This window comes from Spermophilus citellus, assembly GCF_964194105.1.
Source record: "Spermophilus citellus genome assembly, chromosome: 17".
NCBI classification, from domain to species: domain Eukaryota; kingdom Metazoa; phylum Chordata; class Mammalia; order Rodentia; family Sciuridae; genus Spermophilus; species Spermophilus citellus.
The window spans coordinates 31,737,933-32,002,270 of record NC_138199.1 but is presented as its reverse complement, the minus strand read 5'-3'; the positions used below and the strand labels follow the sequence as shown (position 1 = coordinate 32,002,270).

At 39.9% G+C, this 264,338-nt stretch overlaps 10 protein-coding genes and 1 pseudogene across 15 annotated transcripts; 5 read left to right on the top strand and 6 right to left on the bottom strand.

The window, feature by feature from the left end:
* Positions 1-20,968: 20,968 nt before the first annotated feature.
* On the top strand, positions 20,969-165,421 carry NLK (nemo like kinase). The gene is made up of 11 exons (XM_081269993.1): positions 20,969-22,695; positions 102,504-102,633; positions 112,629-112,684; positions 136,803-136,909; positions 138,561-138,646; positions 141,934-142,143; positions 145,611-145,712; positions 155,209-155,295; positions 160,221-160,419; positions 161,390-161,483; positions 163,617-165,421. Exons 1-11 carry the CDS (start codon positions 22,238-22,240, stop codon positions 163,669-163,671), a joined length of 1,584 nt encoding a protein of 527 aa, XP_081126119.1. The 5' UTR covers positions 20,969-22,237; the 3' UTR covers positions 163,672-165,421.
* LOC308635476 (prothymosin alpha-like) lies at positions 46,531-76,881 on the bottom strand (annotated as a pseudogene). Its single transcript has 2 exons — positions 76,869-76,881; positions 46,531-47,010 (listed from the first exon to the last, which is right to left on the bottom strand). The product of its transcript is annotated as a prothymosin alpha-like (transcript).
* Positions 165,422-174,652: 9,231 nt separating the features above from the next.
* On the top strand, positions 174,653-183,263 carry TMEM97 (transmembrane protein 97). The gene is made up of 3 exons (XM_081271226.1): positions 174,653-174,906; positions 180,519-180,663; positions 181,524-183,263. The coding sequence occupies exons 1-3, from the start codon at positions 174,655-174,657 to the stop codon at positions 181,775-181,777; spliced, it is 651 nt and encodes a 216-aa protein (XP_081127352.1). The 5' UTR covers positions 174,653-174,654; the 3' UTR covers positions 181,778-183,263.
* IFT20 (intraflagellar transport 20) lies at positions 182,918-190,225 on the bottom strand. Its single transcript, XM_081271227.1, is given in 9 exon segments — positions 182,918-183,314; positions 184,267-184,370; positions 185,615-185,700; positions 186,967-187,095; positions 187,252-187,294; positions 187,296-187,311; positions 187,313-187,484; positions 187,873-187,981; positions 190,074-190,225. Coding segments are annotated over 7 exon segments (519 nt in total). The 5' UTR covers positions 187,372-187,484; positions 187,873-187,981; positions 190,074-190,225; the 3' UTR covers positions 182,918-183,232.
* A 195-nt stretch (positions 190,226-190,420) lies between these two features.
* Positions 190,421-203,278, top strand: TNFAIP1 (TNF alpha induced protein 1). 2 transcript variants are annotated; one of them, XM_081271087.1, is made up of 7 exons: positions 190,421-190,607; positions 194,851-195,169; positions 195,793-195,962; positions 196,592-196,681; positions 196,758-196,810; positions 197,684-197,879; positions 199,629-203,278. In XM_081271087.1, the coding sequence occupies exons 2-7, from the start codon at positions 194,965-194,967 to the stop codon at positions 199,863-199,865; spliced, it is 951 nt and encodes a 316-aa protein (XP_081127213.1). In that variant the 5' UTR covers positions 190,421-190,607; positions 194,851-194,964; the 3' UTR covers positions 199,866-203,278. The 2 variants fall into 2 exon arrangements, with proteins under 2 accessions (XP_081127213.1, XP_081127212.1); XM_081271086.1 differs by having other exon boundaries at positions 190,422-190,583.
* POLDIP2 (DNA polymerase delta interacting protein 2) lies at positions 202,472-211,274 on the bottom strand. 2 transcript variants are annotated; one of them, XM_081271085.1, is made up of 12 exons: positions 211,032-211,274; positions 209,562-209,643; positions 208,425-208,522; positions 207,714-207,810; positions 207,468-207,543; positions 207,143-207,250; positions 206,586-206,722; positions 205,748-205,774; positions 205,421-205,546; positions 204,335-204,414; positions 203,378-203,536; positions 202,472-202,772 (listed from the first exon to the last, which is right to left on the bottom strand). In XM_081271085.1, the coding sequence occupies exons 1-11, from the start codon at positions 211,190-211,192 to the stop codon at positions 203,422-203,424; spliced, it is 1,107 nt and encodes a 368-aa protein (XP_081127211.1). In that variant the 5' UTR covers positions 211,193-211,274; the 3' UTR covers positions 202,472-202,772; positions 203,378-203,421. The 2 variants fall into 2 exon arrangements, with proteins under 2 accessions (XP_081127211.1, XP_081127210.1); XM_081271084.1 differs by lacking the exon at positions 202,472-202,772 and having other exon boundaries at positions 203,069-203,536; positions 211,032-211,273.
* A 97-nt stretch (positions 211,275-211,371) lies between these two features.
* VMA12 (vacuolar ATPase assembly factor VMA12) lies at positions 211,372-215,889 on the top strand. The gene is made up of 6 exons (XM_081272293.1): positions 211,372-211,613; positions 212,647-212,720; positions 213,750-213,839; positions 214,338-214,380; positions 214,581-214,693; positions 214,980-215,889. Exons 1-6 carry the CDS (start codon positions 211,403-211,405, stop codon positions 215,073-215,075), a joined length of 627 nt encoding a protein of 208 aa, XP_081128419.1. The 5' UTR covers positions 211,372-211,402; the 3' UTR covers positions 215,076-215,889.
* A 2,565-nt stretch (positions 215,890-218,454) lies between these two features.
* Positions 218,455-219,325, bottom strand: SEBOX (SEBOX homeobox; the record flags this gene model as incomplete). Its single annotated transcript, XM_081272199.1, has 3 exons — positions 218,455-218,835; positions 218,992-219,152; positions 219,295-219,325. 3 exons carry the CDS (start codon positions 219,323-219,325, stop codon positions 218,455-218,457), a joined length of 573 nt encoding a protein of 190 aa, XP_081128325.1.
* A 1,894-nt stretch (positions 219,326-221,219) lies between these two features.
* VTN (vitronectin) lies at positions 221,220-224,175 on the bottom strand. Of its 2 annotated transcripts, none has more exons than XM_081271958.1 (8): positions 224,022-224,175; positions 223,807-223,926; positions 223,417-223,728; positions 223,198-223,337; positions 222,773-222,929; positions 222,433-222,585; positions 221,624-221,971; positions 221,220-221,412 (listed from the first exon to the last, which is right to left on the bottom strand). In XM_081271958.1, the coding sequence occupies exons 1-8, from the start codon at positions 224,083-224,085 to the stop codon at positions 221,306-221,308; spliced, it is 1,401 nt and encodes a 466-aa protein (XP_081128084.1). In that variant the 5' UTR covers positions 224,086-224,175; the 3' UTR covers positions 221,220-221,305. The 2 variants fall into 2 exon arrangements, with proteins under 2 accessions (XP_081128084.1, XP_081128083.1); XM_081271957.1 differs by having other exon boundaries at positions 224,010-224,165.
* A 1,445-nt stretch (positions 224,176-225,620) lies between these two features.
* SARM1 (sterile alpha and TIR motif containing 1) lies at positions 225,621-247,420 on the top strand. 2 transcript variants are annotated; one of them, XM_081272616.1, is made up of 9 exons: positions 225,621-226,450; positions 230,506-231,124; positions 233,398-233,610; positions 233,907-233,998; positions 234,109-234,344; positions 237,198-237,300; positions 237,375-237,564; positions 243,893-244,014; positions 244,160-247,420. In XM_081272616.1, the coding sequence occupies exons 1-9, from the start codon at positions 225,981-225,983 to the stop codon at positions 244,287-244,289; spliced, it is 2,175 nt and encodes a 724-aa protein (XP_081128742.1). In that variant the 5' UTR covers positions 225,621-225,980; the 3' UTR covers positions 244,290-247,420. The 2 variants fall into 2 exon arrangements, with proteins under 2 accessions (XP_081128742.1, XP_081128743.1); XM_081272617.1 differs by lacking the exon at positions 243,893-244,014.
* A 207-nt stretch (positions 247,421-247,627) lies between these two features.
* Positions 247,628-254,886, bottom strand: SLC46A1 (solute carrier family 46 member 1). Its single transcript, XM_081272618.1, has 5 exons — positions 254,435-254,886; positions 253,179-254,031; positions 250,710-250,793; positions 249,108-249,264; positions 247,628-248,206 (listed from the first exon to the last, which is right to left on the bottom strand). The coding sequence occupies exons 1-5, from the start codon at positions 254,660-254,662 to the stop codon at positions 248,158-248,160; spliced, it is 1,371 nt and encodes a 456-aa protein (XP_081128744.1). The 5' UTR covers positions 254,663-254,886; the 3' UTR covers positions 247,628-248,157.
* Positions 254,887-264,338: the final 9,452 nt, after the last annotated feature.

Sequence of the window (264,338 nt, the reverse complement as noted above, 5' to 3'; positions counted from 1 at the left end):
GGAATGGTAGCTATTATGCATACAAACAACAATAAGTGTTGGCCAGAATGTGGAGAAAAAGGTACACTTATACACTGCTGGTGGGACTGCAAATTGGTGCAGCCGATATGGAAAGCAGTATGGAGATTTCTTAGAAAATTGGGAATGGAACCACCATTTGACCCAGCAATCCCTCTCCTCGGTCTATACCCAAAGGACTTAAAAACAGCCTACTATAGGGACACAGCCACATCAATGTTTATAGCAGTACAATTCAAATAGCTAAATTGTGGAACCAACCTAGATGCCCTTCAATAGATGAATGGATAAAAAAAAATGTGGCATATATACCCAATGAAATATTACTCAGTATTAAAAGAGAATAAAATCATGGCATTTGCAGGTAAATGGATGGAGTTAGAGAAGATAATGTTAAGTGAAGTTAGCCAATCCCCAAAAAACAAATACCGAGTGTTTTCTTTGATATAAGGAAGCTGATTCATAGTGGGATAGGGAAGGGGAGCATGGGAAAAATAGACGAACTCTAGATAGGGCCGAGGGGTAGAAGGGGAAGGGAGAGGGCATGGGGTAATTAATGATGGTTGAATGTGATGATCATTATTATCCCAAGTACATGTATGAGGACATGAATTGGTGTGAGTATACTATGTATACAACCAGAGATATGAAAAATTGAACTCTCTCTATATAATAAGAGTTGTAATACATTCCGCTGTTTATATATATATATATATATATATATATATATATATATATATATATTTATATATATATTTATATATATATACATATGAAGTTATGCTTCATGTATGTATGATATGTCAAAATACATTCTACTGTCATGTGTAACTAACAAGAACAAATAAAAAAATTAAAAAGAAAAAAAAAGATATTAACAACAGGGGAAACGAGTGAACTCTGTACTATATTTGAAACTTTTTGGAGGGGCGGGTACTGGGGATTCAATTCAGGGGCACTCTACCATTGAGCCTCAGCCCCAGCCCTATTTTGTATTTTATTTAGAGACAGGGTCTCACTGAGTTGCTTAATGCCTCGCTTTTTCTGAGACTGGCTTTAAACTTGTGATACTCTTGCCTCAACCTCCCGAGCCACTGGGATTATAGGCATGTGTCACTGTATCTGGCTCTTTGAAACTTTTTTGTATTCTAAAATTATTCTAAAGTAAAAAGGAGGCAGAAAATAGGGCCGTGCAGTGATGAAACATTTCAACACCGTCACCCCACACAACCCTTGGCTGAATTTGTCTGTGTGTCTTTCCTATCTATCCACTTCTTCAAAGGCATATCCAAGGTGTTGCTTGCTGCCTTCTGCAAGGCACTGGGTCACCAGATCTCCATAGGTCTGAAGGAAACAGGTTCAGTGTTGTCCAAGAAGAAACCTTTGGGAGGGAAGAAGATGGTGTGAACCAAGCTCAGTCACTCGATACCCAGAGTAGAAGTCTAGGCTCCTGGAATTCTCATTTGCCAAAGACCTTAGCTGTTTTCTTCACTTTTTGTAGATCAGGAAGCTGGGACCAATGAAATTGAACAATTTATAGTTAGTGGCTTCAAACATATTTCTGTTTTTGCATTATGTTTAGAAATACTTTATTTTGCCAGGTACAGTGGCTCATGCCTGTAATCCCAGGGGCTTGGGAGGCAGAGGCAGAAGGATTGCAAGTTCAAAGGCAGCCTCAGCAACTTAGCAAGGCCCTAAGCAATTTAGAGAGATCCTGTCTCAAAATAAAAAATAAAAAGGGTTGAGGATGTGGCTCAGTGGTAAAGCACCTCTGGGTTCTGGGTTCAAATTCCCAGTACCCCCTCTCCCCCCACACACACACCCCAAAAAAAGAGAAAAAGGAAGAAAGGAAGGAAGAGAGGGAAAAGAAAAAAAGATTTTTATTTTAGGAGTAACTCTTCAGTAGTTTGAATGCTAGCACTTTAGTGAGAGAGATTATAGTACAGCAGTGAAGAGTAAAAGCTTCAGGGTACAAAGTTTCAGTTAAATGGAAGGAATAAGTTTTTGACATGTATTGCACAGTATGGCAACCACAGTTAATTATAATGCATTGTATATCTCAAAATTGCTAAGAGAGTAAGTTTCAAATGTTCTTACCACAAAAAATAAGTATGTGAGGTGATGAATATGTTAATTAGCTTGATTTAATCATTCCACATTAATACATTTATCAAAATATCACATCATACCCCATAAATATATTCAATTATGGGTCAATAAAAATGAGTTAAAAAAGAATAACCTTCATCACACAAAGATGAAAAGCTGCAGGATTAGTTACCCCCAGGGTTGAGTACCAGCTTCCCTGACTTATTAATTGTGAGACCTTGATCCACTTAAATTCTTGGAGCCTCAGTTTGCTCATCTGAAAACTAGAAATAAAATCAATAGCACCAACCTCAGAGAATAGTCATGATGCTCAGTTTAGGAATACTTATGACATGCTTAGCAGCAGGTCTGGTACATGGTAAACAATAATAAGAGTTATTATTAAATTCATCATTATTTATCTTGGCATATAGTGTGGCAAAGGGATTTAAATTATCTTCTCACCCCAGATCTTTCAATAATTTGTCCCAGCGTTTTCTAGATCATCCATCACTTCCTCATTGATTGGAAAATGTCACCTTTGTGGAATAATACTTACACATGCTTTTATTTGTTATGGACTTTCTATTCTCTTTCATTGATTTGCTCCTTTATTCTTGCACAGTTGGGACACTATTTTACTTTGCAGCTTCGTATAGCTTTGTAACATGTTTTTCTATTTGGAAGTACAAGTACTCCCATGTTATTATTCTTTATATTTTTACGGTTGTACTTACACAAAATTGACTGCACGACTTCCGTATGGAGAACTTTCATCAGCTTAGGGAAAGGAGTACTGGAATCAGAGGTCACGGTCACTGCCATGAGAGTGTGTGGAGAGAGAGTCTGCCATTTGGCCATTCAGAAACATTGACCCCAGGCCTCGCACTTGTTAGGCAGGCACTCTACCACTGAGCTACATCCCCAGCCCATAAATGTCATTCTTATGCCAGGAACAGTGCTTGGCTCTAGAAAAACAAGCTAAATAAGACATGAACTCTATTCTCAGGAGCCTACAGTGTAGGGCCCAAACAACTAAATCTGCTTTTAGCACTTGGAGAGCACTATTGGAGCACAGAGGTAGGGCATCTCAATGAAGAAGTGACAGCTGATCTTAATTTTGAAGGGCAAAACTGAGATGGTAAAACAGAAGAAGAAGAGGGTAGGAGAGGCGCAGGGGAAGGCCCTCTAGGAAGGAGAACAGAATGTGTGAAGAAATGTCAATTTGTGGAAGATAGCAGCCCACACCAATCTGCCGGAGGGACTGAGGTGGAGGATGGACGGGGACACCTGAGCACATACATCTAATGGAACTCCAGTCACTTAAAGGACAACTTCACTGCCTAAGTTCTCTAGCTAGTGTTCTTTCTTCTCCCTGGAGTTTCCCAGCATGCTCCATTCTGTGAAGATTCTGTCAGTCCAGATTACCAAGGAAGAATTCTGTGATATTTAGTGACATTTTGCCTTCAGTTTAATTTAATTTCTACTCCTTGTCTTTGAAGGTGGCTTTTAAATATATTCACTTGCCAGGTAACCCTCTAGATACTGGGATAGAGAGTTAACACAAAAATTACTGCCATCAGGGAGGTTATAGTTTTAGCAGAAGAAGACAGATTTTAAAATAAACAAATAAACATGCAGTTTGCTAGATGGCAATAAAGAATGCTTTGGAGAAAAATATATCTGAGCAGAGGGGTAAGCATCCCTTTTAGTGCTTAGTACATTGGGTTAAAATTATCTGTGGCTCCCTCTTCCCCACTAGACTGGGTGGTTCTGAGGGCACAGATCTATCTGATTTTATTAATCCCTATAGTTTACTGGTCCAGGGCTTGGAATAGAATATGTGTTTAATAAAAATAGAAGAGTAGTATAGGTTTCACTTGGGGTACAGTTGCCTTGCCAAATCCAATCTCTAATTCAAAGGATGACCTTGGGTAATGCGCTGAGTTCTTTCCTTTGATTTTCTCATCTGAAAAATGAAGACCGTGAGGATAGGAATAGAGCTGAATGGCTAGAATGTGCAAAGCCTTTGGGTTGGTCCCTAGCACTGCAAAACAAACCAAAATGAAAACAAAGATAGTATCTTCCTCATAAGGCTGCTGTGAGGTTTCAACAAGATAATCTATTAAAGCAGTTAAAAAACAGTCCCCCTGTGTGGGTAGCACTCAGTACACTGTAACTACTATAATTAAATAATGGACCATGATCTGAATGCATTCTAGCAAGATGAATCTTCAGGCAATGAAAATCATTTATTGTTGGATGAAAATTTTAGTAGTGGTAGGACAGATCTTCAGATGAACTATTTTTTTTTTTTAAATTTCCACCAGCACACCATGAAGCCCAAATATAGTCTGAGATATTAACTCAGAATTTAGAGGGATGAACAGCTTGACATAACCCCCGGCTGTCCTTTTGTGAACCTCTGACCCCACTTTGCATCCAGCTTCTCACCAGCACTGAGCCTCTCTGCCTAGTTACTAGGTTTGGGAACATGACGTTAAAAATAGGGTTGTCCAGATTTATTTAGTGATAACACGTTCTGACAGTATTTGGCCTACAGGCCATGTACATTTCCATCATCGCTTCTCAGTGCAGGGGTTGCCTGGAGCGATGTCATGTGTCTAGAAATATTATTGCCTTCGCGATCCTCAGTACAGTAAAAGAGTCTTTTCTGAAAGCTATCTGTGATGACACGGTTTGCAAAGCACTTTCCTATTATCCATTTTTGTTCTAACTGCAAGGAGGCACTCCAGAGAAGCAAAACAGGGTGATCCTTTCTCCTTAGCAGCTATGAAAATGAAGACTTAAAAGAGTAAGCATCAGCTGAGGTGGCTAAGCTTCCTCTCACTGATGACTCCATCTCTATGCCCTACACCAAGCTTTCCACAAATCCCAGGTTCTTCCTAAACAGTTAACATGTTGGTGCGGGTTCTCTATCTTGTTATTTGTCCATCTCTGTCTGTTTTATTTCTTTATTTTTTTAACTTGTCCAACATGTTCTCATGTTTAGAATTGGTTCTTATACTTTTTTTTTTTTTCCAGAGCAGGTGAAGTTTATCTCAGTCCATTAGGAGCATCACAGGCCCTGTGTACCCAGTCCCTTGTTGATGTTCTCTGTCATGGGAGTCAAGTTCCCCTGGTTGTAGAAGCTTGAAATCTGAAGTGACACTATACAGGTCCCTAATTACCCTAAATAATAACTTTCATAGTGGCATTGTGGTCTCCTGGCTAGTTCTCAGGCTGGTAACTTTCTAAAAATTGGTGGCATTTGCTAACTTGTATTACCAAGTAAAAAGAGTAAATAATGGTCATCAGAAAACAAAACATAGGGACATTTTGCATTCAAAAAAGTAGGAGAGATACAATGTCAGAGTGAGGAACAGTACATTTAGCTTTATGAAGAACACACAAATCATGCTTATATTTCTTGCTCTATAGAGATCCATGGGAAACACTTCATCAGGCACTCGCTCTGGGGCTGGCATTTGGAATCACTGCTCTGGGAGTAATAACATCATTTTTAACGTTTTGGCCTGGTATCATTGACTTCTGCTGTGTTCAGAGCTGGAGAATTCAGGCCTAAGAAGACACATTCATGGACAAACAATAAAGGTTCTTTGCACGTATGAGTGGGAGCCAAGAATTGTGCATCATTCTTTCTGGATATACTATTAAAAGCAGTGAACGTGATATAATTAGGTATTGTTTGGAACAGTACATTTGTTGTTGTAGTGATGGGGACAACACATTAATCCCTGGAAGTCCTAGCCTGGGAATAATTATGGGATCTGCAGTCAGCAGAGGTAAATACTTAATTGGATGTCATGTTATTGCAGTCCACAGAGAAGATGTCATCGAATCATCTACAGATGAGATTCTGACCTTAATATGTGACCAACACCCATTAAAAAAAGAAACCCTGGGTGGGGCTGTAGCTCATTGGTAGAATGCCTATCTCGCACATGTGAGGCACTGGATTCTGTCCTGAGCACCACATAAAAATAAATAAAGATATTGTGTCCAACTACAACTAAAAAAATTAAATTAAATTAAAAAAGAAACCCTGTTGTGAATGTTTCGGTAGACATCATAAATTTTATAAAAAAGTCAAAAGTATATTATTAAAAGAAGACAAGAGATGGAGAGAGGTAATTATATTTTTGAGTGTCTACCATGTATCAGACACATGCAAGCAAACCCAATATCATTCACAATAACCTTAAAAATCAAGTGGTGAGGGGCTGGGGTTGTGGCTCAGCTGCGGAGTGCTCGCCTAGCACGAGAGACCCTGAGTTTGATTCAGCACCACATAAAAAATAAATAAATAAAGATATCGTGTCCAACTAAAAAATACATTTAAAAAAATTAAGTAGTGATTCTTATTTTAAAAGTGAGGAAATTGAGATGGAAGATAGAGAACTTGAACAAGGTTATATAACTGTAAATTGACAAAGTTCAAGACTATTTGATTCTGAAATCTTGCTCTCATTAGAGAAAAAAAAAAAAAAAAAAACAACCAAGACCTACTATACCAGTATCTTTTAGCATGGTGAAATATAAATAATTAAAACTAAAAATATTTACAGGTTGAATCTAGAGAGGGAACTTTTGAACTTGATAAAAATTGTCTATGAAAATCCCACCAAAAACATTTGATGATGAAAGACTGAACATTAGAAGACTGTTTCCTAAGACTAGGAGAAAGGTAAAGAAGCTATGCTCATCACTTCTATTCAACAGTCCACTGGTGGTCCTAGCCTGTGTAATAAGTCAAGAAAAATAAATAAACTGGTCATAGTGGCATTGCTTGTAATCTCAGCAATTCAGGAGGTTGAGACCGGGGGATCACGAATTTGAGGCCAGCCTCAGCAACTTTGCAAGGCTCTAAGAAACTTAGTGAGACCCTGTCTCAAAAAAATAAAAAGATCTGGGGATGTCATTCAGTGATAAAGTGCCCTTGAGTCCAATCTCCAGTACCAGTCAATCAAAAGATGAAAGAAAGAAATAAAACTCTTTGTATTTACAGATTAATAAGACTAGAAAATCCTCAATAACCTATAAAAAGAATTATTGGAATTAGTGAATGAATTCAGCAAGGCTACAAAATACAAAGTCAGTATTTTAAAAATCAAGTGTATTTCTATATACAGTAATGAACATTGAAAAAAAAAGAAGCTTAAAAATCAATACCATTGGGACCAACATACCTTATATACAAACAGAGATATGAAAAATTGTGGTATAGGGGCTGGGGATGTGGCTCAAGCAGTAGCGCGCTCACCTGGCATGTGCGCTGCCTGGGTCGGGTCCTCAGCACCACGTACAAACAAAGATGTTGTGTCTGCCGAAAACTAAAAAATAAATATTAAAAAAAGAAAAATTGTGGTATTTATGTGTATTAAGAAGTGTAATTTTAAAAAAAAGAGTACATGTATAATGGCATAAGTTGGCGTGAACATACTGAATATACAGAGATACGAAAAATAATGCTTTATATGTGTAATAAGGATTGCATTGAAAAATAAATAAATTTAGATAAATAAATATGCAAAAAATCAATACCATTTATAATAACTTTTAAATTTTATTTTTTTTTGTATTGAAGATTGAACTCCAGTGTGTTATACCATTGAGCTACATCCCCAGCCCTTTTTATTTGAGACAGAGCCTCGCTAAGTTGCTGAGACTGGCCTTGAACCTATTTCTCTTGCCTCAGCCTCCTGGGTTGCAGGATTATAGGCCGGTGCTACCACACCGAGCTACAATAAAATTTAAAATCTGAGCTAATTTCTAAAAATATAAAATAATATGTTCAAGACCTGTCCACTGAAAAGTACAAGACATTGTTTAAAAGCCCAAGAAAGGGGTTGGAAATGTAGCTCAATGGTAGAGCACTTGACAAATGTGTGCAAGGCTGTGGATTCTATTTTTTTAAAAATGGAAAAATAAAGTGTGCTCATGAGCTGGAAGGCTCAATGTTGTTAAGATATCAGTTATCCTCAAACTGACCTATAAACTTAATGAAATACAAATCAAAATTCCAGAAGGTTTTTCTGAGGGGTTAAAAATTGACAAACTGATTCTAAAATCTATGTGGGATTACAAATGACCTAGAATAACCAAAATTATTTTGAATTAAAAAAATTGGAAGATTTAAATTATTTGATTTAAAAATGTACTACATTAATCAAGATGATGTGGTATTGTATTGGCATAAGGACAGATATATAGTTCAGTGGAATAGAATAAGGTGCCCAGAAATTGATCTACACATATTTAATCAAATGATTTTTCAACAACATTGCTAAGGCAATCCAATGGAGACAATATAAGCTTTTCAACAAATGATGCTGGAACAACTGGATATTCAAATGGGGAAGTAAAAAACCTTTCCCTTTCACCCTTACTTCACATCATACATGAAAATAAATTCCAAGTGAACTTAAATGTAAAAGCTAAAAATATAAGAAAAACATCCTCATACCCTCAGGACAGTCAAAGATTTCTGAGAACACAAAAGCACTAGTCATAAAAAATTGTTAAGTTATATTTTATCATAATTTGAAACTACTTCTCTTGGAAGCACATAATTAAGCAAATGAAAACATAATCTGGGAGAAAATATACACATACATACACATATACATATACACACATATATGTAAGAAAGGACTTCTATATAAACAATATAAAGAACACCTGCATTCAAGTTTAAAAATGAACAAAGTATTTGAATTGAAACTCCACAAAAAGAAGATATGCAAATGACCAAAGAGAAAGTGAAAATATTTTTACTATCATTAGCAACAAGGGAAATACAAATTAAAACTATGAAGTGATACCAATACATATCCACAAGAAAGGCTAAAATTAAAAAGACTACAGTCTCAAGTGTTGCTGCAGATAAGAACTAGAACTCCCAAACATTGCTGGTGGGAATGTAAAATGGTATAATCACTTTGGAAAATAGTTCGGTTGTGTCTTATAAAGTTAAATATGCACTTACAGTAGGAAGTCTTATTTCTAGTTTTTTTTTTTTCTTTTCTTTTTTTTCTTTGTTTTTTTCCTGTGTCTTACTGAGAATTGAATCCCGGGGCTTGCACATGCTAGTCAAGTGCTCTGCCACTGAGCTATCCCAGCCCTTTTTACTTTGAGACAGGGCCTCACTCAATTGCCCAGGTTGGCCTTGAACTTGCAATCCTCCTGCCTCAGTTTCCCAATGGCTGGGATAAAAAGGTATATGCCACATATTTCTAGTTCTTTATTCAAGAAAAATGGAAAAATATATCAATATAAAAGCCTGGACATGTTTATAGCAATTTTTAAAATAATTGTCAAAACTGGAAATAACCCTAATGTCTATTAACGGGTAGATGAAAAAAACAAATTAACATCTACAATGGAATGTGATTCAGCAATAAAAAGAAAAGATTTACCTATACAAGCAACAACATGGGTGAATCTCAAAAACATCTTTTGTGAAAGAAACTGCTAGAATAGGCAGAAGTCATCTAAACTTGAAGGAAGAAAATAAATGGTTTCCTGGGGTTCAGGGTGGAAGGGATTGATTGTAAGGGATAAGGATAGAAATATACTCTATCTTGATTTGGGTAGTAGTCACATGGCTATGTAGGTTTATCAAAACTCGTTGAACTTCAGGCATTTATTAGATATAAAGTCAGTAGAGTTGACTTAAAATTAAAAATAAAATTTTGAATTGAAAATTTGAATAAATTCCTAGCTGAGTACTTATACTAACAGCTGTATGTAAAGGATTTCATAGATTCAGTCTCAGGTTGTGTTGCTCTTTGGAAATGATAGCCCAGGAAGATTAAATAAAGGTGAAGTATATGATCAAGCAAAAGAAACTCACTGGTTCAAAGTTTCATTTTTATTTCCTGAACACGGTACTATTTGCAATCTGAATGTACCAGGGTCAACAGTTTTTGAAGGCATCCATCCTCAAGAACTATCTGCCTGTGCCCATGAAGAAGGTGTGGGTAGAAACACTTGTTGAAGCCTTGTTTGTAAAGGTTAAAAAATAGCAGTCAGCAAGTTAGATGAGAAATGACTTCATGGAATAAGGCACCTGTGTCTATAGCAGACCCTGTCAGTGTCCCACCCATGTTGGGTTTTTCCCTGGATATGTATGCTGATAGACTTCCAACTCTTTGCATTTGTCTTTACTTGACTAATGGCTTTTTAAAAATAATTTTATTTTATTTATTTATTTTGTGGTGCTGAGTGTCAAACCCAGTGCCTCACACATGCTAGGAAAGTGCTCTACCACTGAGCCACAACCCCAGCTCCCTGACTAATGGCTTTCTTCTGGCCACTGATGCCCTCTTTGCTCAGGTGCATGGCAGGCCAAAAGTACTGGGGAGTTAATTGCCGCAGTCTGGCTGGGCACAAAATAACTGAGCCAGCACACAGCCTTGTAGGTTCAAAACAGGAACTCCTTTATTCTCGGAACTCCTTTATTCTCCGCACTCCTGGAATGCCCCGCACTCGGCCTTCTCCAGGGACACACCACACACCAACAGGAAATCCCTCCTCTGGAAATCCCTCCTCCAGCACTTCCCCAACCAACGAGAACTCCCCAGGAATCCACTCCAAAGTAGCACCAAGGCAGACGGCGGGGGGGGGGGGGGGGGGGGGGGGGGGGGGGGTCTAATATACAATTGAATACACAGCTTAACATAACCATCATCATCTCAATGGCTTGCTGGTGTCACCTCTCAACCACTCCATTCTGGCAAAAATGCCATGCGTTATCCCAACTCGGCTGTGGTCCTCAACAGTTAATGGCCTTCTGAAGTTTCTCTTAATCAATGGTGGATAGGAGTTGACAGGTGAATACTCCAGCTCTCTTTAGTAGAAGGGTTCTATAATTGTGTAGTACAGTGGCTTCCAGAGTTCCCCTGTAGAATACCTACAGTGGTGACTTGCTTTATAAAAGCACCCTTTGTGGGCTTCCTTGTGTCACTTTCCCATTCCCCTTCCAGTATTTTCTGGGATCACCTCCTATATAAAGTAATTGTACTTGCATTCTTAAATCCTTGTGACTTTAGCATTTTAAAACAGCAGATCAATACAGAGATTATATTGTTAAGCATGCTGTTAAGTGAAAATGTATTTTATAGAACTATATGTATAGTATGATAGTATGCATTTTAATAACACAAAAAATAAAACTATACATTTCTAACTGTGTGCACATTGTGTGTATACGTGTGCATAAATGCACACAAAATCATTGGGAGGTACACTTACCTGATGATAGTGATTATCTCTGAGTAGAACAGAACAAGTTAAGAGAGTCAAGGGAAAGATTTGCTTAAATAGTACAATCTGAACTTTAAAAAACAAGAATCTCTTCATGAATTCCTTGTGTTTTAAGAAGTTTAAAATATTCAGTAACATGGTGGGAGAGATTGGTTTACTTCATTGTAACAAACACACTGGGCCCTGGGGCCAAGAACATTTAAAGTAGGGGCCCAGTCCCCACCACTGGTGAGCACCCAGAACATTAAAAACAGCAGATGAACAATCATCTGCCTGGCCACGTGACAAGTAAGCAGACGGGCTGTGGAGACCAGAGGTGGGGTCCAGCAGTCATCTGTAGAAGAAAGTGTCATTCCTTTGCCACTTCCCCATGGAGGCTTAGGTACACTTCCACTAAAATGACTAAGAAGGAATCCATAGGGCTAAAGGTGTAAGGATTAAGTATTAAGCAAAAGGAAGGACTGGGGTTGTGGCTCAGTGCCTCGCATGTGTGAGGCACTAGGTTTGATTCTCAGTGCCACATACAAATAAATAAAAGTCCAAAAACAACTAATAACTTTTTCTTTTAAAAAAAGAAGTAAGCAAAAGGAGCACTTGCCAATTGGTCGGAATAAAAACAGTTTTAATAGAAGGATAATGATATCCCTGGAGGAGTGTCCTGGGGCAGGAATTCAGTGTTTCCAGCACTCCCAGGAATTTCTGGTCAGACAAGGACATTGACACAAAGACCCTGGCTCCTAGATCTCCCACCAGCCTCCCCTCCACACCTGCACCTCCACCCCTACTGCTGTGCACTGAGATTGTGCCCACCAAGTAAGCCTCTGCTTAGTTTCCCATGGAGGCTTGCTCAGGGGAGAAAATGTACCAAATGGTGGAGGCTAGGATTACAACCCAGCTGTCCCTGGAAGGCAATCATGTGGCCTGTTTTTTGCTTCTGGGACCTTATTATGAGGCCTCTTAACCCAGTGATTCCCAACTTTGCTGCACATTAGAATCTAGTGGGAAGCCTTAAAAAATCCGGATATCTAGATTACACCCATACCTATTAAGTGGAGGGAGAAGGGTAATACAGACATTGTATGTTGAAGGAACCCTAGCCTATTGTGTGCACCTTTTTCAAATTCTGCCATCAGTGATGTTCCACTGGTTGCTTGAAACTATGGTGGAAGGTTTTATGCCACAGATATCAGCTTCAATCAGTGTTGTTGTTCTTGTTTTCCACCTATCTTGATTGCAAACCTTTACCAGCATATCACTGAAACCAGAAGACTGTTTTCTGTTTTGTTTTGTTTGCAGTATTCGAACCCAGGGGCTCTCTGCCACTAAGCTACATCCCCAGTTCTTTTCATTTTTATTTTGAAACAGGATCTCCCTAAGTTGCCCATGCTGGCTTTGAACTTGTGATCCTCCTGCCTCTGCTGCCTGAGTATCTAGGATTACAGGCATGTGTCACTGTGCCCAGCTCATTATGAAAAATGGCTTCTATTTGGTGTCCAAGCTGGAAATTGATCCACAGGACTCATTCTGAAACATCATTATGAAACATCTCTCATTTGATTGCTATGTCCAATGCATGGGAGTTGCATTGGACTTTCATTTATTAAGATTTAATAAGTCAAAGTAAAAAAAAAATACCTAAAACTTTAAGCATGATGATTTTATGATATATTTTAAACTCTTTAACAACTAACTTTAAGTTAAAATGCTAATCACTGATTGGGGAAAGTTTGGAGCATTGCCTAATTCACATGGCCAAGGATGTGGGTCATGGTTAAGATTTGGTCCTAAGGTTTGGAGCTGGGATAATAAATATTCCTTCTATGCAGGGACTGAAAGATAGAGGGGGCGGGGAAATATGGCCAAAGTTCTCAGATATTTGCAAACGGAACTCTCTTGACACTCAGAGACTGTTTTGTTGAGTTGGGTGGAGGCCCAACAGTGAGAGAGAGGCCCAGCCAGCATGTGAACTTAGACTTGTCTATCTTCTCCTAGACATTGGCAGGTTGCCACATCCAAATCTCTATCTCATTTGCATTGACTCCTGACTCCTTCCCCTTCCCTTCCCCTACACCAGCTCTTCCCCTGACCTCTCTGGCTTCCCCTACTGATCCTTCCTTTAGCTGATCCTAGACATGCCCTCTGTCCTACAGCACTACAAAATTCCTCAAAGGTTTTCAGCCTTGCTCACACTTCTGTTTATCAAGCCTCTAGCTTTATTTTGGCACTGACAGCTTTATGCTGTCACAAGGCTGATAGAGAGCCCGAAGGACTCAGAAAAATGGATGAGGTGAAATGAGAGAGACATTTTACAATTTACTAAGATTTAAGTATCACCTCTCATCCCCAAGAACCAACTTCCCAAGAGGAAGAGCACTGCAAGTAGAGCCAACAGGAAAAAAAAAAAGGCAAGTAAATAATACAGAGAAGTAAGGAGGAAAACCACTATACAGAGTGGTCACTCTGGTTCTGGGATTGCTCTAGATGTTTCCTATAGTAGCCACATAACCTTATTTAATTTTCTCAATATTATGCTCTCCTTTAAAATAGGTATTACTACTCCCATTACACAGATAAGAAAACTGAAAAGCATAAGGTGCCCAAGGTCACATGCTTAGAAAGTTTTTTGTAGTATTGTATGCTTTCAATAAATGTGGCAGACAATGAATGTCTAAGTTCTTCAGGGGAGGGAGAGATCTAGAAGGCCTAGTATCAGAGAAAATCTTCATGGAAGATCTGAGGTTCCAACAGCAATACCTTGAATAGTGAGTAGAACTTGAGTAGAAGAGGAAGTGGAAGAATAAGCCAGGCCTGCAGGCAGTAGCCAGGGCTTAGAGGAAGTGTGATCCAGAAGGGGTATCTATTGAAGGTCAAAGGTGATTCTACCCGCTTTTTCTACTGAGGGTTTTAGGTAAAAAGCATTAAAAAGGTTTCATTTACCCAGGGAAGAAGGCCCTTGACTGCCCGACTTGAAAGTGGAAGATTTTTCTGCCTATTCTCCTCTGTACCCCATTACTCCAAAGTATCACTTCTTGGTCACTCTCTCCAGCTGTGGGGTGCCATGGGAGGGACAGATGGGTACGGTGGAGCTGCCCAGTCCCAGCATTGTGTGTGAGTTTCCATAAGTTAGCTTGGCTTCCCAAGTCTATTTCTTCATTTGCAGAATGATGTTTTGGGGATCTAGCACATGCTCAACTCGGGTTGAACACCCAGCACTGTCAAATGTGAGGTGCACCCTAGGTTGTCCTTTAATCACCTTGGGCCTGACCCAAGTTCTACAAAGACTCTGCAGACAACTCATGGGGCGAGCCAGTTCTTGGAAGAAAGGGAAGATCACCTCCCACTTCCTGCACATTATATTCCTGCTTATGCATTCTGATGTCCTGCTTGCTTTTTTAGGCTCTAAGTGCTATCCTGCTGACTCACTTCCGACTTCTCGTTCATCATGCTCAGCTCCTGAAAATGGAACAGAATGGGAAGGGCTGGAAATTGTACTGTCTGGTGAAGTATTTAACGGAGCAGGCATCCACGTGGATTGAAATACTGGGGATATGAGGTGAGCCGTGCCCAAAGTATATTTCTCATCTGACACTTAGGGCACTTGGCCTTGGGTTGTAATACTAATAATAACCACCCCGATTACTGCCACTGATGAGAAGCCAGCAGGCCGTGGGCTATGTGCTCTCCACTGTCTCTTTGAATCATCACAGCTGAAGAAGTCAGGGATCCTCTTTATTTCACAGATAAGGATGTTCACACTAAGATAGGTTAAGGAATGTGCCCAAGGTCACATAACTCAGTAAGGGATAGAGCAAGAATTCAAACCCATGATCTAGATCTGTGCTAGTACGGTTGCTGTGAGTTGCATGTGGCTAATGAGCACTTGAAATGTGACAGAGAAAACTGAACTTTCAATTCAGTTGAGTGGTGCTGTATGTAAATGCAAAATACACACCAGATTTCAAAGACTTGGTATATTTACATATATTACAGGTTAAAATGACAATCTTTAGAGTATATTGGGTTAAATAAAAAATATATAAAATAATTCTACCTGTTTGTTTTAGCTTTTTAATGTAATTACAGGAAAATTTAAAATCTAACATATGGTTTTTCTATTTCTATAGGGCAGCACTGATCTATATCATGAACATTAAGTGGTCACACGACTAATGATTTCCCAATATTTTTTATAACTGGGGTGGGGCACAGATCCTCTACTTGTATATTTTGTGTATAAATTATAAACATGCACACCACTCTTTAGTATTATGTACATTATCAAACACTAACAAAATGAACATTGAAAAAAATGAAATAAAATGGAAATAGAAGTAGTACTAATTTCTTCCAGGAGCCTAATAGGTCACTTTGTGTACCCCTTGGAGTGTGCACTCCCTAATATGGAAATTCTTGCTTCAAAAAATGTAGAGCTTCTGTAAGGCAGAGACTAATACAAGTATCTCCCTGTCTTCCACACTGAAGCTTACACCACTACTAGACATAATTGGAGCTCAGTGTATGTTTGGGGAAGGAATAAGTAACTTGTAATGTACCATCAGTTTCTGGTAGATTAGATTAATTAGTTTATTTCACATGTATGGAGCACTTCCTATGTGTTAGGCACTATAATAGGTTAAGCTGTAAGAAGACTAAGCTTCTTTCCTGTAGGTCAGTGCTTCTTTATGTAAGAATCATATGAAGGGCTGCTAAACAGATTCCTTACTTCTTTTTCTCATCCCTGATTCTGGTTCAGTAGGTCTGGGGTAGAACTAGAGGATTTGCATGGTTAAGAAATTCCTAGGGTGTACAGAGGAATATGTGAACAACAAATCCCACCACTATGTATAACAATAATGCATCATTTGAAAGAATGGGGGGGTGGGGAGAAGCTTCTGGAAACACACTTTAAAGGAGACTGATGTACAATGGAAAATGGGAAAGGCATCCCAAATATAAAGTGTCAGTGAGGGTAGAAGAGAATTAATGTATATTGATTGAACTTTTTACTCTTTGACAAGCAGTTTTAAATATATCACCTCATTCAATTCTCACATCAAATTGATAAAGCACATATTATTTTAGTTGGGGCAACTGAGGCTGAGAAAGGCTAATCAAATCATCAAAGTCATAGAGCTAGTAAATGACAGACTTGGATTTATACCTGGTCTCTGATATTCAGTAACTCATGTAAATCTTTAGTGTCTTCACTTTCTTCAGGCAATGTCCTAGGAATTAGGCATATGACACTGAGTAAGGCAGACAAACTCTCTGTCCGAGTCAAACTCAATAAAGCAACTAAAATATAGAGTTCTCAGTGCTATGAGGGAGGCAGTGCCATGAAGATATATAACACAGACACATAATCTAGAATAGGGGTAGTGAAAGCTTTGCAGGAAAATTTTACATGAACACTAGAAGGAGGAATTAGAGGAATGGAGCATGGGTACAGATTGTTTTGAACTGAAGATATGCAGTGAAGGTTGGGAGGCAACAAAGCATTTGAAGAACTGAAAGAAGTTCAGAATGTCTGAAGTATAGAGTGTGGAGATGAGAGATAAGGTCCTTGAAGTAGGTAGAAACCATGTCAGGCCAGGCTACTTAGTGTTATTGACTTTATTCAAGGGTAGAGGCACGGTCAGATGTGTACACTATTTTCCCCTATTTGCAGAGGAAACATTACAAGACCCTCAGCAGATGCCTGAAATTGTGGATAATAACTAAGCAATTCCTAAACAATACATATATATATATTTTTTTTTTTCATATACATTTATGGACTTAAATAAATTAATAATTAAAATATAAAAAATCATGTAATCTTAAAAGTTTAATTTAAAAACTAGACACAGTAAGAGATTAAAAACAATAACTAGTTATGAGTAGTTATTAAATAGGACAAATACAGGTTGAATATCCCTTATCCAAAATGTTGGGACCAGAAGCATTTTGTCCAAAACAAAGGACCATTTTTTGGTTGATTTTGGAACAGTATATAGTATAGATTTTTTGGAACTCGTGATCCTCCTGCCTCAACCTCTCAAGCCTCTGGGATTACAGGTGTGGGGCACCACACCAGCTGTGTCTGTGTTTTGACTATGATCTGTTATAGTTGGAGTGGAAATTTTCACTTGTGGCATCATACTGGCCCTCAAAAAGTTTCAGATTTTGGAGGCTTTCCAATTTTGGATTTTCAAATTAGGGATGTTCAACTGCATGTATATACTGTAATAAAAGCTATGCGAACATGGTCTTTTTCCCTCAAAATATATCATTGTACTATACTCACCCTTTTTCTTCTGATGATTTGTGATGAAATGATGCCAAGGTGATGAGATGATGTGAGGAGAATGACTTAAGCATGGTGACCACTGGTCTAATAGTTAAGAGGGCTACTAAGTAAACAGAGAGCAAGTATACAGTGTGGGATGGCTTAAGATTTCATCCCACCACTCAGACTGGTGTGCCATTTGTAATTTACAAATTGTTTATTTCTGAATTTTCCATTTAATATTTTTGGTCTGAAGTGGATCATGGATAACTGAAATTGATGGAAAGTGAAAACTCAGATAAGAGAGTACTACTATATTTTTACTTCTTATTTATTTATTTGATAATTGGTTATCAAGAAAACTGTTCTTTCACTTCTCAGAGGAGGACATACAATCAATCAACAAGTACATGAAAAAATGCTCACCATCTCTAGCAGTCAGAGAAATGCAAATCAAAACCACCCTAATATACCATCTCACTCCAGTAAGATTGGCAGCCATTCTGAAGTCAAACAACAACAAGTGCTGGCAAGGATGTGGGGAAAAGGGTACACTTGTACATTGCTGGTGGGACTGCAATTTGGTGCAGCCAATTTGGAAAGCAGTATGGAGATTTCTTGGAAAGCTGGGAATGGAACCACCATTTGACCCAGCTATTCCCTTCTCGGTCTATTCCCTAAAGACCTAAAAAGAGCATGCTACAGGGACACTGCTACATCGATGTTCATAGCAGCACAATTCACAATAGCAAGACTGTGGAATCCACCTAGATGCCCTTCAATAGACGAATGGATAAAAAAATGTGGCATTTATACACAATGGAGTATTACTCTGCATTAAAAAATGACAAAATCATAGAATTTGCAGGGAAATGGATGGCATTAGAGCAGATTATGCTAAGTGAAGCTAGCCAATCCCTAAAAAACAAATGCCAAATGTCCTCTTTGATATAAGGAGAGTAACTAAGAACAGAGTTGGGAGGAAGAGCATGAGAAGAAGATTAACATTAAACAGGGGTGAGAGGTGGGAGGGAAAAGGAGAGAGAAGGGAAATTGCATGGAAATGGAAGGAGACCCTCATGGTTATACAAAATTACATACAAGGGGAAGTGAGGGGAAAGGGAAAAAAAAACAAGGGGGAGAAATGAATTACAGTAGATGGGGTAGAGAGAGAAGATGGGAGGGGAGGGGAGGGGATGGGAGATAGTAGAGGATAGGAAGGGCAGCAGAATACAACTGACACTAGTATAGCAATATGTAAAACAGTGGATGTGTAACCAATGTGATGCTGCAATTTGTATACGGGGTGAAAATGGGAGTTCATAACCCACTTGAATCAAAGTGTGAAATATGATATGTCAAGAACTATGTAATGTTTTGAACAACCAACAATAAAAATTTTAAAAAATGCAAAAAAAAAAAAAAGAAAACTGTTCTTTACCTCATATGTTTCATAGATCAAGAACACAGGTCAGTGACAAACATCTACAAAATGCAATAGAAAAAAATTCTTTACATTCTAAAATCACTTTTTACTTTGAAAGATACCAACCTTCTTCATCTCCTCTTTGATGGAATCATAATTTCTGTAGAGATCTGCACATCCCTTCTTTTTTGGTTCAAACTTAGAGCTGAAACCCCCAGGGGGCAACGAATGCTCCAATAACATGAAATTGTGGCATCTTGGCTGGAAGGCCATACATTTGAAATGTGGTCAAAGCAGTGGAAGTTCTGGTAGTAGCATCCTCAACATTAGCCTCCTTTCTGGACAATGAGAGTTCAAAATGTTACTTTCCCCTCAGCAAAGGATGGTTTAAAGGAGGGTAGCCAAGATGTATTAAAGATGTTAATGGTGTCAATTTGGGTAACGCTGTGGTGATGAGAGAGGAAGGAGGAGGGATATTTAGAAGTATTTAAGATTTGATGATTGAGTGGAAGAATAGTGAATAGGCAGGGAGGACTCAAAGATGATTTCCAGGTTTCTTATTACAGTTTTAGTAAAAAAAAAAAAAAGGTTTTGGCTGGGGTGCAGCTCAGTGGTAGAGCATATTCTTAGCATGACAGGCCCTGGGTTTGATCTCTAGGACCAAAACCCCAAAACAACAAGTTTTCTTAAGTCTATTATTTCAAATTTTAAAAGAAGAGTTAATTCAGATAAGTGAAATAATGTAAAAGGATGATTTATTTTAGAAAGATTTCAATGACTAGAACTTACTTGAGGGCTGGGGATGTGGCTCAAGCGGTAGCGAGCTCGCCTGGCATGCGTGCGGCCCGGGTTCGATCCTCAGCACCACATACAAACAAAGATGTTGTGTCCGCCGAGAACTAAAAAATAAATATTAAAAATTCTCTCTCTCTCTCTCTCCTCTCTCACTCTCTCTTAAAAAAAAAAGAAAAAAAAAAGAACTTACTTGATCAGAAAATTTGGGAGACAATTACTATTTTTGTGGTTAAGTTTATTTTTATTTTTTGGTTTTAATTCGTACCAACAGCTTTACCATCTGTTGAGAGGAAGTTCTGAATGCTGGAGATAACGCCTCTTTATGGTGAAGATCAAATTAACCATGTTGGACCAGTCACAGGCTATGAACTGTCAGTCTACTGAGCTTCTTCTATGCCTGTCTTGTTGGGTAACCTTGAACATTTAGTTTCTGAGGCTCAACGTTCCTTTTTTTTTTTTTTCCAAACCTCTTCTCATCTTTCCACACCTTACGTCTTACAATGGATAGTAACTAGATAGCTCTTATCAATGGACCAGTGATGATTTGGATTACGCCCTCTAGGCTCGGTCCCGCCCCCTGATAGGCCACACCCCTTTTATTTGGCCACGCCCCTTGAGGAGTTCGTCTCCGATATGACAGCAAATTCCCCACAATCCTGCCCTATAGCAGATCTCAAAGGCGGGACTTAAGCCAATCTTTTTTTCCATTTGTCAAATCATATGTCTATCTGGCCCCAGTTCCAGCCTACTTTATCTTCAACCCAAGGATTGGTTGCTCAGTTCTTTGTTCCTGGCTCATGATTGGCTCTTTCATTCCTCCCCTCTCTTCCAGCTTTTGCAGGCGGGATTAGCACGCAGCTTCCTGCTCCTGCCAAAAAAATAAAAGAAGAAAAAGAAAAGAGGAGAGAGGCGAAAGAAAATGTCACGGAGATCTTTGATTTTTAATTGGTTTTCAGCTTTGTCGATCAGACCAAACTCTGCCTTCTGATTGGTCTTTCTGTCTGCCCATCCCGGATCGGGGGCGGGATTTCCCCAGGAGACCCACACCTTGTTGCCACTGGTCGAACAGTGCGCCTGTCTGAAGCTCCCGGCCCAGGATTGGAGGCGGACGCGGACAGGTGGGCGTGGATTGGCCAGGGCAACCGGTCAGTGTGAGGCGGGGGCGGGGCCTCGGCGGCTGGTTGCGCGTGTCCGCCGCTGGCTCCGCTCTATCCGGCTTTGCTAGGGGAGGTGAGTCCGGCCGCGCCGGCACCGGCGGCTGAGGAGGCGGCGGCTGAGGAGAAAGCGGCCGCAGCGGCTGAGGAGAAAGCAGCCGCGGGGACGGAAGCCGGGAGGGGGGGAGGGGGGGAGACGGAGCAGCCTTAAGCCCTGCAGGGGCCGTCGCGCGGGGGGACCCACCCGCTCTCCCCCCCAACCCTCCTCAGCAGAAGCAGCCGGCGGCGGGGGCAGGAGTCAGCCCGCTTCCGATCGTACCCCGCCCGCCTCCCGGGGCTCCTATTCTTTGGCCCCGGGACCCTAACCTCCTACCGGGGCGGTTCCCTCTGTCTGGGCGTCCGAGTGCTGTCCATCTCTCTTTCATTCCTCCTTGCACCTCCTTACCTTTACTTTTGCCCCGGTTCTCTTTTCTCCTCTCTGCCCTGCCTGTCGCCTCTTTTCCTCACTTATTCCTCCAACCTTCTTCCCTGGCTCATTCTGCCCAGGAAAGTTTGGCACACCCCCCCCCCCCCCCATATCAGGTCAACCAGACTAAGAATAGGGGGAGATGTAGGAAGGCCTGAGAGTTCGAGGGGGGGGGAAGCTGGAAGCCTGTTTCCCTGAAAATTTCCCCGTCTTTTTTTATTTAGGGTGGTTGGAATTTTTAAAAATTGTGTTTTTGAGGAGGTGGTAGGTGTTTAGAAAAGGATGTGGGAATGGAAGGGGTAGATGAGTCAACCCTCTTACAAGATTCCAAGGGTGGTGTATTACCTGATCCTTTTCGTGTGTGGAGTTCAGGGGGTCGGGAGGTTTGGCCTTTATTCCCATATTCAAAGTTGGAACCTCCCCCAAAGTAAGAATGGAGTTTTAGTACCACTTGTGGCAGGAATCCTGGGGGGAAGGGGTCCTTTTTTCCTTTTTTCTTTTCTTTTTCTCCTTTCCCCCCTCCCCCCTTTTTTTGGCAACCTACACCTTTCCACATAGGCTCACCCAAAAATCAAACACCAAGATCCTCTAACTTGTTTGGATTGACTGATGAAGACATAAAGCCAGTTATACTCTATGATTTTTGAGGTGGAGTGAGTGGTTTTTCTTCATTTTTAAATGGCCAAATGACAGCTTGACCCAGTTTGCTTTCCAATCAAAGGGCATTTTTTTGAATGTCTCTTTGTGGCGCAAGAGCCAACGCAAAAATGATGGCGGCTTACAATGGCGGTACATCTGCAGCAGCAGCAGGTCACCACCACCACCATCACCACCACCTTCCACACCTTCCTCCTCCTCACCTTCACCACCACCATCACCCTCAACACCATCTTCATCCGGGGTCGGCTGCTGCTGTACACCCTGTACAGCAGCATACCTCTTCGGCTGCTGCGGCAGCCGCAGCAGCGGCTGCAGCTGCAGCCATGTTAAACCCTGGGCAGCAACAGCCATATTTTCCATCACCGGCACCGGGTCAGGCTCCTGGACCAGCTGCAGCAGCCCCAGCTCAGGTACAGGCTGCCGCAGCTGCTACAGTTAAGGCGCACCATCATCAGCACTCGCATCATCCACAACAGCAGCTGGATATTGAGCCGGATAGACCTATTGGATATGGAGCCTTTGGTGTTGTCTGGTGAGTATCAAAAGAGAAGCACAACTTCTTGTGGTGTCTCCTCATGGTTCTGATTGGGAGAGACATTCCTCATGGTTTTCTCCACATGACCAAAGTGAAGCAAGCTACTCAACTGTAGGAAGCCACCCTCACTTACATAGGCCTATTACATTGGCTGTCTTAGGCCTATGTTTTTGAGTCATGGCAGATTTTGGTGGAGCTTCTTCTCATGAGTGACATACATAAGTTTGTTGACAACCAAACTTTCCTATTCAGAAAGTCAGCAAGTCACTGACAAGTCAAGATCAGTAGATCAAGGTATGAAATACTTATTCCTACAAAGACCTTGGTCATCTCTCATGGTTTTGATTGAGTTTACATAGTTGCCCAGTTGCAGCCAATGCCAAAATGACTGAACCAACTTGATTCCTTTGGAATAGTCTTCTCATCACTACTTTCTCATCCTTTACATCTTTTTGTGCCTTATTTTGTGATCTTGATCCCCACAAGGAAGGTAGATTTCATAGTTGAACCAGTTAAAATCACTTCTTGAGTGATTTATTTTAAACATAAAGCTACAGTTGGGAAGTATGTAGCTTTAGCCTTCTGATAAGAATGCATTAAATATAGCATCACACATGAGTACCACAAATGAGGTTAGTAGACTGTAGCTATGCAGTGGCCCACATTTGGTGTAATGTTTTAGTGTCACTTAGTGCCTCTTAAGTTGCTTTTAATCCCTTGGTCAGTTGCTATTGTAAGAAGTATACTTTTCAAACAAGTAAAACTGCTTTACTTTTGCTAGTGCTAGGAAATTTTTTGAAAGTCTATGGGTTTTTGAAATGCAACATTTTGTTCTATTTGCCCTTCTTAAAGAGTATAGTTTATAATAAAATTTATGCCTATCAAAAATAGAGTGAACTAGGTTTTATTTTTTAAGGATTAAGGATTCCAGTGTGGATAGGTGAATTGGTATTTTCGGTGCTTTCAAAAATAGATTCTTGTTAATGTCTGGAAAAAAACCCCGTCACAACAGGAAAGTGAACTCTGGAACTACCTTGGTAAATATCTCCTTTTGTCCTTGTTTTGAGGCTAAAATTGATGAGTACCATTTGCATTATAACTTGCTATTTTTATAGTTCAGATTTTATAACCTAGACAGCTAAATGATCTGATTCTTCATCTTCTTCCTCTTCTTTTTTTAAAAACTAGTAGAGTCCAGTTTTTCTCAGCTGCTCTTCATGGAGATTGTTGCTGCTGCATTCTCCTTTCTCCAAGGTGTGTGGGTTTCCTAATGGGAAAGAATATAGCTGATAATGGTACCTCTTCAGTCACTTTGCCTAGAGACCTGCCTGTTCCTGTCTTCCTCTTTTCCCTTCCATAGCCTATTCTCAGGGATTTCACTATGAACTTCCATTCCTTGCTTAACTCTTGAGGATTTCTAAGCTTTGGGGGCTGAGAGGAGATACAGGAAAACAGTTGTTCCTTTCTTTAAATTTTGTCATTGATTTACTTATTTATGAGAATTTGGATTTTTTTCTTTCTTAAACTCTGAATGCTCTCATTTTAATGTTTTGCATTTAATGCTAAGAACTAGTGATACTGAAAGGGAAACAGGTTGCAGCTTTCTTGAGTATATTCTAAAGGCATTTTTCACTTACATTTATACCAAAAGGTAGTGTGAAGTAGAAGCTTAAGTTTTAGAAGTTTTAACTTCAAGTTTGTAGTACAGGAGAAAAAAAATTTTTTTTTAAAGGGTCAAGGTGGTGAAGAACTTTTCATATAGCAAACATTCTGATAGTGTGTAATACAAATCACCCATATCTGAAAATCTAAGTGTGTTTGATTTGAATCATTCTAGAGTTTCCTTGATTGACCTGTGGAACATACCATGGACTTGACATTTGCCTCTGTGCACCACATCTTCTTTTGAATACAGTTGTTTCATGTTTGCCTTGTCTCACTGACTGCATTTGTAAGCACTTTGAGGGTAGGGTTGTATCTACAAAAGTACTTCTTTTTCTCCCTAGCACCTAGCACACTGCTAAATTATCTTTAATGCTTGGTTATTTGGTGTCCTAGGCAGATTCTTCTTTGTTTTAACTTAAACAACAGAAATTTATTTCTCACAGTTCTGAAGGTTAGAAGTCCAAGATGTGGGTGTTAGCAGGTTTGGTTCCTTCTGAGGCTTGGCTTCTCAGTTTGTAGGTGGCCGCTAGTTCATTGTGTCCTTACATGGCTGTATCCTCTGATGATCTGGTCTTTTTTTGTTTTTTTTTTTAACCAAGTTTTTCCTTGTTTCCTCATTGAGTATTTTTATCAACTATTTCTGGTAAAATACAATTTAACATGAAGAAAGGAAAGAGTTCCCAAGTGTGTGTTTTTAGTATGCAAATACTTTTCTATTTTTATATTTACATATTGATGATTTTGTTGTCTGAATTGCTTAATGTATTTGGAATTAAGTGCTGAGTAAGATTGTTAAAACTAGAGATTGAAAACCAAACCAGTGTGAATTTGCACTAGTATTCTGAAACTCAAGACATTAATTAGTTTTTTTTCCACTTCGTACTGAAATAGGATTTTTTTAATTTGAGAGGTATCTTATGAGTCTGAAATAACTATTTTCTAAAATGATTAAAATGGAACATAAAAATGTTCTTCCAATGGTATATCACTTGATTCAATGTACCATATAACTACCTGGGTATCATGAAATCCACTTAGATTCAAACATACATTCATTAGTACATTTTGCAGGTATTCTTCTGGCATAGCATATGACAAGGAGCCATATCTGCTCTCAATTTATTTTTCTGGACATGCACTCAGGGATACTATCTGATGGTTAAAAAAGTGACTTGTAATTTTGAGGAATTTTGTTTTTACTTGTAGAAAAGAGATATTTATAGAAGTAATATAGCATTTTATTTTATATTTATTTTTCCGTGATGCAGCATTTTACCATTCAGATTTATTATGGAACACTTTAGTTTACTTGATTATCTTTCTGCTGAATTTAACTGGTGGGATAACTTATCAATATTGGACAGTTGTATAAAAGAAGTGAATTACCCATTAGGTTGCTGGTAAAGATGGTGCTTTGACAGTTCAATTAAGGTTTCATTAACAACTGTCTGCTATGTTTTATCTCTAGTTTACCTGGTAATGTGATCATGGGTTAGCTTCAGATATATTCATTGCCAGTGATAGAGTTGCTTATGGGTTATCAAAACATATTTGATTCTACCTTTGTTATCAGATGTCAATGTTTCCAGATGCCCATATGGACATTTTAAAAATGCAAATACATAACAGCCTACAAACAGTAATCTCACTCATTTGGTGAATAGAATATAAAATGTACCTTTTTGTACAGTGTAGTGCACATTTGCCAGAGAAAAATACTGTGCTTTAAAAGTATGACAACTTTGGGACAAAGAGCTTCAGGGGGGTTATGAAGTATATACTTTTATTTAAGAATTGCAATAAGTTGACCACATGAGAGCATTTTGAGGACTGCTCAGACAGTTTTTGACATTGGCAATGTAAAATACAGATTGGATTAATGGCACATGCTGCCTTGACAAAAGTGAGTCTGGGAAAAGCCTCTATTTGATAAAATTAGTGTTTTGGTTTTTGACTTGTCTGATTAATTAAAAGATCAAAGATTTTGGGATTCATTAGGTCTGTTGTCTTTGTACTTCAAGTAAAGTTGGAGAGCTTTGAATCTTATTATTCTAATACCTTCAGCAGGTTACTTTTATCTTTCAAAACTTAAGCTTCACTGTAGTGATATTTAGTTACTAACTCTGTGATCTTGATAAATTATTTACCCATTCTGTTCCTCATTTATAAAATGGGGATAATGATAGTGCTTATCTCAGGATTGGTATGAGGATTAAATGAAGTAATCCTTATAAACCAGTGAGTACACTATCAAGCACACAGTAAGCCCTCAATAAATGTTCTTATTGTAGTTATTGTTGGTAGAAAAATCAAACTATTTTGTTAATGTGCATGGACAGTCCTCATGGATTTGTCCGATTTACCAGGTGAAATCAACATGCAGACTCTTGGAGGCATGACTTAGTTGTACTATATGCCAGGGAAAGAAAAGAAGATCAGATTCAATGCCAAGGGGCAAATATTCTGTCCTGTTTTCTCAGTTAATTAAAAACTAACAAAAAATTCATGTTACTGTGCATTCGGTAGGTGTTCTAGTCAGATCATCTGCACTGTTTTAGAAAGTATTGTAGATTTATATACTGGGAAGTTTTATATACTGGGAAGGGAACTATTTTTTTCTTTTCAGAACGTAGAAAGTAAAGGACAGGCTTTTTGGTAAAGTTCAGCTTTAGTGGAAATTCATTTTATTTGTGTTTGGATGAGAAAGTGTGAATTGCTAAAGAAGATCGCAGTGAGGTGGGGGAAATGTGTTTGATTCAATGAAAAATTATTCAGTGTAAACGCTTATACATGGCAGAGATTGTCTAGCTTGTTCCTCTTTCTTGTGAAAATTAGAGCTCCCCTCCCCACCATTGATGATTTCTCTAGTCTTCTTACTCTGTAAATACCTAACTATGATTTTAAAATATGGGGGTGCTTTTGGGATATATGTTAGGGAAAATCCCGGAGTTAGCTGCATCAGGAAGAGTAGTATATGCAAATGTATTTTGATATTAACTATGTTTTACAGGTTAAGAATCTGTAGTGTTGAGAAGTTTCTCTACTACCAGCCAAGATTAACAGCCACAGCTGGATTCTTTGAGGGGTCTGCTTTGTGAAAAGAGCTTTGAAGAAGCAGAGCCTACACCATAAAAAGGGAACAGTTGCTCTTCTAGACATAACAAAGCAGCCTAGTGAAGCTAGAAATGTGGAGATGTATGTTGTTAATTTCTACTACAAATGAACTTACTTTTAGAAACTGCAGGTTCATGGTCACAAATAGAGAAAGACAAGAAAGGAAAGAATAAAAGTAGCACAATCTAATGATATGCACCAGTTTCTTGGTGATTGAAACCCCATATCCTGTAACACTGAAAATCATTTTGAATTTAAACTCCTGACAAGATTATCCAGATTATGTTTACAAAACACAAATAAAACTATAGTGCGCGCACACACACACACACAAAAGAAACTTATTTTATGCTTGGGGAGAAATTTCATGTTATACTGTTGAATATCAGCCTAGAAAAGGAAGACAATTTTTTTTAAAAAGACATTTCAGAAACAATGTCTTTAAAAGGTTTCTCTAAATATTTTAACCATCAGTACCACTGGTGTTAAGTCCAGAAAGAGAAATGGGAGCAAATAGAGTTAGTTCCCTTTCATCTGCTATGCTAGAGGAGAATATTTGTAAAATGCATTACCTGGATAAATGCTTATAGAATTCTGGGGTTTTACCTTCAAAGCATGGGCAGCTATAGAAATGTTCCTTGATATTAAAAGTTCTTTCCTGGAGTTCTGGAACGAACAGCTTGGTGTGGCAGAGTTATCACTGATTTCTATAGTATAATTGAGCGGCTATCCTTGGTTATTAGACTTGTTGATATCCTAGCAATTCAAGAATCAGCTGTTCATATACTGTGTTTTCCTTAATATTGATAGAAATTGTTATGACCAAAGAAAAATTTCCATTTGTCATCTAACCAGTAAATGGGATGAAGCTGGTGGGCAAAAACTGTTTTATTATAAGATTTTAGTTATCATTCTCTATGCATCCATAATACCACAATGAATTATTTGTTTATTGGGTCAACAATGATTTCCTAACTAAAATAGCTGTCAGTTTGATCCTGTTGTTGCTTAGGAGTAACAGAGTGCCTGAGGCAACAGTTATAACTGTCAATGAGCATGTGATGAGTCATGATAGATTTCATTGGTAGTTCTGACATACTTAGCCAAGAAACATTAACAAGAATTCTGGCACTCTGACATTATGGAAAGATGACTTCAAAAGAAATTATGGTGAGATTGAACTTTAATATTTAGTTGCAGTGGTATGAGTATAGGTAGTATTACAAGAATGTCGGCCATGGTGATCTTTACCTAAACCCAGTTTTACTTCTGTGTTTTAAGTTAGTTGGGCTAATTGAATAATATCTACAATAAGACAGTGAAAGCTTTTGACACTTTTGGAACACACTAGTCCATGTATTTTTATTGTCAACCTGCTGTGGACCAGCATTTTTGTAGGTAGTAAATGAGGATATTTAGTTCTATGAATAACTTTGTAAACCTCCATCAAGCTTCTTTTGTTATCTCTGTTGTGCTTGATACTGAGATTTGGGGATATTTACGTCATGATGTTTCCTTGAAGGAGTTTATAGGTAAGTATATAGTATGAAAAAATAATACACCTCTACTTTCAGGGAATCCATATCCTTAGTGAAGAGTTGAATCTAAATTTGAAACATTAAATAAGGATATATTATTTTCACATTTTCTTATAAAACTCATTTATTATATGTGGACTATTTATGAGACACTCTTCTGGATGATAGAGATTAAAGATTAATCTCCCTAGTCTGGGAGATAGATTTGTACATGGATAATTATAGTTCAGTGCCATAAATACAGCAGTAGAGATAGTTTCTGGACATTAGAGGAGCATAAAGAAGGGATTTCTATGGAGAGCATAGACACTTCCTAGAATAGGTAATACTTAAATTGTGGAGGAAAGCCTTCCTATTTTACAAATAAATGGGCAGTCACTTTCTTCCTACGTGTAAGTTTGGTACTACCATTCTCCTGATACTATTTTACCTTTTTTAAAGGTTTTAGAATGGGAGTCAACCAATGGGAAAGGGCATTCTGGGTGAATGCAGGATATCACCAGGCTGGAGTTAATGTCATGCTGAAGAGTTGAGGATTTTGTGGCAGGGATGGGAGGGCAAGAATCTTATTCTTTTCGTAAATAAAGCACATATCTACATACACCACATAAAGAGATATACAGCACACTGGACTGATGGCTGGGGAGTGCAGGGGAAGGGAGAGAGGGTGGAATGGGAAAGACAGTAGAATGAATCGGACATAACTTTCCTGTATTCATATATGAATACACACCAGTTTAACTCCACATCATCTACAACCACAAGAATGTGAAGTTATACTCTATATATGGATGTCAAAATACATTCTACTGTCATGTATAACTAAAAAGAAGAAATAAAAATTATCAAACAATTAGAAAAAAAAAGAAAAAAGAGATATACAGCATACCTAAAGAATTACAATTTCACAAGGGGAATGATTGAGAACAATGTCTTAAAAACCATAAGAGGGGCTGGGTTGTAGCTCAGTGGTAGAGCGCTTGCCTAACATGCGTGAGACACTGGGTTTGATTCTCAGCAACGCATATAAATAAAAACAAATAAAATAAAGGTCCATCGACAACTAAAAAATATTAAAAAAAAAAAACCCTAATTGGTGGAGAATGAAAAGAGATTGAAACCCTCCCTGCAAATGTCAACTATTGAGACTTTAATGTCAACTATCTTACTTTAAGTAAGATAGTGACTTGGTCAGATTTAATTCTGCTTTATAAATAGAAGGGTAGAGATAACTGAGGCCCTCTGAGCCTTAGGGAATGTTTTGTTGTAAGTGAAGTTACTGGAGGCCCAAGTACAGCACAATCAGGTAATAAACGTATTCACAGTGAATGACAACCCAGTATGGTGGAAAATTGTTAGGAGGATGGGAGTGATCTTTGCTACATATAAAAAGTCAAAGAAAATGAGGGGGAGAAAAGACCATTGCATATATCAAATAGATTATTGATGGCTTTTGAGAGAGAGATTTTGTTTGATTTCCACTCCCCCTTTGTATGTGTATTAAAGTGGGGAAATCATAACATACATTCATATATATACATACTATATATACGTGTACACATATAACATATAAACACATATATAGCATGTTTGATTATAATGTTTTAAGTATAGCAGCATTTTGTTTTTATTAATAAAATTCTTTCAAATCTTGAATTTTTGTTCCTAGCTTAGTAAACCAGGTGACTTGATGTTTATCAAGTTCAAGGTGTCATTTCCTTGGGAAGAATTTATTTATATGTATTAATGGTAGAATAATAGAACATTAAACTAGTTAGTAGATAAGTATTCTAGTTCCAGCCTTGCTGCCAACAATCCTAAGACCTTGGTAAAGTTATTTAAGCTTTCTGAGCATTGGTTTGCTCATTTTTTCAGTTCTATGTTTTCTAAGATTCTACTATAAAATGGCATTAATATTTGTAAGGCATAGTGCACTTATTTGAGGGCAAGTATATTCTGTGAGTGACCACAACTAGCAAACAACTTTCTCTTTTCAGGACTATAGAATAGCTTGTTGAGTAGCTTCTAAAATTGTTTAAAGGAAAAATGAGACTTCTATATAAGAGTTTTGAAATTTGAGATCAGATTTGAAATGTTCAGTTGTTCTAAAGACTTGTATTTCTGATTGACGAGGAATATATATGTTGTGGTTCAATCGTAGAGGACAGCCTGCTTATTTGTAAATGGGCATTCAGTTCTTCCCTACGTGTAAATGTGAGAATGCTGCTTTCCTTTTAGTATTGTACCTTTTTAGTGTTTTAGACTTATCTTTTTTTCCTTTCTTCATCCCTTCCTGTCAGGGATTGAATCCATTTACTACTGAGCCACATCCCCCAGCCCTTTAATTGCTTGTTTTCTTAAATATTTAGAGTGATTTAAAAATTTTTTATTTTTATTTTTGCAGTGCTGGGGATCGATCTCAGGGCCTCGTGCATGCTAGCCAAGTGTTCTACTACTGATCTACATCCCTATCCCTGATTTTTAAATTTCAAATAAAATCTAATACTAAGTGGTTTTTTTTTGTTGTTGTTGTTTGTTTGTTTTGTGTGTGTGTGTGTGTGTGTGTGTGTGTGTGAGAGAGAGAGAGAGAGAGAGAGAGAGAGAGAGACAGACAGAGAGAGATAGAGAGAGGGAGGAAGACAGAGAGAGAGGGGTAGGGGAAGAAGAGAGAAATCAGGCAAATTGATTTATTTTTCTGGAGTCTTTTTTAAATTCTGAAATTGGGCAAGGGACTCAACTAGTTTACAGATGGACCCCTTGGAAAATGACCCTTGACACAGCTTTAAGGCTGTAGCAGTTCAGGGCATACAATGCCCAGAGAAGGAGTGTGTTACCTACAGCTCTTATGTATGAGGAAAGGAACTCTTTTATGGAAGCCTCTAGCAAATCAGCAGATAAATCTGTTATTTATCCAATAGGTAAATAATTAAAGCTGTTATGTGATTTTTACATTTCTAGCATCCACAGTAAAAAGAAGTGAAATTAATTTTTCTGTTTTTATTTATTATATCCAACCTATTGTCATTTAAACCTATAATTACTGTAAGAATGACTAATGATATATTTTACATTTTTTCATACTAAGCCTACAAAAATCCAGGGTACATCATTTTCCTTTGGGGGTGCTAAGAATTGAACCCAGAGTCTTGTGCATGCTAGGCAAGTGCTCTACTGCCGAGCTATATCTTCAGCCCTTTTTAAAATTTGAGATAGGATCTTGCTAAGTTTCCCAGGCTGGCCTTATATTTGTGATTCTCCTGCCTCAGCTTCCCAAGTAGCTAGGATTACAAATGTGTACTTAATGCAAACAACATATCTCAATTTGAATTTTGCTACATTTTAGGTGTTCAGTAGCCCTATGTACTGCCTTTCTTATTGGCCAGCACAGTTCTAGTGGCCTTTATTGGATTCTATGATGACTTTTGAACCAATCACTATTAATGGAGATAAGATTACTTTTAGAGCAATCAGGCCCACCCTGGATTTGCCAATGAAGTTAGTTGTTCATGGCAGGGATGAGTAAGTATTACCAGTGCATGCTGGGAAGGCAGTCATTAATGATCAAGATAAACGTTCATCTAATTTATGGCAAACTTAGGAGAACTTGACCAGGTATACTTATAAAGGAAACAGGATTGATGTTCTCTGCAGTTGTCTTGTTAGCCCTGAGTTACTTGAGCTATTTTCTTTTTTGAAGCCTTGCTTTCCTAAAGTAACAGGGAAGGTAAAATTCATACCTGATCCTTGCCTTGTTTGCTTTCCTTCCCAATTAGAGCAGCTAACTCACATTGATTTCTTTTCTTTCCTGTCTTCCTATTGTGGCTTTATTATCCAAATAAGATTCTCAGTCTTGTTTTCAGTTTAAGTAATATAGAGCTCAGTGGTATCAGGCAGCCAAATCCTTATAGAGGAATAAACAAGCCAGAAACTTTTTGTTTATTCATTCCTTGACCTAAAATTCTTGCTTTGAGCTACAGAGAAAAGGTGAAGAGAGATATTTGAACAAATAGATAAAATTAGTCATTTGACCCAGATTGGAGCTTTTTTTTTTTTTTTTTTGGTGTGTGTGTGTGTGTGTGTGTGTGTGTGTGTGTGTGTGCTTGGATAAAAATCATCCACCAATTTACATAAGCAGGTGATTTTTCTTACATGCTAATTTTCTTAATGTACCATGGCAGAGAGCTACAGATTTGCAAATTGTTTAAGTAAATTGAAATAAAACCAGGTGACTGTATTTCACTATATCATCTTACTAGCACAGAAGTACCCAAAGGGTGCAATTATCTGGTGATTGTCTCATTACACATCTAAGTTAACAGGAGCCTGGTGCAGAGTTTTTCCCCTACTCTTCTTCTTTACCTCCATCTCTTTTCTAATTTTTTTAAATAAGAAACTATTGATTTAATATAGTTAGTTCAACAGGACTGGAAATTTAGTAAACCTGATTACCAAGATGTGGGGGAAATTTGAACCATACAAACTGGCAAATAATGTGGGTACTGTGCAGAAAAAGGGGCACACATATACTTGGTTTGGACTTGAATTGTCTCGGAGAATTATGTGAGAACCTTTCACCAGCCTTTAGTTGATTGTTTTCCCAGGTTCTGAATGTTATAGTAGTTAGGATTGTTGTGGAGTTAACTGGGTATGTACTGTAGCCACAGTTCAAAGTATACATGTATTCTTTTAAAACCTCAAACTAATTAGTTACAACATAATTGAAACATTTTGGTAAAAATTTTAGAAAGGTATAGCGGTTGGTTTTAGTGACTTTCTGTAGAGTCATGATTGATAAATAATGTCAATCAATAAAGCACTTTTCTTTATTAAAACATTCAATATTAAACAGTAATTAATGCTACTTAATTCCTCAGATGTTATGGTATTCACTTACTGATATGTATGGAGATTAAATTCTACCCCTGCCCCCATCTAAGCATTTGAAATAATAATGACTTGGAATTGTATTATAATTTTAAGCAAGTAAAAGAAATTTGGCCAGTCTTTTTTTTTTTTTTTTTTTAAGTACTGTGGATTCAACCCAGTGAAGCTTTACCACTGAGCTATACCCCTGGTCCTTTTTATCATTCATTCATTCATTCATTTATACATACTTACCAGGGATTGAACTCAGGGGCACTCGACCACTGAGCCACACATCCCTAGTCCTATTTTGTATTTTATTTAGAGACAGGGTCTCACTCAGCTACTTAGTGTCTTGCCGTTGCTGAGGCATGCGCAACTGCACCCGGTTTCTATTTTTTTTTATTTTGAAACAGGGTCTCTCTAAATTGCTGAGACTGGCTTCAAACTTGCAATCCTTTTGCCTCAGCTGGTGGAGTTGCTGGGAGTACAGGTATGTGCCACCTTGCCAGACTGACCAGTCTTTTTAATCCCAGTACTTAACGTATTATTTCTCTCAAGTTTAAGAAAAGTAGAAGAACTTTCAGAACAAAACCAATAAAGAGTAACCTGAGGAGGATAGCATTTAAGTACAAAGGGACAGTTTGGTTTAAAAGTTGAGTCTATATTCTGATGACATACTGTCTTTATTTAATCTGGTTCTGCCCCTCATTAGCTGCAGGCAAGTTACTTCATGGTCTTCAGTATATCTAGTAATAGTAGAGTTATTGTGAGGATTAAATGAATTAATATATGTAAAGTCTTAGAATTATAATTGCTATCAGTTTTAGTATAAGTGAAAAAACCCCTAAAAACTTGTTAATTCAAAGATAATAATCAGCAGCTTTTATATGACTATTGATAGATAGGTATCAGGTATGTGACTCTAGAAAATTTTGTTTATCTCTGTTTTTGAGAATCTCATTCCAATTCTAGAATGATTTCCAAATGTAAATTTATGTGCTAATTTCCTTTAGCACATAAAAGGAGGGTTTTGCCTGTCTAAGTCCCTCTCACTTTTATCAAGCAATACATTTATTGTGGGACACTTGAAAAATACAGAAAAGCCAAAAGGAAAAAAAAGTTGTTTGTAATCTACAACTCAGGGATTGTCCCTGGTGGCATTTTGGTATACTAAAGTCTTTTTTTTTTTTTATGTGAGTTTGGTCTATTTGTAATATTATTAGAATTAGGATCATGGTCACACTGTATTTACAATTTTGTATCCTGTTTGTTTTACTAACATTGTAAAGGTAGATTTTGACCATTTGTTTTGAGGGCTTTTTCATTCTCACAAGCCTGGAGTTCTACCTGAAAGGAATTACTGAGTTGGAAGATACTTGAGACTGTATCTAGTCTAATTCCCTCATTTTATAAATAGGAGAATTGAGACTCAGAGAAGCTAAGAGATTTGTTCAAGGTCACACAACTGGTTGAGGGCTGAGCCAAAACTTGCTCTTTTACTGCTTTACCAGTAATATACTAATAGTTTTCAAAGGACAACTAACTGTCCTTTGAAAATGGAGAAAGTGTTCTTGTAAAAGCATAAGAAAATGACTAAAGATACTTTATAAATTAAGCCAAAAACAATGCACCTGAAAAAAGTCATAAATATTTAAAGTACTCTGTTGGTTGTTCTGTGTGTGCCAGTGACTCTCAAGTTTTCTGGTTTAATGTCATGAGCTGTGTGCCTGTAGTCTTTCATATTAAATGTGACTGTGTTGAATATCTATTTTGAGTATATATGGTCTCCTACTTTATATTTTGAGAAAATGTGTGCCTTAGAAAACTTAAAAGAATTATTCATTGATATCAATAAACTATTTTTGTAGATTAGCTTTAGACTTGCTGTATTTACTTTGAGGCTATTTCTACAGAAGTTGGTGAGACTGAATTTCAATTAAATTTAGACTTACAATGTTAAGAATTTTCTGGTCACTGTATCAACTCATATTCCATGTAAAAAGTTCTGTTAGCTCTCCAACTAGAGGAGGAACATAAGTTTTAAAGCTTGTGACTATTTTGGAGTGCTGTTTATTCTTTTAATACTTAAAAGAAAATTCAGTGTGAATCAAATGTGTAACTGAAACATGTACCAGTCAAAACTAAGCTTCAGGCAGAATAGAAATATTCCGTTCCGGAAAGTTTTTCTTTTTTGTGGTATTTATTTCAGGTTGAGAATTAAAGAAACATTTTTAAAATAAGAATCTTAAGATCTAGTTTCACTATTCTATGACAGAGGATATGATGTGACATGATTCAGGCTATTACATTGTTGAAGCTAAATTTTAAGTTGCTGTAGTTTTTTTTTTTTTAAGTAAATTACCCTAATATAGTCACATGAACTGACGATGCTTTGATTTGTGTCACCCAATTCACTGCTCTGTATTTTTTCAGTACCAAATAATTCCTTTGTTAAACTCATTTTCAGTAAATGAGCCATTGTTTCCCAAAGGATAATGATTATTTCTATATATAGTACAAAGCCCTAAGAAATAGATTTTAAAGTCTGAAATATTAGTTAATGATTGGAAATAGTTGAAATTGTCTTTCTGTGTCTAATAAGCCACAGCTTTATGTATGGAAAGAGCAGTTGCTATGCTTGTTCCTTAGGCTACCATATGAGATATTAGGCTTAACACATATATATTGACAACAAGCTCTTGAAAGTGAGATCCTTGGTTTTGGTTGCAAAACAGGGTGGTTCTATGGTCAACTCAACTATTATATTACATATGTGGTTTTGTAATATAAATGCCATAGAATTAGATAGTTGAAGCTCAAGTCTAAATTACTATAATAGGTAAGGAAATATATAGGCCACAGTTAACTGGTTTTCCTTGATGCAGTTGATGTCAGTATCTGTAAATAAATTACTTAAATTATCTCAGCAGGAAAGATATTAAAATATGGCACTATAATGTTTAACTGGAAAGGTGCTGAAGATCTGGTTACCAACATACATTAGCTTGACTCTTTAGGTGTGCGAACTTTAAATGATTAGTTTTTATACTTATGAATCCCTCTTCAAGTAGGTGCTTATTCTTAGAAGATGCATCAAAGTCAATCTCTGGTTTTGCTTCTTTCTCTCTCCCGGGCTCATGAAACAAACTCTGTGGCACATTCTCTACTGGCATTCACTAAAAAGATTAGTGTTAAAGACTGGGATCTTGTCTTACTTGCTTGTTTGGAGCCTAACACAGTCCCAGGCTGGGTGCTTATTAAGTGTTTGTTGTTGAGTTGAAAGTTTCTAATGTTGTCTGTGTGTGATAGTGACTCTCAAAGAAGAGTACTGTCACTTACATACCTTATTTCCTGGGCAGTGGAAGAATTTGTATGAGGGAACACTCAGAGTGGTGTTTTCAAAGCCTTATGGTAGTGGTTTTGTTTGGATTTTTTTTTTTTTTTAAGAATAAGGACCTTAATCTAAGTGCATGGTAATCAACTATATTTCTAACTATTGCCCTTTATTTTCAAAAGAAATAATCCCTTACTTATAAAAGACTGCTTTTAAAAGTCTATGTAAAGAATGTTATTAAATTGTTGGAAAACAGTATGTAGTAATGCACTATTATACAGGATTTTTGCCATTGTTTAGGAAAAATACCCTTTTCTTTGCAGCACTGTGATGTTAGAAAAACAAAGATTCAGTTAATAGATACTATAATGTCTCATCTAATATATCAGAACATAGCAAAGCAAGCTAGGTGTGGTGGTGTATGCCTGAAATCTCAGCTGCTTAGGAAGCTAAGACCAGAGGATCTCAAGTTTGAAGTCAGCCTGGGCAGTAACTTAATTAGACCATGCCTCAACATAAAATTTAAAAAGGGTGGGCTGGGGATGTGGCTCAAGTGGTAGCGCGCTGGCCTGGCATGCGTGCGGCCCGCGTTTAATCCTCAGCACCACATACAAAGATGTTGTGTCCACCGAAAACTAAAAAATAAATAAATAAATAAATATTGAAAAATTCTCTCTCTCTTAAAAAAATAAAATTTAAAAAGGGTTGGGGATGTAGCTGAGTTGTATAGGTCTGACCTAGCATTCTTGAGGCCAGTATCTTTTTCTTTCTTTCTTTCTTTTTTTTTTTTTTTTTTAACATTTTTTAGCTACACATGGACACAATATCTTTATTTTGTTTTTTCATTTTTATGTGGTGCTGAGGATTGAACCCAGTGCCTCACATGTGCAAGGCAAGCGCTCTGCCACTGAGCCACAACCCCAGCCCCAATAACCAGTATCTTAAAAACAAGACAAGACAAAACAAAACAAACAAACAAAAAAAACCTCAGCAGTTTTATAAACTTATGAATAGATGGCAGTTTGCTATGTGATAGAGTCCTCTTTAAAATTAGGAAAGAAAAAAATGACTTAGTTCAGTGGTATGCTGGTATATGTTTAGCAACAGGGCCTCTGAAAAATAAAAAGGCCTAGTTTGTAGGGTTTGTTGATTTTAATTTTCACTGTTTAGTGTAAATACTATAATAACCAATTTCAAGCTACCAGTGTGAAATCACTAAATATTGAATTGGAAAACAGTATTATACAGTACTATTATACAGTATTTTTGCCATTCAGGTGAAACAGATGTTAAATAACTGTAAAAGCATAAATCATAATAAAATAATTAGGGAGAGATGATTTCTGAGTATTTAATACCTTTGTTTAAATATGAGTTACTTCATTATAACTTTATGTAATATAGTTTTTATGGCTATAATTCACAATCAGCTTGCAAAATTTCAGAAAATGTAGTAATCTTCGTGAGCAGTAGTGAACTAGTTCTAACATACCACTGGTTTATCTTGTACCTTTTGGGGGATATTTAGGTAGCATTGAAGTGGGGGTGAAGTTAGATCTGTATCATGTACAAAAATTTAAGTCCAGGGGCTGGGGTTGTGGCTCAGCAGAAGAGCGCTCCCCTAGCACGTGCAAGGCGCTAGGTTCGATCCTGAGCACCACATATAAATAAGGTAAAGGCATGTGTTCAACTACAACACACACACACACACACACACACATATATATATATATAAATTAAGTCCAAGTGAATTGAGGACTTTAATGTAAAAATAAAAGTTTCTCCCCTCCAAAGAAGGAAGAGAAAAAGAAAGAATGAATGAAGAGGGAGGAAAAATAATATTGGAAACTTTTGTTATAATCTTGGAGAAATAAAGCTTGTTACTTTAAAGAAAATATCAAATTTGTCTGTGAAGAAATTTATACCATATAGAGTGTAATCATCAAAATTTGGTGAAAATATGGCAACACATACAAAAAATAGGAAAAATAAAAGTTAATATCTTTAATATTTAAAGAGCTCTTAAAATGAACAAGAACAGGTGAACAGAACATGGGCAAAACCCAGAGAATGGACAGTTCATTGAAGAAATAATGTTCAAAAACATTAAGGATTCTTACTTTCATTAATAAAGAAATGCAGAAATGAAGTAATACTTTTAACCTGCTAGATTGACATTTTATTTTATTTTATTATTTTTTTCCCAGATGCTTTGCCATTGGAAGGTAGATTGACATTTTAAAATAAGTGATAACTCCCTTCATTGTTGCAGATATAGCAAAATCTCAAATTGTTGATGATAGTGTAGATGTATGGAGCCTTGATGGAGAACATGTTCTTTATGTTCACACCTTTTGACTAAAGAAATAATTGAATTTAGATAAAAGATATATTTATAAAAATGTCCATTTAATGTTATTATAATCCTCCTAGATTGAAAGCAGCCTAAATATCTATAAATAATGGAGTATCTTTGAAAGATGTCCACAATAAAAGTGAAAGTATCAGAGATTGTCCCCTCAAGATATTAAACAAATAACAAAAGATATAAACAAGTATTACTCATATGTTTCAGAAGTCTAGAAGGATATCTATCATTAGTAGTTATTTAGTGAGATGACATTACAGATTCTCACTTTGAATTTTAAAATAATAACTTGTGCTCTAAAGAAACCTGTCAGGACAGGCTGGGAATGTGGTTCAGTGGTAGAATTCTTTCCTAGCACACTGGAGGCCCTGGGTTTGATCCCCGCGCCACAAAATTTAAATAAAGAAATAAATAAATAATAAGAAGAAAGAAAACAAAAACCCTAAGAAGTACATGATGGTGGCCTGATTTTTAGAGGAGGAGAAACTATGTTATAGTATGTATCAGTGCTTCTTCCCTTTTTATGGCTGATATTCCATTGTTTGGGTGTTTGATTTTGTTTACCCATCGGTTACTGAACATTTGGATTGTTTGTACGTTTTGGCTATTATGAATAGTACTCCTTAATGAACGTTGTTGTGCATGTTTTGTGTGGACGTTTGTTTTCATTTCTCAGAGGTATAAGTAACTTGCTCAAGGCTGCACAGCTAATAAGTGGCAGAATAGGACTTCATCCTAAGTCTAAAAAATGTAATATTGGTATGTGTAAAACTATTTGATGGAGTAAAGGCTTCAACCTAGTTCTAAACAAATGTAATATTGGTATGTATAAAAATATTTGATGGAGTTTATGAAGAATAATAAAAATGCCATGAACATAGTACCCAGCCTAAGAAATAGAGCATAACCAAGACTATTGAAGCCTCTCTTAAGAACCTCCCTATCCCATTTCTGCCTGTTCTATTTCTTGCCAAGAAGAAACCACTTAAGATTTTTTTAAAAATGGAATTTTAAATATATAATTCACCTATCAATAATGTGATTATTTAGAGTGTACAATTTAATGCTTTTTTCATACTCATGAGTAAATTACCTCCCCATTCACTGTAATTCCTCAGTCTGAGGCCACCACTAATTGAACATATGTTTTCATTTCTCAGGTACTTGTACCTAGAAGTAGATTCACTGGTTCGTTAGATGACCTTATGTTTAACTTTGAGGGACTGGCAGGATGTTTTCCAAAGCACTAGCACCATTTTACATTCCTACAGCAATGTATGAGGTGTTCTAATTTCCCCACATTCGTACCACACTTCTTATCTTTTTTTTTTTTTTTTTTTTTTAACTGGGAATTGAACCCAGGGGCACTTAACCTCTGAGCCACATCCCTAGCCCCTCTCATTATTGTTATTTTTTAAATTTTATTTATTTATTGGTATGTGGTGCTGAGAATTGAACCTAGTGCCTTGCACATGCTAGGCAAACGCTCTACCACTGAGCCACAATTCCAGCCCTAGCCCCTCTTATTTTTTGAGACAGTGTTTCACTAAGTTGTTTCGGTCTTCGATAAGTTGCTGAGACTGGCTTGGAACTTGTGTTCCTCTGCCTCAGCCTCCTAAGTCACTGGGATTATAGGTATATATTGCTGCGCCCAGCTATCTTTTTTATTATAACTTGACAAATGTGTGTGTGAAGTGGTACTTCATTATGATTTTAATGTATTTCCCTGATACACAGTGATGTTGAACATATTTTCATGTGCTTATTGGCCTTTTGTGTATCATCTTTGGACACATGTCTATTCAGAGCCTTTGCCCATTTAAAAATGTCATTTATTTTTATTTTTGTTATTTAGTTGGAAGAGTTCTTTATGTATTCTAGAGACCAGTTGCTTTCAGATACACGACTTACAATGTATTCTTCTAATCTATGACTTGTCTTCTCACTCTTTTCATGCTTCATTTTAAAAACAATTTTATTGAAGTATAATTTATGCAGTACAAAATTCTCCCATTTAAAATACACGTGAACAGTAGAATGAATCAGATATAACTTTACTATGCTCACGTATGAATACATGACCAATGTAACTTCACACCATGTTCGACCACAAGAATGGGATCAGAATTGTAATGGTTGCACTCCATGTATGTATAAATATCAAAATACACTCTATTGTCATGTATATCTAAAAACAACAAATAAAAAAAATACTCAGGTGAATTTTTATAGAGTTTTACAACCATCACCATCATTCAGTTTTAGAAGGAGTTCCACCATCTCCCCAAATTCCCTTAACTATATTGTTTAATTTTATTTATTTTGAGACTTTATACAAATTTTGATTATTAAATGGATTTTAAAGTACTTTGAGTGCTTTTGAGAAAGGTTTAAATGGAGAATACAGAACTAATTAACAACTAATTGACAAATAATTGAAATGAGTTTATTTTAGTCTTTGCCAACCTTTTAATGAATCTTTGAGGAAACAGATGAATACAGGTTTATACAGAATCTATATTCATACAGGAGCATCATTGCCCCATTTATTTAAGCTCCTCAGGCTTGAGGAAAGGTTGAACTAGGTTAAATTTTAAATTCATTCTTTGAGGCATACCTCTTAAATTTCTCTGTAGCAAACTTTTTATGCTATCCTTAATAGCATCAAAGATATTCTTAGCAAGTTTCACTGCTTAGTTTATCATATCAAATAAAACTATTTTTGTATTAAAATAAACAAATCTGAATTTGAGGGAATTCCATTTTAGGGAAATTGGGGTTGAATACCTTTGAATTTTAATACAGAGCCCTAGTTATTACACAAAAGCTGTACCCTCATATAAATAATTCTTAATAAAATGCTGTGGGAACATGTATATGAGAGATGTTGGTAGGACCAATTAGTTATAAGTAGATTTCATGAGTCAATTGTTAAGAGTTGGAAGTTGAAGTACTAGTTTTTCCAGTTTCAGTTTTTACCATTTTGTAATTCTATGAAATATTTTTAATAGGAATCTATAATCTTAGAAGCAAATTTTTTTTTAATGGCCTTGAATGGTCCCAGAGGCCATCTTTCTGTTGCTTTAGTTATGATCCAGCAGTGCTACTGGCAGAAGTAGTATGCAGTATCATTTAAGTTTGTAACTTGATTTGAGTTATCACATAGTTTAATGGGGGATCTTAGCTGCAAGACTTGCTTCATGGTATCTGCACATATCCTAAAACTAAAAATACAATTTTATTTCCTTACAAACTTTATTTTGTGCTTGTAAAGTAGAAGATACACAAAGAGATCATTTCTTCTAGGACACTAGAAAAAAGAGTAATGGCTTACAAAATGATTCTTACTTAGTTTTGATAATAGCATGAGATATATTAAACTTCAAATTATCATAAATTAATTTTTTGGAAAATAATGCTATTTAATTTAGTGGGAAAGATTTGGGAGGTTATGCCTGTTAAAAACTACAAAAATAAGAATAAGAAAGTATTAAAACTTCAGAAAAGAGGGTGCTGAAGGAGGGAATAAAGCAATTATAGATAGCATGGGTTGTTGGCACTTGCTCTAGAATTCTTCTTAGGTAAATCTATAGTCTTTAGTTAGTGACTTAATTCTGAGTTTTTATTGCCCCCATCGTCAGAGTTCTGCATGTAATACTTTTCACCCATTTTCTTTTGTTTAGTTCTCTTTCACTAAATATAAATACTATTATTGAGCTTGTATAGCAATTAGAACATCCAAGGATGACTGAAGACTCTTAAAGTGAAATTATAGATTTTTTAAAAAATCCTCATTTTAAGAAATTAATTTTTGTATGTTTTAAGTAAATATTCTTAAGTTAATAAAATGCACTATGGTTGTCTTTGGATAATGAGGAAAAGTTTAATATTAAAGCCATGTGTGTTATAGTATAATTCGAACAAACTGTGGGATAAATAACTTTTAAAAACTATTAAATGAAGGTAGATTGACAACTGTTTTGTATCTTTTAAGAAGTCATCCCTTAATGGCGAGGAAGATAGTTGCTGAAATGTTCACAGATCCTGGGAGGAAAGAGGGGCTGTTTATGAAACTCCATGACCATCTTCAGGGTTAAGGAAGAGTATGAGGAGGACTTACAGAGTTGTGCCTTGTCTTTAGATGGGAATCAGCTAAGAGGTATCTTCTTCATTTCACAAAAAAAGGAGAAGACGCTAATAGAGTGAGTGGCTGATATGTCATTACAATATACTTTGATGATGGTAGATTATTATGTGTTTTTTGTGTTTCACCAAGAAAAGGTTCAAAAACTTGAATATTACTGCTATTAAAAAAACATCCTTCCATTCCCATATATTAACTTTAGTGAGTAATTTAAAAAGTCAAAATAGAATTGATGTCAAATTTGGTCTTATTCTAGCAATAAATTATATTCATCCATGGAAATGTGGACTGATCAGGAAAAATACTCTAACTTTCATCTCATTGAGATGCTTCTGCTAGGCAAGTGCTCTCCCACAGAGGTACATCCCCAACCATAAAATTTTATTTTTACAGTTGTTTAGCACAATATATAAGTATGTTATTTCAATTAAATATTTACTAATAAACAATTGTAATCATAGTCCATTAGAGTTTTATGGCTGTAGGAAATTTTTAAAATATACTACAAATAAACATACAATTTGCTTAAAAAAAAGGAAAAGAAGTCATCCCTTATTTTTTTGTTATGATTTATATTTTTTGTTATAATTTGTACCCACATAAACATGTGAATATCAGTGTCTTATGGTAAAATACTAACAAGTATTAAATTTTATGACAATAAAATTTAATGTGTCATCCAAGAGGAAAAGTAATTACAAATTGAGGATGATTTTTATTTTATTTATTGATTGGTTGATTGAAGTACTAGGGATTGAATCCAGGGACACTCTACCGCTGAGCTACATTCCGCAGCCTTTAAAAAATGTTTTATTTTGAGATAGGGCTCCCTAAATTGCCAAAGCTGTCCTGTAATTGTGATCTTCCTACTAAGAGTCATTCCTCCTGAGTTGTTATGATTTTTATACATAGTCTTTTCTATAATCCACTCACTTATTTAGGTTTGGGTTTTAAAAACAATACATTTCATTGAACTTTTGTTTTCCTAAAAAGTTTTCCCTGAAATGCCCTGACGGGGAAGTAATTTTACAGATGAAAGTTCTTTTTTTTTTTTAAATATTTATTTTTTTAGGTATAGATGGACACAACCCAATGCCTTTATTTTTATGTGGTGCTGAGGATCGAACCCGGGTCCTGTCCGTGCTAGGTGAGCGCTCTACCGCTGAGCCACAATCCCAGCCCCATGAAAGTTCTTTTATGTTGTTTGCATTTGTCTATATTGTATAAAGTCCTTAATTCCTGTTGCCAAAGATGTTGTTTGTAGAATCACACTTGTGGAAGTTTTTTGCTCATCTTCATAAAAGTTCAAATAGTAATATGGAACATTTTATTCCTCAATTCTATCTTCTTGGGAGCTTTATGACAAATGGAAGGGCTAGCACAAGATGAGAAATTATTCTTCTTCTTCTTTTTTTTTTTTTTTTGGTACTGAGGATTGAATTTAGAGGTATTTAATCTCTGAGCTACATCCCTAGCCTTTTTTTATATTTTATTTAGAGACAGGGTCTTACTCTGTTGCTTAGGGCCTCACTGAGTTGCTGAGGATGGCTTTGAACTCACGATCCTCCTGCCTCAGCCTCCCAAGCTGCTGGGGATTACAGGGGAGTGCCACCTGCCCAGCCAAGATGAGAAGTGCTTTTGGAAGATAAGAAATAATTAAACTGAATGAAATGTTGTGAGTGTTGACTTACCTACCCATTGAAAGACTGCAAGCCTTGACAAAAGTTTAGGTAAAATCATATGTTATGAAAAACCCTACCAAAGTAATGGGTTTATTCTTTAGCCATTTAAAGCATTTATATAGCTATGATTTCAGTTAAGTTGTTGGATGAATGTCCAGATTTAAGATGTCAAAAACAATTTTCTGAACCTTAGTGTAGGAGTTTGTATCATTTTATTGATAATTTGAAAAGTAACATGGAAGGCTTACCAAATTTACAGATCAGAGGGAGCCAGGAAAGATGGGTAACATAACAGATGACAGGTATTTAGATAGAGTACTATAAGAACGATAGGCAGAAATTGACAAGCAGAAATTTAGTAGGGATAAATCTAAAAGGTCTGAATTTACTATCATCTTTTTAGCAAACATTTGATGAAGACCTGTGTACTAGACTGTGAGCGCTGAGGGTATACTGGGGACAAAATTAATATAGTGTTAAGCAGAAAAGGCAGATATGAAGTAAATTATTTTAAGTACAGTCTTTTTTTTTTTTTTTTTTTTTTGCTAGAACAACTCAGCAAAATAAAATTCTGGTTTATTGTTGGACAACATTGTTTCACAAATACGTCAAACAGGCCAAAAAAATAAACATCAACTTCATAGACAAAAAAAAGAAACCTTTTTATCTTTGGCCTTTTTAACCATCTCATACAAACCAACTACTTATAGTACAGCTAAAGTACATATACAAAAAAAGTTACTGGAATGCTCGGAATAAGATTGTTTTGTTGTTGTTTTTGCCTTTTTTTTACAAGGTTTTTTTTCTCCTTTGAGATTATAATGAACATGGTCACACCACAAGTAAAGTCAGAAGTAGGATTGAGAACACTTCAAAGGCTGCTTTGGTCATTAAAAGTAGGTGACCCTTAACAATATGTACAAAAATATAAAATGTAAATAAAAATACAAACAAATTTTCCTTTTTTAAAGTACTTTTAAGAAAAAAAAGCAGGGCTTTGGAAGTTTTGGTTCTTTTTTCCTCACCATTGCAAATTCACGTTGTGATTTTGGTTGGGTGGTGAAGAGCACGTGTCATCTGCAGGTGGCACTGCCTGCGGTGGGCGGGTGGGCAAGCAGGCCTCTCTACTCGAAGGTGACCACGTTTAGATTCTGAGATGGGAAGTGGAGGGTGAATAGGTCACGGAGGCCTTTTATTTTTAGTTTAACTTTTCCTTTTTTGCTGTCTAGTCATCCTCATTGGTCTTCTGCTTCTTGGTATCAACATCATCATCCTCGTCATCTTCAGCTGCCCGTTTGCCCGTAGCTGCCTCAGCCTCCTCATCCTCTCCATCCTCTTCCTCACCATCACCTTCCTCCTCCTCCTCTTCCTCACCACCCTCTTCCTCTTTTTCATCTATCTACCTCATTGTCAGCCTCCTGCTCCCCATTTTCCTCATTAGCATTCCCATTAGCAGGGGCGTCTCTTCCATTCTCTGCCTCCTCCACAACTTCCTTCTCCTTTAAGTCGTTGGTGGTGATTTCAGAGCTAGTGTCCATGGCTGGCTGTGTCTGACATGGTGGGGCACGCCGGTGATCCGATGCAGTGTGTTAAAAAGGAAACTAGAGTTCAGGGACTCTGGCAATAAAGCTGCTGGAGTCGGCGGCAGCCGGCGAGTGGGGAGCTGGACCCAGGAACAATACAGAGATGGCTTTTCAGAGCAGCCAGTCTAAGTACACAGTCTTAGAGTTAGTCTACCTAGACTGCCATTTATTCACATTCTGCTATTTATTATTGGCAGTGTGGTTTCAGGCAGGTTGCTTTGGGCCTCAGTTTCTTCTTCTATAAAATAGAGATTATAATGGTACCTATCTCAGGTTCTTATGAAAATGAAATGTGGCCATGCATATAAAATGCTACAATGTTTCATCCATAGTAAATCTTTACTAAATATTACTGTTTTTTATTATTACCAATTAGCATTTACCACTTTTGTTTTATGGAGAAAAACAGTGGTTATGGTGCCATATCTAACGTGAGAGGCCAAGGAAGCTTCCCTAATGCAGTTCTACCTGGAAGAAACTTGTACTTGAATATTTGTTTTAAAAAAAATTCAATTAAGATATACATATAGGGGCTGGGGTTGTGGTTCATTGGCAAAACACTTGCTTCTCACACATGAGGCACTGGGTTTGATCCTCTGCACCACATAAAAATAAAATAAAGATATTAAAAAAAAACATGTACATACAGATATGCATAGGATGCTTACTGTGGGAAAACAGATGGGATACCCAGGACCTCAGTTTGGCAATTCTGAGGAGATACTTTTCACAGTATTATGTTGTGCACAGAACCCTGTGCTTATGCAGTGAATTTTTTTTTTTGTATTTGACTAATTATGGGAATGACATCTGAGTTAAATTTTGATATGAGGGGGAAGGACACCTCAAACAAAGGGAATTTCAAGTACAGTCATGAGTGCATGGGAATTTGGAATTAGTTCAATATGGCTGAACTGTAGGATGAGGGAGTGACTGCTAAGAAATAAGAATAAGAAGTTCAATTGTGAAGGACCTTGTTTGCTATATAAATACCTTTAGATTTTATTTAAGTCTAGAAAGCTATTGAATGCATTCAAACAAATGATTAAGGGCCAGGCATGGTGTTGTATGCCTGTAATCCCAGCGACTGAGGAGCTGAGGCAGAAGGATCCAAGTTCAAAGCCAGCCTCAACAACTTGGTGAGACCCTGTCTCAAAATTTTAAAAAAGGTTAGGAAGACTGGGAACATGGTTCAGTGGTTAAGTGCCCCTGGGTTCAGTCCCTAGCACCAAAACAAAACAGATGATTAAAATGATCAGATTTCTCTTTAACTGCTCAGGGAGTTGTAAGGATGATAGTTTGAAGTTGAACAGATTTGAAAGCTGAGAGAAGATAGCTGTAGCTGTCTAGGTCAATGCTACTCCTTTTGTGAACCCAGACTTTATTATAGATTCACAGTGATGAATAAATATATATCTTCAGTTTATCCCATAATTTATACAAGGCTCATCTCTAGACATTTATGAACTTTTATGGTAATTTGACATGGTTCACGGTTTATAACCTTTGCTGGGTCTTCATTGTTCTCTTGCAAGTATTAAACTTGTCTTAAGTCATGTCTCTCTATTGCTCACTTGGCTATTTCAAACCTCCACCACTCTTGTCAAGTTCCTACTCCACCTCTTCCTCACTGTCTATGGATGACTTCATCTGCTATTTTATAGAGAAAGCCAAAGGATGCAGGAAATGGATAACTTCCTGTTCCACCCACAGACAGACTTATATTAACATACTTAGCTTTCTTCTACTTTTCTGACCCTGAATCCTGTTCTCTTCCAGCTTTTCCAAGGGCTTTGGTCCATTTATTACCTTTTTCTCCTTAATTTTCAAACTTTGTCTCTCTCAGGACTTTCCTGTTAGCCTAAATTCATCCCTAAATTCAACTGTCATCATCTTCTAGAGTACCAAACTAAACTTTTTTCTTTCCCTTCAAAGCCAGGTTTCTGAAAAAAGTAGTCTTCAATCACTATCACTACTCCTTTTTTTTTTTTTTTTAAGAGAGAATGAGAGAGGGGGGAGGGAGAGACAGAGAGAGAGAGAGAGAATTTTTAATATTTATTTTTTAGTTCTCGGCGGACACAACATCTTTGTTGGTATGTGGTGCTAAGGATCGAACCCGGGCCGCACGCATGCCAGGCGAGCGCGCTACCACTTGAGCCACATCCCCAGCCCCACTATCACTACTCCTTCACCTTTCATTTATTGTCAGTCCACTGTACAATCATTTCCACATATACCATATAGCTCAAACTGCTCTGACAAATAAATGACCAGTGTTCTTTTAATTAGCAGTTATGTACCAGATCCAAAGGGCACATTTCAGTTCTTATGACCTGTGTTGCATATATCAATAGTTCATTCATTTCCAATTGTATTCATATATTGTAACTTAAAAATCTCTTCACGTCTTGATGGACATTTGAGTTATTTCTAGTTTTTAACAAAATTGGAATGAACATTTATTACAGATCTTTGTATAGAGATAAACTTTCATTTCTTTTGGATAAATATCTAGGAGTGTAATGGCTGGGTCAAACTATTTGAAGTTCATTAGAAACTGCCAAATTGTTTTCCAAAGTTATGAGGTTCCCATTAGCAAAGTATGAGAGTTCTAGTTGCTCTGCATCTTTGTCAACATTTGGTAATGTCTTGTTTTTCTCTCCAATTTTAGCCTTTTTTAGAAGATATATAGTGCTGTTTCATTGTGGTTTTACATTTCCCTAATGACTGAAGATGTTTAGCATCTTTCAAGTGATTAGCCATATGTATATCTTTTTGGTAAAGCATCTGTTCAAGCCATTGCTCAATTTTTATTTGAATTCTTTATTTCCTTAATTTTAGTTTTTTTTTTGTTGTTGTTATTTTTAGTACTAGAGATTGAATCTAGGTGCCTACACATGCTAGACAAGCAAACTAATACTAGCTTTTGAACAATTTTTTTTTGTTTTTTTAATTGTACATGGACACAATATCTTTATTTATTTCTATGTGGTGTTGAGGATCGAACCCAGTGCCTCACACATGCTAGGCAGGCACTTTACCACTGAGCTACAACCATAGCCCTTGAGCAATCTTTCTAATAGTATGCGCGCAAGTCGTCTTTCAGATGTGTGATGTGAAGATATTTTCTCCTACTTTGTAGTTTGTTTATTTATATATTTATTGGTACTAGGGATTGAACCCAGGAGTACTTTACCACTGCGCTACATCCCCAGCCATTTTTCTTTTCTTTTCTTTTTTTAAATATAGTTTTTGAGACAAGATCTCACTTAGGACCTTGCTAAATTGCTGAGGCTGGCTTTGAACTTGGGATCCTCCTGCCTCAGCTTCCAGAGTTGCTGGGATAACAGGCATGTGCCACCACTCCCATTTTACTTTGTAGTTTTTTTTTGTTGTTGTTGTTTATTTGTTTCAATAATTTAAATAGTGTCTTTTGCAATACAGACATTTTAATTTTGGTGAAGTACAGTTGATAGGTTTTTCTTTTAACAAATCATGTTTTTGATGTTACATTTAAAAACTCTTTGCCTGGCTTAGATGAAGATTTTTCCTGTTTTCTTCTGAGTGTTGTATAGTTTAATGCTTTGTGCTGTAGTCTCTGTGTTTCAGGTTTTGAGTTAATTTTTTTTTTTGGTACCAGGGATTGAACCCAGGACCCTTTTTTATATACATATATATTTTAGAGACAGGGTCTCTCTGAGTTGCTTAGGGCCTTGCTAAGTTACTGAGGCTGGCTTTGAATTTGGATCTTCCTGCCTACTGCCTTGGATCCTCCCAAGCCACTGGGATTACAGGTGTGCGCTACTATACCTTGCATTGAGTTTATTTTTGTATTAGGTGTGATATTTAGGTAGAGCTTCTAATTTTTTTAAAACATATGATTATCCAATTATTCCAATCCCATTGTTGAAATCTTGGCCTTTTTCCATTGGTTTTTTGCCTTTGTAGTTTTCTGAAAAAAATCAGTTGGCATATTTACATTTATTGTATTTCTTCTTTAACCTATAAATTATATCAAAGTACATTTTAAATTTTCTAAAGTGATATTTTCAAGTTACTACCTTGTGATATAATTTTGTTGTGATTAGAATACATGATCTGTATGATTGATATCATTTTCTTGGGAATTTGTTGAGATTTACCTTGTGGATTTACAAGTGATCAATTTTTATAAATATTCTGTTGTGTTTAAAATGTATCTTTATCCTGAAATTATTTAGTGTAGTGTTTATTATATGTCCACTAGATATTTATTAATTGTATTATTTAAATATTATAAGCCTTATAAAATAAGCACATCTTATATGCATAATTTTATATGCACAATTGATAAACATATTGTTAAAATCTATTACTCCAGTGCCTTCTGTCAGTTTTTTTAAAAAATATTTTTTTAGTTGTAGATGGACACAATACCTTTACTTTATTTATTTTTATGTGGCACTGAGGATCGAACCCAGTGCCTCACATGTACTTGGCAAACACTCCACCACTGAGCTACAACCCAAATCCCTCTTCTGTCAATTTTTGCTGTATGTATTTTGAAGCTCTTGTTAGGTTCATGTAAATGTTGAAGTTATATCTTTCTATTTTATTGAGCCTTCAAACTATGTACTTGTCTTATCTTAAACTCTTTTCCACAAGTTTGTTTGATCTCTTATAATGCAGTACTAATGCAGCTTCCACTGTTACTTTTTTGAAATTAATTTAAAAATTTCAACTGTAATTTACATGCAGCAGACCTAAGTATTCATTTTAATGAGTTTTGGCATAGCACCATTCCAATAAAGATACTGAACATTTCATCAGATTTCAGCCAGACTTCAACCAATATTTCAAAACCCTTGGGAAGTTCACTTCCACCATGTATCCCTTTCCCAAGTGCTAGACAACCACTATTTTGGTTTCTGTTATCTCTGATTAGTTCCCCTTGTTAGATTTTATATAGACAAAATCATACAATATGAATGTACATACTCTTATGTGCTTCTTTCATTCTCCATGTCTTTGCAGTTCATCCATGCTGCTTGCATTTATCAGTGTTTGGGATTTTTTTAAATTACAGAATCATATTCCATTGTATGAATATAGCATGATTTATCCATCCTGCTGTTTCAAGTTTAGGATATTCTTATCTCAGTCTCTTGGAATATATATTTTCTCTGAGGATAAAAATCTAGGTGTGAAACTACTGGGTTGTAGAGTAGATGTATATTTAACTTTATTAAAACCACTGAACTGTTTTCTAAAGTGGTTTTACCAGTGTGCGTCACTGCCAAAAAAGATGAAAGTTCCAATTCATGGCATTTTCTTGGAACATTTGATAGTCTTTGAATGTATTCATTTTAGTGTGTGTGAAGTGGTATCTCATTTTGGATTTAATTTGCATTTCCTTGATGACTAATGGTGTTTGGTTCATTTTCATATGTTTATTGACTCTTTGTATCTTTCTTTGAAATGTTTGTTCCAGTTTCCTGCCCAAGTCAAAAAATTGAGTTATTATTATTATTACTATACTGTCTGATGTTATTTTTCTGAGCACTAGTCTTTTTTTTTTTTTTTTTGATACCAAGAATTGAACCCAGGGGAACTTAACCACTGAGCCACATCCCCAGCCCTTTTTATATTTTATTTAGAGACAGGGTCTTGCTGAGTTGCTTAGGGCTTTGCCTGGCTGAGTACTAGTCTTTTGACAGACAAATATATTCTGAATATTTTTTTCCTTGTCTATAACTTACCTTTTGTTTTTGTTAACAGTATCTTTTGATGCAGAAATGCTTATTTTGGAGAAGTTAGATGTATCAATTTTTCCCTCTTATTTTTAGTGCTTTTTGGTCTTTAAATCTTTACCTAGTTCAGAGTCATGAAAGTGTTCTCCTTTGTTTTTTTCCATAGGTTTCATAGTTTTTATGTTCAGATCACTTTCCATTTCATATTAATTTTGTATGTGGAGAAAGAGTTTGAGGAGTTTTTATTGTTGATGTTGATGTTGAGGTTGCCTCCCCCCTTTAAATACTGATAACTTATTCTCACAAAAACTTTTGTTAAATGACTTTCTTATTGAAACCTTTAATTTGTTGTGGACATTCAGTTGACTGTGTTAATAGAATAATAGAATGTAGTTCTGGACTTTTATTCTGTTTCATTGGTCTTTTGTCTATTGTAAATATTACAATATTATATTATATTATATTACAATATTATATTATATTATATTATAGCTTTATAATAATCAATACAATAATATATTATTGTATATTAATATATAATCAATATAATAATCAATTGTATTGATTATTATAGCTTTAGAGCAGGGTTTCTCAATCTTAGCACTATTGCCATTTTGGACTGATAATTCTTTGTTCTGGGAGGCTTTAGGGTATGCAGCATCCTTGGCCTCTACCCACTAGAAGTGCTAGTAGCATCTCTCTGATTGTAACAACCAGCAAATGTCTCCAGACAATGCCACATACCCTCTAGGGAACAAAAATCACCCTTGGTAGAGAACTGCTGAAATTAAAGTGACTGTTTTAGTCAGTTTTTTCGCTGTTGTGACTAAAGGATCTGACCAGAACAATTTTAAAGGAGGAAAAGTTTATTTCAGGGCTCAGGTTTCAGAGATCTTAGTCCATAGAAGGCCGCCTCCATTCCCTGGGGTGTGAGGTGAAGCATGTGTGAATTCATGGCAGAATGTGTGGCAGAGGGAAGCAGCTTAAGTGAGATCAGGAAGCAGAAAGATGTCTCCACTCTGTAGATACAAACTATATACCCAATTCGACCCTCCTCCAGCCACATCCTACTACTTTATTTATCACTGTTAATTCCTATCAGGCTGATTGGGTTAAGACTCTGACAACGAAATCATTTCTCCTCTGAACCTTCTTGCATTGTGTCACATGTGAGCTTTTGGAGGACACTTCACATCCAAACCATAACAGTGACTCTTGAAATCAGACAGTGCAATTCCTCCAAGAGTGTTTATTATTATAGAAACTTTTAATTTCCATATCATTATAGAATTGTCAATTTCTGTGAAAAAAATTCTGTTGGTGACCAGTAAGACCCTCCTGAACTGTCTTCAACCTTACACTCAATTAAGGTACCTTGTTACTTGAGGTGGATCTTTGTCATGCTGTATCTTACATGAAGCCCCTTTGAGAAAGACTCAGCAGACTGGGTATAAACTCTGGAGCTACAAATTCTCAGATTTGTAATTAATCAAACTATTTTTAACCAGTGAAAATTTGGTAAAAGATTTTGTTTTTTTCTTCTTACCCCTTTCAGATGCCACTTTGTTCCTCACTGATTATTCCTCAGGGATGAAGAGGAGTTGAAGTATTTTCTCTTTTAGCAAGGGATTGTCTTTCTTTCTTTCTTTTAGTTTATTTACATTCTTTGAGTCCTCAACTTTTCATATACAGCCACCTAACTAACCAACCAACCAACCAACAAAAATTATTTTTTATTTGGTAAGGAAAAAACATTGTTTCTTACTTCATCCTAACTGGAAATGGTTAACCAGTTTCCTTTGTTTAGTGTTTTTAAACTTCTCTTTTTGCTATCCTTTTACTTTCAACACTTCCATGTGCTTATATTTTATGTGTCTCAGGTAAACATTGTATACTTGATTTTAAAAATCTTGTTTGACAGTCTTTTAAGTGAAGTACTTATCTGTAAATGTTATTCATGAATACTGTCATCCTACTATATCTGATGGATTACTTTCAGGACCAATTCACAGATATTCAAGTCCCTTATATAAAAATGGCATGGGGGTTGGGGATGTGGCTCAAGCAATAGCACGCTCGCCTGGCATGCGTGCGGCCTGGGTTCGATCCTCAGCACCACATACAAACAAAGATGTTGTGTCCGCCAAAAAACTAAAAAAATAAATATTAAAAAATTAAAAAAACAAATAAAAATGGCATAGTATTTTGCTTATAACTTAAGTACAGCCTTCTGTATGCTTTAGATCACCTTTAGAGTACTAAAGGACCTATAAAAGTAAATTCTATGTAAATAGTTGTTTGGGAATAATGACAAGAACAAAAAATGTCTGTTATCTGTACATGATTAGTAGATGCAGTTTTATTTTTCCTGAATATTTTTGATTCATGGGTCATTGAATCCCTGCATACAGAGTCCATGAATACTCAGGGCTGATTGTATTAATCCTTTAAGTTTTTTTCCCTACAATCTTATTCATATATTCCATATGTCCTGCCTTTCATATTTTTCTCTTTATTTACCTTCTTATGAACTGCTTGAAATTTCCACTTCTATGTATTTGAAAGTTTCACACCTTATTTTGTTCTTTCAATTGCCCTAGAAATTTTAACATGCATATTTAAAGTCTATAGGTAAAAAATATTGTCTGTTTTCAAATCTACTAATAGCTTCCTCTCCTCTTCTTCATCTATTTTTCTCCCCTATTATATTTCTTAAAGTATATTGTAAGTACTTCATATTCCCTTTTTACATTGGAAAAATTCTGTCTTTGCTGATCCATTTCTGTTGTTTGTTGTTGTTCATTGTCTTTTTGTTCCCCCATGGGACTTTTACCATGGACCCTTTTTTATTTTTTATTTTGAGACAGGATCTTGCTCAGTTGCTGATACTGGCCTCTAACTTGTGATCCTGCTATCTCAACCTTCTGAATAGCTGGGATTATAGGTTTGTGCACCTACTTGTTCAGTGTCTCTTACTTAAAGGAGTTTGTTTCTCTGGAGATTTTTAAAAATTTTGTACTCATGGTTGCTGGTACTTTGTTAGAATTTTTTTGAGGCTAGAAATTAGATTTTCTTTTTTTTTTTCCTTTTTTTTTTTTTTTTTTTTTTCAGAAGTGATTTGAGTGAGTAAATATTTGATTTGAGGTTTTCCAGGCCAAACACTAGGTTGAATTTTAGCCCCACAGGGATGCAAATTTATGTTTAAGAATTCAGTAGAGACTGTTTTTGTTTTACTGTTCTACCAAAATGCTTATTCCTGTTATCTCTGGAGAATTATTATTATTTTTTCCTTCCAATCTCAACCACTAAAGATGCAGCCTTGCTGGGTGGGGGTGGGAGTCTTGGCATATTTATAAAGGTGTTGGTAATCCAATCTGTCTCCCTGCTAGGGGCTCCAGGTGGTTTCCTGACATCTCGGCAAGTAACCCATTAAAATCTAGACTTTTGTCTACCAAAGATTGGCCAGTAACTCTAGGGAAAACTCTGGCTATAGTGTTACTCTGGTGAATTTATATTTTCTTCTTATTTCTGCCCTCCAGGAATTCCTTTGCCTTCCCCCTGGGTTTACCATATATTTTAAAAGATCCAGCATCTTAGATACATTTTTCAAACTAATTTACTTGTATTTGTTGTATCTTTGGGGAGTTACCTCTATAAGCTATTTTTGAAATGTTACAAGGTATGTTTTAAAGGGAAAAGTAAAGTCTATATTTAGCCCTGTCTCCAAGCTTAGAATGTTCTTCCCTGGTTTCAACTGAGGTAAGCGCATCCTCCTCTTTCACTTTCCACGTGCTGCTTTTGTAGGTATTCTTTTTTGGTTCAATTCCCATCCCTATCTGTAGCTCAGACAGAATGAATTGCTTATTTTTGTTTCTATACTCTGTAATGTATATTTTTCTTAAAGGACAAGCATCTCTATAGACATAAAATAGAGAACAGGATTTTATTTATTTCTAGCCTTAGAACATAACAGTCATTCTCTTAAATTTGTTGAATCAAGTTCTCCAAGTTCTTATAACTAACTCTTAAAATTTTAAGCTCCTAGCTAGAAATTAATTTGCAGTTAGTTTTCAGAAAGTAACTTTGAAAGCAGTTAAAGCTTATTCAGCATGTTGAAGTTAATTTATTTTGGTATTTGGTAAATTGCTTGGATTGGTCACATTTAAGGAGGGATTAATGTATGATTAAAGTGTTATCTGTCTTACAATCTCCAGAGGGCCTAGGATGGAATAATGTTTGGAACTGGTACATCCCAATTCTGAATCTTAACTCACTTTAAAATTGCATACTTTGTGCCTGGAACACCAAGGGGAATTTTTGCCTTTGGGGTTTTTTTTTTTTAAATATTTATTTTTAAGTTGTAGTTGGACACAATGCCTTTATTTTATTTATTTTTATGAAGTGCTGAGGATCGAACCCAGGGCCTCGCACGTTAGGCGAGGGCTCTACTGCTGAGCCACAACCTCAGCCCCTGGTTGTTATTTAAAAAAAAAAGAAGAAGAAGAAGACCCCAGTGACCTTGATTACTGTGTGTGTGTGTGTGTGTGTGTTTTGGCAGGGGACTGGGGGGTTGTTGTTTAATGTTGCCTGAATTTAAATTCTTTCTATGGTCAATTATACAATCATTTTGTGGCTATAATATTCTTAAAATAAATGTGATCTACAGGGCTTTGGTGTCTCTTGAAGAAGCTGATTTATAAACACATTTTTTTTTCTGCCCAGCTCCCCGCAACCATCACATATTTGGGCATATATAGATGGGGAAAAGAGTTAAGCAATAGTGCAAAAAGAGAGATGAGAGTATTTCCTGATAGAGAGCCAAAAGAGGTCGGTGAGAAACCAACTAGCATAGTGGTTGGGATAAAGTAGAGAAAGCACAGGTCGGAGAAGAAGGTAAGAGCAAAAACCAACACCAGAGGATGTGAGGTGTACCGACACCTAGCTAGCTAGTTCATGATGCTCAGGGGAGTATATGTCATTAGGATGTTTCTTGCAATCATTCACATTCCATAGTTTAATAAACAGTGTTTTTCCTCTTTGGTGGTACATAAAATAATAGCATGTTTACCATTGGTGACATGTTAACAGTTAATGAAATGTGATATAATTTTATGTTGCTTATAAGGAATATTGGCTGTATTAGCCTGTTGATACTATTTGATTTGGCAGATAAATCAATTTTTTAAAACATCCTGAAACAGACTGTCAGCATTAAATTGATCCAGACAACTGACTCTCATATTCATCCAGGAGAAAGCTCCTTTCTCTAAGGTGATTTGTGTGAAACTAGCAACTTTTTGTTAAAGGTACACTGCTGAACAGATTGCCTTTGCAGTGTCAGAGTCCAAATCAAATGCAAGTAATCTCTAGGCAGAAATGAAAGTAACATTTCACTGCCCCTTTTCTTTGTGGGGCTATGCTATGTCTTTGAAGCCTGTGTGAATTATTAGGCAAGAACAACTTGTATAGCAACTTCTTAGCATTGTTTAGACAACATCTCTGTACAATTTGTGCCTCAGGATCATCTGCTTTATTTTCTTGAATCTCTTTGGAATTTTGACATAACTATTGAGCCTTCTGACTTTCAAAACTGGATGTTGGAATGAAAAATGCTTCAACCTGAAAACAGTTAAATTTTCCTCTTGCTTTGGATGCTGTAAAGTCTGGAGCCAAATGTGTACCTTCCTCTGTTAAGGACTTTCTTAGCTTATATTTGGGGTACAGACCACCTTGTAGGGTCCCCATGCACACTTCATAAGTTTTCTACCCTGATTTCCTTCTTCCTTCTCTCCCCCTCTTCTTTCTTGAAATCTTATGTTGCATGCTTTCCTCTTAGCTACCTCCCATCTGTTTTGGAATAGGGTTGTATATAAATAAAAGCTAAAAACATCAACAGACAAAATCTATGTTTTAACATTTCCCATATAGTGAAAACAGCAATTTGAAACTGGTAAAGTAAAAAGTCAATTTTTTTTTCTTTTTTCATATGTGTATTAAATGAGGTGATATTTTGAGGAAAGGAGAAATTTGTTTTGCTAACAGTTGTGATGGTTCTGTATGTGGGTCTAAAAAGAATTGTGACCTTTTTAAAGTTATTTCTCATTTATTTAGAGATATTGGATTTTTATTTTTTAAAAAGTGATAATTAAAAATTTGGGTGGTTTTTAAAAATATTTATTTTTCAATTGTAGTTGGATACAATACCTTTATTTCATTTATCTATCTCTACGTGGTGCGGAAGATCGAACCCAGGGCCTCGCATGTGCTAGGCAAGTGCTGTACCACTGAACCAAAACCCCAGCCCTTGGATGGTTTTTAAAGTTATTGTCTTAGTCCATTTGCACTATAAGAGAAATACATACTATAAACTGGGTAGCTTATAAATAATGGAGATTTCTTTCTCACAGTTTTGGAGCCTACATGAAGTCTAAAATCAAGGCACCAGCAGATTTGTTGCCTGGTGACAGCCTGTTTCCTAGTTCATAGATGGTACCTTTTCACTGTATACTCACATGGTATAAGAAGGAAGATAACTCTAGGGGCCCTTTTCGTTTGTTTGGTGGTGCTAAGTATCTAACCCAGGGCCTCATGCGGGCCAGGCAAATGCTCTACTACTGAGCCACATACATCCCCGACCCTTTTATAGGGTCATTAATCCCATTTATGAGAGCTTTACCTCATGACCTAATCATCTTCCCAAGGCCACATTTCTTATCATTGGTGATTAGGAATTCAGCATAAGATTTTGGGGTTTATGCAAGCATGTAAATCTCTGTAGTGGTTAGTGTTAGATTATTTTACTTTATCTTTTCTTTTTTTGTATTCTGTGTTCTTTTCTTTCTTTCTTTTCTTCTTCTTCCTTCTTCCTCTTGGTAGCAAAATTCACCCTGGTCCAGGAAATGGTTGAAGAACCTTTGGAGGTCATCCCACCTGTGGTACTAGTAACTTTTATCACTATTGTTATCTCTTTATTCCAGGATTACTTTAGTATTTCTATAGTTGATCTCCTTATTAGCAGTTTCACCCACTTTCCATTTTATTTTTGTACTTATTTGGATGCTTATTGGAAGATTAAATGAGATGATACAAGTAAGGTACCTTACATGGTACCAGACTCAGGGTAGTCATTAAATATGTGATTTGTAACACCCTCTCTGCCTTATTCCTTGAATTGTTTGTTAACAAAGTTCATCTGTAGCCCTAGCAAGGCATCAAAGGAATCCTGATAATAGACATCAGCCTTCCTTCCCAAATTTTTGATACACTTTAGGGTTCTGTATTCAAGTTGAACATCACTAATCTGAAAATCTGAAATCCAAATGCTCTTGAAATCTGAAACTTTTTCAAATGCTGACATGATGTTTGAAAAGTTTCAGGTTTTTAGATTAAAGATGTTTGACTCAAATATTCCAAAATCTGAAAAACTTTGAAATCTTAAATACTTCTGGTTCTAAGCATTTTGGATAAGGGATAGTCAACCTGTATAAATTCTTTTTATTGTAAATACCATGACATAAAATTTATTACCATAACTATTTTTTAAGTATAGTACAGTAATCGTTAGCTTTAGGCACATTATTGCATAACAGATCTCTGGAACTTTTTCATCTTGGAAAACTGAAACTCTACCCATTGAACAATAACTCCCCATTTTCCCCCTCCCCTCAGCCCTGGTAATATTCTACCTTCTGTTTCTAGGAGTTTGACTACTTTAGATGCTTCATATGAGTAGAATCATGCAGTATTTGTCTTTTTTGACAGGAATATTCCACTTAACATGATCATCTTAAGGTTCATCCATATTGTACCTTATGATAGGATTTCCTTCTTTTTAAAGGCTGAAAATTATTCTTTGTGTGTGTGTGTGTGTGTGTTACATTTTCTTTATTTCATTTATTTATATGTGGTGCTGAGAATCAAACCCAGTGCATCACACATGCTAGGCAAGCACTCTACCACTGAGCCAAACCCCAGCCCTTGTTACCTTTTCTTTATCTATTCATCTGTTGATGACAGATGCTTCCAGCTGTTGGCCATTATATTTTCCATGATGACTGGAAAATTTTAACCAGAATTGCACAGGCATTCCAGTTTCTCCATATTCTTTCTAGTGCTTGATACTTAGTTCTTTGATAGTGGTTATTCTAATGAGTGAGAAGTGTTATCTCATTGTGGTTTTGATTTACATTTCCCTAATAATTTATAATGTTGAACATCTTTTCAAGTGCTTGTTGATTTTTGCATATCTCTTTTGGAAAAATGTCTAATGCTTTCGTCTAAGAGTTTTATTGTTTCAGGACTTACATTTAGGTCTTTAATCTGTTTTGAGTTGATTTTTGTATGTGGTATAGGTAGGTAACCAACTTCATCCTTTTGTGTGTAGATATCCAGTTTTCCTGTATTATTGATTTTTAACCAGCAAAACATGTCAAGTCCTTTGTCCATTTTTTTTTTTAAATTATTTTTTTTAGGTGTAGATGGACACACAACACAATGCCTTTATTTTTATGTGGTGCTGAGGATCGAACCCAGATCCTGCCCGTGCTAGTCGAGTGCTCTACCACTGAGCCACAATCCCAGCCCCTCCTTTGTCCATTTTTAATTGGATTATTTTGTTGTTGAGATATATGAGTTCCTTGTGAATATTCTAGAATTTAGCCCCTATTTCTTACATATTCTAGAGTAAGCCCCTCGTAGTTTGCAAATATTTTTTCCCATTCCATAGATTGCCTTTTCATTTTGTTGTTTCCTTCACTGAGCAGAAATTTTGAAGTTTGATGTAGTCCTACTTGTCTATTTTTTTTTTTTTTTGCTCTTGTTGCCTGTACTTTTGGTTTCATATCCAAGAAATCACTGCCACCAAGTCCCATGTTGTAAAGCTTTTCCTCATGCTTTTGTCTAAGAGTTTTATTGTTTCAGGACTTACATTTAGGTCTTTAATCCATTTTGAGTTGATTTTTTTTGTATGTGATATAGAAAGGTAACCAACTTCATCCTTTTGTGTGTAGATATCAGTTTTCCTGTATTATTGATTTTTAACCTGCAAGTCAGCCTCTTCAGCAGAAGATCTATAAATTGCAGAAATTGTGTGTAGTATTTTGGGGCATGTTGTGTACATAAGTCACTTTTTAAGAAGGAGGTCCATTAATTTTCTTCAGATTGTGGAAATGATTCCTAACCATCACACCTCTGGCCAAAGGCTAGAACTGTGACAATCTTAAGAGGTAATTATTTAAATTTAGAGTTACCATTATGCCTGATTAGGGAAAATTGTGGTTATTTTTGGAACATAGCACAGGGTAAATTCATGCTGCTAATGAAGTGGAGAAGTAGGATGCGACCAATATCAAGTGTAGTATTTGCAAAGCCACTTTAGTTTTTTATTTGTTTGCAGTTTCTTGGAGACAAGGTTGGCAGATCAGTATAGTGCACAAGATTATTGTCAAATATTTTGAAAGTTTGTTGAAAACAAGACCAGATACCCAAAATGTTAGCATTAGTTGCTTCTAAAAGATTTCTCTGGTGTTTTTTGTTTTTAATTGTGTGCCTTTTATTCAAGGAGTTTGGTACCTTCAGGTAATCTGTTTCAATTTTAGACTTGGATTTTTTTTATTTTTATTTTTTGTTTGGTACTGGGAACTGAACCCAGGAGCGCTTAGCCACTGAGCCACATCCCTAGCCCTTTTTAAGACAGGGTCTTGCTGAGTTGCTTTGGGCCTTGTTAAGTTGCTGAGGCTGGCTTTGAACTCGCGATCCTCCTGCCTCAGTCTCCCGAGCTGCCAAGATTATAGACGTACGCCACTGCACCTGGCACTAGACTTGGATTTTTAACAAGTAAGTGATTACATTCTTAGAGGTAGTAATTATAAGGCAACATTAAATGACTTTTAGAAATTAAAATGCCTACCTCCCCCCCTCCACAATATAATCACAAATATAAATAAATAAAAGAACTGGAAAAAAGTTCCACTGAGGGGTAACAGTATGAAAATGTATCTTTAGGTTTTATCCTGAAGCCTCTGTTGTTAATCCTTAACTTGGGTGGATGATGGATATACTGGGGTAGCAAAGATAATTAGGTTTTATATTACCCATTATCAAGTTTGCAATCAATATTGACATCTCCAAACAAATTCTATGTCTCTAAGCAAATCAGCCTGAAAGAACATGTGTTAGGATTTTTCTTTTTTTTTTTTTTTTTTTAATGTGTTAGGAATTCTTTACCCCTCATCATTGAAAGCTTGTCAGTTGCACACAGGGAAGCTTCCCCACATCCCAAAATTCATCCTGCATTTTTTTAAAGCATTCCTGCCCCCCTTTTTAAATTTTTTTTTTAGTTGTAGTTGGACACAATACCTTTATTTTATTTATTTTTATGTGGTGCTGAGGATCGAACCCAGTGCCTTGCACATGCTAGACGAGCCCTCTACCGTGAGCCTCAGCCCCAGCCCCTCATCCCGCTTTTAAAATAACTCCTTAAATAGAAATGTTGCATCTGCAACATATTAATTCTGACTTCTGACAAGTTTGGCCAAAGAAAATATTTTTTTACATAACCTTGTGTTTTTAAAAATTATTACCTACTAATAATACTAAGTATGTGTTTATGTGTATGTTTAGCATTATATATAAAATTCATTTGAGTTATCTGAATTCTAAGAAAATCTTTTGGCAAAATGCATCTTTACATGTCCCAGATGCCTAAGTATGAGTTTTCTGATAATATGTAAGTCCCACTTTTATGAGTTCCTTTTGTCTGAAATCAGGATGTCTCTCTGCCTTTGTGAATAGGAAGCTGGGAAAAGGGTAGGGTGGGGTTAAAAGGGAAGCACAATCCCCTGTGTTTCCTGCTGCTCTTCTTATTGCAGGATCAGTTTGGATGTGAGCTGAAATTGAAGAGCAGAATTTAATGTTGACCTCTAAAGTTGATGATCCAAAGAGGTTTATTTGTCTTCACTAAAGCCTGTCAGTTTTTGAATTGAGTAGAGTGCTCTTGGCTGTAAAAGCTTTGAAATGTAAACATTGAGGAAATAACATATTTGTAATGACTAAGTAATATAAGATATGCAGGTGCACATCTTAGAATTTTCTCATTTATCCTAAAAGTTATATCTAAATAGTCACTTATGAGGGAATTTTTAACCATTACAATTGGTTTTACTGTGTAGTTTAAGGCCAAGGTTTCTGTTGTGGCCCTTGTTAAAAGTGGATTAGTCGATCATAAAAACTGTGTATGCAAAGTCTGTTTACTTGGAATAATAGTCACATGGTATAGAAATAAGCAGCGGAAATGCTTATTTGTTTTATCATCTGCCTTTTCTCACACTTACATTGTTATGCCATCAATTTTGCTGCTCAACATGTAAAAACTAGCTGTGTTAATAAATCTTCTATTTTCTGAATTATATATGCCAATGAAATGACTTGATCTCTATAATCTAATTTTTTAAAATTATTGGATTGAAAATTTTGTGATAACAGGATGGGTGGCTTACCCTTTGTTTATGTGATAGTGCATAACACAGCACTTTGTTTATATACAAATGTCTTTGTATGTAAATATCATCTTTCTTAGTGTAATACATGAATTACTTTATGGAGATTTTGGTTACTTTTTAATCAGATATATTTTTGGAATAGAGAAGAGTATTATTTTGGGGGATGCTGACAGGAAGTCATCTTTTTATCACATTCAAAAAGGAGATGCTTTCTAAACTTGGTTACTATATAATTTTTAAATAGAGTCTAATCATTTATAGCAAATGCTTAACCAGACGTGTGCATCAGATGTTTAGTTCCCACCCCAGATCTGCCAAATCTAAACTATCGGGAAGTAAAGAGACATCCATTTTTTAAAAGCTCTATCAGTAACTCTAATGTATTTTATTTTTCAAGAGTATATCTTGTGATATATTTTGTGGCATTTAGTCATTCTTTGTACAATATGGATTTTAAAGTGTTTTGTGTTTTGAACACAGGTCTTAGGTACATTAATTATTTTAAATCTTACATCTGTCATATTATCAAATAAGCATTAAATTTTTTGTGTGACCAGAAAGTAATATACAGCTATGAAGAAAATATACAGAAGTAGCCACAGAGGGGAGATTTAAGAGTTGTCTAGTGGTCTCCAGATTTTTCCCTACAAGATAGCAGGCATCCTTTTCTGCCTAGCACAAAACAGATGTGAAGAAATGAGCCATATCGCTGTACAGCTACTTAGGATTGTGAAGAACATCCATTAGCTCAGGATTTGAGGAAACTCGGGACTGTTAAGTTAAGCATACTGGGTTTATGTTAGATTCAGAGGCAGCAACTTGGCCTGTCACCGTTTGGTAGTTGTATGATTATAAGTACCTTCCTCAACCCCTCTGAGTATTGTTTTCTCATCTGTAAAATGAAAATAAAATAATTGACCCTACCATTTTCATAAAGGATTAAATGAAATACTTTATGAAAAAAGTACATAAAGGTAGGTCATCAGTAAATGCTAGCCATCACTGACCAAAAGGATGAAATAGGTTTCTTGAGTTAGAAGATAACTGTTTTATTGTGTCTAACCAACCCCTTCTCTGAAAGCTTTTGAATGATTGAAACAGGAAATAGAAAAGAAAAAAAAAAAATAGAGCCCCCTTAGTACCAGTCCAGAGAACAGCAGTAACAGGGGTAAGTTCTTCCAGGCTTCTGTATTGCCTGGACTGTGCCTTGTCAGTAGGCTATAAGTTCTACACCATTGCCTTTTGTATTTTTTTGCACTGTTGTTCCATGCTGTGTAGATCCATTTCAGTGCACTAAAGTTTAGTATTTGACTCATCAGAAGAGGTGATGTTGGGAAAACTGCTTTATTCTTTATTTCAAGTGCTTAACGTTTTTAAATTTATAGATATATCATATGTTTTATGCCTTCCATACCCCTACCCTCTTGATACAATTCCGTTAGCAACTTTTTCTGACTCATATCCATGAAGTAGTTTACTACAACTGGCAAAGAAAGTTACTATTATTCTGTCCTCACCAAGGGCATTTTTCAAAGCATCACCCAAATAAATAAATCTAAACCCAAGCAAGAGAGGAAAGTATATATAAGTATATATATCTGTTTGTTAGGTTTACTCTGGAAAAATAGCTAGTGTTTGTTTTGTTATCACATTCTGAACTCAAATTTACTTATTTGGGATTTTTTTTTTAATAACTTATGATGCAGAATAGGGGGAATGTTTACCTGGGCACTCTGTTACCTTTTGTGTTGTGGGGTAGGTATATTGGTTGGTTTGTTAAGATAATTTACTTAACATCTACAGCAAATTTCTCTTGTAATGGTCTCTGAATACTAAAATTGCCATTTTTCTTCATTAAACCATAATGATTTTATCTATCTATCTTGTAGCGCTGGGGATGGAGCCCAGGACCTCACCTGTACAAGGCAACTGCTCTTACTGCTGAGCTATATCCTCAGCTAAATTACTGTAGTTTTGTGTTTTTTTTTTTTAATGCGTGAGCATATATGTGTACATGTGTATGATAAGACATTTGAATGGTTCAAAATTCAAAAGACATAGAAGGTTTATAAAATTTTCTTTTTCTTTTGTCTCCCCCAGTCACTGTTATCCTTTTTAGAGGCAATGAAAAACATGTTATTAGTTTCCTTTAAAGGAGTCTTCCTAGGAATCACACATAATTTCTTTTATACTTTATTGGCCCAAACTGAATCATACATCAGTAATAACTGAGAAGAAAAGGAAAATAAAGTTTTTTTTTTTTTTTATTTGAATGCATTTCTGTCTAGAAAAGAGTTGCAGTTCTCTTTCAGAGGAAGGGGGAAGAATATGTTATTAGATGGCAATTAGAAGTCTTTGCCTAATTTTTTTGGGGGGGAGGGGTGGGTATCAGGGATTGAACTCAGAGGCACCTGACCATCAAGTCACATCCCTAGCCTTATTTTGTATTTTATTTAGAAACAGGGTCTCAGTGATTTGCTTAGCCAGTGAGACCCTGTCTCTAAATAAAATGTTAAAAAGGCTGGGGATTTGACTCAGTGGTTAAGCGCCCCTGGATTCAGTCCCTGCTACAAAATAATAATAATAATAATAATAATAATAATAATAATAATAATAATAATAATAAATGCTGGTGAGGCAAGGATGTAAGGAGAAAAGTACTCTCATACATTGTCTACAAATGAATATAACCACTTTGGGAAATAGTATGGAGATTTCTCAAAAAAACTAGGAATAAAACTACCATATGACTCAGCTATCCCACTCCTTGATATTTATTCCAAAGAAATAAAGTCAGCATAGTATAGTGATATAGTTATGTTAATGTTTATAGCAGCACAACTCACAATAGCCAAGATATGGGACCAATTCAGGTGCCTGTCAATAGGTGAATTAAGAAAATGTAGTATATATACAAAATGGAGTTTTATTCAGCCATAAAAAAAAGAATGAAATTATGGCTTTTGCTAGTAGATGGATGGAACCTGAGAACATCATGCTAAGAGAAATAAGCCAAATTCAGAAAATTAAGAGTCAAAAGTTTTTTCTCATATGCAAAAACTAGAGAAAAAAATGGGTCTGGGAAAACAGGGTCTGATATCCTAAAGATAAAGGGAAGGTCAGTGGAGAAGAAAGAGATTGAGTGGGGAAAGAAGAGGTATAGAAAAGGTGAGAAAATTTGAAATGAATTTGACAAAATTACACTATGTGCAGGTATAAATATACCTCTGAGCTACAATCCCAGATCCTCTTCAGTGTTTTTTAACATGAATGGGTGCTGGATTTTATGAGAGGCCTGTTCTGCATCTATTGAGAATGATTCTTGTCTTTGATTCTATTTATGTGATGAATTACACTTACTGATTTGTGTATGTTGAATCAGCCTTGCATTCCTGGGATGAAACCTACTTGATCTTGATGTACTATCTTCTTGGTGTGATTTTTGAATGCATTTTGTTAATATTTTATTCAGGATTTTTGCATCTGTGTTCATTAGGGATATTGGTCTGTAGTTTTCTTTCCTTGATGTGCCTATATCTGGTTTTTGTATCAGGGTTATACTGGCTTCATAGAATGTATTTGGGAGTGTTTCCTCCCTTTCAGTTTTATGGAATAATTTGAGGAAAACTGGTACTAGTTCTTTGAAGGTCTTATCTAAAGAACTCAGCTGAGAATCCATCCAGTCCTGGGACTTTCTTTGTTAGAAGACTTAATTGCTGCTTCAGTTTCATTGCCTGATATTGGTCTGTTTAGGTTTTTGTATCTTTCTGGTTTAATTTGGGCAGGTCATATGTGTCTAGAAATTTATTAGTGTCTTCTAGATTTTGTAGCTTATTGGGAGTATAAATTCTCAAAATATTTCTAATGATCCTCTGGATTTCAGAAGTATCTGTGGTGTTACTTTTTTTTTTTTTTAAGGTGGACACAATATCTTCATTTTATTTTTATGTGGTGCTGAGGATCGAACTCAGTGCCTCACACATGCCAGGCGAGCATGCTACCACTCGAGCCACATTCCCAGCCCCTATGGTGTTACTTTTTCATCTCAAATTTTGTTAATTTAGGTCTTCTCTTTCTTTTGGCTAAGGGTTTATTGATCTTGTTTATCTTTTCAAAGAACCAACTCTTTGTTTTATTGATCCTGTATATATATTTTTTTTAATTCTCAATTTCATTAATTTTGACTCTGATCTTAATTATTTCCTGTCTTTTACTGATTTTGGCATTAGTTTGATCTTCCTTTTCTAAAGGCTTGTGGTGCAGAATTAGATTGTTTGGGATCTATTTTTTTTTTTTTAAATGTAGGTACTCAAGCTGTAAACTTTACTCTTAGAACTGCCTTCATACTGTCTCAGAGATTTTAATATGTTCTCATTTGTTTCTAAGAATTTATTGACTACTTCTTTCATTTTTCTATGATCTGTTCCTCATTTTAAAAAGAATTGTTCAATCTCCATATGTATATGTGGTTTCTATAATTTTTCTTGTTATTGATTTCTAGTTTCATTACATTATGATCTGATAGGAGATTATATCTATTTTGGAGTATTTGCTAAGACATTGTGACCTAGAATATGGTCTAATTTAGAAGAGGTTCTATGAGCTGCTGAGAAGAAAATAAATTCAGCTATTCTGGAGTGAAATATTCTGTAGATATCTGTTAGGTCCATTTGATTATTATTTATATTGGAAATATCTATTGATTTTTATGTTTGAATCATTTGTCTATTGGCGATAGAGGTGTGTTGAAATCCCCCAGTATTATTGTACTGTGGTCTTTCTGGGATTTAATGTCAAGAAAATTTTTTCATTTTCTTTTTTTATGTAATTAGGTGTAATGACACTTGAGGCATGAATATTTACTATTGTTATATCTTTATTGGGTTGTTTCCTTTACCAGTATATAATTGTTTTCTTTTTTCCTCTGCTGATTAATTTTGCTTAAAATCTACTTTGTCAGATATGAGAGTAGCTGCTCCTGCTTGTTTTCAGACTCCATTTGCATGGAATATTTTTTTCCATCCCTTTACTTTCAGCCTATGAGTGTCTTTTGCCTGTGAGTCTCTTTCAAACAGCATATAGTTGGATCTTGTTTCTTAATCCATTCTGCCAATCTTTTAATTGGGGAAATGAGACCATTTATACTTGGTGTTATTATGGATAGGTGTTTGTTACTTTCTGCCATTTTGGTTTGTTTACCATATTTAATTTGGTCTTGATTTTCATTTAGGTCATTGCTGTTTTAGTCAGCTTTATCTGTTTGGGACTTTGGGATTTGTTTCTGAGTTCTTCTGTGTGCTTTATCTGTTTGGGACTTTGGGATTTGTTTCTGAGTTCTTCTGTGTGCAGTATATCTTTAATTATTTTTTTGTAGAGGTGGTTTAGTGAATTCTTTTAGTTTATTCTTATCATGGAAAGTTTTTTCTTAATCAATTCTGAAAGTTTTGCTGGATATAGCAATCTTGGCTGAAAATTGCCTTTTTTTTTTTTAAGCTTGGAATATCTCATTCCAGGCTCTCCTTGATTTTAGGGTCTGAGTTAGGAAGTCAGAAGTGAACCTTATTGGTTTGCCTCTAAATGTGACCTGCTGTTTTTCTCTTGGAGACTTTAATATTCTTTCCTTATTTTCTATTTTAGGTATTTTGATTACGATATATCTTGAAGAGGTTCCTTTTTGATCTTATCTGTTTGGGGTTCTATATGCATCCTATATGTGGATGTAATTTCTAAGATGAGGAAAGTTTTTTACTGTTTTCTCACTGAAGAGGTTCTTAATGCCTTTAGCCTGTATCTCCATGTTCTGACTTGGGTTTGATCTCTTATTATCCTCTCTTCTTGTTGTTTCCTGATCACGGTCTTTCATTTTTTACCCCTTTATGGCATACAGAGTATTCAAGTTCATGAAACCTGTTTTTGAGGACAGAAGTTCTATTTTCTACATAATCTATTCTAATGGTGATACTTTCAAGTGAATTTTTTTTATAACTTCATTTCATTTATTTTTTATGTGGTTCTGAGAATCCAACCCAGTGCCTCACACATGCTAGCTAAGCAAGCACTCTACCACTGAGCCACAACCCCAGCCCTCAAGTGAATTTTTATTTTAGAATTTTTATTTGTTTTACTAACTGCTATTTGCTGAGTGTGTATACAGTGGATGATACATAGTATTGATCATAGTATCTAATTTTCTTTTCTTAATTCATATATTTTCTAGTTATAGATGGACACAATACCTTTTTTTAATATTTATTTTTTAGTTACGGTAGACACGACGTCTTTATTTTACTTTATGTGGTGCTAAGGATCGAACCCAGTGCCTCACATGTGCTGGGCGAGCACTCTACCACTGAGCCACTGCCCCTGCCCCTCAAGTGAATTTTTAATTTGATTCAGTGTGTCCTTCATTTCCAGGAGTTCTGATTGATTTCTTTTCAATATCCCTGTGTATTTTGAAATGGTGTTTTACCTCCTGTATTTGCTCTTTTAATTTGTTCCTTAGATCTTCTTTCAGTTCACTGAACATCTTTGTTGTTTTAGGTGGAATACAATATCTTTATATTATTTATTTATTTTTATGTGGTTCTGAGAATCGAACCCACTGCCTCACATATGCCAGGCGAACACTCTACCACTGAGCCACAACCCCAGTTCATTGAACATCTTAATAATCAGTTTTTTATAGTGTTTCTCTTGAATTTCATTCACTTCCACATATGTGGGTTCCTTTGTTGGGGCATTCTGAATTTGGGGGAGAGATTTGTTTGCCTCTTTCCTCATGTTTTCCAAGGTCTCAGACTTGTACATCATTCGAGATGGATTCCCCATCCTCTTTTATACATGTGAACTTTGGTATGAATAGATATTTTTAAAGATATATTTATGGTAGGAGTATTTTAAATTCAAGTTAATTATTAAAATTCTGATCTTATACATGTGTATCTCCTTTCTCACATATTGGGAATCCTAATTTTCAACGGCTCTAGAAATAATAGAACTTCACACAAGTACTCATTTGTTTCTTCCCACAGTGCTTATACAACATTCAGAATACCAACACCATCAAGGTAATTAAGAAAACAGGTGAAGATTATTTAGATAAGCCAGGTACACTGGCTCATGCCTATAATCCCAGCAGCTTGGGAGGCTGAAGCAAGGGGATCTCGAGTTCAAAGAAGGCTTCAGCAACTTAGTGTGAGGCACTGAGCAACCCAGTGAGACCCTGTCTCTAGATAAAATATGTTAAAATGGCTAAGATGTGGCTCAGTTAAGTGCACCTGGGTTCAATCCCTGGTTCAGGGGGAAAATTTATTAATAGGTTTATTGAAGTATACTTAATAATAAACTGTATATATTAAAATTGTACAATTTGATAAGTTTGATATATATGTATATACACATGAACCCTTTAGCAAAATGCCTAACATATTCATTACCACAAAAATTCTCCTATCTGGGCTATGACTGTGGCTCAGCGGTAGCGCACTTGCCTGGCATGTGTGAGGCACTGGGTTTGATTCTCAGCACCACATATAAATAAATAAAATAATTATCTATCAACAACTAAGAAAAAAATAAAAAATTCTGCTGTTCTTTAAAAAAATTAATTTATTTGTTCTAATCAGTTATACACGACAGCAGAATGCTCTTCGATTCATTGTACACATATATAGAGCACAATTTTTCACCTCTCTGGTTGTACATAAAGTGGGGTCACACCATTCGTGTAACTAGGGTAATGATGTCCATCTCATGGGGAGTACCAAGGATACACACCAGAGCCAGGATAATGGTTAATTCTGGGAAGGGAGAGATTCAGAGAAATCAATCTTTAGATAATACTTGTAGAATTAATGTCTTATGAAATTATATGTAACAGATGCGGCAAGCATTTTATCTGGGAAATGTCTATGCTTACAGTGTCTAAAATATATTTTATATAGAGATATGTATATGTTTCATTGATTTATAAAAAGATTAGTATAATTCTTATAATTTTAATTACTTCCTTTTATTAGCTATAAAATAATCTCTCCCACATAAATCTTATCCACATAGTTAGTTACATTTTGATAATCTACTAAGTAAAATTATTCCCATACTTGTAAGACCTATTTCCTTAAAAAAGTAGTGACATAATTTTTATCATACAGTAGTTCCCCCTCCCATCCTTGGGGGATATGTGTCCAAGACCCTCAGTGGATGCTTGAAACTATGGATAATACTAAACGCTATACATATTATATTTTTTTCCCTGTATGCCTTTTGGTATTGCCATGTTATACAAGAAGTGGTCTATTTGATACTTTTTATACCTGGTGTTGCCTTTGCATCACTACTTTTGTGCTTTGGAGACCTTTATTAAGTAAAATAAGGGCTCCTTGAACACCAGCACTATGATATCTTGATAGTTGACTACAGATTGATTAATGGGAAGGTCATATATAAGCATGGATTTGCTGAATGAAGGGATAAATTACATCCAGAAGGGATGGAGTGGGAAGGCCTGAGATTTCATTTTTTGCTACTCAGAATGGCGCACAATTAAAAAACTTATGAATTGGTTATTGGAATTCTCTATTTTTTTTTCTCAAATGAAACCCTTCATAAATTTGGGAATGGACCCTGCACATGGGGCATTCACATGCTAATCTTCTCTGTATCATCCCAATTTTAGTATATATGCTCCCCAAATGAGCACTCTACTTAATGTTTTCAGACTATAGTTCATTGTGGTTGACTGAAACCACAGATAAGGGGGAACTACTATAGTCTGTAAGACTCCAGTGAAATTGTCAGATCTGTGGGGGCCATTCTCTTTCCTGTTAGAGACCCTCATTAATTTTACTTTGAAGTATCCCAGAAGACATATTGCCGATTTCATGGCATTTAATCCAAGTAAAGCAGATTATATTGGGATAATGTCCCTTTCTTTTTCATAATGCACTTATTCTACATCTTCAAAAATAAAAAGACTTTGTTATGCTTTCATCTGATTTTTTTTCTTTTCACATCTAGTCTGACTTTTATATCCCGAATTTCATTTTATCGTCTTTTGAAATGTTGCCTGGTAGGCACCACTTGTTGAACCAGAAAGACCCAAAAAGCATTAACACTAACAATATTCAGGTTATTCTTAAATGGGTTGCCAGAAGGCATAAACTTTTTGAATTGGTAGCATGTGGCACTTGCATAGCACCCTTTTCTTATTAGAAATGGGAAGAAATAAAACGTCCCTTTGTCAATACTAACTTTTGTTCAATTTCATCCTCCCAAGTCTAACTGCATGAAGATTGGTGTTACTCATAGCTAAACAATAGAAGTGGAGAAGGAAGGGTATGGAAACCCTATTCATTATTTTGTTTGTCTTCCAAAAAGAATTTAGGTCATTGAATGTTAGATCATTTTTAGCCCGTGACCCGAGCTGGCTTCATGAAAGAAGGTTCAAGTCGTGAGAAACCGCTAGGGAGTTTTAAATTAAAGAGACAAGACTCTAATTACCTGTAAACCAGCTCCAGGATGGTTTCTCCTAGCTCCAGCCTCAGCCACCTATTGTGGTAGCGAGGTTTACTGAAGAAGGGAGAGGGAGAGGGAGAGGGAGAGGGAGAGGGAGAGGGAGAGGGAGAGGGAGAGGGAGAGGGAGAGGGAGAGGGAGAGGGAGAGGGAGAGGGAGAGGGAGAGGGAGAGGGAGAGGGAGAGGGAGAGGGAGAGGGAGAGGGAGAGGGAGAGGGAGAGGGAGAGGGAGAGGGAGAGGGAGAGGGAGAGGGAGAGGGAGAGGGAGAGGGAGAGGGAGAGGGAGAGGGAGAGGGAGAGGGAGAGGGAGAGGGAGAGGGAGAGGGAGAGAACACGCCAGGGAGTGGAGTTTTATTGGGGAATAAAAAATTCTGGGGAAAATCCCATCCAATGAAGATTAAGTAGAGCAGTGTCCCAAGGTCAGGGGTGATGATTGGGTCTTCGGGGTAGTGGCCAGACACGCCTCTGCACAGACAAGCCCTTGGACCTGGAGAAGGGTGGGGAAAGCTCTGACACAGCTGTTGCCTAAGCTCCTTTCACCCAGCCAGGGAGGTAACTCAAATCACGTGGGAGGATGGCCTCCCACAATCATTTAATATATTAGCAGTTTCAGAAAATTTGTGGACGCACACATTTCTTTACAATAAACACAAAAAGATCTGGAACATTTATTTGATATGATAATTCTTCCATTTTGATAATATTTGTTTTTCTCTTAGGAAGTCATAGTTTGGGAATTTTCTTGTTCCTGTTAACAATATAAATATTTTAGAACAGTATTGTAGGATTTTTCTTTACCTTATTTAGGCTATTCCATCCTCAAATGAAAGTCAATTGTATTTTATAAAACTTGTTTTCAAACTAGGTTTAAGTTAATAAAGTCCTCCCATTCAGCAAATACCTATTGTATAAGAAGTGGTTGTGGGGGGATAATAGTGAAACAGAGCACTCTGTATCCCCTGCCCTCAGTACAAACAGCTAAAGAAATGAAATGGCTTTTTTTTTATGTTGTTATATTTTAAAAGTTTTTCCTAAACCAGATTTCTGAGAAATGCTCTCTCTTAACTAATGAATAGTAACTGTCCACGAGGGGAGTTGGAGGGAGGAGGGGACGTATATTAATGAAGCAAAAGGCTTTGGTTTCTTTGAAATATTCTTGTGACAAGAAGCTAGAAAAAAATATACAATGGTTCTTTTTATTTTTTTAAATATAGTTCTGGCTCTTCAAATACATACATACTTAATGAAACCAAAATTGAGTGCTCCTAAAGTAGGCTGATCTATATATAATAGTATTTCCCAAAGTAGAGCTTTAGTGGGCGGTCCCCATTAACTCCCCCTCCATGTCCTCATTGCGTATTCCCCTCAACTTACTCCATAGATATATCAAGATGTGCAATTTGTAATAAAAATAATTCTACGTAACGTAATTATGGTCACAAGGGTCTTTGAAAAGTATAGAGGAAAAGCTTTGTAATTGCTGCTTTACAGAATTTCATAGCTGTGAGAGAAGCCTGGTATATAGTATAAAGAACACATACTATAGGGTCCAACAGACTTAAATCCAATCTTACTTATTCTCAATTTACCTAGGGCAAATTTGCTAACTTCTCTGTACATTGGTTTTTGGTTTGAAAAATGAAGGTGACAATCCTTTGTATGAAAATTGCACAACAAAGATCCTCACTATTCATGTATTTCATTTGTTCAGCTAATGTATTGGTGTTGTACTGGACTCTTTAATGGTTTCTACTAGTGTTAATAATTGATGAACATTTTGTCAGGCCTTATTCTATTGTCAGACTGCCTAAGACAGGATATGATCCGCATTATAACACATTAAAGTTTCAATCCAACATCTCTAAAAAGAGAATGACAAGAAAGATAGCAAAAAAAAAAAAAAGACTGTTTTTTAATTATAAGGGTAGTAGAAAGAGGCATAATATTTTTACTGGAATAAGATTGCCAGGAGCAGTTATATTCTCATCAGATGACAATAACTTCTGAATAAATAAAATGACTTGTTTTTATTCATATGAGGTAAAATTAAGCTCTCTGAAAAGACTGTAGTTTTTCAGGACTTTCTGAGGGTTAGGAAGGGAATGATTGGATTCTGTGTTCAAATATCTAAGTAAAAGCACCCCTAAAACAAAACCAAAATACCCAAAGAGTTTTGAGTTGATGTCTGATTATTTCTGTCCTAGGAACCTAAAAATGAGAACACATTTCAATAAGGCTACCTTTCTGTCTCTCTTGAGCCTTTGAAATGCTCAAATGATATGTTTATAAGTGCGTTATTAACCCAACCATAGCCACTTGCCTTTTGTTGACTGAGTTCAAGGCTTGTAAACCGAAAGGGACATAATATTGGGAAAGAGTTGTTGACAAAGGAGCTACTGATTTTCATCCATGGTAATATATAATATAAGGTCAATAGTCATCAGATTAAATGCCTGAAAAGGATTCTTTTAAATAGTGCCATCTCCTAAGGGTTTGTTTGCTAGAGAGGAAAATTACATTGTTTATCATCTGTAACAGGAGGGGAAGGAATACAAAAAGTTCAGGTGAAAATGTGCATCTAGTAAAGGTAGACGTAAAAGTCAGGATTCTTGGACTATAAAATCAACTGAAACTTTGATAAAAGAGGATTTGTTATCATTCAAGACAGGTAAAAGTAGAACTGGCTTTAAACATATTTAAAATGCAAGTCTTGAATATTGTGAATCTTTCCCTTTCTTTTCTCTGAAAATTGTGTTTATGTTTTTGAATTATTTTTTTCCATATACCAGAGGGCAGCCCCTGTTCGTCATCCTTTCAGCTCTTTAACCAAAGAGTAAAGAGGACCTCTCCCAGCCTCAAATTTCTAGTCTTTTGCGGGGTGTGGTCTGTTTGCCAGCAGAATAACATGGGAGAGAACATTGACTGGGAAAACACAAATAATAGCCACCTCAAGTGGAAATTGTTATTGTAAGTGCCAGGAAAGGGTCATCTTCATGGCAGAAGAGACTATGGGTTATATGTGGTCCTAGCAAATGTTATACCATACTACTGTTGCTGTCTCCCTGTTCTGATCCTGTTTTATCTCCATATTTTCCCCTGAATAGTGCAGTACCGTACAAACTGTCAGGCTACTCACCTTGGACAGTCATCTGGGACCCTAGGGAAGAGTTTGCTGAAAATTCTACAGTGCTACCAGATTCATTCCGTTCCTATTTCTGATTAACAGCTTCTGTATGTGACAGATTAGTATTTCTTTCCTTTTTTCCCCCTTTTTCCTTTTTAATTTTTAGACTAAAACTTAAATAGTTGCAGAGGAAATGTAGATGTCATGGGAAAAGATGCATCTCTCTGTCCAAGTCTTACTTGTAGAGGCAAGGATCCTTCTATTCGGTATTGTAGTGTTAATTGTACACTTTAATCTTCAGGACTTTATTTTAAGGCTGGTAAAATTCATTTCTTGATCAAGATGTAGAGTATTTTATTATTCCAAATGTCTGCAATTAAAATATAGAGTTGAAGTGATTATTCTGTTAGGGCATTCCCCACTCCCCAGCTAGCATAGCTCTGGTATAACTTTAAGATGTCTGATTTTACAAAGGAAAATCTGCATCAGTCTTTAAAGTTACAGTTAAAAAATTACGTCAATGGTACAGCCAGATGGTATTCTGACACTCACTGTAAGTATTCTAGGATTTTTCTAAAATAGCTGGCTCAAATAGAAAAGTCATCTTCCAAGTATGTTTCTGTCCTTTTATCTTGGTTGTGTGTTTTAACTATAGCACTTATCTTAAAATCATAAAAAACCAGAGTGGAAAATTAAACTATTCCAAAATTTCCTATGCATTTCTTCATCCAGGTTTCACTTCCTGATGTAAATACCTACTCTCATAAATGAGGTATAACTATGCATTCATGATGATGCCTTATCAAATAGTGACATTCAAGAAATTGTCAATATGGACATTCTTTTTTATAGGTCAAGAACATAGTTATTTTGAAAAAGGTGAGAAAGAATGCCAACTACCTAACTGATCTAGTTTAAATAGCATTCTGAACTTCATAATAAAAATATGAATTAATTTTTGAAGAGGATGACAATGTGTGAGTCCTTGATCCTTTTAGCTTAGTTTACCATTAAGCTGAGAAAATGTAGGGTGACCAAACCTTTACAGAACTGTTATTGCAACTTGATGGGTATAGATTTAAATTTTTGAAAATTAAAAATTTTGCCAGGCATGGTAGTACATGCCTGTAATCCCAGTGGCTCAGGAGGCCGAGGCAGGAGGATCACATATTCATAGTCAGCCTGAGCAAAAGCAAGGCGCTAAGCAACTCAGTGAGACCCTGCCTCCAAATAAAATACAAAATAGGGCTGGGGATGTGGCTCAGTGGTCAAGTGTTCCTGAGTTCAATCCCTGGTATCCCCCCCCCCACAAAAAAAACCCAAATTAAAAAATTTTTAAATATTTTTAATCCTCCTTCAGTATAGCCTTAGATTTCTAGACCTAAATATAATCAAAGGAGTATTAAAGGAGGAAAAATATCTGTCAACTATTTGTATTTGGACTGGGGTTATAAGAGCCTTAATACTGGAATCCTGACACCTGGGCATCAAAGGAGGAACATTCAGTGGACCATTTATAAAAGTCAATAAAAAACCCAGGTAGATCTTGGAGATATTTCTCTGTTTCCCCACTCCAACACTCATTTCCAAACAGCACAGAGAAAAAGAGGAATTTTGAAACATTTTCATTTTCCTTAACAAAGAATTAAAGATAGCCAGGTATGATGGCGCATGAATGCTTGTTATCCCAACAACTTGGGAGTCTAAGGGAAGATGATCATAAGTTTGAGACCAGACTCAGCAATTAAGAAAGGCCCTAAACAGTTTAGGGAGATCCTGTCTCAAAATATAAAAATGACTGAGGATGTTGCTTAGGGGTTGAATGCCCCTAGGTTCAATCCCCAATATAAAAAATAAATAAATAAGAAATGAAGAATTAAAAAATCAACTTTTACAAATCAACAGTGTCAGGGAAACAGTTTTAGGAAACAGTTTTAAGAAATCCTTTACGATTGACAGATAAAGAACATTTCCTTTCTGTTAGAAAACAAAAGGCACATCATTCTCCTGGCAGTTGGTTTGTAGAATAGAAGGACACTGTGGATGGATAGGATGTGCTAGGATGGATATTTTTCTTTGTTTTCACACTTTGTGTTGTCTAATGTATGTTACAGTACCACATTCCATTTCCACTATTTCTAGCCAGAATTAATGCTAGTAAGTTCTTCTTAAGTTTAGTGGAACTTTGCTTGAGCTAATTACCTATATTTCAGTTTGGTTTGGGATATAATTCTTTTTAAAAATGAGGCACCAACATACAGGTTATTTTTATTTTCTAATATCTGAAGGCAGCTGCACACACAAAAAAACCCATTTTGATAGCAGAATATTTACATTTTGGTTATGGAAATTTAAAAATTATACTAATGTTATCATTTGCCATGCTCCTAAATGTAATTATTTCTTCTATTAAGAAAGTTCAGTAAATTAATTTCATTTTGTGTGTGTACTTGGATTTTTCAGTTTATCCTTAAATAAGTAAAACTCACTTTTTTTTTCTATCTACATAGAAACTTACATACATTTCACATATTTACTCTCCTCTGAATTAAGTCATGCTAAGTTGCAGGGAGAATTAGTTAGATGTTACTATTTGTTAGATTAAACCCAAGTTGTATTTCAGTTTTATAAATGAATTATCTTTATTTGATGTAACTACCAGAACTTATTGGTATTGGAAAGCATTATTTTAAAACAGGCATTATAATTTTTACTTTGAATAGCTTGTAGTATAATATTGCTTTTTTTTCTGTTTGAAATTTTTTATAGTTGTGAGAGTATTAGGCACCATATCTGATGCTGATATGGATGTAATGACAGATACTCATACATTTCAGTATCTTCAATAACATACTAGACTTCAAATCTTAGCAGCTGGGAAACTGTTGAGGATATATCTCTTTTTACTTGTGATTCTTGTCTTTTTAGTCTCCTTCACAGATTGAATTTTTCATTTTATGTTCATTTTATGAATATTCCATGTGTTTAAAATCAGGCTTTAATAAGGATTCTATTCCTTTTTTTAAGTAATGTTTTACAAGGTATACCACTTACTAGTTGACAGAAATCTGTTTCTTGGTACTTGGCCAGTTCTATAATTTTTGACTGATTTTTTAGTAGATTAATCTTCCTTAGAACTAGAAATGACTGGATCCAGCACTGTGACATTTTCCTTTCTTAGATAAAGGAGCTATATAGCTCAGATAACAAATCTAAAAAGTATGCACGCAAGTCTTCTTTTACTCCTTTATCTGCCACAGGGCAAACTGTAAGTAAATTATTAAAATAACTAATTCAGTTTTTGGGTCATAGTTCCCTTGAAATGAAATAGTTGCTCATGTCATATCTTTTATAATAACACTGAATAAAGTCAGAAGCCTTTTTTTAAAAAAAATTAATCGTCATAAGAATTAAGCAGAAAATATAACCTTATATGCCCAAGATTGGGCAAAAGAACACAGAAATGATGAATTATTTTCCTTCTAATATTAGAAATCTGACATGTAATTATTAGTCTCATATTTGTACCACATCTCCCACCAGTTTAAGGTAAACATTTTTATGAAAGATATGAACATAAAATATAAGAAAGGGGAAGAAAATGGACCTTGAGTACATCTTTATTCCTCAGTAAGAACACATGTATATTATTGACCACATCATTTTAATTGGATTAATTAAGTCACCTACTTTGGACATACAAGTTTTTTTCCCCCAACTATTTTTTCGCAATTATGAAAGCTTTCCAATACCATTCTTGTATATAGTCTTATTTAATTTGATTCTGTTGTAAAAAGTCCCAGAAGTAAAATTACTAGGTCATAAAGTCCACTCATGGGCTGGGGATATAGCTCAGTTGGTAGAGTGCTTACCCAACATGCACAAGGCCGTAGGTTCAATCCCCTAGCACCACAAAAAAGAAAAAAAAAAGTCCACTCGTGTTTTAAGGACTTAGGTATACAATGCCAAATTACTCTGCAGAAATGTACTAATTAACACCTTTCGTTATTAGAATAATTTTTGCCATGTCTATGAAAAAATTAATAGCTCATGGTTTCAATTTTACTCAGTGTCCATTTTCAATGTACTCAATGTATTTTATGCTAGTACCTTTCATAAAAATGTTTATCTTATACTTGTGGAAGATGTGGTACAAATATGTGACTCTTGGTGCGGCAAAGTATTATTATTATTATTATTATTATTTTGTTTTCTGATTTTGTTTTTAAATTAACATTTTATTTATACATAGTAAAATTCATCTATTGTAAGTGTACAGATTGACTAATTTTGGTAATTATATACAAGTGTGGAAGCACCATCACAATCAAGATATAGAATGAGTCTCCCACCCTAGAAAGTTTCCTCACACTCCTTTTTGCAGCTTATCTCCTTTCCCATTGGCAGCCCCAGGGAACCACTGATCTACTTTCTGTCACTATAGTTTTGTCTTTTCTAGACACTTATTTGTCTTTTCAAATAAATGGAATCATATAGTACCAGTCTATTTTGGGTTTGGCTTCTTTTACTTAGCATAATGTCTTGAGGGTTTTCTTTTCTTCTTCTTCTTCCTCCTCCCCCACCTCCTCCTCCCCCTCCTCCCCTCCCCCTCCCCCTCCTCCCCCACCTCCCCCTCCCCCTCCTCCCCTCCCTCCCTCCCCCTCCCCCTCCCCCTCCTCCCCTCCCTCCCTCCCCCTCCCCCTCCCCCTCCTCCCCTCCCTCCCTCCCCCTCCCCCTCCCCCTCCTCCCCTCCCTCCCTCCCCCTCCCCCTCCCTCTCCTCCCCCTCCCCCTTCTCTTCCTCCTCCCCCTCCTCCCCCCCCTCCTCCTCCTCCACCACCACCACCACCATCCACCACCCCAACTGAGCTATATCCCCGGTCCTCATCCATATTTTTATGTTTTGTTGTGTTGTTGTTATTACTGGGGATTGAACCTAGGGGTGCTTAACCACTAAGCAACATTCCCAACCCTTTTTATTTTTTATTTTGAGACAGTTTTGCTAAATTGCTTATGCCCTCGGGCTTGGGGTTGTAGCTTTGTGGTAGAGCACTTGCCTCGCATGTGTGAGGCACTGGGTTCGATCCTCAGCACCACATAAAAATAAATAAATAAAATAAAGATATTGTGTCCTAAAAACAACTAAAAAAAAAATTGCTTAGGCCCTCAGTAAGTTGCTGAGGCTGACCTTGAATTTGTGATCTTCCTGCCTCAGCCTTCCAAGTTGCCAGAATTACAGGCATGTGCCACCATGCCTGGCTTCAGAGTTGTTTTTAATTAAAGTTTCATTTGTTTGTATTATTGAGCTGCATTCTGTAACATAGATGTACTGCAATTTGTTTATCCATTCATTACTTGATGGCCATCTGAAGTGTGATAGGTTTTGTGAATCATTGCTACTTTGAACATTTGTGTCTTTACTGGATATATATTTTCATTGCTTTTGGAAACAGAGTTGCTAGGTCACATGGCACATATATGCCTACCTTCATAAGATTGTCATACTGCTTTCTAAAATATCTGTATGGTTTACATTTCCACCAGCAATGTATAAGAGTTCAAATGTTCTCATATCCTCAGTAGTACATATTATTTTCACTATTTTTTCCTCCATGAACTCATGTTTTTTGTTAGAGAAACATGACTATAATTACAATCTAGTATGATTAGTGCTAGATGTCAGTCAACTTTAGCCTTCTAGTGGGTGTACAGTGGAATCTTACTGTGGTTTTAATTTGTATTTCTCCGACTAGTGATGTTGAGTTTCTTTTTATGTGCTTATTGAGTATCTGTATATCTTCTTTTATAAAGCAGGCAAATATTTTGCCTTTTTTTTTTTTTTTGGTACTAGGGTTTGAACTCAGATGTTTAACCACTAAACCACATCCCCCCAACCTTTATTATACTTTATTTAGAGATAGGGGCCTTGCTAAGTTGCTGAGGCTGGCATCGAACTCACAATCTTCCTGCATCAGCCTCTCGATCTGCTGGGATTACAGGTATAGCCACTCTGCCTGGCTCTTTTGCCCATTAATAATCAGATTATTAGTTATTTTGGATACAAGTCTTTGTCAAATAGGTGTTTTAAATATCATCTCCTATTTAGTGGTTTGCCTTTTCATTTTCATTTTCTTAGTCTCTTTGGAAGAGCAAAAGTTCTTAATGTGGTTCTTAGTCTGGATCCCCGCTAAGAAATCTTTACTTAACCCAAAGTCACAAAATTTGTTTCCATTTTTTCCCTCTGTAAGGTTAATAATCTGAGCTCTTACATTCAGGTCTGTGGTCAATTTTTGTGTATAGCATAAGGTAAGGGTCATAACTCCCTTTTCCCCCGTATGGACATCCCATTAGTCTGGCACCACTGGTTGAAAAAAATATCTTTGTCCCAATGAATTACATTAACCCCTTTGTTGAAAATGAATTGACATATGTGTATGAGTCTATTTTTGGACTCTCTATTCTGTTTACTGACTTGTATGTCTATCATTATACCAATATCATCCATCTTGATTTCTGTATCTTTATGACAGGTTTTGGAATCCTTCAACTTTGTTTTGCCTTTTGCATTTCTATATAAATTTTAAAATCAGTTGTTATATCTCTTAAAAAGCCTACAGAATTTTGATCATATTGCTTTGAATCTAATAATCATTTGGGGGAGTTAAGCCATTTAAATATTAAATTTTTGAAGCCATGAACATAAATCTATGGATATGGTGTATTTCTCTGTTTAGGTTGTTTCTAACTTTTCTTTGCAGTAATCATTGTATAGACCTTGTATAGCTTTCATTAAGTTTATTTTTAAAATTTTTATTCATATTTTGCAGTATCGGGGATTGGAACCAGGGGTTACCACTGAGCTCCATTCCCAACCCTTTTTAATTTTGATTTTGAGAAAAGATCTCACTAAGTTGCTGAGGCAGGCCTGGAAATTGAGATCCTCCTGCCTCAGTCCCCCAAGTTGCTAAAGCTACAGGTAATGTGCTGCTATGCCCAGCTAAATTGATTTTTTAAATTTTTGTTTTAGTTGTAGATGGACACAATACCTTTTATTTCACTTATTTATTTTTATTTGGTGCTGAGGATCATACCCAGTGCCTCTTGTGCTAGGAAGCATTCTGCTGCTGAGCTACAATCCCAGCCCTGATTTTTAATAGTGTTATTTTTCATACTTTAAACAAAAATTATAAATGGAATTTCAAAAAAATTTTTTCTGGCTGGGATTGTGGCACAGTGTAGAGTGCTTGCCTAGCATATGTGAGGCACTGAGTTTGATTCTCAGCACTGCATATAAATAAAATAAACATCCATTGACAACTAAAAAATATTTAAAAAATTTTTTTTCCTTTTAATTGTTGAAAGATAGTATATAGAGATATGGTTGAATTTTGTAAATTGACCTCATATCTTGGAACTTTGCTGCATTCATTTATTAATGTTAGTAGCTTTTTAAAGGTTCCTTAGGTTTTGCCACATGTCTTCTTTCAATAAAGACATTTTTATTTATTTACTTTTAGTTGTCAACAGCCTTTATTATTTATTTATTTATATGTGGTGTTGAGAATCAAACCCAGTGACTCACACATGCTAGGCAAGCAAGTCCTCTGCCACCAAACCACAACCCCAGCCCTCACTGAGGACATTTTAACTTCTATTCCCATACATATGCCTTCTATTCATTTACTTTTTTCCTTTTCTTGGATAGATATTTCAGTACGCATGCATATTTACAACTGCTGTGTCTTCCTCTTGAATTGCCCTTTTATATATATAAATCTCTATTTCCTATATAAATTTTTTCTTGAAATCTACTTTGTCTGATGTTAATGTAAACATTCCAGGCTTCTTAGGCTTATTATTTACATGGTATATTTTTTTCATTCGAATAATTTTTTATCTATATGTTTATGTCTGTGTCTCATAGACAACATATAGTTGGGTTTATTTATCCATTATTACAGTCTCTGCTTCGCCCTGACCCTCCCTGATTGTTGTGAATCAAACCCAAGGTCTTATGCTAGGCAAACATTCTACCACTGAACCACATCCTCAGCCTAGTCTTTGCCTTTTAATTGGCTTATTTATTTCATGAATCTGTGTGTGTGTGTGTGTGTGTGTGTGTGTGTGTGTGTGTGTGTGTGCGCGCGCGCGCGCACGTGCGCGCGCGGTGTGTTTACTGGGGATTGAACTCAGGGGTGCTCTACCATTGAGCCACATCCCCAGCCTTATTTATTCATTTACTTTATTTTGGCTCTGGGGATTAAACCCAGAGGTTTTTATCACTGAACTATCCCCCCAGCCTTTAAAACTTTTTTCTTTTAAGATTGGGCCTTGCTAAATTGCCCAGGCTGGCTCTAAATTTCAATCCTTCTGCCTCAGATTCCAAAGTAGCTGGGATTAAGGCGTTCATTAATTTTTAATGTAATTAGTGATACAGTAAAGTGTGAGTTTACCATTTTATTTTTAGTTTTCTTTTGTCTCTCGCATATTAATGTTCCTCTTTGCCTGTCCACCTCACTTTTGAAGTACTATATTTTGATCAAGAAGTCTGCTGGAAATAATTACTTTGGTGAAACATTTTGGATATTGTTGACTTATACTTACATAGAAAAAAAATTTTTTCCCCTCAGCGAATGGATACTTGGAATGTTTCTAATTTTTGAGGGATGTGATAAGGTTGTAAAATAAATTTAGTGATTTAGAAAGCCTAATAAATAAAAGCTCATTTATTAGAGTCTGAGCTGCAATTTCTCTTCATGGTTTTATACATGTGATACAAGTCTCCTTAAGGGTGTCACAGATTTGTCTTATTCTTCTTTATATCATGTAGCACCTAGTCATGATTACTAGTACATTGTTAAGTGCCCAGTAAAAAAGTTCGTAGAAAGAATAATTTGCAGGTGACTGTTATATATGTCTTTCTGCCATAAAGCAAATCACAGCATCTATAGAGTGCAACGCTGCCATTTCTAATAACCTTTTAGTAGTATTTCTCTTTCTGTAGATGCCCTCCTTTCTCATTGAGGGGAAGATATCAAAAGAAAAAAAAGGGGGGGGGGAAGCAGAAGGGCAGTGATATGCAGGGAAGTTTTATTTTGTTTCCTATGATTCTTATTGTTTCTCGCAACTTTGTAATAGTGTTTAAAACCTCCTCTAACAAGAAAGAATCTTGTAGATTGGTAGTTCAGTAAACCAGCCACCATTGAGATTATGTATTACATGCCTTTTTACCATTGGTTAAATCTTTTTGCACTTATTTTCTAAGATTATTTATATTTTACCCCTGTTTCTGAACTTTGGAGCTTTTGCAATCTGAAAATTTTCATTTGAAAGTTGTTTGTCCCCCCGCCCCACACACACAAATTACGAAGAGCTGTTTCAAATAGTTATTATATATTTAAAGTCTTACAATTACAGTAAGAAAATTTGTGTATTTAGTGTGATAGTGAAATTGGGGATATGCTAAATTTTAAATTTTGTCTGGTTATAATAGTGGTAGGAAATTAATGTTAGTGAATAACATTTGAAACCAAGATTTGAATACTTTTGGAAACAGGCAAAGTCTGTCTAGCAAGTGCTTTCCCTATAGTTAAAATCATATTAAGATTTGTAATTTGGGCCAGGGTTGGGGCTCAGTGGTAGAGTACTTGCTCGGCATGAGTAAGGCACTTGGTTCGATCCCAGGCACCACATAAAAATTAAAACAAATAAAATAAAAGTATTTTGTCCATCTACAACTAAAAGAAATATTTTTTAAAAATTGTAATTTTTAATTTGAAAATGTTAAAGATTTAGATTAAAATTCTAAGAGAAATTATTTCTTCAAGATAAAGTTCTTTGAAAAATTTATTCTGACCACTTTGGTAATTTTTTTACCTCATACATTTACATTTTGTTGTATACACTCATTTTCTTCCTACTATCGTTTGATTATAGTTGCTGTTTACAAAATGAAACATTTCAGAATTCCTTTTCAACTTAAAATTCCCTATTGACCATTTTTCTACTGATAAATGTTTCCTACCTGATGTTCCCTTTATTATAGTATTCACTGAAACTAGCACATTCTCTAAGCAGAACAGAGATTTTGAGATAGGCAGCTTACTATCTAGCTTCCTTCTCAATTAAATCTTGGCAGTTTCTCATTCTCTGGTTTGTTTCTCCTAAGGATTTGTGACCTGATAAAAATTGCTACATACCAACAATCATTTTTACTTTATCAAAGTGAGGTCAATGGAAGAAAAGGGTCTGAGTTTTAGTTATTTTTATTCAATGTTGTGAGTGGTATTTTTCAGATAGGCTTTTTTTTTTTTTACAAGCACATTTGACATTTGTTGTCCTCATCACTTTTGTGGTTAGTTTCATCCTTCTTCCTGAAGTGAAACTGACAAGAAGCAGAGCAAGGCTCTCTAGGAGAGATTTAGCAATCAGTATCCACGTGGAAGTAGCTGGTAGTTATTGGTTAGAGGTGAGTGGTAATAGTCTTAAAATGTTTTTACATGAAACCCTTTCAGGAAATGCTCCGTCTCACTCCACCCCCACCCTGATATTTTGGATATAAATAGTAAAAGGAAAAAACTCAGAACAAACTGATGCTATTCTACTTCTAAATTCATCTTATGGCTTTCTTGTGGCCCTCTTCCCTAGACTCCCACTTTTAAAACTGTTGCACCATTGAATCCCATCTAGTTCTGTTTGGCTTAGCAGGCTTCCATTCTTCAGGTAGTTTTCTATTAAATGTTCATTTCCTCAGTAAGATGTAAGACAATAGAACATTTTTCTGTATGCAGCTACATTCTGCATTACTATTTCTGATTGCTATCTTGAATCTTCACCTTTGTTCAAGGTTTTCTATCATAGTTCAAGGGAAAGGAGTCAGGACCTCCTTTCCACCAGAGCTGTCTTTTAAATTTATATCCCAAAGGAGGATTTAAAATTGTCCTACAAGCTGGGCACAGTGGCACACACCTGTAATCCCAGTGGCTTGGGAGGCTGAGGTAGGAGGATTGCGAGTTCAAAGCCAGCCTTAGCAAAAGCAAGGCTGTAAACAACTCAATGAGACCCTGTCTCTAAATAAAATACGAAAAATAGGGCTATGGCTGTGGCTCAGTAGTTGAGTGCCCGCAAATTCAATCCTAAGTACCTCTCCCCAAAATAGAATAAAATAAAATAATAAAATCATCCTACCATGTAATATATACCTGAAATACTAGTTGTGGTATATAACAGGTAGCTTCTTTATGTATATAATTTTTTTGTGTGTGTATGTGCTGGGGATTGAATTCAGGGGGCACTTGGCCCCTGAGCCACATTCCCAGCCCTCTTTTATTTTTTTTAGAGACAAGGTCTCACTGAGTTGCTTAACACCTCGATGTTGCTGAGGCTGGCTTTGAACTTGCCATCTTCCTCAGCCTCCAGAGCTAATGGGATTATAAGTATCTGCCTCCGTGCCCAGCTAACTGGTAGGTTCTCTAGCGTGGCTAAGTATGGCTAAGGCAAATGCATCTCTCTTTACCTGAGGTTTTATAGTTTGTAATTACATTAATCTACATATTTTAACTAGTAATAAAAGAATTTTAAATTATGGTTTTATCCAAGTACTGGTAGGCCTCAGAGATAAAACTGGGATTAAAAAAAAAACTTTTTTTAAAAATATATATTTATTTTTTTAATGTGATGGTGAGGATCGAACCCAGGGCCTTGCATGTGCTAGGCAAGTGCTCTACCGCTGAGCCACGACCCCAGTCCTGTCATTTGCCTTTTTTTAAAAAAAAGAAAAAATGGATTTGGGGATAATGTTTTAGTCATCAGTTAAACCTCTGCCAGATGTTTGGGCAGCCAGATCCTTCCCCATTTATTCTTAAAGAGTGAGTTTAATAATAAAGACTGATGATTCATCCATAGGTTGGGCACAGAAGAAAACCTTTGTTATCTCTTGCTAGCAGCTTTTGAGCTTACTGCCATATTTCCCCAGGTGGGCCTGGAGTAGATATTGTTAGCAAATAATGATCACTCTACTCATTTAGAGCCATCATCTTCCCTGCCTCATACCAGCAAGCTTCAGTACCCAGAGCCAAGGCCGCAGCCATGTTCAGAACACTAGCATATTTTTAAAAACTGATTATTTGCAATGTTTATTCCTATAATGGATAATTTAAGTTCCTTTATCACTTTGTTCACCATAATTAAAAATCAGTGTTTGTTACTGCATGTTTCCAAATGTATTTCCCCAAAATTTATCCTGCATCTAAAGCATCCTTGTTGGGGTTGGAAAATTTAGCATGAAACACACAGAAAAATGATCTTGTGTTACCTGTTTTATTGAAAACATACCTCAGTCAACATTTTTTATTAGTTATTTTATAGTTTTTAGAATATTTTTGCAAATTCAGAACTTATTACTCTCAACTAAATTCTATTACACAGTTTGTTTCATTTATATGAACAAATAATGTGTATGAACAAATAGTGTTTTCCATATACTACTATCTTAAAATCATTTCCAATTTATGTGTAATGAAAAATACATAAAATATTTATATTAAAACTTCTTTTTTGTAAAGTTAGAATATGTCTTATACACCATGGTTGTATGCCAGCACATCTGTTCCAGATAACATAACAGGAAAACAAAAGAAACAAAAACTGATAAGTATAAGAACTGTCTACAAGAACACTTGAATAGGAGACAGTGTTTATCTTACTGTGTAAATTTCCATTCAAATAAACCAAAAATTAATGGTCCTCAATAATGAAATAAGATAAAATTTTGAGAAAACGCAAGTAGGCACATCTGCTTTGTTTTAAATGCACATATTTGAATACATATATATTTTTTTTTTGAGAGAGAGAATTTTTTTTATTGATTATTTAAAGCATTACATAGTTCATGATATATCATCTTTCATACATTTGACTCAAATTGTGTTTTGAACTCCCATTTTCACCCCAAATACAGATTGCAGAATCACATCTGTTACATATTCACATTTTTACATAATGCCATATTAGTGACTGTTGTATTCTGCTACCTTTCCTATCCCCTACTATCCCCCCTCCCCTCCCCTCCCCTCCCATCTTCCCTCTCTACCTCCCCTGCTGTTGTTCAATTCTCTCCCTCTTTTTCCTTCCCCCTTGCGAGAATTTTTTTTTTAATATTTATTTTTTAGTTTTCTGCGGACACAACATCTTTGTTTGTATGCGATGCTGAGGATCGAACCTGGGCCGCATGCATGCCAGGCAAGCGCACTACCGCTTGAGCCACATCCCCAGCCCAACATATAATTTTTTTAGTAAATACATTCAACATAAATTTTACACACATCATCCTCAGATTATAGTGCAATAAGATTAAAATGTATAACAAAACATAGCAAGATTTCAGTTAGAATTTTAAAAAAGGTAATACAATAAATAAATATACTGTTTGAAAAACATGAAAACCCCTACCACCAGTTATCCAGCTCATAGGCTGGAAAATAAACTTATAATTTTTTTCAATTCTTCTGTGCTTATTTCAACAAGCAAATAAAATGGATCAGTGAAGCTCAAAAGGACCTTAGAAAAGAGCTGTGTATTAAGAGACAAAATTAGGATGAAAACTACTGAAATTTTTTAAAAATATTTTTTTAGACATTGATGGGCCTTTATTTTGTTCATTTATTTATATGTGGTGCTGAGAATCAAACCCAGTGCCTCACACATGCTAGGCAAGCACTCTATCACTGAGCCACAACCCCAGCTCCCTGAAAATTTTTTTAAATAAAAATTTTATAAACAGCCTGCAAAAATTTATATATATAGAAATTTATGTATATTATAATATATATATATATATAAGCACTATACAACTAGATACTTTAGATACTAAACTAGTTGGAATAGGAAACACAGTGAATTTTAATGTAACCACTGGTGAATATTTTTAAGCACGTAATACCTATATCATATAAACAGGTACTAAACACTGAAGTAAATGGAAGGCTACCTATTTTGTGAGTCAGACAAAATATACCTACTAAGGCTGGGGAGTAAGATTAAAAGCAATCTTGTTGAACATAGATGAAAAACGCTCAAGAATAATATAAATAGAATATACATTAAGAGGTTTTCAGCATTAAAAAAAAAAATTCTTGATGATCAGGTGGGATTTAGTGTAGAAGTTGACCTGGGATGGAATACTATTCTACATACTAGGAGCATATTTCCAGTAATAGAATCTTTGTGCTCAGGGGTTAAAAGATACTGTTCCTCCCACTCTGAGATTGAATGCAAGCCCTCTACCACTGAGCTACATCTATATCTATGGGATCAGTAATCGGATAAGTACTGGTTGAAATTGAACTAGTGAACTTTAGAGGAAATAGCAGTTCCAGAAATTGGTTCATAGTTACTATTATTATAAATAAATATTTCATTCCATACATGATTGGAATTCCAAATGAATTAGAATTAAATAAAACATTGCTATTAAAATAAAAGAAGAAATGAAATGAAAATTATATTTGTTTGAATAGGTGATTTGAAATTTCTATATATTTGTCTAGTGAATAACCTGAATAAATGGAAAAGCTATATAAATTATTAAAGGCAAAGATAGGAACTGTACAAAATAAATTAGAATAGAACCTAGAATGTTGTAAACACTTGGTAGTCTGTGGTGATGGTTTTTATTTTAACAGCTTTATTGAGTCATAATTGAAATACTATAAAATGAGCCATCATAATTCAGTGACTTCTAGTGAATTTATAATGATCTGCAGCAATTAATAGGATATATTCAGTTTTAGGTTTTGAATTATTTTCCTCACTCCAGAAGACTCAAACTGTTTTCCAAAGTGGCTGTGTCATTTTACGTTCCCACCAGTATTGTATGATGGTTCCAATTTTGACGGAGATTTCATTGAATCAGGAGATCAATGAAATCTATTTGAGAGAATTGCCATCCTAACATTGAACCTTTTAACACAAATATGAAATGCCCTCTATGTGCTCATGTTTCTTTTGTTCCTACATTCTTCCTTCATTTCCTTATTTTATGTTATTTGTAGATGATCATATTCACTCATTTATTGATTATATGTTTGCTTGTGTGCACATATACACTTAGTGTGAGGTTTGAACCTAGGGCCTCATAGATGCTAATCATGTACTTTACACTAAGCTACACCCCCAGTCCTCATCTTTTGATGTTTTAATCCTCTTTTGATTTTTTTTAGTTATTTTTTTATTGATTGTTCCAGGCATGCATCTTAATTTCCAAACAAATTTCAAATTAATATTGTCTTGATTCCAGTAAAATATGGCAACATTTTTCTAATTAGCTCGATTTCTTCTCCCTTTTATGCTATTATTGTCGTATATCATACATATATATTATAAACCCAACAATGTATTCCTCTATGTACTTACATACCACTCCAGTATTTTTGATTTCTGTGTATGTGTGAACTTAAGTTACCCTTTGGGGTCAGCAAATCCTTTCACTCCCAATCTCTCCATACATCCTTGGCCCTCTGGGAGGCTTCCTGCATGTGAGGAGAATTAAAGGACTCAGCAGAAAATAAAAGCTAGTCATTTGTGAAAATTGGATGAGATCTTGACACACACATATACATACAGATGGATAACCAAACTGTGGAAGTCTTACTGGCTCAGGATGTTGGAAGATAACCATTACTCAATCAGTGGCTGACTACTAAGCTATGCAGACACAAGGGGGAACCACAGGAAGGGAAGTCCAAAAATTAAAATAGCAATTAAAAAACAAAATAGAAACCTGAAATTCTGCTTGGTCCCTCTCTGGTCCCTTCTGTGTATATACTCAACTTCCATTGAGCCAGGGATGTATAGAGAGTTTATCTAGACCCTCTAAGGCTCTCTCATTTCCAGAATATCTTTGTTAAATTTCTGGGTTTCTGTTTGTTCACTTATCTCCCCAACTGGGGGAGCAGGCTCAGGCTAGCAGAACTATAGACTTTTTCTATTATTTTCCAGTGGAGTTTGATGCTTTTACTCTCAGTGTCACTGGGAATGGATTTTTTGCTTTCTAAGTTGCTGGTTTTCATTGCCAGCCCTGCTTAGGTGGAACTATTGCAGGGGGTGAGGGGAGGTGTGAGTAAGGAGCTGCTCCACGCAGTAATGCCACTGACTCCCATTGTTCTTTGACTCAAATTTCAGCATTTTTCATAAATACTTTTAAATTTGTCATTTGACTTTGGTCATTTTATAGAGTCCCAAAATGTTTGTTTTTGATAAATGTTGTCTAATTTTATAGTTGTTTTAGGGGAGAGGATTTGCTGACCTCTTCAGTTTGCCACAGCTGGAAGTCTTGCCTCTTTATTTTGTTTTTGCAATATTTTTGGTTTTGGTTATTTATAACAGGCTAACTAATTAAAAACCTGAAGCACATCTATATATTATGGCTTGCTCAGCATTTTGCTTCACAATGGAAGACATTAGGAGATTATGATTAGATTAGGGGTGGGACTGTAGTCCTAAATTCTGCTGACAGCACTTTCCTGTGGAATGCTTCTTAATAATATATTCTTGTTTAATGATGAAGAAAATGTTTATTTTTTAAGCAAGCAAATTCCTTTGAAATTCTATCAAAACATAAAAAAAGATATTTTAACATACTCCTCTTTACAGAATGAACCTGTGGCACAGAGAAAGAAGTGACAAAAATCCACTGAGCTGGTCTAGATGTATATCAATGTGAAAAATAAGGGAAAGAATGATCTTCTTTAAAAATTACTCATTTTATAGATTTCAAGCTAAAGTGCTTTTATATCAAAAATTTAAACTGGGCAGTTTGCCTTCTTTAAAAGCCTTTTTAGTTTTATTATAACACAGAAACATACACAAAATACGGCTTAGTGACTTATCACACACAATAGTATTACACATCCCTATAATCATTCAAGTGAAAAGTAAGAAAGACATCACTAGTACCTAGAAGTTCTCTATGCCCTCTCCCACTATCATCCCCATTTCTAAGGATAACCACTCTTCATGGTCTCTTTAAGTGTGTATCCCTAAACATTAGAGTTTAACTTGTCGTATATTTTTAATATTATAGAAAAGAAATCTTGTAGTACATATTTACTGTGATTGGTTTCTTTTTATGGAATTGTGTTTGTGAGATTCATCTGTGTTGCATGTAGCAGTAGTTAATTTTAATTGCTGTAGAATATTCCATAATATAAGTATACACTTTTTTTAAACCATACTACTACTGTTCATGGATATTTGAGTTTTTTCGCAAATAATTGGTACTATAAAAATGTGTATGTATTTTAGTATATACATCAAGGAGTCAAATTACAATGTTGAAATCTATCTATCTATCTATTTATCTGTCTGTCTGTCTTTATGCCAACTTGTTTTCCAAGTGATTTACCAATGTACACACACCTATCAGTAGTCTATTAAGAATTTCCATTGCACTACATCTTTGTAAAACATTTGGTATTCCCAGACTTTTAAAAAATTGATTCATAGGAGATATATATATATATATATATATATATATATATATATATGGATAAGAGCCCTTTGTTCCTTCTAAGTGTTGCAAGCATCCTCTACGTGACTTACGTTTTTTATCTCTTAACAATGTATAGATATGAAAAGAAGTCCTTGATTTTAAAGAAGGTAAATATCAATTTTTCTGTATAATTAGTGTTTTTTGTTCATGGAAGCATATTCTCCCTGCCTAAATATCTTGAAGACATTGTCCTATATGTTGTCTTCTAAGAGTTGTGTGATTTTACATCTCACATCTATATCCAAAACCCACCTATTTGTGTGTATAGTGTGAAGTGAAACTACAATTACTTAAATAGTGTTTTAATATGAAAAAAAAAATACCAATGAAGTTGTTGGGTAGGTAATTAAAAAGGCAAGAAAAGAACACTAAGATGTCAACACAAGTAACAGTTTCCATCTCACACCTGGGAGAATATAGGTAAGAACTTGGAATTATTAAAACTTTAAACCTCATGGAGCAGAAATTCAGCCATCTGAGGAAGGGATATGGGCTTACTACTGTTGGTATCTCTAGTGGAAGATACAGTGAGACCAGTTCTGCAAGAGTTGGAAAAACAATAAATTGAATTCAGCTGCTGCTATTACAGACCAGTGTTTAGCTGGATGGGTTTGAAGTTAAGATACAGTAGCTTAATAATAACTGGCATAACTTTCCCATCTGCACTGCTCTGCAGAGCCACTCTTCTTCTTTCTTTTCTACTTTTCTTTTTTTTTAGTACCAGGGATTGGAACCCAGGAGAACTTAACCACTTAGTCACATCCCTAGCCCATTTTTGTATTTTGTTTAGAGATAGAGTCTCCCTGAGTCGCTCAGAGCCTTGCTAAGTTGCTGAGGCTGGTTTTGAACTTGCAATCCTCCTGCCTCAGCCTTTCAAGTTGCTGGGATTACAGGCTTGTGCCACCGCTCCCAGCTCTGAGCCACCGTTTTGATAAGCCAAGTGTTCATATAAGCAAGATTACATTTCTAGGTCATATTTCTATTTCTGGACTATATTTGCACAAAAATTACATTGTGTAAATTATGGTAACTTTATAATAAGGCATTAAATCTAGCAGAGCAGTTTCTCCCACCTTGTTCTTCAAGTGTTTTAGCTATCATTTGCACCCTTGCATTTCCATAAAAACTTCAGAAATAATTTGTCTGGTTTCACGAAAAGAAAACCTTGTGAAGATCTTTTTGGATTTCACTCAATCTAGAAGTCAGTTTGGGAGAATTGAAGTTTTTACAATGTTGCATCTTCTAGTCAGCGAATATATGTCTATTCTTTAATTGTTTTCAATGTTTTTTAGTTGCTTTTTGTAGAAGTTTTGCATAGGATATCATTTGTTAGCTTTGATCCCAGATAACATTTTTCTTCTTTTCTTTCTTTTTTCTTTTTTCTTTTTTGGTAACAGGGATAGAACCTAGGGGCATATTACCACTGTATAAGTGTTTTTTGTTCATGGAAGACATCTTCTCCCTGCTTAAATATCCTATATGTTGTCTTCTAAAAGTTGTGTGATTTTGCATCTCACATCTGTATCTAAATAAAACCCATCACATCCCAAGTCCTTTTTAAAATTTTTTATTTTGAAACAGGATCTAAATTGCTAAGGACTTTGCCAAGTTGCTAAGACTGGTTTTGAAATTGTAATCCTCCTGCCTTAGTCTCCCAAGCTACTGGGAAGATATTTTTAATATTATTATTAGTATTTTTATTATTAGTAGTATTTTTAAATATTATTAGTATTTCTATTTTGAAAACTTTCAAATATATATTATTTTATTTACTTTCCTGTAATTAGACTTACCACCCAGATATAATAATTATCAAGATTGCTTTAGTTTTTAACTATCTGTTTTTATTGTTACCAAAGGTTGGTTGTTTGTATGGTACTAGGGATCGAACCCAAGGCCCTGTGCATACTAATCAAGCATTCTGAGCTACATTGCCAGCCTTTTATGTTTTTTTTTATTTTGAGACATAAAATTAGATATACATCTTTAGAAAATATGGGCATTTTATGTATGACCACAGTACTAAGCCATATAACAAAGTATTCCTTATGACAAGAACAAAGCTTTTTCTGAAAATGTGAATTTCTTTTCTTTCCTTTCTTTCTTTTCTTTTTTTTTTTTTTCTTTTTTTTTTTTTTTTTTTCATGGTACTAGGGACTGAACCCAGGGCCTTGTGTTTGCTAGGCAAGCTGAGTTCTATCCCTGACTAGCATTAAAGTTTTTTGATGATGCAAAGCCACACTGTTATAAATCTACCATGTTAGTAAAATAATTCTTTTTTGTCATGTGGTTTTTTTTTGTTTGTTTGTTTTTGTTTTTTTGTACCAAGGATTGAACCCTAGGGCACTTAACCATAAAGCCACATCCCCAGGCCTTTTTAATATTTTATTTAGAGACAGGGTCTCCCTGAGTTTCTTAGGGCCTCACTAAGTTGCTGAGGCTGGCTTTAAATTCTTGATCTTCCTGCCTCAGCTGGTGGGATTACAGGCATATACCACATGCCCAGCTGTCATGTAGCATTCTGTATGTTTAGAAACATAATGTGCAGCAAAAATTGCTATATTTTAAACTTTTTTTGCCTTTATATTCCTCAGAATTCTTATGACAGAACACATAACTTTCAGGAAGTCCTTAATGGGATTAAAAACGAGCATTTTTATGTGACTTAGTTTTAGTTACCCTTTATGACCTCTTCTCACCCAAAATTGTTAAAATGCAAGAAGGAGATACGAATTATTTTCCTTTATGGCTTTGCATAGAAACCTTTCCTTCATCGCAACTAGTTTTTCTCCCCATGCAATATTCATAGGTCTGTTTCTAAGGGAGGACTGTGGCTAGTGGGCCATGAAAACTCCCTTCGCTTGACAGACTGGGCTGTATCATGTTCATCCTCTCACATGAGAAAATCCCCTTTAAAAAGACAGGGTGACCACTTCATTACAGGCAGGTTGGATTCCTCACAGAGATACTTGACAGTGACTAAGGAGGAAGAGTTGTTATATCTCTGCAGGATGTACAGTGTGGATGGAACTAATTAATTCATGGTCCAAAGAAAAATCAAATATTCCTAGGACCACAGGAAAAAAACAAAATAATTTTCAGTTACATTTTAACTTATCCAACATTATTGGTGGGGAACTAGAGGGGTCTTGAAAGTGAGTTCTTACTCTAGTAAAGTATTTGAAAATAAATATGATGGTCTGATATTGAATGGCTGGCCTATTGCTTATCCCTCCTCCTTTATCAGTGCCCTTGAGTGCCTCACTGTAGATCAGAATGGCCTACTGTCATTTATTTAAACAGAATTAGGGGATGGTTACGTTCATATTTAACTCTTTCAATTAAATATAGATATTTTGCTTCTGCTAGTCAATAATGTTAGAAAGATATGAAAAAATGATGAACTTCATTGCATTATAGCCTTGGTTTAGCTATTGTATAAGTTTTTTCCCCCTTATAATAGAAAGCAATAAAATAACAAATTTGGGGGCCATTTTAGTATCTTGAGAAAAAAGAGAAAAGATCCCTTCTTATGCATACAGCTAACTCAACAAATACAGACTTGAATAAACAGACAAACTAAAGCTCAGTGGATGGAACAAGCAATATAAACATGGAAGATGAGAATCCTTTTTTTTTTTTTTTTGAGTGGGGGAGGGAGGCATAAAGGATTTTTCCTTCAAAATGGTATGCAGCTCTATAAGTTATGGCAGAGAGTGCATACAAACTATAACCTGTTAAAATTCTGGTTAAAAAGAGCAGAGAGACATAAAAATAAATTCCTTGTTCCTTAATTTATTCTTAAATTTCATGTGTGTCCTAGAATATATAACAAGGATACATTCTCTAGACCTATTTGTTGTCAAAAATTTTGTATCATAATTTGTTTTTTCTCAAGCAGACAACCTAAATAAAAGTAAAAATAACTTCTAAGGAAATGAATTTCAAAATGAATGTGAAAGCAATAATCTAAATATTTAGAATCTAGTTAGGAGATTCCGTAGCTGAGATATATACTGTATTGGTACATTTGACATAGTAATTGTAGTATACATAGCAAAAAATAGGGGATTGCTTATAACAACTTGACATGAATAGAATTAGGAGAACTTGATTATCTTAATCTAAGTTGAAGCATTCTTACTATAAATTATTTGTTTCTTTTGAGTAGCTAAAAATCTGTATCAGAAACATAAACTTGAAAACTGCTAAAAACATGGGGAAAGATTCTTCACATAAAAATTAATGAGGAACTTAACATTTCTTGGAGATTCTTGCTAATTTAACAATGCTTTAAGCAACAATTTAAAGATGTTTTGATAAACATGTTTTAAGTGACATTTGGTGCCTAGGAAAGTGTCCCCAATAAGTTTTAGTCTCGTGTCATTCAGTTTTTCTGCTTGTCAGTAATTCAAACAGATTTGTGATAATGATCATAGTTTCCTGGGATTAAGAAAACTTTTTGACAAATTGACCACACTGATCTAAAAAGCTTCTTGTTTTGTTGTTGTACTGTTGACAAACTCTCTTTCTCTCTCTCTGAAGAATGACTTTTAGATTCTTTTAGCTTTTTAAAAGATAGTTGGACTTGTTCTAAGAGCAGAGTAGGATGATACACTCCGGGCAAGTGTAAAGAATTCCTTCTCAAAACCTTTACAACTTTATTTTTAACATGGTAGAAATCAAATATTAATTTAATTAATTATTAATATTAATTAATTCGGGAAGTAAACACCTGTTAGTATAACTTGAATGCTTAAAAAGGTAGTAAGATGAAATGATAGATATACTATTTAGGGCATCCAGTATTTAGCAAAAAAAAATAACTGACCAATAAGTGGATTGCAGATATAAGGATAGCTCCTTTTCTTTTTTCTCTCTCTGAAATGAGCCAAGTTACTCTAAAAGTTGTTCATTATCTCTATATCTGGAGCTTAATTAACAAGCATATTTGTAGTAACCAGAGTATTGCAGCAACAGAGAAACTAAGCACAACTAGCCTTTGAATAACAAAGGAAATAAAAGAATTCCTGTATAACATTCTTTCACACTTATCTTTGCTCTGTGGTACTGTTTTGCTGAACTAAAGCATCTGCTACCTCAAGTTAAGAGAGAACAAACTCAACATGGCGTGAAATTACTGCACTGCCATTCACATTCATTAGAGTTATATTGTTACCAGCCACAGGCATGACTGACTTTTGCATGAATAATAAAATAAAATGCTGCTTTGCGAATTTTACCTTAAAACATTACAAGGCACAATACTAACCTTGAGCCTATGTCAAGTATTTCCAGGAGCAGGTTTATATCAGTGCAGTGTTTCTCATCACAGTAGGATGATCAGCAAAAACAAGTCACAAGTTAGGAAGAAGTAGTATTATATGAGGCCTCTGGAAAGAGTCGTGGGTTTTTTTTGTTTTGTTTTGTTTTGTTTTTTGTGGTGCTGGGGATTGAACCCAGGGCTTAGTGCATGCAAGACAAACACTCTACCAACTGAGCTATATCCCCAGCCCTGGAGAGAGCATTTTATGAAATCAGTTTATTCACTAAAAAAACTAATATATATTGTGCTGGACTATTATAAAAGATGATAAAATTTATTAAAGTACCATTTGGCAACCATCAATAATTGGTTTAGACAAAAATCATCAGTGTATACTGAAGGTAGTAAGTCAAAGTTTGATGAGGAATAGGCTATTTACAGTTACAATGGGAAAAAATAGTAATTTTACAGTGGAGAAACCTGGCAGATACTTCATCCAAGTGACTGAAGTTATCCCCAGTGATGAGACATATTAACATCATGCCTGCAAATACAATGCTCTGAGAAGATAGTACTTCTGTATTCCTATCAAAAATGCAGGGCTGGGCACAGTGGAATAATATCAACTACTTGGAGGTTGAGGCAGGAAGATCGCCAGGTTTAAGGCCAGCTTCAGCAATTTAGTGAGACAGTGTCTCAAATTGAAGGAAAAAAAGGAGAGTTGGGGTCTGGGGATGCACTTCATGAACTTAAGTCATAGAGTGAACCTGGGTCCAATTGCTAGTACCACCGAAACAAATTTTTAAAAGCCAGCATAGTCTGAATCTAATCATGAATAAACACCACACAAACCCAAACTGAAGGACAGTCTACAAAATACATGTACTTTACTCTTCAAAAATGGTACTGTCATGAAAGACATGCTAGATAACTATTGCAGGTTTAAAAAGACAAGAGACATGACAATTGAATACAATGTATGATCCAAAATTTTCCTTCCTTTGTATTTCCTTGATTTTTTTTCTTTTTGTTGTAATGGGGAGTGAACGCAAGAGTGGTCTACCACTGAGCTATATCCCTACCCCTTTTGTTATTTTTATTTCAAGACAGGGTCTCACTAAATGTCCAAACTGGCCTTGAACTTATGATCCTCTTCCTTCAGGCTCCCTAGTCACTGGAATTACAGGTGTGCCCCACTGTGCCTGGCTTTCCTTGACATTTTTATTTTCTATTAGCTGGATATATAAGTAGTATATTGAACCAGGGTATGGTTATTGGAGGAAGAAAAAATGGCTTTCAACAGTCAGACTATAACTAATATTCATTTTCCCTGATATTTTACTTTCCCAGTTTATAAGCAGTTTAAGCCATATTCTAGGTTTTGGTTTTTATTTTCTAAGCAACGGTCTCTAACATTAGGTCTCCAGGCCTAATTTGAATTACATTTCAAGCTTTGGAAAACTCAAAAATGATACTACTTAATTGTTTCACCAAATTTTCAGTCAGTAGAAGAAAAAGGAGTCATCCTGTGTTTAAAATTACTAGAATACATCATGTAAGAGTTTCATGAAAACTTGATAAAGGAAGTAGTGATAACTAAGATTAATTCATAGAGAAATTTGGTGTGATTTTGTTTTAGATATAGGTAGATAACAGGAATATTTTATTTTTAGGAAGGCAATTTGATGGTTGTCTGATTTCCTGATGGCATTGATCATAGTTAATTGAAAGAATAATTAATTGAATAACTATACCCAAGATTAGTCATTGGATATCAGTCTCATAGATGGTTTCTAGTGCTATATCTGTTAATAAGATCTATTATTTTTCTAAACTTAAACTTGAATAAAGGCATTGATGACACATGGATCAGATTTTAAAATTACTCAAAGCTATAAGGAATATTCAAAGCACTAGATCAGAGCAAGAACTAAAGATAATGGTAGCTGAAATGATCATCAGGAACCTAGCTGACCATATAGAACAACCAGTCTTAGTATGATGGGTAGACAGGGAAAAAAAGCTCTAGGTTAATTCATGGCATATCAATAGCCAAATGACCAGTTGACCAATTTACCCAAATTTATTGATTTGTTTCTTTTAACTGTTTCATTTAATATGTATTGATTGAGTTCAGTCAGAAAAATGGAAACCACACTGATATTTCAAACATAGGAAAATGTAAATATGGGAAATTCATTATTCAAGTGGTTAGAAGACTGAAAGAAAAAAGGGGGAACACTGAGCTATTAAAGAAATAATACCCATAAGGAGCAACTACCACACCGAAAGCTGGGAAACAAAAGGACAGAAGTTATCATCACTTAAGAACTAGAGGGATCCTTAAGCCTCCACTCATACTTCTGAAGAAGGGACATTGTTCAACCAGTGCTATCCCAGGTTACTAAAAGACGTTCATATGGTTAGAAACCAAGATATTTAAATTGTGTTTGAACATCTCTGAAAACAAAGCATGTAACTGATTGACTTTGATTATGGGTAATATGCTATGCTCTTTATTTTTTTTTTCCCATCTTTAAAATGGCTTTACCACTAATGTTCCTCCTATCTCAGACGTATAAGTGATCATTCAGAAAGGGCAAAATGTTTATTAGACAGGGATTTTTTAAAAGCATGGCAGATGAGTTGGGTAGCTGAACATTTTCTTTGTGTATACTCTGCTTTCTCACTGATGCCTTAGCTTTATTATATGGATTTAATATTGTTTTAAGATAAAGATATTTGTCATGATCTGATCTGAAACATTGGAGAACAAGGTTTGGAATTGATTTCTGTCTTTTTCCTCCCCCCCCCCCCCAAATATTGCTTCTTTAGGTCAGTAACAGATCCAAGAGATGGAAAGAGAGTAGCACTCAAAAAGATGCCCAACGTCTTCCAGAATCTGGTCTCTTGCAAAAGAGTCTTCCGGGAATTGAAGATGTTGTGTTTTTTTAAACATGATAATGTAAGTGAAATTGGTGTTTGGGGGAAACTACTTCCTAAACCTACTTCACTGAATTAGTAAAGAGAAAACGAGTGTTAAAAAGAGTGCAAGTAAAATTTAGAAATTAGCTGTAGTTTTATGTCAAACTCTGAAAAGTTATAAGCACATCATGAGATTATAGAATACCTATTGTTATTGAATGGGTCACACATACATACATGCACACAAACTCACAGTTTTCTAACTGTATCCTTTCATTACTATGCTTTCCTTTAAATGTGTAATCTTTAAGTTTCTATAACTGTCTTAAATTTTCACTATTGAGATCAGTAGTTTCTAGCCTTGATTATTAGAATCATGAGTCCATTTTATCAAAATTTTATTTGGAGGTCTAAAAATTATACTCCAAATTGTTTTGACTTTCAGAAGGTCTAACTCCAAATTATAATAAACATTACACATAATAAGTCGCAGATGGGCTTTGGTATTGTGTTGTACACTACATTTATCAGTCTGAATGTCTTTTTTTTATTTCTAAGAATATAAGCTATTAAATATGTTTAAAACTCATAGAAAAGAAACATGTGTTTGTAGGGAAAATAAGTTAGAAGGAGACTACAGCCAAGTTTTTTATTAAAGGACTTAGAAACTTGAGGAAAATTAGATCCTTTTTATGATTGAACAGTGATCAAGTTTAAGTGAATTATAAGGTTTATTCACTGGCAGGTAAATATTAATTGATGCAAAGCAAATGTTGATATTTAACAGGGAATAACACTAATAACACCAATATTCAACACAAAAATAGAGTGTAATACATAGCGAATGATATAAGGAGTAATCTACCCCTAGTTTTAAGTGCTGTATTTTTATTCCTTACCATTTTTAATTAGAGATGTAGGAAAATAATATCTTCTTTAAAAACAGTATAACCCTTGGGGCTGGGGTTGTGGTTCAGCAGTAGAGTGCTTGCCTCATATGTGTGAGTTATTGGGTTCGATCCTCAGTACCACCATAAAAATAAATAAACAAAATAAAGGTATTGTGTCCACCTACAACTAAAAAGAAAAATGTGTGTGTGTGTGTGTGTGTGTGTGTGTGTGTGTGTGTATTTTAAATCGTATAACCATTAAGGTAACAAAGGTTAGTATATTTGTGACTTTGTGAAGACTCGTGGACAGACTCATCACATTTTGAAAAACAGCTTCTTCTCAACTAATCCTGAATTTAAAATTTTATAATGTGTAACATTTAACTGGAGGTTGTTAGAATTGGACTCTGTTTTCAATTTCATGTGAAAAGAAAAATTGCCTCAAATTCTTCAGATAGTACTCAACCTGTGCTATTTTAACTGCCATAATAAAAACTTTATTAAAAATGATTTCTTGTGAGTCTAACTGCTTGTTTGCTCAGAAACCCTTATAACTTTGACCAAAGTTTGGGTCTTGTTTTAAGAAAAAAAAATTACAAATGTTTTGGGTATTTGGTAAAACTTATATCAAACTTATTTTATGGTTCACTTGAAGCTTCTTGGCTTGACATATTTCATTTTATTGATTACCCTCATGAAATATCTTTTTCTTAAGCTTAAAAAAATGATATCACTGGGGTTGGGAATATAACTGAGTGGTAGAATGCTTGCTTAGTATAGTGAAGCCCTGTGTTTGATCCCCAGTACTGGAAACAAAAATAAACAAAAGTATTGCTGTCTTTTGAAACTACCTCGCAATGTGCTTCTTTTCATGTTTCAAAATACCATTTGAGCTACTATTTTATGAATGGTTCTCAGATTTTGGATATGTTATTTAGAATGATGTCTAGTGCTTGTTTAGTTATTTCTTGAATTTACTTTACTACCACCTCAGCATCAATGAGTACAAGCCTTATGTATAATGGTAGAGACACAAGTAAAGGTACCCATGATAAAGAAATACTTCAAAGGTGGCTTCAGAAATTGACTTACTAAGGTTTTTTCAGTGTTTTATTATCTTCAGACCAATCTTGGCTTATTTTATAAGAAGATGGATGATATAATAAACTGTTTTATAGTTTTGCTTGTGATTCGTCCCTAGAGAGTAACTAATAAGTTCCAAAGACAGTGCCTCAGTGAATAGTGTTTAAAAAAAAAAATGTAAACAATTCCTGAAATTTACACTAATTAAAACACTATCAGTTCTAATGAAGTTTACAAAGGCTGGGCTTTAGAGTCAAAACTGGGTTTGAGTTGTAGTTCTATTTTCCAGTGATATGTGAACCTACATTTTTTTCAAGGGCTGTTTTCTAAAACATTTGCGAAGTGACATGGTAAAAGCAGAAACAACAGTATATGATTATTGTAGAAATTAGATTTTAAAAATGCGTACAAATATGTTAAACACACACACACACACACACACACACACACACACACACCCTCTTTTGAGCTGCTGAGCTCTGTCATAAGAAGAGTGCCTGTGACATATGTGGGAGTTTTTGAAAATGAAGCAAATGGTTGGAGGTGAAAGTGGTATGAGAGCACTATTTTATACATAGTGGATTTTTCCAATGCTTGAGATATATTCCCTCAAAACATCTCAAGGCATACCTGATATGTGAAGGATGCCAGTCTTAAGAGGCAGCTGATATTTGATGTAGTTAAGGTAGCAAATGTTTATTAATTAATTAATTGTGTCTTATGGAAAGAGTGCTAGGTCATATAGGGGATACAAAAATATTTAAAACACTGTCCATTTTGAACAGGTTAGACGAGATACTTAATACATGTTGCTGTGTTCAGGAAGTATGCTAGATGTTTTACATACACTAATTCATTTACTCCTTAAAAAAATCCTGTAAAGATAGGGCTTATTAACCCTACTCAGAGGAACCAGAGGCTTAGAATTAATATTGCCCAAGGTCAAGGTGGCACAGATTTAGAGTATAAATCTGGCTCCAGAGCCCATTTTCATTAGTTCAGCAAATATTCATTGTGCATATCCTGTATGCCTAAACTACCTTACCTTGTGGGGTCTCTACCTTTAAGTAGCTTAAATAACTTTTTTTGGCAAGGGTACGGGGGATTGACCTCAAGGGTACTCAACCACTGATCCACATCTCCAGCCCTATTTTGAATTTTATTTAGAGACAGGGTCTCACTGAGTTTGCTGAGGCTGACTTTGAACTTGTGATCCTCCTGCCTCAGCCTCCCAAGCTGCTAAGATTACAAGTGTGCGCCACCACGCCCTGCTGCTGAAATAATTTTTGTAATGTGATAAATACTATGATAAAGGTACCATAGGAGGCATGCCTGCATGGTTAAACATTAATTCAGGAAAATCTGTGTTGTATGCATAGATAACAGAGATCAAGATAACCAAACCTAGAAGCATCCTCGAATTACTGTGGAGCCTTAAAAGTCTAAATTGGAATCTCTGGGGTTGAAGCCCAGGTAACAATAAATTTTTAAGGCTTCTCTAGTGCCAAATACCATAAGATTAAGGAAAAGAGAAAATTTGTGGACTTAAAAACTCAAAGATACTTCAAACATGAATAAGATAAAGTTAAGATGAGCCTTTTGAGAATAGGATTTGATTGAATAGAGGAAGAAGAAAGAAATGTCATGTTAAAGATGGCATTTAGAAAAATTAACCTGGTCGTTGTGGGAAGATTGGGTTTTAATTTAGAAGGCTTTTTATGTATCAGAGAATAGCTACAAAGCCCTAGAAGGCTTTGTATTTTCTTTTGAAAGAACTCTTCAAAGTCACTGTATCCAATTCATTGATTTCAGGTGATCTGACTGAATTTCTGTGCATGCGTACACACACATATATCTGAGTAGCTGTTTCACCATCTTAAAGGGTAGGTTCATCTTGGTTTCAGTAATTTAGGGAAACAGAAACGGATTTAAAGATTGATGTTGTTTAAGTTTATCACTAGTATCCAGTCAGAATCTGAGATATTATTATTATTATTATTCCAGGCAGAATCCTCCTTCTACTTGACCCATCTATGCCCTAGGGCGTATGCACATGCAAATAAGTGCATAGCTGTCATATGATCAGCATGGAAAGTAATGATTGAGTTTTTAAAAATCTTGTACTCCTAGGCTAGGGCTGGGGCTCAGCAGTAGTGCATTTGCCTGGCATGTGTGAGGCACTGGGTTTGATTCTCACCGCCACATATAAATAAATAAAATAAAGGTCTGTCAACTAAAATATATATATATTTTAAAAAACTTGTACTCCTTTGAGAATCTGCTGAAAGCTAAGAACTCTTTTTTTTTTAAATGCACATACACACTATTTTTATGTCCTTTTAGACTTTCAGTTGTCCTTTAAAGCCATTTAGAGCCCCCTTAGGGTCCACTGACTCCTGCCAAAGGCCCCATCATCATACATACAAGTCTTGCACCTTTTCTCATCTTGCAGCAGTAGCACTAAGCATACAGTGGATGGTTAGTCTTTGAAGAGTGAGTGAGTGAAAATAACAGAAAACAAAAGAAATATTAGAGTTAGGCGCACACCTGTAAACCCAGCAACTAGGGAGGCTAACGCAGGAGGATTGCAAGTTTGAGGCCAGTCTCAGCCATTTAGCAAGAGACCCTATCTCAAAAAATAAGAAAGAACTGGGGCTGTAGCTAAGTGGTAAAACACTTTGGGGTTCAGTCCCCAGTACCAAAAAGAAAAGAGAGAAAAGAAACAGAAACCTTAGTAATAGTAAGATGTTAGTAATACATTGGTAATACTAACTGCTAAAAGTACCAATAGTTGGTAATACTAACTGTTCCTCTGCCAAAGAGTGAAAAAGCAGAGGATGCTATAGAGGTAACATTACTTTTCAGTGAATTTGGTTTTGTTTGCTAGACAAAGTTGGTGGTACTGGACAAATCACTGAGGTATTTAAAATAATATACAGTCTTACATGTTTATGGATTAAAAGACTCAGTATGGTTGATATGCCTGTTTTCCCCAAGTTGAACTGTATATCGAATATAATTTCAGTTAAAATATGAACGTGGTTTTACATTTAAATCTGTGTTGAAATGACTATTCTACAATGTATGGTACTGAAAAAGATCTAAAATAGCCCAGATAATCTCAAAGAAGTTGAATGAAATTAGAAATTCATACTACTAGATATTGAGACTGTTTTTACAGGTATTAAGCCTCAGGTAGTAAACAGTGGAGGGATAGACAGTTTAATGGAACAAAACAGGAAGTCTGTATATTCATATACATACATTTTCACTTGATTTATAGTAGAGGTACCCCTGCAATCCAAGTGAGGAATGATGGCCATTTCAGTAAGTAGCTCTGAGTCAGATACCTGTATTTTTAAAAAACAAACCTTACCCCCTGCTTCACATCATATGCATAAATTCAAAATGGGCCATAGACTTAAATGTGAGAGATAAAATAATAAAGCTTCTAGAATAAAACATAGGAAAATATCTTTATGACTTTGAGACAAGCTAAAATTTCTTAACTGAATAAAGCATTAAACATTTTTTAAAAGATTATTAAATTTGACACCATTAATAAAGAGATAAAGTTCATCAAAAAATTAAAAGAATTGGGAACCTGGCACCATGATACATGCCTGTAATCCTAGCTACTTGGAAGGCTAAGGCAGGAGGATTGAAAGTTTGAGGCTAGCCTGGGTAACTTAGCAAGACGCTATGTCAAAAAAGAAATATTTGTAAAAAAAAGGGAACGTGGGTGTACATTTTAGTGGTAGAGTGCTTGCCTAGTGTGTGCTTGATTCTGTTTAGTCCCTAGTACTTTTTTTTAAAAAGTTAAGAAAATGGGACTAGATATATAGTAATGGTAGAATACTTGCCTAGCTTGCATGAGGCCCTGGGTTCTAGCCTCAGTAACACACACACACACACACACACACACACACACACGCATGCACACAAATAAATAAATATTTAGTGTTTGAGGAAGACAATAGAAATAAATGCTGTGCTTGGCATTTTTTCAGACTGCAAATTCTTTATGTAGACATCAAACATCATATAATTTCTATAAATCAATACATTTTGCCCATCAGTATTTCATAAAAGAGAATAACATGAAAATTATCCAGTCAGTCATCAGAGAAATGTAAATTAATAAAATGCCACTATATGCCCATCAGAATGGCTGAAATTTAAAAGACTGACAATACCAAGTGTTAACCAAGGTTATAGAACAACTGAAATGCTCATCCATTGCTAGTGAATATATAAATTTGTAAAACAACTTAGGAAAACTAATACTAAAGGTACACATACCCAATGACTCAACAATTGTATCCCTTGTTAAACACTTGAGAAATGAATACATACATCCATCAAAAGACATGTACAATCATGCTTGTAGCAGCTTTATTAATAATAGCTAGACATTGGAAACAATGCAAATGTCTGCCAGCAGTTCTCTGGATTAGTACATTGTGGTATATTCCATCCTAGAGTGGCATAATATATATCAGTAAAAAGGATGAACCCCTGGCCCACAAAGCAACATGGATAAATATCACTTGCATTTCTCTATTTTGTAATTTGTGTAAAGTTCAAGAACAAGCAGAATGAATCTATAGTGACAGAAGTTAGAAGTAATACAAGGATAGTTTTTAACTAAAAAAAAAGCAAATGGGCTTTTTAAGGGTCTTGAATTTCTTGATCTGGGTGGTGTTTAAAATAATGTGTGTGTGTGTGTGTAAAATTTCATCAAATTATATTCTTAGAATTTGTGTACTTTATTATTACAACTCTATAAAATATAGCAGTAATAACATAATCTCCACCTTAAAGAACTTATTGTCTCTTGGGGTCAGATAAAAGAAAGGGGTTGTTCTCTCCTAAATGCAGGCTCTACCAACTTCTTTATAAGTATCTTATTCTTGTCTTTGAGTCCTTGACAGAGTAGAAATTCAGTGTTTGTTCTATGAATGAACAGTTACATTTCTTTATATTTAGGACTGTGGTTATGCATAGCAATTAATTGTTTTATTGGTAAAGGATGATTGAAACTAAGCTTTTGCTCATCATTTAACAACTTTATAGTGACTCTTCTAACATCATGGGGGTTAAAATCCCAAAGAGCACCTAACATAATGAACTTTTGTTCAGTTCTTTGAAGAGTTGAGAAGTGTGCAAGACACTATTTGGTGATAACAATTATTTACTTTTTTTAAAGTTATAGATGGACACAGTGTCTTTATTTTACTTTATGTGGTGCTGAGGATTGAACTGAGTGCCTCATGCATGCTAGGCGAGTGCTCTACCGCTGAGCCACAACCCCAGCCCAGTTATTTACTTTTTAATTAGCTAAGTCTGTTTACTCTCTTTGTATTTGAGATCCTTTGAAGAGTTGGTAATTTGGAGTACTTTGATTCTTTATAAGCCCAAGTCTTTACAAGAGTTTTCCTATTTACATCATAAGACTATTGCCCCATAATTCATTCCCCCAAATAATAGAGGGTTTATAGAGAAACTTCAGCTATTTAAATGGAGAGTCAGGCATGAAGTTTGGAATTTAAAACTCTTCTATGCCTTCTGATTTACTCATTTACATCCCTTCTGAGATTCCTGGATTATGTCTACTGGTCTAAGTATGTTTTTGCCACCTAAACACCGTGGAATGCCATCATCCTCTGACAAACATTTTAGATAGAAAGAGTAAGCATAAAACAACAAGCATATAAAAAATTCCAGACAAGAGTTTAAAATATGATACTTTTGAAGCTAACGATTATAGATGAATGCTGTAGTGCAAATGTCTCCCCTGTTTTGAATGGCTTTTCTACAAAAAGCCTCATCAAATATGGAGTAAGACTCATTCTTCTCTCCCAAGGTTTAAAATGTATGGTTGTCACTTTCCTCTAGATAACCTCTAATTATAGCAGATAGATTTGAAGTGTAAAATAGCTTTGTCTAATGGACGTTGTCACTCATTGTGTTCTGTTTTCCCCCAAGACAGGATGTATGTTGTTCAGATACAAAGTTCAGAGTCTGAAAGATGTCAAGTAAAACACTAATTTCTAGCTGCCTTCCTCAAGCTTTAAATTTTCCTGTTAAAAATTTTTCTATCACATAATGAGAAGGAAATTTGTGTGGATTTGTGACATTGGTCCATTACAGATTTTAGAAAATATAGAAGTGAAATAATTTACCTTTCAAATGAAAGTTTATTTTTCATTGAAAAAGAAATGGAAAAGGATAAGGTTCATCAAAAAATTAAGAAAATTGTTGTTTTCTGTATATATTAAATTTCTAAGTATAACATTTTAATTTTAAAAAGACCATAGATATTTCTTCTAAGAACATCTAAGCTATTTAAAAACCTCTACATTTAACTGGTTTTAAAGTAAGTGAAGGCTTTTTCACTAAAGGAGGTTTTAGTTTAATAAAATAAATTTTACAGTGAGAAATAATTGGCTGGGAAAAAAGAATAACGTTAAAATTGAACAAGTTTTCTTACACAAGTAAATTGCAAAAAGCATGAAAAAGAGATAGAGAAACTTTTAGGTTAGAACTTAAAAAGGCATCAATCAATCATAATCTTATTTAGCTTCTGATTTAGACTGACTTTTATTTAAATAAGAAAATTGAACATTTGAGTACTGGATGTTTGATGATATTCAAAAACGTCATGTTTGAGGCCCTGTGTTCAATCCTCAGCCCTGAAAAAGTGAATAAATAAAAATTTAAAATATCAAATCTTTAGATTCCATAATTTCATTCTTTGAAGTTTTTATCTTTTATCGATACTTAACTGATGTATGACTGAAAGAAAGTCTGGTATGTGTTTGAAAATTATATAGAGGGAGTAGAGGTTATAGATAAAATAAAAATGACCATGTGGGTAACTTAGGCTAGGTATTGAGTACATGAGAATTCTTCATATTATTCTTCCGGCTTTATATATATTTGATATTCTCCACAGTTTTAAAAAAATTCCTTAAAATTAAATTTTAAATACTAAGGTAAAGATTACAAAATTGGAACTTGTATCACACCGTTTATTTCCTGTCAATGTCTTCCATGTCTATGACCCTGATATTTCTTGTAGCAACATAAACTTAAAAAGACTAGCTAGACAGCTGGAAGGGGAAATAGACCTATTTGTTATGTTACCTTGGGTAGTATGCTGCTTTTATAAAGGACTTGAATTTTAAAAGTCTTAAAAGTCTTTTTTCCCCTACTCTGGTAACTTTTCTTGTGCTTAGAATAAAACCCATAACACTTAATGTGACTTAAAGAGATTTTGTGTGATATATTTCCTTCCTTCCTCTTCTGCTTTATACCAGTCTATATTCCTCCTATCTACTGTATTCCATGAGCACTGGCTTCTTCTGTTCCTAACGGCTGCCTCACTGTCTTCACTTTGCCTGCTTTGTGTGACCAACTCCTACCCAACCTTCAAATCTTAAAATAGTGTTACTTCAAGCAAGCTTTTTCTCTCCACCCCTCATAATAAAATATTAAATTTCCCTTTATAATAAAAGATAAATTCATTTAAAAAGATGTCATAGTTATATATTTGTGTAACTGTTTATTTGTTTCATGTTTACTTCTCCTCTAACCATGAAAGCAGAGATGGTAATCTGTTTTGTTCATCTGTATAACCCAGAGCTTACCGTAGTGCCTGTCAGGTACAATGTGTATAGTAAACATTTGTAGAACAGAGAAGTAAAGGAATGAATGGTAGATATAGCTCCTTATCCTCTTAGAGCAATATTGATTGTGAAAAAATGGGACATTTCTTTTCAACACTCTCCTCTAGACAGGGATTTTGGTGGCAGGTTGTAAAACACAGTTGCTTCTCTCATTTTGATTTAGCTAGAATTGTCTTTTTTAAGTAGTAAGTTTGTAAACCCATCTTAATATTTAGGACTATGTTTCTTAAAAGACAAATTTAGTTAATATCAGTGGGTAATTATAACTAAGCCTTAAACCATAAATGTGTTGATAATATTTACTTGCATTTATGATGACTTTTGTTTCCTTCTTAGTTCTCTAAATTTGACTTTTTTTCTCCTTTTCTTAGGTACTCTCTGCCCTTGACATACTCCAACCTCCACACATTGACTATTTTGAAGAAATGTATCCTAACCAGGGAATGTGAAAGAAGGGGACAATTTTTTAATTTGTTGTTCTAACACCTGGGGTTTATGCCTTGAATTATATTAAGTCTCATCCTTACAGAAGTGGTTGAAAACCTGGAACCAGGTAATTTTGAAATCACAAGTATCTGGTGGAGCTTAGTATTATTAACATGTCCTATGTAGTGATACCACAGAATAGGGCATCTGAACAGGTGTTTTATTTAATCCCTGCATAGCATTATGAAATAGATTATTATTATCTTATTTTACAGATGAAATCAGTGAGGTGGCCATGTTGTAATAGAACCCAGTAAAGTCATTTTGCCATATACAGCAGCTGCCTGTCAGTTAAGACGATAATACTTGGGGTAAGGTGAAAATTAAAGTACTAGTAAGTTAAATGCCCTGTATTCCATGGAATAATGGTCTTGGTAGTAGTTGTGGTGATGATAATGGCAATATCAGTTGCTTGTATAGTTTTTATTAAATGCCAGCCACAGTTTTTAGTTCTTCACACATGAGTTTATTTAATACCTGTAACCACCCCCTTGGGAAACTATTGTGTTTATTTCCATTTTATAGAAGAAATTGAGGCACAAAAGGTAGAAGATCACAGAGCTAGGAAATGTTGGAATCAAGGATCATTTCTAGGGAGTCTTCGACTATATGACCTTGTTTTCAACCCCTATATATATGATTCACTCAGGAAAAAAGATTTTTTTTCCTATTTCTACTGTTAATGTCTAAAAATAGTATGTTATATATTGTGAATAATAATGATCTATAACATAATGTATGATAGTAGTTCCTGAGAATGTACATTAAAAAAAAATTGAGACACAGTTTCGCCAGTGTCACCAATTTCCATTTGGCATTTAGCCTGATAAAGTTTTCATGTTAAAGACAGGTAATCCTAAATCACTGAATTTGGTGGGCTCATGATAGTGCAGTTTATTTTTTATTAGTACTTTAATTAAAACTGTTACTCAGAATGGAAACCCATATAAGAGATTCTTTTGCTGATTCAGCAATGAAATAAATGAAAATCTCATTTTTATACCTGTAGTAAGTAATTCCATACTAGATAATTATCTTTTATAATTTTAGGAGTTACTCAAGGGGAAAAAGAACAGCTAAGCTGGCTAGGGAATTAGAAACCTTATAAGGTGATAAAATTGTCACTGATCCACACTGCACTGCTGGGATGTTTTGATCTAATAAACCAAAACTTTTTTTTTTTTTTTTTTGCAATAATGAGAACTGAACCTGGGGGCTCATGCATGCTAGGCAAGCTCTACCACTGAGCTACATCCCCAGCCCTGATAAATCAAAACTTTTGAATGCTATAGTCCTTGGTGATATTTTGATCCATGAATGCTTTATTTTATGGAATTAATCCTTTGGGGCAATAAAACTCAGTGGACTTAGGGAGCCCCACCCTGCAAATTCTAAGGAAAGAATTGTTCCCTTGACCAACTACTGTCCCAAAAGAGTGTCTTTGTGTACATAATAACTTGGGCCAGACCAGGTAGTTCTGACATACCCTTAAAAAAAAAAAAAGTATACAAAATTAACCTAAGGTTAGAAGAACCAAGAAAAATTTTTTTCTCCTCACCTGTGGGTTAGCAGTGCCAGCTAAGGGGAGGGCATTAATTATTTCCATTTCATAGATTTCATGAAGATTATCTGGGTCCTCATTGAAGGAAGGGAAGGTCCTGGTAGAGTGGGCAGCATTTGGCTAGGACTGCCTTCTTTAACCCAAAGTTTATGGGAAAGAAATCCACATACTGCAAAGTATTCCTGTCAGTGTGTTGTTATTGTTACTGTATACTTTGGGAATGAAGTTGCTGAAACCAAACTTTGAAATTGAAGAAATTCCCTTTGTTACATATAATTTTATTGTATTATAGCTTGTATTAGGGGTTCCCAAGACCACCCTCAGGTTTTATGATTCACTAGAAGGATTCAAAGGACCCAGAAAAGCTGTTTTTCTCGTGGTTACAGTTTATTACAGCAAAAAGATTAAAATCAGCAAAGAAAAAGGTTTGTAGGGCCTCATGTGAGGTCCAATTGACCTATCCCAGTAGATTGGTATAGGCAAAGCTTAGTTCTCCCAGCAATCATATTGATGACATGGGCAAGTTGTTACCAATCAGGGAAGCTCACCTGAGCCTTGGTGCCCAGGTACTGTGTTATGAGTCAGTTTCATAGGTGTGGAGCTGCTCAGTCCCTAGCCCTCCTTCCCTTTCTGCCCCTAGAGATCAAATATGGTATAGCCAGAGGCCCCAGGCACATATCTGGTATTTACCGTAAATCATAAGCATAATCTGTCATGGCTAAAGCCCTATATATACAAAGACATCACTATCAGACAGATATTCAACTGATTCTAAGGTTATTTCCTTCAATCCTGAAGTCTTGGAATGCACAGGGTTTGTGCAATTAGGTCTGCTGAGTTAATTCTTACTGTACATGGGACATCTGTGGGGAGGGGAGGGAGTGCTTTCATTTTAAGATAATTGGTGAAAATGGGTATATTAAATAAATGCCAAATATATTTAGGTTCTCTTAACTGAACACATATCTAATTTATTATATTCATTTTGTTTTAGGTTATAGTTCAAGCATTAATTGTTTTTGTTTTTGTGGTTTTGGTGCTGGGAATTAAACTCAGTGGTGCTTTACCTCTGAAGTACATCCTGTTCCTTTTTATTTTTTCACATTTTGAAAGAGGGCCTTGCTAAGTTGCTGAGGCTGGCGTTGAACTTGCAATTCTCCTGCTTCAGTCTCCTGAGGATTATAGAATGCATCACTGTACCTGGCCACAAATTGTTTATTTCAAGCATTAATATTGTGTACTTAGGGTTTATCATTTAAATTAAAAATTCTGTATTTCTGTAGGCTAGGAGTTCTTGGTCACTTATTGACTACAATTTAATTGGATTTGGGAGAGCCTTGATTCAATATTATTTGAAATACTTAGAAAACAGAAAAAAAAAGTTAGTGTAGTTAGGATTTAAAACAATGAGTGGCATGTAAGCGGTTTAGTAGCTCTTGGTAGTTAATTTTATCTCATTTTATTAGTTAGCAGAATGTGTGTATGAAATTTCCTCTCCCCAGAATTGTTTGTCAATGTTCAAGTAAGCCTTTGTCATAAAACACTCATAGAGTCCTCTAGTACATCATTTACTTAAATGTTTTGCTTCTTCATTTTGTCTGATATCACTTAATTATTTAGCTTCAGATTTTAAATTGACACATGACTTTCACAGCAGAGTAATGGCTGTTGCTGGAAAAATTTTTCAAACCTGAATCTCAGTTGTCTGTCTTATACTTTTTGGCTATACATAGAATCATGCACAGAAAAAAAGTAAGTGTTTTCCAGCAGAGGTGTCATTTGGAAAAACTAGTTCCTTTTAACATAAAAAGGAATTATACCTGTAACTGCCACAGGATTATAAAGATTTTCTAGGAAGGAATGACTTAGCTTGAAATATATAATACTAAAAAATTATGTAATTTCTTGAATTGTGAGGAGAAAGAAATAATTTTCCAATGTACATATGGTATCATATTATTATGCTTTTCAAGTTAGAAAAATTGTGATGTTATATTGTATATTCAGTTTTAGTATATAAATATTTTCAACCAGATGTCTTAAAATCTAGTTGAAATTTTACCAGTTAAAATCTAACTGTCATTCTTAGAAAATTTGAATTCTGTGAGTATTGATGGAATCAAGAGTACAATAACAATAAAAGTATCATCAAGCTGGGGTTGTGGCTCATGGGTAGAGTGCTTGCCTAGCATGTGTGAGGCACTGGGTTTGATTCTCAGTTTCACATATAAATAAATGAATCAAATAAAGGTCCATCAACAACTATATATATATATATACAATTTTTTAAAAGAGTATCATCATATAGTTTTACAAGCTAATCAGATTTCTCAAAAGAGTCTAAAACTATAACAATTATAATTATATTAGTGCCTACCAGAAATTTAGCTTGAGTTTTATATCTTTAGATAATTCCTTTAAGCAAAAAATGTAAGACAATATCTAAATTATGACTTTATGAATGTATGTACAACATGCAACACCTGTAAGCATAAATCAGGTATTTGGAAGGAGTAATAAGTTCTGCCATGACTTCTGTATCTTCTAGCTTTCTGTTTTCAGAGTTTTTAATCTTTTAAGTCAACCCAAGAAATATATTCTGTAGTAATCTTAAAGATTGTGTATTTCTCTTTTTTTTTTTTTTTTTGAGAGAGAGAGAGACAAAGAGAAGAGAGAGAGAGAATTTTTTAATATTTATTTTTCAGTTTTCAGTGAATACAACATCTTTATTTTATTTTATGTAGTGCTGAGGATCGAACCCAGCGCCCCGCGCATGCCAGGCGAGCTCGTTACTGCTTGAGCCACATCCCCAGCCCCAAGATTATGTAATTTTCTGAGCTGATGTGTTAACTTTTTTGGGGGGTGCTGGGGATTAAACTCAGGGTCTTGTATGTGGGAAGCAAGCACTGTGCCAACTGAACTACATTCCCAGCCCTGATGTGTTAACTTTTAAAGGATTACATTTTTAATTTTGTACTTTGAGTAGGAAATCTGTACTAAAACAGTTTGGCCCTAAATTACTTTGAACCTACTGAAATTTAATCCTAGAGAAGCCAATTCTTATTGTTTGATTGGAAATAGGTATTTATTTTGCTTCAGTCAGGATTCTGGACTTTGCACAGTGTACATAAACAGACCCCTTCCCAGAAAGTGCCAGATGCTTATTGGATTTGAAATAAAATTTTGGCTTGTTTGGGGGGAACGTGTATTTTTAGCTTGAGACATAATTTTAGCATTTTATGAAGAAGAATATGGGTGGTTCATGTCTTCTGTTGAAGCAGTTTCATCCTAAATCCAGTGGCAGTGAGAAATCCAATGGGATAACCATACATCTTTGTTTGTAGGGACAATCCTGGACTTTACCTGATGTCCTAGTATAATTATTAATAAGTTACTTCTTTGACTCTCAAAAGTATCCCTGTTTGGATGATAGGTTTGAGTAGTGCAGTCTGTCTCTTTTTTCAAAGATAGCAAGGAACCTACCTGACAGTTTGGGTCAGTTAGATTTTCTAATGCTTTGAAAGAGTTCTTAACTTTCAGGGAATCTTGGGAGTCAGTGAAGAACTAAATCAGGCAAATAAAATGCATCTATGCAGGGCTGAGGCTGTGTAGCTCAGTGGTAAAGTGCTTGCCTCACATGTGTGAGGCACTGGGTTCAATCCTCAGCACCACATAAAAATAAAGAAAGATACTGTGTGTTCATCTACAATTAAACAAATATTTATTAAAAAAAAAGAAAAAAGAAATGCATCTATGCATAAATAAGTGTACTCTTTGTACAGTAGTAATAACAGCAAAGACTAAAAATTTACATCCTAACAGTTTGAAAGATTCACATATTGTAAGGATTTCCATTCATTTATTCCATAAAAATAAGCATCAACTGTGTTCCCAGAACAAAAGGGTTTTCTGGTTTTTATTCACTATGTTCTGCTGCCTCTTAATGCTTTCCCACAAGGAGAATACAGTCTAATGAGGGAGAGATTCAATGTAAAGAAATAACTATGATATATGGTAGAGTATACCCAAAGAATATAGTCATGTGGCATCAGACTTTAAAGAAGAAGTTACTGCAGACAGAAAAAAAACAATAAAGAGCTGTGCATGGTGGCACATGCCTGTAATCCCAGCAGCTCATGAGGCTGAAGCAGGAGGATCGAGAGATCAGAGCCAGCCTCAGCAAAAAACGTAAGGCACTAAGCAACTAAGTGAGACCCTATCTCTAAGTAAAATACAAATAGGTCTAGGGATATGGCTTAGTGGTCAAGTGCTCCTGAGTTCAATCCCTGGTACCCTCTCCCCCCACCACACACACACACACACACACACACACACACACACACAAAAGAGGCTATTGGAGGAAAAGACATTTCAGATTGTCAATAAAGGATGAAAAGAATTTGGGCAGGTAGCATTGAAAAGGATGGATATTCTAGATGGAGTAAGTCATTATAAACAACTTTAGGGAATGGTCAGTCATCCTGTTGCCTAGAGAATACCATGTACAAATGAGGAAACATTAAGCTAGGTTAGGGCTGACTCATAGAGGGCCTTGAATATTGAGCTAAGGAAATTGGTCTTTATTCAGTAGGCATTGGGGGCCCAATGAAAGATGGACCCCATATTTTTGTCATGAAGAATGAAAGAACCAGAAAGGTACTTGAAAAGTTAACAAGGATTTTCTGTTTGGGTAGTAGTGATGGTTGTACAACATTGTGAATATATTTAGTGCCACTGAATTGTCCACTTAAAAATGATTAAAATACTAAACATGTGTGCATATTACCACAATTTAAAAAAATAAAACCCAAACACACTGTAACAAGGACCTGATTTGAGGGTGCCAAGAGACAGTGACTATTATGCACAGACGGTTGTAAAGGAGAAAAAGATGATGCTTGGCATCTTCCTGGGTGGTTTTTAAGATATCCAATGTTTGTTTTAAACCTTAAATTTCAAAACTTTACAGAAACTGCCCTGCTCTCCTTCTGTCCTCCCCAAAAAGGAACTTGAAAGACTTATCTGCAATTTAACAATTTTCATAGAATAAACTACTTTCAGTAGTCCTTTCTTTATCAATCCATTCAAGAGCAGTTACATATTAGTAGGGTAAGTACATTTTTAATATTTTCAATGACATTCTTATTTTTCCACAAAATTTTAAGCCAGGTCTGATTTCTGTTCAAAGGTCCATTAAACCTTTTTGCATATCTGTACTAACTAAATGTCAATGTGAAGTAGTGCTAATAAATGACAGATCTAAATGCATGATAGAATATTCATTCTGTAAATTTTAAGAAAGTATGTACCATGAACAAATGGATAAGTTCCTACATCAGAACATATACCTAGACAGAGAAGGTAGATCCTGTTAAACGGATTATCATTTTATTTCCTCTCTTCCCAATTACCATAAAAAGTACAAAGTAAACTTCTTTGATATACCTCTCCTGGAGTCATTCTTACAGATTTTTTTTTTTGTTCTCTATGTTTTTAATTCTCTCTGCTCTTCAGAATTGTATAACAACTTTATCTCAAAATCTCTAACCAAAAATGAATTGAACTGGGTGGAAAGGAAGCACCTGTAGAGAGTGCTGTGTTGAGAGAGAGACCTGCTCTTCCTTCAGAATGCTGTTGTGGGGGCTGGGGATGTGGCTCAAGCGGTAGCGCGCTCGCCTGGCATGCGTGCGGCCCGGGTTCGATCCTCAGCACCACATACCAACAAAGATGTTGTGTCCGCCGAGAACTAAAAAATAAATATTAAAAATTCTCTCTCTCTCTCTCCTCTCTCACTCTCTCTTTAAAAAAAAAAAAGAATGCTGTCGTGCTTCTTCACACCATGTATAGCAGTTTGCTCTTGTGGTTTGTTTTGTTTTGTTTTGTTTTAATATTTATTTCTTTTGCTTGTACACAATATCTTTGTTTTATTTATTTACTTTTTATGTGGTGCTGAGGATACCCAGGACCTCACACACACTAGGCGAGTGTTCTACCGCTGAGCCACAACCCCAGCCCCTGCTCTTGAGTTTTAATGACTTCATTTATGCCATTTTACAATAGATCAGACTGGAAGAAATGCTGTCATTCTATTGAGCAGAATGATATTTGGAACTAAATTAGTAGAAGTGAGTTTCTTCAGACCTGCTAAGGACTGATGGGTTTGATTTGAGGTCTCATTGCCTTTTTGAATAAAGTATAAATATTCATTGTATTACAATTTATATGACTGATATGTGTATCCTTTACTCTCTGAGTGGATTAAGAGATAATTGAAGAATTTGCCTTTTCTCTTCCTGAATGAAAACTAATGGAGCAATAAAATGTTCCTAATATAGGTAAAAATCTTTCAAAACAAATTTTATATTCAAAAAATAACTAAAATAGTCATTTTGGCTTCTTATTCCTTGACTAATGATTTTTGGATTTGTATGTCTGTGTGTTAGTTTTGGAGGGTTCTCGGGGTGGTAAATTAGAAATCACCAGACTGTACCATCCACGTTTGACAGACACCAAGCTTGCTTTTCCTTCTCCAGTGTACTTGGTGAAGAGAAGAACTGAAATTTGAAATAACATAATTTTCTCTAGAATGCTTTTTTTGTTTTATACCTACTTGGTTATGATCTTAGTAACAAAGATTCATCTGACAACCTTTGGGTTATAACAGACTATGTTGATAGCTTTCCAGTTGTTTTTCTTGTTTATGTTGTTTTGTTGTTGTTTTTGATAGTAATTGATTTTTAAGTCAGTTTTGAATTGCAATTGAGGTAGTTTTAATTTTTGACACATTATATCCAATAAATGAGTTGCTTTAAAAAAAGGGGGGGCTTTGCCTTTTCCTGTGAAAGAGATTATCGTATTCAAACATTTTAACAAAATGACCTTTTATTCCATTGATTTATATAGAGAGGCACAGGCATGCTTCAGAAAAGGTCAGTGATTCTAATTGAAGCACACACCAATTTTTTTCTAGTTGTAAAGGCACCCATGCTTTTTGTTGGAAAGAAGATGATGAGATTTAGGGCTGACCATTTGTTACAAGAGAATACAGTTCTCTCTGACACATTGTTGTTTTTCTTTCATGTGCAAAGCATGGTTTGAAATCAACAATATCCACAAACCAGATTCTCCTTTTGCATACTATTTAATGCCTTCACCTTTATTTCAGACTAGCCAATTTGATATCTGAGCTCTAGGTTGAAATTTCCTTCCCTGTAAGTCCTGATTTGGAAGGAAAAAAATGTGAGGAAAGAGATTTTATTAAATCTCATATATTTACAGTTGTGGAATTTTCTTCTTTCAACCAGTAGTGGTAGGATTTCCAAATTCATGTTTAAAGTGGGCTTAAGCATGTTTTAACTCTGGCTTATGGCTTTAATAAACCATAGTATGCAGATAACTAAGAATTTACTGTGTTCTTTGGAAAAGTCACACAACTCACATACTTGTTCCAATATATAGCACATTAAAATGAAGATCATTTTTAAAAGAAAATGAAAAAAATGATTGTAGGACTGTTGACTAATGTGGGGACCTACTTGATAAATATTTAATATTGTAAGATTTATTTTTTATAATCTGGCTCAGTGTTGGTTTCTGTCCAATATGAAATAGAAAAAAGAATAATCAGTTTCCATTATTCAGTAAAGAGTGTTTAGGGATTAAAATTGAGTTCTGAAAGCTTTCCATTCATATTCATTCTGTAGGAAATAATTTGATATATCAGGTTCTCCATTTTATTTTCCCAACCCAGCTAAGTCAGTTAAATGCCCTTATTTTGTTACCTGAAAGCTTTTAATGCAGCATTAATAGTTTTTCATACAACATCAGTGGTTCATTGCACATAGAACATTAAATGAGTTCTTCAGTTCAGTTAACTAGATGGTAAGAGTATTTAAACCTGATAGTTTTGTTTTTTGTTTTTGTTTTTGTTTTTTTTTTTTTTTTGGTATAGTATCATACATGTATACTACTTGAGCTGCCCAAAATGGTTAGCTCTCTGTTATTAAAGTATTCACTTAGCAGTGCTTCATTATTACATACTTGTGTAGTACCTTATCAATCAATAGTAAACATTTTTTAATAGTTTATAGCTTCCCCCAGTTCTATCTTTTTGGGTGGGGGCTTACTAGAGATTGAACCCAGGAATGTCCTACCACTAAGTTACATCCCCATCCCCATTTTAAAGAAATATTTTTATTTTGAGACAGGGTCTCACTAGGTTGCTGAAGCTGGCCTGAACTTGTGATCAATCCCCCTGCCTTGGCCTCCCAAGAAGCTGGGATTATGGGTGGGTGCCACCAAATCTGGCATTCCCCCATTTCTTATTTATTCTCTAATAAAAGTGATGCAACAAATCAGTTTTATTCTTTATCTTTTATCTGGGAGGTGGGAAAATTTTAAGTTATAGGCTACGTTGGCAGGCCTGAACATGAGAATGTGGAAAATTGACGATCCTCTCATAGTCCCAGAGTATTCTTAATTAAGAAACTGACCAATCACATGTCTCCTTTACTTCTCCCTACAAAGCCTTAGTACCTTCTCCAATAGGTGTTTTTGGTATTGGAGCATAATTAATAGCAGTCTCTAAAATTAGCACTTTTCTTCTTTCTGTCTGCCACATTCTCTTCATCCCTTAGTTTCGCTGCCTGATGACAGAAATCTTGAGTTGTGTGACATTATGCAATAGGAATAAGACCTTCATCCTGTGTTTATTTCAAAATCCTTATGATTGATTCTGGGCCTATCCAGCCGGCATTCTGCTAGCTTGAGGTAATAGAAAATCAATTGAAATGACAAAGACCATGGAATCTTGAACTGGACTGCCTAGATTTGAATCCTAGCTTTGCCTCTTACTACTTTTGTGATCTCGGACACATTTCTTAACCTCTCTCTGCCCCAGTTTCCTCATAAGTAAAGTTAGAATAACAGTGATGTCTCACTCAGAGACATCTTTGAGGATTAAAATAAGATGGGTAAATAGATATAGTAGTACTTAGTACTTAGTAAATGCTATAATAGTAAGGGAAGCATCTTATAGAGAAGGTAAAATCCTTGGGGAAGCTTAAAGAAAATAGGAATTTTTATGAATCTTCATCCCAGAACATAAATTTAACATAAACTCTCTATCACCCCTAAACCTTCTATCCAGACTGCATCCACATTATACCTTCTTATTGTTTTTTCCATTGCCTTTACCAAATCTTTCTTATTAATTGGAAATTTATGGTATAAAATCCTCATTCAGTCTGAGATTCCAAGAATCACTCCTCTTCTCTATACCTTGTAGGAGTCGTCATCTCTCCTTTTTTTTCAGTTCTTTTGAAAGCCCTTCCTGACTGCATAAAGATTGCTAAGCTTTAGTTTTTACCCATCCTATGGTTGTTTTTTTTTTTTTTTCTTAAACTGTTTAAAGTTCCAATGCAGTTGGATTTTTTTCCCCCCATCTCCTTTGGAAGAATCGCTATAGTTGGAGCGACTTATTCATAGCAGCTCTTTGAAACACCTGTGTTCTAGGTGAAGCCAAAAAAAAAAAAAATTCTAAAGCTTGACTCTAATCTTTTCACCTATTAAAAAATAAATATATCTTTAAAACTTCCCAGCTGGTGGGAATGAAATGCTGTCAGGACTCTCAACTATTAGAGGATAATATTGAATAACTACAAAGCCACACCTAATTTGAACTTCTGAAAAGCCTCAGAACCCTATTATCATCCTCCTGAACCTGCTTAACCTTCTGGGTAACCTTCTGATTATTAGCCACTTGACATACATAATTCAGGTGTGAGGGTTTAAGGAAACTCACGGGACTGTATTTATTTGATCTTTTATGTCATATCCCACTGTTCTGACTTTATTTCAATTTTTTAAAGTTGCTAGACACCAGGAGGCGTGTGTTTCGTGGAGACCTAGAGGTTTCAGGAGCCACTAAATATATCAGACTTGCCTTAATTGGAGGATATAGGGTATCAGTGGGGCTTTTAGCCACTTGACCAACCAGCTAAGTCTCCTGCTATCAACTCAATTTGTAAGCAGTACCTCGGGAAACTTAATAGACCTATAACACACTAGTGCAAATTGTTATTTTAGCCAGAATCCAATTTATTCATGTGCTACTTATTATTTTATTCTCTGCATGCTCTGCACATGTCATTGTTAAATATTAAACTGAATGACACAATTGGCAATAGGTTTAATAATAATCTCTTTAATTGGCAGTCTTTTCCTCTTATCGATAAATCACTTAGAGGTGACACGAGAACCAGATGGTAGAAAATAGATAGGATCCGGTTGAAGTGGCAAGTGGCATATTTCCAAAAGATATATGATTTGCACATTTTGGGTTCTTTATGTGTGTTCTTAGTTTGTATGTTTGGATATGTAGATGTTAATCAGTTACAGGATACTAATCTGATCGCTGCTGAGAAACCCTTCAGTTACTAGAGGCTCTTTACCAAAACTGGGAGTCCCTTGTGTAGAGCTTCGCAAAGGTCTCACAGAGAGGAGTACTTTTAATTGTTCCCTTGAGTTTCCAGTCCACCTTCAAAATTACACCTCCTGTAGAAAACCATTTTTGGTCTAAGAAAGGGCTTTTGTTCACATTTGAGTAAACTCTGAAAGGATGTGACTGTCATGGACAGTGGTTTTCAGTGCCAAAAAAAATAAAGACTGTATTAATAAATAAATAGAATTTTCCTCTTCCTTCAGTGGTGATATCATTTTGAGAGTGCCTGATCTTTCCTTTTGAAATTCCATCATTGGCTTAAAGGAGCTTTTTTGAGTGGTTGTCGTTTTTTGTTTTTTTTTTTTTAATCACTTATGTTCTTTTCTTCCCCCCTTCCAGGGGAAGAATGTTGGGAAAATAAGAGCAAAGTCAGGTATTTCAGCAAAGGTCATGGACTTTTATTTCAGGCAGCCCTGAGTTCAGATCCTGATTTGTTCCACCTTACTAGCATTTAGACCTTGAAAACATTTGCTACTCCAACAGTTTTTTCAATGATAATAGAGATAATATTCTTCCTCATAGAGATATTTCAGGGAAAATCTGAGTCTGTTGTATGTGGGACTTTGGGCATAGCAACTGGCATACTGATGTTTAATGATCTCAATACCCCTCCTCCTTCCTCTAACAGTAATGATGATAATTACCACCTAATCCCTGTTCCCCTTGTGCCAGGCAGTTTTGTGTAATTCCAAATTCATACATCTAAAGCCTGGCAGTAACCCTGTGTAGTAAATAGCATGTGCCTATTCTTTTATTTTTATTTTTGTTTTATTACTTTTTTCTTTTCATATACCAGGGATTGAACTCAGGGGCACTCAACCACTGAACCACATCCCCAGCCCTATTTTGTATTTTACTTAGAGACAGGGTCTCACTGAGTTGCTTAGCGCCTCTTGGTTGCTGAGGCTGGCTTGTTGAACTCACGATCCTCCTGCCTCAGCCTCCTAAGCTGCTGAGATTACAGGCATGAGCCACAGTGCCCAGCTCATTATGCCTATTTTATAACTGCAGAAACACACTCAGAAGTTAACTAGCCTAATATCATCAAGCAAATAAATGATAGAGTCATGACTGTAATCCTGTTTATTTTGATTCCAAAGCCTACACCACACTGCCTCCCACTACTAAATCCATTTAACTCCTCATTAAAAAAAAAAAAAAAGTTTCCAGGCCTTCTCTCGTTTGAAGTAGAATTATTTGTTTTATCTTTTTCTGTAGTTTTAGATTTTTGAGGTTTTCTTTCTTTTGAAGGGGCAGATTAAGAACAAGGAATGGGATTTAGTGCCACCTCTTTTGCATACTAAGATACCTACAATTAGTTCCTTCACCTCTCTAAACCTCTGCTCCTTTGTATAATGGAGATTATACTAGGACTTACTTCTTAGAATAACTAGGAATAGATGAGGCAAAATTAACGTAAAGCTGATGGCTAAAAACATACAAAACTCTGACTAAATATCAGCCCTTTTTCTTTTCCAGTCAAGCTTCTGTGTCCGTGTATATTAAAATAGTTTTGCTTCCTTTGTTCTCTCTACTTGATTTTTTTATAGATCAATGACAGTCTTTTTCTAACTCCTTGACTGTTGCCTTGCATTCATCTATCTTTTTTTCTCTGTCTTGTCATTGAGTTAGCCTACTCTCTGCACCCACTTGGTACCCAGTCAGTATTTATTGATGCTAATGATGATGGTTAAACAAAGATGCTGTTGGCATCAGTCCTGAAGCCTCTGAGACTGCTTGAGTAATCATGACTTCCTAAAAACAGAAAGTATTCAATCATCTTACTCATAATTGAAGGTCAGAATTTGATGTCAAGCATTTTGTTTCTGTGGTGATTGTGTAGCTTTTTCTGCAGAATTGTCTTTGACAGCAGAGGTGGTCAGGATTTCTGGTATGAGGCTGATTATCCTGCATTCTTAAATTATTTCCTAAAATAGATGCAACACCATAGAGGTAGGTTAAACAAATATTGATCGTAGTTTAGATTTGTTTTAATTGGAGGAAGAGGTCACTGGAGGCTTAACATTGAGGTGTAGTTGGCTGTCAGGCTTTAGATTAGTTTCCTAGTCTTCTTACCCATAATGTTTTTTGCAACAGGAAAAAAAATTATACAAACCTGGCTTTAATTATAAACACACTTTTTTTTTTTCTGCCTTTCTTGTATCAGTATGTTCCCACCTCATTTCTTTGATCCTTAAAAGCCCCCTTATTTCTTGCTTTTTCCTTCCCCTAATTCTGTCCTCCATGAAGACATTTTCTTCCGATGCCTTCTTCTTGGGAGTCTGACAGTACAGTCCTATTTATATTTGGGCACTGTCCACTAACAACTCAGCTTTTGACACTCATGCATTATTTTAAACAATATCATGTCATTATGGTTGAACTTACAGTCTATTAATGTAATGTGCTTATATAATATTAATATCCAGATTTTTAAATTAAATAAGGAAAAATGAAAAAAGTTAATATAAGAAACAGTCATTTACAAAGAAAAATAAGATTATAACCCAAAGCAAAATTAATGCTTTACCTGAAACAAATTTCATTTGATAGAAAATAGAGGTTATTTCTTTCTTGCTATATCTAATGACTCCCAAACATATTTTCAACTTTTACCTCTCTCATCCAAGGCCTATCCTGTATTTCCAGTAGTCTCTAAGCGGGGGGGGGGGGGGGGGTCCTCTATTTTTTTTATCAGGGACCATTATCCCAGCCCTTCTACATTACCCATACACACAAAAAAAAAATTAGCCTTGCCAGGAGTGGTGTACATATATATAATCAAAGCAACTTGGGAGGCCAAGGCAGGAAGATCACAGGTTTGAGGCCAGCAATTTAGGGAGATCCTGTCCCTAGGTAAATAAAGGGCTGGGGATATAGCTCACTGGTAGTGTCCCTGGGATCAATTACCCATTTAAAAAAAGAAAAGAAGCCTTGAAATTCTTCGTCCTTTTCACATACACACAGATTTTTAAAGTTTCTCTCATCTATTTAAAAACAATAATAGGAAATATGAAGCTGCTTAACAATAAATAATTCATAGATGCAGGGAAAATCAAAAGAAGAGTAAAAGGAATAAGACTTGAAGGAAGTGAATACTCTGGAAGTGAAAAGAGACTGAAGCAAAGAGAGAACTAGAAAAACTTGCTTATAATTCTTTTAGCCTTTGTATTTCTTCTATGTCATTGGCAAAAGGGGTATCATTAATTATTGGGCCTGCTAACCTGACATTCCTTTACTGGAAAAATAAAGGGTTAGACTTCTGAATCATTCCAACCTAGGTTTGAATCCACGTGCTGTGCCAAACATCTTAACCTCTTTCAGCCTCAGTGTGTTCAATTTGTAAATAGGTATAGTTACAAATTAGGGTAAATGAGGATTAGATGAGATGACTTTTAAAGAGTCATATAGTAGCTTCCAAAAAAAGGTTAACATACTTTTTTCTTTCCTCATAGCCCATAATTAAAAGTATGGGATTCAGCTATTCTGTGTTTCAAAGCACACCTTGATATTTGGTTAAGAGATGGAAATAGTAGACTAATAAAGGCAAGTTCCAATGGGAAGCAGCTTGCAGGATTGAGAAAGCACAGACTAGGAGCTAGGCTTTAACTGCCTGGGAATGTGACCTTGGGTAAATAGCATAACCTCTCTAGCACAAATTTGTACTTCTTTTAAGTGATGTTCTCCAGTAACTAATATTTGAGAAAGCAGCGAAGAAGCCTTGAAATGTTAACATTGTTTAAAAAATTAACTCTTTAAAGCAACGCAAAGACACTGTTTCTCTTGAGCACCTGAGCTGCCATGTCACCTCCCCAGTATATTTGTAATTGTTCATTTGCATCATTCATTTTTCTGAAGCAAATCAGTACATTTTGAAATTCATATTTCATGGAGCTACTTAACTAATTGCTGCAATCAGCCGCAATTTATTTTATAACAGAGCTGTTCAAATCACTTTAAGGTTGGCATACCTCGCATGGTGTGCTTTTAATGATCATATTTAATGACGAGTTTTAATAGGGGAAATGGTTAATCTGCTAATATTCTTCTTAAAGCCCTAACTTTGGTTCTATGGTTTATCTTCACCCAGTGGTAACTTAAAAGACCATAACAAAGTCATTGACCCAGTAGGTACACCAGCTGTTGGAGAGGCTATCCCATTTAGAAGGACAAGGAGAGGAAAAGAGCACCCTGTTTTTACTCTTGTATAGAGACCCTCATTAAATTACTCAGAAACAATAATCAGATAGATGCTGTTCAAGTTAATGGCACCTCTGAGTCCCTGTCAAGAGAGCTTTATTTAATGCGCAACAGACCTGAAGTGATGCAGGTGTCTTTTCAGGCCCTCATTTAATTTAAGCTGCTATAGTTGGCATGGCAACTAGTTGAGACATCTGGGAGACATTATGCTGGGGATTGAGACTTCAGAGCATTTCTGCTACAGCAAAGCAAAAACCTTATCATAAAATGGTATGTGATGCCTCTAAGTTTTTGCAGATATAGTGCTAAATTTTCAAATTCAGAAATTATGTTTTCCGAAGAAGATTATTTTGGCCTAGTTGGGTTGTTTTCTGTGAAGAAAAAACTGCTCCACTCGTGAATAGTCTATTTCCCTAAAAATTTTACTTTACTAAACTGATGCAGGACAAAACTTACCCTCTGTGAAGTGACTATTTTAATCAATTTTTTAAAAAAACTGTATTAAGATTGCTCAGTCATTTGAGTTGAGGAGAGGAAAGCATTTCTGAACAAAGATAAACAGAAAATGGTAAAGATAGACAAGAGCTCTGTGTTTTTGCTTTTCTGGTTTAATAGGATTTTATTGACCTAGTCCTATTCTTTTTTAATCCAACCTGTCATCTTTTCAAGAAGCAGAGATAGGAAAGTATCACTTAAAGAAAAACACTCTTTTTTCTTAAATATTTTAATAGAAGGTCGAATAAAATGTTTTTCAAGTTCATGGTTCCTGAAGACAATGACATGATGAATTTGTGTTTAGCAGAGGAAACACCAGCTGGTTTGTATTTTGTGAGAAATCATGCACATGTGTATATGGTCCTAATCTGGAGGAATTGGCCTATTTGAAATCATGCTCCTTATTGATTTCAAAAGCTTTCCTTTTCAATTTTTCTTTTTTTTTTTGGGGGGGGGGCAGGGGCAGGGTGGGTACTGGAGATTGAACTCAGGGTCACTCAACCACTGAGCCACATCCCAGCCTTATTTTTACATTTTATTTAAAGACAAGGTCTCACTGAGTTGCTTAACACCTTGCAGTTGCTGAGGCTGGCTTTGAAATCACGATCCCCCTATCTCAGCATCTAGAGCAGCTGGGATTACAGGTGTACACCACTGCACCCAGCTACTTTTCAATTTTTTGATATCTGATAATACTTTTGCTTTGTATTAGGTTGAACCATAAGAAATTGTTGTTGGTCACAAAATAGTCCAATTTGTCAGTTCAAATTTATAAGATCTATAGGATGAACAACATCCTAACCTGATATGTTTTATAGTGCTAAGTGAAATGCTGGAATTTTTTTTCTAAAATAAGTAATTTATTATCCAATATCTGGTTAGAACAGTACCTATTCCAGTCAAAGTTTTCCTTTTACTCCTTTCTTTGAAAATGTAGTCATTGTTGTCTGTATTTGGGTTTTGTTTCAGTTTGCTCCTTTTGTAAGTCAAAGCAAGATTTTCCAAGTGCCAGCACTATGAATTCAACCTGATGACTTGAAAATTAGGATGTTTTCTCTCTGGTGCTTGCATGCATACCAACTGTCACTACTAACAACAAAGACTCTGGTATTGCAACTAGGCTGCCAGTTTTGTAGATATGTGAGGCAGAATAGACTATAACCTGCTCTTCACATCCATGGAAGAACTTTTCAGTGCTGGCAGGAGCAGAATATTGTCAATAAACTGAGCAGATATGGCTGACATTTCATATAGATAAATGCTTCTTACTCTTTCCTTAGGACTTTTTTTTCCCCCAAGAATAAAACCTCAAGTTGACAGCTGTCTTAGTCCATTTGAGCTGCTTGTAAGAAAACACCATAAACTGAGTAGCTTATAAACAACTGAAATTTGTTTCTCAGAATTATGGAAGCTGGTAAGTCCAAAATTAAGACACTAGTAGATTTGGTTATCTGCTAAAGATCCATTTTCTGGTTCATATAGTCTTTTCACTAAAATAGTGGAAGGGACTAACAAGCTCCTTGGACCTCTTTTGTAGGGGCACTAATGCCTCATAATGTAATCCCTCCCAAAAGCTCCACCTCCTAATACTATCATCTTGTAGTTTAAGATTTCAACCTGTGGATTCTGGGGAGACACAGGCATTCAGACAATGAGAACATCACTTGGTATAGTAATGGCATTTGTGAAGTTTTTCCATTGTTTTTGTTTTGTTTTGTTCTGTTTTCTGTGTAATGTTCCCTTGCTTTTTTGTCCCTTAAGATTTCTGGAACCAATACAATGAAAAAATAGTGGATCTTCTGATTGAGACTTAATGGTACAAATAGAAGTATTTTCCTGTCTCTATCCTGTGTTTAAGATTTCTTCAAGGAGGAAAAAAAATGTTTAGTATATACAAGAGGGTTAATATCTTACTTAATATGGGAAGCATCTTATCATACCAGTAGAAAATTGAGACAAGGATAGGAACATTTTGCCCTCACTCTCATTTTTCTTTTTTCTTCTCTCGTGCTCGTACAAGCATGTGACCAATAAACCTGTAAATGGTTTTCAACTTGCATACACAGTTGTTAGACCACAGATCTTTACTACCACTCTTCCCTATAGTCCTCCTAAAATATCAATAAAGAATTAAAAATTTAAACCAGAAGGGGCAGAAATTTAAGCTGGCAATGGTGAGAACCAGAAACAGGTTGATTATTGCTACAGAACATCAAAAAGGCTCAGAAATTGGAGGCCTCAGGTATCAGAAATTAGGGATGCAAGTGAGTCTGAACACAGACTTGTTTATACACCTGTAGTAGATGTAGTAGGATACCCCAGTCTTTCTTTACCTCACCCTGCAGGAGACTAAAGGTTTATTATGTGGAAACAGCATGTTAGGCTGTGGTTTCTCTGGCTCCCAGCCCCACTCACACAGAACCCTAGCAGCCTGGCCTATACCACCTAAGCCAAAAGAAAGAGGGTTGTTTTCTGGAGAAATGTATTAACCAAGAGAGAGGATCTACACATAGTTAAGGTTCACTCATGACACAATACCGTAAAGCTCTAACTGCTACATTATACTCAAACACTAATAGCCTAAACATCTTGTGATAGGGAATTATTTAACTCATGACATATTACATTTAAAAAGAATGCTAAATAGCACTTCAAATGATAAAAGATTATGTAATACAATGGTATTTTGAATTTTTAAAGGTGTATAGTTTATCATATAATTCTTTGATACCATAATTCCACTTCAGGAATCATTCATTAGGAAATAATGAGATTCACATAAAGCTATGTGTATAGCATGTTTAGCCCAGAGTTATTTAAAATTGGAAAAAGAAATAGAAATAACTTAGATGTTTTTTTGTTGTTGTTGTTGTCTTTGGTACTGGAGACTAACCCAAGGGTACTTTGCCACTGAGCCACATCCCCAGCCCTTTTTGTTAACTTTTTTATGTTAAGACAGGGTCTCACTAAGTTGCTGAGGTTGGCTTTGAACTTGTGATCCTCCTATCTCAGCTTCCCAAGTTGCTGGATTTACAGGCATGCTCCACCATGCCCCATTAATAACTTAGGTTTTTAACAGTGGTGGATTGGTAAAATGAATTACATCTGTACATTAGAACTCTGGATAAAATCCTGCTTTATTTAATGACAGACTTCCCTTATTTTTTATTTACATATTTATATTTTTTCAAACTAAGGCAATAGGCAGCAAAGCTATATATATTATAATCCAAATTTTATTTTAAATATACATATATGTAGATACATATTTTCATCAAAATATAGTTTTTTAGTTCAAAGAAATAGTGTTCTGGGTAGTTTTTATATTCTTATGTTTCTTTGTATTTCAAATGTAGAAAACTGGAGTTTTCTACATAAAGTTTTTAAAAACTATTATGAAAATTTGAGTAGAGACAATAGTGTAATAACTCTGAAATACCCATCTTCAATAATGTTGATCTTTTTGCCATTCTCATTTTGTCTCTACCCTGATGCCTCCTTTTTTGAAAAGGAAGGCTGAAGTCTTTTAAAGTACATCCCAAACATCTTATTACTGCACCTATAAATACTTAAATATGCATTACTGATAAGAACATAAGCAGTATGCCATAATCATGTCTAATAGAGTTATCCTATTCCTTAATATCTATTCGGATTGCCTTAAAGATCTCTCTTTGAATCAGGATCTAAACAAAGTTCACACATTTGAATTTGGTTATTATATCTCTTTGAGTCTCCTTTATCCCAAACATTCCTGCCTGACTTCATTCCCCCTCCTACCTACCACATACTTTAGAGGAGGGATCTTTGACTTGTTCAGAAATATTTCCTGAAGAATGATCCATATAGTGTATTTAGCCGTTTGCTTCTTCATGGTACCCTGGTTCTTTATTCCCCATATTTCTAATAAGCTGGTAATCAGAGCTAGAGGACAGATTATATTTAAATTAGACTTTTTTAGGCATGAATACTTTGCAGTCAGTGGTGTGCTTATCATAAGGACATAATATTTTGTCCCACATTAAATGATGCTAAAATTGAGTGGTGGATTGAGTTGATATCAGGCTTGTTCTCATCCCTTTCAAGTGGCTTTCCTAGTGATTGATAGTGCTAGATCCATGATTTCACAGAAGTTGCAGAATGATGGCCCCCCCTGCCCCAATTCTACTGCTTCTGCATTTATCAGCCGAAATTCTTCTTAGGAAAAACAGTGAACATTTAGTTTATTTTATTATAGCTTTTTTCCAATGTTTTTCAAAACAGAAGAAGAAAAGATAAATTCAAAATTATGGAGAGCCAATGAAGCAATTTTAGATACAGTCAAATCTAAGCTTTACTACAGTGTAACCTTAGGCAGGTTACTTTCTCTGTTAGCCTAACTTTCCTCATTTGTAAATTGGGGATGTCACTACCTACTTTGTAGGTTTACCATAAAAATTAAATGGAGGTTTGTTTGGTTTTATTTTTTATTTTTCAGTCCTGGGAATTGAACCTGGGCCTTGTACATGGGGCAAATGCTCTGCCACTGAGTTACATCCCCAGCCTGCCATGAAAATTAGATGCGATAATATATTTAAAATAATTAGTAGCGTGCCAGTTACCTGTTAGTTGCTCAATATATATTAGTTCATTCATTCAATAAATATTTATAAGGATTTACTATGTGCAGGCACCATCCTGAGAGTTTGGGATAGACTTGTAAACAAAACAGACAAAAACTCTTGCCTTCATGGAGCAGGGCTGAGTATAACAAATAATAAACATAAGAAGTAATTATATAGGATGATGACCACTAGGGGCAAAAAAAGGAAAGCTGTACAAGGAGGTAGCAATTGGGTAGGGAGTGCAGGATGCGGTATCAGATTGATCAAGATAGGTATCATTTGAAAGATAAGATTTAAGTAAAGCTGCAAAGGAGATGAAAGATGTAAGGGCTAAATAGGTATTGGGAAGTACAGTACATGCAAAGGGAGCAGCTACAGCAAAGGCCTAAGGTTGGAATGTGTCTAGCACAGGAGGAAAGTGATAGGAGAGGCTATCAGAGAAGAAGGTCAGATCACTATGACCTGGCCATTTGAAAGACTTTGGTTTTTACTGAAAATGAGATAGAAAACTTTTGCACAAGAATGACACAATTTTGACTTAATCTTAAAAGATTATTCTGTGAAATGCATCAAAAAATTTAAATGAATTAATGGGTGGATGTATGACAGAACAATATGGCAAAATATTAAGAGTCTACAAAATACTGAGAGTATATGGGTGGTCGCTGTTTAATTCCTTCAAATTTTCAGTATGTTTGAAAAATCTCATAAGAAAACATTGAGGGGCTGGGGATGTGGCTCAAGCGGTAGCGCACTCGCCTGGCGTGCGTGCGAGCAACCCGGGTTCGATCCTCAGCACCACATACCAACAAAGATGTTGTGTCCGCCGAGAACTAAAAAATAAAAATATTAAAAATTCTCTCTCTCTCTCTCTCTCTCTCTCTCTCCCTCTCCCTCTCTCCCCCCTCTCTCACTCTCTCTTTAAAAAAAAGAAAAGAAAACATTGAATAAAAAGAAAAACTAAATATAACCCTGATAATATCATTTTATGGAATAATTTTAATTTGTCACTGAGAACTGTCCCATAAGGAAATTCCACATGACAAATCACATTGTCTCACTTTCATTATGAGGCAAAATATACTTTTTTGGAAAGAACCTGAATGATAAAATCTGAGATTAAAATATGTAAGCATGTAGAAGCCTGAAACTTTTTTTTTTTTTTTTTTTTTTGGTACCAAGGATTGAACCCAGAGGCGCCTAACACTCCACACCCCTCAGCCTTTTAGCCCTTTTTATTTTTTGAGACAGAGTCTCACTAAATTGCTGAGGTTTGCTTTGAACTTGTAGCCCTCTGCCTCAGCCTACTAAGCCACTGGGATTACAGATACACGCCATCCCACCCAGCCATATTTTCTGTATAATACAGTAAATGTCAGTGTATAGGCATGAATAAAACAGTAAAAAAGAAAAATAATGTTTTAGAAATCTAGGACTCATGGGCCAGAGTGATAACAGTAGACATATTAAGAAGTGCCCTAATTGTAGCTAAATTTTGAAGGTAAAACCAACAGAATTTTGAGAGGGATAAATATCAAGGATAGCTCCAAAGTTTGTGGTTGGTGGTGTGAGCTACTTCAGCATGTATGTTAAGAGGAATGGAACTGGATTCCAATACCCAAGAAGGGCAAGTGTGAATAAAGAAGAGGACCAAGAACCAAGCCCTGGAGCATTTCAACATTTAGTTGGAGAGGAAAAGAGGACTAACAAAGGAGACTTAGAAACATCAAGCAGTGAGGGACAAGGAAAGGCCTTTTTTATACTAAAGACAAGGAGAAGAGAATTTTCACTGTTTTGTGTCAAATGCTATTCATTCTCCCTGCTCCCAAGTTGTCCCTTTTTCTATACATCTTTGCTAAAAATTTTAAATTGGAAATTGTCTTAAGGATGGTTATATAGTAAAATCATAAAATTCGTCTAAACTTTTAATGAGTTTTAAACTTAGGGCAGGGCAAGACATGAATCTATTCTAGATACAACAAAAGATGATTCCTTAATATCTATAACATCCATGTGCTTAGCAGGAGTCCTGAATTCCACATTTCCATGATTCCCCAGTCTCTTTGATCATCTGCCATGTGTTGATTAAACAAAACCCTGAGGATACAACTGAGTACAAAGCATAGGAAGCTTGAAATTTTATAAGAAGGTCTTGCAAATTTATACAAGAGTTAAATAATAAAAGAATTATTTTTTTCAGAGTGTGGAGCGATTTGGATTCAGACTTACCATTTTATATATTTCTGAAGGTACCATAATTTATAAAGTAACTTAATTGATAATTCAATGGATAGGTTGTAATCTTTTTCCATGGTAGACTAAAATGAGATTACCAAACCCCCTTTTGTTTGGATTCAAAGGATCCTCCAGTTACATTTCTGAATAGACCTTGAGACTGTTTGGTCTTCCCACTTTTCCTGACCTGTTATTTCAAATGTTTACCTTTGGTATTCTCTTTATGATGCTTTTCATAAGTAAATCATTTTGTTGCTTACTTCTACTAACTTTTAAACATATAATTCTTTTAATTGTGTCAATGTTTTATCTTGTAAAGGTTGAATTCTCACCTCTGTTGTGCTAGAAGCTCTTTTTCTTAAACTTTTCTAGCCTTGGAGAGGCAATTACCCTAGATCTGATGACTGCTTTGGGGGGATCAAGGGCTGAATTCTCTGAACTATCCTTAACTTAAAACCTCAAGATATGTTGTCACAGAATTGATGCAGAGTGACCTACATAAAATTATCGTCTCTCCTCAACCACTCAGCTCAGATCATGTCAAAGTTTTTCTTTATCAGATTTTGCGAGGTAAGATTTTCTTCATGAAGAAAAAGGCATGTCATGATATAAATGAAATGTTTTGCTGTTCACTTGAACTTTAATCTGGCCTTCTAAGATTTTCTTTTTTCCTAACTGCTCTTTCTTTTGGACCAAGTTGTATTTCATCATTTTCATATTTGATGTTATGTAATGACAAATAGTTCTTATATTCATGATGGTAGAAGTAATGAATTTCACTGGGCAGTTGAGTTGGGTTAATCTAGGAAGACAAATAAGCAGAGTGGTTTGTCCCACATGCATTTAAGCAGCCTTTAATTCTCTACATAGTAAGAGTACATGGTATCAGATGACTAAATTTAAAAATGACTGTACTTCCTATGGATGAAATGCATTCTGCAAGCCAATAATAGGTGTACTTGTCAGAGTATTGGTTAGTATACTAAGTCCAACTCTAGAGAAATAAATTGACCTTAAAACCAAAGCAGAAAGAGGAGACCAATAGAAAAAACCAGCTAAATAACTCCAGAATGGCTCATTAAGAGCATGGACCTAGCTGGGCACAGTGGCATATGCCTGTAATCCTTGTGGCTTGGGAAGCTGAGGCAGGAGGATCATGAGTTCAAAGCCAGCCTCAGCAACTTAGCGAGGCCCTAGCAACTTAGACTCAGAGTCCAAATATAAGAAAGGGCTGGGGATGTAGCTCAGTAGTTAATGCCCTTGGGTTCAATCCCTGGTACTTTAAAAAAAAAAAAAAAAAAGCACGGAATTAACTAAGAAACAATGTAGGCCAACATAATGGATGCCACTTCTGCCATCAGTTGTATCCTTCACAATTTGCAGTTATAAGTGAAAAATTATTAAAAGCTAAAATAGCTTTCTTATCCAGTAAAATAATTTTTTCATAGAATTAAGTGATTCTTTAAAGAGATTGAAAAGCATCTGCCAAAAAGAATTAAAATGCATAAGCAATATTAAAACTAGAAAGTTCACCTCCTATAGATTTGATATTCTGTGGTGGGGGAAATGGAGAAGATTATTGTCTCTTTTTATACATGTGGGAAAGTGTGATTTGCTACATTTTATTTTTAAAAAAAGAAGTCTCAACCTGAGGCTGTGTCTTTTAGCAGTGCTAAAGCCCCAATCTTTTAAGATGTCAAAATTATTTTAAAAGTAATGACCTATCCTCTTGATTCTCAGTGGTAGAAAATATTACTGACACATGTGGACAAGCTCCTCAGTTTTGTCATATCAGTGAAAAATCTGCCCTGGGAAAGGCCCCCTGTTGCTTAATGGAAATTATTTTGTTGAAGTAGGTTCAGAATCATAGGTTAAGATTATCAGTACCAGAACTTCACTGGTCACACTGATAAGCAACTGAAGGCTATTGGTATGGTCAGTCTTAACTTGGGAGTCTGAGAAGCTTATCTATATTTAAATCTATGTACTAGTTTAAATTATACACATTATCTCTTGGAATATGCACACCTTGCATGATTTTACTGTAGCAAAATTGATTTTTTGTGAGGGGACTAAGTCAAACTTTTAATAATATGCATTATGCAGTTACTTAGGGAACAATTCTAAATCCTCTACCCTGTAACCTTCTAAGGTTTATCCAGCATCATTAATTGACTAAAAGGAATTAAACATCTACAATTAAATCTGTTCATTATTTCAGGTTTGAAATATCTCCATTCAGCTGGCATTTTACATCGAGACATTAAGCCAGGGAATCTTCTTGTGAACAGCAACTGTGTTCTTAAGGTATCTTTTTTCAGTTTTAAAATTAGAATTATAATGAATAATAGAGAAGTTGATGTCTTTTGAGATTGTTCCATTGTTAAAGAAAGTATATATCAGAAAAAATATTAGACTATTCTAGCTTTTATTAAATAAAAATGAAATAGAGCCTTTTAGGAAGACTGTCTACATTTTTGCATAAAACATTTCTGTATGCTATTTGACTGAGGTAGCAAAGTAGGAAGTAGAAATATGTTTGAAAGTGAAAATGCTAGACCACAAAAAGTTATGTGCGCCTATCAAGTGTATTTCCTCCATATATCATAGCCAATCCTCAGTAACTCCCCTGAAGAGAAATGGATTACAGGGTTGAATATATTTAGCACTCCAGAAAGCATCAATTTTACTTCTCCCTCTAGTCCCACTTCCCATTGTCTCTTGTTATAGAGACTCGTAAATAGCAAAATCCACATATGTGCCTTTCCCTACCTCTAATACAAATATATATTGGCAGACCTCCTGAATAATGAAAGGTCTACCATATTTTTCCTCATCATAGAAATTAGAGATAAGAGCCTTTTTAGAGGGTCGTGTGAAAGCAAATAAAAATTCCATTTATTTCTTGAGTTGTTACAGTATTATATGGTACTTTAGTCTACAGTAATTATTTTTACCATTTCAATGATACATTTGAAAGAACTATCTTTTAAAAGTAATCAAAACTATTGTTATTACTTAGGTTGTTGACAGTTAATCCAAGCATTAACAATTTTAAATGTAGAAATAATTTTTTTTTTTTTAATTTAAGTGATTTCTCTGAACTGTGAGCCAGTTCTCTTTAAAAGCCAGTTTGGTTGTAGTGCATATGAATGAAAATTCACTATGGCCTTGAAGAATTGTGACTTTAGGAGTTAAAAACCAGTTTTTCATATTTTCTTCAAAAATGACAGTAGTTACATTTCATCCTTTTCTAATTAAAAGAAAAACACACATTAAAAACTTTATAGTTAGGAATTCTTTGTCCTGTTCATACCAGTCAATCATATGACAACTTAAGCTTGTTTCTTCTTATTTGGGTGTTTGGTTTGAAACCTTTACAGACGGTTTTGTATAGAATCTGTCATGCCTGATGCTATTAACTGCTTGAAGTCCATTTTCCAAATCATCTATTATGGTATTGTAACCTCTGGCTACATAAATGGGTAACTAAAGGAAAATGTCATTTATGGACACACAACACAGATTAGAACAAATTGAAATTTTGTTCTGCTCCTTTGACTCATCCTAGATCTAGGCTTGCTTTTAAAAAGCCAGAGTAAAGTATATAAGCTATAGACACTACTTCTGTTCTATCAAATATACAAATTAATTTGTATATTATTTGAAGATAATTATAACAAAACATTTTCTTTAAATTAGTCTCCATCTTTTGCAGGGGGTGGGGACATGGTGTTGGGGATTGAATGCAAGATTGCTCTACCACTGAGCTACATCCAGATCCCTTTTTATTTTATCGTGAAATAAAGTCTTATCATATTGCCCAGCTTGGCCTTGAACTTGGAACCCTTCTGTCTCAGCTTCCTGAGTCTCTGGGATTAAAGGGTTGTACCACCATGCATGGCTTCTATTCATATTTTGAATATATTTTGTTTCCTATTAAGCAAAGTTGGATAATTTTGCTGGAAATCCTCAGTATCTTTTTACTGTAAATTTCTTACTTTGGGCTCAGATTATCTTGCATTTGCTAACAACAACAACAAAAAGTAAACTCAGGATCAGGCTGATTTTTTAAAGGGATTTGTTTTATGACAAAATACATTGTTCAATAGGTGTTTGGTTGGGTTTTCTCCTGAAATGTAAGTGCAAGAAAAAATTTTGAGTTCTTTCTTTTTGTTTTGCTGTATTTTAAAAGATGTCCTAAAAAATCATGGCCTAGTAACATTCTTTTAAATATTATCTTATTTGAACACTAACCTTTGGAAAGATGTGATAAATTTGGTCTTTTTGTTATGATTTTTCTGTGTTGTCCGGAAAAATTTTCTTCATTATTAGGTTTTTAAATGTTGGCTTCATACTGACTCATCCCCACTTGCACACATGCATTCATTTAGTGTGAATAGACAATGTTGATTTAAGTCAGAAAGAGAGATTGCCAAAAATTAGGAGTAAATTTTGTTTTATTTAAAGGAGTAGTTTTCAGACTTTTAAAAATATTCCAGAACCCTTTCTCAAGTTCTGGTACCTCAACTTAGAAAACAGATTTAAAACATTATTTTACCATTTCTAATAGTTTCTTGTAAAGTTAATCAGAGATAACATAGCTTACATGGTCTTTACTATCTGACCTCATCATCAATATTTTCCCAATATCAAGAAAATCTCAATATTTGGAGATAGTAGTAGTTGCAACTATGGCTTTGTTGTAATTTATTAACAGGTAGTTTGCAACCTCAGGCTACTTTTCAATTAAATAGAAAGAAAAAAAAATATTTGTACTGTATAGAAACTAACCAGTCTGTGAGCTTATCATTTTTTTTTCCTTTTTTTTTTATTATTATTACTGGGGATTGAGCCCAGGGTCTTGCAATATACTCTAATACTGAGCTATGTACCCAGGCAGTCTTTCTTATTAACTGTGTCTCCAGATTCTAATATACTATCTGAAAGGTAATATTTAAATATTCATGGTATGAAGAAATGAACCTAGTAGCACTAGTATTCTACAGTATATTACATTTTTACATACACATGTTTGAGTATGAATTTTAGTATTCTAAATGGATAGGTGTGAAATTTGAATAAAGTGTTTATAGAACTCCTAAAGTACTTCATCAGAATTGGATTCAACAGGACTCAGTTTGAAACACATAACTTTAAAGACATTTTACTGTGCATTGTACATATAAAATAAAAATGGCAAACAGTCAACTCAGGAAGTCTTTAAGATATACCTCTTTATCATACCTTCCTCTATAAGCCTGTCTTGAAAATAGTTTTGTTTCTACATTAAAACTAGAAATATGATTTTAACTGTGTCTTATTGTTTTGTTTTACTTAATTATCAGTTGAAAACAAATTGAAGATGAGAATATTTTTAAGATGCATCATTTTATATAGAAACATTGAAGTTTGAAACTTTTATTCCCTCTCATCTGAATAAAACCAGATTGTATTTTGACACAAATGCACTCTACTTATATCATTAAAATTTTTTTAAAGTTTAGGATTATGTCAAGGTTCTTTGTTTTGTTTTTTTGTTGTTCCATGTTCATTTGTCTGCTGATAATGTTTCGATTGTCTTTTCTATTTAGATTTGTGATTTTGGATTGGCCAGAGTGGAAGAATTAGATGAATCCCGTCATATGACTCAGGAAGTTGTTACTCAGTATTATCGGGCTCCGGAAATCCTAATGGGCAGCCGTCATTACAGCAATGCTATTGACATCTGGTCTGTTGGATGTATCTTTGCAGAACTACTAGGACGAAGAATATTGTTTCAGGCACAGAGTCCCATTCAGCAGGTGTGGTTTCACTTTAGGGCTTTAGTAGCTTTGAATTCTATTACAGAGTTGAGGGGAAAAGCCATCTTGCACATGTCTTGGGCTTATCCATTGTACTGTCTAATTTGCTTTTAGCAGATTCAGGTTCACTTAAAATTCAGAAAGTTACAAACTCTAAGATTACAGAGAGATTCATTTTGTAACTTAGGAGCCTATTAGAGTAAGTGTTGACTTTATTACATGCACTGATGCTTATAGCTGCAGACTCTGCTGTTATAATGTGCACAGGTATAATCTTCAATTGTTAGAGAGTTTCTCTTCTTTCTAACTAAATGGCTGTGACTTGAAGATGTATTTGGTGACTTTATGTACTTATACTCTGTGCTTAGATATAAATTTTTACTGATTTCTTTAAATTTGAACATTGAGAAATTTTCTAATCATTATTATAAAATGTAAGAAATCATTCATGGGGCTGGGGATGTGGCTCAAGCGGTAGCGCGCTCGCCTGGCATGCGTGCGGCCCGGGTTCGATCCTCAGCACCACATACCAACAAAGATGTTGTGTCCGCCGAGAACTAAAAAATAAATATTAAAAATTCTCTCTCTCTCTCTCTCTTAAAAAAAAAAAATCATTCATGGCTAGGAGTGTGGTTCAATGATAGAACACACTTGAGGTCTGGTTTCATTCCCCAGCACCACTGGGGGAAAAAAACTAAAACAGAAATCATTTGTGTTGCCTCAGTTGTCCTTTATACTAATTCATTAATGCATGTCTTTTCTTAGGATATAACCTAAGCATTTTTTTTTCTTTTTTTAGTTTTTAGTTTTCGGCGGACACAACATCTTTGTTTGTATGTGGTGCTGAGGATTGAACCCGGGCCGCACGCATGCCAGGCGAGCGCGCTACCATTTGAGCCACATCCCCAGCCCCCCCTTTTTTTTATATTTTTATTTTTTAGTTTAGTATTTTTTATTAATAAATTTTAACAGTATTGTTTGCATGAAGCAAACAAGCAGTGAGCCCAAATCATGGAATTTGATGGATGGGTTCAAAAATAGCTTTTGCCACTTAGTATCAGTTATATTTTGGGCAAGTTACTTAACCTCACTGACCTTCTTTTTAATTAAAAAAAGGGGGAGGTATTTTGTTTTTTGTTGTTGTTGTTGTTTTTGAGGGGAGAATCTCTAAAGCTGAATGTTAAATAAACTAGTAAAGCTAAAAATAAGGCTTGGCACATAGTAAGCACTCAGTAAATGTTAGCAGTTATGATGGTGGTGGTGTGCCAGGATGCTAGGGATGTAGCAGTAAAACAGACAGAAGTTATTTTGCCTTTGTGAAACTGTCACGTAAGACATAAAATAAGTATACCAATAAATTAACCCCAAGTAATGATAAAGTCTGTGATGAAAAAAAATCACACCAGGTTAAAAATAGAAAATGATGGGTGAGTAGGGCAGCAGTAAAGAATTCTTCAAAAGATAACATTTCCCTCACATGAAATGTGTGTGAGAGTAAGGTGCTGGGGAAGGTGTTCCTGAAAGAAGGAAGGAGGATATTACAGCCATCATAATAAAGCCCCTGAGGCAGGAACAAGTATGGCATGTTAGAGGGATTATAGGATCAAAGATAGGAAATTACATCAGAGGGAAAGAGAAAGAACCTGCCAGTGAAGTATTTTGAGCAAGGAAGTATTGAGATTTGATTGATCCTAGTAATTTAAAAATTATCAGATGCATATAATACATAATCTATTTTTTACTACTATTGACAATATCTACTATTGAATTTCTTTAGAAAATAGAGTTTAACAGACTTACCTATAAGACTATTTTATCTGAACATAACAAACTATCATAAAATGAATGTGTGACAGTACCTTACATACAGAAGCTTAAATAAAAACAATAATAATAAAATTTAAATCCTAACTATTGAACAAGAATCTTGGATTGATGCTAAAAAGAGCTTAGAAAGAAAAGTGAAGCAACTGGAATATGGGATATATTTCATTTTCTAGAGAATTCATAGGTCTTAAGCACTGGAGGAGAACTCATCTATTGTCAGTGTGTTCTAGGGTAAAAAATTGATATGTAAAATAGAGTCTAACTTGAACACAGAAGTGCTTATTTTTTCTGTTGCATTTTCTCTGTATCTTTGAAAAATAACTACCCTAAATGCTGAAGAGCAGATTGTAAGTGTTTCCCTTGAATCTGATCAATTTTAGACAACTTCCTGAATGTTTCCATAAGCCAGTTATTTCCTTTTGCCTTTAGAGTAGTTTCTAGAGACCCCACAATATTGCTTTTACACTTTCCCAGAAAATTTTGTATAGCGATCTAATTTTTATGGAAAGCAAGCTTCTCAAGTATATCCTTTATCCTGGCAGTGATAATGATGGCTACCCCTTGGTTTAGATATGTGCAGAAAACTGTTTTCTAGGTAAGAATTTCCCATCCTACAAGAATCTGAATGAAATGTTATTGTTTTTGTTTTTTGTTTGTTTGTTTTTTAAGTTGTAGATGAACACAATACCTTTATTTTATTTATTTTTATGTGGTACTGAGGATTGAACACAGTGCCTCACACATGCTAGGCAAGTGCTCTACCACTGAGTTACCATCCCAGCCCCTATTATTGTTAATTAGATTATAAAATTGATATGTAAATAATTCTTATAACAATTGCAACCCTACAATTGTTACAATAACAATTGTAACACTACAGGAAATTTGTGGTTTGCTACTTACAAGGTTTGTATGTGAGAAGACCATTTTATTGCTTTCTTTTATTGTGCTCAGCTAGCTAAGTGTGACTTTATGCAGTTTCATAGTTTTCCAAGTACCACTGTTTCCTGCCAATGTAAGAGATTTTTTGCATGACTAGAATGTAAAGGGTATGTACTGGCCCAAACAGAGTTTATCTTTCATTTCAGGTCAGAATGTTTTGAGTAATTATTAAACCATACAACTGGTTTCTGGATTAGCTCCTCTATGAGCTTAAATGTGTCTGAAGCATCAGAATCCATTCATTAACTGTTTGAAAGGACAGTTATTAACCACCAACAGAAGAAAAGTTCAACTCCACAAAGATTGTAGATGCTATAACAGCACAATAGGCCAGCCATGGTGGCGCACACCTGTCATCCCAGTGACTCAGAAGTCTGAGGCAGGAGGATCACAAGTTCAAGTCCAGCCTGGGCTGTAGTCTTAGAACGTACTTCTTGCCAAACATATTATATATAGATATATATTTTTTATCGTGAATTCCCAATAAATATCTTTCTTGGGTTTTTGTATGTTTTTGTTTTGTTTTTGTTGAATAGGCCATAAGTGAAAGTGGAGACTCTTGCAAGGTTAGTTAGTCTAGAACTTGCTTTAAGTTTTTTCCCTAATTTTGGTCCTTGTTTCTAAGGCTGTTATTTAAGAGTAATGAAAGATTGTTTCTGTGATCTTATTGTCCATTTGTATTTCATGTTTTCTTGTAGTTGGATTTGATCACAGATCTCTTGGGCACACCATCACTGGAAGCAATGAGGACGGCTTGTGAAGGTGCTAAGGCACACATACTCAGGGGTCCTCATAAACAGGTAAAAGGGGGGAAAAGAGATCTTTATCTGGTAACTGGGCAGAATTTCTCTTCTAAAAGATAATGTATTAAGAACTTTTAAACAAAGGTATTACTTGTAGGTTTTATTTTTTTATATCATAACCTAAATTTTAAAAAAGTTGAAAACTTACTAAACTGAATAAAATATGGTCATTCCCAATTACCTAGGGGGGAAATGCATATTTTTGTAGCACTTTTGCCAATAAACGACCTCTAGCTTTGTATCTTCTGGTTTATTGATACATAAGGGAAAAATTACTGGCGATGGAGGTTTGTCCTCAGTACATGTATATCAAGATGTTCTTTCCAAATTCTGAGCCAGAATTCCTGGTGTCTCTTATTTTTCCTGGTTTCTCTTATTTCAGCCAGGAAGGTGAAGTTATTGCTTTGCATTCTTGCCACTAACACAAAATCAGATGTGAGTATTGTTAGAAAAGAAGCATAAAGAGAGATTGCCAGATTTGTACTATATTACTTGGAACCATCGAAATCACTGCTTAGAAAGACAAGATGGTTTTTATCTCTGCCCTCTTGATTTAGCAGCATTTTTTAGAAGCACTTTCTTAATCCCCTTTGGACAAAACAACTTAATGATGTGAAGAGTGAATAAGGAGAATACTTTACTTAGGAACTGCAAACTGAAACAGAACAGATAAGGCTTGAACAGGATGAGCTGGCAACTAACTTTCCTGGGCTTTTAGATAATCTGATTGATGATACCAAATGACAGTTTGACACTCCTTTCAAATGGCCAGCCAACCATTTGGCTAAGGCTTTGTCTTCTCCTGCAGTTCCCTCTTTAATTCTAGTGTGACTCCAGAGCTTGTGTTTTCATAGGCATAAAGGAAAGTGAGATTATATGTGTTTTCCAAGACAATCTCAAGCTAATAAAGAGAGATATATGCTTGTAGTTTAAAAAGCCACCTAATGGATACATCTTTCTGTGATATTTAGCTTAGAACAATAAAATAACTTAAAATCCCAACACCCTTAGAAGAGTGCAGTTATTCTTAACCTAGAGGAAGGTTCTATAATCTAGAAGGAACTAATAAAGTCCATTGTGTTCCATTTATTTATTGGCCAGCATCAGAAATACTAATTTGTCAGTATCTTGTGGAAAATGTATCCTTGGAAGTAGCAAAATAATTTTCCTCTTTTACTGATCTCATCAGGTCAGTAAATCTTACCTAGCTAAAGGTAGACAGTAATGAAATGTGGTGAAAATCAGACACCCTGGTGCCACCCTCCATTTCTAGAGGAGTTTCAGCTATTACCAAAGGTTGCTAGTTAATTAATCCTCTGTGTCAAAGAGTTGCTAAACAGCAGCCAAGACGGCAGGACTTTCTGAAAAGTTTCTAAACTGTGTCTAGAATAGCTCAAAAGTCAGGGGGTGGGGAGGAACTGGGGTTGTAGCTCAGTGGTAGAGTGGTTGCCTGGCAAGTGAGAGGCACTGGGTTCCATCCTTAGCACCACATAAAATAAGTAAATAAAATAAAGGTGTGTGTACATCTACAACTAAAAAAAAAATTTTTTTAAATAAAGGTTTGTGTGTAATAACACATGTTTATAATCCCAGTGACTCGGGAGGCTGAGGCAGGAGGATCACAAGTTCAAAGCCAGCCTCAGCAACTTAGTGAGGCCCCAACCCACTTAGCAAGACTGTCTCAAAATAAAAAATAAAGCGGGCTGGGGATGTGGCTTGGCAGTAGGTAAAGCACCCCTGGGTTCAATTTCCACCACCACCAAAAAAAAAAGTTTACTGCACTAAAACACTGTGAATTCCTTTGCACATTGCTAGCAAGTGATTCTTTTTTTCTTAGAAATTGTATAATCTGACATTTGTAAAAATCTAGAGCTTTCAATTAAATAAACATAGTGAATGTCATATTTTCTAAACATAAGGTAAGAAATGAAAAAGTCCCATTTTTCTTTAGTTGAATAGGTTGAGGGGTGTAACAGAATACTTTCTTACACTTTTTTGGGGGGAAGGGTGTGCTTAGTACTGGGTACTGGGGATTACAGGCTAAGCAAGCATTCTACCTTTGAGCTACTGCTCCAGTCCTTTCACATACATTTTTACATGAATTGGCCTCTTAACAGTAACGCCTTTTGGGATTTAACATTTTATTTATTTCTGAGTTTCCTGGCTGCCTCAAGGGATCATCGCATTAAAGGTTAGTGGTTGCCCTGGCTAATCTTGATGTCAGAACATTTTGACTTTAAAGAGAAACTAAGAGGGTGAAAATTAAGAGACCATTTCTGCTCAAAGGCTCAAAGGCAGATATATTTTGTATAGGCTTTAAAATTTTATCTTTAGATGACCTTTCTTTACCATTAAAACTGTCACCAAAATAGTAGGAAAAGTCTGTTTTTTAAAAAAATTATTTTTAAGTGAATTCCTTTTAAGCTTATAAACAAAGCAGAATGAGATAGATAACACATTACTACTTACAAAAAATGAAAATGCATGTACACAGAGAGAATATCTAACTTTTCAAAAACTCAGTGAAGCTGCTTAAGTTAATTGAAGTCTTCATGGGGCAAGCTCTGTCTTACTGTATTTATTCAAAATTACTTAATATTAGAATATTAGATTAACTGTATTTTAACTTGTGAGGAATACTTGTAAAAATTCAATTTAAGTTTTTTTAGGTTGAACTATGAAAAGGAAAAAATAAGCATCTTATAAGTAGTTATCATTTAAATAGCTGCAAGTTAGATGCAAATAACCATTTTTTGTTAGTAATAATTTTTAACAGTAATTAGAAGTTTGCTATGTACTAAGAAATGTCCTAAGTACTTCTTATATATTCCTTTTTACCCATGGAAGATGAGGCATTACAGAAGTTAAATAATAACATGCTTAACATTATAAACCAGATCTCAAAAACAGGTTTTTCTAGTTTAAAAACCTGTTTCTAAGTTAGTATATATTGCCTGGCACCAATCAACACCTTCACAGCATAATTTTAAACTTCTATTTGTGTGTGTGTGTGTGTGTGTGTATTATGTATTCACATATTTTATACATATGAGCAGGTAAGATGTAAGTACCTATAAAATAAAAATTGTAGAGAGTTAAAGTCATCCTCAAGTACCACCCTTAATCCCAGTCTTCTCTGGATTAGTTTGAGAATATCTTTCCAGGTTCATTTGTTTTTTAAAAATCAATTTTCTTTTTCTTTTTTTAAAATATATTTTTAGTTATAAATGAACACAATATCTTTTTATTTTATGTGGTGCTGGAGATTGAACCCAGTGCCTCACACGTGCCAGGCAAGCGCCTGCCACTGAGCCACAACCCCAGCCCCTCCAGGCACATTTTTTTCTGTTTATCTTATTTAGACATATTTGTACAAATAAACGTATGCTACTATTTGTTGGGACTTTTTAAAAAAATACAATATGTGTGTGGGGGGTGTGTGTGTGTATACCTAGATATTTATCTTTATATATCTATGTCTATATATACACACAAACACAAGGAGAACTTGGTTGAATACTTTTTCTTTCTTTCTTTTGGACTAGAGATTAAACCCAAAAGCTCCCTACCACTGAGCTACATTCCCAACCTATTTTATTTTTTATTTTGAAATAGGGTTAAATTGCCCAGGCTAGCCTCAAACTCTTGATCCTCCTGCCTCAAGCTCCTGAGTCGTTGGGATTACAGGCATGCATTACTATGCCTAGTTGTCCTAAAGTCACAGATTACTGCCTCAAATTAATTTACTTGTGTTGGCTAGTTAATACACATACTTCTGTGTTTTGTATTAGTCAGGACTCTCTCCAGTTCAAATTGACTTAAGCAAAAAAGTGGACTTACAGCCTCATTAAACTGAAAAAATCAACTGACTTAGAATTTGGGTTGTCAGATAATATTCTGTGTCAGGAATCTGACTCTCCTTTTCTGCTGTTTTCCCATGTTTTGACATCATTTTCAGACATCTTTTGCAAATATGGAACCCAGCAGTCCAGGCCTGTATTTTACTACCATAGCAATCCTTCTGGAAAGAGCTTTCCAAATAGCTCCAGAAGAAATATTTAGAAGGTTTCTGATCCAATTAGGAATGTGTTTGATTAGAGATAATAGAAAGTATTGCTTATAGTGATTTAAATAAATTAGTCATCTTTCCCTCATATTTTGAAGCTGATGTAGCAACTCTAGGTCTGTTTTTTTCTTACTTTCTGCTCTTCCATCTTTAGAATGTTGACTTCATACTCAAAACAAGAAAATGAAGGCAATGACCACTTCTGTTCCTTTCTCAGAAGCCTGCCTAGCATGCTTCTGCTCACATGTCGGCATCTAGACTATGTCATCAGTGGCCTCATAGTTGCAAATATGAGTATTTAGCTTTTCTAAATAATGAAGTCAGATAAGGGAAAGGAGGTTTGAGGGTCTGTGTTAGACTAGCCATTCCATTATCTGGCCCTAGTGAGTTTTAGACCACATTCCCATCCTGGAGCCAGTCTTGGTGCTCTGCAGCAGTCTGGCTGGGCACAATTCAGGAGCCACTTGTCAAAAGAAACAAACTTTATTTTTAGAACTAAAAACACCAAACAAAACAGCTCCTCAGGAAAAAACCCTCAGAGCCCAACTGCCACCACCGGCTTCCCACAACCCTCTCACCCCCACACAAACCTCTCCACCTCCCACAATCCTCCTGATCTTGAGGCAGATTGGCTGGGTTGTGTGGGCGGAGCCAAAGAAGTCCCCCAATGAGCAGCTCCGTGGAGGAGCCAATCAGCTAGATGTTGCTGGGGCCGCTGTGAGCCAATCATCAGCTGGCAGCCTGAAGGGCAGGGAAACAGCCCAATGAACATCACCACAGGGGAGCCAATCAGCTAGATGTTGCTGGGGCCGCTATGAACCAATCATCAGCCAGCAGCTGGAAGTTTGCTGGGGCCCCTTTGGCTGTGGCTCTCAACATCGCTTGGGAAATAATGTAATTTGATTGGCCAGGTCTAACTCAGGTGCCCATCCTTAGAATTGGGAGATTGAAATCAAGCCCAGCCAAACCACTTAGTTTGAGGGTAAAATGGGGATGGGTCACCAAAGGTCAGGGAATTCTTGGCAGACAGAAACACTGTATGGTATTTTTAATTTATTGTCTCTTTTTTACAACTCAAATGTTAGAGGAAGAGAAGCTTAGCTTAGTGAAAATAGTCCTGTCTCCTGACAGGTATCATATTTTACATTTAATAGACTCACAGTATGTTAGAGAGTTCAATTGATTCAAACTTATTTTCTAGGTGAGTATTCTTTTGTATCCTCCTACTTTCTGTAGTACACCATGAATTGTGTGTACTCAAGAAATACTACTGACCAATCACCACAACTTATTTGCTGCCAGCTAAAGTCTAAAACTTTTGTGTAGTTAGATAAAAACTAATAGGAACATCTGCTTAGGACACTTGCACAGCCTGGCTGATTTCACTACAGCGACCAGCACTCTGCATTTAACTTATGATGACTGTGTCATAACATTTAGGGCCTCTCACCGTAGTCTAAAAACTCATTCTTGCTTCATTTCACCAACAGTTAATCATAGTCATTAATAGAGCACTCTTCATGACCCTTCCTGTCCTCATGACTCAGCACTGGCACCCACATATTCCTTCATTACTGAGTGACTTATAAACTTAACAGAACAAACAGAAAATGGACTGGTATTTTTTAAAGGGGGGGGGGAATTTACATGTGTGAATGTTGGGAGAATTGGCAAAAACTTATTTTGAAATTAGTTATTTAGGTCTTATTTCTAAGCATTCAATTTATTTCTCTTATTCAAAGTGATTTTTTTATACTTAAGAGAAAATACAAACTTAATCTATTGCTGGACCTAACTGGTTTTGACCATAATGGACGGTGAATTGGAGGGAAGAAAATAGAATTAGAAGTACAGCACCTCTTGTACTCATCTTTCCTGTAGAGTCAGTGCTGGAAACTAAATTATTCATAGTTATTTTTCTGAAGAAGAATTGCCATTGCAACATAGCTGTCCTAGGCTGAAATAACACTTAGTCTTATTTTTAATGTATTGGTTGGGGTACCCTTCTATAAGAAAGATTGTATTGCCATTGACATTTTAGGTAGCCTTAACATCCACTCTGTCCTATATCCAGTCTTCCTCAAGTCTCATAAATTTTGCCTTCTAATTCATTCTCTATTCCCCATTAGTAGTGTCTAGAACTACCTATTTTTCTGTCTTCCCTGCTTACCAGAGAGATCTTATTCATCTCTGTTGCTTCCACACCAAACCAGGGCCTGGTATTTAGTGGATGTTAAATGATGAGCAGTGTTGTTGGTAGATAAGGATACTTGTATTGGTACAGTTTAATAGATGAGAAATCCAAGGCTCTAATAACTTACCCAGGTCTAATGATGACACAGGAGTGTGGAAACGAAAGGATTACTTACGGTGGGAAATTTTGCTCTCGCTGTCTTTAAGAATTATCTGGAATTTGGCTGCCAACCTGCACAAGCCAGTGCAAAAAAGGACAGCTCTTCACAGTCAAAACAAAATCTTTCAAGAATATCAAATTACATTATTTTACATAATAAAAAATTCATGAAGAAAACAAATTAAGTTGTAAGTTAAAAATTCTTCATCACTTCCCTCCCTTATTTTGACAAGTATAAATAATTAGGGACATACATGTTTTAAATGAGAAATGCTTCTCCATCTGCAAACATGTAAATGTGCCAAGGAGGGCTAGGAGTATAGCTCAGTGGTAGAGCACCTGCCTCACACATGTGAGGCACTGAGTTTGATCCTCAGCACCACATAAATACATACATACATACATACATAAAATAAATGTACCAAGGAATAGTAAGTTGGTTTACAAACACTTGAATGTTCTGTGCATATAATGCTTTCTACCTGTAGTAATCCCATTAAGTCTGATACAATTTTAGACTCCCCCACCTCAGTATTGCAAGGGATTGAACCCAGGGCCTTGGACATGCTAGGCAAGTTTTCTAGCACTGATATACATCCTCAGCAAGTTTGAAACAATTTTAGAATGAAAGTAAACTTCAGAGTTTATCTAGTCCAGCCATCTCACTTTATACTTAAAGATACTGAGATTTATTTAGTTAGTGACAAGACAGGACTAGAACACCCATCTAATCTTATCTACTCTTTAATCCTAAAGAAAACTTCTGTATAGAGAATCATTACCTTCTGCCAACGTTTTTTTTTTTTTTTTAATGTGGATTGAACCCAGGAGTGCTTAACCACTGAGCCATGTCCTCAGCCCTTTTTTATTTGTTATTTTGAGGCAGGGTCTTGCTGAATTGCTTAGGGCCTCACTAATTTGCTGAGGTTGGCTTCTAACTTGGTCTTTCTGCCTCAGCCTCCTGAATCACTAGAATTACAAATGTGTGCCACTACACCGAATTTTCTCATTGTTGTTGGATTTTTCCTATGTGACTTTTGTTGGAAGGAAGCAGATATGTAAAATACTTGATATTAGTAGTTGTCATAGCAGGATTCTGAGGCTGTGGTTGAGATACAAGGAGACCTTCCAGTATTCCGTTTCTGGTGTTGTGGAGAGCTTGACCAATGTGAAACCTGCTTATATTGCTGTTAATGTTGCTCTTTCTAACCTTCAGATGATCAGATGGTAGTGACTTTTTGCTTTTTGTGATATTCTGAATTTTTATCTATTAACTACCCAGAAAAGGGCTGGGGATGTGGCTCAAGCGGTAGCGCAGGCGAGCGGCCGGGTTCGATCCTCAGCACCACATACAAACAAAGATGTTGTATCCGCCGAGAACTAAGAAAAAATAAATAAATATTAAAATTCTCTCTCTCTCTCTCTGTCCCCCTCTCTCTCACTCTCTCTTTAAAAAAAAAAAAAACTACCCAGAAAATACATGACAAGATCACCACAGATACACAAGAGTTTGGGAGTAAAAGTTATTTCCAGTTTGCCTGGAATTAGTATTGTTCTAGAGGTCACATGCTCCCAAATAGAAACCAGAGTCTGTTGTTTTGTCTTTCTCTTTCCTCTCCTACTTTTTCCCCCTTTCCCCCCTTGAGGTTCTTCTCTCCCATTGATAGACTACATTAATGTAGTAACAAATTGTAAATAATTTGACTCAAAAAAGTATAATAAGCAGAAGAGATCAGGCCAAATGAAGGGGATACCACCAGGTCCACATACATTAAGCTCCAGAAAACTGTGAAGAGCTGCTCTAGCCTGAGATTATTTCCCAGAAGTTTTAAGTTTTATGAGGAATCCTTGAAGAAACAGAGAATATAAGAAGTATTCAGAACTAATAGGAATAAATTAGGTTCAGATAAAATAAAGTTTGTGGCTCTAAGCTGCTTCACTTTCCAAAGCAGAGTGAAGCTCAATACCACCAAAGATAATTATTTTTTTGGTTTTGTTTTGTGGTGCTGGGCATTGAACTTAGGGCCTGCGTGCATGTGAGGCAAGTGCTCTACCATTGAGCTACATCCCTAGCCCAACAGGTTAGTTTCTTTAACCAAAGCTTTGACTTTGTTGTCATCTGAGCGGATTTTTCATAGACTTTGGCCTACCAGACTAGCTACAGAAAGTAGGAGGTAGTTCTAATATCATTAGAAAAAAAAAAAAATTACCCTACTAAGAAGTCAGTTTCTTTAAAAAAAAAAAAAAAAGTAGTTTGACAGTCGTGCCAGTAATAATCAGGTCATGAATTTAGAATTTTTGTTGCCTTCCTTGATTCTTTCTTTCTTACTTTAAGAATTTACTTATTTAGAGACAGGGCAATGATGCCATTCATCTGTTCTGTCCCCAGACACACCTAGCAATGACATAGAAGTTTCATTAGCTCTGTGACTTCTCATCGAAGCCATCTCCTTGCCTCAGTGTAAGGGGTTCACTTATTGCCATGTGGATGTGCCTGCCACTTCTGAGACAATTAAGAAATCAGTGCTAAAGGTGATTCAGACAGAACAGGCAGAAGCAGTGGCATCCTTTCTTAGATTTTGTAAATTCTTAAGTATCCTATATAGCTTCTTTAGAACTAGTATTTTAATACCTTTTTGGTAATATTGCCATAAGACATAGTTCCCATGCTTCTGTTGCATAGTTTACATGCTTCATTTTGCATGTGGCCAAAGTTTTGTCTTTTTTCTCCTACTCCTTGGCATGTTTGGCATTTCCTTCTTGCTAAAGCATTTAATATGCCAGACTAAGGAGCCACCATATTTAAAGCATCAGTTTCATTTTTCAGAGGCTCTTTTATGCTCTGACACTAGAGTGAGTCATCATACAGTATAAAATATGCTACTGTGAAGTCGGTGACAATTGTTGCCTTTGAAGACTGGTTAATGAAGAGAAATCCTGTTCCCTTTGAGTTTACACTTACTGTACACATCATCCTTTGAGCTGACTTCTTACCTTGTTATAAATTGGCCGTAATCCATATCTATATACATAAAGACTCACTTAAATATTTGATTTTTTTTATTCTTTCACAGCCATCTCTTCCTGTACTCTATACCCTGTCTAGTCAGGCTACACATGAAGCTGTTCATCTCCTTTGCAGGATGTTGGTCTTTGATCCAGTAAGTAGTGTTTGTTTTTATATATTTTAAATGAATTAAAAATACATATGTTCTAAGAGAAACATCCTGGTTTTAAATAGATTGGCAATGTAAATAATGACTGGTCAAATGATAAACCTCAATCCCCAGTTTTATGTTTATTATGCTGACTCATCACACAGTTTGATTATTAATGTTTAAGACACTAGTGAAGAAAGATAATATACTGCCACTTGCCCCCGGTGCAGTAGCACATACTTGTAAATCCCAGAAGCTCAGGAGACTGAGGCAGGAGGATTCCAAGTTCAAGGCCAGCTTCAGCAATTTAGTGAGGCCCTAAAAGCAACTGAATGAGACCCTGTCTCCAAATAAAAATAAATAAATAAAAAGGGCTGGGTATGTAGTTCAGTGGTAAAATGCCCATAGAAAAGAACAATAAACTGTACACTTTTTATTTATCTTGATATTTGTATAAAGAACTTGACATGAAGACAAATCAGGAGAAAAAATGTTTAAGATTATTTGAAAAAAATCTGTTCTTTGTATTGCATAAGGACATTTTTATTCTTTGGGTTGTTGAGATGGTAACATTTTCAAATGCCCTTTCTGGAGTTGACTCTTTTGGGACATACTACAAAGCAAAGTCTGCCATAAGTTTCGCTCTTCATTTATTCATTCATCCAAAGAATTTTCATATCTGTACCAATAATTTTTGTCAAAGAAGACTGAAAAATGGAAGAATTTTAAAATTTTTTACTTGATAGGGAATACAAAGAGATCACCAAGTACAAAACACAAAAGGTATTTAAAGGATAAAAAATATCACAAGCTGATGGTATATACCTATAATCCCAGAATCTCTGGAAGCTGAGGCAGGAGGGTTGCAGATTCACAGCCAGCCTCAGCAGCTTAGCAAGACCCTGTCTCAAAATAAAAAAATAAAAAGGGCTGGGGATGTAACTTCGTGGTTAAGCACCCCTGGCGCCAACCCCTGATACAAAAAAAAATCACAAAATTACCAGTTACTGACATTACATTGGTATGAGATGAGGAAAAAACAGCTTTCTCACATGATTATGAAATCCACAAAGGTCATAACTATCTTCAGAATTGGCAAAGACTAGGGATAAAAAAAATGTGCTGTTTGAGATTCAGATTTATGAGAAATAGTTAAAAGTTTTCTTATTCATGGAGCCAGAACCAATCAGGGTGAACCAAGTTATTTTTGTGACATCTCAGGGAACAAAATGGACTTTTTTGTTAGAGTGGCTTTCTAAGTATTTATTTGTTTATTTTGTTTTGTTTTTTACTGTGGTATATGAAGTACATAGTGATATTGGAAATAAGATAAAGTGTCAATTCTTGCTTTCATGGACTCCCTTAGGTCAAGTTCTCACCATTAAGGACAGTTGCAGTCATAACTTGCATAATGAGCTAGTAATTCAGTATTGTTCATTAGTTAGTTCGGTTGTTTTGAGAAACTGGAGATTGAACTAAGGAGCCACATTCTCAGTCCTTTTTTAAACTTTGAGACAGGCTCTGAGTTGCTGAGGGGCTTCCTAAATTGCTGAGGCTGGCCTCAAACTTGCAATTCTCCTGCCTAAACCTTCCCAGTGGGTGGGATTACAGGTGTGTACCACTGCACCTGTGATATCATTAAGTTTGACATTTTGTTTTATTTTGCAAGTTTAGCCAGGGCCCTAGGGTTAAATTTTACTTTCCTGTATTAGAAATATTTTATTCTATTTTGTTTTGGGGGGTTTTGTTTTTGTTTTTGTTCTATTTAGATTAATTCACCTCTGCCAGGTTTGCCTGCAGTGCTTGTATCTGTAAGGTATCCATTTTCTCTAAGATCCCATGTTTGTTAATCCTTCTGACCTGTTTGAAAGACAATCTTTACATATGAGGCTGGAACTTCCTAAGCTGTAGGGCAAGGACCAAGCACTGTTTCCTAGGAGGCCTTTTAGACATAAGTTCTACATATGAAATATAGCCCTTATTCCTTAATAATGGGATTATCACACCTAATTAAATAAAACTTTTTGTGTGGTTATAGTTATAGAGATTTATCTGGCAAGAGATGGCTTGTTTCCCCCTCCTACCCAAGAGAGCAAATTCAGCTTTAAATTAATACTGGAATAGGAGTTTACACCATATGATTTTTTTTTTTTAAGGAAAGAATGGCAACAGGAACTTACTGAAGGACTTTCTTTTTTTTTTTCTTTTAAAGAGAGAGAGAGAGAGAGAATTTTTAATGTTTATTTTTTAGTTTTCGGCAGACACAACAACTTTGTATGTGGTGCTGAGGATCGAACCCGGGCCGCACGCATGCGCTACCGCTTGAGCCACATCCCCAGCCCTACACCATATGATTTTAAGAGATCTTAGAGTGTATACTTCCTTACAGAAGTAAACAAAGTATATCAGTTTGTTTACTTAGAAATATTTTTTATTTGTAACATGGATATTGTATCAACTTTTACTCAAAAGTTGATAAGGCAATAAAACCTATTATTGAAACAGGTGTCCATGTCTATTACAAATGTTGATCAGTTAAAGAAACAAGACACTCACAATATGCAATTGAGATATAAAATATGTAATTAAGTACCATTAGGTCCTTCAAAAGAGGACCACTATTGAAGAAAAGCAGTTTCTCTTTGGTGTCCATAAATGAAGGTCTCTTTTCCTTTGGCTTAAATTGAGAAATCCTAAAAAGATATTAGTTTAGAAACTTGGAAGATGATCATTGCATGTCAAGGATTTGATTTACTTTTGTCCAAACATTTCTCTCAGGTAAAAGAGAACCTCTATAGGTGCATACAAAAAACAACAGAGTATGCTGTCAGTGGTCTGGGAAACCAAAATCTTTTTGACCCTGCATTCTCAGATTTCAGGAAATAACAGAATCTGCAGACAAAAAAGACTAACATTGGAACTAGATTCCAGCTGCTGATACCAGCTGACAGACCCAGTGTCTGCCATCTGCCACCTGACAGGAATGACTTAATGGTCAGATGATAAAATTAAAGCCCAGATTTAATCACTGCTGCCCCAGTGTGGACAGGTGGCTTGCTCAGTCACAAGCAGACTTGGCCAACAGCCAGAGTTAGTGTGCCAAAGCAGAGACCTCAGTGCCTTACATGAGACTGATCAGAGGCATCAAGAAAAGGGGAGCAAGGGCCAGAGGGGCTCAGGACCAACACAGTGGGTATAGTGTCTGTCCGCCAGCTTGTTTCTCCTTTGGGGTAAAACACTAGACCTCTTCCAGTGGATCTTTAGCTCCAGGAACAGCTGCCAAAGGAAGACTCATGTTTTTAGAAAAAGAAAAGGCTTACTTGCTAAGAATGCCAGGCGGTCAGATTTCAGAAAAACTGGCTCACCGAATACACAGGTATTGAAAGGAAAGCAACAACAACAAAAGCAAAAAACAAGGTTATCAAGTTTGTGTTTTTCTCTTCATGTTAAATAAACAGTAAATTTGTTTTGTATTTAGCTTATCTTGAAAGGTCATGACATGCCTTTTAGCATATCAGCATAGCAAAAAATCAAAGATAAAAAGTGTTTTGGGGAAATCCAGATTTATGAGAAATGTCTCACATTTTATTGTTTGGGGGACTAGAACCAATCAGAATGTTCCAGTTATGTTTTACTTATTTGAATGTAGAATTGTTTTCTTTTTAAAATTGTGTTACATGAAGTGCTAGATCATACTGAAAGCAGGGCCAAGTGTCAGTTTTTGTTTGCTCTGTGCCATGGACTCCATCCTTAAATCCTATAAAATTCATTTTTCTCCCAGTAATATTTAAATGTCCACTGAGCACTGAGGAGGGATGATTATTTTGTTTAATTTTTTAAAGGAGTAATGAATTTAAAAGTTTATGGGTTAGTTGGGCACAGTGGCACACGCCTACAATCCTAGCTATTCAGGAGGCTAAGGCAGGAGGCTAAGGCAGGAGGCTTGCAAGTTGGAGCCCAGCCTGGGCAACAAAGTGAAACCCTGTTTCAAAAAAAAGAAAGAAAGAAATAAAAAAGTTTATGGGTTAGCAAGCCTGAAACTAGCATATTAAGTATTCTGATCTGATCAAAAGTGCCAGAAACCCACAGGATAGGCCACTTCTCTACTAGTGAGCCTGAGTTGTCTTTCACAACATGGCATTTAAGACCATTGTATTCTACCTAACTCCAGCAGCTTTTAGATGTGCTTTTGTCCAATCTATTCAACAGTCAAGGAGAATAAAAGTTTCCAGCAACTTTGTCAAACTGCAAGCATGATCACATCTTCTCCAAATATGGACACAATTGGAAATCATAGGCTCTTATTTAAAATGTAAGTTTATGTTGTACCACAGGCCTGTAATCCCAGCCACTCAGGAGGCTAAAGCAGGAAAACCACAGGTTCAAGCTCAGCCAAGGCAATTTAGCAAAACCCTGACCCAAAATAAAATTAAAAGGCCTGCAGATTTGCTCAGTGATAGAGCACTTGACCAGCATGCAAGTGGTCCTGGATTTAAACCGTGTGTCCCCCCCCCCCCCCGTAATGTCAAAAATGTTTAAATAGTAAAAAAGAAAGAAAATAATTAATTAAATAAGATGTCAACTTACCCCTTCAAAACAGTATATATTCCGTATATATTTAAATACTATTATATTTGTCACTTTTGACCCTGTATAGACCTATTTCAAGATAGGAAGTTATCAGAATTTTAGCAGAAAAGCACTTCTAAGTGTTTTATTGTAGTAGATAATAGTTTGTTGTCCTAAATCATGTACTCCCTCTTTCTGCTGTGTTACCAACCTCTAAATTCAATTATCCCTCTTTGCACAGAATGTTGTGAATATTAAGTATAAGCTGTATAAAGCAGTAACTGTCTTGTGAAAAATCCTATATAGACAGTCATGCTTATCTGTAGTGTTAATGTGCTGGTCTCTAAATTTGATTTCAGTCAAAAAGAATATCCGCTAAGGATGCCTTAGCCCACCCCTACCTAGATGAAGGGCGACTAAGATATCACACGTGTATGTGTAAATGTTGCTTTTCCACCTCTACTGGAAGAGTTTATACCAGTGACTTTGAGCCCGTCACCAATCCCAAATTTGATGACACTTTTGAGAAGAACCTCAGTTCTGTTCGACAGGTCAAAGGTGAGTGTCTTTTTTGGCCTTCAGATGACGAGTAACATTTTTTACAATGTGACCAGAAATCCAGGGTCTGGATGCTGTCCAAGGCTCCTCCATGTTTATTTTATAACCTTGCATATAGCTATTTGTCCAAGGAGTATATGCCAATAAAGCTATGTGGGTTACAAAAGTGTTTACATCCAGGGGAAGGTAGGCCAAAGGAATGAGATTTTGTTCTTATTTTCAAAGTTTTAATGATTGTGACTCAAAATATATTTAATTTGTACAAACTCAGTGCCATTTCATCAAATGAAATGTGTTGGCCTTTTTATGTAAATATGAAGTTTTTAAGAGGATAAAAGTCTACTAAGGGGACTAGGGGTGTTGCTCAGAGTGTTTGCCCAGCATGCCTGAGGCCCTTTGGTCCCCACTTAAAAAGCGGGGTGGGGGGGCTAAATTAGTAACAAGGGAAGGGAATTTCTGATAATTTACTTGTAAAATTATTACACATTGTGATCGTCTGTTGGGGTCAGGGTAGAGGTGATGAGATTTAAAATTCTGAGTGATGTTAGTGTCTGCTCTAGGACATTTTAGAAGAAAAGGTCAGCCCCACAATAACCAGCCAAAACTATGTATCTAAATACAAAGTGAAGTTTTTAAGTGATCATCTAAAAGGTAATAATTACCAGCAATTTATAAGAGCTCACTTGTAACATTAACCATGTGGAGTCTCTCAAACTTCTAGACCATTTTACTCTTCCCACTGCTGGGGTTTCCAGTCTGTATAAGACACTACTGGGCTTTTTAGCTATGTGCAGCAACAACTATTATTTTGGTTTTAGGAGAGTTCAGCTGGATTCTGCTGATGTGTAAGACAGATTTAAGTAAACCAGAAGGAAATTCTATTCAGATGCTGGCTAGAGGTAGCTGAGAATTCACTGCTCCCAGTCCTGCAGACTGGCAATGGATTGCATGATGTTTGTTTTCTTCACAGAAATTATTCACCAGTTCATTTTGGAACAGCAGAAAGGAAACAGAGTGCCTCTCTGCATCAACCCTCAGTCTGCTGCTTTTAAGAGCTTTATTAGGTAACTATGTAATTCTAATATTCTCTTTAGAATTAAAAGGATGCCATTGTGATTTTGTTATTCAGCGACTTTCTGTTTTTATTGAGATAACATAGATAAAAGGCCCAACAAAGTTTTTGTTGTAAACTTTGGCTTCAGTCATAAGATTAAAAATGTGAGCATTGTTTTTACCCTAGTGCCAATTCACTGCAGTTGCTTTGGCAGTTTTTTCCCAGATGACTCTCATGCTGCCTGGTCATGTATGATGTCTTCCTGCAGCAGCATAGATTAGACATGGTCATCTTGGTCCCACTTCATAATAACTGCAAGCAGGAAATTTATTTTTCTTTACAGGTGGACTGCTAGTGTGGCCTATTTAGAGGAGAAGCCAAGAAGCTTTTTAGAGAACTATGAACCTACTCTGGAACTTCGCAAGCTCAGTCTCTATTTCTTTGTCCTTTCCTTTTCTTGATCTTCCCCCCTAACTCATATCAGTCAGGGTCCAATCAGGAGAAAGAAATCATTCCAGTAATATGAATGGGGAAATTTTAATAACAAGATTTATTAATTAGAAAAACATGATTAACTACTAAGAAGGATTCTAAAGGATCCTGAAATAGCAAATACAGAAAGCAACTACTTCCTGTATAGACTGAGAGTGAAGGAAGAAATTAAGAACTTAGAAGAGGCCCCTCCACCTAAGGATCTCTTGGAAGAGGGTAAAGTTGCCACAGGAACCCACAGCTTAAGGATGGTGAAGAGATATGCCAAAAGGTGTGGGAAGAATTGGCCCCTCAAAGAGGTCTGCTGGATTGCAGAGAAACTTGCCAGAGTTTAAATTAACCAAAACCAGGCCTTCTGTGTTTTAAAACAAAACAAAACAACAACAATAAAAAAACAGCCACACACCAGAAGCAGGAAGGGAAGCTGCTTCCTAATGTGACAGCCCAGCAGTGCCCTTCCAGCGCCCTCTGTTGACCAAGGCTACCATTAAGCCAGTTAAGAAAGGAGGGAGAAAGAAGTACAGGATCTGGCTCCAGTATCACTTAAAGCAGGACAAAGAATGGGTTTGGATCTGAGAGACCCCACAATCTCCTTTATTTTCCACCTGTCTTTCTCCTTTTCCTTTTCCCCCTCCCTGCTTCTGTCTTTTCATACATGATATTAAAGTTGTTTGAATTTGTCAAATCAAAGTCAAGAAATATTTGTTTAAAATTTGTAAAATCAGATATCTTTCATTTCTTCCATTTATTGTTTCTACAGAAAGAGACATTAATTTGCAATTTTTATTTCTCTGGCTTTTTAAAAATTGCATTGTTTTAATATTTTCCCATAAGAGTGACCTGGCTGGGGTTGTGGCTCAGAAATAGAGCGCCCACCTAGCAAGCGTGAGGCCCTGGGTTTGATCCTCTGTACCACATAAAAACAAACAAATAAATAAATAAAGGTACTTAAAAAAAAAAAAAGAGTCAGTGACCCAATTAGGTGTTTTGCAACCTTCTAGGTGCAAATCATTGGTAACCTGGGCCTGGGGAAGCAAAATGACTACCCCACCCTAATTATAATTTGATTAGCAACCTTAGAGGTGGGAAGTATCTAATAACAGTTCTGTGGATAACAAATGCTAAATGATTATTCATACTATTCCATTAATACTCGATAAAATAGTGCTATGAGGCTCCTTCAAAACTGGTCCCCACTTAAAGTCACTACTTCTAGAGGCTACTTTTAAATAGACAATTCTGTATCTTTTAAGGTTACTTTGAATATAGACATTATTATGATAGCCACCATTTACTTTATATTATAGACGTCATGGAACACACTTGATACATTATCTCAATTATTCATCAGAATGTCCTCTGAGGTAGACAGCATGATCATTTTCCAAATGAGGAAAGATTAAGGAGCTTTCTCAGTGCCATGCAACTAGTAAACATGTTTTCAAGCCCATATGTTAACTACTGTACCATATCTCCTCACTTAAATGAACAATTTGGAGCAAATTCAACTTTAAAAGAAATTAAAGAAACAAAAATCCAGAAATGAACTCTACAAGCTTTTTTAAATAAAGAGAAGAAAACAGGCATAGTGGATTGCCCTTTTGCCCACTGTGGTGTTACAACTAATTTTATCATCTCTGTTTTCTTCCAGTTCCACTGTTGCTCAGCCGTCTGAGATGCCCCCATCTCCTCTGGTGTGGGAGTGACAGTGGAAGATAATGTACTACTGAAGATGTAATGTAGCTTTCCACTGGAGTCTGGGATTTGCAATTCTGGAGGTTAATCATGCTTGTACTGTAATTTTACTAATGAAGTTTTAAATTAACAACCACTACTTGTATGATATGAATAATATTTAGAAATGTTACTAGACTTTTAATCTTGTAAAGTGGTTGTGCTTTTAGAAGAAAAAAAATATTTTACCCAGAGTTGCACATGTTTTATGAATTAGTGCAGCTGTTATGGCTCACCTCAGAACAAAAGAGAATTGAACCAAATTTGGGAGTTTGGGGTTTTTGTTTTTTGTTTTTTTTTTTTTAATGAAGTGAGATTGTTCACATACACTCAACACACACACATGCACGCACACACACACAAAGGACAGTCATACATTTTGATATTTGAGCCATTCCTAAAGATTTGGGGTTTTCTAAAACTAAAGAATCTAGAAATCTTGCCTGCGACCAATCATGGAGCCACGTGAGCTGATAGTGGCTGTGCCTGGGGGAGGGGGGTAGGGAGGAGGGGCATGCCACCTAATGATCAAGCCCTATAATTAGCTTCTCATTAGAGCTGTGATGGTGATGTGTGCTGTCTAAAAACCAATGTTGTGGGTAGAGAGAATGAGTTTGTGACTAGGAGAGACTAAACTTTTGTTTTCCTTACCCAGTATAAATATATATATATATATATATATATATTTAATCTATTTTTATTAGAAGTTTTTCTGCTCTTTCTTACATAAAAGAACCCCAAGCATGCATCTTTCATGTGTGTAAATAATTCATTTCTGGGCTAATTTCAAAAGAATTCCAACATTGCTGTATAGCGAGAGAATTAGCTTGCACATTTTAGGTCTGTGAAATTTTGTGAGACTTTTCCTGCACTGGACAGTGAAAAATAATAAATAAAAGACAAAAACAAATTTTTAATACATTTAAAGCCACAAAAAAGGCACATAGGGAATTATGTCAAATGTGTTTGTGTCCTTAGCAAAGCTGTGGGAGTCTGGAAATGTCACAGTAGTAAATAACTTATTACTTTTTGACAAATTCTTTTTTCTGTTTGAACACTGAATTCTTCTGTGCATATGTATATATGAATACAAATTGAAGGCCTCTACCTCCTGGAGTTATACAACTTGGCTTGTTTACCTCCACATGCTGATGATGACTATTTTTTTTTTAAGTTCAATGTGGAGACTTGAAACTTGAATGTCCCTTCCAACTTTTATATTAAAAATAAAAAGACAAGAAAATTGAAGATCGTTTTTCACCTGTACGAGGAGTACTAAAGGATTGTCTTAAAATTGGTCTAGGAAAAAACCTTGGTGTGTGTTATGGACAATTAACTGTTAAAGTTATTGTAAGTTATCTGTATTTAGCAGAGTATTTTCAACTTGAGTGATCTGAGCTGAATTTGAAGACTATTAATAAGTTATGTTTGGAAGTTTTAACTTCAATGAAGTAATTATTTGCTGTGAAAGAAACAATGAATTACTAAACAAAGATGGTGCAATATCTTTGTTTTTTTTTATGAGGCTCCTGAGAATCAACCCAACTGAAGCATTTCAATTCACTTGAATGAGAAACGTGTTTAGTATCAAAAGAGCCCGAGACGACACTGGTGTGAAAGGTACAATCTCAGAGGTTGGTCAATTACCGTGGCACACTTTCTGGTCACTTTGTACAATGTAGATTTGAAGTACAGTGGTGAAAACATTAAATGTGACATTTGAAAAAGATGTGTCATCTGTTTTATTTTCATTTCTTTCCTTTGTTTGCTTTTTAGTACAGCTTGTGTCCCAACTTTGCAGTTTTGAGATATTTGTTATTTATATTTCCACTATTTATATTTCCTAAAAGACATTAGTTGTTTTGTTTTGTTTTTTCCAGAAACTTAAGATTGACCAAAAAACATATTGAAAGCTTAGTTAACCCATATCAAAGATGTTGTTTAAATATATACAATATGGCAATCGTTCCAGAGTCTCAATCTATGGTTTTCAAACTTCTTTTCTTTTGAAGTAAAGAACCCAATTTTCATGTGAAATCATAGCTTATATTGAAATCCAGTACAATAAATAAAAGTAGATTTCTCTGGGTGAAGCAGACTAGCAAAGGTACTTGACCCTCTCCCTCCTCTTCCTTCCTGTGTCCTGTCCCTAGCTGCCCAAAGGCACTTCGAGCTCAGGAAGAAGTCTCAGCTCTGGGGCAGTGTACTTAAGACCTGAAACCAGACTACTTGACTTCAGAATACTTTCCCTGAGGTGGACCAAGTAGTTTTACTCTTGAGTTTGCAGGTGGCATTTACTTCTCCCTGTCTTCTCTTAATTTAGCAAAATGAATGATTTTTCCCCCAGACATAGGGGGCGGGGAAGGAACAAGCATTGACTATTTTAACTCATATAAATTAATATAAAATCTTATATTAGTTTATTCATTCAACAAATTCATTTATCCGTTCAATAAACTTTTTTTTAAATATGTTTCTTATTGGACACAATACCTTTATTTTTATGTGGTGCTGAGGATCGAACCCAGAGCCTTACACATGCTAGGCAAGCACTCTACCACTGAGCTATAACCAAAACCCCATCGTTCAGTAAACTTTGAATACCAGGTGCAGTAATTGTGTATAAGAAAGCTTTGTTGATATCAGTAATGTTTAAATAAGAACCCAGTGTCCCATCATTTACAAGGGAGCATTTTGAATTGCATATATAACCTCTTTTTGTGTGTTTTGTATGCTGCTGGGGATTGAACCCAGTGGCACACTCTAGCACTGAGCTACATCCCCAGCCTTTTTTATTTTGTGACAGGATCTTGCTAAGGCACCTGAACTGGCCTCAAACTTATGATCCTTCTATCTCAGCCTCTGGAGTAGTTGAGATAACAAGCATGTGCCACTGCACCTAGCACGCATATAACTTTGAAACCAAAGTTCTTCATAGGTAGTAAATATTAGAGAAAATATACAAACTTACTCCCATTGGAAACTGCTTAGCAAATCAAGGGATTTGTGTCTTAGTTATCTATCATAATCTGTTGGAATTACAAAATGTGGAATTTCTAAAACCAGTCAGTGTAGACATATAAAGTAGGGCTGTAATCAACTATAGTTTGTTTATAGTTTAAGATCACAGAAGATGAAGATAATTTCTTCTCTAGAATTTTTATTTTGTTTTCCCCTTATAGTATATCACTTAAAATATAACTTTTGTGTTAAAATAAAAACATTAAAGAATAGAATTGCAAAATTTAAGACAATTCAAGATACTTTTAGTAAACAAATTTAGTGAACCATCAGCAGAGCCCCCTCCCCCCCACCCCAGGTAGTTCTAAAAGGGAATTCTTTTACTTCAAGAAAAAGGAAAGAAGCCCAGCACCATGGTGCATACCTGTACTCCCAGTAACTCAGGCTACTGAGGCAGGAGGATGGCAAATTCAATGGCAGTCTAAACAACTTAAAAATAAAGAAAAGAGTAACTAAAAGCGGATCTCCAGTGCAGAACTGGTGAACAAAGAAATTGGTAAGAACTCAGCAAACATTAACTGCATAAAACATTAATAATGGTGGGTGCAGGAGAATAAAACAAATTAGAGTAGCATTCTTTAAAGTGAGAAATGTACCGCGAGGGTAAAATGAAGACTCAAGAAGTACATGGGCACATATATTCTTTGGGTTTAAAGAATCAACATCAATGTCAAGAGCTTTGTAATGTTTTGAACAACTAATAAAAAAAAAAAATAATCAACATCACTATGATTTCCTACATCCCACTTCTCCCACTTACAAAAGAAAGATATACACTTACATATCTTATATAATATAATGGCACAATGTTCCTGGGTATTAAAAAAAAAAACCTGGATTGCCAAGTAAAGGGGCAACTTAAGCAGTTTCTGATCACAAAGACCTTAGGCTGGGGATGTAACTTGATAGAGCACTTAAAGTACCCCTAGGTGAACCCACTACCAGAAAAGAAGAAATATTGAGACTGGCAGTATTTATTTCACCCAGGCAGCAAATTCATGATACAACTCTCTGTCTTAAAATTGAGAAGTGAGATATTTTTTGTAGAAACACATAAAATGAAGGCTGACTTTTTCCAACAGAAGGGAAATCTGTTTTGACTGCTTGCTTTGCCAATGAGGGCTTTCCATTTAGTTTATATGGTAGACATTTTCCATAGTTAGCCTGAATCTGCAGCTACACAGTTCTGGCAAAAATATATTTAAAGCAAAGATTTTTTAAATATTGAACAAATGTTGGCAAGGATGTGGAGAAATTGGAACCCTTGTACATTGCTAGTGGGAATGAAAAATGGTGCAGCTGCTATGGAAAATAGTATGCCAATTCCTCCAAAAAAATTTAAACAGAATTATCATTTGATCTAACAATTCCATTTCTGACTACATACATAACAGAGTTGAAAACTGACTCAAACATTTGTATACTCATGTTCCTAGCATTATTTATAATAGCCAAAAGGTGGAAACCACTCAAATGCTCATCAAGGAATAAACAAACAAAATGTGACATATATACAATAGAATATTTACTCAGGCTTTAAAAGAAAGAAAAATTCTAATATATAACATGGACTAACCTAGACACAAAAGCACAAGTACCATATAGTACTACATATATGAGTAGTACTAGAACACACTCAGAAACACAAAATGGAATGGTGGTTATCACAGCCTGGGGTGATTGGGAAGTGGCTGTTTAGTGGGTGTAGGATTTTATTTTGAGATGATGAAAATATTCTGGAGATTGATAGTGGGGATGGCTGGTTGGACAACAATGAATATACTCAATGCCACTTAAATTTTATGTACAAGTTGTGCTTTTTCAGCAGATGGAAAGATGTTTAACCATTAGGAGATATATTTTCAGTCTCTTCTAATTAATAAAACCATTTTAAGGGACATAAAACAATCAACTGAAGCCAGGTTTGGTAGCACGCATCTGTAATCCCGGCTACTCTGGAGGCTGAGGCAGGAGGATGGCAAATTCAAGGCCTGCCTGGGCAACTTGGTGAGACTCTGTCTCGAAACAAAAAGATTTGAGGTAGAACACTTGCCTGGTATGCACAAGACCCTAGGTTTGATTCCCAGTACTGCAAAAAAAAATTTATATAAATGTAGTTTATTTCTGCATCTCCATTCTATTCCATTGATTTGTGTTTGTCTTTATGCCAGTACCAAACTGTCTTGATTACTATAGGTTTGTAGTAAATTCTGAAATTAGGAAGTGTGAGTCCTTCAGCTTTGTTCTTTTTCAAGATGATTTTGGCTATTCTGGGTCCCTTGCAGTTTCATATCAATTTTAAGATGTTTGTCAGTTTCTACAAAAAAGCCAGCTGAAATTTAATAGGGATTTCACTGAGTCTATAGATCAGTTTATGGGATATTGTCATCTTAGTAATAAGTTTTGATCTGTAAATGGGCTCTTACCATTTATTTAGCATTTCATTCAACGATATTTTACAGTTTTCAGTATATAAATCTGCATTTTTTTGTTAAATTTATCCCTAAGTATTTTATGTATTGATATTATATCCTACAACGTGCTGGACTCATTTTTTTAATGTATTCTTCAGGATTTTATAACAAAGCTTAAAGTCCTAAAAAATATAATTTAAGGGGTTGGGTTGTGGCTCAGTGTCAGCGTGCTTGCCTAGGATGCATGAGGCACTAGGTTCGATTCTCAGCACCACATACAAATAGATAAAATAAAGGTCCATCAACAACTAAATATATATATATATATATATATATATATATATATATATATATATAGTTTAAAAATTCTTGAGGGTAAGTGGGAGTCATAAAAAATTTACAGTTGATGGTGCCAATTTAATAAGGAATACCCCCCCCCAAAAAAAAAAAAAAACATCTTCAGGGCCTTGAGCATGCTAGACAAGCTCTCAACCCCTGAACTACACCCGAGCCCTTCTGTTGTTGTTTTCCTTGGGAGTTAGGCTTGTTAGCCCTGGCTATCTCTGCTCTGCCTTTAGAAAAGAGAAAGAAATAATATAATCAAAACTCATATACCTTTCACTTAGATTCACCAATTTTAATCAGTTTGCCACATCTCCCTTATCAGTTTATCCATATACAAATATGTGTGTACATTTTGTATACAAATTATGTGTACTTTCTTGTTTTTGCTGAGAACTCACCCTAATATATCTTCTAAAAACAAGGACATTTTTCTACATAAGTATAATTCCATCATCATGCCATTTTTTTTTTTTCAGTGCTAGGGCTCTACCAGAGACGCATCTCCAGCCCATCATGAAAAATGTCTAAGAAATTCAACAAGTGATATGTTACCTAATATGTCAAGCACAAATTTATCCAGTTGTCCCTCATTTCATTTATAAGTATTACCCTCTCAATTCAGAATCCAGTTTAGGATCACATCTTACATTTGGTTGTCATGTCTTTTTAAGTATCTTTTAATACAGGAGAGTCCCTCCCTCTACCCCTTCTTATTTCATGACACTGTAATTTATGAAAGGGCAAAGCCAATTATCACGTAGAAAGTTCCACAAAGACTTGGATTTGTCTGTTTCCCGATGTTTCAAACATTTTTGAAAAAAAATGTGAAATGGAATATTACTCAAGACACCCTGTGAAAAACTATCACAGAGGTGATGTGGTATACTTCCCATTTCCTCAAAATGAGCAGAAGCCTGGTGCAATAGCACACACCTATAATCTCCAGACACTTGGGAGGCCAAGGTAAGAGGAATACAAGTTCGAGGTCAGCCTCAGCAATTTAGCAAGGCCCTGAACAACTTGATGAAACCCTCTCTCAAAAAAAAAAAAAAAAAAAAAAAGGGCTGGGGATATAGTTCAGTAATAAAACATCCCAGGTTCAATCCTCAGTACCAAATAGGGGGACCATGCAAGACAGCCTAAAGCTAGGTGGCCAACTGCCCACTACCTCAGTGAAACCCACAGATCTCAAGAGAGATTCTGAGTCTTATGAATGAGAACCTACTAGTTCAGTTTTGAAGCATGAAGCCATCTGCTGATTGGGGAGCCACATGGCTTTCCAGTTTTTACCACTTTCCATAACACCAGAACCTGTTGAAATTTGATTCATCTACATCATGCCTTTGGCTAGCTGAGACCCATTGTTCCTTATCCTAAGTAACTGACTACATGTGGCAGAGGATTAATTTCTCTATTTAGTTCATTCAACAATGACTCCAGCTTTGTGTTAATAAATCAAGGCTCATAAGGCTCAATGCTTGTTTGTGAGGCACCTGAGGTTTAGTGGGAAACATGTTCAGAGACAGAGCCACTAAATTCAGACAATGAGGGTAGGGGGAGCACACGGCATATGCCTGTAATTCTAGTGACTCAGGAGGCCAAAGCAGAAGGATCAATAGGTTCATGGCCAGCCTAGGCAACTTAGCAAGACCCTGTCTCAAAAAATAAAAAGGATGGGTAGGGGTCGTAGCCCAGTGGTTGAGTGCTTTCCTAACATGCATGAGGCACTGGGTTAGATTATTAGCACCAAATAAAAATAAAATAAAGGTCCATCAACAACTTAAAAAATAAAAATAAGAAGGACTTGGGGTGAAGCTCAGTGGTAGAGTGGCCCTGGATTCAATTACTATTACCAAAAAAAAAAAGAGGTGGTGGTAATGGGGAGGGGTTGGCTTTCAACAGAGCCTTAAAATACAGAAGGATGTAGGGAGGTAGGAGGGGATAGAGTAAGAAGGGTGGGTGCATTTTAAGTAGAAAAGTGAAGCAAAAACAGGAAAATAGCTAGAATCCCCTTTGCACCAGTACAGTGTCCACTGTTGAGCTGATGATGATTGTCTTGTCATAATGCAAATAAATTTCAAAAGGTCCTAAACATAGTCTCTTCTCCTAAGGACACATGCTTTTGGGTGATGACTGCAGATTAGCTGTGTTCTCAGCTGATCTCTCCCAGGACCATTTGCATTCCAAGACTGATCTGACCTCATCAAGTCAAGAACCACAGTTCTCCCACTAAAGGAATTTCAAACAGAAGGAACAACTGGAGAGATTTGTATGTGTGTGTATGAAGGGGCCCCTACAGTGAAAGTGCTTGACCTTGAAAATCTTTATCTACAGATAACAAACTTGGCTGGGCAAGATGTTTTTTCAGTTGCAGTCACACTGACAGCTGAACAGTTACCATGTTCCCTGGGCAAATGCCAGCTTAGGGCCCTACACTCCTCCCCCAGCAAGCAGTGATAATCAGCTTGGAGTACAAGGGTCTGTACTCCCATGTTCATTAAAATATGCCGCCCCATTCTTAAAGCCACTCAGGGTGTTGGGGGTAGAGTTGGCACACACAGGCCCTTTCCTACCTGTCCAAGCCTTTCCTGGGCCCTGGTCTTCCCTCATCGGGAGGGTCTGGGGACCTTATAGGGGAGGCACTTGCCTTGCCCCAGAGATAGAAGCCCTGAACCAAAACTACTCCACCCTTGTAAGAGGGTTTAGGACACAGGTTCTACTCTCTGCCTTATTACCAGTTTTGTGAGCTGGGATGATACCTCTCTGAGCCTCAGTTTCTTCATGAGGTATTAGGTCCTCAATTATCTGGAGGGGGCCATCTCAGCTCTTCATAGTCTCTAACAAGTGAATGATATGGAGAAGGGGAAGAGGCAGAAGCTTACAGACAGAATTGAAGGCCAGAGTGGAAGGCAGGAAGGACCAACTTGCCTTCAAGGCCTTACTTCATAAAAAACAATCTCCTCAGGTGACCGAAGATTTTTCAGACACCAGTCTTTTTTCTAGAAAAAGCCGCAGCTGGATCTGAGTTATCCCTACCTCAACCTCCCTAAAGAGAAGTTTTTTTCCCCTGGACTCAGATCTTCTCTGGAGCAGGAAAAACAGCACTGAACGCCCCTCATTCACTCAGGCTGCTGGCTCCAGAACCAGTCAGAATTTTGTGTTTTTGCGTGTTCAGCCATCCAGGTCGTTCACCCCCTTGCTCCCCAACTCAGACAGAACCTTCATGTCCCTCTACGGCTATGCCTCCTCACCCCCTGCCAATTGTACTCCCTTGGTAAACACCCCCTCTTCCCCAGCCAAACCCCTCCAGGCCCCTCAGCCATGGACTCTGCAGAAATTGGCACCTGGCTCTCCCCAGAACTCAGCTTCCACACAGCCCTCTCAGATGCAAGCTGTTCATTTTCTCACTCTTCAAGGTCAGATTCAGGGTCACCAGTCTCCCTGATCCCTAAGACCATGCCCACCTTCCTCCTGATTACTGCCATTACATACAGGCCTTCTCCTCACGCAAACATGCCTAAGTGGCCTTTGGATACTTTGTCCCTTGACCTCATCTCCAAAGACCTTCCTCCCCATTCCATTTCAGTCATACCCTCCCACAGGCAGAACTTTCTGACACCAGGGTTCCAGACATCGCACCCCCTTGTCCTAATCTCCCAGCCTCTGGCTAATGACACCCATCACACGAAGGGCTTCCTCATCAGTGCTTCAAACCCATTCACTTCTCCATTTTCTCTGTCACCAGCCCCCTTTGGCCTCATGTCTTCCTAACTAGCTTGAATTGCATGTTCCATCACTTCAACCACCCTCCTGTTCAACTCCCTCAAATCACCTTTGTTTTCCTGAACCTCTTCTGGATGAGTCCAACTCCCTTTTGCTGAGCTGACCTCACAATGAAGAAAAGCACAGCCTAGGAGAATGGGGCCTACAGGTCAAGGACCACCCACCTCAGCACTGCCAACCATCCCTCTATCCATGGGGCACACAAACCACCTAAACCGAACCCTAATCCTTCCTCCCCCTTCTTGGAAGCCTTAGGCCATGTTTTCTACTCTTTTTTTTCCTCTATAGACAGGCTTTCCTCTGACCATAAACTTTAAACACCTTCTTTTGAGGATCTGCCCTCCCCTTTATGACACTTTCTGCCTCCATTTCCCCAACTTCCTTATTCCTTGCTACTCTGCCATCTGCCACCCTGCCGCCACAACTGTTCTCAACAGAGCCACTGGTGGGCACCACCCCAGGTGGCCCTGACCCAGGTGACCCTCCCTTCTCCCTGTGATGTCATACTCCTCCTTGCCCACCTTCATCTCAGACCCCTGAGGTTGGAGCTTTAGGATCTCCTCTAGGCTTTCTCCTCAAAAATTTGACTCCCATCAAACGCTGATGTTTCACAAGTCTAGTCTCCAACAGGTTCATCCAACGGCCTATTAGCATCCACCAGATGTTGCAGAGACTGCTCAGTGTCAACAAGGCCAAAACTGAATCATCTTCCCTTGAACTCACTTCCCCTGTGTCCCTTCTTCTCAGTGAATGGCAACCCCATCCATCCTGTTCCAACCCGACCTGGGTTCTGCATAAAAAATCAATATTTGCTCAGTGAGCAATGAATCTACTCTTTCTCCTCTATAGACAGATCTTCCCCCATTCTCCACAGCCAATCACCAAGTCCTGTCCATTCTACCTTCTCCGTGAGGTTACTTTCTATGCATCCTTTTCAAGTTTCCCTGGACCCCCAACCCGGCCGGACAGGGATCTTGCGGAGAGCGCCATCGCACAAGCCCGCCTGCCCCGCTCTGCCACCCGCACCGGGCACTGGCAGCTCCAGTCCACACGCTCCGTGGCCCAGCACTTAACAGGTGCTGGTAAAAACGACTGAGCTCAGCGGGCGAATGGAATCTTGAAGGAAAGGGACCAAAGCGGGCAGCCCCTTGCAACTAGGACCCGCGCCGAGACACCAGGCGTCTCCTGGAAACCAGACTCCCGCGCGCCCACTTGGGTGTTGTGCAAGAGCCCCGCCCCTCTCACGCGGCGCTCCCGGCAACCAATGGGAACCGTCTGCGGGGCGCCTTCTCTCAAGCTATTCGCGGAGAAGCCAATAGCACACCGCAGAGAGTCCCGCTTCCTGTAGGCGAGCCTCTCCTGCTTCTCCACCAGCCAATGAGAGCGGTCGGCATGCCCTTCAAGGGGGCGGAGCGACCGCTGCGGCCCGGGATCCCTCCGCCGCTGCACGGCGCGGGCCTTCTTCCCAGGTCTGCGGGTCCGGACCCAGAGAATCTCGGCCCCCGGCCGGTCCACAGTAAGGGGACTATGATCGTCAAGCGCAGCCTTGACTTTCTGCTGGGCTTCTACTTTCTCTCCCACATCCCCATCACCCTGTTTTTGGACCTGCAGGTGGTGCTGCCGCGACAATTATACTCGGTCAAGGTGAGGAGCGTCCCGTGGTTCCCCGCCCGCTGGCCCCTCGAGTTCGAGACCCCTCGGTGCGCTGTGGGTGTCCCCTGGCGTCCCATAGAACCTCTTCTGGCTGGGCGCGGTGGCGCACGCCTGTAGTCCCAGAGGCTCGGGAGGCTGAGGCTGGAGGATCGCGAGTTCAAAGCCAGCCTCAGCAATGGCGAGGCGCTAAGCAACTCAGGGAGACCCTGTCTCTAAACAAAATACAAAATAGAGTTGGGGAAGAGGCTCAGTGGTCAAGTGCCCCTGAGTTAAGTCCCAAATACAAAAAAGTGCCATTATACTTGGGTTTGAGTAAGAATGATCACCTGAGTGAAATGTCACATCCCTGCCCCGCCCCCTCCACCCACCTTCCCCTTCCCCCCCTTTCCTGGCTATTGGAGAACCTTTTTTGCTTTCAAAGTATTCAGAGCTACACTTGGGTTTTTTGTTTGTTTGTTTGTTTTCTTATCTGAGTTTTTGTTTTGTTTTTCCTTTACCTTGGCCATGTAACCTCCTGCGAAATTCCTGCCCTCAATTCTGTGTTTCTGTAAACTTTTGATAGAACTGGGTAAGACTGACTTCACTACCCAAAGACTTGATTTTTCCTTTCCTTTCCAGGAGCATTTACCTCTGAGCTACAAAGTCCCAGTCCTCCTCTCTCCACCCACCTATCCCTGCTTTTTTTTTGAGGCAGAGTCCGAGTTGTCCAGGCTTGCCTAAGACTTTAGACTTGAGATCCTCCTGCCTCCAGAGTCACTGGGATAACAGTCATGTGTCACCATTCCCCACCTAAAAATTTGATTTTTGCCTCACTTTGTCCTGAACTGCTTTTTCTCTGCAGATCAACTAGTTGTCTTTGGTGCTGGAGATTTGGGGTTTGAATTCAGGCATGCTTTACCTAAGAGCTACATGCCCAGTCCTTTCTTTTGAGATAGGCTCACTAAATTATTACTGAGGCTGGCCTCCACTTGTGATGATCCTGCCTCAGTCTCCTCAGTTGCTGGGATTACAGGTGTGTGCTGCCATGCCCAGTTTGTAAAGCAGTTTTTATTTATTTTTTTTTTTTTATGTGGTACTAAGGGTCGGACCCAATATCTCACACATGCTAGGCAAGCGCTCTACCACTGAGCCACAACTCCATTCCCTGCAAAGCATTCTTAATCTGAACTCCATGAGCTTGCAGTAGTGTACACAAAATTGCATGTACCCTGTGTTTCCTAGAAGAGTCAACTTTTCCGGGGTCAAACCCTTCCAAAAAGGTTAGAACTCAAAAGTATACCAACTCCCATAAGTCTCCTTTTTGCTCGCTTTTAGAACTAAGCATAACTGGGAAGACTTCTGACCTCATTTCCATGGGAAAAGTGCAGGCGGGTATGTAGCAAGAGCATTGTGCTACACTCTGGTTACTCCATTCTTCAGAAACTAGCCAAGTGGGTGAGTCAGGGACCTGTAGCCTCTACATTTAAATAGGAGTTTAAATTATAAGCTCAAACATACTTAAGTTGTAAGTTTAGGGATGGAGCTTGATGGTACAGCACTCACCTAGTACACATGAGATCCTGAATTTGATCCCAACATATGCATACGTTGTAGTAATTTCCTACTGCTACTTGAACAAATAATCACAAATTGGTTCCTTTCAGATTTATTCTTTCACAGTTCTGGAGGTTAGAAGTTCAAAATGAATCTTAAAGGATGTCATTAGCGCTGGTTCCTTCCCGAGGTTCTATGGGAGAATGGTGTTCCTCATTTTGTGGCCACACCACATTAATCTCTTCTTCAGGTCACCCCATTGCCACTTTCTTTTATTTGGTCAAATCTACCTCTGCCTTACTTTTAATGAGGTTACTTGTATTGCCTTATCTATAGTTTTTGAAACCTGTGTGGCCACAATTCAGGCCGGCTGCCTATTTATAATCTCTTAATATAATAGGTCCCTTAAATACTTGGGAATTGACATGTTACTCCACGTAGCCATTCCTGACTTAGGAGCCTGTGGTTTATCCTTTCTGCCATTCCCCATCCTTGCTCACCACTTACAAAATACTACTAAATATGCCCAGCATCATGAAGACCCCATTTAAACGTGTGATTTGGTTGGGCAGAATATACTCCGCTTTGGATCTGGGAGTTTAGCTCAGTGGTAAACTAAAAACCAAATAAACAGCGCCTCGCATGTACAAGGTCCTGAGCTTGATACCCAGCATCAAAAATAAAAAGATTTGAAAAGGATAATAACCAATGCAGATAGGATCTGGCTAGAAATTATGTAATTATTTCTTGGTTTCAATCAAATCACTTGGAAAAACTCCTTTATTATGAAACAGAAGAATTTAGTATTGGTTAATACATGGAAAGCATTTTGTAGTATCCTTTGCAGCTAGATAAAATGTTTCTGTAAAATAAACAAATACAGGTAGGTGTCTGTCCATTAGAGAAATACAAGATTTCACAGCAAACTTTGGCTTAGAAAGCCATGAGTGCCGGCCCCATGAATCTTGTGGTGCTAGGGCTGAAACCCAGGGCATCACACCTGCTAGACAGGAACATTACTGCTGATCTACAGCCCAGTCCGGTGAATTTTCATGGGTATCAGTGATGACTCGAGTCAAATGTAAGTCAGCTATAAATGGAAACAATTTTTTAAAATATTTTCTTTAGTTGTAGTTGGACACAATACCTTTATTTTATTTATTTATTTTTATATGGTGCTGAGGATGGAACCCAGCGCTTTGCACATGCTAGGTGAGCGCTCCACTGCTGAGCCCCAGCCCCAGCCCAAATGGAAACAATTTTATCACATTCTTTTGGGGAGAGGGATCTTAAGTAATATGTAATTATTAATGACCAGTTAGTTGCATGCCAAGATTTTTTTTTGGGGGGGAGGGGTTACCAGGGATCAAACTCAAGGACACTGAGCCACATCCCCAGCCCTATTTTGTATTTTCTTCAGAGACAGGGTCTCGCTGAGTTGCTTAGCACCTTGCGGTTGCCGAGGCTGGCTTTGAACTCACGAACCTCCTGTCTCAGCCTCCCAAGCCTCTGAGATTACAGGCATGCGCCACCACACTTGGAAAATGCCATGCCAAGATTTTTATTAGAATTAACTTGAATATCCCCAGATATATATTAATTACATCCAGTCAAATAATTTTAGGTGCTAGCAATTGTTCTAAAGATGACATGTGTTGCCACAGTAAGATTGGCCCTATTTTATCAATGGGGAAATAAGGAGTGCACTTAAGGGTCTTGTCCAGAGCCAGGACTCAGCCAAGAGCTCTGCCTCTGGCTCCCATGCTCCATGCCACTCTGCCTGGGGCCTGGGTCTTTTCTTCTGCCTACCCTTTGTTCAGCTCATGTTACAGCATCAGGTGGTTGGTTTGTGCCTGTGGGCAGTGGTACCTAATTATTAGGAGAGTGAAGTGACTAGATTTTTTTAATATTTTTTTTTAGTTGTAGTTGGACACAATACCTTTATTCTATTTATTTTTAGGTGGTGCTGAGGATCGAACCCAAGGCCTCACATGTGCTAAGCAAGCGCTCTACTGCTGAGCCACAACCCCAGCCCCAAGTGACTAGATTTTTAAATTTTGCTAATCTCACCCTGCAGCCCAGTGCCCTAACAAGCCTACCTTGATTTATGAAATAGGTGAATCGAAGATAAAGTTCAAGTGGACCAGAATGCCTTTCAAGTTCTGTGCTAAATCTTTGTTTTGTTTTTGTAATACTGGGGATTGAGCCTTAGGTTGTGTATTTTTTGTTGTTTTGGTTGGTGGTTGTTGGGGTTTTGTTTTGTTGTTGCTTTTGTTTGGACAGGACCTTGCTAAGTTGCTGAGATTCAAACTTGCAATCCTCCTGCTTTAGCTTCCCAAGTCACTAGGATTACATGCATGTGTCATCACATACCGCTGCAGTAATTTTTTTTTTTTGCTTTTTTTCCCACGTTTTTTACTAGTGCATCATAGTTGTACATAATGCAGTAAATATTTTAAAGTACATAGTTTTCCCTAATACTTTTATGATTTTTTTGTTTTTAGATTTATTTTTAAATCACTTAGTTCAACTTGCTCATTTTACAGATAAGGAAACAGAGCCCTGAAGAAGAGCAAAAACTTATTCCTTTTAAGTTTTCCTACCACATTACTATCCTGAAAGTGCTTAGGAGGTGGCAGAGGGCACTACCTTGCCATGAATTCAGAGTTCACATTAAGAACAGACTAGAGATCATTGGTGAATAGACTGGTCAACAGAACCTTTCTGAAATTCATATTGTGCCAACAGAATATTTGTTTCTGGACGTTTACCTCTCTTTCATAATAGTGAACCTTTATCTTATGATTAAACATTAACAGGAGAAAGGTCCTTGAATCTTCTAATGTAAGATAAAATTCTTAACCTCGGAGTTGCTTTATATTTTGGGAGGTGGGGGGCAGGAGAGGTTCTAGGGTTTGAACCACCCGGCTACATCTCAGCCGTTTTTATTTTGAGTCAGGGTTTTGCTGAGTTGCTGAGGCTGGTCTCAAATTTGTAGTCCTCCTGCCTTGGTCTTCCAAGTTGCTGGGATTGCAGACAGTGCCCGGTTGATGGAGTTGCCTTCATTCATAATATCAAGACACTGGCTTTGAAACATGTGTTGGGACAGTGCCACCTCCTGGAAGCTAATTGTGATAGACCTTGGTAGTAAACCCAAGCCTCTAGGCTTTAGACTCCTGTAAAACACAGTGGGCATCTCAAACTCTACTGCTTCCTTCGTCTGCCTATGGCCACTTCAGCATGGATCTGCTTCCCCTTATTTGATTATAAGGGTATTTACAAGGGTGGGGCCCAAACTAGAGCTGAGACCACTAAGTCAAGCCTTGACAACCTAGCAGCTATATGGTTTGGGGCAGTTCATTCATCTACAAATATCCTACTGGTCTTCTCAAAAAAAAAGGGGGGGAGGGGGGGCTAAAGTTAAAAACAATGAGGAACTTACTTGTGATATTAAAGTATCCGAATTTACATCTCCACATAGGTTACATTTATCCTCTCCCCTCTCACAACCACCTTCCTCCACCAAAAAAAAGGGGGGGGGGGAGGAAGGAAGGAAGGAAGGAAGGAAGGAAGGAAGGAAGGAAGGAAGGAAATTCAACTTATTTCGGCATGGAGGGAATCTGGCCTTTGGAGTTGGGTATACAGTTATTGTGAAAGGGAAAATGTCAGGATGATTTTCACATTTCTTGTTTCCTTACAAAAAAGGATGTCAGCAGAAATGTCATTTTCCTTTAGCAAACATCCTGAGAACCTACTGTGTGTCAGCTGTCTGTTGCTCTCGACAGTGGGCAACATAATCTGAACTTGTGTTGTTATGGAGTTCTCAAATTCTGGGTAGCATAAAGAAGGGACTGAAAGAGTTGAGGAAAAACTTCACAGAGAGGGTAACATTTGAGTTAGAGCTAGTGAGTTTTTAATCTAGACTATGATACAGAAGCCAGCTGGTATGCCACCTGCCGCCAAAAGGACTGGGCAGTAAAAGACTACCAGTTATCCCTAAATAACCTGAAGATACTGAACCTGATCAAGCCAGGTGCTGTAATTTCCCATGATTATCATCTTGTTTTCAGCTCAGAAACCTGCTGGCTTGGTATACTGAAGAGTTCAAAGACCCTCTGATACAGAGCACCCCAGTGTGGTTCCAGTCCTTCGTGTTTTGTGAGCTTTTGTTTCAGCTGCCCTTCTTTCCCGCTGCAACATATGCCTTCTTCAAAGGTTGGTAAATGATGGGGAAAATCTCCTTTTTTCTAAGAAAGCAAGCCCCAGAAATTTTTTGAGAAAGTATCTCCAAGATAGAGGGGCATAGTCCCTGAAGTTGGCACAAGGGCCCCACAGGATCTGGTGGAAGCAATCAGGATAAACTGGTAAAGGGACATTAATGTGGCTCAGACCCTATCTGGTCAACTGAGGTAGTCAGTTATCTGGAAATCTCTCCCATTACACTTAAAGATTGAACTTGTCATCCCCTGACCCCACCATCGAATCTCTCAACCATTGGCTTTACTGCCCTCCTTTGAATAGTATCATACTGACCTACAAGCAGTCGTAGCATCAAGTGAATTCATAAAAGGCTTAACTTCTCATTTAAAAATTATTCTTACATGTTCTTATATAATTAATGCCTTTATAAATAAGAGGCCATACCTCTGTCCTTAGTAACTAAGCTCTTACAGCTGAAAGTGCCTACTGGAGTTTACCAGAGGCACTGGATCCAACTGCAGGCCTCTTGCCTATATATGATGACTTCACAGGCGGGTGCTGGGACAGGGATGTACCTCCCCTTGCATTTTAGACTAAACTGGTAATGGGAGTTTTACTATCCTAGAGTTCTGCTGAGTTATATTCTGAACCTCACCCTTGATTTCTCTGGCAAGTCAGTGAGCTAGGGTCCTAGCTCTCAACTAAGTTTATGTGTTGGATAGTGTAACATCCAGTTTTCCTTTTTTTTTTCTGAGTTTCTACCTGGAGAAAAACACAGAAAGGGAACAGGCCAGCAGAGACAGGGCAAAGAACATCTCAGATGTCCCAGAAGCCATACACAGATCTAACCATCATTTTCTCTTTCTTTGCTTCAGGAAATTGCAAGTGGATCCGTATGCCTGCAATCATCTACTCAGTTCACACCCTGACAACATTAATTCCAATTCTCTCCACATTGCTATTTGGGGATTTCTCCAAAGCCAGTGGTTTCAAAGGAGTAGGTCCTGAGAGTTTCCATGAACGAATAACCCTCATGGCCATCTATGCCCCCTACTTTATCGTTCCCTTCATACTTCTGTTGTTCATGTTGAAGAACCCCTACCGTGAAGAGAAAAGAAAGAAAAAATGAGGGAAACAATCACTGACCCAGGAAGAGACATTCACAGGGCAGTTGCCCCTTTTGACCCAATACAAGAAAAACTACTCTGAACCCATGTCTTTAGTAGCATTTGAAACATGAACAGCAGTACTTAAGAGCAAGATGGTGGCAGGAGCCACGTCAAACCTTTATCTTCCAAGGGATGAACAGATTCATCAGCAGGGGTGGGGGGCAAAGGAGAGTGGGCTGTCGTTGAAAAGTCGTGCCAAATACCTTATCATGTGCCCAAGTTTCATTGCAGGACCAGACCAGAAACTGAGTAAGCTTCCTCAAAACATGGCCTCCTTGACTCATTCATGAGGCATCTGACCCACAGCATATACACATGACTGAACCTTTGACTCATGATTCACTGTAGCCTATCAATCACCCATCCAAAAATAGTGGAGTGGTTTCAGACCATTCAAATTAGAAATTGTGCCTCTTTAATATTCATTAAAAACCATGTTTTCTTGGCCCTACATCTACCCCTGGGAGAAAAAAGGGAAAATATTATGTAGAAGAGGTTTAAACTGAGTTTTCCTAAGGTTCAGCCTCAGCATGACTTGTCAATCAAACAGGTTAAGAAACAAACACTTTCCAGTCTAAACAGGTCATCCCAAGAGTCACCTTGTTCATCTTATTTCCAAATCTTAGACATGTATATTTTTAAAGACCACCTGGGACAGTTCCCTTCATTCTGAAGTCTGGCATCTAAGGACTGTTCTGGAGGTGTGCTCCCTAATGAACAGCTTCATCCTTCCTGATACAGTCTGGTCATTCCCACCCTGTTTAGGGCTGGGGATAGTTGGGTGTGACAAGCCCAACATGTGCACGTCAGATCTCTTCACATTAATGCTCAGCATTCCATCAGGGTTCTCTAAATCTACTTGAGGCCAACACTAAAGAGGGAAAACGAAAAACAAGTCCTGGTCAACGCTGTTTTTGTCTTTTTTGTTCACAAGTCATACTGGTCTGACTGTTGGTACCGACTCAGGTGAGACTGGTCCAAATAAAGGCAGCTGATGACTACTGCCTGATGAGTTTTGTGGACTGGGAATTGAGCATCCAGGATTCTCTCACAAGGGGTGAAGCACACTGCAAACCATAAGGGGGAAAAAGGCAACTAAGCCATTTGAAAACAACAGTTTATTGCTTTTTCTTTCCAAAGCTTTGTAAGTTTACAAAAAAGAGGATCAAAGTTTACAGACTGCTTCATTCCTACTAAGAATGTAAGAGGTGAGAACCTGCTCGGCATGGCCACTGGCAGTAGCTGTTCACTCACTCATTCCAGTCCTACCCCTGGACTGCATTACTGCCTTCAGAGGGCTGTGTTCCTTGCACACTGTCATGACGTAGGTCATTAGTCAAGTCACTGGAATGGTACAGAGGTTTTTTTGGTTTGGGGGCTTTTTTGCCTTCCTGGTATAAAATGAAATTTTCAGTTCATTTCTGAAAAATAAATTGGTCAATAAATTCATTTTGTTCTGCTTCTACTTTACACAAAGCTTCATATTCAACCCGATACCTGAAAAACAAAATTATTAGAAGCCCTGAAAAAGATGAAATAAACCATAGACTTAAGTTTTCTAGAGAAGACTACAGAGGTTTAAATGATTCTAAGAAATGGTGAGTTCAGAACGAAGTTAGGGCAAGAAAGAAAAAACAAACAGGCAAAGTCCTACCCATAGGAAATCTCCAGGGCTGGGTTGTGGCTCATGGGGAGCACTTGCTTCACATGTGTGAGGCCCTGGGTTTGATCCTTAATACCAGATAAAAATAAATAAGGGCAGGGTTGTGGCTCAGTGGTAGAGTGCTTGCCTAGCACATGTAAGGCACTGGGTTCAATCCTCAGTACCACATAAAAATGAATAAAATAAAGCTATTTAAAAAATAAAAGGCGGGGCTGAGGCTTTAGCTCAGTGGTAAAGCGCTTGCCTCACATGTGTGAGGCACTGGGTTCGATCCTCAGCACCACATGAAAATAAATAAAGATACTGTGTGTTCATCTACAACTAAGTAAATACTTTAAAAATAAAAGGCATGATATCCATCTACAACTACCAAAAAACTCCACCCCTAACAAAGTTACCTCTGGGAGCCAGCCAACTGGCCCCTTGCTATCTGAATTTTCATACTCAAACCTGGTCAAGGATGTTTGTTATAAAACCAATGTTCTGTTTTCTTCCCATCAAATGTAATTTTTTTTAATATTAATATTTATTTTTTTTTAGTTTTCGGCGGACACAACATCTTTGTTTGTATGTGGTGCTGAGGATCAAACCCGGGCTGCAGGCATGCAAGGCGAGCACGCTACCGCTTGAGCCACATCCCCAGACAAATGTAATTTTTAAAAATTCTTCAAATCGGGTTGACTAGTGCAATGCTATTCCTGGGGAAATGATGATAAAGATGATCAAGAAGGAAAATAGAATCTAAGTGCTGATGTGAAGAACCTGCTTCACGTCATCGTTTCTTACCTTTCTAGCTGCATTTTCTTTTCTGCTATCAGTGCTTGAAGTTGCTGCTGTTGGGCTTCTCTCTGCTTTGCTATGGATTTGAGCAAGTTCCGAGCACCAATGGCCTAAGAAACAGAATCACCAAAGTTCATGGCTTCATTAAAAATCTATAGCAGGAAGTCCTCAAAATAGGGGTGGGCCATCAGGAGTTATTTCAGTGCCCAGAGGGGAAAAGAAAGTGGCACACCAGGGCTTGGGGATAAGCCAGAAAGATGATTAACCTACCAATCAGAGTGCCTGGGGAGAACTGGCCTATAGCTAGGAGGCAAGTCCAGAGCTCTTCCCAGAGCCCTGCCTGCAGGTACTGAATGGCTGGCTGGCTGGTGGTGCCCTTCAGCCTCATGCCCTTTTAAGTTATCTGCACCATGTAAGTCTTCATTTTTCCATGTATATAAGATAAAACCTGGGGCTGGGGCTGTAGCTCAGTGGTAGAGCGCTCACCTAGCATGCATGAGGCACTGGGTTTGAGCCTCAGCACCACATAAAAATAAAAAGGCATTCTGTCCATCTACAACTACAAAAAAAAATTAAAAAAATAAAAACTCAGTGCTGATGTGAAGATCAAAGTAATAAAAGTATCCTGACATATAAGCTCAGAAGGTTAACTGGACCCTAAATTGTTACAAAAATCTTGTTTTGAGTTGGAATGGGACCACCATTTGGCTCTGTTATCCCATTCCTTGGCATATACCCAAAAGGACTTAAAATCAGCATTCTCTAGTGATATGGCCACATCAAGGTTTGTAGCAGCTCAATTCATAATAGCTAAGCTATGGAACCAACCTAGGTGCCCTTCAACAGATGAATGGATATAGAAAATGTGGTACATATACACAATGGAATATTACTCAGCCATAAGAATCAAATTATGGCATTTAACAGTAAATGGATGGAACTGGAGACTATCATGCTAAGTGAAATAAGCCAATCCCAAAAAACCAAAGACCAAATGTTCTCTCTGATGTGTGGATACTAGTTAAGAGTGGGGAGTGGAGTTCACTAGATTAGACAAAGGGAAATGAAGGGAAGGGAGGGGAGATGGCAATAAGAAAGAATGAACTGGACATAACTTTCCTATGTTCATATATGAATACACAATCAGTGTAACTCCACATCGTGTACAACCACAAGAATGGGAAGTTATACACCATGTAACATGATTCTACTGTCATGCGTAAGAATAAACAATTTTTAAAGAATCTTATTATGATTAAAAGAACCCACTCATTCTCCCCCAAAAATGAAGAGCAGAGATTAAGGGAGTAGAGAATCAGCGCCCTGGGCCAGGCCAGAAGCATGCTGAGCTTACCTTCATTTTTTCATTTTCTGCTTCTTTTGCAAGTTGGTCAACAAGCTCAATTAGACCACCAACTATTTTCTGAAACTGGCCAATTTCTTTTGGAGAAAGAACAAAAAATATCTTATTTTCTCAGCATCATCACTCTCTCTCAGCACTCCCCTGAAGCAGTGAGGGCAGAGCTAAATACCCCTTCTAATCTATGTAAAAACAGTTTGGTGCCTGCTGGTGCAAGTCTCCCACCCTTGGTCTGAACCTAGAGAAAGGTGGCCAGGGGCCCAGAGTTGGACCAGGGAATACCTAGACCTTGAGTTACCACCAGGCCAACCACCTGCTGCTACTTCAGGCTACAAAGGGTCTACCTGGAGGACCCAATTTTGCTGCTACTTCAGGCTACAAAGGGTCCACCTGGAGGACCCAATTTCCCAGGAGTGACAAGAAGCACAAAGCACAATTCACAAAAAGACTGTTTCAGAACACCAGTGCTACCTCTGGACTAGCCACACATACCCTAGATTTCAGTCAATGGTGGGGTGGGACCTTCCCACCAATAACCAGAGCCAACTAAAGAGTTAAGTACTTAATCTCCCACTCACTTTTTTCAACATCCTTGGTATGCTGGAACCCCATTTTACTAGGGGAAAAAAGAGGTGAGACAATAGCATGCACACAGCAACCACAGACTGGCAATGAAACCCAAGCAACTTTCACCAACTAAACTCTCTTCACAGCACAGGGAGGTCCAGAGGCTCAGAAATCCCTTGCTCCAGCTAGATCTGGCTCTCTTCATCAGCACTGGGCTTGCTTGGCTGCTGGGACAGGAGATTCTAAAATCTCTAGCTCAAACATAACTTCATTAAGTCTGTTGAGCTGCCTCTGGAGACTTCAGTTAGCACCTCTCACTCCAAATAATGGAGCGCCTACCACTGAGAACACTTTCTATCAAGAAATCAAATAATGCATAATTCCCATTTCCCACCTCAAAGCCCTGGTTCTGCCCCATGAAGATTAAGGTTTTTGAGAGCAAAAAAAAAAAAATCACAGATGGCATGTCAGAAAACACCCTCCTCTCCCAATGTGCTCAATACAGGATGACATGACAAGTATAAGAAGACAGCAGGGGGCTGGAGCTCAGTCATAGAGCACTTGTCTAGCATGTGTGAGGCACTGGGTTCAATCCTTGGCACCAGATGAAAATTTTAAAAAAAAAATCTTTTTTTAAAATAATAATAATATGACAGCAGGTACATGGAGATTCAAAGCCAGGACCATTATTGCAGCCAGGAGAAAGAGTGGGGTACAAATCCTACAGTGGGGTGCTGCTCAAAGATGAATAGTACTGTGTCTCCCCAAGTGATACTCACTGTCCACAAACTCCTTGCACTCTTCCTTGAGCTCTATGGTCTGCTGGGTTACTTCGGGGTCCAACACCCGCAACTTGTTCAGCTCATCAAAGTGCAGCCCTGCTTCACCCAGGATGTCCTTGGCCATAGCTACAGAGAAACCAGGCCCAGTACCCAATCACTTCTCAGCCACTAAGTAAATACCTGCTGCCTGTCCAAGCCCACTCCTGCCCCCAGATACTAATGCCAAAACCCCTGATGTTCCAAAGAATCCCCAATCCCACTGCCTCCACCTCTCAGCCTCACCTGTTTCCCTTCCAGGTTCCCTATAGAAGTTCTGTTCTGAAGGGGTGACAGTGGCAGAAGAGGTGTGCCATAGGAGCAAGGGTCAGGAAAGAATAAAGTCCAGTTGCTTGTCACAGGCATCGTTCATTCAACACACATTTCTTGAGTGCCTACTACATGCCAAGACTGCTAGATGCTGGGGGTACAGAGCTGAATGCAACATGGTGCCCGCCCTGGAGGAGCACATAGTTCAGCTGGAGGAAGATAGACAGGTAAACTGAAAAATTATGCTGTTAAGTGCTTTACCGAAATATCACTACAGAACAAGAAGAGAACAGAGCAGTTAACTTGAGTGACATCGGGACTGTTATGAGCCATAAACATATTTATATTTTCCCATTTATGTACCAAAAAAGGCTTTTCAAATACATGTTTTGTGTTGTTTGTGGAATAACATCAAAAGCAAATTTTTAAAATCTGGGTAAATTAAAAGGGTTAAAAAAAAATAAGCTATGAGTAAGAATATTACCCAAAATGTATGATGCAAGTCACTATACCGATGCCCGAAATGGAAACCAAAGTTGGGTCAGTCTCTTCCTAGCAGAAAACACAAAAAAGAATGAAGTATCAGCAAGAACGTACCAAGTAAGGTGGCCAGGGAAAGGCATTCCAAGCAGAGAAGGCAGCATAGACACAGGTCACTGAAAGGATGCCTCAGTTCCGAGAAGGAAACTGGAAACTCACCCTCATTCTGGCTCAAAAAACAATTTTTTTTAATATTAAAAATAAGTGAAACATGCATGCTCTGTTCAAAAAGGGAAGTGATGGGAGACTAGCCCAGTGGTAGAGCACCTGTCTAGCAGATGTGAGGCCCTAGGTTCCATTGTCAACATCACAAAAAAAAGAAAAAAGAAAAAAGAAAAGAAAAGAAAGAAAAGGAGGAAATGCTAATCAGTTCTAGCCATTGGCTCTAGGCCCATTCCAAAACCCAGGTCCCTGCACCACCCCTTTTCTCTGCGCCCATCTCCCCCTGCCGCACCTGTTTCCCTTTCAGCTTTGTTAGAGAAGTTTGTTTCTGAATGGGATGAAGTCGGAGAGTGGCTATCAGAAACAGGTGTGCCACAGGAAGAGCAATGTTTGGAAAGAATTAAGTCCCTTGGGCTGGAGATGCCTCTCAGGGGCAAAGTGCATGCCCAGCATGTGCAAGACAATCCCCAGCACCAAAAAATAAAGAAATAAAAAAGAATTAAGTCCTACTGTTGCCACAGTACTGTGTGAGCTAACTAATACATGTCTTTGGGCTGTCTATATATGACTCTGGCCTTTGGCCGCACTGGAATCAACTAAAGTGAGTTGATTCTTTCTTTTTAAATGTTTTAATCATTCAAAGCTTCCTTAAATCTGTCTTATGCTTGTTCTCTTTACACATCTAGTCGAAGTACTTAACAGTTACCAGGTAATCAATCAGACCAGATGCTCCAGAAAGATCCACATAACTTGATAGAGCAAACAAACACTTACTTCAACTTCCACTACCTTACCTGAGACAGTGCATTTATCCAGAAACTCCTAAGTCCTGCTCTGGGGATAAAGAGCTGTTGAAAATGTCTCTGGACAGAGAGTGCACTAATCACAAATTATGATAACAGTGTGAGGAAAAGCACATGGTGCTATGTGAAGATGCAGCAGGACATAGCGTGGAGCAGAGGGATGTCAACAAAAGCTTTCTAAAAAAGTGATGTTTAAACTGAGACCTAAAGTCAAAAAGTTTGTGAGATGAAGGCAAGAGGGAGGCAATCTAAGCAGAAGAAAAAGCATATGAGAACATCCTGAGGCTACAAAAAATCCGACATGTTCCAAGAACTTAAAGACTAGTGTGATCAAAACAGTGAGCAAGAGAGAGAATGGATCAAGATGAAGCCAGACGAGGAAACCAGTGCTGGATCATGAAGGGCTCCAAAAGCTGCAGTAATGAGCTTGGCACCTGGTGGATTCTCAGCAAAGTGACATTTTCATTTAGGAAGATCACTCTGACTCAGTCTGGAGACCGGACTGGAGGAAACAAAAGAGCAGGGCCATGCTTACCTGATTCCTCACTGTCACCCTAGCACCTAGCATGGTGCCTGCACATAATTGGCACTCAGTTAATGTTTGTGGAATGAATGTCTGTGGAAATAGATAGAAGGCTACTGCAAAAACCAAAGCTTGCAGCTGAAGAAAAGTGTTCTAAGTTGAGATGTTTTCTAAGCTGAACTAATAAGAGAGTAAGGAAGTGAATAAAGGGAGTGAAAAAGTCAGGCATGATTCCCATAAATCTCGCTTGAACCAATGTATGATTGGAGGGGACAATTTAAAGAGATGGGTAAGATGGAATAAGGGACAGAGAGAAGCTTCACGGAGGGCTATCGTATTCTTTCACAACTCACACCACACACGTGTCTGAGTATCTGAGACACGTGAGACCTGGGACTGAGCTCCCTAAGGATGAGGGCGGTGATACGCTGTCCCCGCGTCCGGGCTCTCCCAGGTGCACGCTAGGCACTACCTACGGGCTCCACCAATGGGCTGTGGAAGAGGCACTGGACAGAAAGTCAGAAAAGGCCGGGGCGAAGGAACTAGCGGTCTTCTCTACGTAAACCCCGCGCGGTTTCCGAGCCTCAGTTCCCGGCGGCGATCAATGGGCCACGCTTCAGGCGTCACCTGGGTGTGAAACCGCTCCCTAAGAGTCTGGCGGAATTCCCATGTTCCTTTCCGCCCGGGTCTGCCTTTTCTTAAGGCGGGGCCTGTCAGATTCCTCTAGCCCCTGGTCCGCCTGCGTACCCCAACCCCAAACCACCTCTTACCTGCCGGCGCTCTGCGGCCGAGGGTGACGTTGGCAGGCAGCTTCTTCCTCCAGTTAACAGCACTCCGTAGGTAACTCGCTCCCCTCGGCTGCTGCCACGGCTACAAGATCTGTTTACCATAGCGTCACTGCCTGACACCGGAAGCACTTGGCCTCGCATATCCCACAGAGCCTACTGGGAAATAGAGCCTACTGGGAAATACTGCCTACACAACCCAGAAGCCTTTGCGCCAGCGAGGTCGCCGGAAGTAGGTGCGCTCTCACGGCGAGGGCGGGGTGTACGGAAAGCTCGCAGAATTCTGACTCCGCCCCTGATCGGGGGCAGTGCATGCCGGGCCTTGTAGTCTCAGTTTCCCAGACAGGCAGGGATGGGCCGCTGCACCGGGAGGAGTCTGCTGGAGCAGGATGTGAGCTCACAGCCCGGGATTGCTGTTGGGCAGGCGGCTACAAGCTAGGGGCGGCAAGGAGTCGGTTGCCATTCAGCTGAGAGGAAGAAGCGCCCCCGGGGACGGTGAGAGCTTGGCCTGCCGATGCGGGAGGGGAAGGGAAGGGGAGGACTGGCCCCCAGACGGGTCAGGGGAAAAAGGGTTGGGACGGCTTAGGGGAGATGGAGAGTTCAAATCCTCCGCTGGGGGGGTGGGTGTCTCAGTTTTTGTGTAGAAAGGCAGGGTGCGGGCTGGAGGAGAGCCTGCACTAGCTACAAGAAAGACTGGGCGTCGCTAATTTTTTCCTGGACTTTCTGGGTGAAGCGGCCACTTCACACCTGGAATTTCTGCCTTATCCGCCCTCTCTTGCCAAGCTCGGCTTCCCCTCCCCCGCCGTCCGCCGCGTGTGCCTTCTTCCTTTAGGACCCCATCTTCTTCCACCGCCGCGGTGATTTGTCCTTTGTTCTGCTTGGGTTCCCTTTAGCTTTGCTGAGACACGGATCCGCCCCTAACCCCAGGCGTCCCCAAATATCCACAAACAAGTCCGGAAGGAAGAGCACTGAGGCTTTCAGTGGAAACTTCAATCTCACCGGAATTACTTTCTAGGGCGTCACCTGCCACAGGATTCCTGGCACCCATTGGTCTGGGTGGAATCTGGCATGACGTCATCCAGGGGCTTAAAGCAACTGCTTTGTAGGAAAAGAATAGATTAGCTCTGGATTTGACTTCCTCTCTTGGCAAGCTCAGCCATTGAGTTCCTTTGATTTGGCAGAAGTACATGTGTGTGTGCTTTCTTGGATACTGGGGATATTGGGACTGGACACAAAATACATGAACTTAATAAAACCTTTAATTTTTCTTTCTTTTTTTTTTTTGCGGGGGGGCAGGTGTGCTGGGGATTGAACTCAGGGGCACTTGACCACTGAGCGACATCCCCATCCCTGTTTTGTATTTTATTTAGAAACGGTCTCGCTGAGTTGCTTAGCGCCTCGTTTTGCTGAGGCTGGCTTGAACTCGAGATCCTCCTGCCTCAGCCTCCTGAGCTGCTGGGTTTACAGGCCTACCACACCGCGCTTTCCCTGCTAGCTAAAACCTTTTAAAGGATGGAAGATAAAGTGATTTCATGCCATTCTAGTGTTACTTACTTATTAGACAGCATCCTAAGGTTCATCTCATCCATACTGCATCCCTGAGGCAAACCACCAAAGGAATTCACTACATCCGGCAGCACCCATTCTGGCCCTTCCCCGAACATTCTTCCCACAGACCTATCTAAATCTTTTCAGGGTTAATTTCAGTCTAACAAGCTGACATATATTGAATACTTAAAATGTGCATGGCACTTTTCAGGAAGCAGAACAGTTAACAGAACTTGGGAAAACCAGTACCATGCTTCTAGTTGCATTTATGAGAGATGATGAGCAGCCAGTTGCCCTGGCTCACACATGTAATCTCAGCAACTTGGGACACTGAGGCAGGAGGATTGCAAATTGGAGGTCAGCCTCAGCAACTTAGTGAGACCCTGTCTCAAAATCAGAAATAAAAAGGGATGGGGATGTAGCTCAGTGGTAGAGTTGCCATTCTCCAAATAAGGAAAGAATGGAAGGAGAGAGGACAGTAATTAATATAAAACCCAAACTCTTTACTGTTATTTACCACCTTAGGTGCCTTCCCAGGCGTTCATCGAATCTACTTCCCCTGTTTTCTGTGTACCAGCTACCATATCCTTATTTCTGTTCCTAAAACTCAATTCGAACAGGAACTTTGCACTTACTCATCCAACTGTCTAAAGTGCTCTTCTCAGACCTTAGCAGAAATGTTATCTTGCCAGGTGGCTCTATCTAAATTAGTGCCTTCCTTGGTCACTCTCTTATCACTGTTTTATTCTCATCTCCTGAAGTTGTCTATTTTCGTGTTTATAATCTGTCTTCTCCCACTTAAATGTAAGTTCCATGAGGACATGACTCTTCTGTATTTGCTTTCTGTTCCCAGTGCCTGGCACATAGCAGAAGCACAGTAAATGCTAACTCAAAACATTTTTTTTAAAAAATTCTTGCTAACAGTTCTTTGACCTTTTTGAAGGCAAGACAATATATTTGCATAGTTCCTGCCTGAGTCAGCTTTCCACTGCTGGAACAAAATATACATATGAGAAAAACAACTTCAAGGAGGAAAGATTTATTTAGACTCAGAGTTTCAGAGGTTTCAGTCCATTATTGGTGAGCTCCGTTGCTTTGGACCTGAGGTGAGGCAGAACATGTGGTGGAAGAAGGTGGCAGAGAAAAGCTGCTCATCCATGGCAGATGGAAGCAGAGAGAGTGAGAGAGCAGGAAGTAGGGGCTGGGGAAGAGAGAGACTCTTCCAAGGAACACCCCCAGTGACTTATTTCCTTTTACTGGCCCCCCTGCCTACAGTTTCCACCACATCCCAGTAATGCTATCCAATATGAATCCCTGATGGATTGATAGATTGTTGAAGTGGAAAGTCATGATCTGATCAGTCCCCCAAATCCCCACTTCCGAATGTTGCTGCACTGGGGACCAAGCCTTTAACACATGAGTCTTTAGGGGACACTTCATATTCAAAACAAAAATTTCCTACTGTTTAACATAGTAAGCACTCAATATTTATATTGCTGAATTGATTAAATGAGCTAAAAATAGATATGAAAATATTAACATAGAATAGTATCTGGTACATAGTAAATATTCAATGAATGCTAGCTATTGTATTTTTTCTTCAGTGAATGGGTTATATTGATTCTTTAGATAGCCAAAACATAATACTCTTGCACCTCTTTTGGTTCCAAGACCTCTGCAGACACTGAAATCCAGGGATGCTCCAGTCCCCTTATATAACTGGTATATTACTTGCATATAATTGATGATCATCCTCCTGTATACTTTAAACCTCTATATTGATTATCATACTTTCAGAATATTGTTTTAGTCAGCTTTTCATCACTACAACCAAAATATCCAACAAAAACAACTTAGGGGAGGAAAAATTTATTGGGACTCGAGGTTTTGGAAGTCTCAGTTAAAGATGGCCAACTCCATGGCTCTGGGCCCAAGAGGAGAGCACATCATGGGGGAAGGGCCCAGTGCTGCTCAGCTCACAGCAAGGTTAGAAAGAGAGGGATAGGGAAGGGGCCAGGGACAAATGTTCCCTAACAAGTGTAAATGCCATGTAAGTTGTTGTTATACTGTATCAGGAACTAATGACAAGAACAGAGTCGACAAGTGTCGGTACAAGTGCTATTATTTTTTTCATGTATTTTCAATCCACTATTAATTGAATCCATGGATTCAGATGGGTTAGAGTACAAATCACAAAAAAAAGGGGGGGAAAGAGAATGTAAATCATGAGGGTGACCTGGCTTTCCTTACTCCTTGGTTCTGTCAGCTCCAGTTAGTATTCTTTGTGTGTGTGTGTGTGTGTGTGTGTGTGTGTGTGTGTGTCTGTGTGTAAATGGTATCAAACCCAGGGCCTTGTGCATGCAAGGCAAGTACTCTACCAACTGAGGTATATCCCCGGCCCTCCAGTTAGTATTCTAATCCCCACATTACTCAAAAATTTTTAGATTTATCATCTGATCTTTTCTGATACTTTCTCCTCATTCTTCTTTGGAGCAAAGAGAAGAAAAGATAAAACTGGGTTCCTTCTCAGGAAAAAGAAGCAAAAATAGCTATCCTGTAGTTGTTCTGCCTTGGAAAATAGCAACGATTTCAGGAACTTGGGTCAAGTCTGGTGCCAAGAAAGGGGAAGGCCAGGAAGCCCAGCGGGAGCCCAGGTAACCCTTGCTAAAAACATTGGCTTGCTGCTCCAGACTGGCCCACTCCATCCTCTCCTGAGGACAGGCTACTCCTGCCAGTGCTAAAGGAAACCCTGGCTCTGGAATCTTGAGAAAGGAAGTGCATCCTGTCCCTTTGGCTCCTGGGAAACTCCTGGACTGGCTGGATTCCTAGTAGGTTGGGCTGAAAGTTTGGTATCACAGGAAGTTTATAAAGAAAAATCTGGAAACTCACTGGTAGATCCCCAGAGCGATCTCTTCCTCAGAGCCTCTGTGTCTAGTTCCAAGGCTTTGCTTGTCTTACCACCCAGAGCTGAGTTGAGTATCAGAGGCTGGTGAGGTGAGCAGGATAGGGGTCTAGGAGACTACTCCCAACCTGGCTTCCAGTACAATGAGGAACAGCAGGAGTCTTTCCCACTATTGCCTAGGGATGGAGCCTCGCTGGGAATGCCTGGCTTACCAAGGAGGGAATGGCATGGTCAGTGTTCCTTCTGTTAGCCCTCCCTCATTGGAGGACTCTTCTGCTGACTTTCATCTTCTCTCCCATCTCCTGCTCACAGCACTGAGAGTATGAGGCTCTGGCCTCCCCAGAACACTCCCTTGTGAACACTTCCACCACGGCGGAGCCTTCCAAGCCTACCTCCTGCCGTGTGGTGATCTACCTGCAGCGGGAGATGTCGGGGGACACATGTCTATGCCCAGCCTCAGGTGCCAAGCCCAAGCTAAGTGGCTTCAAGGGAGGAGGGCTGGGCAACAAGTACGTGCAGCTCAATGTAGGCGGCTCCCTGTACTACACCACGGTGCGGGCACTCACCCGGCATGACACCATGCTCAAGGCCATGTTCAGTGGGCGCATGGAGGTGCTGACCGACAAAGAAGGTGAGGCATCAGGTCTGTCTGTGTGGGTAGGGAAGCAAGGGGGAGTCCTGAGAAACTACTTCAGAGCAGGTCTTACACCTGGTAGATTAGAATCTAGATTCCCATTTTCTCTCACTTGGAATAGGACTTCTTCATCTGGAGTTCTTAGGTGAACCACAGAATTCCCTGAAATGGTACATAGAATGTTGTGTATTTATGCATTTTCCAGGGAGAAGATCCATACTTTAAAAATATTTAAATAGTACTAGATTCTTTTAAGAGCTGTTACTGTACAGCCTGGGCTGTAGGCAGAAAGTGAGCAAGGGGCTGGTGAGTTCTTTGTGGCCATGGTGGCCTGAGTGCTCCTGAGCTTAGACTTCAGTGAGCCTCCACAGAGCCTGGCAGGCCTCTGTGTCCCATGGTGTGTGCCAGTCCTTGGGTTCAGGTAGGAAGGGTAAAGAGCAGCCATGGGCCTGAGAGCTAGAGTGTCCATTCCCACTTTTCTTGTCCTAGGCCCTGGGCTCTGTGCTCATGTAGGTCCTTTCCTTGCTACCTGCCACCTGGCTCAACATGTGGCCTTTGCCTGCTTCTGAGGTTACCAGGAGACAAACAGTAATCCTGTGGGGCCCATTCTGAATCCCTAGGCTGGATCCTCATAGACCGATGTGGAAAGCACTTTGGCACCATTTTGAATTACCTCCGAGATGACACTATTACCCTCCCTCAAAACCGGCAAGAAATCAAAGAATTGATGGCTGAAGCAAAATATTACCTCATTCAGGGCCTGGTGAACATGTGCCAGACTGCCCTGCAGGTAAGTGGGCAGAGTTTGGAGGTAACCTAATGAAGGTGGGATTTACCACTCCTCTAGAGACTTAAAGGGTCAGTGCCAGGCTTTCTGTATGGAAGATGAGGTCAACGAATCCAAACCTAGTTAGAAGTCAGGCACAGTGGTACACACCTGTAATTCCAGTGACTCGGGAGGCTGAGGCAGGAGGATTGCAAGTTCAAAGCCATCCTGAGCAATTTAGTGAGGCCCTAAACAACTTAGCAAGACCCTGTCTTTAAAAAAAAAAAAAAAGTGGAGGGATGTGGCTCAGTGTTAAAGTGCCTCTGGGTTTAATTCCTAGTAACTAATTAACAAACCCATTTAGAACAGTGAAATGCTGTACAGGCCCAGCAACCTGGCAGCCAGGTTTTCAAGCTCAGCAGTGAGATTCTGCTTCTAGTCCATGTGCTTAGGTATGTGGACTCCAGGTTTTCTGGAAATGGGGGTCTGCTTGCCAGCTGTCAGGATTTCTTGCCAGGGACCTCATGATCTCTGTCTGATCCTCCTTGCTAAGCAGAGGGTAGCCATGGCAGAGGGGCTGCAGGGGTACCTAGCTAAGCCTGGCAAGCAGAAGAACCCAAGGAAGGCTCTCTGTTCTGTGCATTGTCTCCCAGGACAAGAAGGACTCCTACCAGCCTGTGTGCAACATCCCTATCATCACATCCCTGAGGGAGGAGGACAGGCTCATCGAATCCTCCACCAAGGTACCGGGAGCTCAGAGGGCTGTGGCCAGGGAATGCCATGCCCCCAGCCTGGCCCTCACTCTCTCCTCCCTCACAGCCCGTGGTGAAGCTGCTGTACAATAGAAGCAACAACAAGTATTCCTACACCAGGTAGGTGGGCTTGTCTGCGGGTGGACTTGAGAAGGGCTTTAGAGGCAGCTGAAAGAGCACAGCCAGAGCAGACACAGGGCAGCAGACCCGGGGACAGCCTCCTGCTCTCCTGGAGTGGATAACATGGGTCTGGGGTTATTTCTTTTTTTTTCTTGAGGTGCTGGGTTTGGGGAAACACGGAGTCTTGGGCATGCTAGGCAAGTGCTCCACCACTGAGCTACACCAGGGGAAGGGAAATCAGGGTAGAGATACTTAGAACTTGGCACAGGACCTTGTTGGGATATAGAGGAGGGAACAGGAAACATACCCTTAACATGTATCATGTCAAGAGCATGCCCAGTGTTTTCATCAACATTGTCTCACCAGGCAGGGGGCTGCTAGGAAGCCAGCAGGCTGGGAGTCCTCCTAAGCCTCCTGCAGCCTTTGTGCTTCCCACTGGACAACTTCCCCGTGGCCTCCAGGGTCCTTGAAACAGGCCACAGTTAATTATACACAGATGGTTGCGGGCTCAGAGTCCCAGACTCTCCCTGTGCTTCCCTGTAGACAGGCACATTGCCAGCCCCACAGCAAGGGAAGGAACGCCCCCTGCTGGAGTAGCAGCAGGACTTTGTCTCTTTGAGCTTAGGGAGAAGAGACCCCCCTTTCCTTAGTCTCTGCTATAACTTAAAACCAACTCAATCCCTTTTCCTCACAGGCCCCCAAACCCAGAGGTTGCCCCATGACTGTCTTCCTGTCCCCCTGGCATCTTGACTTGTCTTCATTTCAGCATGGCAGGCAGGGAGGGGAGGGGAGGGGAGGGCCCAGCTCGCCCTAACAGCTCCTCTGGTGCCAGAACCTCATTCCCAGGCCTGCCGGCCCTCATGGGTTTTTCAGCAACTCCGATGACCACCTGCTGAAAAACATAGAGCTGTTTGACAAGCTGTCCTTGCGCTTCAATGGCCGCGTGCTCTTCATCAAGGATGTCATCGGTGACGAGATCTGCTGCTGGTCCTTCTATGGCCAGGGTCGTAAGCTGGCAGAGGTGTGCTGCACCTCCATCGTGTATGCCACAGAGAAGAAGCAGACCAAGGTATGGGGCCTTCCTCTGCACAAGGCAGAACACACAGCAAGCAGCTGGGGCAGTGCTGCCCCCAGATGAGGCTTTCCCACAAAGCTCTGTGTTTGGCTTTCTTTCCCAAACATGCTGTGATACTGCTGGCTAGGACAAAGCCAGAACAAGGGATTCGGGAATGGATGGAAACCATCTGCTTCTGGTAGCTAAGGGACAGGAGGCATTGGCCAACAGGGAACTGTGTGATGCAGTGGGAAGGACCAGGTATTTGAAGTTGGCCCAATTCGGATTTAAATTCTGGTTCCACCACATACCAGCTGATTTTTTGGATAAGCCATTTAACCATTTGGGCCCATTTCCTCATTTGCAAACACAGGAATGAGAGTGCGAGATTACTAGAGATCTGAAAATGAGACAGTTCTTCAGAAATCAGCATGATACAGTGGATATGACTTCAGTTTTCAAGAACACTGATAGGATATCTCTAGCCCTGGCTAGTAAGGAGTTCCTGGTCAGTCAACTTAACCTCTATAGTAACACCACAGTGCTGGGCATGCCTGAGGCATTAGACAGGTGATAGTTTACACAAACTCAGCTAACCCCTTTTTCTCAGGATGCAAGCAGAAGGTATCTTCCCCAGAAAATAACAAGGGTCAGTCCCAGAGATGGCAGAGCTTTTCTAGGGCGGAACAGCAGTTCATCCAGGGAAGTCATATAGGTACGAAGGGCTCAGGCCCAGATAGCACCTTCTTGGTCACCAGGTTGCTAAAGTGCCTCCAGCTAGATGTTTTGCCAGGATCAAAGAGCAGCTTATAGGAAGTGGCCCTGCTTCCTCATGACATGGGACAGTGAGTGTGGGGCTCTCAGCCATGTCCATGGAGGGAAGACTTGAGGGGCTGAGTTGCAACCATGACAACACCTGTTACCTGCCTGTGTTCTTTCTTTGGCGGGGAGGGGGGGCGGGGCGGCAGGGATTGAACCCAGAGGCATTTAACCACTAAGCCACATCCCCAGCCCTTTTTATTTTTTATTTTCAGACAGACTCTAGTTAAGTTGCTTAGGGCCTTGCTAAGTTGCTGAGCTGGCTTTGAACTTGAAATCCTCCTGCCTTATCCCACTGAGCCATTGGGATTACAAACATGTGCCACCAAGCTTAGTTTCCCGTGTTCTTTTGTCCATGAACTTCTCTGACCCCTCACACCACACCTACAAGACAGACCAAGCTTCTGCCATTCTTTGCATTGAGAGATAAGGGCACAGAACTTAACATGACATGGCAAGTTTGCTGGAATTCTGCCATACCTTCTCTTTCCTCCATACTGATCCTGGGGATGGGCATGTTGGGTCAGGCAAAAATAAAAAGCAGTAAGACTGCTCATCAGAGCAGATGATATATACATAGGCAGGCAGATAAACTGTGTGTCAACCTCTCTGCTAAGCAGTTTACATATTTCTTGTGTTGATAATAACTCTGGTAGGGAAATATTAACCATCACTTTACACAAATGGAAACTGCAGCCTGGAAAGCTTAGACCCAAGGCCTCACAGCTAGTAAGTGATGGAGCTGTTGGTATCTAGGCCACAGGTGCATACTAGTCCATCAGTCTCGGATTGGGGTGGGACAGGTTCAGGATGGTCTTCTGTTATGTCCACAGAGCATGTCTCCTGACATTTAGGAGGCCTCATGAAGCAGCACAGGGCCTAGAGCCCTGACAAGCTGTACATCCTGAGACAAAATCTTAATCAGTCTTGTCTACCTCGCCCCAGGTGGAATTTCCAGAGGCCCGAATCTATGAGGAGACACTCAATGTCCTACTCTACGAGACCCCCCGCGTCCCTGACAACTCCTTGTTGGAGGCCACAAGCCGGAGCCGGAGCCAGGCTTCCCCCAGTGAAGATGAGGAAGCCTATGAACTGCGGGATCGTGTGCGCCGCATCCATGTCAAGCGCTATAGCACCTACGATGACCGGCAGCTCGGCCACCAATCTGCCCATCGTGACTGATAAGACCTTCAAGGAGATGGGGCACAGGAGGCCCTGTCTCCTGCCCTCTGCAGCCCCACACGGCAACTTCCTGGTTGTCTGCTCCAGCACTCAGAAACATGACAAGCCCTTCCTGTGAAATCAAGGGCCTGGGCTGGGAAGGGCCCGTTCCCTGGCCCTGACTGTTGAGCACTACCAGATCCATCTCCCTTCCTGTCCAGCAGGGAGCTACTTCTGTTGTGGGGTGACCTGACTAGCCTCCCTCCTCCTGCTAAGCACATTCCCCTCTGGGCCCTATGCTGAGTGCCCTTCCTCAGCGAAGCCCCATAGGAATGGCTTCATTCTGGGGGAAAGGCGGCTTCTGGTGCTGTGGAGACCCAGTCTTTATCACAGGTGGGGCTTCTTTTTCCCTAAGGTGTTGAAGCACAGGTTTGATGAGCTTGATTTTTAAAAAATAATCTAGGAAATGAATGGTTTTATATAATGAGGGACTAGGCATTTGTTACCCCTGCAGGGTGCCAGAATCCTGCATAAGGTAGACCCCTCAGCCCTTCTTGATGCTTTTGGGATCTGTCTTTAATGCACTTTGTACTGTTATTCAGGAGATTAGCCTGCCCTGACCCACACCTTTTCCTGACCCTAATCCCCTTTTTCTGCAGAATCATTCTGAGGGAGAGGATAAAGAGAAAGCAATAAAAACAAAACTGACCAGTTTTGGCTTTATCAGGCTGGCCAGGCAGCTCAGGGCACCAAGGAAGACAGGCTATGTAAGACAAGACCCGTGGTCTCACAGCATGCTGCCTAAAGAGACATCTCACCCCCACATCCCGGGGTCATGTCACTGACTCCTGGGATGTAATAGTGCTATTCTCTTTGATTCTTATCCTTGAGTGCCCTTAGTTCCAAGGCACATTGACTCCACATACTGTAAAGGCTAACACTGTCAATTGTGGCTAGGAGCTACCCTGGGCCCTAAACACAAGCAGCACCTGGAAGGCTATAAAGCCCATGGGCGTTGTACAGTGCTGGTCAACATGCCCATTAGCTGAGGACAGTGGACTCAGCCCTGCACATCCAACAGGCCCTGTGGCCCACCCCAATCTGCATGCTGTTGGTTTTTGTCCTGGCTGGGATGGTGGTTCTGCCCAGTGGTGAGTCTCTGAACATAGAGCTATAGGAAAAACCTAAATCCCTTGAAGGTCTTCATTCCTTCTTGGCATGGAAATGCCACGTATCATCCAAGGTATCATCCAAGGTATGAGTTCTCATGACGTTGGTTTTCATCCTGTGTTTGGCTTGTCCCTGGGGAGGCTGCTCATCTGAATTCTTTGCTGAGGAATGCCCTCAGGGAGGGAGGATTCTACCAGCCTAACAAAGGAGAAGGAGCACAGGCTGTCAGGTTTATCCCTCTGTGACTACTCTAAGCAGCTGCTCACAGCTGACCCCATAGAGCTTATGGGCAATTGCCAGGCCCAGGGTTGGCCACTCACAAGGACCTGGAATGACATGATGGAACAGGGGAAATGTGACTTATTAAGCAGGCATTTTATATTAGTCAGTCTTGAATGTAAAATTAGCTGAAGACTCTCAAGTCAGGTACTTGGTGATCAGCTACTAGGTCTTCCAGCCTTCACTGCAGTTAAGATGACAATCCATTTCTTTGGGCAAATTTAGGCTTCAGGGGCTGGGGATATGGCTCAGTGGTAGAGCATTTGCCTGGCATGCATGAGGCCCTAAGTTCGATCCCCAGCACCAACAAAAACAAAAAAAAAATCAGGCTTCAGCTTTGTGGCTTTCTTAAGGAGATGGAATGCTTCAGCCTAGAGCCACTGGCCTGTTTTCTCAGCTGCACTCTTGAAGCCCTTTAATACTCAGATTCCCAGCTCCCCACTGAGGCATGATCATGCTTGTCCTTTGATCTCCACATTCCCCTTAGCTTCTACTTAGTGCTCTGATATTTCAGATCCTGGGCTGTCTCAGTGACCCCTCTTTTTGGTTCTGAGAAAGCACTATAGTCTAGGGCTGGGCATTTATCTTCTGACTGAAATATCTTCTCGGTCTTACAGAAAACACTAAAATAATTTGTTGAAATGATCTCTGCTTCTTTAATCAGACTTTGTGGCTTAAGGGTTTGGGGACTTTCCCAGCCCCATTCAGAAAGCAGCTCTTGGCAGTGTTGAATTTTTCAACTCCAACCAGGTGGTTGGGGAGGGGTAAACAAAAACTGTGGGATGAAGGTCAAACCTTGTTGGTTTCTGAGAAAACTGGAAACTTACTGTTAACAATGCAGACCAGTAATGGGGTTTTGAATCTGGTATGTGACCATAGCCTACCTGAAGGATGGCACAGATCCTGGCATGAGAAAATTTTTCCTGTATCACATAACTGCGATCCTTTTTTGCTCAGTCTAAGTGATGGAAATAAACACTAATTTCTAATAAAATTGTGTTACACTGAAGTGGTAGAGTCTTGTTTACAGTGAGGAGAGCTCCGCAGGCTTGCAGCTATGGGCTTGATTCCTGTGTTTCTCTGTTCACCATCTGACCTTGAGCTAGGTCATAAAACGGAGGACTCCAGGGCCCTACAACCCAGACTCCCCCTGGTGGAGGATTAAGAAAAACAGTAACAAGGGCTGCAACCGAGATTTAATAATTATTCAAGAATGAAATGACCTCTAACAATCACTGCAATGGTGGGGAAAAAAGAATCCTAAGAATTGGGGCAAAATAATCCCAATTCATCTCTGGCTCTTGGAGATCTGAGAGAAGCTCAGGAAGTAGCTTGGCTCAATCAGTGTCCACACCTTAAGCTGCTCCTTGGCCAAATTCTTGCCCTTGTGGTCTGGATGCTTGACAGATCCATCTTTGCAGCTGGCAAGCTCAATGCTGCAGGAAGCTTGACTGGCTTGCCTCGCTCCTCTCCCAGGCCCTGCGAGGCCAGGTACATGGTTGGTAGGTTAGTGCCAAGAGCCAGACCACTGTGGCCCTGGAATTGGCCTCCTCCTCTGCACTTGGCAAAGAATAAATAAAAGTCCAGTCCAGTGCCTATCCACTGGCTGAGAGGCACAGTGCCCCTGGGAGACATCCAGCTGGTCTCAGAAGGAAAAGAAACCTTAGCAGTAGAAGCAGTTCCCTAGACATGACCTTGCATGGAAAGCAATCCAGGGCCCCACTGGGTCAGAAAGGGAACCTGAAAAGACCCTGAGGGCAGAAATGGCAAGGATGGCCAAGCATATATTGGTTTATTAACCAAACCTCATATTCCATACAACTTGAGTGACAGGCTAAGAAACTCTTCCACCTCTGTGGCAGCTGAACACAGTTCCCTGGTGGCAACATTTACTGGACACAGTGTAGGCAGGGCTTATGAGGAGGCCAGCCTTGGAAGAGTTCCATGTGGGTCTTCCAAAGAAAACAGTTACAACCCCCCCCCCCCCAAAGAACCCCACAATCAAATGTTGCAAAGGATTAAATGACCCAGTGTGGCTCTTAATGGGGAGAGAAAAGAGTTCTGTAACAATTGTGGGTTGAGACCTGTTCTGAGGGGCCAAGCCTAGGCATTCAGGGCTTTAGCTGGTCTACCAGTGAAGGCCTGAGGGTGGTGTCTTCTCATCTTTATTGCTTTCCAAAGAGAATGGTGGGATCCGGACATCAAAGTGGGAGCCATCAGGTCTCTCGAAGCGGAACGTGCCCCTGAGGGTCAGAGAAAAGCTGGTTTAGAGGGAGTCAGGTCAGAAGCCCTTCTATGGAGCTGGATGGCCCCATGCCCTCAGCTCCTAAGCCACAGTGTGGTGAGGCAGGCTTGAACTCTCTTTTATCTTAGCTCATGACAAGATGATTGGTCCAGGGCTGGGGTTGTAGCTCAGTGATAGAACATTTGCCTAGTATGTGTGAGGCACTGGGTTTGATACTTAGCACCACATAAAAATAAATAAATAAAATAAAGAGTTTTGTGTCCATCTACAAATTAAAAAAAAAAAAAAAAAAAAAAGACTGGTCCGGAGACCTAAGAGCCCCGCTTGGCTCTAAATGAAAAGAAACAAGACTGGAATGATGGCTTGTGCCTGAAATCCAAACTACTTGTGAGGCTGAGGAAAGGAGGATCACTTGAAAGTTTAAGACCAGCCTGGAAATATAGAAAGACCCCCATCTCAAAAAAAATAAAGAAAAACACAGTTGTGCAGATTCCATCCCTTCAGTAAATTCCATACATACTATATGAGCTGTCCAGCTGCATTTTCAGGTAAAGACGTGAAACACGAGGGAAAACAGCCAACTATATGAACAACACAGTGCAGCATCAGATCCCTGGGCCTAAGTCCTCAGCCCACAGACGACAGGAAACTTGAGAACAGGCAAACACCAGAGTGTTCCCACACAACCTGGCTTGGCCCAGAGCTGGCCATAATTTTGAGCTTGCTGTGAGCTCTCACTCTAGACCTGTAGCAGCGTCTGTGGAGTCCAATGGTTTGTGCCCCATTACACACTCACCACATGTGCCCACTAGAAGCTTGCAGGGAGACATGACTGCTGTATTGGAACGCGGGCTGCTCCTTAGATAATACAGGTTCCTGTGAGAATACAGACAAAAGTGGTCAGGCCAGGTACCAGGGACACATTCCCTGAACCAAAGGGCCACATACTGACTGCCAGTTCATCAAGACTAAATGCCCCCAACCTAAGACACTACCAGAGCAGGCACTGCCACAGTGACTACTTAGCAGTGGCCTAGGGGGCTTTTTATTCTGACTCTGGGAAAGATAATCTCAGACTAAGGTACCAGGCAAAGATTCTGAGCATAAGACCCACTCCGAAAGCATCCCTTCCAGTGTCCATTCATGAGAATTAAGTGTCAGGCACCAGAGTCTGTATTCTGCAAACCTCTGCTGCTTAACTTCCAGTGATCATAAAGTTTTATGTGTGATCTTTATTTTAGCAACAATAAGCTGAGATTTTGCTTATGTAATTTACTGAAAGTTTGCAGTGAGTACACAGCTGGAATTTGGAGCCAACTATCTAATTCCAAGTCCTGTTCTTAATCACTTTTCCACCCTGCTTCCCCAATCCCCTCCTGACATGGATAAATACTTTGGATGTTGGCCCTGGCATTAGTACTACTTATGACTTTATTTCTCAAGAGACAGGGTGGGGTAGGCAGGGATTGTAAAATCAAATCTCTTCAAGGACCAGCAGAGGATGTAGACATATAAAGAACCAGAGACAACACAACCATGAATGATGGGAGTATGCATGCCCCACCCAACTAGACACATTTAAATTCAGGCTTTAAAAAGGCATTATGATGCTCAAAAAGTACATAAGCTTTGACTTCAGACTCATTTGGATTTAAGTCCCGGCCCTATTACTACTAGTGATGGGACCATAGACTTGTTATTTAGCTTCTCAGTCTTACTCTCTTCATCTGTGAAATAGGTTACAGGGTAACCCACTTCACAGGGTTGTTGTTAGTTTTATCACCCCAGGCAACCCAATGTGTTCACACAGTGAGCCTCTGTGAGGAAACCACGTGGGAAGCCCCTGGGGCTTGCTAGGCAGGACCAAGCTAGTAATGCTCACCCTGCCCACCACCCCTCGGCCTCGAACTGTCTCCAAGGTGCCTGAGAGACTGAATATCCTCCAGTGCCGCTCCCGGAGCTGTACCACATCACTGTCCAGGTTCTCCAAACGAATACAGTAGCGCCACTGTGGAGGTGTGGGGAGAAAGTTCATGTTTGAGAAAGAACAGATCTTAGGCAAGCCTATCCAGAATTCTGAGAGCAAAAAGAAATAAAGGCTAACAATTGCATTAAACAGGCTCTACCCACACCAGGAGGTGAACATCACCTTCCCATCTGATCCCTGAGCACACCTTCTGAGCTCACCCCACCCCAGGGAGACACTCACCCAGTAAACGTGGGAATTCTGGGCTTCCTGGGGGGTAAAAAACACAAAGAATTTAAGTCTCAGAGAATAAGACCAAGTCTCTTTCAATCAACATGTATCCAAAGTAGAATTCCAGAAAGGTTGCAGAAACAGCTCAAGCTGGGAATGTGTGGGATGATGATGACAGTATCGGAACTGTGGCCAACAAGCCCACAGGCAGCCTCCTGTGTATGTATACTCCTACTCATGGCCACTCTCCTCCTTGTCTTGCCAAGATCACCAATAGCTGGATGCCAACAAATCAACTACAAGACTCCCTCCTTTCTCACCACCTTGCTTTCCAGGTCTGGCCTCCGCCATTGCTGCCCAGGACCCTGTTCTCTGTCCTCCCATAACCTCTAATACTGCAATACTTCATATGTTGGACATTGACCTCCCCTATTACCCTAAGCCCTGAAAGGCAGAAACAATCTTCCATTTGTATCCCAAGCCTGGCTCAGAGTGAGGCAAGACACAGCTCAATAAACATTTGACAACTGTATAAAGTGTGAAGATCAGCCCACTCTCATTCAGGTAAGCATGTGTACATTCTTAAGCAAGGCTCCCCCTGAGCCCCAGGAAAGGCGAACCCACATGGAGGACGCTTTCCTGGGACCTACAGGTTACCTACTCTAGGTCTTCGTGTCAACCACCATCAAAAGGCTACTCAACCCCACCCAACACATGAGTACTCTGGAACAGAACCACAGGGACATGTGTTAGATTTTGGCCTTCACCCCTACTCTAGCAGTCAACATTAGGGACACACACAGAATCTGGGACCTAGCCCTATGGGAAGGAACACAGGCTGGGCACATACCCTCATGCCCATGTAAAAAGGGATGACAGTGACACGAATGTTCTCAGTTGTTTCCCGGTGGACATCAGAGAGCTCTAGCCAGGGGTGATTCTTCTCTTGCCAGGCCCGTAGCGTTTCCCGAGCCACAAAAGGGGGTGCTAGGACAAGAGACAATAGATTAGTCCAAGCCAGAGTCCAGAGTGTTGCACCCACTCTCCAACTGCCCTTCCTAGAAATTCCTTCCCAGTGGTGGCATAGGCAAACAGGACAAAGACAAAAGGAGCGCAGCTAGAAGGCACAGACATACTACCAAGAATAAACCCTGAGGGGTAGTGATGTCATGGGAGAACTGTACTAGAAGTTAAGAGCCCTGGTTTTCAGACCTCCAGATGCTACTACCAAGCAACCTTGAATCACTTATGACTTTCTATCCCTGGAAGGAGACAGGAACCATTGACCTCATAGGGTCAAGGGGAAGTTGAAAGGGGTTATGGAAATAAGAGTCATGGGATTATTCTTATGATGTCTCCTAGAAGAAAGCACCCTCCTATTCCTATCTCTCTTCTTGAAAAAGATACCTTTTGTCTGATCATACAGAAGAAATCTTTCGAAGAGCTCATGTTGGATGGGAACTTGATCCGTAGAAGTATAGGGGAGGATGTCTTCATGGCTGACATAGTCCAAGCCTGGAACAGAGAGGGAAAGAGTAAGACTCACACAGGAGGAAAGGAGAGGAACACGACTGAGAAGAAACATTTCCTGGCCTTGCCCAGGGAGGACAATGCTGGCCCCATGGCTCCTGGCACCAAAATCCCTCCTAGGAGATTACAGGACAGCAGAACTCTCTCCCTGGGACACACCAGACCCTTTCTCCATGGCACCATTCAGATGCTAACTGCTCACCTGGGATGGCATAAAGGGCCCGGCTGTCATCATGGTTTGCCAAGAAGGTCACAGCTTCTGTCTGAGATCTCTGAGACTAAGGCAAGAAGTGAGTCAGGGGCTTTCTTGGCCACTGTTCAGTCCCAATGTCTTGGAGGCCAGGGCTGATCTAGGCTTTGTCTGATCCCTCTCCCTCTCTCTGTCTCCACTGGGATACAGGCCTATCCCAAGGAGGGGACCCCAGGCCCAGGCATCTTGCTTACTTACTATATGTGGACAGTCACGGGCATCAATCAGCACCTGATAGTAAGTGTGAGTTTTTCCTTTCACCTCCTTAGAACCATGACCGGCAGGGTTCTCTGCTCTGCAGGATGGGAGAAGAAACCCAAGATCACCCTGAGAGAAGGGGAAATGGTGTGTGATCAGATCCCTACCACCTCTTTACCTAAGCAAGCTAGTCCTGAGCTGAAGGAGCTTTAGAACCAGCTAGGCACTGCTCAGCAACAGCCCAGCCTACCTGTTCTCCAGTCAAGACAAACAATGGAGCCTGGAAGGCCCACATAGTCACCATCTGTCTTGTTCTCTAAATGTCTCCTGGAAGGGGGCCATGTTGAGAAAATCTAATTGCCACCTCAGTTCAGAGTACTCTACAACTCTCATATCCCAGGGGCTATCTGTGATCATTTAATAGAGCTACTGCTTTTCTTTTTTAATATACTCTAAAGAAGATGTGAAGAGTACTTACGAAAACTCAAGATAGTGGGAGAGCATTCTGGGGAGGTCTAAAGGGACCCTCTGGCTTAAGCTGTTCTTAGCACTCAACTCTATTGTCTCTGTGAGTATTAGTGCCAGAGAAGTACTCTGGGGCCGTTTCTAAGGTCCTAGAGGATGTCTTCACCCCTGAGGCCCAATTACGTATGTCTGCCATGAGTCGGGTCTCCTCCTGAGAATATTGTAAGGCAGGAGAGGGAAACTCACTTCTCTGGAGTTGCAGAAGCCACATCCCGGTCATATAGTCTGGCCTGCCAGGGAAACAGGACAACACCTCGGTATCCAAAAACACTATGAAGGAACAGCTGGAAGGAAAGAGAGGTGGCCTTAGTGAGTATGCAGTCCAGCAAGTCCATCCAGGTGGGCTGCACAAAGCAGCACAGGTAGAGGAAACTACAGCACAAGGTCTTGCCACCTCTTCCCTTGATCCTTGAGATCAACTCAAGCCAACTTTGGAAAACTCTACACTCTCTTAACCTGGCTGACTCTTCAGATCTCAGCTTTGGCCTTCAGGAAGCCTTCCTTATCTACTCATTTAGCAGTATATAGCTATCAACCATTTGCACATCATTAATTCCTTCCTAGACCATAGACTCCTCAAAGGCAAGAACCATGTCTACCTTGCTTTCTGATTTAACCCAAATGCACAATGCATAGTCCATTTTAAGCATACTAAAAAACGATTAAATCAACAAAAATCTTCCTTACCTTCATAGGACCTAAATCTATCCCAATGGACCTAGAACAAATCTGATACAGAAAAAGAGCCTCACACCCAGAGCTAACCACACTGTAATCACTTTGCTAACAAGACGTTAAAGGTTTCTTTCCTGAAAGCTCCCTCTACTGACTTCTGACTATTCAGTATGCTAGAAGAATTTTCAAGGACTTGGCTTTCTCCTCACTATAGCCCAAACAATTCTTCTCCACGCTTACTTGGAAAGAAAATTCACTATTAAGTGCATTCAAATACAGGAACACAGAAACTGTACTTTTTTTTTTTGGGGGGGGGGGTCGTGCTGGGATTTGAACCCAGGGCCTTGTGGTTGCAAGGCTAGCACTCTACCAACTGAGCTATATCCCCAGCCCCCAGAAACTGCATCTTAAAAAATCTGATTCTGTTCTGATACCAAACACAAAGGTGGAATGGAGCTGGGGATGTTGCTCAGCAGTAGAGCACTTGCCTCACATGTATAATGCCCTGAGTTTGATTCCCCAGCACTGCAAAAAAGATAAGACTGGAATGAGTAAAAAACCTTATCATTCAGGCCTGTGACCAAATCTGACTCCATTCAAAAGCAGAACACTCCAAGAAAATGAAAGCAGACCCATCCCAAAACTTACCTGCCCAGTCTCATATTTTCCATTCTGTTTTGGCACCTCAAACACACCAACTGTCTCCAACACTTTGCCTTCTGGTCGGTTTCTGATCAAGAAGGAAAAGAACAAGCAAATGAAAAGCTAAGAAGGTACCAGTACTTATCCATCAGGAAAAAAATAACTAGGGTACTGAAGGGCCAGGGCAATGACAGCAGACAAGGGCTGGGAAGTGTGGCCATCTAACAGGTGAGGGCCCTGCCAAGCCACCAAACCACAGAGCTAGCTGCTGCCTTTCCTCCTCTGAGGTTCAGCCACAGCTCTTCCTTGATGAAAACCTCTCTAATCTCCCAGTGATAGCTGTGACTGCTCCCAGGTCACTTTCTTCTCTTTTTACCAGCATTCTTCATATCATATCTTAATACCCTGTTAAATATAGCCCCCTACCCCATGTCTTCCCTAACCCACTTCCTGACCTCCCACAGCATTTTAAAGGTCCTTCCCACTTTGCATTTCAGTTATTTGTGTCCATTTCTTATCTCCATTAGAGACTAAGTTTCCAGGAGCAACGCTTATGTCTGATCAGCTTGAGCTGCCCTCTCAGAGCCTAGTGTATAAAACGGACTCAAAAAATTTTGTGTTCTGATAATAATTCCATGTCCATTTCTCCTCTATAGTCCTTACCTTGTCATTAAGGGTTTAATCATTTCTAGATTCTCTAATGTACTCCATGCATTACACCTAGTACTGAAGACTCTCAATTATAGTTTTTGTTCAGACGTCAATTTTCACAGGGGTCTTCCAATTTGCAAATAACTATTATCTCTCCCCAATATTGGTGTCTAATCTGAACCACTATAAGGTCAGCTCTGTCAGTTTACCTCTCTCGACAGTGTTGCTCTTTCTAGGGGCCCTTCAAGTACTGCTATTCTATTTTGGAGACATGAACTTGAACCAACTGACCCCAATCTCATCTGCCTGTCCCAACCTCAGAGGCACTGCTCACACCACCCCCATACTTCAAATCCCCTTCCCCAAATCACATAGAGAAAACAGGTGTACCAAGATCATAGCAAAATCTGGGACCCACGAGGGCCCACACTCAAGCAGACTTGCTTCCTTCCTCTAGCATCTTCCTGAGGGGGGCCCAATAGGGGCCGGGGGGTTGAAGTCAAAAGCCCTGGGGCTGCATTCAAAGGCTGTCCACTAACAGCAGTGCTGGGAACCTCAGCTGGGAAGGTAGGATTTGCTCGGGGAGTGTTACTAGTTCCCGCTCAGAGCCAGCCTGCACAGCGAGGGCCCTGGGCCGCGCTCCCTTCTCTGCTCCTGGCACACGTCCCAGACAACCAACGTCGCTCAGTGCTCCAGACCCCGTCCTAAATCATACGCCGGTCACCCCCAGGCATCCCAGCCTCCTAGCTTCCTCACGGGCCAGGAACACGATACACCGCTCCTCGGTCTCCATGCCCGGACCGACCCCAGTGCTCCGTCCCTCACCGAGACGAGAGATGCCTCCGCGACGTCGTAGTTGACACTGGCGGGAAGGCCCCCGCTCCACCCGCCGCACAGAGCGGCCTCGACCCTCGGGCCGCGGTGAGAGACCGGGACCACCAGCGGCTGCCCACGGCCAGGGCCCTCCGGGCCACACAACTCGCCATGTCCCGTCCGAGCGCCGGCTCGGCTGCTGACACAGGGCCCGACCCGCGGCGGGGCGGCGTCCCGCCCCCGCCCCACACTGCCCCGCGCCGCGTCCCGCCCCTTTGGCCCTCTGCCTTGCCTAGCTGCGCCCCCGCGAGCTCCGAACTACTTCCGGCGAGCGTCAGGCGGAAGTCCGGTTTGGGGTCACCTGACCATAGAGGCAGCTAGACATGGCGTCTTCCTTTCTTGCCGGTGAGCGACTGGTACACGCTTTGGGCCCCGGCGGGGAACTGGAGTCAGAGCAGCTGCCCCGGAAGCTGCGAGCCGAACTAGAGGCCGCGCTGGGGAAGAAGCACACGGACGGTGATAGCCCTACTGGCCCCCGACGCTTAGTTTCCTTCCGTCTAATCCGGGATCTGCACCAGCACCTGAGAGAAAGGGGTGAGTCTGTCTCCAGTCTAGATCGCCTCCGTGTTTCCGGATCTACTTCCTCCTGGTTTTTTCCCCTATCGTTGTCTCTAACCTGTAAAGCACTTAAGTAACCAACGAAGAGTCTCCTCATAAACCCAAAGGCCACCCACACTCCTTTCTCCACTCCTAAGGGAATTCTTGGACGACAAAATTTATTTGTTCAGATTCTGTTCTCTTATAATCTCCTATTCACGTGGCAGGCACACCTGACCCTGAGGAAGTCGAGGATCTAACCCAATACCATCTCCCAAATTCCATTCCTCCTCCCTTTTTTTTGGCCACATTAGGAACCACTTAGCATAGTGAGCTTAATTCTTTTTGGTCTATCTCAAAAGCAAGAGTTGATATCCTATGTTGTCTTTCTTTGTTCCTTTCTCTTGGTGATAGAATGATGAAAGCTATGTTAAAAGATCTAGACCAGGAATAGCATGTGAGTTTTAATCCTAGTTCTGTCTCTGTTTTCCCTCAAAGAAGTCATTCCTCTTTCCTGGGCTCCTGGGCCTCAATTCCCTTATCTATAAAGAAAGGGAATAGGACAAACTGGGTATTTTTCCAGAATTAACATAGCCTAGCCAGAAGTGCAAAACATAGACTGTTCAAGTATTAGAACAAAAAAAAAAAAAAAACACTTAGAAAGTATCACATACAGTGGCTTCTGAGTATTTAGCATTACTGTGACCGAAACCTATTTAGGGCAGAGCTATTGTGCCACAGAAATGACCTAACCCAAAGGCAAATGTTAGGTCTTGGTTTTCATGTTGGCAGAGTATTGAGAGTTGACAATTATAGTCAATTTTGCAGCACTAGGAAATACTTAGGTGGAATTGCCCTAGATTTTTCCCAATTGAAAGTGATCCTAGCAATGTGTTGACATAGGTATGGCCATATTTTTATTTCGGCAGGAAGAAAAAAAAAAAAAGAAAGAGCTAGACCCTTCTCTGATATTAGATTTTCAACCTTAACTCTACGGCTCACTACATTTGTGGAAACCTTTTCTTCTCAGATTCCACACTATACCTTCATGAGCTCCTGGAAGGCAGTGAAATCTATCTCCCAGAAGTTGTGAAGCCTCCCCGGGTATGTAAAGGATATATTTTTGAGAGTGGGTATTGGCTGAGTAGGGCATCAAATTTTTTAATCAGTTTTGGGGCTTGAAATTTTGTCTTTTAAATCTTTGGCATCTGAGATGAGTAAACCAGGTATTGCCTTCTCTATTTGACAGCTTTATAAAGCTGAGATCCAAAAACCCAGTTTCTAAAACAGTGGAGATAGAATGACAAAAGCTATGTTGAAAGATCTAACCAAGAAAAGCATGTGAGTTTTAATCCTAGTTCTGTCACTGATATTCCTCAAAGAAGTCACTCCTCCTTCCTGGACCTCAGTTCCCTTATCTATAAAGAAAGGAAATAGGGGCTGGAGCTGGGGCTCAGTAGTAGAGCACTTGCCTAGCATGTGTGAGGCACTGGGTTCAATCCTCAGCACAACATAAAAATAAGTTGAAGGTTATTGTGTTCACCTACAACTAAAACAAATATTTTTTAAAAGGAGGTGGATTAGACAAACTGGGTATTTTCCAGAATTAACATAGCCTAGCCAGAAGTATAAAATGTGGACTGCTCAACTATTAGGGGGAGGCAGCTCTCTAGAACCAAATAGAATCTTAGAAGGGCTGGGTTGTGGCTCTGTAGTAGAGTGCTTGCCTAGCATATGTGAGGCATTTGGTTTGATTCTCAGCACTGCATGTAAATAAATAAATAAAATAAGGGTTCATCAGCATCTTTAAAAAAAAATAAAGAATCTTAGAGATCAGGTACAGTGGACCTGTGAGTATTTAGCATCACTGGGACCTAAATCTATTTAGGACAGAGCTGTTGTGGCCACAGAAATGACCTAACCCAAAGGCAAATGTTAGATCTTGGATTTTATGTTGGCAAACCTGGTATGCAGGTCCTCTGGCACTCTTAGTAATTCAGTGCCCCCTTGGAACCAGTGATTACGACATGCTTCCTAGCATGTAAAAGAACATCAGTCTTTTTCAAACACTTTTTTCTTCCTAGACACATGTAAAAGAACATCAATCTTTTCACACACTTTTTTCTGCTTTAGAACCCAGAGCTAGTTGCCCGGCTTGAGAAGATTAAGATAAAACTGGCCAATGAGGAATATAAGCGGATCACTCGTAATGTCACCTGTCAGGTAAGGGCCTGCTTCTTAATGTATGGACTGAGTAGTCCCTAAAAACAGAAATAAAAACTGGTGCAGAGGAAAGAAACAACATGGGAACTTGGCTTGTCTCCTATTCCAAAACCATACAAGTTCTGTGTTGTCTAAAACTGCATAATTCCCAGCTCACTCACTGAGACTCTGAGCTTAGATGTTACTGATTCTTAAACATTGTAGAGTTGGAGATGAACCTTGCAGACTTTTTTCCGACAGGGTTCCCTACTAATCTCTGGAATGTTCTTTCCCTGAAACAGGAGAGAAGTAGATGAGTACTGGGAGCCTATGTCCTCTTCTCTGAAATGCTTGCTCTGTGGTCCAGCAAAGAGTCAGGCTGGTCCTAGACAAAAGAATACATGGAAAATGCAGAGTTAGTGTGTTGAGGAATAGAGAGAGGTGAGGCCAGACTGACAAATATGTGGGTTGTCTCTGAACTGCTTCCATTCTGAATCATCTACTTTTTCTTTTTTCTAGGATTCACGCCATGGTGGGATGCTCAGTGACCTGGGAAAACAAGGTGAGATACTAGGAAATTAAGCTTCCAAAGCCTCTCCTTGGGATGGAGGTGGCATTTCTTTCCACCCCAACATTCTGGGTTGAAGGCTGAGCTATTCAGACTTGTTCTTTAAAAGGAATGCGGTTGATGGGGGGAGGCAGCTCTGAGGGAACAGGGCCTCCTGGAGAATGCTGACCTAAAAATTTCTCCCCTCCTCAAAGTAAGGTCAGTGAAGGCTCTAGTCATCACCATCTTCAACTTCATTGTCACGGTGGCAGCTGCCTTTGTTTGCACTTACCTTGGAAGCCAGTATATCTTCACAGAAATGGCCTCGGTGAGTATGGGCTAGACAAAATGCCCCAAGTGGGGGTGTTAATGGAAAAAGGGGATGTGTGTGAAAGTGCCTTACACAGGTTAGAAATTGTGCATATTTATGCACTAATAAAGGGAGCAATTTGGGGGGGAGGGCTGGACAGGTATTAATCACAAGAGAAGCCAGATCCCCTCCTCCTCGATTTAGGGGCTGGGTTGGAGGTTTTCCATCCCCATTAAAGGTGCTGAGGGCTAGAGAGCTGAGTCTTGGCTTACATTCCTTAAGCCTGATTTTTTCCCCTCCCTAGCAAGTGCTGGCTGCATTGATCGTTGCCTCAGTGGTGGGTCTAGCCGAGCTGTATGTCATGGTGCGGGCAATGGAAGGTGAGTTGGGAGAACTGTAACTGGTGCTTCATCAACAAAATCTGGAGAAGATTTGGGGGGCCCCAGGCCCCCAACTGCTGATAACCAACTCAATCAACCTGTGAAGCTCTTTGTACTCAGCTCCAGTTAGTCAGAGGACCAGGCTAGGCCACCTCCTGTTCTTACAGGAAGCCCTGTCTTCTGTGAATTTCCAGAGGGAGCATTGGAGGAGATTCAAACAACACCACTTCTTTAAAACTAAAAGAACTGACCTCTCAATACCTTTCTCCTGAACTCAGTGCCCATTTGCCTTCTTCAGTTCATTCTGGGCACTGCTGGGACTGGGGTTTTTTTCAGCAGGAGCAAATGGAATCCAGGCCTTCTCAGAAGTAGACCATACTGCCTTGAACTTGCCCAAGTGCACAAATCAATCAAATCCTTTGTCTGTACATCTTTGGTACAGGCCTATAATTGAGAGCAGAAGCCTCCAAGAAAGCAGAAAGGCTTCCTTTCTCAGTTTATGCTGGAAGAGGAACCAGAGGACAGGTATCAAATAAGAGAAAGAAAGGTTGGTATGGTATGGTAGATCTGGAAGCCAGGCAGCTACCTTTTTGGAAAAGGAAGTGGTGTTGGGCCCCTTTTCCAGAAGGCAAAACAGTCTAGACTGAGACCAAATGGCCAGCTATGGTCTTTCTTCTGTTGATTGGAGCCAAAGATTCCTATGTTGCCCTGATGTCTCTAACATTAAACTTCTGAGAACTTAGATAAGTGGTGTGATAGTAGAATCTTTATATGGAATTTGAAAGTGTATCAACCTTAAGTTACTTATCCAATAAATATTTATTGTGCCCAGTGTATTCTTATTTCAAATCCTGTATCAGATACACAAAGCAGAAAGATCTCCATAATTCTGTGAGTTTTTCAGGATTTGCTCCTAAAGATTGACTCCTTACTGTTTGTTCATTGTACATGCTCCTGTAGTTCTTGTTTTTTTCCAGAACTTTTTTATTCTTAGAGATTATATACACAGTGGCTTAGTAGACATTTCCCCTACAACATTTGCCAGTTTCTGGTAGTTGAGAGAGATGTCACCTGTGAGAAAATGTAGGTGACATTTTACAGTGTTCCTAGTAACCTGAACTATTGAAGCTTGGTCAGAAAGCTTCAAAAGCCTTGTGGGGTTCATGGCTGTACTTCCTTGTACTCTGTGCTCCAGACTGCCCATCTAGCTATAAGCTTTCACCTCTCCCCAGGACTTGAATTTAGGTTGAATGGATTCCAGATGTTAAAAGAGATCTAACTTAATCAGAATCTCCTCAAACAGATTCTGACCCTAGGACATCCCACAGTAAAATCGAGGTCATTCCCTCTCCCCCTGATCCCAAATTGGGTTTGAACCCATGGGCATTCTACCACTAGGCTATATCCCCAACCCTTTTTATTTTTTATTTTGAGATAAGGTCTCACTAAGTTGCCCAGACTGGTCTTGAGCTTGTGATCCTTCTGCCTCAGCCCCCCAAGTAGCTGGGATTACAGACATGTGGCAGAATTGGAGTTGTTCTCTTCCCTCCACCATTTATTAGGATGGAATCTACACTAGATCCCAACCACCTCCTCACAAGTTAACAAGCTTCTATGGCATTTCGATCTTATTGAGAGCTGCTTTATGGACTGGACACCAAGTTAGCATCTGAGGCAAAAGACCTAGCTTCTCCTAGTGAATAAAGAGGAGGCAATGGCCATTGTGCAAGGAGGGTTCCATCTGCAAGGGCAGGATGGTGGTGTTGCTCAATGGTAGAGCACTTGCCAACCATGTGCAAGGTCCTGGGTTTGGTCCCTAGCACCTAAAAAAAAAAAAAAAAAAAAATCTGCTAGGGCCAGTCCTCATTTACCACAGTGAAGGGAGCATTGTCTTTGCCACTTCTTCTCAGGGTACCATGCTTTCTCCATGACACTCTGGGTTCAGGAAATGCTTGGCAGGAGGTCAGAAAAACAAGAAGTTTGAGGCCTTCCCAGTTCCTGTTTTTTTTTTTTTTTTTTTTTTTTTAATACACAATATCTTTATTTTTACGTGGTGCTGAGAATCGAACCCAGTGCCTCACGCATGCTAGGTGAGCACGCTACCTCTTGAGCCACATCCCCAGCCCCTTCCCAGTTCCTCTTGAGCTCTAGTATGAAACAGCAAAGGGAACTAGCAATTTTTGGAGTTTTTATCATATGTCACACACTACATGAAGCCCTTTGCCTACATTGTTTCTTATTCCCAAAAAGGAGACAAGCAAGTTTTTCCCTCAGCTTTTCATGCACATAGTTTCAGAGAGTTGCCAATTAAATAGCAGAGCCAGGATTTCAGTCCAGTGCAGTCTGATCACCAACTCTGCTTTTCTCCCCAAAGCTGAGCAACTCCAGAAGTGGAGGTAACTGGGATGTGCTGAAGTTAGTAGGACTGCGGCAGGGGTGCTGGTAGAGGCTCCCATTACTCAGGGCCTCAGTCAGAGCCCTAAGCCCTTCAATTAACCATTCCCCTAACTAATCTCAGCAGAAGCCTTTGTAATACCTCCCACCCAGAATCTGTGTGGAACCTGGCCCTATTTAGGGATTAGGTTATAAAGATAAATTTCCAAGGCAAACAGCCCTCAGCCTCATTCATTTGCAACATACAACAATCCAGATTAAAGTACAGAGTTGGGTTTTATTTGGAGATTAGTTGGTATTACAGATGACAGCGATACCAAAACCCAGTGCTGCTTTACCCCCCTCAACCCCAAATCTGTCAGGTTGTTTCCACAGCCCCACGTCAGAAGGCAATCTGATTTTTTTTTTTTTTTTGAAAATTAAATCAACTTAAGCCCCAGGGTCCTTTTCTACTTTTATTACTTTAATATCGTTCCCTCTTCAGGTCCATAGTTATGATTAATTTGTCCAGGAGGTAGGAGATGAGGGGCCCCTGAACCATAAAAAGGTGGGTTTCCAGCAATCAAGAGTAGGAGCAGCCCTCTTCCCCTAGCATGCATAGCAGGCATTTAGGTAATGGCCTAAAGGGCCCTGGTCAGACAGATGGCTGCCCCATCAGAAGGAGGAGGTCATCTCTGTGGTGAGAACTGGGAACAGGTCCTAGCAGGAGAGATGGGAAACATGACTCCTTAACTCATCCTGATGGTACTGTCAAGACAATTGATATGCCCTAGGAGGGTCCAGGGTGCTGGGTAGCAAGTACCATGCTGCAGTCACTGCCGAGGACCTGCATCTGAGTTGGCCTGGAAGTGGAAGGGAGGGGTCCCGAAACTAAACTCTTCCCATTAGAGTTTTCCTTTATGTAAAAGAAGAGGGCAGGGGATCCAGTTCTGATGTGTTCAGTCCTAAGTGGGCTGGATGGACTGTAAGAGCCAGAGGAGAGGTCTTGGAAATTCTGGACCTGGATCAGGAGTGGTCTGCATTGGTGACAACGGCTGAGGCATAAATAAGGTCAGAGAGGCTGCCCAATGAGATTTGAGGAGTAGCTTGCTCCAAAGAAGGGTGGACCCCTGAGACCTCAGCGGGTCCCCGTGGGGCTACAGCTTTCATCACTGCCCAGCCCTGACCTAGACCCAAGCTGGGAGCTACACACAGGGCCTGTGAACACACCGAGGTGCACTGAGCTGTGCTGGTGGCAGGTGGAGGCTGGACCAGCGTTGGGGGTGTCCAGGGCTGCTGGGGGGTATCTGGAAGAGAACAGCAGCTCTGGGGAGGCTCAGGCCTGGCACTTAGGCCTCCTGGATTTCTGTTCTTGATTTTCTTGGCCCGGCGGTTCTGGAACCACACCTGGTAAGGAAGATGAAGAGGACTATTCTGTCTCCAGCACCACTTCCCTGGGACAGGACAGACCCTGAAGGCAGAATACCCAGAGAGGAGCTGTGGGTTAAGGCCAGAAGTTGGCTGTATGAAACTAACCTATCCTTGGGGGAGGTCATGGCTCACCTGTATCTTGGCCTCCGGTAGGCAAGTGAGTCGGGCAAGGTGTTCACGGGTACCAATGTCAGGATAGGGTCGTGCTGCAAACACCCGCTCCAACTCCAGCAGCTGCCCAACGCTAAATGTGATTCTCTTTCTCCGGTGGGGACCCAACCCACTGGCATGGCCTAGGGGTTGACATGGGGGTCAAGCCAGGACTCCTTGCCAGAGCCTGACTCTGCAGTCTGCACTAGCCAACCCTCTTCAACCTTCCCCATCACACCCTGCCCCACCTCTTACCCAACCCACCCTATATCCCTGTCACCTCACCTGCTGGAGATGCTTCCACAGGGCTGGCCATGGAGCTGGCAAGGGCCGAGGAGCCAGAGGGCCACGCCAGGCCTGTGCCCACACCAGACCCATCTGTTTGGGGTTTTATGCTGTTTGAGTGCCTGGCCCCACCCCCAGCAGGAGAGAGGCTTAAAGTCCAGCTAGAGTGAGGCAGAGAAGCCCAGAGCGGGGAGGGGAGGCCAGGGCTAGGATTGGGCTGATGGGGTATGGGTGAGCCAGTTTGATGGCCCCTGCCCTTCCCCAGCTTCACAAAGGAAGCTGGTCCCAGCCTTTCTCTTCAAACAACCAGTGACAATCTGCCTGCAGCCCTGTACTTCATGAAAATCCTCCAGGGCTCCTTCCAGAAGGCCACTGAAATTTTTCCAGTGTTCCCAGGACTTCAACTGCCCCTTCTGGAGCCCTCCGTGCCCTGGTTCTGGCTGCCTTCGGGGAAGAGTAGGTAGAGGCCTACCCCACAACTGACTGGACAGTATAGCTGGACAAGATGAGGATGATGGGGAGAAAATGAGCTGGAGCACATGCTTTCAGCAGGGCTGGGGAACAAAGTTCCACACCAGAGCTGTTTCAGAGTTTTTCTGCATCTAACCCTCTCTGGCTGACCCTTGAGGCTTTCTGGGGCCCAGGAATCTGGAGCCAGAGGAGGCCTCACAGGTACAATTGAGGGTTTAAAGGTGATGTTGTTTTGTTTTTTGTTTTTGTTTTTTTTTTTAAAGAGAGAGTGAGAGAGGAGAGAGAGAGAGAGAATTTTTTAGTTCTCGGCGGACACAACATCTTTGTTGGTATGTGGTGCTGAGGATCGAACCCGGGCCGCACGCATGCCAGGCGAGCGCGCTACCGCTTGAGCCACATCCCCAGCCCCTAAAGGTGATGTTTTAACAGTGCTCTCTTCCTTAGAAGCCTTCGAAGTTTGTTTGCTAAAAGAAAGGGGTACATATGAATTTCCTTCCAGCTCCAGTCCTTCCCTATCTCTCCTGACCTCACTACCCTCCACCCCAGTCCCAGGACAGAAACTTCAAAAAACTCCCATCCTGGGCTGGGGATGTGGCTCAAGCGGTAGCGCGCTCGCCTGGCATGCGTGCGGCCCGGGTTCGATCCTCAGCACCACATACCAACAAAGATGTTGTGTCCGCCGAGAAGTAAAAAATAAAAATATTAAAAATTCTCTCTCTCTCTCTCTCTCCTCTCTCACTCTCTCTTTAAAAAAAAAAAAAAAAAAAAAAAAACTCCCATCCTCCAGGGTGTGGTAGTGCACACCTGTGATCCCAGCTACTCAGGAAGCTGAGGCAGGGAGGGTCTTGAGTTCAAGGCCAGCCTGGGCAACTTTAGGGAGCCCCTGTCTCAAAAAACAAGAAGGGCTGGCAATGTAGCTCAGTGTAGAGCACCCCTGGCTCAATCCTCAGTACCACAAAAAAAAAAAAAAAAAAAAAAAAAGGAAGGAAGGGAGGGAGGAAGGAAGGAAAGAAAAAGAAAGAAACACGGGAGGGAAGGAAGTCAAGCCTATCCACCTACCTAGGGATGGGTTACAGGAGCATGATGACCCCGGTGACCCTACCTCTTCTCTTGCCCCTTCTATCTCCATCAAAACCCTAAAACCCTAGTCAAGTCCAAGGCTCAAAGCAAGCCAAACCCAGGGAGGAGTGGCTTAGTGACTTCTGTCATGTCCAGGGGATTTAGTGCCTGCCTACCTGGGCTTCTGGAGGCTCCTTAGCTCAGAGGAAGGGTAGTTCTCCCAACACCCTCCTCAGCCCCCAACTTTTCTGGTTCACAGAGAGGGCAATAAGCCTAGCATGGACTGACAGTTGAAGCTCCTCTGTTTCTCCTCCCCTTGACCTGTCCTGACAGCCCAGCTTGCTCTCTACCCAGGTAGGGATCCGTTGACCCCAGTCAGGACAGTAGTCTTAAACTCAGGGCCAAGTGAGCTTTATTGGGTTGGGAGAAAAGGCTGGAAGAGGAAAAAGCTGTGGAAGACCAGCTGTGTGGACTATGGCTCCTACTTCGGGTCAGGGCAGCCCAGCCAGTACTGGGCGATGGGACGTGGGTAGGGAGGAGTCACTGTGTCCACTCGCCGTGTGCGAAGGTTAACTCGGTAGTACTTATCTGAAAGAGAGGATGGAAGAGGGTGGGTGAGACCCTATATGGTTCTGCCCACTCTTGCCCTGAGAAAGAAGACTGTATCCACAGTGCAACTAAGGACTCCTGGCCTGGCTTTCTGGGGTCTCTGCCCTCAGACGGCGTTCAGACCATCGAGACCAGAGGCAGCAGGGAAGGCTCAAGCAAAACCAGCTTCAGAGGTGGCAAGGGCTCCCACCTCCTGAGAAGAAGTAAACACTCTGGATGGGCTCGCAGGTGGCAGGCACAACCCAGTTCATGTCATAGTCATAGTTGTAGGCTTCCAGCCCGCTGTCCTCGCTGGAGAACAAGTGCAGCCAGGTGGAACGGGATGGCCGACGGGAGTTCTGGCTGTGACTGCGGCCACGACCACGACCACGGCGGGAGCGATAGCGTTTGCGACTGCGACGTCTGGATTTTTGCTTCTTGGCCAAGGAGGAGCGGGGTGCTGAGCCTGAGATGTAGATCCGGCCGGCCATGACAGCATCCACCTTCCCAGGCACACCATGCCAGTCTCTGCTGATGAGCCCGGGCTCTCTGGCGCCCCCTGTGGCAGGGAAGGGGTTCATGGGAGGGGTTTAGAGGACCCAGTTTTGCCCTCTCCAGCAGGACCTTTAGGGTTCATCTGTTGCACTTTCATTGCCAAAGGACACAGCAAGCTGGTGGCAGAGTCCAGTGCAGACCTCAGTCTCCCTGTCCAGTGTTCCTTCCTGTGTCTACCATATCCTTGGTGTCTCCACCCCACAGCCTAGGTCTCCACAGACACCCCCTCATCCACGGCCCCTCCCTCTGCTGGTTGTGTCCTTGGCTGTGCTAGGCAAAGTCGAGATGTGGGGTCTGGGTGGAGCCAAGCCTCCCCCTAAAAGTCAACAGAAGCAAAGTCTGGTCTGAGTAAACAGCTCTTGATCAATAGCTCCCCAATCGGCCCCCTGCAGGCAGCACAGCCCTCCCCTTCCCCAGGGATTCTGGTCCTCAGGAGATGAAAGCAAGCCTTTCCCTCATCCATACCAGAGGATCTGCCCCAGAAGAGCAGCTCAAAGATGTCCTCCCAGCTGTCTCTCTGCAGCAGAGCAAAGTGCTCAAACACGGCCGACATGGAGCTGCCTTCACACTCCTCCCAGCTGGGCTGGTGCTGGAATTCGTACTCCCAGTACTGCTTCCCTGAGGAGCAGGGGAGCTGACATCAGGAGGGTGGGCCTAAGCAAGGCTGGAGAGCCCAGAGGCTGCACCAATTAGGAGCTCCTGGCACAGGGGGTGGGCATACACTGAGGCCTGTCCCCAGGATAGCATGGAAGGAACCGGAGACAACTCTGCTGTCTGCCCATTCTTCTCCCACCCTTCTGAGTACCCTTAAAGAAGTAGACCCTTTCCCGGCCACTGTAGCTATGGGCCGGAAGAGCCAAGGCTGCGTCCACGTTGTCTGGGATGCCACCGAAGCCTTCAGAGATGTTTTGGGGGTAACCAGGGTCCAGAACACCATCCTCAAAGCGCCAGTACTGACTACCCTAAGAGGCAGGAAAGGTGAAAGAGAGTGAGGAGGCAGCTGGTTGGGCACAGAGACAGAATCTCATACCCTAACATGGCCATTCCCAACTCCAGGCTTGCTATGCAGGACCTGGAACCTCAGACTGCTGCCTTGTCTTCACAGAGCCCCAGCCAGGTACCACAGGGTCCTGCATCTGACTTTTCTGCCCACCATGGTTCTGGGCATACCAGCTCTCAGCCCTTCCCTAAATGCTCTCTGTCCTGACCCACAGTCCCTGGGCCTGGCACCTTGAAGAGGTAGGTCTTCCCCTGACAGTTGACGCGGGTGAAGGCAGCATCAATGGGGCCCTCGATGCCCCAGACATCTCGGATGAGCTTGGGGTACCCAGGCCTCACTGCTGTTTCATCTAGCTCATAGCAGTACTGTCCTAGAGTGGGGGAGGCTGTATGAGAGAGAGCATGCTCCTGAGGCAGACCCCCACCCCCAAGACCTTCCGCTGGACTCACCTCGGAAGGCAAAGAGGGAACCATTCTTGAGGTCAGTGAAGGCATCAAAGGGCTTCCCACTGCACAGCTCCTCCTCTGTGGAGAACTCAGAGGGCCCTTCAGCAGTGGCTTCAGGTCTTAGGTTCATCCCCTCAGGTCCTGAGCTCTCCACCTCAGGCCCTTGGGGACTTGACTCAGATATAAGAGCTTCTTCCTCAGGGTTCGAGACAGTTGTCGGCTCAGGAGTCCCTTCAGGGCTCACGGAGGAGCTCTCATAGAGGTCATAGGTCCCATATTCATCTTCTGGCATAGTGAACACATCCCCACGAGTCACTGCAGATAGAATGGGTGATAGTGAGTCTCCAGCTACAGAGGAGACCCCAGGCCCACCTACCTAGGTATTGAACGCACCTTGGATCTTGCACTCAGTCATGTAGTCAACACAGCAGCTCTGGTAGTAAGAGCAGAGCTCATCGCACTGACACTTCTTGTCAGCATTGAAGCCCTCAGTGCAGCGGCCCTTGCATGACTCTGTGGAGAAGGGGTGTCAGTTGATACAGCCAAGACCGGGCCACCCTCACCCACCCTTACATTGCCTCAGATGGTATCAACACCTTGGTTCACACCTTGGTCAGCCACAGCAACCCACACCAGCAGAGCCAGTATGAGAAGGGGCCTTGGAGGTGCCATGAAGGAGCCTCTAGTTGACGGGCCTGGCAAGCTGGGCTCTGAGCTCCTGGAGTCTCTGCTGCCTAAGATAGGGAGGGGGGGAAATGAGCCAGGGAGGGAGGGAACTGGAGAAGAGGAGCTGTCCTCTCTGCCACTGTTTGCTCAGCCTCCAGCCCAGCCCCCAGTTTCCCTACTCCACAGGCTGCAACTACAAAGGGTCACATTCTCAGAACCCCAGGCCTGGGAGAGCTGGGAAACAGAGTCCTTGCCAAGCTCAGGGTCATCAGGTCATCTGGACAGGGAATAGCATGGCGTGTCAGGAGGGCAGAGGGAAGGCTCATGCTGTCACTCACTGAGAAAACTGCTTTGTCTCTCTGAGTCTTTGTTTTCTTTTCAGTAAAATGGGACTAATAGTACTTTGCCTTGTGGGATGTTGAAGGATTACATGAGCTAGAACAGACAAAGTGCTCAGGGCCTGCAGTAGTTTCAAATTAATTCTCATAAATGACTACTGATGCATGATTTATTTGAGCAGGCACATCTCTGGCTGGGTGCTCATCTATCCACTGTGTATTTAGGACAGAGAAAAGGGGGTGGGAGCAGAGATGGTAAGCATCCAGGGAAATGCTATTTTTTTTTATCATTAAAGTACAAAGTTTCAATTCTGGCTTCTCCTTGTGGGTCTGTCATCTCTCCAAACTGGTCTTCACAGCACAGAAAAAAGTGAATATGAACCCTTTGAAACAGATCCAATTCCTGAGGCTTCCATTAGTTCATCAGTGGTGGGCAGACCACTCCCTGTTCCCACCTTCAATCTCCCCATTTGTAGAGTAGGCTTATTCAGCACACTTTTAGACTTATCCCCCTACCCAGAAAATGCCTGCTGGAACAAAACACCTGTTTGTTTGTTTCTTCTTGTTGTTGTTGTTTCAATATTTTTTAGCTGTAGGGGGACACAAAATCTTTATTTATTTATTTATTGCTGAGGATGGAACCCAGTGCGTCACACATGTGAGGCAATCGCTCAACCACTGAGCTACAACCCCAGCCCCAGATCACCTGTTTTTTGTGCCCCATTTCAGGCATCCACAGGCTTCTGAAGCCCCTCTCACCATCTGAAAGCTGTGAGTTTTCCCGAGTTGTCAGCCAACTATTTTTTGTTCTGTAATCTGTGGAATGTGACTTTGGCCAGTGTCTTCCGTTTGGGCCTCAATGGTGTCAGCTGTAAAATGGAATACTAATCCTACCCCACAGGCGTATTGTGAGGCTTGAGAAACAGGCATAAAACCTTTAGAATTTTACAGAATCATTACCACGACTGCTTTAACCACTAGGAGGGGAAGGGCCACACTCAGTGGTATTGCTCTCACGTTAGCGCAATCCGGGAGGAGGAACTGTGACAGTTCTCTTTTTCCACTTCCCCCGCATCCAGAGCAAAGCAGTGGAAAGCGCTGGTGGGAAGAGGCGGGGCCAGGGTGTGGGAGGGACTGGAGAAGGCTTGGGGTGGGGCTGCGCACGCGGCGAGGGAGGAGACTTAGAAGAGGAGAGTCGGCTCCGGAATAGCTACTCAGGGGCGTGGCTGCTGCAGAGCTTCCCAGTACAGCGATCCTAGCTGGAGCCGCGCTTTGTTCTGGCCGTCGCCTCCTCTACCCTTTAGCGTCTGGATCCATCCTTTGCCTCCCCCACTGTCCCCTTCCACCTTCTCCCTGCATCTGGGTTTGCATCCTCTTCCTAACCGCTGCACTCCCTGGCCGCCTTCACTCCTGGCCGAGTCGCTGCCTGGGATGCTTCTCTGAATTCTTCCCTCTGCATCTTCTTCCCCTTCGCCCTTTTTCGGGTCTGTTTTCCCCAGGTCCAGGTCGCTCCTCCCGGCACCACCCCTCCAGGCCGGGAATGTCCCTCGGAGCTCTGTGCCCATGGTCCTGACCCTGCTTCTCTCTGCCTACAAGCTGTGCCGCTTCTTCGCCATGTCGGGCCCACAGAACGGGGCCGACCGGTTGACTGTGCCGGGGCCGAATGGGGGTAGTGGCTCGGGCCCATGGTGGGCTACTGGCTACCGAGGGTCCCGCGAGGTGTCGCCTGGGGTGGGCACCGAGGTGCAGGGAGCCCTGGAGCGTGCGCTGCCGGAGCTGCAGCAGGCTCTGTCTGCGCTGAAGCAGGCGGGCGCCGCTCGGGCTGTGGGCGCGGGCCTATTGGAGGTATTCCAGATAGTGGAGGAGGCCTGGCTGCTGCCGGCTGTGGGCCGCGAGGTGGCCCAGGGTCTTTGCGACGCCATCCGCCTGGACGGCGGCCTCGACCTGCTGTTGCGGCTGCTGCAGGCACCGGAGCTGGAGACCCGCGTGCAGGCCGCACGCCTGCTGGAGCAGATCCTGGTGGCTGAGAACCGGTGAGGGTTCTGGGTTTGGGGGTGAGTGCCATGGGTAGTGGGGCAGCCAGAGCGGTGGAGTGCCTGGGTCTCCGGTGTGCCTGGACTGTACCTTTGCCTGCTTCACCTTAATATAGTCCCACACTACACCTCTATTAGGGATCAGCGCCTCTATTTTACAAATGAGGAAACTGAGGCTCAGGAAAGTTTAGTGACTTGCCCAGAGTCACACAGAGAACTAATGGTGCAGTGAGGATTCACACTCAGCACCAGTAGCTTAGGACAGGAGCCTGTCTTCAGTTCTATGGATGGAGATGGTATCCTATTGCCAATGGCTACCTACACCCAGCTCTTGGAACATTTAAGTGCCCTTTTATGCCCTTCTATGCTATCTTCTCTCCTGACTAGACATGATCTCATTGTGCTGCTGCTGATGGGGAACAGAAAGTTTTCTGCCGGAGTGAATGGGTGGGGGCGGAGGAAAGGAGGTGCAGAGCTGGGCAGGCGCCAAAGCATGTGTTCTCTCCTCCTTCCCAAATAGCACCAAGATTTAGTAAGCAGGGTCCAACTGAGCCTAGTTGTTTCTCTTTTGCCTCCCTCTAGGCATCTCCCTTGATGCATGAAGACCCAAGGGTTCACTTTCTCTCCCCTCTGATGCCACAGCAGTTCAGGTTGTCACGCTCCAGTCTCTTTCTGAATTCTCAGGCTCCTAGGGCTTAGAAGAGTTTTGCAAGAGTTACTTTCAAGTCATGCAGTCCTCACAAGTGTGATGGGAGTGTGTTGGAGTGTTTGCCATTTTCAAAAAGAAACAAATCACCTTGCAATTAGTGGAAATTATACAACTGTCAAAAAATGCATGAATGAAGCAGTTTAAGCTAAAAGACCAAGATCAGCTTCTGTTTAGCAGGTCATTAATGTCTCATCTATCATCATGTGTCCTGATTGAGATAGGTCATGAATTTGGAGGGCTAGAAAAATGGAGTGGGTGCTCACTGGGTGTGTTGGGGTCCAGGTTGGTGGGTGTGGGCTTTACATGTGGATTGAGACAGTTATAACTAAATCCCCTGGGAATTGGGAAGAGAAAGCCTTCAAGATGCAAACAGTTTTATTTCTCAAGGATGAAAATGACAGTCCTCACTTGGTGCCAGTTACTGAGAGAGCAGTCACTAACCAGTGTCCCTGGTCCCAAGAAACAACCCATGTACCAGTGCCAGTGTTACTTCAGGACCAAGGACAGAGTGCAGTGTAGGATCAAAATCCTTCCCAAGAAATGCGTTCCTCTAAACTACCTGGGTGGGAAGAGAGAGAAGGGGGACAACATAATGACAATTTGTGTTCATGAAATGTTTTTCCATCTATACCAATCTACCCCTCCCCACACCAGCTCCTGTTAAAGAAAGTTCTTCCACCTGTATGCCCACCTCTTTTTGCCATTCCTATTCTTGCATCTTTTTTCCCAGGGGGTGCTGTACCCACTGCCCAGAAGCTCAGGCCAAAATTTCCCTCACCTCAAACTGCCAGAATAAGTCCAACAGGTGGGGTCTCTGAACCTGGCCCCACAACACCCCATGAGGGTCTCATTTGACTACCAACCCTATAAATTCACAGCCCACTCCCATCTAGGGACCATAATGAATATAACTTCAGAAAGGTTAAATGGTTTTCATAAGATTACACAATAAATAAATATAGGAAACAGGCTTTTTAAATAAAAGCAGAAAAATATTGCACATAGGTTCAAAAAGTGCAGAAATAATACAGCTAAAACCTCTCACAAACCAAACTCCCTCTTCATTTTTTTTTATTTGTTTGTTTGCTTATTGGTACCACAGATTGAATCCAGGGCCTCACTAAATTGCTGAGGCTGTCTTTGAACTTGTGATCCTCCTGCCTCAAACTCCCAAGCCAATGGGATTACAGTTGTGTGCCACCACACCTGGCCAAATCTCCTTTTCAGAGGCAATGCACTGAAAGCAAGTTTCCTGTATATCCTTCCAGAGAAAGTCTATGCCTACTAAAGTATTTGCATATATATGTATAAGTCACATAAACACAACTTCCCTTTTCAAGCTGAGAGTTGAACCTAGACCTGCATGGATCCCATGTATGTGTCCATTTTATCAAACTCGTATGCTCTCAGATCACAGAATTGGGAACTGAGTGAATAGTTCCCACAATCAGCACACATTTTAACTCTGGCAAGGTGCCAGGTGCATATAGAAAGATAAGGGCTGCAGGTAAAGAGACCTGGAATAAAGTCCTAGCTCTGAATTGATATTCCTGAACAAGCCCTTTCCTTCACTGGGCCTTAGGTAGGTCCTTTGAAAATGAGTGTTAGATTAGGTGATTTCTTAAATACACCCTAACATATTAGATATCTGAAAGCACAAAGTAAAGATGAAAGATATTGAACTCTGGAGACGTACAGACCTGGGATTACAGGTGTGCACTACTGTGTTCAATATTAGGTTTTTTTTGTTGTTGTTGTTGTTGTTTTGTTTTGTTTTTTGGTTTGTGTGTGTGTGCTGGGGATTAAACCCAGTGCCTTGCGCATGCAAGGCAAGCACTCTACCAACTGAGCTATATCCCCAGCCCTCAACCCCAGCACCAACCCCAGTTGCAGTGGTATCATCTGCTCAGTCATTTGTTACTGTTCCAAAATCCTCCTTGGGCACCCGCCCACATTACCTTTGTTCTTCAGGCCTTGATACCAACTTCAACTTCCTCACACCACAAATAATACTGTGGCTAGCTAGCATCCTTACCCTCCTGCCCTCATTAATCTGTGGACACTCTTTGGAGAGATTGCCTGCCCCAGCCTGCACCTCCACCCACAGTGCCTCAGCACATTTATAGCCCTACACCCTGCCAACTTCTTATGATCCAGCATATGATTTTGCCCATCTAATAGGCGTAAAGTGAGAGCTGTTGTTTTAATATTCATTTTTCTGAATACTAGTGGGTTAGAGCATCTCTTTATTTGTTTGCTTACATTTTGGATTTCCTCTTTTATAAATTACCTATTTATGTCCTTTGCCCATTTTCTACCAAATTCACTGCCTTTTCCATGTTGATTTGAATATTACTTGTGCACTTTCCATATGATCTCTTGCTGATTTTCAGTTTTTCCTGGTTGGGGTTAGACACTGCATGAACTGGCTTTCTTTTTCTTCCTCAATCATGCCAACCCTGATGGAGCTCATCAGCCTCCAGGCCTTTGTCCTGGTCTTCTTACTCACTGTTATGCTCTTCTCTGGTATTTGCAAGCAGGATTTTCTCAATATTTAACTCTCAGATATCACCTCCTTAGGTACATCTTCCCAACAGGCATGCTCTATTACATTATCCAGTTGCTAGCATCCTGGCTGTATCACTAAGATCTTGTTCATACACTAGTTACTTGCTAATCGTTGACTTTCTTATTAGTTGAGGGTAAACCTTGGTCACTGTTTAACATTAGCCTCTCTAGCAGAAGCATGATACACAGTATGTGCTCAACAAATATCTGTGAGTGAATGAATAAATGTGCCTTAGTCATGGAACATGGTGTGAGGAAAGGTTTGAAGGCAGAGCTAAGTGTGATGTAGTTCAAGTGACACTTAAACTGACCATAAGTTAACATTTGAGTTTTTATTATGGAGGCATGGTGCCAAGCACTGTATATGGATTATCTCATGAGTCTTGATAAGAATTCTGTTAGGTGTTCTTATTTTCCTGTTGATAAAATGAGGAAACTGAGGTGCAGATATAAAGGACCGTGTCCAAGGTCCTTCACAAAATGGCAGAGAAGGACCTGGGACCCTGGCGGTTGGCTTCAGAGCCGGAAGCATACTGCTTCTCACGGGGAGGAGATGCCGAAGAGATGGGTGTAGCCAAGATGGAGCACCTTTATATTCAGAGAAGCTTGCTCCTTGCAGGTCTAGAAGTGAGGGTGAGGCTGGAAGGATAATGCTGTCCTCCATGTCTCATGTGATACCAGTGAGGTTAAGAGGATAAATGACCATGCCCCCATACTGAGAAAGCCAAGCTCCCCAGGCTGCGGTAACTCCCTCATCCCCTTCCACTTTTTCCTGCAGAGACCGCGTGGCTCGCATCGGACTGGGCGTGATCCTGAACCTGGCGAAGGAGCGCGAACCTGTGGAGCTGGCGCGAAGCGTGGCAGGCATCTTGGAGCACATGTTCAAGCACTCAGAGGAGACTTGCCAGCGGCTGGTGGGGTCTGGAGGCCTGGACGCGGTGCTGTTCTGGTGCCGCCGCACAGACCCTGCCCTTCTGCGCCACTGTGCGCTGGCGCTGGCTAACTGCGCGCTGCACGGCGGCCAAGCGGCGCAGCGGCACATGGTAGAAAAGCGCGCGGCTGAGTGGCTTTTTCCGCTAGCTTTCTCCAAGGAGGACGAGCTACTGCGTCTGCACGCTTGCCTCGCTGTGGCTGTGTTGGCAACCAACAAGGAAGTGGAGCGCGAGGTAGAGCGCTCGGGCACGTTGGCGCTGGTGGAGCCACTCGTGGCTTCACTAGACCCTGGCCGCTTTGCGCGCTGCCTGGTGGACGCCAGCGACACAAGGCAGGGCCGCGGGCCAGATGACCTGCAGCGCCTGGTGCCTCTACTCGACTCATCACGCTTGGAAGCACAGTGCATCGGGGCCTTCTACCTCTGCGCAGAGGCTGCCATCAAGAGCCTGCAGGGCAAGACAAAGGTGTGGTACAGGGTAGGGTGGGTCAGTGGTTAGAGAGCTCCTGGACCTGCTTCCCAGAGGAAGAGACGTTCAAGTAGGACTAGAAGTACACCTAAGAATTAAATGAGGGCTGGGGTTGTGGCTCAGTAGTAGAGTGCTGGTCTAGCATACATGAGGCACGGGTTTGATCCTCAGCACCACTTTAAAAAAAATATTGTGTCCACCTAAAACCAAAAACTAACTAAATAAAATAATTAAATGAAGCAAGATAAAAGTTGAGAGGCCAGTCCTTTGGGCTTTGAAGGCAAGACTCAGAGTTGTACTTGGTTTGGGGACAAGAGGAAGATTTGGTTTTAAAACAGGGATTTTGTGTTTGTTAAACATCATCCTGGCTGCTGTGTGGAAAGGGCCTTGGTAAGGGTGAGACTGGAGGTAAAGGGACCTAATAGAAGGCTATGACATGGGACAAAGAATGTCAGGGGTGTCAGCAGTGACAGAGAGAAGCATTCAAGAAATGTTTAGGAATGGAGTTTGCAACTTGGTGCTTAGGGGGAGAAAGAAGAGTTGAGGGAGGCCTCTGGCCATGAATGTAGGCAGCCCAGTGGATGTGGTAAACTGGGTGAAAGGGCAAAGTTGGTGAAAGGAAGGAAGTGAGTGCAGTGGGTCATGTTGAGTTGGAGGTAGCTGAGAGATGCCTGGCTGGCAAGCTTCAGTGGGCAGTTTAACCACCTGGGTTCTGGAATCTGGAAAGGAGATGATGACCAGAGACAGAGGCTTGGGGTAGAACATCAGTGTGTCAGCCAAATAACTCTCACCAGCTAAATGTGGAGGCACACATCTGTAATTCCAGCTTCTCTGGAGGATGAGGCAGGAGAATGGCAAATTCAAGGCGAGCCTAGACAACTTAGTAAGACCCTGAAATAAACAGCTCGGGATAGAGTGCTTGCCTAGTATGTGCAAGGCCCTGGGTTTAATCCCCAGTACCCAAGAGCAAAAACAAAAATCTCTCACTTTAGTCCCAAAAGATCCCTACCTCCAGGGTCTAAACTATGGCTTTTGCTTACTGCTTTAACTTTGTATGTGACCTTGGGCATCTTTTCTCCCTTTCTGGGGCTCATTTTTATCCTTTGGAAAATTGAAGGGGTTGGACCACAGACTGCAGTTTTTACCCTGGTTGTGGGGCTAATAATAGTTTCATCATCAAAAGTTTGGGGGTTTATTTTTTAAATATTACTGGTTCAAGATTATCCCTATAATGTTACTTTCTCTACTTTGCAGTCCTCTGGAGGACTTGTGTGTTGGTAACAGCTAGTGCGCAGGGAGTGGTATACCCCATGGCCTACTCTCTCTGCACCCACAGCTGTCATTCATGGGTGCTCAGAGGAATGCGTCTCTGTAGGTGATGGCTACTCATCACATGTGTCCTTTCAGGCAAAAAGAGAATGTGTTAGGAGTCTCTGGGGTCTCTTCCAACATCTAATTTTCTAGGAGCTTCTGAGTCTTCTCTCTGAGTCCCAGAGTTGAGCCATGAGACTTGCTCTATAAAGCACATCATTCTGCTTTGGGAGAAGGGATTTGGATGGGTGTAGGGAGCGAGGATCTCAAGGACTGGGCCTGGGCAGCAGTTGTGACCACAAGCTCTGTCACCCCTTTCCCATCAAGGACAAATGAGTGCAGTTCAACAAAGATATATTGAATTTCCAGTCTATGTCCTTCATTGTGCCAGGCATAGAGCTTCTGTGGTGACTAAGCATGTCCTTACCTTATAATCCAATGGAAATTGCATTATCCACTAGTAACAGTGACATTCAGAGCATGATACAAGTCCTATTTGGAGGTTGTGGACCAAGCTATGGAGGAATCAAAGCAAGCTCACAGAATAGATGCTAATCAATTTGGATTCTGATGGATGAGTAGGTTTCCCACAAACAGGCTGAAAGAACTAAGAGTTTGGAGACACCATGGGTGGAGACCCGAGGTGTGAGCACCTTGGTAGGTATGTGAAGGGAGCTGGGTGCGGTGGGCTGTTGGCCATGCTGAGAGCTCAGACTTCATCCCAAGGTGGGTAGAAGCTGTGGAAGAGACAGGCGAGGGGAACCTGGTCAAGAGTCCAGTGAACTTCACAAGGGAGACTCCACAGGACCAGGTGACAGTGGATGAAGGCAGGGCTAGGGCAGATTGAGGCAGAGAGGATTCTCAGCAGAGAGATGAGACGAGTGGGAGGGACCAGGCATGTCTGGGAGCGGCTGGTGAGCCAGTGGACTCTAGACTTCCTCTCCTCCCCTCCTCCATAGGTGTTCAGCGACATTGGCGCTATCCAGAGCCTGAAACGCCTCGTTTCCTACTCCACTAATGGCACCACGTCAGCGCTGGCGAAGCGCGCACTGCGCCTGCTGGGCGAGGAGGTGCCAAGGCGCATTCTGCCCTGCGTGGCCAGCTGGAAGGAGGCCGAGGTCCAAACGTGGCTGCAGCAGATCGGCTTCTCCCAGTACTGCGAAAGCTTCCGGGTAGAGCTTCGGGGTCGGGCTTCCCCGAGTGGGACCGAGCGCTTCCCTGAGAGCCGCAGGGTCGCTGGGGTCCCGTGAGCACAAGCGACTGTATACTTTGTGGCCCCATAGGCTCCAGGCGCCATGGTGCCCTTTTGGGGATGGGGAGCCTGCACTCATCCTGGAAGTCCCTCATCTCTGATCTGGGTCCCATCCACCTCCTCCACTGCCACTTCCAGTTTCCTACCCTTGTATCTGTGCTTGAAATTTGGGGGTGGGGGAGGGGAGTCCTTCCTCACACCCGACCTCTCCCCCAGGAGCAGCAGGTAGATGGCGACCTTCTTCTGCGGCTCACAGAGGAGGAACTCCAAGCCGACCTGGGCATGAAATCTAGCATCACCCGCAAGAGGTAAGGGGAGCCCGGAGCCAGCAGGACCCTACCAGGTCTAACTAACTGCCCGCACTGCCACTAGCCAGTCCTGAGTCAGGATCTCAGCATCTTTTCCTCCTGTGGTGCAGGTTCTTTAGGGAGCTTACGGAACTTAAGACGTTCGCCAACTATGCTACGTGCGACCGCAGCAACCTGGCGGACTGGCTGGGCAGCCTGGACCCGCGTTTCCGACAGTACACCTATGGCCTGGTCAGCTGCGGCCTGGACCGCTCCCTGCTGCACCGCGTGTCAGAACAGCAGCTGCTGGAAGACTGTGGCATCCACGTGGGCGTGCACCGCGCCCGCATCCTCTCGGCTGCCAGAGGTCAGCCCACACACCAGGGACCCCACCCCAGCCCCGGCCCTGGAGGGGCAAGGGGAGACAGGGTGGAGTTCAGAGCCCCGCTTGGGAGTGGTGGAGTACTGTGCTATGGCAGACTGGGCTGTGAGGATCTAAAGATATAGCCCTCAGGAAGTTCACAGTCTGAATTGAGTAAGGCTAGGTGGTTCTACTGGGAAGCATATTCAGTAGGGGGTGGAGGCAGCACTTACTACCCTATTCACCCAGATCTAAACTTCAGAGGAGACGCCTGACCAAGTTTTGAGGGGTGTATGCAGGGATGGGGTAGCAGGATGAGCAGACCAGGCCAAGGCTCAGCTTGTGCCATAGTAGTAGGACAGTGCATGGGCCCATACATGGGGTAGTAGCCAGCTTACAAAGTATGGTTTCTGGAGTTGTTTTGCAATGGCATCTAGGTAGAGCTCTAAAAACTCTATTTACAAACTTATTTTCACTAATTTTCTATTTAGGTAGTAATTATCATCAATACCAGGTACTAATATTAAAATTTTTTATACTTTTATTTTATTTATTTATTTTTATGTGGTGCTGAGGATTGAACCACAGCCCCCTAATATTAAATTTTTAAGATATTACCTCATTAATTTCTACAACCATCTTATGCAGTGGGTGGTTAATATGTTTTAAATCAACTTTATACACCTTTTAAAGAATAGAAAGAGGGGATGGAGTTGTGGCTCAAGGGGTGGAGCGCTCACCTAACATGCATGAAGCACTGGGTTAGATCCTCAGCACTACATAAAAATAAAATAAAGGTATTATGTCCACCTACAACTAAAAGTATATATTTTAAAAAAGAATAAAAAGAGGCCCTAAGAAAAGGAAGTTTCCAATTTGAAGAGTTTGGAAAATATACGCCTCTGTGATAGAGCATTTCAGTCATAAGTGTTACTTCTAAAGATAATGAAACTAAGATTTAAAGCATTTAATTTCCCAAGATTATAAAAGCCAAAAGGTGACAGAATTGGGATTTGAGCCCCTGTTTTTCTGCTTCATAAATACACAAATATCTGTGGGTGTTAATTCTGAATACTATAGAAAGAAGAATTCTTTTCATTGAACCCATTCATTCAGCAAGTAGGTACTGAGCACCTTCATGGCACAAGGGACTGGGCCTTGGCTTCATTCTTTTGCTTCAACCGAACCAGGTCAGCTTTTATCATTTTCACATTACAGCTCTCAACAAATTTCTAAGATTTTATTGTTTTAAGAAAACAGAAAGGTCTAGGGCAAAAATAACTTTCAAAAAACAGTTTCTCTAGGGAATAAGGAGCCATGCACAGTTTTTTTTGTTTGTTTGTTTGTTTGTTTTTTGTGTGTGTATAATTGTTATTGTTTTGTTTTGGTACTAGGGATTGAACTCAGAGGCACTCAACCACTGAGCCACATCCCCAGCCCTATTTTGTATTTATTTAGAGACAGGGTCTCACTGAGTTACTTAGTGCCTCACTAAGTTGCTGAGGCTGACTTTGAACTTGTGATTTTCCTACCTCAGCCTCCTAAGTCGCTGGGAATATAGGCGTGTGCCACCATGCCCAGCTTGCACTGTTTTTAAATGGGGCAGTGACATGCTTAGGTTTGTGGTGACTGGAGATGTAGTTTAGTTGGAGAGTGTTTGCCTAATGTGTGAGGCCCTGGATTCTATCCCCATCACTTCAGAAAGAAAAAAAAGAAAAGAAAAGAAAAAAGAAAGATGTTGTAAAAAAAATGAATTAGATGGGACAATCCTAACTGGATTTTGGGAGCCCATTGAGGTGAATAGTGTCAAGGATCTGCACATAGGACCCTGTGGCTAGGTAGAAACCATAGAGGAGGGTGCCTGGTGCTGAGGCTTAACTGCGATATTCAAAAGGCTAGATGTATTAAATGCATTTTATTTATTTTTATGTATTTATTGGTACTGGGGATTGAACCCCAGGGTGTTTAACCTCTAAGCCACATTCACAGCCTTAAATACTTTCTTTCTTTGTTTTTCTTTTTTTTTTTTTTTTTTTTTTTTGGTGTGTGTGTGTGTGTTTTGTACCAGGGATTGAACACAGGGTGCTTAACCCTTGAGCCCTTTTTTATTTGTATTTAGAGACAGAGTCTCACTGAGTTGCTTAGCAATTCACTAAGTTGCTGAGGCTGGTTTTGAACTCTGATCCTCCTGCCTCAACCTCCAGAGACACTGGGATTACAGGCATGCTCCACCACGCCCAGCTTAAATGCATTTTGACATGATATTTTCAACTTATCATGGGTTTTCAGGAAGTAGTAACCTCATTGTAACTGGAGAAGCATCTGTATTTATTTATTTATTTATTTTAATATTTATTTTTTAGTTGTAGTTGGACACAATACCTTTGTTTTTTAAAATTTTTATGTGCTGCTGAGGATTGAACCCAGGGCCTTGCACATGCTAGGCAAGTGCCCTATTGCTGAGCCACAACCCCAGCCCCAACATCTGTATTTATTGAATAAATAAAATACCCGGGTTTCTGGTGGAAACTGGAATGAAGGGGCGAGGGGAGGACCTGGGCTGTATTGAGTTTGGAGTGCCTGTGGGCAGCTGGCTGTACAGGTCTGCAGTTCCAGAGAGAGGGCAAGGCTGGAAGTCCATGTCAATGTACCTTTTGAGAGGGACTCATCAATGGCCTTCCTTCCTGTAGGCCCCATATATCTCCACCTCAGTCACCTTTTTTGAAGCAAGCTACCTTGTCCAGGCTGGGCTGAGAGGGCTGGGTAGACACATGACCAATTCCCCAAGGTATGATGGACTTCATGGTAAGTAGTGGGGAGGGACTGCCCTCACCATGCTTTCTCTCTTATTGGCCTCAGAAATGCTACACTCCCCACTGCCCTGTACTGGCTGCAAGCCCGGCGGGGACATCCCAGATGTCTTCATCAGCTACCGAAGAAACTCAGGCTCCCAGCTGGCCAGGTAAGGAGGGGTAGGCAGCAGGCATCCTGGGCCTTGGGGAGAGGCCAGGGTGGTGACACAGGGCCTCTCTGCAGTCTCCTGAAGGTACACCTACAGCTGCATGGCTTCAGTGTCTTTATCGATGTGGAGAAGCTAGAAGCGGGCAAGTTTGAGGACAAGCTCATCCAGAGCGTCATGGGTGCCCGCAATTTTGTGCTGGTGTTGTCACCTGGGGCCCTGGACAAGTGCATGCTGGATCATGACTGCAAGGACTGGGTGCACAAGGTAGGTGTTGACCTGTGCCTCTGCCATCCCAGTACTGGCCCCAGGCCCAGGGGACTGAGTTCCCCTTCTATCCCTTCTTTTCTACACACCCAGCAACACTTGGCCCCAGAACACCTCTCTGGCCCAGCTGGAAGTTGGGAGCCACAGCTCTGACTGGAATGCAGCTTTAGCAAACCACTTTGGATCTCTCTCTTTTTTTTAACATTTATTTTTTAGTTGTAGGTGGACACAATACCTTTATTTTATTTTTATGTGGTGCTGAGGATTGAACCCAGTGCCCCACACATGCTAGGCAAGCAGTCTATCATTGAGTCACAACCCCAGCCCCCACTTAGGATCCTGAACCTCGGTTTTTTTCATCTACAAAAGGGGATAACTTACCCATGCTGTTCACCTTGTAGGATTATTGTCAGCGTCAGAGGGGGATGAAAATGTTTTACAAAATAACCTTTGTGAGGCAGAAGAGAGTACAGTGACAGGCAGACAGGAATCATTGTTAAGAGCATAAAACTGGAAGTTTGGATCTTGGCTCTGGCCTTGGGCAAATTACTTAACTCCAAGGAACTTCATATTTATTACTGTAAAGTGGAGACAATAATAGTAGCAACTCCCTAGGATACTGTTACAAGGATTAAAAGAGCTAAACTGAAGTGCTTAGCAGAATGTCTGGCACATAGTGATTGCTCAATAATGACAGCTATTATTATTATTATGCCGATTGTATCTGTTTAATTCACCATTATATATTCAATGTATGACACATAATAGGAACTTAGAATATTTATAGAATAGCTGGTTGTAGAGGTGCACATCTATAATCCCAGCAATTTGGGAGGCTGAGGCAGGAGGATTTCAAGTTCCAGGTCAGCCTTGGCAACTTAATAAGGCCCTAAGCAACTTAGTGAGACCCTGTCTCAAAATAAAAAAAATGAAAAGTGCTGAACTTATGGCTCAGTAGTTAAGCACCCCTGGGTTCAATCTCTAGTATATAAAAAAAGAAGAATACTTATAGAATGAATGGGTAGATGGAAACATAATCATTAATCAGTTAATAAGAATTGAAGGTTGGTGCTAAGGGATGCAGTAGTTATCTAAGATGGAGTCCTTGTGTTCAAGCAGTTCATGAGATAAGAATGTGCCATCCCTGAGTCAGGTGTGGTGGCTCACACATGTAGTCCCAGCCACTTTGGAGGCTGAGGCAGGAGGATCACTGAGGCAGGAAAAAGGCTAAAACCAGTCTGGGCAACATAGTGAGACCCCTGTCTCTTAATACACACACACACACACACACACACACACCACCACCACCACCACCACCACCACACACACACACAGCATATGCTCGCATTGCCTAAATCATATATAAGTTGATATAAATGCTAAACCTTGTAGATGAACCTGTTATTCGCTGTGGAATATGGAGAAGGGAGGGATCATTTTTTTTTTAATTTTTTAATATTTATTTTTTAGTTATCGGCGGACACAACATCTTTGTTTGTATGTGGTGCTGAGAATCGAACCCGGGCCGCACGCATGCCAGGCGAGCGCACTACCGCTTGAGCCACATCCCCAGCCCCGGGAGGGATCATTGAGGGCTGGAATAATCAGGGAAGTTGCTGGGTTTCTGTTCTCACGACTAAAAGGCTCAGGGGTCACTCCAGTTAAACTGGGCTAATTGGGCTGCACGAAATAACCACACAAGAGACACAAATATCTTTTTCTTTGGGGTCACTGTGACAGATCCTCTAACCTTAAGGGTCCGCAGGAAGAGAGAGAGCGAGAGCACAAGCTGACCCTTTTTATTGAGGAGAAGGTATTCAAATGAAGCAAAGGGTCAGGTTTCAGGGGGCTGAGTCTATCTTCATGATGTCCACTGTCAGCAGGTTGATTGACACCCGGGTAGGCCACACCCAAGGGCACACACAAGGCACTTCCATGGAAGATTCTATCCTAAAGAGGGCAAGGGGTTATATTACAAAGGAACAGGTGAGCATAGCTTCACCCATGGGGCTGTAGCAAGACACACCCATGCACAAGACACTGACCCTCGGACCCAAGAAGGGTGGGGAAAGCTCTGCCACATTTCTGTGACTGAGCGCCTCAGCACCCAGCCAGGGAGTATGATTTAGTCACGTGTAAGGTTGGTCTCCCACAGGAAGTTTTCATGAAAGAAACGGGACTTGAGAAGAGTAGGTAAGTGGAAGAGAAGGCATCCCAGGCAGGGGAACAGCATAAGTGAAGGAATGACGATAGGAGTGAACCCGTATGAACCACTAGTATTGATCTATCTGTCTCACAGATGAAGAAACTGAAGCTCAGAGAAGTACAGTAATTTTCACATGACCACAACTGCCAGTACAAAAATCAGAAAATCTGGTCTTAGACTCTATCTGTCTGACTCCAAAGCCTGTGTTCTCTCCCAGGACCTGCACTATGGTCCATGCTGCCGATCTGAGTTGGTAGGAAGGGAGATGGTAGGTAGGGTTGGATTCAGCTGACACCAAAGCTTATTGTCTGCACCTGCTCTCAGCTTCACATCCAGTGACATCATGTAATGGGAATAGTTACATCAAGAAAATTGGCAACCATTACCAATTTGTGTGTGTGTGTGTGTGTGTGTGTGTGTGTGTGTGTGTGTGTACTGGGGATTAAACCTAGGGGTGCCCTACCACTCAACTACATCCCCAGCCTTTTCTGTTTTTATTTATTTATTTATTTATTTTGGGACAGAGTTGCTGAGGCTGGCCACGAATTTGCCATTCTCCCGCCTCAGCCTCCCAAGTTGCTAGGATTACAGGTATGCACCACCACACTCAGATGGCTTTTTTGTTTGTTTGTTTGTTTGGTTGGGTGGGTGTTTTCCTCTATAGAGAGCTAGTTGTTATACTTTTACCAGCACACTGCTGGCTGGATAAGAACTATGGAACCAGGTTATGGAGTCTAAAGGCAGAGGGAAGATCTGTGATTGAAGCACTGGGAAACAGGGAGCCCGGGATGGGGGAGATGGGCAATGGGTGTTTGGATGGAAGCACTAGAGTAGTCCACATTGGCGGTTGTGGGGAGGGCCTAGCTCCAGAAGCCATGCAGGAGGAGGCATGTACTGGATCTGGTTTCAGGAGGAGGCTCTGGACCAGGAAGACATCCTGGAGGAACATGACTGATGACCAAGAGCAGGCAGCCTTCTGAGCAGGTGGCAGGTAGCCTTCTGAGAGAGGAAGTGTCTGTGAGCTCCATGAGAGTTCAAAGGAAGCTCAAAAGAGTGTATAGAGCTGGGTGCAGTGGCACATATCTGTGATCTCTGTAACTTGGGAGGCTGAGGCTGGATCACAAGTTCAAGGCCAGCCTCAGCAACTTAGGATGACCCTGTCTCAAAATAAAAAATTTAAAGGGCTGAGGATGTGGCTCACTGGTAAAGCACTCCTGGGTTCAATCTCTAGTACCAGGAAAAAAGTTTATAAATAATTGACCCAATGACTAAACAAATGAATGATCTTATGTGCATCTACTAAGTTTACCAGGTTAGAAGACTTGTCCTTAAATTTTCATTCTAGCCAGCTGAGGGATCTTGAACAAGTCATTATCCCTTCCTTAGCCAGTCTCTGAATGTGCACAGAGCAATCTCTTTGGTTCTATGTAATTTTACATGAAACAAATTATTCTAAAGACTTGTGATTAAACTGTGACAGGATCAAAATCCATCCAGATGCTCAGCAGAGACGCAGCAGGGCTTGGTTGAAACAGGCCTGGACTTAGGCTCTGAAGGCTCCAGTTGCAGGCCTGGCCCCTCCCGGAGTGGGTGTTTGGGTGATTGTTGGGGGGTCCTTTCCTTTCTCTAAGCTTCCTTCTCTTCATCTGTAAAACCAAGAGGCTCCCAGAAGCCAGTCAGGATTGAAGTTAGGCTGATTCTTTCTCCAAAAACTCTCTACCCCACAAGGGTGCTTGACACCCATTGTCCCAGCAGACAGTGAGGGGGAGGTGGGAGGCAGAGTGGTGACAGCATTTGCCTTGGACTGGTCCCAAAGGCTCCATTATCCCTCTCTGGTCATTTTTAATGCTTAATTGCTTCTGGTTTTAATCCTCCTTTCCCTGAAGCCACATTTGGTGGGTAATCGATCTGGAAAACCACAAGTGAACTGCACTCAAGAAAGTCACATCCCTGTGGTTCCCCCTTGAAAGGAAAAACATTCAATAAGCACTTACCAGAGTGCCATTAATAGTAAGAAATACCATCAGAACCACCCAGTGAGGTAGGTTTTATTTCCACTTTACAGAGGAAATAAGGACACCGATTACTTCTTAACCGTTCACTACATGCTCAGCACTTGCCGTGGAATATTGCAGTTATTTTATGCAACAATCGTACAAGATACAGGACTGTCATTAATCTTATTTTATATGTTAGAAAACAGAAACTTTCAGACCCCGTTATTTTTGCTCTGGTCACAGAGCTTGTGTCAGAGACTCACTAGGAACCTAGATCTGATGATTCCAGAGTGCAGCCCCTAACTTCTGGGCTGTGTTGCTTTGTTCATTCATTCATTGTTTCATTCTTTCATCCATCAGTCAAATAGTTAGCGAGAGCTGACCATGGGCAGGACTTTGGGAAAGATGCTAATAAAGTGAGTAAAAATCACACACACAGTCCCTGTCCTTCTGTTTGGCAGAGAAAACAAACATTAGGTAAACTACATGTTAATTAATTTAAATCTGCAACTGTAGCCTGGGCTGCAGAGCCTGAGAGTATATGAGAGGGGAAGCTGACTTGGTCACGGAAGTAGGACAACTTCCCTAGAAAAGTGTTGACTGTGGGCTGGGGCTGGGGCTCAGCGGTAGCACACTTGCCTGGCATGTGTGAGGGACTGGGTTCGATTCTCAGCACCATAGAAATAATTTTTTTAAATAAAGGTCTATCAACAACTAAAAAAAATTTTTTTAAAAAATTGTTGATTGAACTCAAATCCGAAAGATGTGGGGATGTAAGTGAAAGGGCAGAGAAGCATGTTTAAGGCGGAGGAAACAGCATAGGCAGAAGCCCTCTGTTGGGAAGGAAGATAACAGAGCTAAGGGTGTAGGTTCTGTGTGTCCGGGAGGATGGGGAAGGGGTAGAGATTAAGAAATGGGCTGTGGCCAACCACACAGGCCTTGCAGTCTGCATTAGAAAGTTTCGTCTTTATTCTAAGAGACAAAGTCTTGAGGAGTTTTAAGTAGGATGTGGCATGATCAGATATGTCAGATTTTTCATTTTTCAGAGATCATTCAGGTGAAAAGGTATTTTGGAAAACAAATTAGAGGAGCAAGAGTGGATGAGGAGAGACCTGGTAAACAGGATGGGGTTGGACAAGGCTGGGCAGGGTATAGGTAGAGAAAATTGGTGGAACTGAGAAATAAGTAAGAAGTACAATGGGCAGGGCTCTTGATGGAGCCACATAGATGCAGGGGTGAGATGAATTTCTTTGACAGAAAATTATATGGGTTTTTTCCTACACTAACAACTAATCAATTTTCTGACACCAAGAGGGTGTTCTTCAATTGAGTTTGATCCTGGAGTGTCCAACTCCACAGGCTGAAGAGCTGAGTCCCACAAACCCTGACTTAAGTCACAAGTCCTGGGTGCCTAGGCCACCCCTGTCTGACTTGACTATCAGTTTGGCAGTTCTCATGATCACCACCCACCCAGCCCAGTTCAGTTTTTCTCTATGACTCACTGAATTCAGAAAACCCTTGACTTACTCTTAGTGGGGTTTACTATAAAGGACACAACTCAGGAAAAGCCAAATGGAAACGAATCACAGGGCAGGGTAAGGAGGGCAAGGGGCTTCCCTACCTTTTCCCTGGCACCACTTCCTGGCTCTTCACCAACCCAGAAGCTCTTTAAATCCATTGTTTAGGGGATTTGATGCATGTTTTATTAAATAGGCATGATTGTTCAATCATTGGTCATGGGGATTGAACCTAACCTGCAGCCCCTCCCCAGAAGTCACCTAAGCATGCTGGGGTCTTTCTGGTGACCAGCCCTCTTCCTGACTCTCTTGGCCACCGTCTCGGCTCACCCCTGGCTGGGAGTTATCTCATTAGCAGAAGATGTACTCTTATCACTCAGGAAACTGTAGTGGGTTTAGGAGCTCAGTGCCAGCTCTGTCCCAAGATCAAATCGTTTTTTTCACTGTAGGGGGGTGAAGGACAAGTTGGGGGGGATTTGAAGCCCAGTGTCTTGCCTTGGGCTCAGTCCCAGGCAAGCACCCCACTTCCCCACTGCCCCAGCACCTATCTGGCCCTCGGGTTCCTAGACAAGACAAGGGTTTCTTCCTCTTTTCTCTTCTCCCTTTAGGAGATTGTGACTGCTCTAAGCTGTGGCAAGAACATTGTGCCCGTCATTGATGGCTTTGAGTGGCCTGAGCCCCAGGCTCTGCCCGAGGACATGCAGGCTGTACTTACCTTCAATGGCATCAAGTGAGCCCCAGGGCCCCAGGGAATGAAAGCCAAGGGGAGTGGGTACACATCATCCCTACAGGCAGCATGGGGGTAAAGCAAACAGGCCCCTGGCCAGCAGCTCCATCTGTGCAGCCATCTGATCCCTTGGTCTTTGTGCCCACAGGTGGTCCCATGAGTACCAGGAGGCCACCATTGAGAAGATCATCCGCTTCCTGCAGGGTCGCTCCTCCCGGGACTCATCTGCAGGCTCTGACACCAGTTTGGAGGGTGCTGCACCCATGGGCCCACCTTAACCAGTTTCCAGTTCCCAATCCCTGCTGTGACTCACATTTCCATGGTCCTCCCTGAAGGAACAGCTCTTTAAACGGAGTCAGCCTGGGCTCTTCTCAGGAAATGGCTCTCCCTGTCCCCTACCCTCATGGCCCACTTCAACACCCCCTTCCTCAGTATGTGGAAAGGGAAGGAAGCTGGGCTTTGGTGTGGGGGTTCCTCCTCCCTCAGGCCCTGCAATCAGGTTCTCTGTCTCCCGTCCTCAGAGTTGTGTCCCTGCCAAGTTCTGGAAACGCAGGAGACTGAGGGGAGGGTCATGGCATATTCTCTCATATGCCACCCTGAGAGTAGCCGGCTTGAGTAGGCAGCCTCTGACAGAAATCAGGGCCATGTGCAGGCCCTGGGCTAGGGCCTGGTCCTGGGAGGCAGCCATGGACAGGCCCCTCAATGGCTGTTTGTGGGCCCTGATGCCACTTCCTACTGTCTTGTGGCCTTGCCCTATAACCACTCAGTGCCCCTCCCAGCCTTCCTCACAGCTGGGGTCAAGGTTGAGCTGAGCCAGCCCACAGGCTGTATATGCCTCAGCTACTTTGCTGTGCTTGTGCATGGGAGCCTCCTACCAGGGCCCAGTTCTGGGCAGGGAGGCCATGTCTCAAAGCCCACCTACCCCAGGCCTTGGTGCTCTGCCTAAGATGCCTGACCACCCAGGCCCTATTGGCTTCCCCAGCTCCTCACCCACCCAGGGCTTCCCACCCATTTGCTCAGGGAAGAGGGGGACCAGGCACCCCCACCCCCACCCCGGCAACCCCAGTAGCCTGGACAGCACCTGCAGCTCTGTGGGAAGAGGCAAGATCCTGAAGGGCAAGGGTGAAGACCTAGCAGTTTCTCCCAATGTCAAGTGCATTCAGGAATCTTGTTAAAATTCAATTCAGGAGACCTGAGGCAGGGCCTGAGAGTCTGCATTTCCCACAAATCCCTGGGCAAACCGATGCAGGCGGTCAGGGGACCACACTGAGCAGAAAGTCCTTCACAAATCTTTTGTCATTTCCCAAACACTCCACTCCTGGTCTCTATAATCATCACAGCAACCCTGTTCAGTCCTGTCCCCCTGTACTGGAAGGTAAGGAAGAAAGACCGAGTGATAAATCCCATTTTTCAAATGATTATTGGTAGCCCCAGGATTCAGAGCCAGGTATCCCAGCACCCAGGCCACTGCAGATGGACTGGGCTGATGATTCCTGAGAATCGTCTTGGTGGATGAACCTCTGCAGGGCTGTGGCTTCTCCCATGCTCCAGAGAATCAAGCAGTGGGCGATAGGTTTTAGCCAAAAGGCTGACCAAGGGGTCATACAGAAATAGCTAGGGAGGAATGTCTCTGTGGCCCTCCCTCCACTGGAGTAGGAGGGCAAGAAATGCCCTCCCTCCAATAACCCACGCTCCAGCTAGTGGGGTCTGCTGTTATCTGCCCTGTACTTCCTTCTGGGGGCAGAGGGTTCACACCTCGGGGCTGGCTCAGCTCCTAGACCCCAGCCCTGCAGAGCTGGCCAGGTTTCTCCTTGCTTTTGGACCACATCATCAGGAAGCCAAAGATCTCATTGCAGGCTTGGGACTCCTTCCTTCCACTTTCCACCCTCCCCTTGTCTTAAGTGCATCCTGGCCCAATTCTGGCTTTGACCATACACCATCCTCTCCCAGATACTCAGCCCAAGTGCATGCTAGTTCAAGCCCAGGATTCTGTCCTGGATGTGACAGTTGAAGCAGACTGGATGTTGCCCTCACACAGCAGTCATTAATACAGCGTCTGCATACTCCCAGGGGGATCTTTCTGTGGCTTCTCCCATGCTCCAGAGAATCTAGCAGCAGGGGATAGGTTTTTGTCCCTATGGGCAGTACTCAGAGAAGTTCCTGGTTTTTCTTCAAGCACATGCTCCACCACTGTCCACCTCCACTGTCCAGCCTTCTGCCCTGTCCTCTGTCTCTCCAGGCAATCAGGAGTCTATCTCTAGCTCCAGACAGAGCAACTGAACTGATGAACCTGTCCCAGCCAGGCCAGTGTGTTCAGGGGTGGTGGCCTCCTCTGCCATGTCAAACACTGCTCAGATTGCAGCTAGGGCAAACAGCTGGGCCCTCAACCTCCACCTTAGAGCTCATCCTGAGATAGGGCTCAGAAGTAGCACCCCTCCCACAGCCTGCTCTGACTCAGGTCTGCAGAGTCAAGGTTTTTTGCTTGTTTGGGCTATAGGCATTGCCCCCAGGTTAAGGCTGAGTCAACAAGGTCCCTACCCCACCTCACCTGTCCCTCCAAGAGCTGCTCAGGGACATTCAGAAATCAAAAGTCCAGCCACAGTTCATTCATCCTTCTCTTTAGCCCATGAAGATAGGCATCTCATCCTAGAATGTGTCCTGGAAGGTCCATCCAGGTGTGGTCCCCACATTCAGACTATTTGGGGGCATTGCTGATCTAGCCTTTCCTAGAGGAGACTGCTCAAGTCACACAGCTAGCCAGAGTAGAGTCCGGCTTCAGGCCAGCTCAGCCCCATGGTGCAGGGGTCAGGGAGGCAGAAGTCTGGCAACAAGGGCCCAGGCTGCAGGGGCTCTAGCCAGTCCTGAACTACCCATTTCACCTGTGTGATTTTTCAGCCAGCAAACTGACTAAGAGGGCAGATGAGAAAGTAGGGAAAAATGGCAGCAGGCCAAGTCCCCAAGGGAAGTTATGGTTTGAAGACTGAAGTAGCCCCTGATTTGGGTCTGCTAGGGGACTTATGGGTCCTCATCAAAGCCAGTGCTTTAATATTAAATAAGATTCTGCCTTTCAACTTCAGGTCCAGACCTTCCTACCTCCCTAGAAATGGGTCCCTCATTCTCTGGGAAGCTCTGGTCCATGAATCATATGGAAAATCAGGTTCAGCTCCCAGTAGACCTACAGAGACCAGGGATGGGCTTGGCACATGACTGCTGAAGCGCTCAGCAACGGCAGGTGTCAGAGGGCTGTGTCAACGAAAACTGATCCTGCCTGGTGTAGCCAGGAAGATCAGCGTAGGTGCTTCTGGAAAGTGCATCTCACTGACCCTCAGGAACAGGCAGCCAGAGCCCTGCCCAAGGTTTCCAGCTGGCCTCTTGCAAGTCTTGCAGCTTGTCACCTGACAGCTCAGGAGGTAAGAGCGGCAAGCCTGAGTGTGCAAGCCTGAGGTAACCGGATAGCCACACCCAGGACCAACCCCACAGGTAGCCCAGGGGCTCCCCACCCAGCCCAGCAGCAGCAGATGGCTGGAGTCTGACCTATGGTAAGCAGACCAGGAAAACAGAGGGCACCAAATACAATGCCTTAGGGACCAGAAGATTCCTTTTGGTTTGATTCAATTAATTTATTGTGATTGGCACAGTTAAGCCCAGGGGTGCAAAGGTTGTAGTCAAGGATTGAGTCCATCCACAGTGACAGTAGCATTCTCTCTCTAGGGGAGCCACGCCCTCCCAATCTCTCCCCCACTGCCCTAAGGCTGGCACTAATGGATAATACAGTCATCATTAAGGAATGATTGGCAGCTGCTGTACACATCAGGAACACAGACTCTATTGGTCCCTGAGGTCTCATTCTATCAGGATTCCTCCCCTAAAGGGTTCCAAGTGATGGACGGCATAAAAAGTAATCAGACCCCTGCTGCCTGCCCTGGAGTGGGCCTGTCAGATTGGGATTCTAAATTCTAGACAGGCTGGCTCAGCTCTGGACCAGGTGGCACCTTGAATGAGCTTGACCACCTTGTCTAAGAAGTGCTGCCCTTTGAGGGGAGCTGCAGCTCAGCTGTGGGCTGGCTCCCAGATGCAGACTCGAAGTCAGTGTGTTCATTCTGCTCCTCTTGCCCTCTGCTCTTTGGCACAGGCAGATCAGGGGTTCTAGGAAATGTTCTGGAATTCAGAGTGAGGATTAGCCCTTTCCAGCATCCTGTAAAAGAACAGAGAGAGGGTTCCGAATTGACAAGAATCCTCAACTCCTGTCTGGAAAAGTGACACAGGATTCACTCAGGTGGGCTGTCCCAGTGTCCTCTCCTGAATTCCCCCCTCCCCAAGCTGCAAGATAAAGGACACTATCCAGTGACAGATGTTTCTGGAAAATAACTCTTAGGTCAGCAGTGGCTCCAGGTGCAGTAGTGCAGGCCTAGAATGCCAGATACTTGTGAGGCTAGTGCAGGAAGACTGCTTGGGCAGTTTAGTGAGACCCTGTGTCATAAAAATAAAAAGGGGGCTGGGGTTGTGGCTCAGTGGTATAGAGCACTTGTCTAGCATGTGTGAGGCCCTGGGTTTGATTCTCAGCACCACATATAAATAAATAAAAAAAAGGTCCATTGACAACTAAAAAAAAAAGATAAAATAAAAATAAAAGGGACAGAGGTGTAGCTTAGTGATAGTGCCTTCCAGGTTCAATCCCCAGTGCCAACAATAAAAGAGACAATGGGGGAAGAAGTCAGTGCATTGGGCTAGCCTGTGGCCCAGCGACCAGGAGAGAGGAAGCTTTGTGGAGTCCCTTTAACACAGTTCTGCTGCCCATAGTTCCACCTGTAAAATGGGAATGGAAGGAAGTGAGGGGACCTGGGGAGGTAACAGCCCGGCCACAAAGCAGTGTTAGCCTGATCCTTCCCTACCTTCCCCTCCATTTGGCCCTTGCAGAATGGCTCCTGGAGGATTAGGCAGCCAGCCATCTGCAAGGGGGCAATCAGCCAGGAGGGGACACCCACAGGAGAGGGGGTAGGAATGACACTGCCATTTCCAGGTAGAAGTAGGAGGAAGAGGAAACCTTTTAAGATAAAGGGCTCCATTATGTGCATGGGTTTAGGGGCCTACATTACCCGATCAAAATGGCTGGGATGAAGAGAAGACCAGCTCCCAAGAGGAAGGGGAAGCCCTTCATGAAGTTCAGAGTGGCTGGATAGAGTGAGTTGAAGATCCCGGAGGCTGCCAGCATGGCCAAGCTGCTCACACAGGCCATAGCGGAAAAGAGAGCACCTGCAAAGAAATAAATGCCACACTGAGAGCTGGGGTGAAGCTCACCGGTGCAGCACTTGCCTATCATGTGCAAGGCCCTGGGTTCAACCTCCAAAACAGGAAGGGAAAAGGAAAAAAAAAAAAAAGCCAAGTTCCAGATTCAAAAGATTCAGGGTAAAATCCTGGTACCACCACACCACTTCACAGCTGTGAGACCCAAGGCAAGTCACTTAACCTCTCCCTCACCTGTAAATCCTACCACATCACGATAAAGATTCAGTAATGTCATGCATGGAAAGCATCCCCCACAAAAGGGCAACTACATTAGTGACTGCTTTTAAATCCCCAATAAAAGTACATGTGATAGCTTCTAATGAAAGCCTGATGGAAATGGTGTTTGGGGGAGGGGGTTATCCTCTTTGGAATCACCTCCTGTTTGGCATTAACTGCTGATATGATTCCCAGTTCCAATACTCATGGTTGTGATCACTGAAGAGTGGCTTATCCTGATGGGTTTCTGTTCCCCCTCCTGTGAAATAAGCCTAACAACTATTTCAAAGTTTGTCAGCAACTTAAAGCTCACACGTAAAACACGTATCCCAGCATGCCTGCTGGAGGTAGCTAGTAAATAAAGGCTGTTTTCTCCTTTTCCCCTTGACATGTCTGGGCACAGTGAAAAGTGTTGGGAAGAAAGCTTACTGAGTGAATGAATGATGGCAGCTGGGTTCTGGAGACACCTGAGCCCATAGTGGGCTGTGTAAGCCAGGTATCCATCAACAGATCCAGGGCAGATGTTTCCAGACTAAAGTATAAGAACCCAGAGGTCAGAGGAGCTATCTTACAGCTATGCCAGAAGAAACCAGTTTGCACACATAAGCAATGATCAAAGAGAAATTAAGATTAAACTGTCAGGCTGTCAGAGCTGAAGGGCCTGCAGATGTCACTAAGAACAAACCACTCGTTACACAGAAGGAAACTGAGGCCCATGACAAAGCCAGGGCTGAACCCCAGCTCCCAAGACCCACTGCTCTTAAAACAGACCTCAGTGTGCATCCCAGCTCCACTATTTACTGAGTGACCTTGATTGAACCAATTTAACCCTCTGGGACTGTTTCTTCACCTGACAATTGGGAACAATGAAACCTAGGTTACAAGATTGCTCATTTCCTCTGGGTTTGTACACTCTGACCCCAGGGAAGCAGGGAACTCTAAAATCATCATGGATGGAAGAACTGACGTCTGGAAAGCGTAAAACTTCCACGCCAGTTATCAAGAAAGAACACAGGCAAGTGTTGCTGAGTGCAAAAACCCAGCCCTCCACCAGAACCTAGGCCATCTGACAGAAGTACATTGGTCCTGGCCACTTCCCCAGGATGGGAGGAAGGTAGGCTGTTCCCTGGCCTGGCTGCCCAGTTCAGCCAACACTGGGCTTCAGGAACCAGATGCAGACTGATTCTGATACTTACCCTGCTCAGACTCACCCACCAGCTTGGAGAGTTTGGCCCGGATGATAGGTGTGATGACTAACGACAAAAAGAGCAAGCCATATCCTGTGGAGAAATAAAGACACATCAGGAAAGTGGGGTCAGGGAGAGGCAGCAGGGCTCCTATACATACCCATATGGGACTTAGGTTAGACCCAGGAAGAACTTCCTTGATGATGAAGGTGGGGAGAGCATCCTTCTCTGGGCTCACCTATCCACTATCTCTTTCAAGAATGAGTACTGATTCCCACCAATGGCTTTGTTGTCAGAATACCTCTTATGGCCACTATAGGCACCACCCACCCATGGAGCAGTCAGGAGGGAGGGCACAGAAACCAAGCACAGACTTTGGAGGCAGCTCCAAGTTCAAAACCTGATGCCATTGCTTACCATGTGTGGGACCTTGGGTACCTCCCTGAGCACAACTCCCAGCCTATACCAAAAGGTATCAGGTCCTAAATCCTGGAATCTGTAAATGATGCCTTATTTAGAAAATGGGCCATTGTGGATGTGATTAAGGTAAGGATTTTAAGAAGGGAAGATTATCTTGGATGAACAGGTTGGGCCCTAAATGCAATCATACATATCCTTTCCAGTAGAGGGAGATTTGACACAGACAGAATGGAGAAGGCACAGAGGTAAGGCGGCAATGTGACCACAGAGGCAGAAACTGGTGATGTGATCATGTGTGAGGAGTGCCAGCAGCCACCAGAAGCTGAAAGAGGTGAGAAACGGATTCTCTTCTAGAGCCTTCGCAGAGAGCACTGGCCTTATCAACTTCTAATTTCAGTCTAGCAATACTGATTTGGGACTTTTTTTGGCTTCCAAAACTGTGAGAGAATAAATTTCTGTTGTTTTAAGCCACCCAATTTGTGGTAATTTTTGTTTTTTGAAGTACCAGGGATTGAAAAGGTGCTCAGAGGTTGTGCTCTACCACTGAGTTATATCCCTAGTCCTATTTATTTATTTACTTTAATTTTGAGACAGTTTGGCTAAGTGGCTGAAGGCTGGCTTTGAACTTGCCTCCTGCCTTGGCCTCCTGAGTTGCTGGGGTTGTAATAATTGTTATTACATTTGTAATAATTTGTTACAGCAACCTTAGGAAACTAATACACAGGGTAAAGAGAAAACAACTATAAAGAATGCAGTAAGTACACTGTAAATACAGCAGAGTAAGGATATAGTAAATATAAGCTCCTTTTCCTTTTGCATTTAGTTACTTACAGACATACCTTGTTTACTTTAGAACTATTCTTCCTACATGACTGTTGTGTCCTCAACCAAACTTCAGATTCCTAGAGGACAGTGTATCCTCCAAAGTCAGTATATGATGAAGCACCCCAAGACCTCCTTGGGGTCAGGACCCCCAAATTCCACTCTGCTAAGACTCCCAGAATAATGGCAGTAACTTCATCCTCTCTGCACCCCCAAGGGCTGCAGGTATGAATGAAAGGTACCTGGACCCTCACCTTCATTGTCAGTCAAGAAACTGAGTTAAGAAATCTGTGACTATTGAATGGCTGACTTTGTACACAACATATTTTAGGGCTCTAACAAAATAAATCTATCCCTTTAAAATAGTTATTTCTTCACTCCTTGTGATGAGGAAGCAGGGAAGAGAGCAACTTCCTGTGGTCTGAGAAGACTGGCTTTTTAAAAATAAATAAATAAAAATAAAAGTTGACTGAGATATTTGAGGCAGGAGCTGTGGTTCTTATCAGAGAAATGAGTATCCAGGCATTAATGGCATGGACTTTGTTTAACAGCACCATGGATAGGCCACGGGAGGCCAAGGGGGGGAAACAATTAGTGTATGAGCCATACTTTTGTCTTTTGCTCCAATTACTAATAATATTTACAGTTGATAATGTGCATTAATTACTTTGGCTACTTAAAGGCTATATTTTCCATTTATCAAAGATGGCATTTTTCTGGGCTGGGGTTGTGGCTCAGTAGTAGAGCACTCGCCAAGCATGTGTGAGGCACTGGGTTGATCCTCAGCACCACATAAAATATAAATAAATAGCTGGGCACAGTGGCCCACGCCTATAATCCCAGCAGCTCGGGAGGCTGAGGCAGGAAGATGGCGAGTTCAAAGCCAGCCTCAGAAACAGTGAGGCGCTAAGCAACTCAGTGAGACCCTGTCTTTAAAGAAAATACAAAATAGGGCTGGGGATGTGGCTCAGTGGTTGAGTGCCCCTGAGTTCAATCCCTGGTACCTAAATAAATAAAAGGTATGGTGTCCATCTACAACTAAAAATATATATTTTTTAAAAATTGATGGCATTTTTCTGGGTTTTTTAGTTATCTATCCTCTGGTGCAGGCTGTGGGTATAACTTAGGTTTCCAAAGACACAGGTCTGAACTACATTCGGGAGCAGTGAGTGGGCTGGCCCCCAATTTTCACCCACTGCCTCTGGGACTAGCTGTCCCTGAGCCCACATACTTTACCTGTGAACATGAGAGCTGTGATGGTAGCAAATGCAAAGACCACCATCCCCAGAATGTTGAAGGTCAGACCAATCTCAGCCACCCAGCTGTCTGCCAGGCAGCACTGCAGGAGCCGCAGGCCCAGCAGGCTGGTGAGATAGGGGAGGTGCTGAGCTGCAGAACCATAGCCAATCAGCTTGGAGTCCCAGCAGAGGGGTGCGCTCAACTCATAGATGGTCAGGATGTCCTGAGCCCCAAAGTGCACAGTGATCACCACGAAGAAAGCCAATGAGTATAGGGCTAAATGCTTCCTGGACTTCTCCGGGGCTGGAGACAGGTAGAGGTGGACGATGGATCTGTGGTGACGGAGGGTGAATAGCCGGGTGGACTTTGGCTCTTTCAACGTCTCACCAAAGCAGAATGCTGCATATAGAGTCATGACTATTAGCAAGGCCAAGGCCAACCAGAAGGGGTTGGCATAACCCTGGGCCCGGAGCCAGTGACCCCCAAGGAGGCTTGCCAACATTCCAGCCACGCCAATGCAGGCTTCCAGCAGAGCCATCCGGAAGGTGCGGCTGTGGTTAGAGCTGACATCGGCTACGGAGGCAAAGCTAGCAGCCAAGAGCCCACTGAAGTCACCGAGGAGAGCACAAAGGATGCGGCCTAGCACAAAGTAGCCGACGTGGAGTTGCAGCTGCACCACAAAGATGGACACCACAGCTTGGAGCAGCAGGCCAAGTGAGGCCAACACCAGCAGTGGGCGGCGGCCCACCTGGTCACTCCAGGCTCCAAGCAACGTGGACGAGAAGAGATCCACCAGGAAGCCGCCCACATTCATGTACAGGGTCCAGTGGGAGGTAAGGGTTTCCACTTCCTGCGGGAACACAATTACTAGGATATGACTCCTCATTGGTCGCCTACTGCACCCAGCATTGCCATCCTGGGAGAATCAGGGTTGAGAACTTTCTTTGGAGACCTAAACCTCAGAGAATCTTCATACAGTCTCAAAAACGGTCTCCGTGGGGGACGATGGGACACGGAAACGGCCCCATTCCCCTGCCTTTCCCCTTTGTTAATTGCCCAGGGCAGGTTTTCTCTAGATCAATAGCCCGCATCCCTTACGCTGCAGTTCTAAGGCAGAACCCCTGTGCTCCGCCCCGCGCACCCTGCAATCGCAAACCCCGCCTCGGACGCCCCCACCTTCCCGCAGGCTCCGCCCCTCTGCAGCCCCCACGCTCCAGGCCAGGGCCCGCCCCCAGCCCTCGCCACGCTGTTACCTTCATCCTGGGGTCCACGGTTTGGTTGCCACAGTGCCCTCGGTCGCGAGTGCCATTGTAGCCGAGGTCGACGCTGAAGCGGTGCCACAGATACTGCGTGGTGATCGGACTCTGCAGGACCAAGGCAAAGTTCCCCAGGAAGACGAGAGGCTCCACGGGGCCGCGGAACAGCACGGGCGCCGCGCGCCGGGTGCGGGATTCGCGCGGGGGGCTCGCTTGCCCCTCCATGCGCGTGCGCGTCGGGGGCTGGCTGGCGGCCGGCGGAGGGCTGGAGTGTGACTCCGGGGACCAGTGGCTGGAGGCCGGGGCCTGCGCTGTCTGCGCCTGCGCCCGCGTCCGGCGTTCTTAAAGTTAGGCGGGGCGGGGCGTAGTACTCAGACCCCAAACTCTTGCTGCGCGCGCTTTTGGCTGCGTGTGGCGGGCCACGAACTCAGCAGCCCTGGCCAGCAGGGTGACCTCACGCGTACTCTGGCAAGAATACCACCCGGCAGCCCTCCCTCCTGGGCCCAGAAACACTTGTGACAATAACATCAATAATTAACATTTATTGAACACTTACTGTATGCAGGGCACAGTATTAAATCTTTTGCGTGTATTAATCTCCCAACAATGTAATAGGCTAGCCACACCTATTATCCACATCTACTGATGTGGAAGCAAGGTCACCTGGCACTCAGAGCTAGAGGAGCACGTAATTACTGATGCAGGTGCTGATGTTCTGCAGGACTGCACAGAGGCAACTCGGATGAAGGCATGGAGACTGAAACCAACTGTCCAGGCTGGAATACGTGGGCTCTGCCACTGTCTCAGGCATACATACCACTTACCTCCCTGTGCCTGTTTCTTCAGATCTGTAATAAAACCTGCCTCAAAGAGTTATTGGGAAAAAACCGTGTCTGATAAGTTGAGAGTGCTATTATTTTTAATAGTAGGCTGTTACTTGCCCCACTCTTGAGCTAGGATCCCTTCCTGCAAAACTAGACTTGTTTCTGGAGCTGGGGTCTGACTCTGCAATTCCCTTAAAGGAGCAGAGTGTGAGCAGAAGACAGTGGAGGGTTCCCTGGGTGTGGCCTTATTTTCTTGGGTGCTACCACTGCAGGAACTGGGCCAGAAGGCAGTCACCTGGTCTGCTGTTGAGCAGCTCAGACCTCTTGTCTGGGTCTCTGTTTTATTGGCTGTAAAAGGAAATAACAGGGCTAGAAGTATAGCCCACTGGTAGAATGCTTGCCTGGCATGCAGAGGCCCTGAGTTCCATCTCCAGTACAATAAATAAATAAATAGATAGATAACCTGTCTTATTCCCTATCTTTTATTCACTCATTAAATGCATTTATCAAGCACCCTTATGAACCAGCCACCATACTGGGGGACTCTGGGAACATAATATTGAAGAAAATAGACAAAGTCCTCACTAGGCCTGGCAGTTTCTAGAATGGTAGGGGAGATATAATTGATGGAATTGATTGATCTCACCAACTGATGTAAAACTGAAATCGAGGCAAATATTTTAAAGAAGTGGTGGGAGGCTCCAAGGGTGATCATTCAGAGGCCTGGTCAGAATCAGGGAAGGCCTTCCCTGACAACTGACAGGACAGCTGAATGCATGGTTGTCTGGAGGCAGGCCCTGCACCAGTTATGGCTCGAAGCACACCTGATTCTTGGGGTGGAAGGTGACTTCGTTTCTAGCCACCATGACCATGCGTGCCTGGGCTTTCTTGACTATCTTCATCTCTCCTGGGCCAGAGTCTGAGGCTCAGACTAATGGCTAGGTACTGATGCCCCACTATCTTCCATGGACTTCCAGACAATTCCACATGAAACATTCAAATCTCTGGGTGCCTTTTGTCATCCACACACACCTACTCAAATCTTAGTCTAGTGAGGTCAACTAAAGAGAGGAAGGGGCGCCATAATTGCTGTGTTAAGATGAACCATTTCTCTGGCTTGGTGGGAAGGAGTCTGGTGGTCCACTAGCAATGTCTGCCATGGGTTCAGGGGTGGTAAGTCCTGGGCACTCAAAACTGTGTTGTGGGACTAGGGCTGTGGCTTAGCGGTAGAGCTTGCCTTGCACGTGGGAGGCCCTGGGTTCGATCCTCAGCACCACAAAAAATAAACAAAATAAAGGTACTGTGTCCATCTACAACTAAAAGATTCAAAACAAAACAAAACTCTGTTGTCTAAACTGGGAGCAGTGGCGCAGGCCTGTAATCCCAGCGACTCAGCAGGCTGAGGCAGGAGGATTGAGAGTTCAAAGCCAGCCTCAGGAAAGGTGAGGCACTAAGCAACTCAGTGAGACCCTGTCTCTAAATAAAATACAAGATAGGGCTGGGGATGTGGCCCAGTGGTTGAGTATCAACATTGTTGTCTAATCCTGGATAGGTAAACAGGTGCTCTGTAAGCTTTGAGAGGCTTTGGGAAGTGCCTGAAAGCTTCTTCTATGGGACACTGGAACAAGGAACATGGATTCCTCACTCTAATGGCAGCTTTGTCAGCCTGAACCCAATCTGAGCTTTCTTTCCAGAAGTGGCCAGTCACACTTCCAGTTTCTGTTTTAGGATACAAAGAGGAAGAGAGGGGCAAGCAGGAGGGAAAGCTATTTCCTGCTTTGAGTTTTGCTTCTCTTGTATCAGCCCTAAAAATCAGATCAGCATCCATTTCAGTATGGACTAAGGGTGTGTTCATAGCACTGAGTGGGAGTTACAACTATGTCCCTGTCACTGTGAGACTTTGGCCAAGTCCCTGTCTGACCTCAATTTGCTCATCTATGAAATAATTTTTGGTCTTGTATTTCCTTGTCTGTAAAAATAGAGCAATAATACCTACCTGTCGGGAGCTGCCACATAGGAGCTGAAAACCCTTAGCCCTGAGAGATGGAAATGTGGAGACTGGTTTCTGTTGTGTGGGGAAACAGGTGGATCCCATCTGCGCTGCAGGGGAGTAAGGCTTTGGGAGTGGGTGTTACCCAGTGGGAGTGGGCTGCCTTCTTGTTCCTTTGTAATACTTCCCCTGACTTTTTTTGGATGGAATGTTCTATCCAGCAGCTCCTCTCAATAAATAGGGCTTCGGGGACACACCCTCACTCTCTCTCCAGCCTCCAGTGTTTTTCCCTTCACTCCCTTGTGGGAGCTTAGAGCTGGAGGTGGAGAAGCTGCCCTGAATCGCCCTGAAAAGGGTATTTTCTGTGTGATTCATTTGTGCCAGCCCAGTTCACCCGAGTGACCCTGGTTTCGTAATCTGTGCTGGACAGGGGCTACACCTACCCACAGGGTGGCTGTTAACATCAAATGAAAAATATGTGTAGCTGGGAGCTGCATGTCCAGGTGCCAGAGATGGTGGTTGCTATTGAATTGTGCTTGTGATGAGAAGAGATTTCACCACAAATAAGCCAGGCTGTCCTGGGTGAGAGGAACAGCTGGGCCTCAGAGAAATGCTGTCCAGAATCCAGAAACACACAGGGATGGAGGTCACTCCCAATCATGTACTCCTTAGGGGGGCTTCCCTGATTTGCTTAGCATCTTGCTTTTGCTGAGGCTGGCTTTGAACTCATGATCCTCCTGCCTCAGATTCCCAAGTCACTGGGATTCAGGAGTGCACCGCCATACCTGGCTTTACTCCATTTTGAACAATGTAGAATCTTAAAATAATTTAACTTCATTAAGCACCTGCTGCCTTTTGTGGTTTTGCTCTCTTACATTTTACTTCCATGTTTTTTTTTAATACCTTTATTTTTTATTTATTTTTAATGCGGTGCTGAGGCTCAAACCCAGGGCCTCGCATGTGCTAGGCGAGCGCTCTACCACTGAGCCACAACCCCAGCCCCATTTCCATGTGTTTGAATCCCATGTTATAATTATTGCTGGTTTAAACTGCTGATATTTATCTACCTATTTGCTTTATTCAGTGCTCTTTATTCTTCTCTTCTATGCTACCATCTTCCTTTGGCCTAAAGAGTGAATTCCTTTTCCTTTTTCTTATGATGTGGATCTTCTGGCAACACAGTCTCCTGGCTTCTGTTTGCAAATATTTCTATTTCACTTTCACTTTGAAGGATATTATTCCTGGGTGTGAAGCTCAGTTTTTATTTTTTTCATCCCTTTGACAAAGTCATTCCATTGTCTTCTGGCTTTCATTTTTCTCATGTCATCTCTTGTCAAGGATTGTAAGCCCTTAAGCCATGTCATTGCTTTTAATTTTTAATTGGGGTACTAGCTTAATCATATTTATTTATTTTAATGACCCTAGGGATTGGGCCCAGGGCCTCATGCATGCTAGGCAAATGCGTTCCTAGTTTTATGCTTTTTTTTTGTACTAGGGATTTAATCCAAGGGGTGCTTTACTACAGAGCTACATCCCCAGACTTTTTTATTCTTATTTTTTAAATTTTGAGACAGGATCTCACTAAGTTGCTTAGGGCCTTGCTAAGTTGCTGATGCTGGCCTCAAAGTTGCAATCTTCCTGCCCCAACCTCCCAAATCAGTGGGATTACAAGTGTGCCCCACTGTGCCTGACAAATATATATGTCTTTAAAAGCATAGGGTTAGCCAGGTGTGGTGGTGCACACTTGAAATTCCAGCAACTCACAATTTCAAGGCCAACCTGGGCAACTTATTGATACCCTGTCTCAGAATTTTTAAAAGTGGGAGGGTGTACTAGGGATGTAGCTCAGTGATAGAGCATTTGTCCATATGCCCAAGGCCCTGGGTTCGATTATTTTTTGCAGCCAAAAAATAAGTAAATGATAAAAACACCTGTTCTGCCTCAGGTGGCAAAAATCAGCTTCGTATCCTTGGAGTTCTGAGTGTATCATTAGGAGTTGACTATGGAGCCAGCCTCACCGAGGGCATTATATGTCTATTATCTTATTGGATCCTTACCACAATTTAGGAGGTAAATCTGACTACCCACTTTTCTAGTCAATGCAACTGTGACTAGAGGAATGAAGGGAAGTGGTCCCTGTCACGCTGGGCACAGGTTTTATTCTCCCTACACTCTCCTTGTGCATTCTGTATTCCAAGCCTTAGTATGTGTTAATCCCTGTACTAGCCTTAAGAAAAGGGGGACAGTAAAACACAAGTCCCTGAATACCCTCTTTCTGTTTCCAAAAACCTGGCCAAATTAAAGGAACAATGAGAGCAAGCCTGGGCTGAAATGCCCACATACATATTACCTTGAAGGACTCTGGCTTTCTCTTATATGCACTGGGAACTGGGGCAAGTTTGTGTTATCTGTAGAAAGCTACTTTCTTGCAGGAACAGCAGTTGCTCCTTGGGATGCTGGTCACCCAAGCAAACTAAGCAAGCTCATGCTGATGATGTCACTGCTTCTGCAGCCTAACAGATAAAACCCCTCTATCAGTGGTGACTGGAGCAGAACTGAAGGCACTGTAGAAAGAATACGTGTCACCTACGCAGCCAGCTTCCTCTGGACAAAACGCTGGGAGGTAGAGGAGTCTTTGCTTGTTGAAGCATCTCAAGGGATGGAGGAGATATTAGTTCAGCCTATTGCCACTGAACTCTTCTTGGAACATCACTGATCTCTTGTAAGCTTTCTCCAATAAATGAAATATCTCCCATTATGATCAGGTTACATCCCAATAAACTCATCAGAAATAGAAAATATCATAAGCCAAAAAATGTGGTAATATGCCTAAACTAGAAAACACACAGCTTCGTGTAGCTTACCTTAAACATGCTCATAATTCTTACATTAGCATGCAATTGGGTACAATCACCTTACCAAAAACCTGTGTTGTAGGGCTAGGGATATAGTTCAGTTGCTAGAGTGCTTGCTTTGTATGCACGAGGTTGTGGGTTCAATCCCCCCCCCAAAAAAAAACACCACACCTGTTGTAATAGGCTCTTGTTTGTTTCCTTTTATTTCTTGAATACTGTGTGGATGCTGCAGAGTGTCCATTGTTTACCCCCATGATCATGGGGCTGGCTGGGAGCTGTGGCCAGCTGCTTCTGCCCTGCATCATGGGGGACTGTTGTGCTGCATTTCACTCTTTTGGGAAGAGATCAAAATTCAAAGTTTAATTTTTAATGAGTGCATACTGCCTTCACTCAATTGTAAAGTTGATAAATGGTAAGTTGAACCCCCATGAATCAGGGACCATCTGTATATTGATTTTGAAATCATGTGTGAATAGCACAGTTAAGTAGTATTATATTGTGTGTCAAAATGTGTTAATTTATTAAATGCAAATATTTAAAATATTTTATAGAGGGCTGGGGATGTGGCTCAAGCAGTAGGACGCTTGCCTGGCATGTGCAGGGCACTGAGTTCCATCCTCAGCACCACATAAAAATAAAATAAAGATGTTGTGTCCACCGAAAACTAAAAAAATAAATATTAAAAAACTCTCTCTCTCTCTCAAAATAAATAAATAAATAAATAAAATATATTATAGAAACCTGCCTTGGCAAGTCTTCATTTTTAATTTGTCTGGATTCTCAAATAAGAGAAGAGGCTGAGAGCCTCTTGACCTTGGGAGACCCTCAGGAATGCCTCATGGCTAATACAGGTGATGTCTCTAAGGAATCCCATTTGGATCTCACTGAATTTGAGATGCCTGTGTGCCATCCTGGTGGAGGGGCTCCAATTGGCAGCTGTGCCCAGAGCTCCTGGGGAAGGATGGGGCAGGAGTCAACTGCATCTGTGTGGCACAGGTAAGGGATTGCACAGAGCATGCTGTGAGGACATGAAAAGTGACGAGGAGCCTGGGCAGGGGTGTGACTCAGGACAGACATGGGGAAGGGGCAGGCAGAGAGGGCAGGCAAGTCGGTGTAATCTCCATGGCCTGTGTAATCTCTTGGAGCATATCTGAGGCTGAAACCTGGTCAGGGGCAGAGAGAAGGCCAAGGACTCAACCTGGCCCCACCCTGTCTGGTCGGGTGAATGACTGCTGCAGATGCACGCTCCAGGCATTAACCTGTCCAGGCGGCCAGGGTCTTCCATGGTCCGAGCAAGGACCCTTTTGCATGTATACACCTGTTGGAAGCTAAGCTGAGACATCTAACACCCCAGGCTGTCCCATGGTGCCTTCTCCACTTTTAGCTTTATTGTGACATTTGGGGGACAGTTGTTCTTATTTTGTCTCACTGAGTGGCAGATACACTTCAGTTAAAGATGGAAAATCATCAGGCACCTGAAAGCCATGGATGCAGGCCACAGGTGGGTTGGTCATGGCCCTGAGGGTGTGGGATGGGGTGTTCAGTGGTGAAGAAAAGGAGATTTTAAGGAAATTTAGGAATGATGTAACTGTGCCTCAAAGAGGGGGTCCAAACTAGGAAGACATGGGAGGTCTCTAAAGTGACAAATGAAGGATCAGGAACATCTACCTGGAGCACAGGACCAGCCACCTCAGGACTGCTGGGACGAACTGGGACAAAGATGACAGAACATGAATGGGGGTTTCTCACGAAATTCCTAATTCTTGACCATGTTTATGATTATAATCAGCCACTGTGGGCATCTGGCCCTTCTTCCCCACTGCTCACCGTGTCCCTCTCCCTCCAGGGTCTCTTACAAGGTCTCTACAGCCTAGTGAAGTATGACCCTCAGTGTGTGGATGGTGCATCCTCAGAGAGAGGAAGACGAGTCTCTCACATTCAAAGCACATTATGTCACATGAACTGATACGGTCGCTCCCACAACACACTTTTTCTTTTCTCATGGTACTCAGGATTGAACCCTTCTCTACTACTGAGATGCATCCTCAGCCCTTTTTCTTTTGACACAGAGTCTGGCTATGTTGTTGAGGCTGGACTCGAACTTGCTATCCTCTTGCCTCGGTCTCCCAGTCACTGGGATTATAGGCATGCACCTCCATGCCCAGCAATTATGCCCTTTCTTTTTGAATGTGCCTGAGTCTCCTTTCAGATATTTGTATTTGATATATATGTGTGTGCGTGTGTGTGTATCTGACCTATCCTCTGTAATTCCCTGTTTTAAATATGCATATTTAATCACCTTTTGAATGTATATTTACTTCCTTGTTTTCCAAGTATACACTTGAATCACATTCCAAATATATAGTCCAAGTGTGTTCATTGTGAGGTACAAGGACCTCTCTTTACTGTGGATCCTAAAACAGATATGCAAGATGATAGTGGTACAGAGAAATTTGTGTGACCCCCCACAAATCACAGAGAACCATAACACATGGTATGAGCCACATCCAGCATCTCTAGAGTGGGATCTCCTCTCACTGTATTCTGAATACCTATTTTTTGTAGGAAAAATATAAAAGTCATATTCCAAAACCTAAATTAATAATAATGACAAAGAAATGTTGCTGATCCAAGTGCAATAATAAGAACAAAACTAGCTAAAGGTTAATGAATAGTTACCAAGTGCTAAGCACAGAAATAGCTCAACTCACCTTATAAAACCTTATGTACAAGCTGGTTATTGTTACTCCCATTGATAAAGGAGACAGAAGCTTAAGGAGGGTGAGTGGCTTATCAATGGTGCTGTGGCCAATTTAGGGTCAAAGTCGAGACTGGAACTCCTACCTGTCTGCTTCTAAAGCCAGACTCCTGTCCTCTGATGCCCCCGGACATGCAGAGCTCTGAGTGGACAGCCAGGTCATTACCAAATCCTTCCTCCAGCAAGAAACTAGTGTTCACTTTTCTCTTGATATTTAAAGAAAAGTTCCTACAACCCCATCGACATTTACACCATAATGTCTTCTTCTATCTTCTACAAAATCCCTATTGAAAATTCAGCAAGTCTTTATTCTCAACCTGGAAATAAATTTCTCCTGATTCCTAAAACAAGAGATCAAGAGATGGGTAGTAAGAAATGACCCTAGAGCCGGGCGCCATGGTGCACACCTGTAATCCCAGCAGTTCAGGAGACTGAGGTAGGAGAATCGAGAGTTCAAAGCCAGCCTCAGCAAAAGTGAGGCAATAAGCAACTCAGTGAGACCCTGTCTCTAAATAAAACACAAAATAGGGCTGTGGCTCAGTGGTCCAGTGACACCCCTGACCACCGCGGGCAGCCAAACTAAGGGTCGCTGAGTGAATTTCCTAGGGCACCAGATAAAACACAGACACTCAATCTACCTTTGATTCAAGCCCCTGGATGGCTCCTCTGTCCTCAGCTTCACGCCCCCCAAATGGGAGAGCAAGGAATGTCACCAGAGGCTGGCAAGAGAGAGCTAGCATGGTCAGGAGTGGACTTTTACTGGGAGTACTCTCATTCTGTAGAAATTTCCATCCAAAAAAGGTCAAGAGGGGCAGGGTTACAAGGACAGGTAAGGTAATTCAGCCCCTGGGGCTGTAGGAAGGCATACCTATGCATGAAGACACATTTTTCAACATTCTGCGACTTCCAGGACAGGCAGCAGTCTAAGGCCATAATGATCTGGCCAGATCCCTGGAAGTGACCGACAGAGCCTCAACCAATCAGGAAAGAAAAATGCTGATCGCTCAGCACAATGGCCTCCCACAATCCAATGCCCCTGAGTTCAATCTCAGGTACCCCAAAGGGGGGAAAAACCTAGAAATTTAATTTTTATTGTTGCTATTGTTTAATCCATTTTTTAACTTTTACATGATTATGAAAACTTTCAAACATACACAAAACAGATGGACTGAGGATGTAGCTCAGCGGTAGAGCACTTGCCTAGCACGTGAAGGTCCTGGGTTCAATATCCAAAACCACAGAGGAAAGACTATTTTACTGGGTGTGGTGGCACATGCCTGTAGTCCCAGCTACTGGGGAATCTGAGAAGCAGAATCCAGGAGTGTGAGTCCAGCAACATAGCAACATAGTGAGACCCTGTCCAAAAAAAAAAAAAAAAAAAAAAAAAGTTAAGCATGTGAAAAATAGAGCAATGCAATTCCATATACTCATCACTGAGATTCAACAAATCTGCCACAGATTTTTATCTATTTTC

Coding starts and splice junctions, on each gene's coding strand:
- NLK (XM_081269993.1), top strand. CDS start 22,238: ATGTCTCTTTGTGGCGCAAGAGCCAACGCAAAAATGATGGCGGCTTAC. Junction 142,144..145,610: donor CACAGAGTCCCATTCAGCAG/GTGTGGTTTCAC, acceptor GTTTTCTTGTAG/TTGGATTTGATCACAGATCT. Junction 155,296..160,220: donor GGATGTTGGTCTTTGATCCA/GTAAGTAGTGTT, acceptor ATTTGATTTCAG/TCAAAAAGAATATCCGCTAA.
- TMEM97 (XM_081271226.1), top strand. CDS start 174,655: ATGCCCTTCAAGGGGGCGGAGCGACCGCTGCGGCCCGGGATCCCTCCG. Junction 174,907..180,518: donor GACAATTATACTCGGTCAAG/GTGAGGAGCGTC, acceptor TCTTGTTTTCAG/CTCAGAAACCTGCTGGCTTG. Junction 180,664..181,523: donor AACATATGCCTTCTTCAAAG/GTTGGTAAATGA, acceptor TCTTTGCTTCAG/GAAATTGCAAGTGGATCCGT.
- TNFAIP1 (XM_081271087.1), top strand. CDS start 194,965: ATGTCGGGGGACACATGTCTATGCCCAGCCTCAGGTGCCAAGCCCAAG. Junction 195,963..196,591: donor TGTGCCAGACTGCCCTGCAG/GTAAGTGGGCAG, acceptor ATTGTCTCCCAG/GACAAGAAGGACTCCTACCA. Junction 196,682..196,757: donor TCATCGAATCCTCCACCAAG/GTACCGGGAGCT, acceptor CCTCCCTCACAG/CCCGTGGTGAAGCTGCTGTA.
- POLDIP2 (XM_081271085.1), bottom strand. CDS start 211,192: ATGGCGAGTTGTGTGGCCCGGAGGGCCCTGGCCGTGGGCAGCCGCTGG. Junction 206,723..207,142: donor TCTGTATGATCAGACAAAAG/GTATCTTTTTCA, acceptor CTCTTGTCCTAG/CACCCCCTTTTGTGGCTCGG. Junction 205,775..206,585: donor CTTTTTACATGGGCATGAGG/GTATGTGCCCAG, acceptor TTTACCCCCCAG/GAAGCCCAGAATTCCCACGT.
- VMA12 (XM_081272293.1), top strand. CDS start 211,403: ATGGCGTCTTCCTTTCTTGCCGGTGAGCGACTGGTACACGCTTTGGGC. Junction 214,381..214,580: donor CAGTGACCTGGGAAAACAAG/GTGAGATACTAG, acceptor CCCTCCTCAAAG/TAAGGTCAGTGAAGGCTCTA. Junction 214,694..214,979: donor TCTTCACAGAAATGGCCTCG/GTGAGTATGGGC, acceptor TCCCCTCCCTAG/CAAGTGCTGGCTGCATTGAT.
- VTN (XM_081271957.1), bottom strand. CDS start 224,085: ATGGCACCTCCAAGGCCCCTTCTCATACTGGCTCTGCTGGTGTGGGTT. Junction 223,927..224,009: donor TGACCAAGGTGTGAACCAAG/GTGTTGATACCA, acceptor CCTTCTCCACAG/AGTCATGCAAGGGCCGCTGC. Junction 221,413..221,623: donor TGTTTACTTCTTCTCAGGAG/GTGGGAGCCCTT, acceptor CCTCTCTTTCAG/ATAAGTACTACCGAGTTAAC.
- SARM1 (XM_081272616.1), top strand. CDS start 225,981: ATGGTCCTGACCCTGCTTCTCTCTGCCTACAAGCTGTGCCGCTTCTTC. Junction 237,301..237,374: donor TCAGGCTCCCAGCTGGCCAG/GTAAGGAGGGGT, acceptor GCCTCTCTGCAG/TCTCCTGAAGGTACACCTAC. Junction 237,565..243,892: donor GCAAGGACTGGGTGCACAAG/GTAGGTGTTGAC, acceptor TTCTCCCTTTAG/GAGATTGTGACTGCTCTAAG.
- SLC46A1 (XM_081272618.1), bottom strand. CDS start 254,662: ATGGAGGGGCAAGCGAGCCCCCCGCGCGAATCCCGCACCCGGCGCGCG. Junction 249,265..250,709: donor GGTGGGTGAGTCTGAGCAGG/GTAAGTATCAGA, acceptor ATTTCTTTGCAG/GTGCTCTCTTTTCCGCTATG. Junction 248,207..249,107: donor ATCCCAGCCATTTTGATCGG/GTAATGTAGGCC, acceptor GTTCTTTTACAG/GATGCTGGAAAGGGCTAATC.